This window comes from Megascapheus bottae, chromosome 29, assembly GCF_031878675.1.
Source record: "Megascapheus bottae isolate mThoBot1 chromosome 29, mThoBot2.hap1, whole genome shotgun sequence".
In the NCBI taxonomy this organism is placed as follows: Eukaryota; Metazoa; Chordata; class Mammalia; order Rodentia; family Geomyidae; genus Megascapheus; species Megascapheus bottae.
This window is the reverse complement of record NC_143537.1, coordinates 1,275,216-1,557,882: the sequence shown is the minus strand read 5'-3', so window position 1 is coordinate 1,557,882 and position 282,667 is coordinate 1,275,216. Positions and strand designations below refer to the sequence as shown.

At 56.0% G+C, this 282,667-nt stretch overlaps 2 protein-coding genes and 2 long non-coding RNA genes across 5 annotated transcripts; 2 read left to right on the top strand and 2 right to left on the bottom strand.

The window, feature by feature from the left end:
- Nucleotides 1-7,911: 7,911 nt before the first annotated feature.
- Nucleotides 7,912-27,228, bottom strand: Pank3 (pantothenate kinase 3). 2 transcript variants are annotated; one of them, XM_090321271.1, is made up of 7 exons: nucleotides 27,065-27,224; nucleotides 21,651-22,003; nucleotides 18,434-18,687; nucleotides 15,490-15,666; nucleotides 12,900-13,023; nucleotides 11,566-11,691; nucleotides 7,912-8,930 (listed from the first exon to the last, which is right to left on the bottom strand). In XM_090321271.1, exons 1-7 carry the CDS (start codon nucleotides 27,090-27,092, stop codon nucleotides 8,880-8,882), a joined length of 1,113 nt encoding a protein of 370 aa, XP_090177397.1. In that variant the 5' UTR covers nucleotides 27,093-27,224; the 3' UTR covers nucleotides 7,912-8,879. The 2 variants fall into 2 exon arrangements, with proteins under 2 accessions (XP_090177397.1, XP_090177398.1); XM_090321272.1 differs by lacking the exon at nucleotides 15,490-15,666 and having other exon boundaries at nucleotides 27,065-27,228.
- Nucleotides 27,229-41,603: 14,375 nt separating this feature from the next.
- On the bottom strand, nucleotides 41,604-272,225 carry Slit3 (slit guidance ligand 3). Its single transcript, XM_090320813.1, has 36 exons — nucleotides 272,029-272,225; nucleotides 247,362-247,433; nucleotides 244,194-244,265; nucleotides 221,005-221,076; nucleotides 111,376-111,447; nucleotides 95,726-95,797; nucleotides 84,275-84,346; nucleotides 81,109-81,272; nucleotides 79,186-79,327; nucleotides 76,529-76,600; nucleotides 74,471-74,542; nucleotides 74,043-74,114; nucleotides 69,749-69,892; nucleotides 69,058-69,221; nucleotides 61,052-61,202; nucleotides 60,656-60,730; nucleotides 60,100-60,243; nucleotides 59,188-59,331; nucleotides 58,590-58,753; nucleotides 57,534-57,666; nucleotides 57,110-57,178; nucleotides 56,204-56,275; nucleotides 55,741-55,812; nucleotides 53,693-53,764; nucleotides 52,958-53,121; nucleotides 51,662-51,786; nucleotides 50,110-50,207; nucleotides 49,281-49,420; nucleotides 48,924-49,017; nucleotides 47,279-47,416; nucleotides 44,823-45,063; nucleotides 44,530-44,660; nucleotides 43,548-43,702; nucleotides 43,106-43,406; nucleotides 42,700-42,908; nucleotides 41,604-41,961 (listed from the first exon to the last, which is right to left on the bottom strand). Exons 1-36 carry the CDS (start codon nucleotides 272,223-272,225, stop codon nucleotides 41,726-41,728), a joined length of 4,587 nt encoding a protein of 1,528 aa, XP_090176939.1. The 3' UTR covers nucleotides 41,604-41,725.
- Nucleotides 163,290-174,898, top strand: LOC150044533 (uncharacterized). The gene is made up of 3 exons (XR_016533097.1): nucleotides 163,290-163,395; nucleotides 168,136-168,231; nucleotides 174,580-174,898. It is a non-coding gene; the product is annotated as an uncharacterized LOC150044533 (long non-coding RNA).
- LOC150044532 (uncharacterized) lies at nucleotides 232,450-234,260 on the top strand. Its single transcript, XR_016533099.1, has 3 exons — nucleotides 232,450-233,260; nucleotides 233,496-233,730; nucleotides 234,197-234,260. It is a non-coding gene; the product is annotated as an uncharacterized LOC150044532 (long non-coding RNA).
- Nucleotides 272,226-282,667: the final 10,442 nt, after the last annotated feature.

Sequence of the window (282,667 nt, the reverse complement as noted above, 5' to 3'; positions counted from 1 at the left end):
ACAGCGCAGCCTAGCAGGGGGAAGGATTCCAGGCCTGACCCACTTCTGCTCCTACTAAGTCATGACTCCAGTCTCCACCAGGCTCAGAGCCAGGCGCTTTCTTTAGGGTGGCTGGGCTGGCCTCTACCCCCAGTCCTCATAGTGCTGGGATTCTAGCACAGCCCCACCTCGGCCTGCCCAAAGCCAGAGTTACAGCCCTCTGCACGCTGTGGCAGGCGAGGAAGCAACAGGGCTCCTGAAGGATGGACGGATGGCGCACCGCTGCAGTCTGGCACAGCAGCCCCCTTCCCCCTCCCCACACAGAGCTGGGCTCTCCGATCTGCCTGCGACAGTGCCATGACAACGCAGTGCCACTGTGGCAAGAGGTGGCAGGGGGAGGGGGGATGCGGAGCTGGGGGCCGGATGTGGAGCCGGAGCGGCACCCAGGTGACCAAGGGGGGGGGTGACAGGAATGTGACTTCCTGTAGGGCAGTCGCAGAGGCGAAGGTACCCGCCTCTGATTGGACGAGACAGGGCTCTCTGCATTGGGTTCTGGCCTGGAGCTTTAGGAGCAGTGCGGCCCTGGGAGGGGGAGGGGCTCCTCATCCTTCCCCACTAGGCACCCAGCATGACACAGCACGCCTGCTGCGGGGCCCTGTCCCCACTCGCATACCACTGTGTCTGAGGCTGGTACACCCTGGGGTTCCAGTTGCCCCCCTTGAGTGTGGAAAGAGGGGAGCGAAGGAGAGGGAGGGAGCGGGGTCAGCAGCTCCAGGCCTGCCCAGGCTGGAGAGAACGCTGCAGTCGAGGCACTAGGGAGGAGGGGGGGTCGGCTCAAGGCAGAGCTGGCTCCTCAGGTGACTGTTGCCGGGGTTACCGCAGCTGCTCTTTTATAGCATGCATTGGTCACATGGCTGTGGATTTTGTGAGTGACATCTTCACACCCGTCTACAATGGACCCCAGTTGAGAGCCTGCCTCCCCAAGTGTCTAGAGGGTCCACAGGTGCAAACCAGCCTCGGGCGCCTTTGCTCCCCTGCCACATCTCTCCAGCTCCGGGTTGTTAGGGTGATAGACTCTGAAGGTGATGATTCCTGGCTTGCTACACTGCATGTGTGCAGACACGGGTCGTGTCAAGTCCTTCCTGTGTGACATTCCAAGGATGCAGAAGGGAGGTTACCCCCAAACACTAAGCTGCCCTGTGAGCACCTGGGTCAGGCCATTAGGCCACATTGCCTGCTAAGCTCTGCTAACAATGGAGGGTGGAACTGTCCCAGGCAACGTGCCCTCCCTCTCTTGTGAAGGCAGATCCCTCTGCAGCCAGCTGGCTTGAGTTCTCTAGGTAGGTAAAAACCGTGGCTTGGAACTCTCTTTTGAACATCTACCTGTAATCCCAGCTGCTAGGGAGGCAAAGACAGGGTTCTAGGTGACAGGCCAAAAAAGCAAGTGAGACCAACTCAAAGAACAAGCCAAACTTGCTGTCTCAGGCGTGTATGGTCTAGGTAGGGGCCTATTTGAACAGTATGCGAAAGAAAAAGGCTGGGTGCAGTGCTCAGTGGTGGCGCAGTGCTCAGTGGAGGAGGGCCCGCAGCCAGCACGGCACTGTTAGGTCGTGGACTTCTCTTTCCTCGCCACTTGAGCGCTGTGTGGACGGTGTGGGAAGGCGCACACAGCGGGGGTGCAATGCGGGTAAGGCTGGCATCCTGGTCTGGGCTCCTCTCATCAAGCTCTGACAGTCAACACACCCAGCCCACACTGCATGGACTTAACTAACCAGTGGCGTCTTGATGGTCTGAAGATCACAACATAGACTGCACGGACTGCAACTCGACTTCAACTAGGAAGCCCTAGGCCTGGGAAGGTGGCTTAGTGGATGAGTGCTCGCCTAGCTGGCATGAAGCCCGGTCCGATTCCTCAGTACCACATACACAGAAAAAGCTGGGGGTGGCACTGTGGCTCAAGTGGTCAAGCGCTAGCCTTGAGCACAGAGAGGTTCAGGCCCTGAATACAAGCCCTAGGAACTGGCAAACACACAACAACCAACAAACCAACCACAAGACAACTAGGGACATCTAGCATGAAACAGGAAAAATGCCTGAGGTTTTAGGTAAGCAAAGGTTTCTTAGGTGTTTGGGAAAAACAGTCTGAATTGGATCTAGAATCCCCTATGTAATAATGTATTCACTCACCTTTGTCACCCCATGTCCTGGGGATTGAACTCAGGGTCTGGGCTCTGTTCTGAGCCTCTCTGTCCTCAAGGCTAGTGCTCTACCACTCGAGCCATAGCACCACTTCAGACTTTTTCTGGGTAGTTAGGTGGAGAAAGAGTCTCACAGACTTTCCTGTTTGGCTGGCTTTGAACTGCAGTCCTCAGAGCTCATCCTGTACCTAGGATGACAGGCATGAGCTCACCAGTACCCAGCTGACACTGAGGGTGGCAGGACTGCCTGTCTCTGGAGCTTCCATTCTGGCGAAGACTAATGTGGTCTCATCTACCTGTCACTACACCAGAGCAAGGTGACATTCACCTACTGACCACAGCCCCTGCACTTGTGCAGGGAGGGGCGAAGCCTCGAGCTTACCGCTCCCTGAGAGGTGATAGGTAAAGAAAGAGCAAGAGAGAGAGGTACAGACAACAGAGTTTATTTGCAAGTAGACAAGAAGCCTGCTTTGGACATTAATTCAGAATGCTCACAGAATGAGAAGAGAAACAGGGCAACACTGAAGTGGGCGGCAAGAGCAGCTCGCCAGCCTGCGCTCTCCCTGCAGCTCAGGACGGGGCCTCGGCAAGGTCGGCGTGGCTTTCAAAAGGAATTCCAGCAGACACCACATGTGGAAAAGTAGAAAGTGGACAAAGTCATTTCCATAGGCGCTATAGGCTACAACGTTAGTTACGAAGAAACTTTGTAGCACACACCATCTCACAGGCAAGATTCAAGGCTGGATGAGTGCTCACAGCTGGCCTGGACAGCTGACATGCCACCCACCCCAAGTTCAAGGAGCCTGGTCCCAGTCAGGATAGAGAAGCAGCTAAGCCTGACACGGTCAGCACCTGGCACAGGTATATCCAGATATCATGTGTCCTAACGCCACTAATTCCATGTGAGCCTAGGGGATGCAACAACCTTTTCTTCTTAAAACTCCGTAAATTAACAGGGCTATTCAGAGACGCGGCAAGCTGGGAGTTGGTGGCTCAGACCTGCAATCCTAGCTACTCAGGAGGCGGACATCTGTGCCACAGGCAGCCAGCCTGGGCACAAAATCCGTGACAATCTTCTTCCCAATAAACTACTCAGAAAAAGCCATTAATGGTGCTGTGGCTCAAGGCAGATGTCAAAAGCTCAGGGTCAGCACCTAGGACCACCTCTCCCACCCCCCCCAAAGAAAAAAGGCTTCCCAGAAAGAAGTGGCAATATGCTGGGTACCAGGTGTCTCACATCTGATATCCTAGCCACTCAGGAGGCTGAGATCTGAGGATCGAGGTTTAACGCAGCCAGGGTCAGGAAAGTCCTTGAGACTCTTATCTCCAATTAATCACAGAAAACTAGAAGTGGCACTGTGGCTCAAACTGGTAGTGTGCTAGTCTTGAGCAGAAGAACTCAGAGACAGAGCCCAGGCCCTGAGTTCAAGCCCTATGGCCACCACAAGCACTACCAAGAGGGAGGAACTTCACACCGGCAACTGAGCTCCCGAGGAAGCAGAGATCTAGAGATCCATGTTCCAGGCCTGCCCAGGCAAAAAGTTCCCATTTTAGGCAAAAAGCAGGGCTGGAGGCATTACTGAAGAGGTTGGTACAGTGCCAGCTAAGCAAGCACAAGGCCTGGAGTTCAAACCTCAGTAACACCAAAATATTCTTGCATTTTTAATCTCATTCACTGCGTTTAAAAGTAATATGGCCCAGCCATGTGCCAACCACAACACTGGTGATGTCTGCACCAAAAGCTGAACTACAGAAGAGAACTATTCCTCCTAGCCCCCCACGGCCTCCCTGAGGAGGGGGGGATATCCACAGGCCACGGATGAGCTGACAAGGTGGCTACAGGTCCATCTCAACTGACTAGTGGGTAGCTCAACTTCTGCTTTATAAACTGAACTGCGAGCTGGACAAAAGCAATACGTTCATTCCAGAAGGGGTTCAGGCTCCCATCTGCCGCACATGAACACTCCAATACCCACGTGCCCCGAGGGACAGTCCCACCTCATTCACACAAGGGAGACACGACAAGGCCCATGTCATCTTCAAGTGAGCGGTGAAGACCCCAGCGCTGTTCACAAATTACAGACACCTGCACAGGCTGTCCCTGCGACCATGGGCCATGCAAAACCAGTCCTGTTCTCCCACTCTGGTGAGACTTCCCAAATCTGGCACCTCATAACACACGACAGCACACCGAGGGTACGCAATCTAAAACTTCCCTCCAGAACACGGCAGCAAATACCTGAAGGCTGTTTCAGGTACACAGCCCCAGGCACTTCCCATGGGAACACACTTGTCCTGAGAGACAGGGTACGGAAGCCCAACTGCACACAAGATGGAGAAGGAGAGCCATGGGGACTGCTTTTTGGAAGCGGAAATTACTTCAATGCTGTGATGACTCCCTTGTCAGCCTACTTTTTTTTCTTCTTTTTTTTTTTTTTATCACCACCACCCTTCACGGCTTTTGAATTCAGAGCCTATGCACTGTCCCTCCTTGAGCTTCTTTTATTCATTCTTCCGCTTGAGCCAGAATGCCACTTCTGGCCTTTTCTGTTTTCATGGTTCTGAGGAATAGAACCTGTGGCTTCACACATGCTAGGCAAGCACTTCACCATGAAGCCAACTTCACAGCCTCTACTGTGTGTGTATTTTTTTTTTTTTTTGCCAGTCCTGGGGCTTAGGACTTAGGGCACTGTCCTTGGGCTTTCCTCAAGGCTACAGCTCTTACCACTTGAGCCACAGCACCACATGCAGCTTTTTCTATGTATATGGTACCGAGGAATCAAACCTGGGTCTTCCTGCATGCCAGGCAGGCACTCTACCACTAGGCCAAATTCCCAGTCCTCCACTGTTATTTTAATGGGCTATGAAAACACTTCAAAAGAAGAAAAGCACTCATTTTTGCCTTTCTCAGTATTCCTAGCCTCAGCAGAGACTGTAAGATTCTTAATCAGTGCAAAGTGGCAGTAATGCAGAGAAAGCATACCACTTCCCAAAGTAAGGAGCCACATTCCTCCCATTTAGAATGGAGCACACTAGAACACAGCCAAGCTGGAGAGAATCACGCAGCACCCTATAGCTGGCTCCTCAAAGCCACTGTGACAAATGAAAATCGATCCCTAGCATCCTGTTCAAGCATTCTACCAAACAGGAAACCTTCATTAGACTATTGTTTTTATATAGCTTAAAATTCCTAAATTACATTTACAAATGCAATATAATAAAAAGCATAAAGTGTCCAAGAGTAAAGAAAGGACATAGCTAAACCCAGCATGAAGAGAATCTGCTTACATCATGCAGAGCAGTCAGGGAGGCTATTCAGCCAGACTGGATCTGGCTCAGCTTTCCACCCAGGTGGACATACCATCACCACCACAACTAGCACCACGGCCAGCTCCACTGCCACAGACCTGCCCTCAGTTCACAGGGCTGGTCTTCAGGAACGAGGCCTTAAAACACAGCAAGTACCACACACACAAAGGCAAGGAGCGCAGGAATTTTCTAGTCTGATGTAAGTAAGTGGGCCGCTAGGGCTTTCAGTTACTGTTAGTAGTGAACAAGACAACCCTCTTACCCTAGTAAAGAAATGCTAGCACGGGGCACCTTTGCCATAGGACTCTAAAGCCTTTGGTTCTAAGGCAACTGCTGTGGGGGTGGGCTATGCACTAGAATTGGTAGGGCTCTTTACCACATCCCAAAGCAAATCCATTCTGCTCTCTGCAGTTGAAAAACAAATCCAAAGCTGCAGAGTTTGTGAGTACAAAAGTAATTACCAATTACAAGCCAAGTAGGATCTCTTAATCTTTTAAAACTGGGTGTCTAAAGTTCTATTCAAACTGTAGAAATTAAGACACTGGAAATGGAGTGCTGGTGGCTCACCTCCATAATCCTAGCTACTCAGGAGGCTAAGATTTAAGGAAAGAAGTCTGAAGGAAGCCAGCCCAGGAAGGGTGAGCCTTGAAACGCTCATCTCCGATTAATCACACAAGAAGCCAGGAGTCAGAGCTGTGGCTCAAGCGGTAGAGCAAGAGCTTTCAGCAGAGATAAACCAACCTCGCCAGGAGCGGTGGCTCACGCCTGTCATCCTAGCTACTCCAGAGGCTGAGATCTGAGGATCACGGTTCAAAGCCAGCCCGGGCACTAAAGACCATGAGACTCTTATCTCCAATTAACTACCAGAAAACGGGAAGTGGGGCTGTGGCTCAACGGGTAAGGCAGTAGCCTTGAGCTGAAGAGCTGCTCAGGGATAGCGTGCAGGCCCACGCCCCGTAACCCACCAAAACAAAAGAAAAAAAAAAAAAAAACCAACCTCTGGCCAGGTAGAGCACAGCGTGCACACACATGCACACGTGCACACACGGAGACAATGGAGTCATCTTCCTTCAGGGAGGGAAATATACATCCTGGATCTCACGGGCAGCAGCACCACGTGTCACAGGCATTACCAGATGAGAACCCACACGCTGCAGGAGGTGGCTGGTGTCAGAAAGTAATCCTGAAACCAAAGGACACACCTGCCTTACAACACCAGCACACCCAAATCAGTGTTTCCTATTCACATCTGGCTCCTTCACACTTTTTCAACAAAGCAGTATGAAGGTTTTCCCGTGTACTGCAAAAGGTGGTGCCCCTCGCAGAGGCATGGTCAGGCACAGGCCAGCACCCACGCTGAAATGAAATAATGAGGCCAGTCCAAGTGGAGGCTCTCAGTGAGCCATCTACTTGGCCTTCAAGGGGGAAAAAAAAAAAAGGCGGGGGGGGGGGGACAGGAAACTACCTCCCAAATATGTCTTCTTGTATTGATTATACACTTGGATAACACATTGGATCTATGAAACTAAATAAAACTATGCAACTAAATGATTTGCATGTACTGTTTCCTACTTTCTTAATGTGTTTGCTAGAAACTGTACAACCTCCCCCTGGATTACATTCAAGCACACAGGCTTTTAGGATACCACACTGAGACGTGACACTGGAAGCAGAGCAGCCTACAAGCACTCTTTCTTACGGGGGAGCTTACAACTTAGAGCCACCTACTCCATGTAGTATTTAGGGACCCAGTAATCCCAGATTCCAGATGGGAGACACCTCTCCAAGGATTGTAGAGATGGAGCTGGTTTACCTGGACTTTCCAGCCTTAAGAGACTCCCTAGAGTAGGTGCCCCCTTGATGCACAGGGCCTGCCACAGGTCTGCCAGCACGCGGCATTCACCTTCTCTGTGCAGATGCCTGAACCAGACACACTTCTAATAAACTGAACCATGGTGAGAGCCAGCCTGCCACTGCAAGTACACCGCGCACAAGCACAACGCCAGTCGTCGGGAGTTCAGAATAGCCACCGACTTAGTGATCTCGATTCAAGTTCAGAACAGTCTAATAAGGAATGTTACCGCAGAAGTGGAGGCCCAAGTGTTAAAGGGCCAGCCTTGTGAAGGGATAGCACCTGGCCCCGAGGTCAAGCCCAGTACAAAAGGTTACCCTTTATGTACTCCTGAACACTTCTAGTTGTCTTTATAGCTTCAGATAAAGACAATTTAATTGTAGGCACTTGAGCACAAACTGGACAAGTGCTTCAAATGTCCTTCTCAAGCCTTACGAGTCATGGTGGCGAGTCACTGTCAATCTACTTCCCGGACCTCCAAAACATTACTGGCAACATAACATCCTAAAAACCATCACACAACAGTCAGTGAACCCACACTAGAATACATTTGAAGGCAGAAAAAATTACAAATTTTGGAACTATAATGCTTTTATTACCAGAATGTATCAAACACTGATCTTTTCATAATTCTGCAATACTGCCTCAGATTCCCAGTTTCACATCTAAGAATACGTGTGACTCTGTTGCAGTTTTTCAGAATAGAATGAAATCTTAGCTTTCATGGTTCGGATCTAATGAGAAGAAACATATCTACTTCGGCCTGAGGTATGCGTGGCCACTGAAGAGCACGGAAGTATGAATTTGCCCCAAGCACACTGTCTGAGCAGTCCCAAGGACCTCATTAGACTCCAAAATAAGTAAGCTTCCAATCTGAAAATATTAAACATATTAACCTGTGTTGATTTAATTCAAAAATCAAAATAGGTCATTTCCCAGGAATCATCCTGGGACTGGGCCAAGGTCTATCAGGAGTATTTCAAGTACATCATCATGGCATCGAGGACAATCACATTCTGGGGACAGATTACCCCAACATGCTTTCTTACAGAAGGTATGTTACAAAGGCTACCATAACCAGTATTCAGCGCCACCTTCACATTCCCTAAGGCTCATGAAATGATCACCTAGATTGCCCATACAGTGAATTTTAACACAGCATAACCAGAACACACATAAAACAGATCTGGAACAAATATACTCAATTATTTTTCATACGCAAAACAGCTGAGACGTGAAGATTTGTGTTGGAACGTATGGTACTGCATGTTAGTTACATAAAATAAATAGACGATCTTTCTGGATTGGTTCAGAGGCAGGACACTGGCTATCTACATACGGAAGGACACGTCAACAAGGGATCTTCAGGTCACACAACTCCTCACAGCAGCCACACTCCGGGATGGCCACTCTGACACTTAGACTCAACAGGAGCAGTGCTACTCTTTTATCCTTTGGTTCCCAGTGGCGGCAGTGCCCGGATGCCTGCCTGCAGCTTCAGCTCCTTGGATGGCATCTTGAGCGGCAAGATCTCTCACTCGTTAGCTGAAGTTTGGCAGTCCAAGAAGTGCACCAACAGCTCCAAAGTAGCCCTGTGTGATTGTGAGCAACAGCATTGAAAGAAGGGCAATGTCAATCACTTCTCATTTAGCATAGATTTATGTGTCACATGTTTTTGTTTTTCTCCAGTCCTGGGGCTTGAACTCAAGGCAGGCCTTGAGCTTTCTCAAGGCTAGCACTCTACCACCTGAGCCACAGCACCACTTTCAGCTTTTTCTGTGTATGTGGTACTAAGGAATCAAACCCAGAGCTTCATGTATGCTAGGGAAACACTCTACCACTAGGCTATGCTCCAGGCCCGTCACCTGTTATATGATCAGGAACACTTACTTGGAAATTAAACACCATTGGTATTTTACGTATTTTTTTTTGTCAGTCGTGGGACTTGAACTCAGGGTCTGGGCTTTTTTTTGCTCAAGGTTACAGCTCACTCAGTATGAGCTTCCAGTTTTCTGGTGGCTAAGTGGAGATAAGAATCACAGACTTTCCTGCCCAGGCTAGCTTTTTTTTTTTTTTTTTGCCAGTTATGGGCTTGAGCTCAGGGCCTGAGCACTGTCCCTGGACTTTCTCAAGGTCAGAGCTCTACCACTTGAGCCTCAGCACCACTTCAGGCTTTTTTCTATGTATGTGGTACCGAGGAATCGAACCCGGGTCTTCATGCATGCTAGGCAAGCACTTTAACCACTAGGCCAAACTCCTGGCCCCCCCAGGCTAGCTTTGAACTGTGATCCTCAACCTCAGCCTTCTGAGTAGCTAGGATTATCGGCATGAGCCACAGTGCCTTGCCAATTTTTTTTTTTTTAATATATAATACCAGTCAATGCCAGGCACCATGGTAGAAAAGTAAACAAATAAATTTAAGCTCATTCTGAATAAATATTCTTTTACTATCAAAAGCTTCCCAAGACTATATAACAGCTGAGCTGAGAATCTCCTGATCATTCAATAATAAATCAAGTAACCTCCGTGCTGTGCATGCTGGCTGGCTGCCAAGCCCAGACCTGCGGGGCAGCAAGGGCAGGCTTCTGAGAGCAGAACCAGACTCTGGGTTTGTTTTAGGGATTTATAATAAATAATATAACCAACTGACTTTGATGATTCAAGTTAACTTTACTTAACCCAGAGCACGACAAAGACTATTAACTGCTCGGATTAGAAACTGGATGTGCTAAACAGAAGACATTCACAAATTCCAAACGCTAATGGTGGGTACTTCTGGTGGGAGGAATCAGGTCATGGTAAGAGCTTAATCAGAATTTTCATTGCTAAATGACATATTTTATAATCAGCCACATTCACCATTTTAAATTATTTTATAAAACAGAATATCCAGGGGCTGGGGTATATGGCTTAGCAGTAGAGAGCTTGCCTAGCTTGCTCTTAGTACCACAAAACAGAAAAAGGCAGAAGTAGTGTTGTGGCTCAAGTGGTAGAGAACTAGCCTTGAGCGCAGACAGTGAGCTCACGGGTAGCGCACAGGCCCTGAATTCAAGCAAGCCCAGGACAGGCGGGCAAACAAACAAACAAACAAAAACAGACTATCGACTGAGTCTAGGGATAGCTAAAGAGCTCACAGGAACTAGGAAATGCTCATTCATACTTTTTCACAGTTATTTTTGTCTTTTTCTGGCAGGTCTGGGGTTTGAACCCAGAGCCTTGTGCTAACTAGGTAAGCTTTTGACTACTGCAGCCACACCCTAAGCATTGCTGCCTTCTTTTTCAGGTAAGGGACCTTAGTTTTGGCCAGGGCTGGCCTAGAGGTCCGTCTTATTTGTACCATCATGTCCAGCTTTAAGAAACAAAAACAGAGCCAGGCGCGGAGGCTCACGCCTGTCATCCTAGCCACTCAGGAGGCTGAGATCTGAGGATCAAGGTTCAAAGCCAGCCCGGGCACAAAAGAATCAAGAATCCAAGACTCTTATCTCCAATTAACCTCTAGAAAATGGGAAGTGGGGCTGTGGCTCAAGGGGTAGGGCGGTAGCCTTGAACTGAAGAGCTCAGAGACAGCGCCCAGACAGAATTCAATCCCCATGACCCACAAACAACAACAACAACAACAACAACAAAACGAGGAGAAATTTATTTTAGCTCATAGAGTTCAGCCCGTCACTGGATCCACCCCACCCTTCTGAGCCCATGGGAGACAGGACAACATGGTGGCGTGGCAGGTGATGGAAGCATGGGAAAGAAAGAGGCTGCCCCCTTCACGGCAGACAGAAGGCACAAAGAAAGACAAAGCTTTCATTATTCAGATGAGGGTCAGTGTTGTCTTTTGCTCAGCATGACCCTAAACTTTAATCCTAATCTTTGTCGCCTGAGTTACTGGGATTATAGGCATAAGTTACTGCACCCAGCCTGAAATTCTAAATTGAATGGTGAGCAGGTTACAGCAACTGTCTCTGCCAAATGAAACCAAAGAGAAGGAAACAGACATCCTGCTGCAGTAAATAAATCTGCAACAATGGAGGTGAAGCCTGTAGTCCCACGTTTTTTCTGGAACATTCAGGCAGGAGGACAGATGCAAGAGCAACCAGGACTACACTATCTCTCAAGAAAAAAACACATCCAATATAGCTTGACCTTACAGACACAAGGCATGAAGCAATATGTAACATCTATATTTAGAAATAGGTTGTTAACCAATTATTAATGAAACATTTGTCATACCTCATGCTCTAAAAACAATGCTTTCAATTGACCTTTTGACCAATAATCCAATGCATAGGCCAAGAGCTTCATTGAGAGAGTGTTGACGCGTAAGAAGTTTCCGACAAAGACAACTCGGTTTATTTTCTAAGAGAACAAAGAAAGTGACTTGTAGAGGAATCACTGGCTACTCGTCTATGCCCGCTCCACACCCGGCACAGAGCCCTGCAATCCCATTCACCCCGTGCCGAGGGGAAGCCTGTGGGTGGCAGTGTTACGTGCCGACAAGGCAGCCTCGCCGACTGCAATGGCAGGTGCTGGTCGGCGGGAGCTGGTCGGGGAGGAGACCAGAACCAGACTCCGTTGGGAATCTGCTCAGGGGGAAAACAGGAGGCCCATGCATCTCGCCTCTATACTTCGCCTGAGCCACCAAGATCCCACACTTGCCAAACGCTCCCGGCATCTCATCACCAGAGCCAGGGCTCTACACGCATGCGCCTGCCTGTGTCACAGCCTTGCTCCCGACTGTCTGCCTGTGCAACCTTTGTCCCAGAATCACATTTTCTCCCTTCCCCCTTTTTTTTGGTTGGTTGTTTTAAAACCTTACATAAAGATTCTCTATGAACCCCAGAGGCATCTAGATCCACCTAGATACTGCAGCACCTCAACTGCTTCTGGGTGTGATTACGGAGACAAGGCCTATCTTTCCTACTAGCCATCATCTGCCATTACCTCCTCTACCCACCCCCACCTCTCTATCCTGTTGGATTTTTTAAAAACAACACTTACGATGAATGTGCATTGAATGACTTATCATGCATATCACCACAATGATGCAAACTCCAAAGGGAGTGGAGAGACAGATGGGACTGCTCAACACAGCCTTTGTGAGGTGCCAGAACGCCAGGCTCAGGGCATTCTTGACTGAATAATCAGTGAATAAACGACATCATCCTTCTTCAAGAAGCACATTTTACACGTGGGTATGCACACACACACACACACACACACACACTTTTTCAGAGCAAGCAGCACACCCCGCACACAGAGCACGTGGAGGCGCAGCCCCGCTGCCCTCATAGCCCTGTACAATGCTGCTTGATCCACATGCAACAAGGCAGCACTGTAGAGAAGCCAAGGGCAGAGAGAACCTTCCAAACACATCTTCTCTCCACACGGCCACGGTTTAGAAAGAACCTGGAGGCTGAGGCTGTGCACTCTGAGCATCAATACCTACTTCAGTCTGAATCGCCGGCTACTTTGTGTTACCTACATAACACACAAATGAAAGGAATAGCTCTCAATCCTACAGGCCTCCAAGGAAAAGAAAGCCCTCCACGATGCATGCACTTTACCTCATTCACGGCGCACATCCTTGCCACAGAGCCGATGTTATTGGTTATGGTAACTAAGGTCGCTCTCGCCAGGTCCTCCTTACTGACAGCCTCTCGCTTCTCCTTGTAAATCATATTCCCAAAACTGTGGAGGAACCAGACAGAGCAACGTCAATCCCGCAGCCATGGTCATGCTACACACAATCTGCGTAGTGAAGCACAAAACCACAAATCTATAACCAGGAAGAAGCAAAAAGCTTCTTCAGTTAAGGAATACCTTTTAAAGAACTCAGGCTAAGTTCAGTCTCACAAAAAGCACAGTGGGTTGCTATAAAGAAGCACAGATGACGATAACATATGTTTAAACATGATATAAACTGAGAACATGACAAGGCTGTTTATTATTTAAGAAGTGGAAAAAAGGGGCCGGGAGTTTGGCCTAGTGGTAGAGTGCTTGCCTAGCATGCACGAAGACCCGGGTTTAATTCCTCGGTACCATATATATAGCAAAAAGCCGGAAGTGGTGCTGAGGCTCAAGTGGTAGAGTGCTAGCCTTGAGAAAGTCCAAGGACAGTACTCAGGCTCTGAGCCCAAGCCCAGGGCTGGCAAAAAAAAAAAAAAAAAAAAAAAAGAAGTGGAAAAAATAGTGAAATCCATTGTGACTCACTTATAATAAGTCAAAACGTTTTCAAAGAATACCTAAGCTTCAATGCCAAACTTGTCACTCAAACACTGCATCTGTAATGCCTACACAAACACTGTATCACAGATTCAACGAAGTGACAGGAGTTTCCTATTTTCCACTAGCCATGTTGAGAGAGAACAATACACAAGTGCTCACCAGAACAGGGGGAAAAAAAAAAACAAAAAAAACACAAAAGCAAGAGAAAGCTACCTTAGAAACAGAGGAGAAAAAACCCTGTATGCCTGTGGCAGAGGAAGCTCGATGAAGGCATGAAGGGAGCTTTTCCAGAGTAAATGAACAGAAAAATTATATAGACAAAAGAAAAAGAAAATCCCAGGCAGAAACAGAATGTGGTGGCACAGGGATATGTGACATTACATGGGACAGCACAGGGTCCAAGTGCAGGGCTGGCTGGGACACACCCAGGAGGGAGCCAAGTCCACTGCCAAGGAGCTGTGGCATGCGCCACCAACACCAGTCACCAGCACCATGGAGACAGGGCTGTACAAGCATCTAACACAGCAGAAGAACATCTAAGAGTGAACTTAAAAACGCAGTGTATAAACATACCACAGACTTTCAAAATGTTGGAAAAGCACAAAAGAAGCTTAAACAAAAATATAAACTAGGGGGCGGGAGTTTGCCCTATTGGTAGAGTGCTTGCCTACCATGCAGGATGACCCAGGTTCGATTCTTCAGTACCACATACATAGGAAAAAGCCGGAAGTGGTGCTGAGGCTCAAGTGGTAGAGCTCTAGCCTTGAGAAAGCCCAAGGACAGTGCTCAGGCCCTGAGCTCAAGCCCAGGATTGGCAAAAAAACAACAAAAAAAAGTTACACATACACACCATATATACATACACTATATACACACTAAGTTTTACAAAAGGAAGATAAAACACCCTAAAGATTGTCACTAACATATACGCTTAATAGAGTTACTAAAAAATAAATTAAAAAATAACCCCCCTCAAAAAAACCTAGCCTTATCAGTTATACTAGGAAGGATGATTGTAAATGTCATATGGAAAAATCAAATTATCAGCAGGAGACCGGCTGTTCTAATAGCAAGCGTACTTTTAGTTCTATTCATCTACCAGTCAGGTGTTTGTGTACCAGTAAGGTAGCAAAAAGCAGCCAGGATCTGGAAGGAACAAAAGTCATCTGATATCACCAAAATAAAGGACTGTAAGTTGTAGGGCTCATCAAAAGAAAAAAATAAAAACATGAAAACCTCAGAGATGTGCACCTCGCATAAAACTGCAAGATAAAGATTTCTATTAAATTAAAGATAGAAATTAAAGGAGGAAGGCTTTACTCCTTATGTACTTGGAATGTGGAAGACTTACTTACTATGCATCATTATCCTGCAGCCATAAAGAAAAAGACTGATAAAGTCAACTGTGCAACAATCCAACAGAAAGACAGAACATAAGCAATCACACAAAGTAACATGTTTGTGTTTGGCCTCATGTTAGTAGAAAGTGGAAGTCTCATGAGCTACACCCCTGCCCACAGATCAACAGGGAGGCCCCCTTTGCCTTCCATGGCCCCAGCTGACCTAACACCCAACCACGGTCACATCCCTACTCCCGGGACACTACAGGAACAAAATGGGAATATGACCTCAACATGGAAACACGCTTATGCTACATGGCCACTTTAGAGCAGAGACAGTAAGCTGTACAGTAGCGTAAAATATTAAAGTATGTCAATAACTGTTTAGTAAGGAGGATAGTTAGGGTCTCTGTATTTGTTTAGAGAAAAAGCTGGAAGGACATTTCAGAATGAATAAAAGTTGTTCCTTACAGGGCACACTTGTGATAAAGTTCTTAATGTATAGTTAATGTTTACACTATTTCAAGGTCTCAAAATCAAAACCATACACAAACAAACCACCAGTACAATCACATGAAGGTTAACTCACCTAGATGCTACAGCCCAACCTGGCAGACCAAATCTTTCATAATCTCCTCCATAAATGTCCCGGACCAACTTGTCAGCCTGGGTGCTGTCACCTTTGGATGCCATTTCCAAAGCCTCTTCGAAACTTTCACAGCCAGTCAATAAACTGCACAGGCCCAGAAAGGTGCCACCTCCAAGGCTAGAGAAAGTTAAGAAAGCTTGCTAAGTTGCACTTATTCACAACAATCTTTCTCCATGGTGAAGGCTGCAGCATGCACTTACTGAAAAAAATACATTAACACTAAAATGTCAACATCATGAAGGAGAAAAGAAAAATTGCTCAGTGAAACCAAACAAGTTATATCAAGAATGAACTAGGGGGGCTGGCAGTTTGGCCTAGTAGTAAGAGTGCTTGCCTAGCATGCACGAAGACCTGAGTTCGATACCTTGGCACCACATACATGGAAAAAGCCAGAAGTGGTGCTCAAGTGGTTAAGAGTGCTAACCTTAAGAAACCTCAAGGACAGTGCCCAGGCCCCGAGTTTCAAGTCTCAGGACTGGCAAAAAGAAAAAAGAAAAGCAAGAGAATAAAGTAAGCATGGGGGCACTTGCACTAACACATTCTGGTGTGTGCATCAGAAAGGACCACTAAAGGGAAGGGTGTGGTGGCACAGCACTATGGGAGGCTCGAGCAGGAAGACAAGTTCCAGGCCAGCCTGTATTACATACTGACCCTGTTACTCAGTGAGGAGGGAATGCTAAAAATTCATACCATCAATGAAAAGAAGGCAATCTGTTCTTTTAAATGGCTTACAAGAAATGCCTTGTGAAAAGCCTGTTTCCTGAACTGCATCCATGTGACGAAATCAATGGGATGTGACAAGAAACTTTGGAACAGGACCCAGCCCAGAGTATGACGAGGAAATACAGAGCAGGTCATCATGTGAACAACAGAAATTTACTTGGTACTAAAATTTTGAAAAGTTCCACAACATGAGGTTATACCTCTCCAATCTCAATAACCTTTGATCCCTGGTCCCCTAAACCCTTGAACAGACTTTGTTTCTGTCTTTTCAAGTAAGTAAAACTGTATTTCTATAGAAGAATTCTTTGGTATAAATAGAGTAATAGTGGTGGTGGATTTTTAACCACTACAATAGTAATGTACATTTAAGGATCACTTAGCAGGAGTACCAATTTAAACTTAAAAAAATCAATCAAAGTTGAAGTATCACAAAATCTTTCTTCCTTAACTACACTGGAGCCTCCATTTCTTAAGAACTGATGAAATCAGCCAGGTGTGGTGGTGGCTCATGCCTGTAATCCTAGCTACTCAGGAGGCTGAGATCTGAGGATCCCTGTTCAAATCCAGGCAGGGTACAACAAAGCCCACGAGACTTTTATCTCCAGTTAATCGCCAGAAAACTGGAGGTGGGAAGTGGCAGTGGAAAGTGGCACTGTGGCAGGGATAAGGCAGTAGCCGTGAGCTGAAGAGTTCAGGGACAATGCCCAGGCCCAGAGTTCAAGTCCCATGATGACCAAAAAAATAAATAAAATTTATGAAACTACCCTTATCAGAGACTCAGGAGGGCTCTCATTCTTTCTATTGTTATTGTAAAAGTATAGAGGCTACTGTAATGTAAGTCAGGTAATGAGTACATTTATTCTTGACAATGTCCCCTTCCCTCATTTTCTTCCAGTTTTCCATCCAGACCCCCCTCCCCCAGCTATGTAATTCATTTTCAACAGTATCTCTGTGACTATCATCACTGCATTTTTTTACCTTTGTCCCACCATTTCTGTGCTCCCCTCTTACCCCCCCCCAAAAAAACCAGATAAACGTACATTCAAGACAAACAGTACGGAAAACAAAAACAGTTACGGAGGGGAGAAAAAGCAGAACAACAAAATAACATTCACTTCTTGAGGTTCAATTCAATAAATATTTTATATGATCATATGCACATAGTGGTTGAGACTTATGGATCCTCTCCTAAGACTAGACCTCAGGAGCGTCTTTTTCTGTAACATTCAAGGTAGGTAGGGCTTATTTGCAAATACTAAACTTTATCCTATAAGGGAGTTCACCCTAATTCATGCTAAAATTAACTACAACACTATCCCATAGTATAATTTAAAATGGGAACATGCTGGGCACATGGCAAGCTTTTATTAAAAAGTGAAGAGTAGGGGCCAGGAGTGTGGCCTAATGGTAGAGTGCTTGCCTATCATGCACGAAGCCTTGGGTTTAATTCCTCCACACTACATACAAAGAAAAAGTTGGAAGTGATACTGTGGCTCAAGTGGTAGAGTGCTGCTAGCTTTGAGAAAGCACAAGGACAGTGCTCAGGTCCTGAGTTCAAGCCCCAGCAAAGGCCTAAAAAAAAAGAGAGAGAGAGAAAAAGAGAAAGAGAGAGGGAGAGAGGGATAGAGAGAGAGAGGGAGAGAGAAAAGCGAAGAGTAGTCAAGGAAAGCATGCTTTGGAAAACAAAAGGAACAAGATATACTTTTGAAATCAACCGAACACTGCCACTTCTTCCATGGACGCTCTTCTGCTAGAACCCATGACAGTAGTCACTCCAGATTAAAATACACTTAGCAATATGGAAACTAGAGCTGTTCAGTAACAAATTCAGCGATTTTGGTTTTCGAGTCTCTGTACACATTTAAAAAGTGTTATCTGTAACATTTTCACTTATGTTTAACTTTAATCTAAAGATAAGTATCTGTCATCCTCCAGGTAAAGCCAGCATCAATACATGTGCTTCTCAGCTGGGGAGTAGCTCAGTGGTACAGTACTTGAACTAGAGGCTGACTGAGGCCTTGGTTTGACCTCCAGCACTGGAGACAGGCAGACAGGCACAAATGCATGTATATACAAGTGCACACCCAAACACACACAATCTCACAATCCCTGGGTATCTACAACATTGTAAAAGCTGCAACAAAACCAAAGGGTGACTGACCTGGTGCCTGTCACTCGCTTGTAGTTGTCTTTGGAATGGACCGCTAGAATACTGACTCCAGAGCCAATGTTCACCACCAGCAGGGGGTAAGGGTCATCCAGGTTAAAAGGCATCTTTTGGCATCGCTCAGGTTCAGAGGCATTGGCAAAATAATAGCACTCTGCTTGCCCATTGAAACTGACAGAATCTATGTATAGCAAGCCCTTTACAAGGCAGTCAAGTTCATCCAGTTTGTGTAGGTGGAGGTTTCCAATCTGTAAGACAATCAAAAAGTAAAACTGTGTTAAAAAAGAGGATCCATTTATCTAAGTTTCTATATTTGTTGCTGGCCTACCTAGACAGGAAGTCACAGATCTCCATATGTCTGTGCTTTGGTGTCTTCACATTGTTTAAAAAAAAAAAAGAGAGGATCCGTTCCAACTTCTTGCCTCCACCCTGTAACTTTCAGGCACCTGATAACATTTCAGTATCATGAGTGACATCATGTCCCCCACTCAGCGCTGACTTCTCAGCACTTCACCTTCTGGCTGGGAACTGCTGTCTTCAAAGGCAGCGGCAGACAAAGGGCCACACTGACATCCTGTGGCTAAGACACTGGATGCCCCTCAACTGCCATAGTGGGCCCGGGTCTCTGCACTGCCCGTGTCTGCCCAGTGAAGACATTGCTGTAGTGGCAGTAGGAAAGTACAATTATCTGGGTGTACTTAAGCATGTGTTTAACGTCAGGCATTCCGTAACGGCTTTAGCATATGTAGCAAGTCTGCTAGGAACTTACTCCTCAGCAGAAACACTGTGCCCTCTGGTGGTTGGAAAGGATTTGAACTTAAAGCTTTACTTACTTACACTATCCAGACAAGTGCCTCAACCCCTTGAGCCAAGCTCTAGTTAAAATTAACTAGTAGCCTTTTGCCTGGGCAGGACTAGACCATGATCTTCCTATGCCTCTGTGGCTTTCTTGTTTAGATGGGGTCTTTTTAGGCTGCTCTTGAACCTTGATCTTCCTCCTCCTGATCTCCACTTTCTGAGTAGCTCAGAAAGGCTTGAGCTGTTTGTGGAGTTTTGCCAAGTGCTGTTCAGCATAGTGAAAAGTCATGTCACTGATTCATCAAATAACCTGGCATTTATAGCTTTGGCCCTCAAAATTCCTCAAGATTAATCTTGAATACCAAGCTAGACACCTGCATATATGTGCATATACTAGCATTTAGCTAATCCATTCTGTCCTGTCTTTTGATTACACAAAAGCATCTATGAGCAGATACATCCCTGACTGTAGTTTGAGTAACTGAATGAAACTATAAATTCATTTGAGTGTATTATAAACACATTTTGCTTTTACTTAGATTTTACTATGGGCTTTAAATTATCATACTTATCCATAGCTCTATTCTGTTACTCCTTAGGCCTAGCCATCAACTAACCAAACTTGTAAACATTAGAAAATCTCTATATTTCGGAACGGGAATGCGGCTTAGTGGTAGAGTGCTTGCCTAACCAAGGATGAACCCCTGATTTGATTGCTCAGTAACACAAAAACAGGAAAAGCTGAAAGTAGTGCTGTGGCTCAAGTGGTAGTGCTCTAGCCTTGAGCATAGAGACTCGGGGACAGAGCTCAGGCCCTGAGTTCAAGGCCCAGGTATGGTCTCAAAAGAAAAAAAAAAAAAAAAGGAAAATTAGAACCTCATATTTAGATTATAGCATCTTTAATGGCCAGGATGAGAGCTGGCTCAAGAATATCAGCAAACATTAAAAACCATACCAGCAGGCATGGTGATGCCTACCTTCAATCCTAGGTACTGAGGAAGTGGAGGCAGAAGGATCACAAGCGGAAAAGTGAGTGACAATGAGATTCAAAACCATAAAAGCCATGCACTGGTGGTTTATACACGCCTATAATCCTAGCTACTTGGGAAGCTGAGATTTTAGAGCCATGGTTCAAACCCAACTCAGGCAGGTAAATCCATGAGGCTCTTATCTCCAAACCATCAAAAAACCAAGAGTTGTCACTCATTTGAGAAAGCAAAAGCGAGTTTAGGGCAAAAAAACAACAAAAACAACCATTCAGGCCCTAGGATTGCCACACAAGTGCACACACGTGTGAGCACACACACACAAGCACATGTGCACAGAAGTGTGGCTCAGGTGACAGAATACTTGCTAAGCAAATGTGCTAAGCCCCAGTACCATTATTATTATTATTATTATTATTATTTTTGGATCAGTCATGGGGCTTAAAAATTTAACTCTGGGCCTGAGTGCTGTTCCAGAGCTCTGCTCTTCAGCTCAAAGCTACCACCTACCCCTGGGCCTAAGAGTTGTTCCTGAGCTCTTTGGTTCCAGGCTACCCCCTTACCCCTAGAGCCTCAGCCCCACTTCCCCATTTTTTAGTGATTAATAGGAAATAAGAGTCTCGAAGTCTTTGTGCCCAAGCTGGCTTCTGAACTGGCTTTGAACCATGGATCCTCAGATCTGGCCTCCTGAGTAGCTAGGATTATAGGCATGAGCCTATTATTTTTAAAAAAGCAAATAAAACATACATTTAAAATGCCGTAGTTGCCAATTTGTGAAATTCATGTTCAAACAAACGAGTCCAATTACTATCAAATCAGTATTTTCCATTAAAAGAAAAACAAAAAAAATTTTTTTCAAGAAAAACTAATTTCAGTTACCCCAAATCCCAAATCTGAACTTATTCTGAAAAACACTGGCAGTTTTGCAACGTTTTTTTTTTTGGTTGGTCATGGGGCTTGAACTCTGAGCCTGGGTGGTGTCCCTGAGCTATTTAGCTCAAGGCTACTGACCTACCCCTTGAGCCACAGCAACACTTCCCATTTTTGTGACTGATTGGAGATAAAGAGTCTGACACTTCTGGTGTTCTGGTTCTTTAGTGCCCAGGCTGGCTTTGAATGGCAATCCTCAGATCTCAGCCTCCTGAGTAGCTAGGACGACAGATGTGAGCCTCAGATCAGCACTCAAGCTGGTTTTACCAGATCCCCCAAGCAAATGGGTTTGGGGAGGAGATGGCCTTGGGTGGGTTGGCTGTGGCTGTGGGAGCAGAACCTGAATGGTTGGAGTCATTTACACACAACCCCCAGCCCTGCAGCTCCAGCACCTCCCAAACATGAGTCCACACTCTTCCTCTGTGGGACCCAGACTGCGATTTCACAACTAAATACAGCAAGCTTCAATGGTTGGTTTTCAAGTCACCGGTACTTACTGTGCGGAAATCTTTCTCAAACTTGTAAGCACCACCTCCGGTAGCACATAGCACCGTGTGTAACGTGGAGAAGTTTTTATCTCTTCCCATTTGGATGAAGGTAGGCAGGTCCTGGGTTGGAAATCTGATAAAGTGCAAGTTCCCCCTTCGCCCAAACAGAGTCAAGTCCTTCAGTTCAAGGTGCACATCCCGGACGCCAGTGGACCCATAGGCCACATTAGAGGTCAGGTATTTCCGGATACTTTTTAAGCTCTCCACCTCCTCTTGCTCTTCCTCTGCAGTGATATCGATGGGTTCAAAATATGACAGCTTCACTAGAGTCCCCCCAATGTCCATGCCAAACCACGGGAAAGCTGCAAATGTGAGAAACAGGGCCATTTTAGAACTAATCAGCCATAAACCCTGCTCATCGTAAACTAGGTACTCAGTCATCAACAGGTAAAACAAATCTCCCCTGTGTAACTTACCTTTCTCCTCCAGCTTTGTGTATTTTCTAAAAAACACAGGACATGTGGGGATAGCTCAGAGCCTTTCAGTTCACAGTCTGATAGTTACATTTTAGTTACAGTGTACCTACCCTGTGTTCCAGGTGATGGAAGGAATTTCAGCCAACAGCTAGGATATCATCTAGGGCTAAACATCTGTTTCTATATTTAATATGATGAAACTGTCCTGCAATCCATCCAGTGTACTGCCCACAGGAAAAGTACCTTTTTGCACATTAAGTGCTAGGTTTCTTCTCTGGCACATCTGGTTAATTATGGTGGAGGTGAGGCACGTCAGGGACAAGCAAGTTTGGGCTGCACAGTCTTTCAGGCATGGGACCTGTTGCTCTGTGAACTGGACTGTGGACCTCTGGAGAATCCATTAAGCTCCCTGGATATTACTGCCAACTCTCTTCAGGGAATAATTATTGAATATCTCCTCTCCATCAGGGAACCAAAATGTAAAGTGGGTAAAACTCTTTCCCCCAAAGAGAGCTAACTGCAGCAGGGGAATATCAACAAGTGTACAGGAGGAAGCAGGACAAACCACATCTGTAGTGGGGCCAACAGATGAGAGCTGCATCTACCAAACTCATCCGCACGTAAAGGTACATGGTGGATGCCATCAGAGAACAGAGCTTTCTCTACAGACAATATACAGGCTTTCATATGCTTGGCAAAAGAGCTGCCAACTAACTTCCTTGGTGGCAGACTGCGGGACAAGAGGAGCTTGGGATGTACCTGTAAAATATGGCTGCAGGGCCGGGAGTTTGGCCTAGTGGTAGAGTGCTTGCCTAGCATGCACAAAGACCCGGGTTCGATTCCTTGGTACCACATACATAGAAAAAAGCCGGAAGTGGTGCTGAGGCTCAAGTGGTAGAGCGCTAGCCTTGAGAAAGTCCAAGGACAGTGCTCAGGCCCTGAGCTCAAGCCCAGGACTGGCAAAAAAATAAAAAAAAATTAAAAAAATATGGCTGCAGCACTCTAAATCTACAGAAGACAAAAAGTTACATAATGCCTGGCCCTTACTCCAAAGGCAATAATCTTTCAAAGTGTGCCTTCTACTCTAGTACCTTACCACTACGATAGAGGCTCAAAAATAATTTCATACACTAAGATAGGGCTATGTTGTGACTCAGTGGCAGAGCAACTGCCAGGCAAGTGTGGGGTTCCTGAGTTTAAACTCCAGTAATACTAAAATAATACTTAAACTATGTGGACTCCAGAATGCTTTGCAACAAAATACTTTTAACGGTTTTATGTGGTACTCAGGAACTGATTCCAGGGCTTCATGCATGCTAGGCAAGCATTCTACTACTATGCCACATTCCCAGCACTATAGTTCTATTTTTATTCCTACTTTATTACCTGGTATGTGTGTAGTATTAGATAATAGGAAATGTGACTGCATGAAAAAGGAGTCTATTTCTCTATTCCAGAATTTATACCTTTACTAGAATTAGCTGTGATTTTGAATGTGCAAGGGAATAGTTCTCAACATTTCCTAAAGAACTTATGTATTTTCAGATAGGATTTCACTTTCATGCCTGAACACTGACCCTCCTTACAAGAAAGAAGCAGAAAGATTTTTTTTTTCATTCTTTTTTGTGGAGTGGCTAGCTATGCAGGCCACCTTCGTGAACGTGATGCTGACCATTTACAAAAACCATTGACTGATACACGCCCCCCCCCCAGTAAATTTATGAAAGTTAGAGTTTCCTGATGTAAGGGTTTATGTGAAAAGTTTCAGATGGATTCCCTGCCCCACCCTTCACTGTTCAAATAATACTTAGTAGCAAGAAGCAACACTATTGTTAAAGAAGACAGATACCCACACCAAGAGTGTTTACTTGGATAAGCACACTTGAAAGCGATTCCTTTAGAATTGTCTCAAGTCTATTGAGGACACCTGTAATTAGGGACTTTCTGATGAGCATGAGCTATGAAACCAATGAATCCTCTGACACTTCCTAACCAAGATAAATTCGGTTTGACCTACACATAATTCTAGATTTTGTGGGGTGGGTGGAAATCACTTGCCACATAAAGTACATTTTGGCACAGGAAATCTTCCACAAGGTGAGATTTGTTAAGCTAAAGACCTTGATTTTTTCAAAATTGGAAATGTATAAAAATCCTCAATTTGTACCTTTTAATGCTGCTGTTGATATGATGTTATTATTATATATTTTGGCAGTATTTGGGATGAACCTAGGGCCTCTGGCATGCTTCTCAGTAATCCTTACAAATAAAAACTGTGGCATTTCGAAACCCACTAATATCCACCTTCATACCTTCACTCCTTACTTTGGGGTAGTTTGTTTTCATTATTAAATTACTAGTTTTGGCTGAAAGTTATGAGAAACTATTGCCTGCAAAAGCACCTATCTACTGGAGGTGATCTTTTTTATTATTTTTTTTTGGGGGGGGGCTGTCAAGGGGCTTGAACTTGGCCTGGGCACTGTCCCAGAGCTCTTTAGCTCAAGGCTGCGGCCTTACCCTTGAGCCAAGCCCCCACTTTCCCATCTTCTAGAAGTTAATTGGAGATAAGAGTCTCAGGTCCTTTTGTGCCCAGGCTGGTTTTGAACCATGGTCCTCAGATCTCAGCCTCCTGAGTAGCTAGGATGACAGGTGTGAGCCACTGTGCCCTTGTGGAGGTGATCATTTTTACATAATAGCTAAATTTACAAATTACATAGAAACAAACAATACATAAATGCGGTATATACAGTTAGCAGTGCTTTACACAAACTTCAAGTTCCTCACCACCTGACTCACCAAAGCACTGATTCAAAGCCTAGAGTACATCATAGGTAAATAAATGCATCCCATCACCTTTTACTGTCACCTTGTTAATTTTGTTACACTGCCATACAGGTAAGCGAAACACAAGCTAAAAAATCTTAAGAAGTTGTGTGAGTGAAGGCAGAGGGCTGAATTAACACATCCTTTGAAGGCTAGTCTTCTGGTTATACAAACTACGTGATCAAAGCAATTCCTGATGAAACTTTCTGGTTAATGTTTACATGTCCTTTATAATCTGGTAATATTCTGGCAGTGTATTTAGAAGTGATGTTTAAAGTCAAAAGCAAGTATTTAACCAGAAAGATTGAGTCACCTCCAGTTTGGCTGCCTCAGTTAAAGGATGCTGTCCATAAAAAGTACCTTACACCTATCATGTGCCAAACAACTGTATCACTATTATAAATACAATCTGTTCAAACAGTTGCTTTAAAAACAAAACACCCGGGGTTGGATGTTTGGCTCCGTAGGTAAATCACTAGCCAATAAGGGAAAGCTGCAGGTACAAAGTTCAAGTCACTGTCTCAGACCTAAATGGATTATAACTTAAGTGAATTTTAAAAAGTAGACCAACATTTTTGTTGTATTATTCTGTTGTATTTCCAGAGCCGACTATCTTCTTTCCCAACACAGAACAACACAATCTTTAAAGAACTAGCAGACCTTTAAACTGGGAATCATAAGTCTTCTAAGTCACATTAACTGACTCATGTTTCTTTTTTTGGCCAGTCCAGGGACTTGAACTCACTGTCCCTGTGCTTCCTTTGCTCAAGGCTAGCACTTTACCACTTGAGCCGCAGTGCTGCTTCCAGGGTTCTCTGTTTATATGGTTCTGAGGAACTGAACCCAGGGCTTCTTTCATGCATGCTAGGAAGAACTCTACCACGAAGCCACATTCCTAACCCGTAAGTGAGCAGTGTTTCTGCACAACTCTCTTTTACAATCATAATGTACTACAATAAACACTTTTTAAAAAAGCACTTCTATTTTCAACCTGTAAGTTTATTTGACAAACTTTTGAAATGTTGGCGACTGTATTCACACCTGGTTATCATTTTTCCCTAATCGAAGCTTTCAAGTCACTATGTATAGCAAAAACAGAAATACCACTCTCGTTGAGTAACAACACGAGTATGTCCTGAACTCTCTTCTCCAAATGAGAACCAAAGGCAAACATAAAACCGAGTGCCCCGAGGGAGCTGTTCAAGGGTTCTACGTCAATGCCGGTTCAAAATGCTCCCGTGGGGCCGGGAGTGTGGCCTAGTGGTGGAGTGCTTGCCTAGCATGCATGAAGACCCGGGTTCCATTCCTTGGTACCACATATATAGAAAAAAGCCGGAAGTGGTGCTGAGGCTCAAGTGGTAGAGCTCTAGCCTTGAGAAAGTCCAAGGCCAGTGCTCAGGCTCTGAGCTCAAGCCCAGGACTGGCAAAAACCAAACCAAACCTAACGCTTCCGTGTAGCCCAGCAGGTGTCGAGACCAAGGAACGTTCCCAGGACGCCACGCACGCTGTCCCCTCTGCGGCTCAATTCCTGGAGCCATCTCAAGAAACGGCGGATGCCGGCCAGCCCGGAGCGCTGGCAGGTTAAGCCGACCCTGTCCCGCAGGCGCGGACACGCCCCCGAGACCGAGCTAGGTCCCTCCGCGGTCCACACCCCAGCGTCGCGGCCCCCTCTTGGGGACGGCGGTCAGGCGGCTGCAGAGGCCGCTCACGGCCTCCCTCCGTGCCGTGCCTCGCCGGGGTGGACACTGGCGGCGGGCGGGCTCCGGGCCGCCGGGCGCCTTCTCCAAGCCCACCCGGGCCCGGCGGACACGCACGTGCGCGCGCTAAGCTCCCACGCCGCCGAGTGACAACTCCCGGGACGCCGCTCGGCCTTCCAGGGCTCGGGGAGCGAGGTCGCCCCCGGGGCTGGCCGGCCGCCGCCGCCGCCGCCCGCCGGCCCCGCTCCGCCCCGGCCCCCGCGGCCACGGCCCGGCGGCGCCGCCGGCCCGGGGCGGCCGAGGCGGCCGGCGCGCGTGCGCGGGGACCCCGCGACCCCCGACCCCCGACCCCGCGCGCCGCCGCCCCGCCGCGGCCCGCGGACGCCACCCGGACGCCCCCCCTCCCCGCGCCCGGCCCGCTCCTTACAGGGTTTCTTGGCATCCTTGATCTTCATGGCGGCGGCCGGAGCGGGGAGCGGCGAGCGGCGACCTCCGGGCCGAGCTAGGGGCGGACGGGAGGCGGCGGGGCCGCGCGCGCGGCGAGGCCCGGCCGGTTCCTCCCCTCAGCCCGGGCGGGGCGGGCTCGGGGCGGGGCGGCGGCGCCCGAGGCGACGCCCGGCCCGGGGCGGGGGTGGGGGGGCGGCCGGGACCGGGCGAGCTGGGGAAGGCCGCCGGCCTCGCCGCTCCGGGGCCTCCCCGCAGCTGCTCCGAACAAAAGGCCCCGGTGCCCCGAGCCCCGAGCCGCCGCCGCCTCCGCCGCCGCCGCGCAGAGGAGTCGCCCGCCCAGGCCGCGCGTCCACGTGACGCGAGCTTCCCCAGGCCCGCTCCTCGAGGTGGCTGCTGGGAAGTGTAGTTCTCCTCGTTCGGAGACTCCACTCTCTGGCTGCAGCTGCGCTGACGGACTACAAGGCCCAGGATGCATCGCGGCCCTTTCTCCCTCCCTCCCCCACCTCCGGCATCTTCAAGAGATCGCCTCAGAGTGGTCCTAGGGGAAAGTGGGCGGGGCCTCAGTCACGCCAGCGGCCAATCCACCAATGGCGGTAGAGGTGGGCGGGGAGGGGCGGGGCGAGCCGGGCTGCGGCGGGAAGGGACCGGCCGGAGCTCGGCTGGGCCGTGGGTCGGCTGGCCGCGGACCCGAGGGCCCTGCTGTCCCCGCCCGTCCCCACCTGTCCCCAGGCTTCCCCGAGAAGCTGGCCATTGCGCCAGTACTTAGGGTTGCCAGTTCAAGTCCTTCAAGAGGAATCTTCTGGCTTGATAGAGTCTGGCCTGGACGTGATAGGTGTGATGGTGATGATGATGATGATGGTGATGATGATGATGATGGTGATGGTGATGATGGTGATGATGATGATGATGATGGTGATGGTGATGATGATGATGATGGTGATGATGGTGATGATGGTGATGGTGATGATGATGATGGTGATGATGATGATGGTGATGGTGATGGTGGTGATAATGATGATCAGTGCACACATCCCACAAGCTGGCTGTGCCCGAGGCGCTCCGCGAAGTGCTCTCCGTGAATCCCTCACTGCTCTGGGTCCCTGGTGTGGAAGCACCTGCCGGCCTGGCCTCCATTAGGGGGAGACTTGACTCCCGCAGAGACAGGCTGGGAGCCCCCTGTGCGCCCAGGACAGTGAGGGGCTCTCCCAGGGGCTAGGAATCTGGAGACTTCCACACCCAGGAGTGGGGGAGGGCTGCCCCGGGGCAGCTGTCTGCTTTGCCTCCCAGCACTTTTCCAGAGCCTTGCTGTCCTCCCTCCATACACAGAGCCCTTTTCCTGCCCACAGCCCAGGACCTTCGTGGACATACAGCGTGGTCAATACAGGCCGAGGGCACGGGGCAGCTGTTGAGAAGCATGTTTCTGCTCCATCCTGTAGCAAATGATTGTGTGTGTGTGCGCGTGCTTGAACTCAAGGTCAGAACACTGTCCCTGAGTTTGTTTTTTTGTAGGTTTGTTTGTTTTTGGTCACAGGGCTTGAACTCGGGGCTAGGGCGCTGTCCCTGAGCTCTTCTGCTCTGGGCTACTGACCTACCCTTGAGCCATAGCCCTATTTCCCGTTTTTTTTTTTTCTAGTGATTAATTGGAGATAAGAGTCTCACAGCTTTGTATTGCCCAGCTTTGAACTGCAATCCTCAGATCTCAGCTCCTGAGTAGTTTAGGATTGCAGGTGTGAGCCACTGGCAATCTGTTCAGATCTGTTCTCCATTCCTGGAAGGCAAACTCCAGCTTGAGTTCTAAATCTCTCAGTGCACCTCTGTCAGAAGTTGGGGCTTGGGAGCCCCCAAGAAACAGAAAGGTGGTTCGTGCCATATCCTTGCTCCCACCAGGTTGACCTTTGTCCCTGATGTGACTTGTCTCCCCAGCCACCTAGCCGTCCTCACTGCTAAGTGCCCCAGTAAGAGACCTGGCAGCTCCAGACTCCTGAGTGGTGAACTCTACTTTTCCTTCCTGTTTAAAATTCCCTCACTACTCCTTCAGGACACTAGATATCCTGGAAGGATCCTGCTTTCCACCCTTTTCTTGAGGGTCATGGTCTCTGATCTGGCGCAGCCTCAAAGAGTCCACACCATGGAGCGGGACCCGTGATTGGATCTCTGAGCCTCCTGTCAACACCCCATTCCCTTTGAACGCAATCTCTGAACTGTTTCCTGCCTCTTTGACGGTCAAAGGGGAAGGGATATGTAGGCGACTTCTGACCTGCTTACCATGGTACTGCCTGCCAGAAGGAAAGCTGGAAATGAGAAGCCCAGAAATGTGGGTACGTTTTGGGCAGAAGCTGCTGCTAGATTGGTGAGGGTACCTGTGGCTGAAGCTGAGTAACACCTGTGTTGTTCCCAGAATGAATCACATATTCACTTAAATAGGGGACTATGTTAATGTGCCAAGAAAACACTGAACTGTCACTGGTGTTCTAGACTTAGGCTAGAAAGGGCTGGGACAGGCCTTCCTCTGCTCTGGGCTGCAGATTATCCCTGTGCAAAATGAGAACTAAGAGGCAGGAAGTGGCTGCATTAAAAAGAACCATTAAAAGACGGAGCGGTGGCTGAAGAAGAGTACCTTTATTCAAGAGCAAGCATCCCATCTTGGGATGGGCCAGTGTGCCTGTGGTCTGATGGGTTGAGCTGTGGCCAGAAGCCACTGGGGCCCTGCTGACTGGAGCATGGGCTTGGAAGTCGGCCTCAACTGGATCTTCCAGAAGCCAGGCTCTCGAGCTGGCGCACTCATGGCCTGGTGGGAACAAGAAAGGCTCACCCCTGACCACCTAGCCAGAGAGTGGTCATCCTACCTCAGTTTCCAGCTAGTTCTCAGCTCCAGTCCCTCACTAGCAATATCTGATCAGTTGCATTTTCTCCTTCCTAACACACACTCAAAACCAGTCCAGGCACAACTAATGCGGAGGGACAGAACACCCACGTGAGCCAACAAGGGCCTGTCTTCCTGTCCCCATGTGGACCGTAGTCCACAATAAACCCAGCCCTTCTTGCAAAAAGAAGAGGAAGCTTGAGGTCCTTGTTTGTTTTTGCCCAGTGGGTGCCTGTGAGACAGATGGTAGACTCTGTGATGAGGTAAGCACACCCCCCCCCCCCACCACCACCATCAAGCTGTGTCTACAGCAAGCCAGAGCCCAGAGTCCTACTCCAGTCCACCCCTGCCTCAGGGAGAGTGTCACCAAGACACCACCCTGGTCCATCCCGGCACCACAGGGGACTTCCTTCTTGCATTGTTTCCACAAGTACAGAAGAAGCTGGACCTGCGTTCCAGGCCCTGAGGCGTGCCTGGGGGCAGACGGAGAGACTTGGTCATGAATGCAGTGATTAGGTCTGCCATAGCAGCCTGTGAGGATTGGGGGATGAGGAGAAGTTCAGAACCAGGAGGACAGTGTACAAAGAATGCTGGGGGTGTGGAGAGGATAGGCGTGGTGGGCTCAGTGGGGACCCCGTAGTCAGGGAAGACTTCCCTGACGTGGTGATTAAACTGGACCCTTGCGCATGGCTGTGGGGGCAAGCGCTCGCCAGTGGGCTACAGGGAGGTGTGGGGAAGAGAAAAAGCCGTGCGGAAAACTAGGCAATGTGAGGACGGGCATCCAGGGCCTCCAGCCATGGGGGGTCCTGAAGCCTGGGAATGGGGTGTGCTGAGATTGAGGGGACTGGTCTGGCTGCTTTGTGGGGGGAGCGTGTGGACTGGGAATGGAGAGATTGGTCATGTCACCTGGGGCCTAGCTAACACTGAATTGCGAGGGTGGGGTGGGGGGCAAGGAATGAGGCAGGGGGTGAGATAAGGAAATGTGTTCAGACCGAGCACTTTCCTGGCGTGGTGGGGTGCGCTTGAAATTCCAGCCTGCTTTGGAGGCAGAGGCAGGATGGGGAGGTTCCAGGCAAAAGGTCTGGAGTGTAGCTCAAGTGGGTAGAGTACTGCTGAGAATGTGTTAGAATTGGTGTTGAATCTCTGGGATCACACACACACACACACACACACACACACACACACACACACACCAGAGCAAAAAAAATGTTGAAAAACCCCCAACCCCACAGTGGCTCATGTGGAAGTTTAGATCTATGGATTAAAGTTTCAAGCCAGTCCTGGCAGACAAATCTGCAGACTCTTTACTCCCCAACTCACCAGCAAAAAAGCTAGAAGATGAGGATCAAGTGTAGCGACTGCTGGTGCCAGTCAAGAGAGAGAAAGTTAAGCCAGAGTGCGAGGTCAGCGTTCAAGCCCCAATACAAAAAAAAAAAAAAAAAAGCCCCAATGTCCTTAACAAAATGCTCATTGAGTTCTAATGCCCCAGGCACTGTTCTGAGAATTAGGGACCTGACAGAGACCAGGATAAGGCACTGACTTCCAGGTATACTGTAGAAGGTACACCTGAGAGGAGTGAGGAGGGCTGTCTTGAGATAGACTGGCTGCAGACACTAGAGGAGGAAGGTTCTAGGGTTTGGGGATCAATCAAGGGAAGTCAGGGAACCCCCTCAGCCTCCCTGCTCTGTCAGGGCCGCTCCTGCCCTTGGGTTTTGTCCTAGAAGTCAGCTTGCTGGAAGAGTTAATGAGCTGCCTCCCTGGGGCCTCAGCTGAGGTGACACACCCAGGGGGGAATGAATTCTCAGGGCATCTCATTAGCCACAGTCTGCTGACCCCTCCAGCCTCCTGATGTCTCAACCCCGGCAAGGCCAGCCGCCCTCTCAGCTGGGGGTTCCAGATGCCACCCCTTCACCCAGGCAAAGCTGGATGTCATCCATACGCACCCGCAGAGAGGGGGCTCCGGGCTGAGGGCCCGGGCTTGCAGCCCGCCTCCCTGGCCTCTGGTTGTTGTCCTCATGCTTTCTTCCAGTCCAGCTTTCTAATTGTCACCTGAGCTGTGGCCTCTGCAGCTTGCCCTGGAACTCTCTCTCCTCGCCCCTCTGTCCCCTCTCCCCCTCCCCATCTCTCCTCTTGCCTCTCTCTCTTTCTCTATGTCGGTCTCTGTCATGACAGTCCTGGGGATTGAACTCAGGACCAGGACGCTTTCTTGGCGCTTTAGTGCCCAAAGCTAGTGCTCTACCATTTGAGCCACGGCCCAGTTTTGGCTTTTTGGTGGTTAACTGTAGACAAGACCTTCCTGCCCCGGCTGGCTTCAAACTGTGATCCCCAGATCTCAGCCTCCCGAGTAGCGAGGATTACAGGCGTGAGCCACTGTGCCGGCTTAGAAAACCCCTTTTACTAACCAAGCGTCCTCTCTTCTGGGCTGCTTTGGTCCCTGGCCTGTGACTGTCCCTTCCCAGTGGCAATCCGTTTGCTTACCTTCCTCCTTCATTTCCGGCCTGCCCTTTCTTTCCAGCTTAGGATCTGAACTTGCACAGATGCTCGCTGTCACACAGGGTCTGGCTCTTTTCAGGGGCTCACACATTGTTCACCTGGGCAAGCGGTCATCCATGTCGAGACTTCTAGAACCAGTCATTCAAGGCAGGCGTCGCCAGCCTTTGTGAGGGTGGGGGGGAAGAGTCCCAGCCAGCGTCATGCATGCTTCCAAGGGGAGGGCCGCTGTGATTACACTCGACTCAGGTGCTGGGCCAGGGCCACCACTGTGTGTCAGCTTACGGCACACTGGGGTACCGAGGACAGGCCAACAGACCCGGGCTTCCTTCCCTCGTGGAAGTTTGGCCTCAGCACGCCTCATCTGCCAGCTGGTGCCCGTGTGACGGGGCGGGAATGAGTTCTGGCGTCTACGATGCTGTGTGCAGAGCTGGGGCTGGGAGCAGAGGGTGGCCCAGGGTGGCCGGGAGAGGCCTTCTGGTGGAGGTGCAGGCGGTGCTCAGGTGTCACACTGCCCAGCTCTGCACTCTGTACAGTGTGGTTGAGTGACATCCTGGAGCCCTGTGATGGGCGGGCCGTTGAACCCGACAGGGAGGATGCAGAGCTCACAAGGAGGCCCCGACTGGCTGGTAGATGGTGTTTCTTGTATTTATTCATGTGTGCATTTATTTATTTGTGTGTATGCTGGTCCTGGGGCGAAAACTCAGGGCTTGGCCACCGCATCTTAGCTTTGTAGCTCAGGGCCAGTGCTCTACCACTTGAGCCACAGCTCTACTTCTGGCTTTTTTGGGGGTGGCTGATTGGACTGTCACAGACTTTCCTGCCCCAGCTGGCTGCAAACTTGAATCCTCAGCCCTCAGCCTTCTGAGCAGCTCACGTCACAGGTGTGAGTCTCTGATGCCTGTGTCTCTGATAGGGTGGTGAGCTGCCACACCTGTGGGACAGAATGTAGAATGAGAGTAGTCTGCATAAAAGTCCATTCTGGAAATCAGGGCGTTGCCAATTCACCAGCAAGAATAGCTTTCTGGAGTTTAGAGTGCTGTGAAAATTCCCAAGCTGGGGTAACCCAAAATAGACTAAAAATGTTTTCTCGTTGGACTTGGAAAGCAGGATCTTTCAAAGAATCGCCTTCCCAGAATTCTGCTGTCTCTGGTGAGCAGTCAGGTGACCTGTGCAGAAGCTCTGGAATGTCATGGCTACACTTCTTGCTGGTGGCTAGGGCACAGGAGGGGCAAGGACGTGGGGCACGGTAGATACTATGATGCTTCTAAGCACGCAGTTCAGAGTCCATGGCAAGCGATTTCGGTGCAGGTGGCGTGGCACCAATGTACCTTCTGTCCAGGAGGCCTTTTGCCTGGTCCTGGAGCTGCTGCTCTCAGCCAGCTCTTGTGCAGGGATGCAGGGACCACAGCCTTGGCTCTGTCACTGAAGAAGGACCCCAAGGCTCTCCGAGCCTGGGGTTCCAAATTCAGAAGGTGACCCTTTTTCTGTTCAATGACATCTGTGAGTCTCTGCCTAACTGTCATAGGCCAGGCACTGCTTTATGAGTCACCTTGGCACATAGGCTTTCTGCTTTCAGGAGCCTGCAGGTCAAGGGGGACTGATGGCAGGGTGGGTCTGGAGTGGACGCCCGAAATCCCAGCCACTCAGGAGGCTGGGATCTGGAGGAGTGCACTGGGTCAGAGGCCAGTCCAGGCAGAACGGTTTGCTAGATTCCCAGCTCCAATCACCCAGCAAAAAACTGTGGTGGAGGTGTGGTTCAACTAGAGTTGAGTTTAAACCCTAGTTCAAAAATTATTTTTATTAAAGAATTCATTAACATTGATTTTTACATCATAGTTCAAATGACATATTTAACAAACAAGTATTCAAGAACAGAATCTCTATACAACCACTGGCACTTAGATTTTAGAGCATAACTGAAATTAGGCTGAGGGTTTGTATGTCATAGATACATAATAATCTATGTAATAAAACATTATGTCTATAGAGTCACAAATTTTTATGTCTATGTAGTTGTGTTTATATTTCCAATACCATGTCCATAGCATTGGGTACGCAAATACTGAGTCCTCGCTCTTGTACTGCTTGGATCTAATAGCCACATATTAAGGATACCATGCACCTTTTGTTCCTTAGGTCTTGACTTGTCTCACTCAACATGATTCGCTCTAGATTCATCCACTTCCCTGCGAATGCCATTATTTTATCTTGTCTGTTGGCTATGTAGAATTCCATTGTGTATATATAAACCACATTTTCTGTATCCATTCATCTGCAGTAGGGCATCTGAATTGTTCCCATCGCCTGGCTATTTAGTGAATAGTGCAGAGATGAACATAGCTGAGCAGGTGTCCTTATCATATCCTGGGTTATGATGTTCAGGGTAGATGCCCAGAAGTGGTATGGCGGGATCATAAGGAAGGTCTATTTTCCGTTCTTTAAGGAACCTCCACACTGCTTTCCAGAGTGGCTGAACTAGTTTACAATCCCACCAGCAGTGCAGTAGGGTTCCTTTTTCTCCACAACCCCTCCAGCATCTGTCATTGTCTGAGTTCAGAATCTTGGCCATTCTTGTTGGAGTAAGGTGGTATCTTAGGGGTGTTTTATTTGCATTTCCTTTATGACCATGGATGATGAGCATTTTCTCATATGCTTTTCTGCCATTTTAATCTCTCCTTCTGGTAAGTCTCTCTTTAGTTCCCTTGCCCATTTAGTGAATGGTTTGTTGGGTGTGGGGGGCATTAGTTTCTTGAGTTCCCTGTAGATACTGGATATTAAGCATTTGTCAGATGTATTATTGGTAAATATCTTTTCCCAGTTGGTTGGTTGTCTCTCTACTTTTGCGACTATGTTTTTATCTGTACAGAAACTTTTTATTTTTAGGTAGTCCCATTTATCGAGTCTCTCTCCAATCTGTTGTGACCCTGGGATTCTGTTCAGGAATCTTTTGCCTGTGCCTATGAGTTCCAGTGTCACTCCTACTCTATCATGAAGCAGTTTCACGGTTTCTGGTCTGACATTGAGGTCTTTGATCCACTTTGAGTTAATGCTTGTGCATGGCGAAAGGCTAGGGTCAATTTTTAGTTTTCTGCATGTGGCTGCCCAGTTTTGCCAGCACCAATAATTGAATAGACTGTGTTTGTTCCACTCTATATCTTTGGCTCCTTTGTCAAATACAAGTTGACTATAGGTATGTGGTTCTATTTCTGGGTTTTCTATTCTGTTCCACTGATCTTCTGGTCTGTTTTTGTGCCAGTACCAAGCAGTTTTTGTTATTATGGCTCTATAGTAGAGTTTGAAGTCTGGTATTGTAATACCACCTGCATTGCTCTTTTTGCCTAGAATTGTTTTGGCTATTCTAGGTCACCCACCAAAACATACACACACACACACACACACACACACACACACACACACACACACACACACGTGCATGCACGCACACATAACCAAAAAGAAAGTGGAAGGGGAAAGAGAGAGAGGGAAAATGAATGATGAATGTCTGTTTTGTTTTTTTTATGTGTGCTAGGGCTGGGGCTTGAATTTAGGGCCTGGCCACTGCCCTCAGCTTTTTCACTCAAGGTTAATACTCAGCTCCATGTATGGTTTTTTGGTGGTTCATTAGAAAGCAGAGTCTCTTTGGCCTTCCTGCCTAGGCTGGCTTTGAACTTCTCTCCTCAGACCTCAGCCTCCTAAGTGGCTATGATTCTAGCGTGAGTATCACTGCCCGGCTGGTCAGCGTGTGTGAAGCAGACTTGGTGGGGAAGGCTGTCCTTCACGAAGTCGATGTGGGGAACACGAGGAGTCCGGAAAAACAACTCAGGGATGAGTGTCTGGAGGGAAAGGACAAGCAGGTGCAAAAGGCCCAAGAGGCATGTTGGGAGGCAAGATGTTCATGCATGAGGGAGAATGAGCAAGCAAGCGCAATTCAAAGCAATTAGAGGGTTTGAAGCTAGATCATAAAGTGCCTCGTAATACAAGCTAAAGAGTTGGGACTTTGTCCAAAGGTTAACAGACGTCTGGCAAAGACTCCAGAGCAGAGGAATATCAGGATTAGAACTGAGTCTGGGAAAGTTCACTCTGGGTATTGTAAAGATAAGGGCTTAGGCAGTGGGGGACTGGAGAGGCCTGGAGGAGCCAAGAGTGAAGGGATGAAGGCTGAGTCTCACCACTTCTCCAGTCTTCGGGCCCCTTACTGAGGAGCCACACCGCCTCATGCTGCAGATGTTTTGGCAGAAACATGGTTTCCACAAGTCTATCTTATTTACTTTTGGGAGGGGGTGCTGTACCAGTCCTGAGGTATTTTGCCAAGGTTATACTCTACCACTTGAGCCATAGCTCTACTTTTGTCTTTGGCTTTTTTTTTTTTAATCACCCAGACCCAGTTCCTATGTTACCATGGCACGCAAATGTGTGTGTGCGTGTGTGTGTGTTGTATAGACTCTTGAGCTTGTGAGTTGATGATTGACTCTTAGGTTGTGACACAAGACTGAGGAACCAGCAACTGTGTATTTTTCTCTTTTCTTTTTTGGGGTGGAGTCTCACTCTATTGCCCAGCTGGTCTTGAACTCCTGAGCTCACTGCACCCTCCCTCTCTCTGCCGAGTGGCGGGGGCTACCGCCATGTAATGCTGCCCTGGGCTCAACTGTTGTGAGTTCTATGTGATCAGCATGTGGCCGTATCTTTGGGTGTCTAACCCTGGAATGGGTCCGAGTGTGCCACTTCCTGACCTGTTCATCCCTTAGCACCCAGATCCTTCTTCCCAGAGAGCACTGGGTCTTGTTCTGTGAAGTCCTCTGTGGTCCATGGCTGCAGGTGTCTCTTTGGGTTTTGCTGGAGAGGTTCCAGGTCAGTGATGGTGAGCTGGGTAGAGAAGAGAAAAATACAACAAACTTAGAGCTTGCGTCAGTTCTCCCTGGGGCAGGATGGATCAAATCGCAATGTGACTGTCATTGGGCTTGTTAGCCGTACATGGTGGCTTTGGATTTGATTTGACTTCATTTTTTGAGGCTGGGTCTGTCTCATTGTTTCACTGGGGAGCTCAGGCTTGGCCACAAACTTGGAACCCTTTCACCTGAGCCTTACAAGTGCCCAGGATGTAGGCACACCCACCAGGCCGATCTGGTACCATGTTCTTGGCTAAGGGGGGGGGGCGTTTATTATTATTATTTTTCCCTGCGTGAAACCAGCGTGTGGAATATGGTTTGATGCTCATAGACACATGCTATTCGTGTTCAGAGAATTAGATGTCGTCCTAGCTACTCAAGAGGCGGAGACTGGCGGATCGTGGTTCACAGCCAGCCTCGGCAAGAAAGGCCATGAGACTCTTATCATCCCCAAAGCAGAAGTGGAGCTGTGGCTCAAAGTGAAAGAGCTCAGGGACAGCACCCGGGCCCTATGTTCAAGCCCCACAAGGACAAGGCAAAACAAAACCAAACCATGTTCTGGGGAAAGCCCAGGAGGGGAGCAGGAGAGGATGGTAGGGAGGGGGGTAGGATCAAAGCATGTCATGTGCATGAATGAAAATACAATAAGGAAACTCATTAAAACTGTAAAACAGGAAGATTAAGAGAAGTGGTAATATTTTTACATTATAGTCTTATTGTTCCTGTCAGGTGCTGTATGGAGAGCTTATGATTCCGTAAGTCAGGGAGTGAATACATTTCTTCTTGGACAATGTCAACTGAAAGAGTAACTTTGATCAAAGAATAATACACAGAAATGTCACCCTCAGCCTCTTGGAACACATGCTCATAGAAATAGGGACAGCCGGGCACGGTGGCTCACGCCTGAAATCCTAGCTACTCAGGAGGCTGAGATCGGAGGATGGCAGTTCAGAGCCATGAGACGCTTTTCTCCAATTAATCTCTAGAAGAGGGAAAGCGGGGCTGTGGCTTCAGGGGTAGGGCGATAGCCCTGAGCTGAAGAGCTCAGGGGCAGTGCCCAAGTCCAGAGTTCAAGTCCCAAAGCCCCACGATCCCCCGCCCCCCAAAAGGAAGTACAATAGCTTCTCTCCAGGATCGTTCTGTCCTGATAGAACCCATGTTTGGTGAAGTACTATGAACCCAGTGGAGAGCTGGCATTCTTGGAAGTTCTGCTAATCTTCCTGACCTGTCTGGCCAGCCCCGAGGTCTGGCCAGCTGCAGAAGCAAAGGCTCTAAATGCAGTTGGCTGCCCTTCCTCACACTACAATGAGCCTGTCATTTCTTTTTCCTTCTCTCCTTCCCCCTCTTCCCTTCCTTCCTTCCTTCCCTCCTTCCTTCCTTCCTCTCTCTCTTTTTCTGGTAGTAGGGCTTAAACTCAGGACCTTTCGCTTTCCTTGGCTTTTTCATGCAAGGCTGGCACTCTGCCACTTGAGCTGCAGTGCCACTTCTAGCTTTCTGGTGGTGGTTACTTGGAGATGAGAGTCTCGAGGAGTTTCCTGTTCAGCTTGGCTTTGAGCTGGGATCCTCAGATCTCAGCTCCCTGAGTAGCTAGGATTGGCAGGTGTGAGATAATGGTGCCTGGATGTACTAGTAATATTTTGTCTGTTTTGGTTTTTTTGAGGGAGCACAAAAAGCGAGTAAAGAAAGCAAGAAAAGCCTAACAGAAATCTAAGCAAGAACTCAGTCTTGGTGGGAGTGTGGTTCAAGCCAGGTGTCAGAGGGGCATGGTGGGTCAGAAATGAGACCAGGGACAAGGACCCTCTTGGAGGGTCCTTGCTGTACCCTTTACTCCCCCCTCCAACTGTGGTGGCCGGGCGAGAAGGGCTATGGCCCCTTTACAACAAGGAGCACACCGGGCTTTTTCCTCCTTCTGAGAAACTTGCCTACCAGGTAAGAGAGGCCCTCAGCCCCAGGCGACAGCAGCTCTGAGGAAGAGGCGTGGGCTTGGCCCATTTTCTCAGAAAGAAAAAGATTTCGACTTTACAGACATTTTCTACTAGAATGGCCACTGGCACTGGGATAAGAGAGGCCTGGACCTATGGGGGCTTGAGGCTGGATGGGAGTGGACAGGGGTGGGGTCGGGGGAAGGGGTCTCCTGTTTGTCTCTGGCTTCTGAGATGTCCACCCCTGATCAGCAACTGCCATCAAATCAGACTGTCAACTTGGGTCTAAGAACTGATATTTTTATGTTTGTTTGTTAATTATTAATTGATTAGGTTTGGTACCCATCTAGAGCTGAGACTCAGGGCCTGGGCCACTGTCCCTGAACTTTGGGGCTTCACCACTTGAGTTACAGCGCTACTTCTGGCTTTTTGGTGGTTAATTAGAGGTAAGAGTTTCAGGGACTTTCCTGCTCTGGCTGGCTTCAAACCGTGACCCTCAGGTCTCAGCCTCCGGAGTAGCTAGGTTGACAAGCTCAGTCCTGGACCCATTTTGTTGTTCAGATGTTTTGCGAGGCCTGGGGTGGGGGTGAGGCTGGGGAGCAGGAGGGTGTGGCATTAGACTCTGCTCTTTGGAACCTGACCGAAGATCACAAATGGAGTCCCAGGCGCTTTTTGTTTGTTTGCTTGCTTATCCCAGTGCTGAGTTTTGAGCTCGAGGCAGGCACCGAGCCGCTACAGCCATTTCCCCAGCTCTTTTTGCTCTATTTTGTTTTTCAGGTGTGATCTTGCTGTTTTTGTCTGCGTCTGCCTTCAACCTTGATGTTCCTGTCTCTACCTCTGGGGTGGCTGGGGTTCCTGGCACAGAAGCCACATTGCACCAACCAAGTGGAGAAATTACAAGGGAAGTGAAGAAACAGATGCAACACAGAAGTCCCCTTTCCCCAGGCTTGGCGAAGTGGCGGAGGGAGTGAGCGGAAGGCAATAGCTGGCATGAGAAAAGGCAACCCTTCCCGTGGCTTTCACCCCCTCAGCTGGGCATGAAGCCATCGCATAGTACCTGGTTGAGATGGAAGCTCTGGGCCTTCATACTCACCCGGCGTGCCAGGAGAGCCTTTCTGTCCAGAAGTTTCCACGTCTGAGTCAGGAATGGCCGGGTGACCAGTGGGAAACCATGCCGCTGAGACCCGGAGCAGGAACTGGAATGCTGGACTCTCCACAGCACACAGGGAAGGGACAGGTCTCAAGCACCGCGGGGGCTTCCTGCATCCGGAGCTGGGGGAAAGGCCCTGCAGTTAGTTACCCGGGTCCCCTGCACAGGGAGGGACTGCAGCACCAGCCACAGCACCAGCCACAGCGCTCACCAGCATCGGCCTCAGGGAAGGCTTCAGCTCGCTCTCCACAGAGCTTCTCCAGGGGGCCTTGTACCAGCCTTGGGGTGAGTGTGACTTCGGCCCACTCCTCCTTCTCTCTATCGTGGTCTGTGCGTGGCCCTGCACGTGTGAGCACGTGCACACACACACACACAGACACACACATACACACACACACACAGGACATCACACTGACCTCCTCTCTGGGGACTTGCTGTCCCTTGAACTTAGGCACCCAAGCAGAGGTGAGGCTCGACCCCATTTCTTCCAGAACCATCTCCTAGGATGGCTTTTCTTAGCAGTGGTGTTTGGCATTTCCTCAAGTCGAGGTTGGGCAAAAGGAAGAAAACCCTCTGGGGAGCAGAGCTGGCCGGCTGCCACCTTGGCTGGATTTGGGGTTGAGCCAGGGCTCCGTGGGAGGGGAATCCTGGGGTCCTGGGGGTGCAGGGAGGGCCATCACAGACCCTTCAGGGACCCCAAAACACTGAGTGGGCCTGGGGAGGGAGAGGACAGGAGGGGCAGACAGCCCCTGGGACCCTTCCAGGGCCGAGCCACTGTTCTGGGTGAGAGCCCTATTTCTCCATCCAGGCCTCGCTCCACTCTGACCCCGTTCTCCCCGAGAATCCCTGAGAATTCTCCCCCAAGTCAGACCCTGGCCTCTTTCCCCTCCTCCTCCGTCCTTTCTCCTTTTCCTTCTCCCCTAACCCGCTCCTCCTCCCCCTTCCCTCCTTCCTCTTCCTCCTCTCATTCCTCCCCTCTCCCTCCCTGTCCTCCCCTTCCGGAGATGAGCAGGGCTGCCCTCTAGGTCACCATTCCTTTTTATTTTTATCCTTTTGTTTTCAACATGTTTTATTAGTCTGTCTTGTCTTTATAAAAACACAACACAAATACACAGCACAACACAAAACGGGGTACAACACACTGTATGGTACACATCCTCAGACGGTGTGAGATATATTTATATAATAAAAGATAAAATAGTCACTTTCCATAATAAAAATAAGTTCTATTTTTCGTTTATTTTACAATATACTTAATACTCTCTTCTTCCTTGCGTCCTCTCCAGGGTTCCCGCCTTCCAGGGGTCTGGGGAGGGCCGGGCTGGGCTCAGGAACAGGGCCTGCAGCCGCACTCCAGGTGTCTCTCCACCTCCTCCACGAAGGACGAGCCGTCGGGGCACTGGAACACGTACTTGCGCCGCTTGCTGCGCACGGGCCCGCAGCATCGGGACCCGCAGTGCCCCCGGCACTCCAGCAGCGGCACCCTGGACGCCGTGGCACACCACACGTGGCCCCTCTGCAGGCGCACGGCCTCGCGGACCACCTCACCCCCACACGGGCTCTCTGTGGAGGTCAGAAGGGGGGGTCAGGCCCGGGGTCCAGGGGGCAGGGGGGGGGCTGTCCATCTACCCCCTCATCCACCAGAACAAAGATCATCCATTTACCTCCCACTCTTTCTTTCATCCACCACACCAGCCTTCCCGCCGTCCACCCATCCATTGGCCCATGATTCATCCCCCCAGGTATCAGACCCCCGTCCATCACTCCAGTCACCTTGTGCCCTCCCGCCCACCTGTCCATCCACCTGGCTTTACTTTTCCTTCTTGGAGCTTACCACACAAGTTTATGCTAAAAGAGGGGCAGCAGCGTGGCCTAGTGGTAGAGTGCTTGCCTAGCATGCACGAAGACCTGGGTTCCATTCCTGTTACCTCATACATGGAAAAAGCTGGTGCTGTGGCTCAAGTGCTGGCCTTGAGAAAGCCCAAGGACAGTGCCCAGCCCTGAGTCCACACAAAGAATAAAAAGTCTACAGAAACGAAGCGTTCACGCTAGGGTGATTTGGTGACAAGGGAGCAGGGACTGGGGACTGGCTTTCTGTTTCCCCTGACCACAGGCCACAGAGGACAAAGTATGTGTGTGGGGGGAGATGGGGCAGGAGCACGGGCTCTGGAGTGCTCTGCCCTCCATTTCCACACTCACGTCGGCCGCCCCCATCTTGTCTACACTTGAGGGATGTGACGTCTCACCTCCAGAACTCCCCACTGGCCAAGTCCACAGCGGCCCTCCCCGCCCCTCCCTCACCTTGCTCGCAGTGCTCCCCGCTGAAGCCCGGCGGGCACAGGCAGCGTGCCTCCCCGTGACTGGAGACGTGGCACTGCCCATGGTGGCACTTGAGGGCAGAGCAGGCGCTGGCAGAGTTGTTCTTGTGGTCACACAAAGCCCCGGCGTAGCCCTCCGCACACTTGCACACGTAGGAGCGGCCCACAGCCACACACTGGCCGTGGCTGCAGCTGGGGTGTGGACAGGAGGAGGAGGAGGAGGAGGAGGAGGAGGAGGAGGAGGAGGAGGAGGAGGAGGAGGAGGAGGAGGAGGAGGAGGAGGAGGGAAGCAGGCCCTGGTCAGCGCTGCTGGACACCTCCTCCTCATCCTCCTCCCCCTCCTCCCTCCCCGCCCCGCCCCGCCCGTGTCCCCGGGGCCCGGCACCGACCTGTGTCCCAGGCAGGGGTCGCGGGCCTCCTGGTCGCAGAGCGGGCCGGCCCAGCCCGGGAGGCAGTCGCAGCGGACGCCGCCGTCGGGGCCCCGGGCGCGGCACAGGCCGTGCCTGCACACGGAGCAGGACCCGCAGCCGGGGACCACGCCCGGGACCACGCCCGGGGCGCGCGCCGGGAGCGCCTTGAAGTCCTGCAGCTCGTCGTTGATGCGCACCTCGTGGATGCAGCCGTGGAAGCCGCCGCGGGGCCGCTCCGCGCCCTGGCGCAAGGCCGAGAGCCCGGTGGAGCTGGGGATGCCTGGGGGGAGCCGGGGCGGGGCGGCCGGTGAGCCCGGGGCGGAGCTGCGTCCACGCGGGGCGGGGGCCGGGGGTGGGCAGGGGCGGGGGCCGGGCCCGCCCCGCAGCCCGAGCGCCCATCGTCCCTCCCCCTCCCCCTTACCCCCCAGGTAGAGCGGGCTGGCCGCGCCCACGGCCGGCGGCTTCTGCAGCTTCCCCAGGCTCTTCGGGGCGCCCTTGTCCACCACCAGGTTCAGGGTCTGGTTCAGCATCACCAGCTCCACGCTGTGGAACTGCCCGTCGTTCACGGTCTCCACGCTGGGCCGGAGAGGGCGAGGGGAGCGCTGGACCCGGCCCGGCCTTCCCCACCGCGCCAGCCCACGAACCCGCGACCCCGCCCGGCCTCGAGCCCGCCCTCCCACCCGCCCAGGCCGCGGCGCACCGGGCGCCGAGCGCGGCCGGCAGGTGGCGACCGAGCCCGCGGGATCCGAGGGTGCCGGGTGCGGCGGGGTGGAGACCCGGGGACCCAGGGCGCGGGGCGGCTGGGAGCGCGGGCCCCGGCCGGGCTCGACGGGGAGAGGCGGCGGGCAGGCTGGACCGGGCAAGGACGCCGCGAGTCCGGCCCGCCCTTCTCCTTCCGCCTGCCGTCGAGTGTGCGCGCGCGGTGGGGCGGAGCGGGGCAGGATCCTCGCCTGCACGCAGGGTGGGCGTGTGTGTCTACATGTGTGCGTGGTGCGCACGCGCCGTGAGCGGGGCCTGGTCGACCTGGTCGAGTGTACCCGGGCGGGCGTGTGCGCAGGCGCCGTGGGCGGGGCCTGGTCGAGTGTACCCGGGCGGGCGTGTGCGCATGCGGGGCACGGGCGGGGCCTGGTCTAGTGTACCCTGGCGGGCGGACTTGTGCGCAGGCGCCGTGGGCGGGGCCTGGTCTAGTGTACCCTGGTGGGCGGACTTGTGCGCAGGCGTCGTGGGCGGGGCCTGGTCGAGTGTACCCGGGCGGGCGTGTGCGCACGCGCCGTGGGCGGGGCCTGGTCCAGTGTACCCTGGCGGGCGGACTTGTGCGCAGGCGCGGCGCGGGCGGGGCCTGGTCGAGTGTACCCTGGCGGGCGGGCGTGTGCGCAGGCGCGGCGCGGGCGGGGCGTCCTCACCTGTACACCGTGGTGGGCGGGGAGCTCAGGCTGTCGTAGACCAGCCTCACGTGGCCCTGGTACAGCTCCAGCGCCAGGGGGTCGTTGTCCCCCTTGTAGAGGAGGATCCCGTTGTCCTTGTCCGTGGCCACCTGTCCGGGGGCGGGGCAGGCCGGCGCTCAGCGCCCACTTCCTCAGGGAGCACCTCTACGGAGTGCTCCCACGGCGTGGCCAGCCGGGCCCCGAGTGCGGGGGGACCCCGGGGTGGGCGCGGGGGGAGGAGCAGGGAGGGGCGGCGGGAGGGGCAGGCCCACCTGCAGGGAGATGTTGGCCTGGGGCCGGACCTTGGCCGTGGCCAGCTCCACGTACGAGTCCTTGCCCACGAAGTTGACGGTGATGAGCTTCTCGCAGCGGGGCCCCGCGAAGCCCGGCGGGCAGCGGCAGGTGGGCTCCTGCTGCACCACGAGGCACTGCGCTCCGTTCTGACACTCGTGCTGGTCGCAGGGGCTGGTCTGCAGCAGGACCATGGGCGGGGGGTGCTCGCACCGGAGCCCGCTGGAGGGAGGGCGGGACGAGGGGCGGGTTAGACACCGCCCGCGGAGCGGGGGCAGCCCCAGAGCGGACGCCGGGCCAGCCTGCCCGACCCCAGCAAGCAGGCCTCCCAACCGCCGCTGCCCAGCTCAGGCCGGCGCGCTTCCACCGGAGCCGTGCCTCCAGTCAGGCTTTTGACGGCCAGTGAGAGGTGCAGTCTCAAGGACTCATCGAGTGGGCTCTGCGACACTCCCTCGAGGCTCCCTGCAGTCTATGCCCGCCGTTAACCTGCACATCCATGATAGGCGGTGGGCAGTGGTGTCAGAGAACCAGCCCACAGTTAGGCCCCGCCCCGCACGCAGAGCCCAGCCCCGCACGCAGAGCCCCGCCCTGCACGCAGAGCCCCGCTCACAGACAGAGCTCCACCCACAGCCAGGACCTCACCCATAGCCAGAGCTCCGCCCACAGACGGAGCCCCGCCCCACAAAGCCCTGCCCACAGGCAGAGCTCCACTCACAGCAGGGCCCCGCGCCGCACGCAGAGCCACGTCCATAGACAGAGCCCCGCCCCCACAAAGCCCCGCCCACAGACAAACCACCCACAACCAGGGCCCCGCCCACAGCCGGAGCCCCGCCCCGCACGCAGAGCCCCGACCACCGACAGAGCTCCACCCACAGCCAGGACCTCACCCATAGCCAGAGCTCCGCCCACAGACGGAGCCCCGCCCCACAAAGCCCTGCCCATAGACAGAGCTCCACCCACAGCCAGGGCACCGCCCCGCACGCAGAGCCACGTCCATAGACAGAGCCCCGCCCCCACAAAGCCCCGCCCACAGACAGAACTCCACCCAAGACAGGACCTCATCAGAACCACACCCACAGAGAACCACCCACAGCCAGGGCCCCGCCCACAGCCGGAGCCCCGCCCCGCACGCAGAGCCCCGACCACCGACAGAGCTCCACCCACAGCCCGGACTTCACCCATAGCCAGAGCTCTGCCCCGCACTCAGAGCCCCGCCCACAGCCGGAGCCCCCGCCCCGCACGCAGAGCCCCGCCCACAGACAGAGCTCCACCCACAGACAGGACCTCACCAGAACCACACCCACAGAGAACCACCCACAGCCAGGGCCCCGCCCACAGCCGGAGCCCCGCCCCACACGCAGAGCCCCGCCCATAGACAACTCCACCCACAGCCAGGACCTCACCCATAGCCAGAACTCCGCCCCGCACTCAGAGCACCGCCCACAGACGGAGCCCCGCCCCACACAGCCCCGCCACAGACAGAACTCCACCCACAGCCAGGACCTCACCCATAGCCAGAGCTCCGCCCCGCACTCAGAGCCCCGCCCACAGACAGAGCTCCACCCACAGACAGGACCCACACCAGAACCACACCCACAGAGACCCAGCCACAGCCAGGGCCCCGCCCACAGCCAGAGCCCCGCCCTGCACCCAGAGCCCCGCCCACAGCCAGGGCCCCGCCCACAGCCAGGGCCCCGCCCACAGTCAGGGCCCCGCCCTCACACCCAGAGCCCCGCCTTCCTCCAGCAATGCCCTGCCGGACCGGGTTTGGAGCTGGGCCTGGAGCCTGGCTTCTTCCACCCACCTCTCTCGTGGTTCTGGATTCATGGTCCAGAGGCTGCCCATAGGTCCTCCCACCCCTTCCCTTCGTGGTGGGTGATGGGCTCAGCGTCTGGGGACTGCCCTAAGCGCTTTTGTTCAAGACCACTTCCAGTTTTCTGGCGTGGTTGGAGATAAGCATCTCTCGGTGTCCCCCCCCCCCCCCCCCCGTCCCCCCGCCCGGGCTGGCTGTGCCCAGGGATCCTCAGAGCTCGGCCTCCCGAGTGGCTAGGATGACAGGGGGCCACTCCCCCTTTTCTCGTGCTTTGGTCTGCGTTTTGGGGGTGCGGAGGAAGCCACTAGAATTGGATGCTAGCACTTGCCCTCCACTCCAGCCCTGCTGTTTCCTGCCAGGGAGGGTCAACTATGTTTCTATTCTCCACCCTAGAAGAAAGAGTCCGCCGCGTGTGGGCCTCTGGCTCTCCTCCACGGAAGCTGGCACCCACGGTGGAGGCACCAAGAGGGCGGCTCTTCCATGAGATCCAGTGGCCCTGAGTGGCAGGGGAGCTGGTGCCAGGGCAGCGTCTCCATGGAGTTGGCTTGGGCCTGTCTCCATCTGGTGCCGTGTGGACGGCCCCAGCTTCTCCTCCTTGACCCCCACCACCTCCACCTGTCCTACCTGAAGCCCTGGGGGCAGATGCATGTGTAGCCGTCCACCGCGTCCACGCACTGGGCCCCGTGGCGGCACTTGTGGGCCACACAGTCGTCATTGTCCGTCTCACAGAGCTTCCCGCTGTAGCCCGGCGCGCAGTCACACCTGGAAGGTAGGGCGGTTCAGGGCCTGCAGCCCCCTGCACCGCTGGTCTCCTCTTCCCAGGGGACCAGTCCCCTCTTTCCCACCCCACACACATCATGTCCTGATGGGCTGGTCAGGCCTAGGTCCACTCCTGGCTGTCATGGACACTCCCAGCCTTTGTCCCCAGAGGTCAAGGTGTGCCCCTTGAGGACAAAGTCTGCCCCTTGAGGTCAACGTCCGGCCTGGCTTGGGATGTCAGCAGGAAGAGCCCTTTGCCTTTCCTCCCTGGCTGGCAGTGCTGCAGGCCAGGGCCCTGGTCTCTAAGTGAGGGACAGTTCTGGTGTCTGCTGAGGGCCTGACCTGCCATCTCTTTACAGACTCAGGACAGGGCGGTCCTCTCCTGAGGCCACCTCTCTAGCCACCATGGAATCGTGCCTGCATTCCCCTGAAGCAGCTTGCCTCTTCAGTCACGACAGAGACCACGTCCCCAGGAGGCTCAGCCAAGCCTGAGCTCCTGTCCCCTCCTCCCACCTGCAGGCCCACCAGCTGACGACAGCCTGGCTGTAGGTGTGGGAAACAAAGCACTGTGAAGCTGCATGCTAGGGCGGTAGCCAGACACCCTTTAGACTGTTTCTCCTGGGATGGCTCTGCTTTCCTTGCTAGAGACAGGAGATGGGCTGATAGAGAGACCACCAGGGAAAAGGAGGAGAAAGAGAAAATCTCTATCCATCCACCTACTCATCTATGATGTTCCCATCCACCCACCCATCCATCATCCACCCACCCACCCATCCATCCATCATCATCCCACTATCCATATCCACCCATCTACCCATCCATCATGCATATCTACCCAACCATCCATCTAATCACACACCCATCTGTTGATCCATCCATTATCCACCCATCCATCAGTCCATTAAGTGGCCCCTTTATCATCCATCCACCCATCTACCACTCACCAATCCATCATCCATCTATCCATCCACTCTCTTATCTACCTGTCCATCCATCTACTCACTCATACATCAGTCCATCTGTCCATCCACCCACTTGTGTACCCATCTATCTATCCACCCATCCATCCATCCACCCATCCATCACCCATCTGTCCACCCACCCACTTATGTACCATCCATCTTCTATCCGCATACTCATGTATCTACCTACCACCCATACATCTACCACCCATGAATCCAGCATCCATCCGTCCATCCATCACCCATCCATCTTTCCATCATTCATACATCTGTCCATCCATCCATCTTCTCATCCACCCAGCCATCATCTCTCTCTCTTGGCAGAAACCTAGAGAAAGAGAAAAACCACAAGAGACAGAGCCATGCACATAGGAAGGCATACTGAGAAAATTACAACACGAAGGAGGCACACACAGAGAAATGCATAGGAGAGACAGAGAGGGGAAGGAAGGGAGGGAGGGAGGCAGGGAGGGAGGCTCAGAGCTTCAAACCCAGACTGGTGGGGGCCTAGTCCCTGGACCATGCTGGGACACGAAGCCGGGCCTTACCTGAATCCTTTGTCCAGGGACACGCACTTGGCCTCGTGCTGACAGGCGTTCAGCTCGGGCACACAGTGGTCGATCACCTCGTCACACAGCTCCCCTGGCAGGCACAGGGAAGAAGCGTCAAGTGTCGGGATGGAGGGTTGTCGGGTTGATGTCTAGGCCGGAAGCACAGACCCGTCCACCCCTGGTCAGGAGGGTGGGGACATTGGTGTGTGTTTTCTTTTTTTCTTGAGACCTCAAGCCTGTCATCCTCTCGTCCCTCGTGGCCCATGTGGCCTGGGACCCTGGGCTGTCCCACAACGAGCGAGGTGGGGGTCTACGCCGGCCTGTGTGGTTGGGCCGCGAGGCGGGTGCCCTGACCTGTGTAGTTGGGCGGGCACACGCAGGCGTAGTTGTTGATGCCGTCCACGCAGGTGGCGTTGTTCTCACAGTCGTTATCATCGCAGTCGTCCGGGTTGATCTCGCACTGCTGCCCCTCAAAACCCAGGGGACAGGAACAGCTTGGGAGGGAGAGAGAGCCGGGGGCCAGGAGAGGCAGGTTGGAGGGGGTGGAGAGGAAGGTTGAGTCGGGTGTCTCCTGAGGACACAGGAGGTCTCTGGGGGGGCTGAGCGGGAGGCCCCCAGGACCCATCTCCTCTTGCCTGGCTCTTGCTGTTGCCTCGTTCTGGAAGGGTCCCCTCTGCCCCCAGTTAGAAGTGGCTTCTGGGATGGCTCATCTTTGAACCCCCCTTCCTCTGGCCCCTCTGTGGCCTCTTTATTATAGACAGAGAGAAGGGCTGCAGAATTCACTTTCCGTGCCCAGGGCGGTGGAGCCAAGCATGGTAGCGAAGGTCACAGCTCTGCTAACAGATTTCCCGGTTCTGACCTGCCACACCCTGTCTGTGTGACACTGGGAGCCAAGGAAAACACTGGGAAGGGTGCAGGCACAGCGAACCACAGATTCAGCAGCGGCCCCTCCTCACGCTGTCCCCAGGGTGCCATCTCCTGGGCCCTCATCTTGTAGAGGAAAAACCTCAGCCTTTCCGCCCACTGCCTTGGCAGCCCCTGGCCCCGAGAGCGGAGGCTGGCACCTGGAGGCCGGTCTAGGGGACTCTGAGCACAGGGCTTGTCCCTTCACTACCTCAGTTTCCTCCTCTGCACGCTGAGGGGGACGAGGAACCCCGGGTGAGGGCCGGGACTGAGCTCCTACCTGAACCCCTCCTGGTGGGCCTCGCTGAGGTGGCAGGTGCCTCCGTGCTGGCAGGGGTTCTGGATGCAGGGGTTGATGGGCACAGCACAGTCCTCACCCTGAGGGAGGCAAGAGGGAGAGGAGCCTGGGGAGGGCGGCCGTGGACAGAGCTCCCAGCCGAGGAGACCACGGGCAGCCATGGCTCCACAGAAGTGTGGGGGGCCTGCTGGGTTCAGACTCCAGCTTCACCACTGCCCGGAGTTCACGGCTCCTCTGTCCTCAACAGCAGGGTGAGAGCAAGCCTGTGACACAGGGCACATCCCCTCCCGGCTGGACCTTGACCTTGCCAAAGCTTCTTGACCTTGGCTAGGGTCAGGAGGGTGGGGACATTGGTGTGTGTTTTCTTTTTTTCTTGAGACCTCAAGCCTGTCATCCTCTCGTCCCTCGCGGCACACGTGGCCTGGGACCCTGGGCTGTCCCACAACGAGAGAGGTGGTGGTCTACGCCGGCCTGTGTGGTTGGGCCCCCTCCCCTGGCCCAGGCACATGGGGCCTCAGCTTCCATCTGCTGTGAGATGGGAATAATAATCCAGGTTGAGCGCCCTTGTCCCTAAATGCAAAACCCAGAAGGCTCCAAAATCTGAAACACTTTACTGCTGGCCTCATCCCGCAACAGAAAAATCCCCCTCTCACCACAGGGGTGGTGGCGGCGCTAGACAGACAGAAAGAAGACAGATGGACGGATGGTGGGCAGCCAGCCAGCCTCTGCTCTGGGACCCTGTGAACACTGGTGGCAGAGCACTGGCTGAAGGAGGGGTGAGGCAGGTGGGGCTCCGGCCCTTTATGCCCGGTGGAGCCATCCAGAAGCAGACCTCAGCCGTGCGGAGGTGGGGGCCTGCAGGGCGGATCTGGGTCACCTACATGTTTCGCTTGTCAATGCCTGGCTAACTAAGCGGGGTTCCGTTCTCTGAAGCCACTTTTTGCTCAACTCTATCAGCTTCCTGAGGTTCCTGGGTTTTCCCCACCTTGTGTGTGCGCGCGCGCGCGCGCACGTGTGTGTGTGTGTGTGTGTGTGTGTGTGTGTGTGTGTGTGTGTGTGTGCCGCACTGCTGACCTCGAGGCCCAGGGGACAGCTGGCATCAAGGGGAATTGAACCCCGGTCTCTCTAGGCCCAGATCGGGCTTTATGGTACTATCAGCTGCCAGCACCTGTCTAGTACACCTGCCACCTTTCAGAATCCTCCAGGGGCCAAGAAGAGGCCACACTGGCCCTGCCGTCAGCATGCTCCCCTGTGGGTAGGGAGAGGAGGTTCTAGAAATGCCCTTTATGAAGGTGGAGATGGGGAGGGGGGGGGGTCTCAGAGGTGTCTGCACCCAGGCACCTCAGCGCTCTGGGGTGCTGGTTACCCAGACTCCACAAAGAAAAGACAATGGCAGCCTTTCCTGCTGGCCCCCGCTGGCCCTTGAGCATCCCGGCTGAGACTCCACAAGGGTGCAGGGCCTCCACCAGCATGGAGGAGAGCAGAATGACCGTGCCGCTGGGCACGTGTGTGCAGGCGTGGCGGCCCGCCATACCTTGTAGCTGTGGGGGCAGGTGCAGTGGAACTGCTCCCCAGAGTCCTGGCTGCACGTGCCGTTGTTCTTGCACGGGTTGGAGAGGCAGGCGTTGCATTTGGCCGCGATGTTGATGTCCACTGGCCCTGGACGGCAGAGCAGAGTGTCAGGGGCCGGTCACGGTCCACGGTCCTGCTCCCTCCCCCTGTGCACTGCCACTCCCCTCAGCCATGCCCCGGGGCAGCTGCTGGGCTCTCTCTGGGCGGTGCCTCCCATCTGGCTGGAGTCCCAGCAAGGCAGCCGCCATCCAGCAAGTGGAAATCACAGCGGGACGCTACCCAGAAGCTCTTGTGCAGTGAAATCAGTTAATTAGCCTGATCCAATTTGGGTGCTAATCTGTGAACAATGCGCCATAATTAGAAACCCTGGTGCATCTTCATGTTCCGAGAAGCACAGGGCCTGGACTCTATCTGGATCTGCTGTCTTTCTCCACGGGCTGGGGGTGGAGGTGGGTGGGCAGGAGCTGAGGCCAGGGGCACACACAGAGAGTCCTCCCTGCAGTGCTCCCCAGATCGGGGTGGTGCTGGCACTGTGTCTGGGGCCCTCTCCCTTTCCCAGGATGGGGCCGATGGTCTCCTGCTGCCTTCCTTCAGCGGGAGGAGGGGGCGGGGGGAGGTCTGTGTTTCCCCATGGCAGAGCTTGGACAAGGGGGCGGGGGTGTCCTGGTACTGCAGACAGCTGTGACCAGGGCCCCCCCGCGCAGTGCACAGACCCTGCTTCATGGGAGGCCTCAAAACAGTGCGTAGCGGTGGGGATATCGGTTCCCCAGGGCTCTTGGGTCACACAGCTGTCTGTGCTAGAGCCAGGATGTGCTGTGAAGCACAGCCCCACGCCAGCCAGGCTGTGCCCGGACCCCTGTGGCGGCCATGGGGTGGACAGACTAGGTAGCAGCTCCCCGTGTGTCCCCAGCATGAGCAGCTGTGACAGGGAATCCTGTTGGAAGGCTAGCTGGCTCTCTGCTTTCAGAAGCAGAGGTGGAAAATGGGAATCAGCATGGAAGTTGTGTTGTGCTGTTCTGTTCTGTGACCCCGGGCAAGGGGGCTTGGGGACCCTTGGGCTCCTAGACTCCATTTCCCCTGGATGCTGAGGGATCTCTGAAAATGGCGGAGGGTGTGGCACCACGGGGGAAACATGAGCCGAAGGCACGGGGTCCTGGTTTCCCCCCTGAGAGACTCATGGGAGATGCCAGCTCTGAGAGGCCACTGGAGGCCGAGCAGACTCCCGTCCCAGGGTGAAGGGGTGCAGGGCTGCACCTACCCTTGCACTGGAAGCGGTGGGTGGGGGTGGTGAGCAGGAGTCGGTCCGCCATGGACTCGGGGCTGCCGCAGCGGGCAATGCCAGGCTCTTTGTACCCAGCCTTCACCCACTCTGAGAGCCAGCGCAGCTTGCAGTCACAGTGGAGTGGGTTTGTTCCCAGAGCCCTAGGAGGCAGAACGGTGTCAGGCTGCCCGGGGGGCTCCCTGAAGAGCGAAGGAGGCAGACTGTGGCTGGACTGGTGTATCAGATATGGTGACCGCTTGGAGAAGTGTCCCCTGGAACTGCCTCATTCCAGCCCCACCGAGCCCCCCCACTTCTAAGGCTTTGCTCTGAGGTCCAGAACTTAGGGAAGCAGCTCCACATCACTCAGCCTGGAGACCCAGGGAGGGGGCAGGGGAGAGGCACAGTTCAGTGAGAACATTCTAGAAGGCGCCCACCATGCAGCCTGGGACTGTGTACACGGTAAAAAAAAAATCTACGCCGTAAAATCTATCAGTAGAAAATCCTTCTAACTCTTCAGGTTCCACCCGGGGCTAACCCAGCCGACTGTGGGCCCAGAGTAAGGGAAGACTTGTGCTTGCTTTCTTCCCCTAGCCAGGCAGTAAAGCAACGACTTCCTCCCCATTTATGTGGCCCAAGAGGGGGCGGATGGATGCTAATCAGGCTGTTTTGCATAAGGGATCTTTGTACTTGAGTAGCAGCATGCAGTGCACGGGGGCAGGGGAGGCTACTTACAGGTGGGACAGGGACGTCAGGTCGTCGAAGGAGCCTTCGGGGACGCTGGAGATGTCATTGCCGTGCAGGGTCCTGAGGCAGGAGACGCAGGTCAGGCAGCGTCAGTCTGGGCCCAGCTCTGCCCCTGTGCTTACCGGAGCCCCACGGCTGGAGGCCCAGCTGACCCTCCCTGCCTAGGTTCAGGTATCCAGCGGTTCCTCTGCATAACAACAGAGGGCTTGGGGAAGAAGGGGACAACGTTCACTCCCAAGGGTCCTGGATGGAACAGGACGCGAGCCCCTTCTTGTGGTAGCACATAGGATAGGTGCCTTTCTTTTTTTGAGTCTCCTTTTCTTCCTTTTTTTTTTTTTTCCACTTTAAGAATGGAGAGGTCTCATGGTCTGGGGGGTTTTGGAGAAGGTGGGCTTGCAGCCTGGCCATAAGCACGAGAACCTGGCTGCCAGCCCTGTAATCTGCTCTCACCCCTCCCAGAGCCCCACTCTCTTGCTGCACCAAGGGGGCCCACAAAGCAACATTCGCCATGGAAGGCTGTGGGGACTGGGGGACCCCGCAGTAATTTAAACGTGCCAGATGATGAATTGGTGCATAAGACTTGGTACAGGGGTCTAGGAAGAAAATGTCAATCACAGCTCCCTTCGTATCCCCCGGAGAGAGCTGCGCCACAGAGCTTGGTGTCAGCGGGCTCCCCCAGGCCTCTGGAGCCGGGCCTCCTGTGTATGGATTTAGCACCAGCTGCTCACGGGCATGGGCCTGGCACTTCCCGCACCCTCTGCTCAACATCTGAAAGCAAGTTTCAGAGCAGGCACATGAGGCAGGACCTGCCCCTGCCTCCCTCCGTTCAGTGGCTAGGAGCTCCTCTCACTGGCAAGGTGTGCCCGCGCCTTCCACAAATGCCCAGAGGATAGACCTGCAGCAAAACGGAACTGACACGGCTGTGGGCTTGGAAGAACAAGGCTGGAGGAAGTCAAAGAAGCTCACGCTCCTCGAGTGGCCACGGGGTAGCACTTGAGGTGACTCCGGAAAACCTCAGCTGACCTGAGGGCCAAGGGGCACTTGTGCCCTGCCAGGGCTTCCTGGGGCTAGAGCTGCTCAGAGGGGCAGGGCCTGGGGAAGGCAGCAAGGCCCTGGTGCAGGGTGAGGGGGGACCGGAGGGCCCCGTGAAGGGTAAAGGGAGGGATGGGGAGGGAGGACGGATGCGGGCCTGGAGAACCAGCCCTGAGACTCAGGCAAGCGTGCGCACACCAGGAAAGACCGCCGTGCCCCCTTGGGTGTCCTAGCTATGCTTTGGATGACAAGGAGGAAGCTATTTCACGGGTTTCATGCTTGGGGCCTGACAACGTTCCCGACACATCCTTCAAAATGTGTTCACCTTCACACACCAAAACACACGTGAATATGCACCCCAACACTCACGCACGCGCACGTGTGCTTCACCACACACGTGTAGACACTCACATGCCTGCACGCCTACCCACACCCTCCCACACGCGTGCACGCATGTGGACAACCCATCCCACACTCACAGGCAGGCATGACCACACATGTGATCATGTGTGGGGCACACACATGGGCACACACACTCACACATAGGCATGCGCACGCCATCATGCAACAGCACACGTATGACTCCCCCAGGGGATGGGAAGGTGGGGGCCCTCGTGACACGTGGGGTGGCTGTTCTGAAAAGAACCCTCTGGGAGCCAACAACGAAGCCCTGTTCTGGGGGCTCAGAATCTCTGCGTGTGGAGGGTGGGGGTGACTGTGTCAGGTCACCCCTGTAAAGCTGGCGGGGACAGCCTTCCCCACCAAAGGGCTCCTGGGAGGGCAGGTGTGACATGCCAGGCCCCGAGTCCCTCACTAGGGCACGCAGAGCCCCAGGGATGCAGGGTTTGCGCAGAGTGCCCCCCGCGGTGGTGGCTGACCCCCCACCAGGGCTGACTCTGGGGGTTCTGGGTGAGCCTGCAGAGTGCCAAGGGGTCTCTCAAGTTTACCTTCCCCGTCTCATATCCCTAGTGGTAGAAAAGCCAACCCTGGGCCCGGAGACTCACAGCACGCGGAGAGACCGCAGTCCCTGGAAGGCGTGGACGGGGATGCACCTCAGCCGGTTGTAGCTCAGGATGCTGTACGAGGAGACGGGAGCTGTCCAGGCCGCATCCCAGCCACTCCCTGGAGCTCTGCCTCCAGGGGGGACCGGCTCAGGTACCCCCAGGTACAAGTGCCCCTGCTCTGCCTAAGCACACCCACAGAGGGAGCCTTCCCCGCCCAGATTCTGCCTCCCCATGTTCCAGGGCCAGCTGGGCCTCTGGCCAGCTCTTCACCACCTCCCTGTGGGGCAGATGGTGTGTGCTAAGCACACGGAAAGCCATCAGAACCAGTGGGGATGAGCATGGCACAAGCTCTGGGTCCTCCTCTGGCCAAGGTTTGCCCTTCCCTGGGGCAGCTGCAGCCCCGGGCAGAGCACTAGAGCAGAGCCCCGGGGAGCACGGTAGGCGGACCGGCCTCTCTACTCACAGGGTGGACAGGTGGGTCAAGTTGCTGAAGGTGTAGTTGGTCAGCACACCAATGCTGTTGTTGCTCAGGTCTCTAGGAATAAAACACAGGGCCATGGCTTACCACTGGCTGAGTGTGAAGGAAGATTTTCCTGTCATATTTCATCCCATCCATCCATCCATCATCCATCCATCCATCATCTGTCCATCCATCCATCCATCATCCATCCATCCATCATCTGTCCATCCACCCATCCATCCACCCATCATCCATCCATCCATCATCCATCCGTCCATCCATCCATCCATCATCCATCCATCCATCCATCCATCCATTCATCCATCCATCCATTCATCTACCCATCATCCATCCATCCATCATCCATCCATTCATCCATTCATCATCCATCCATCCATCCATTCATCATCCATCCATCCATCCACCCACCCATTCATGCACACCAATCACACATCTACTCTCCCACACACCCACCTACTTGTCCATTCATTCAACATTCAATCACTAACTCACTCATCTGTCTACCCACCCATTTGACCATCCATTCCTTCACCCAGTTATACACCCATCCACTCTCCTGTTACCCGCTTGCCACTCATCCATCCATCTGCCCATCTAACCATTCATCCACCCACCTCTTAGCCATTTACCCAGTGTGTACTCATTTTCCATTGCAGCACTAGTTCATTCATCTATGCACTTATATGAAGAAGTATATATATAATATATGGATATACATGCGCGCGTGCGCGCACACACACAGACACACAGACACACAGACACACAGACACACACACACACACACACACACACACACACACACACATCTGCCCACAGCACCGTCTCGTTGCCACGGTGTCTGACCATGCCAGGAGCAGGAAAGGAAAGCGCCCTGTCAAGGCTCCTCACATGAGCGTCAGGTGGCGGAAGGCAGCCAGTTCCTTGGGCACCGTGATCAGGTGGTTTCCTTCCAGGTACCTGAGAGACAGCAGCAGAGTGACGTCGTGTGAGAGAGAACCGCACAGGTGCCAGCTCCACAGAGGGACGGCGCTGTCAGGCTGGGTGGCTCTGCGATCCCCTCTCCCCTCCTCCCAAGCTCACACTGCCTTTGTGTCCTCAGACCTCTGCCTCCTGAGCAGCCAGGACAACAGGCAGGAGCCCCTGCACTAGGCCTGGCCTGTTTCCCGAGTGAGGGGTCCTCCCCCAGCAGGGGTTGCAGCACGACCCCTGCAAGGGGCCCCCGGAGGGTCAAGTCCGTTGGCTCCTTCTCTACCACCTTCTCCTCTGCTCCTACAGCTGTGTGGGGCTTGGGGTTCTTGGGGATGGCACTCACAGCTCTGTCACGCCCTTTGGTACCCCACTGGGGAGGGCACGTAGCCCTTTGTGGCTGCATCGAACCACGGTATCCACGCATGTGCAGGGCTCCGGACAGCGCGGGCTCAGCTGGCAGCTGCTCTCCTCGTTGCCTACAGAGACCAGAGAGGATAAGCATGGGAGTGGATGGAGGCAGGATTCTCATCGAATGCTGCCCCATCTTGGTGTTGAACCAGAGCTAGAGCCAAGGGAGGGGCTGGTGCTGTCGGTGGCTGGCGGGAGAGCCACATGCCACGGGTCCTGGGGCCACTTGTCTACTTTTTCCTGCCTTCTGCAAAGTGAAGACTTTCCAGGCTGCTCACAGAGGCTTGAGGAGCCAGGGGGAGAGAGCGAGAGGAAGAGAGGCCCCCTGGGGCAGTAAGCCTGCTTCTCCAACCTCCACTGTCCCCAGTTCATCCATCCTCAGCTAGGCCTTGATGGCTGCCAAACAGACTGCTGGACTCTGGGACCAGAGACCCTGCCCCAGACCTTCCTGTGTTCATATCCCCAGCACAGGGGCAGGACTTCCTTCCTCTCCCTCCCTCCCTCCCTCTTCCAGGGATAACCCTGATCTCAGGGCTGGGATGCGGTCGAGGAGCTTCTGTGCTCAGGGCTGGTGCTCTACCACTTGAGCCACAGCTCCACTCCTGGCAGCTTGGTGGAAATCAGAGTCTCACAGACTTTCCTGAACCTCCATCCTCAGATCTGAGGCTCCTGAGTGGCTAGGGTTCTGGATGTGAGCCACCGGCGCCTTGTTTTGGCCCAGGGCTCCCACGGCCAGCGGTGTGGGTTGTGACAGTACCAGGCCCACCGTGCCAGCTGGTGCGGTCGGTGGGGACATTTATACAACGGTGTCCTCACAGAGGCCACTGAGATTGGAACCTGATGACAGCCGTGTGGGACCGACAGAGATCACATGTCATCGTCTCACATGCACGGAGGGGCCAGGGCCGCCTGGGTGGGCCACAGAGGGGCACGGTGTACGCTCCTGCCTCCCCTGCCCCGCCTCAGCTCTCCCCCCCACCCCGGCTCTCACCGTCACAGGTAAAGTCCTGGGCTGCCACGTCCTGGATGGGGATCTCCTTGAGGAAGGACGGCTTCTGGCACCTCGGGTTCCCGCTGACCACGTGCCGCTTCCTCAGCCAGCGGCCCAGCCAGGCCAGGTGGCAGTTGCAGTTGAAGGGGTTGGACAGGAGGTTTCTGAGGACGCAAGGGCCAGGGTTTAGGTCTGCGCGGGCATCGGGAGAGGAAGGCCTGGGCCTTGGGAGTTTGCAGCCGCCTGCCCTGCGGTCCTGAGAGCTGCAGGGGGAGGCCGGGCAGGATTCTCCACACACTGGGGCTGGCTCCCTCCTGCTGCCCCTCGGCCTCTCCGGCCTCTCCGGCGTCTGTGGCTTCCTCTGGGAGGGGCAGAGGCTGATCGAGTACACGGTCCATTCCCAGCGAGCTAGGTCTAAGCCACCCCCCTGGGCGGCCTCCCTCCTCCCGGGGAACGCGGGCCCAAGTGAAGGCCACTGGGTCCTGCCTCAGTGGGGACCCCCCCCCGACTGCGGTGAGGGACAGGGGTGTCCCGAGTGGAAGGGGTAGGAGTGCTGAGGGCGGAGCCCCGGGGCGTGGAGGGGTTTCCGGGGACTCACATGGTGGACAGGGAGACGAGCGTGGTGAAGGCCCCGGGGGCGATGGTGGTGATGCGGTTGTCGTAGAGGGAGAGCAGCCTCACCGAGCTCAGCCCGGCGAAGGTGTCGTTGCCCACGCAGCTGATCAGGTTGCTTCTCAGCATCCTGGAGAGGCAGCAGGGGCGGGGAGCGGGGAGGGGAAGGAAGGGGAGGGCGGCAGAGCTCAAGCATGGTGACAGGACCGAGGTGAGAGTGCATGTGGGGCATGCCATTGTGGTCACGTGCACACACACACTCCACACGTGCCCGTGCTTGTGTCTCCATGTGTGCATACACGTTGACTCGTGTGTGTGCGCAAAGCATTTAGGTGTGCACGTGCAGACATTCGTGCATTTGCTTCACACGCTCTCACACGCGTGTGCTTGTGTGCGCAGGTGCATAGCACACACAAAACTTTTGTAAACGTGTTCGTGGGCGCCTGTCTCCTTCACAGTGCTCCTGGTATGTGTGTGGGGCGTGGTTCTCGGTGGGGGTCTCTGCGAGGCATCTGCGTGTGGGTTTGAATACTGTCCCTTTGTGGGTACATCTGTGTGAATCCACCTGTGTGTGTCTGTGTTTTTATACATGTGCATGTGTGTGTGTGTACATTCCTGCATGGGCAGTCAGGTGCATGCATGTGCAGGTGTGTACACGCGTGCACATGTGCATGAAGGCTGCTTGGCATGTGCAGGCACCTGCTGACATGGCTGCAGGAAGGGAGGCCCCCGTGAGCTGGCCCCCCCCTCCCCGCTCCTGGGGCCAGGCCAGGAGCTCACAGGCCCCCCCCGTGAGCTGCCCCCCCAACCCCTGGGACCGGGCCGGGAGCTCACAGACCCCCCTCCCCCCATGAGCTGCCCTCCCCTCCCTGCCCCTGGGGCCGGGCCGGGAGCTCACAGGGTCTTGAGGCCGCCCAGGCCTCGGAAGGCGCGTCCGTGCACGGCCTGCAGCTGGTTCCCGGTCAGCACCAGCTCCTGCACGGCCCCCGCCCCGTCGAAGGCCCCCTCTCGCACCTCCCGGATCTTGTTGTTGCTCAGGTTTCTGGAAGAGGGGAAAAGAAGGGGGCAGGATGGAAAGGGGGACCCCCAGTCCTGCAGGCAGCCGGGCACTCCAACCCAACGGCCTTAGGCCAAGGGCTTCATGGTGGGGGCTCAGACTCAGGGTCCCCCGACGGTCAGCTCCCGGCACTGGCGGCTGGGGACCCTGGCAGCCGGCCACAGACCTCGCGGGACTGGAGGGGCTTGGGTGTCCTTGTGCTTCTCATGACCCAGGGCTCTGGTGGGTTAAAGTGGGGCCTGTCTGTCCATCTCCCGAGTCAGGAGAGGCTGAGAGGGGCTGGGCAGAGGGCAAGGGGTGCTAGCCCTGGGCCCCTGCTCCAGGCTGAGCACAAACTGGCTGGGCACCGGGAGGAGGGGGAGGGAGGTAGCTGTCATGCCTGAGGGACTTGGCTTACATCTTCCGGAGGTGGGGCAGCTTCTTGAAGACGCCCGTGGCTTCCAGAACAGAGATCTCGTTGTCGTTCAGCCGCCTGTGGGAAGCAGAGATGGTGGGTTTGGAGACGACGTGGCTGTAGGAGGCCTCTGGGGCTGGCATGGAGGGCGCACCCCATGTCCTCTGCGTGGCCAGGCAATCCAGAGCTGCCTTATTATTATTTTTTGACATCTGGAGGATGCAGTCTTCTCTAGATCTCTCCGACCATGCTATTGCTTTGACTGCTCACAGCCCGTGCTCGGGAAATAGTCTGCGAGCAGCTGGCCGTGGATGCCTGGCAGAGAGGCTGCCCTGGGGCCGAGCCGGGGAGTCCCCTGGGGTGACTGGGGCCGGGTGGGGCGGGCCGGGGTGGACTCACAGGTCAGTGATGTATTCGGGAAGGTGGCTGGGGATGCGAGTTAGCTTCTGGCTGGCGCAGTCCACCACGGTGCCTTCGCAGCGACACTTCTCCGGGCATACCAGGTCCATGAAGCACTGGCTGCCAAGCCGGCTGCGGTAATCCTCGGAGCCTGGGTGAGCCGAAGAGGGGGCGTCAGTGGGAGGAGGTTGGAGCCCAGGCTGTGGAGGCGCGGCGGGGGGCCCAGGGGGATCGGCATGGGGCCTGCGGTCTTTTGTGACGACCACCTTGCTGTCCCTTAGCCCTGGCCACTTGCTCCGTGCGGCCTCAGGGAGCCAGGCTCAGGGCTCCTTGGGCCTTAGAGGGCCACGGATCTCTTGGCAAAGCTGAGGACGGCCCCGGATGTGGGTCAGGAGGCATGCCGCGAGAGCCCCACGCGCAGGACGGGGACCCGCCACTGAGCACGGTGTGGTGAGGGCGCTCGGGCTGGACCCCAGGGCCTCCTGCACGCTCGGGCTGCACGGGACCACTGAGCCCGGCCTTCCTGAGGGAAGAGGCCCTGGCGGGGTCTTGTGGGGCTCCTCCACGGGTGGGAGCAGCCATCCGAAGGGGCCACACACGCGGTTGTCTTCCAAGCCTCAAAGGAGGCTGGGCCCGAGATTCTGAAGGACCATCGAGAATGGCCGTGGCACGGTCAGGGGACGAAGGGGGCTGGGCGCTGGGGGAATTAGAACCCGCGACTCTGGCCCTAGGCAGCTGATACCCCTGTTCATTTTGATTTTTTAAAGAGAAGCCAGATACTTAAGAAAGAAAGGCCGTGCATTGAATGGGAAAGTGCAGAGCAGAGCAAAGGGCTCAGCGTGCGTCCAGACGACGCGCTCTGCTTGGCCACCTTGACAGGCAGAGCCCAGAGCCGGGAAGTGGAGCAAGCCTTGCTTCTTAAATTGTTATTGTTATGTTGAAGGTGGTGGACGGAGGAGATACTCTAATTTTCCTCCCATACTACATTTCTCTCGGGGTCACTCAGGAATGGTCACAGAGCTGGCTGACCATCGGATGTCCCCAGGGGACACCTGCCAGGCTGCAGGGCACACCAGTGGCAGCAGGGCACTGTGGCTGCCCTGCCAGATGCCAGCTCACCCATGGGGCCGGGCCTGCCCCCCTCATCCTCATTCACCCAGCGGCACTGTGCCAGGCGCACACGTGAAGCTTGCTCACGGGCAGAACCCTGGGCGTGCTTGGTCCCTGGATGTCCTGGTGCATTTGTGAACTGGCACACATCACTGGGGCCTACACCGGGGTTCATGGGGCAGCCTGAGTGGCATGGGGAGGGCCGGGGCTTGTCAGGCCTCTGTTGCCCTCCCCCCAAAAACCCCGAGGTGAGACGGAATCACACAGCTGGGGTGACCTCACAGGTGTGGGTGAAGACGGGAAGGCGGCATGGAGGAGTCTCCAGGGATGAGGCAGGCGGGCGGGGTATGTGTGTGTGTGTGTGTGTGTGCTTGCTATACGGCTGCCATTCTTTTGTAGGTGTGGGGTACAGGGCTTGTGGCCTGCTTGGGGGGGGTACTGATTATTATCATGATCTCGTGCCACGTGCCACTGTCCTCCAGACTGCAAACCCACGTGGTCCCCTGCAACACCCCGAAGCCGTGACTCTGTTTTGGCATCCAGGAAACCAAGGCCAGAAGTGGGCTCGGTGCACGGTGACCGATGCGGTACTGCAGGGAAAGGGGTGGGGTGCACTGGGACAGCGCCGTTCTCCCTGGGCCTCCAGGGACAGTCACAGAGACAGCTGTGGTGTCCAGGGGCCCCTCCAGTGTGGGTGGGGCACGTCGCTGGGGTCAGCTGGTGGACTTGTCCTGGGGCTTCTGGACCCTGTGTGTGTTACCTCCCTCCCTGTGGCACCTCTGATCAGGAGTGGAGCTCGTGGCTGGCTGGAACCCAAGCTGGCCTCCTCCTCCCCTCCCACTCCTCTTCCTATCCTCAAGCATGGGCAGACAAAGCCACATGTGGATCTCAGACCTGCAGTGGCCTCCTGGTCCAGTGTGCTATTTAAATCTGTTGCCCAGGGCTGGTCACCCACCCGCAGGCCGCTGAGCGATGCAGGCCTGGACACACCCCTGTGGGGGTCCCGGAGAACCTCACTGCAAACCCCGCTGGATGACTGACCCTGCTCCCTGTGGCTGGATCTACAGGGCTGCTTGAGCACACAGCCCGAGTGTGAGTGTGAGTGTGAGTGTGTGTGTGTCTGTGTGTATGTGTTCTTTTCTTTGGTTGGTCATGGGGCTTGAACTCTGGGCTTGGGCGCTGTCCTTGAGCTCTTCAGCTCAAGGTTACCGCCTTACCCTTGAGCCATAGCACCACTTCTGGCTCTCTAGTGATGAACTGGAGATATGAGTTTCACAGACTTTAGTGCCCGGACTGGCTTTGAGCCTTGATCCTCAGATCTCAGCCTCCTGAGTAGCTAGGATGCCAGGCGTGTGTGTTCTTCGGTGAGAACAGGTCTATAACGAGACCCTTGAGACCTGAGGGATCAAAGGTGGAGGGCAGGAGGGAGCCTGGCTTTGGCACTGCACTGTGTGCTGGCGGGGGACATTTCCCTTTTGAGTGGCTCTGGGAGGCACCGTTAGATCACACGCTCCATTACAGCTGCTAGATTATACAGGCAGATGATAACTGAGCAGCGCCATGGAGCCGCTGACCCATCTCAATGAAACCAGCCCCCAATTAGAGCTGATGGGCCAATTTGTTCTTCCCAGTGTTTTCTCCCTGCTTGTTCTTGCTAGTGTCCTCCTTTGCGGTAACCAGGGGCTTGGGGAGTGAGAGAACCCCAAAAGACCAGGATCTGTACCTAACCCCCCAAAAGCTCCTTCCACGGTCAGAGCCAGCCCGCAGTGCCACCTTCATCACCGCACGTCACCGCCAGAATGCACCAGGCGTTCCCAGAGCCATTTGCCAAAGTCACTTCAGCCTCACTGTGCATTTGTCACCCCCAGAAATGCGAGGAAGATGAAGCAGCCCGAGAGGCAGCTCCCCCCCCTCTCTGGGGCCGGAGCACGAGGCAAGACGTCAGAGGACTTGAAGAAGGACCCCCCCCCAAAACCCAGTCAGGCTCAAGCGGCCGTGGGAGCGCCAATGCCATCTGGCACCACTCCTGCCCCTGCTCCTGCCCTGCCTCGCTGGGCTGGCAGGCAGCTCACAACAACGACACCTGGTATGTGATCCCAGACTGCTTTAATAGACAGAGTTGGGGTCAAAGGTGCAAACCCGCAGCCCCGTGGCTGCGTTAGGACTCTGGGCCCTGCGGCCCTGGCCCCAGGGGGAGACCACGGCCACCGGAGGCCATGCTCTGTGCCACCCTGCAGCAGTGGCTTGTTGAGAGGAAATCACTAAACTCATGGCTGCTTGAGCAGCCAGTTCATGGCCCAGATCATTCTTCCTCCCCTCACCAATGTCCCCAAGATGGGTGGAGGACGGAGAAGGAGAGGAGGAATGGAGGAAGAGGAATGGAGTTAGGGTGAAGGCCAGCAGCTTGCACGGAAGGTGGTGCACAGAGAAAGGTTGTAAGTGGGAGTGGCAGGCAGAGCCCACAGCCGGCCTGGCACGCGGACAACCTCCCCACTCGAGGGCCAGCCTGGAAGCAGCGTCTGCAGCTGGGCACCGCTTCGGGAGGGGTTGGCAGGGGTCTGTCCTCATACGCTGTTCCCAACCGGGTCGTCCTGTCCTGGAAGCCAAGGGCAGTACCGCGGCCGTGTCCCATGGCCCGTCTGCTGCCTGGGGGCTGGGGACGTGCCGAGGGGCCACACGGGGAGGGTGTGTCTGCTCCCCGAGCGAGGTCTGCCCCCGCCCTGTGGGGAGTGGGCAGCGCTGAGGAAGGCTGACCTCCCTGGACCGATGGAAAGGTAGCTGCTCCGAATCGGCATGGCACGGCTTGTTTACCAGGCCTTTCCTCACTCATCTTAGGTCTACTAGACGGGCATGCCGCGGTCCAGGCCTGGTCTACAGCACGCTCTCTGTGTGTCCTCAGTAAAAAGTGCAGAGAGCTCCAGACACTCAGGGCTGGGGTTCTGGCTCTGCAGGGGACATGGCAGGGGTGGGAGGACGGGGTGAGGGCCACACAGCTTGCTGGGAGCTCTGCGTTCCATTGTCCTGGTGGTAGCATGTACTCAAGCTCCACAGCTAGCAGCACGGTGCTCGGTGGCAGCCCACAAAGGGCTCCCCATTCACCGGCAGAGGGGGTGCCTGCCTGGATGGGGACCCCCTGAGAACCAGCCTCCCGGGATCAGGGCGAAGGAGTGGAGTCAGGCTGGGAAGGAGCCTACGGTTACATTCAGACTCTTCCAGGCCACCAGTGAGGGCTCAGGTTCCTCTCAGATAGATTGCCTCGAAACACGGGGTGCCTGCCATGGGCTTCTGTGCCCTCCGGCAGCGGACAGCTTGGGTGGCACCGGAGCAGACTGGGGGTGTGTGGTTGACCCCACTTTGGATGGGAGACGTGGACTCGGGTCTTGGTGTGACCAGTGCGCTGCCCTGTGCCCCCCGCCCCCCAGCCTGTCTCTGGCTTCCCGGAGCCCCCGCCTCTGTGCCTCTGCGGGGACCCCCGAGGGACCCGGCAGGCAGGCTGTGGTGTCCAGAGCAGAGAAGTGTCCAGTGCTGGCGGCGACGGCGGCCATGCTGTAGGAGAACACGGGACTTTCCGCGGTGCTTGACAGAACCATGTTCCGTTTCCAGAGCTGCCACATGGTTAGATCAAGCACAAGGGAAGGCCCCGCGGCACAGGTGAGGGCCGAGCGAGGAAGCAGCGTCAGAGAGAGGACAGGAGCGGCCAGAGGAGGCGGGCGGAGGAGCAGAAGCCGGAGCAGGGGTGCCCCCGCCGGGCGGGCCGGCGCTGAGACTCAGGGGTGGATTTCCAAGAAGCCACACCGCCCGGGGACCTCAGGAGGAAGACTCAGAGAGGAAGGGGTGACGGGCGCCCTCCCACCTGCACGAGCACCTGAGCACCAGGACGGGCCCGGGGGGTTAGAGGACTGGCAGAGGGGTGTGTGTGTGTGTGTGTGTTTGTGTGTGTGTGTGTGTGTGTGTGTATGCCTGCGTGCGTGTGTGTGCGTGCGTGCATGCGTGCGCGTGTGTGTGTCTGTGTGTGTACACGTGTTTGTGTGCATGTGTCTGTGTGTGTGCGTGTGTGCATGTGTGTCTGTGTGCATGTGTCTGTGTGTACGTGTGTGCGTGTATGCATGTGTGTGTGCGCGCATGTGTTTGTGTGCGTGCACATGTGTGTGCATGCATGTGTGTGCATGTATGTGTGCATGTATGTGTGCATGTATGTGTGCATGTATGTGTGTGCATGTATGTGTGCATGTATGTGTGCATGTATGTGTGTGCATGTATGTGTGTGCATGTATGCGTGTGCATGTATGTGTGCATGTATGTGTGTGCATGTATGTGTGCGCCCCAGCACTCCCAGCTGTTAACACAGGGAGCCCCAGCACAGGGTCTGCCACAGGCTGAGACCCCACACAGCCCTAGGGCCCCACGTCCTCTCCCCCACCCCCTACCAATCCCTCCTATTCTCCCTTCTCCCGCCCCTCCCTGACATCTCACAGCTTAGATTGGGGTGGGGTTCCCTCCATACTCTGGACTCCCCAGAAAACTGCCCACCCAGATCAGGTGACTTTGAGGAGGGCGTGCAGGTTCAGAGAGACAATACATCTTCTTATGGGGGGGGGTAGGGGAGCAGTTGAGGCACAGCCCATCGGCTCTGGGTCTGAGTGTTGGGCCGGTTCACCCTGACCCCAGGGCCTGTGGTCCTGGGGGAGCGGCCACCACATCTGTCAGGCTTAGAGGACAAAGGAGGGGGTGGGGGCGGACAATGCACCCAAGAAGGGGACATGGGTCCCTTTGGACACACCTGAAGGACAGTGGTGTGGGCTGCCCGGCCTTTACCCTCCATGCTCCTCCTGCTCTCAGGCTTCCCCCCTCCTGTGCTGAGGGGAGGCTTCTGACCTGAAGATGGAGCCCGGGCCCTGCAGGCCGCACTGACCGGGTGGCCAGGCTCCTGCCCCTCCCCTGGATTCCTCACCCAGCTCCTCCCAGCACCCCAACAGAGCAGGACAGACCAGTGAGAAAGCGAGAACCAGGCCCCAGAGCCCACCCTCTGCACCCTGGAGGCAGCGCTCTGGCCAGACCTCAGGGCCCTGGATGGCGGGCAGATGCCTCTCCACCCTTCCCTGGCACACAGAGGGCTGAGCACCCCAGGACTTTGATCAGAAGGAACCATAGCATCCAACTCCACCCATTCCACACACCTCAGACCTTATGTTCTCCCTTTGTCTGGGGCCCAGGGGCTGGGAATCGAGGTATGGAGTCTTGCCGTCGCACGTGGGCCGGCCTGGCTTTCAGATCAGGCCTCTGCTGTGGAGGCCATTTCTGCTGCGGGGTCCCCGGTCTTATCTCAGGGGTTTCTTGGACGCCTTTCAATCTTTCCTCTTCCTTTTCCTCCCACATGCGAGCCCCACTGCAGCCCAAGAGCTCACACACCAAGCTGGGTGGTGAGAGGCCAGGCAGCCATTGCCCAGTCTCTGCGTGCTCTCCGGCAGGACCTGGCTTCCAGGGAGCCCGATGGCGCCTGGCCAAAGACTTGATCTGATGATCAGGTCACTCTGGTCCACAGCTGCCACCCCTACACTGAGCCGAAGGTCTGGGGCAGTGGAGAGGCAGAGGCAGACAGCTGGATGGCCAGACACCATCCAGGAATCCCACGGCTGTTATCTGCCCAGCCCAGCCCTCCCTCCTGCCACAGGGGCCTCGAGGACACCTTGCCTTCTGCACGGCCCGAGGTCCAGTGCAGCCCTGCTGTTCTGAGCCCTTCGGAGCTGAGCGGTGAATCCTTCTACCTCCCCGCTGCCACGGCACCCAGCAGAGACAGGAGGATGCTGTCAGCGACCCCCTCAGACGCCTCTACATTTACCCAAGGACGTGCCCTGCTGAGCACTGCTTTAAAAAATGCCATTTTGGATGAGATGAATCTGAGAATCCTATTCTTTTTCCTCCTCCCTGCCACCGGGGTTTCTCTTATTTGTAAACACATCTGGGCCAGTAGAAAAGGCAGGATCTTGCACATAGAAGGAGGGAGGGAGGGAGGGAAGGGTCTGAGTCCCACTCTTTCCGAGGTCCCCTTGTATTTCTGTGCTGCAGCCCTCACCCTAGTCCACAGTGATGGCTGGTCTGCTGGCCAGGCAGGTGCCCGGAGATGCAAGTCCTCAGACCACGGCTGACCTGTCCCCGCCCCCCTACTGGGGGTCTGGACATCACTCTAGGGTCATTTGTGAGACTTAGGGCCAAGGCTGGCCGACGGGGCCCTGCCCCTGGCTTCTCGCATTCCTTCCCCTGGGGAGTACTCCGCCTCACCATGGGTGGGCAGAGGGGAGGAGCTCGGGTCGCTGACCCCTCTATTCTGATGGTGACCAGTGGGGTCATGAAGAGGGGCCATCGTCCGTGTCCCCCCTGGCCGCAGTGGGCACTGGAGGAGACAGCGGTGGTTCTTCTCCTCCTCAGAGGTCAGGAAGAAACCTGGAACCGCAGTGCCCGCCCTCGAGGGGGCTCAGTGACCAGGGCGTCCACGGCCCCAGGTGACTTGTGACTTGCATTCTCTCTCTCTCTCCCTGCCCATGGGCGACCTCGACTGGGAGATGAAAATCTCTCAGCCCTCCCCTTCTTCAACCCCCTCCCCCACCCCCAATTTCACTTGCCTCGGCCCCTCCGGCTTCCCGAGTGCCAGCCCGTGCTTTTAGTTTAGTGTGTGTGTGTGTGTGTGTGTGTGTGTGTGTGTGTGTGTGTGTGTGTGTGTGTGTGTGTGCGCGCTATGTTTTAAATCCATACGGTAATTGGTTTTCTGCCGGGCTAACTGAATTTCCCCCAATTTAATTTGCAAAGTGCTTGCCAGGAGCCACGGCCGTGCTGGCCGCCCTCCAGATGGCATTAGCGGCCCGGCAGAAGCAGGGCCCCGCCCCCCGCCCCCCGGTTACCTGAGCAGCGGAACTTCTTGCTCTTGACCTGGCTGATGCGCTTGTTGGCGAGGCGGCGGGGACTGGCGCAGCGTGCGCCACTGGTCTCGACGGGGTTGTCCTGCAGGTACTCTGCCAGCCACCGCACGTGGCAGTCACACACGAATGGATTCTGCGCTAAGTGGCTGCAAGAGGGACTGGCCGTCAGTCAGGAGGGACCGGGCAGGACTCCCTGCCCCCTGCCCGGCCCTGCGCCCCTTGTTCCAGGACACCTGAGTGGGACCTCGAGGGGACTCAGCCTGGCCGTCTGTGACGTGGACAAAGATGTCACACATCTGTGGGCTGCGGGGATGAGAGGGAGGCGAGGAATGCCGGTTCTCCCCGTCACAGGTGTGGGGCTGCCCGGCGCAGGGCGTGTCGGGGGCCAGGCCGGGTCTCCGGGAGATGGAGCCCCCCGAGAATGCAGGGGCTGCAGTGTGCCAGAGAGCAACCCAGAGCCTCGCCTGAGGGTCCAGGCCTGACGCTTCTTTCCTTTCTTGTTGGCACTTGGGGCTCGGGGGCTCTGCCCCGTGAGCCACACCCTCTGTCTTCCGTGGCTTTATCTATTGTCTTTGCCTGGGGTCACCTCCCGCCTCCATCTGCCTTTCCCTGTGCCCCAGGCGGCTGGGGTGGCAGCGCGTGCCGCCATGCTTGGCTTGTCCCTGGCACTCACAGCGTCTGGATGGCCTGCAGCGGCGTGAACAGTCCCTTGCTAAGGGTCTGCAGCTTGTTGTCGTAGAGCGAGAGCAGGTGCAGGTTCTGCAGGTCTTGGAAGGTGTTTACCCGCAGGCAGTGGATCTTGTTGGCATTGAGGAGGCTGCAGGCAGAAGGGAGGCTCATGAGGCTTCTGTGGGGACAGCCTGCGGGGTGTGGGCTGCACCCGCGGGGGCAGCCAGAGCCCTGTGACACCCCGCTGACCCACCCTGGGCACCTCAGGTCACAGCTCGGGACCCTGTGCCACATCTGATGGTCACCGACCTTGCCTGGAACCTGGGGTCTTGGAGAAGCCCAGGGCCAGCGCCCTCGGGCAAAGAAAGAGGCATTCCTGGCTCACTGGGTTCCAAGCTTTAGCGGACAGACCGGGAGGTGACTTGGTGGGAGAATTCTACAGGGTTGTTGGGGGCCACAGGACATCGAGGACAGTGGTAATCACCCTCCCCTCCGCTCCCCTCCCCTTCCTCATCCCTCCCCATTCCCTGCAGGCCTGTATGTGACCACACGAGACCCACCTCTGATACACACGCAAGCTTTTGCCCAGGGGATGGAGGGGACCAGGGCCCTTTCCCTACCTTCATTTTATCCTAGCATCACCCCCTCCAGTACCCCAGACACACGGGCGCACTGAGTCAGGACCTCAGAACCACTCTACTCTCAGCAGGGCCAGGGCCAGCTCTCCAAAGACTGACCTGACCACCTACCCTGGAACCCCAGGGCCCCCAGGGGCTCGGGACCCCGGGGAGGCCCTTCAGCTAGGGAGCTGACTCTTTCCTGTCCCCCATCAACACTGTGACTCAAGGTCATGGCTTGTTTCCTTGTGTGCCATCTGCCTCCTGCTCAAGGCTGCCACTCTACACCAAAGTCACCACACCATTTCCCTCCTCGTCCACAGAGTGGATCCTTGCTGAGACACACACCCGGAATAAAAAAAGATCAAATCAGTAACCGGGCAATGAACCCAACCGACGGTTCTCACAAGACGAGATGCGCACAGCCAGCTGACTCACGCAGGGGAAATGCCAGCGCCCCCAGCGGTCACGGAAGAGCCACACCGGGAGCCCGGCTCAGCCTAGCCTAGCCAGCGGGACATGCCGGCGAGGAAGCCAGCATGGAGGCTCCGCACACATCTGGAAACAGACCTGCCCTGGGTCCTCCTTCTACCAATCCCAGGCCCACAGCCGCAGGACTGCCAGGCCCCAGACAGGAGAGAGGCCTGCACCCCGACTTCACAACGGCCCCATCCACAGCAGCCACATGGGGCCATCTGCCATGGTGCCCAATAACAGATGGATGGAGAAAATAGGGTAACATGCGTGTAACACGCATACACGCACACGCACACACACGCACACACACACACACGGGTTGACAGCATGCTCTGCGAGCATGCATGTGTTGCACTAAAGTTGCCTTCCCACTGCCTACAACGTGGTGTGGTCCATTCTGCTGCGTGTTCAGGGCCTGAGCCCTCTGCTCCCTCGCCAGGGGTCACAGGAATCACTTTCGGTGGAATCCTTCCAGAAGATTCCATCAGGGCCACAGGAGACTTCGGCAGGATGGGGCTGGCCGATGGAGGGTTTTCCCAGACTGACGGCCATCCTTTGACCTAGGTGTGGAGCTGCCCCTCGCTCCTTTCTGAACGAGGTGGGGAGGGAGGAAAGAAAGAGCAAGCAAAGGTCCAGTTTTCAACGTTTTCATTTCCAGGCCGGGGACTGGCTGGCGAGATTCCCGGTGGGAGGGCTGGAGGTCACAGTGGTGGGATAGCCATGTGTCCCCTGGCTGTCCCCAGCCCACCCACCACAGGGTGACAGCTGTGACAGAGACCAGCTGGTGGACTATCTGCTTCATCTGGATAAAAGCCGGGGAGGCCGGAGGGCCCAGGCCGCTGTCCTCTGCGTCCAGGTGGGAAGCCAGGGCTCCCGAGTGCTTTCTCCACAGCTCACTGGGCCGTGCACAGGCACTGGGCAGAGGGGCAGAGCTGCCTCCCGGAGATGGCCGGGAAATCCGGTAGGAATCTAGCCCTGGCTGGAGGTGGCACAGGTCAGATTACTGACTCTGGGCCGGTGTGGGAGCTGGCACAGGCGGCTCTGAGCTCCCGTGGGTGAAAGCGCCCAGAGACACGGGGGGTGGGCAGAGAGGATGCTGTGTGTTCACCCTGGGCCACGTGCTGAAGACTGAGGGCTCTCCAGGGAGTTTCTCAGGAAATGCCAATCTCGGCCTCCACCTGGCGGAGGCTCTGACTCCAGGATCCCTATGTGCGTCTGTGGGGCTCGGGTCTGCATGCTGGGATGCCAGGGCAGCCAGCCAGCCACAGCTTCACCTCGGCCTTGGCCAGGCAGGAATTCTGGCTCTGCACAACCCATCACTGGTTAAGCATCGGCCATGCCACGTGTTCCAGGACAGACCATCCTTTGTGTGTTGAGTGCTGATGGCCTCGGTTCTCTGGTCTGTGAAATGGGTCTCTGGGTGATGCCTTCCTCTGAGCAGAGTTGTGGTGCTGGGAGGCGGTGCAGGGGCATTTGCTCAGCCACGGTCTGGACACAGGGTGTCTGCCATCAGGGAATCTCCTTCGTTGCTTGGCAAACTCTCAAAGCCAGTGATGCCAGTGCCCCCAAGTCCACTCCAGGGCACATGGCTGCCCTTGGGGCCGGGGTTCTCAGCCCCTTGGAACGAAGCCTCCCGTGAAACACCCCACAAGGCACCAGCACAAGCCATCCCCAAAGCCAGTCCTCCAGGCCCACCGAATGCTGCAAGCTTTGATGGTGAGTGCGCCCCACTGCCCTTCTGCCCTTCTACAGCTTCTAGCGGTATAGAGATGGGAGACAGACAGACACACAGACTTCCAGCCTGACTTCCTGGCAGGGTGGGCTGGCTGTGGGACTTATCTGGAAGTGATTCAGAGTTCTGCCTGAGCTGTGTGTGTGTGTGTGTGTGTGTGTGTGTGTGTGTGTGCATGCTGGTTCTGGGACTTGAATTCAGAGTACTGAGCACTGTCCCTAAACTATTTTCTCTCAAGGCTAGCCCTCTACCACTCGAGCCACAACTCCCCTTCTGACTTTTTTTTTGGCAATAAGAGTCTCATGAACCTTTTTGCCTGGGCTGGCTTCAAACCACGATACCCAGATCCCCGCCTCCTGAGCAGCAAGGATTACGGGTGTGAAGCCCTGGCACCTGGCGGATGAGAGGGCCTTAAAAGACTCAAGAAGATGAGCGAGCAAGATGGATGTGATGGGGAAGAGCTGGTGTGGAGGTCTCACCTGTGGAACGCCGCAGGATGGGCTGCCTGGCTGCCCGCCTGCCCCTCCACTGGACCTCACTCCCTGCCGGCTGGTGGTCCGCCTGGAGCACCTGGCCCCAGCCCTCAGTGGTGACCTCTCAACTGCACACGGGAGAGGCTCTGCCTCACCCCTGGTGACACACACCTGTCTGTGCGTGCCATGCACTCAGAACACCTGGTAGCCCAGCCCACAGCCACGCAGCTTGGTTGTGTGGCCCAGGGCTGGTGGCTTATCTCTGTGCGCCTCTCCAGTGCACTCGGGCCCTGGGTCAGGCTCAGCGCAGAACACACGCACACACGTGTGAACGGCACGAAGGCCTACACTGCCCAGCCGACTCCCGAGGGGAGGCCCTCCACTCCACCCCACTCCACCCCACTCCACCCCACTCCACCCTCCACTCCACCCCACTCCACCCTCCACTCCACCCCACTCCACCCTCCACTCCAAACACGCAGCGCACGCTCAGCTCCTCCTGCTCCACATCGCAGTTCAATTATCCTCTTCAAACATCGCAGCTCAAAGGGATGCTCTAAATGCAAATCAATACTCCCAGAGCGGGGGACTCCGGGGGACAGACTCGCCTTGAAACCACGCCAACACCTCCCTCCTCCTCACCGAATCTTCCTCGGAGAGGGCCACATGACACATCACACACACACCCCACAGAGTCAAGGTCACATGTCCTGGCTTCAAGGTCACGGCGGCTCTGCTTCCACCATCCCTGTGATCATCTCACTTCACCCAAACCTCACACACCTGGGCTGGGGTCCTGGACTGGGTCACTCAAGTTGGTGTCCCCTGCTCTAGGACCCCCAACCTGCCAAACACCCTGGCTCTCTGTCCCCGGAGGAGGATCCCAGGGTGAGGACAGCCCAGCACAGAGGTTTTCATCTCTCTGAGGAGGGCAGAAAGTGGAGAGAAGGCCGCAGGGGGTTCAGGGGAGAGGCACGAGCCCAGGACACACAGACTCACAGCAGCTGCAGGGACACCAGCCCATCGAACAGTCCCTTGGCAATCTCGGTGATCTTGTTCCCGTAGAGCACGCTGGAGGAGAGGGAAGGACACTGTCAATGTGGATACTGGGGAGGGGCCCTCCTTCCCCGCCCTCCTCCCCACCCCTCCTCCCCACCCTCCTCCCCACCCCTCCTCCCCTGGACAGCCCTGCCCAGTGCCGGGCTTCCCAGAAGCTGCACTGGGATTAGAAGCCAGCACATTGGAAGTGGGCGGTGCTAAAGGAACACAAACAGAGCACGTGCGTGTCAGGACTGTCCCCAGATCCATCCCCCCCCCCCGCCCCCAGAAGGAGCTGCCGCTCTTTACCAGGCCTCGGGACGGGATGAGGGCCTGGAGAAACCTCCCGCACACACAGCTGCAGGCCCCTCCCCACCGGCCCCACTTACAGCGACGTGAGGGCCTTCAGGCCTTGGAAGGCGTCCGGGGCGATGTCGGAGATCTGGTTCTTGCTCATGTCTCTGCAAACACCAAGGTGAAGCCAGGTGAGGGCGCGCTGGCAGTGGGCGTCCCCGACCCGGCGTGTGCCTGCCACGCCACGAGGGCCCCTCCCTCCACAGCCTGCTTCTCTCTTCACATGGGACACGGCTCCCTTGTGCCAGCCTTAGCCATAATCCTCCTGCCTTTGCCTCCGGTGTAGCTGGGATGCATCGTGCCAAGCCTTTTGGTTGAGGGTGTGTGTGTGTGTGTGTGTGTGTGTGTGTGTGTGTGTGTGTGTCTCGACGACTCCTTGACTGGGCTGGCTGCACACTGCCATCTGATCTCCAGTTCCCCATCTCTTCATGCGAGTGTCACCATACTCTGCCCGCCGAAGCACAGTTCTCTCTGTGCTACCGTCAGCGACGGTGGACGGGGGACTGAGGCCTGGCGTGGACTGGGAATGCAGGGCCTGCCGCCTGTGGGGCAGGCTTTCCACGGCTTCGCAGCCTCCAGCCCTTTGGGACTGGTCACCTTGAGATGAGATCTCGCTTCTAGCGAGGAAAAAGGTGGTGAGTGCACCAAACGCTTTGCTGTCTGTGATTTATTTTTTTTGAGACAGTAAAGAACTGTAGCCAAGCTCACCTGGACCTTGGCTGCCTCGGCCTGCTGGGTGCTGAGATTACAGACAGGCTGTACCACGCCTGGCCCAGCACTCGACCCGCAGGCATTCAGGGACACCATTTCTACACCAGCAACGGCCTCCAGGGCCTTCTACTCTTCCAGATCTGTCTTTTCGACTTTGATGCTACTTTTTAACTGGACGTATGTATACATATGTTTAAATGTTGTGGCACATTGGTGAAGCATACTGGAGTGGGCCACTCTTAGGGACGGCCACCCAGTGTCCCTGGACCCCGCCTGCCATCTCAGCCTGGATCCCTGCGGTTCTGGTCAGCTCCATCCCACGATTCAATGTTAAGTCCACTTTTCAGCTACGAATGAGGCTGTGTTCGGAATTCTGAGCGCCCAGGTCACGGCCACTCCAACAGGGCAAAGGCAAAGACAGAGAAACACAGCTGTGCCCTCCATCACCCATCACGGGACTGACACTGTGCCAGACACCGAGGCCGGGCGGCGTGTGGAGGCGCCATCCCTCAGGGGAGGCAACGAGGGCTGCACAATCTATCCGAGCTTTAAAAATGAATGGGGTGGTGTGAGAAAGAGAGCCAGGGCACCAGAGATGAGTGATCAGGGTTTAAATATTCAGGCCCATATTTATAGAGTGCCTGCCTCAGGGATGCGGGGAAGGAGAGGGGAGGGGAGGGGAGGGGAGGGGAAGGAAGGGGAGGGGAGGGGAGGGGAAGGAAGAGGAGGGGAGGGGAGGGGAGGGGAAGGAAGAGGAGGGGAGGGGAGGGGAGGGGAGGGGAGGGGATTCACACAGAGAGCCAGGGGCTGTCGGCACAGCTCTGGTAAAGGGCTTAGCTGGAGCCTGCAATGATCAAAGCCAGTGACAGTAACACCGGCAACACAGAGCAGGGCACGCTGGCTTACACCTGTCACCTGAACGCCTCAGGAGGCTGAGGTCTAGAACCATGGTTTGAAGCCAGCCTGGGCAGGAAGCCAACAGACTCCTATCTCTAAAGAACTACCCCCCCAAATAAGTCACAATACATAGCCCCCCAGCAGGAATGGAGCTGAGGCTCGAGCAGTGGGGCGTCAGCCTTGAGCAAGAAAAAAAGAAAAAAAGAGCTGAGGGACAGCGCCCGGGCCCCGAGTTCAAGCCGCAGGACCGGCGCACACACAAAACGGCCATCGGTCCTCTCCGGCTTGCGCCCAGCTCTGTCGTTCACTTTGCCGTGGCAGGTGGGGGTCTCCGCTTTACGCATGGAAGCCCACGTTATAATCCACACGGACTGACACGTCAGGACCTCTCCTCCAGTCCTGGCCGGCAGTGCCCGTGAAGAAGAGTGTGGCACACCACCGCCCAGCCCCCAGCTGCCGGGCTCACCTCTCCCCGGCACACTCACATGCGCTTCAGCTTCTTGTACTGGGTGAAGGCTCCGGCGGGGACCGACTTGATGGCGTTCTGTTCCAGGCGGCTGGGAAACAGCGCAGAGGAGGGAGAGGTCATTAAGCAAGCACCCACCTGTTTGCCAGGGCCTCGGGGGCCCCCAAAGGCTGTCCCCCAACATCTCATCACCAGGGCCCTGTTCTGGGTACGTGGCACAGCACAAGCTACCATAGTGGGGGGAGGCAATCCTGTCTGGAATACGGAGCACTAGCCAAGGGCCTGGGGCCCTTGAACGGAGCTGGGAGGCTTTCTCCTGGGACAAGCTGCCCCTGGTGGCAGATGCCTCGTTCACAGCAAGCAGCAAGAAGTAGCCAAACAGATCAGAGGCAAGGATGGGGGGCACGGAAGGAAAGGCACAGTGTAAGTCACGGAACCTGCCACGGGCTGCCAAAACCCCAGCCACGCTCACGGGCCCCGCGTCCACCCTGCTTTCGTGTGGATGACAGGGAGTCTCAAATCCTGCAGGCTCCTGGCCCAGCCGCCATCAAAGCAGAGGGCCTGCCCCCCCCCCGCTGCTGGCCTCCCCGCTGTGGTGGGGGGCTCTGAGGCTGGGAGGGGGCCTTCCTGAACCCCCTTGTGCCTGTCAGTCTGGAGGGAGTCAACGCCTCTGCAGGCCTGGGGAGCCAGGAGCCCCCTCGTTCTTCACTGTCTCCTGCCTCTGGTGACTTCTCACCACGAACAGGTGCAGCGGGAAGCACACAGCAGTGGGGTGGGTCTCCATTACGGATGATGGATGGCGCCTGGCCCGGAGGAGGCCTCTGGGCCAGCCGTCCATCTCCCTTCTCCCCCATGGGCAGGCTTGTCAGCGCTCCTCACTCCCCAGACCCTCATCAGGGAGGTGGGTAAAGAAGGTGGGTGTGTGGGGGCCTCGGGGGGAGCCTGAGGGGGAGGGGAGGGGAGGGGAAGGGAGGGGGCTGAACCCAGGGGCTCGGCCCACCCATGCCCAGTGGGAAGACAGCGGTGTTAATTCTGTCGCCCAGAGCTGCTCTTCGCTGCGATTGCTAATGGAGCCGTTTGCCAGCAATTTCCTCATTTCAAACAACAGCTGAGCGGTGAGCGTGGAGTGGGGTGTCAGGCCTACGCGTAACACAGACAGATCATTCCCGGGCCACGGGCGGGGGCGGGGGGTGGAGGTGGGGGGATCAAGGCAGATCATTCTTGGCTGCAGGGGGGAATGCAGTGGACAAATGGGCCTGTCACGGTCTATTAGCAAGGCCTCTGCGCCCTGACAGAGGGGCAGGACCCTTTGGAGAGGCCAGCTTGCTGGTGCTACGGGCAGAGGCAGGCTGCCCTGCAGGGGCCCGGTGGGCCCCAGGGCTGGTGGGTCTCGGGGACAGCCCGCTGGAAGGGACAAGTTCCAGGGATTCCTCATTTCCCAGGTGAGCACAGAGAGGTGGCTTGGCCAGGCAGCTGCTTGGTGGGTTTTGGGGCTCCCAGGAGCTGCCATGGGCTGGATGGGGCCCCTGAGCGCATGCTGGGTGTGCAGTGCTCTGGGCTGGGGTGGGGGCAGCGGGCTCCCGGAGGGAATCAGCTTCCACTGTAGCCACTCGCAAGAAGAAGGGAGGACAAGCGTCCGAGGGAGGAACCCCGGCCCCGAAGACGTCTGATGGACGTCTGTCCTTCCTCACCGCGCCTGGTGCATTGGCCCTGCTCACCGAGGAGGAAAAGAAAGCCTGCAGGGACCCAGTCACCTGCCTTCTTTGTCTGCTGCAGACTGATTTACTAGAACCGGCAGAACACAGCAAAGGAGGCAGGCACTGAGCTCCCCCACCCAGGCCGGCGAGCGCCCCGGGCACAGCTGGTGGATTCCAGCCCCTGGCACCCCAGGAGGACAAGTCCCGGGGAGCTGCAGGGGCGTGGGGGGGAGCGTGGTGTGGGGGCCGGTCCGCCTGGCTCCCGACGCGTGCACAGCGGTGTGTGGATACCGTGGCATGATGTTTACAGAGGGGCTTTGTCCACCCCACAGCGGCACAGCCTTCTCCTCCCCGCAGTTCTAGCACGTGAACACCACGAATCCTACAGCCGCTCGGGGGTTAATCCTATCGATTGATACTCGCCATTAAAGGCAGGGCGGCACCACTGGTCACGGGGCTACTGGATGGCAGTGCCTAGGCTTGAACTCAGAGCCTGGTGTGTTTCAAAGGCCTGGGACCTGAACCCCTAGGCTATCCTGTCTCCTCCCTCGAAACCTCTCCATGGCTTTTTAACTCTTTCCTGTGTCATTTAGCCTTCCCTTGACCTGGCAACTGGTGTTGGGGCACCCAGGTCCTGGGACCAGCCAGGCTTCTCGGGCCTCCCTCTGTGTACCGGGCACACTCCTACCTCAGGGCCTTTGCACATGCCAGTCCCTCTCTCTTCATAGGCTGGCTTCACCTCTCACCTGCATCCAGTCCTTGCCTGAGTTTTCTCCAAGAACCTGCCAGCCCTTCCGATCCTTCCGTGCGGTCCACCCCTATCTCCCCCTCGAAGGCAGAAGGCAGGAGGCTCCCCACTGTCCCCCAAGCCCAGCACAGTGTCTGCCCCGCTGTGAGCTCCCAGAGCTGGCCCGGTGAGTGTACAAGAGGACCCAGGGGCGTGTGCAGGGCGGGGGGTGTGCAGCATCCCGACACTCACATTTCCACGATGTCCTCGGGCAGGTGGGCGGGGATCTCGGTCAAGCCCTTCCCTCGGCAGTCCACCACGTGGTTACTGCAGGTGCAGGCGGACGGGCACGAGAGCGAGCTGGCGCTGCAGGACGCAGCCTCGGAGGAGGAGCCTGTGGGCACAGACGCAGGGGTCCACGGTGAGAGGCGTGCGGGGCTCAGAACGGCGTGCACAGGCATAGTACCGAGTACTCGTGCTGAGTACTGCAGCTGCTGGGTGCTCTTCTGCCGCTGGTCGTCGTCTTTTCTCTTTTGGCCTCAGTGAAAGCATCTGGACCCCAGGGCCCCGATCTCCCTCCTGGGCCCCCAAAGCCTGGCCTTCCTGCCTTCCTGCAGCAGGACCGGACGCCCCCAGAGGTGATCACAGGGCTGGCAGAGCAAGGGCAGGGACAGAACCCCAGAGGGCGAGGCTCTCCTGTTTATTTATTAAAAAATGTCACCAGAAGAGTTCACAGAGCAGAAGTCGAAGACCCCAGTGATCTCGCAGGTATGCAGGAACTAATGAGTTCCAGTCTTCAGATTCAGCCTCCCTACCGGCCTCTGGCCTTTCAAACGCCAACAACAGAAACTCTAGCAATGAGGACGAGCGTGTAAACGCACGTGACTTCCATACGAGGGGCATGATGGATTTGGAAATGGCTGCACAAACCTCAGGATCTCCTTCCTGGACGGTTCCAGTATGGTGCTTCAATGAAAGCCACCCACGGATGCAGGTGGGTAGTCAGTGCTTACCTTCATTACCTTTGTCCTAAATGGCAGAAGGAAAGGGACAAGGAGGAGGGAGGAGAGGAAGTTTTCTCATTTCGGGGGAGAGAAGCCCATCTCATTATTTTCGTAATAAAGGGGCCGTGTTTATGGAGAGGGACTTGAGTCCAGGCGCTGCTGTAGGTAGGAAAGGCACCAGGAAAATCACTGTGGCTCTTCACAAACCACGTCAGGGGCCAGTGGACCTGCCTTCGTGACAGGCCACGGAGGCAAGTCTAAAGTGGGTGGACAAACCCGATGGGCTCCCGGACGCTCAGAGGGGACCCTTCGCTATCTCACGAACCGCTCTGAATTACACATTGTAACCGGCCAAGTATCTGGGAAAGAACCCATAGAAAACTCTGGGATTTTCTGAAATTGAAATTCTAGAATTGAACTCGCACATCAACCCTTCGCTGGAGGGTAGAGTTAAAAAACACACACAACAGCAACAAAAGCGGGAGGCTCACGTAATGTGAAGCTCTTCTCTGATCTATCATAAAAACTGGACAAGAATGTGGCCTAGTCCAGGACGCTGGAGGGCCTCATGGCTCCCGACTCCGGGGCCTGGGGCCCCAGCCTCACACGTGGGTCAAGAGAAAACCCTCTGGTGGTTTTCTCAAGAAGCTGAGTGGGCAGTGCCTTGCAGATGATGTGTAGATGAGAAAGAAAAGAAAGGTGCATTCCTCCACCCTGGAGAAATCACATCCTCCCTCTGGACCCGGGCAGGTGCTGGAGGAGATGGATGGGGCCCAGTGGGCTGTTATCCAGCCGGACTGCTGGACAGATACAGAGTCGTCTCCAGGGCCCCTGGGAGAGGTGACCTGGCTCCAGACGGGTGGATCTAATTCACAAAGACACTCCAGGCTGGGTGGGCAGGGCCCCCTCCCCGGACAAGAGAACACACCTTCCTGTCTTGGTAGTGAGGAGGGAGGGCTGGGCAGAAAGTGAGCCCCCCGTTCATTCACCAGACATCAACACGTCTTTCTCTGAGTCCCCGGAGGCGGCCGGCTCTGGGTTCTCTCCCCTAAGGTCTGGACTGGGGCTTGTGTCCCAGGACAGGGCCACCGTGAGAGGAGCTCACGTATGGGTTGGTCTTGGTCCAGGGAGGGAAGGTGGGGGGGGAGGAGAGCGGGCCAGAGAGCCTCACCTGGACAGACGTACTCCTTCTTCTGCACGTCTGCCACGTTGAAGCCTCTCAGGCGAACGGGGGCCATGCAGAGTGTGAACTGGCCCACGGTCCTTCGCTGGCGCAGCCAGTCGGAGAGCCAGGCCAGGTGACAGTCGCAGTGCAGGTTGTTGGAGTGGAGGCGCCTGGAGGGGGGGGGCAGAGAGGGTGTTCCGAGCTCGATCCACGCCCACCACGGCGGGCACACCTTGTACCTCTGCTGCCCTTCTCCCAGCACATGGTATGACAAGGCGGGGCGCACGGCTCCCCGCGCCCGGGGCAGCAGCAATCCAGCCCGGGGCTGCCCCGCCACACGTTTCCTTCCCCTTTGTAGCCCTGGCCAGCAGGTGTCCAGGGCTCTTTGCAGTTTCCCCTTCTCCATTGCAGCTCCACTCCCTTCTTTCCTGTGCCAGTCCAGCTCCGCTCACGGGAGAGCAAGAGACGGCTCGTTAGTGACAAGCCTGGAGGGAGGCAGAAGTTCCAGCAGGGAGAGGGCAGGCTCCCCAGAGAGCTCGAGGGGACCCCGAGGCCCTTGCTCTGTGGTCTCTGAGGTGGCAGGGGACGGATGTCCTAAGTGGCATTTGGGTGTCCACCGAACCAAGAGCACTGCGCACGCGGCGCGGGTTTTTTTTTTTTAAATTGGGGGGGGGGTCCCTCCATGCTGCTTAGAGAAGGTGTATTTGTGACTTTCTGCACGGAGGCTTCCTGTCCTTGCTAAACCCCGACCTGGGGCATTGGTGATTCTAGCCGCTTTGGGGTTCTCTGAAACCAGTGGCTGCTCAGGACTCCGGCAATCCCCCTCCCGCGGGGAGCTGGGCTTCCACACTGATTTCTCACCGCCAATGAGCCAGACTCCCAGAGGGACTGGCCTGCTCCCCCCGGGAGAGGAAATGCTCAGGCTTGCTGGTTGGTGCCGAGTGACAGCTGCCCACGACAGGAGAGCTGAATGCTCAGACTGCCGGCCACCCAGCGCCTGGTCAATATTGCAAGTGGTGGTCAGGTACAGCCGGCTCAGGCTGCGAGCAGCGGGCAGAGCCATCCCGCCACCTACGGCACGGGGACGTCACTGGATGGAGGCCGCGGGGCCTCGGCTGGCTGTCCCGATCTATCCGCTCTGACAGCTGAAAGCATCCCAGATGTCACGTGACACCCATTTTTTTCTGCTAATCTCTCTGTGGAGACTTTGTCGTCGTCGTCTTCTTCTTCTTCTTCTTCTTCTTCTTCTTCTTCTTCTTCTTCTTCTTCTTCTTCTTCTTCTTCTTCTTCTTCTTCTTCTTCTTCTTCTTCTTTAGTGGGTTGTGGGGCTTGAACTCTGGGCCTGGGTGCTGTCCCTGAGCTCGTCAGCTCAAGGCCACCGTCCTAACCCCTGAGCCACAGGGCCACTTCCAGGTTTCTAGTGATCAGTTGGAGGTGAGAGGCCCCTGGTCTTTGGTGCCTGGCTGGCTCTGAACCGCGGCCCTCAGAGCTCAGGCTCCTGAGTAGCCCGGCTTTTGGCGGTTTTGCTTTAGGAATGATTTGTCGTGATGTGACTTTCTTTTTGTCTTTCGCCGGATGTTGAATAGATAAAGCAATTGGGAAATTTTCTTCCCCGTGTCTCCCTCCCCCTCGGCGCCCCAGCAGGACTGAGCGTGGCCTCCCCCTGCCTGGACTCTTAAAGATGGGAAGGGGTAAAAATCTCTGAGCCGGCGGAAGGAGGAGAAGTGAGAGCCGATTACTCAGCAAGCACAACCTCATGAAGAGCTCAGGGACAGAGCCCAGGCCCTGAGTTCAAGCCCCACCACCACCACACCCAACAGCAACCCAAACCGCCACCACAAGAATAAAACCAGCTCTTGTGCGTTGGTGTTCCGGGAAAGCCAGAACACTGGCCATCGGGATAGGTTGGTTTTTCTCATTCCTGCCTGAGCAGCCCAATGCCACCTCCCTCCTTAAGCTTGAGACAGATGTGCCTGTCCCCTGGTCCGTTTCCCAAGGACTTCTTCCCTTCCTTAGTGGGACCACAGAAAAGCAGACCCCCGGGCGACATGGAAGCCACAGGACGCTTCTCATCACAAGCCTGATGCTGACGACTACCGAGAGGGAAGAGTCACAGAGATGGCGCGGCCTGGGCGTGGGCACGCGCCTCGAGCGGCCCTGCCCTCCATTGACGGGAAGGCCCCGATCTAATCGCCTCCCCCATTCTGGCTATGCCGGGGATACCGCAGGGCATGGGTGCCGTTCTCTCGGGGGCATTCGGAAGCTGCGGTAGCCGTGCCCTCTGCCCGTCTGGCTCCCTTTCTTCTGCATTTGCTTCCCGCTCAGTGGCCGGAGCCAAGGAACTCTGACTTCACAGGGTCCCCGGGCAGTGAGTTAGCCTCTGACCCCATCTGTGAGATGGTGAGGCGGCCGTGGGTTGGCCCCTCTGCGATCCTGCAGGGATGGACACTGCCCCGACGCCGTGTGTGTGAAGAAGGCGGGGGGAACGAGTGCAGACACCAATTTGTGAAGGTGCCTTTTAGCTGCAGATGCTAAATTAAATTTCTAGCAAATCTGTTTAGACAGGGGGTTCAGGGTTCATTTTCTATAAAACGTGGCTTTCTGAAGTCAGTGTAAAAGCTTTCCTTTGGAAATCCCATTATGACTTCCTTCCTCTCTCCTCCTCCACCATCAGTCCCCTGCCCCCCTCCCCCTGCACTTTAATTACAGGGAAGGGGATTAGCCAGCGAGTCCCCAAGGAGTTCTGTATGGAGCTATCTCCGAAATTAAACTAAAGAGAAAACAGCAGCGGGCAGGGAGCCGAGAACAGACAAGATGGATGGATTGATAGATTGAACTCATCGAATGAGTGTTTGGACCTTAGAGAAGCACGGGACCAGAAACAAGGAGACGAACCCTGCTGCCCTCTGAGAAAGGCCCCTGGGTCCCACTGCTTGGTCCTCAGCAGGACCCTGATGTCACAACCCGGCACCTCCAGAATGCAACGAACAACAGAGACGCTGCACAGCCCCAACGGGGGTGGCTAGCGGGCCCCGGGGCCCAGAATGGCAGATCAGAACCACGGTGGCACGTCCCCAGAACCCCGTCCACCCTCAGCTAGCGGCATGATGGCCTTCTCTGGCCAGGGGAGGGGGAGGGGGACAGGGGAGCAGGAAGAGGGTGGGGTACTCACAGAGTCCGGATCTTGGGCATGTGGTTGAAGCTGGTGACCAGGATATGGCTGATGTTGTTGTTGTTGAGGGTGCTGTGGAGATGGAGGAGATCACAGTTAAGGAGGGGGACACATGGCGTGGGGGGCGGGACGGAGATGGTCCCAGAGGGGTGGGTGGAGCTGCCGAAGGGACCAGAAGTCCACGGCCACAGTCAAGCCATGGGTGGCTGGGTCACCCCTGACGATGACGGACCCTGCATCCCATCACTCAAGGACTGCTCCCTCTCCTGTCCATCCGTGTGCACGGTATGGGCCCACCCAGGGTCAAATTCCTCCTCCTGAAGCCCTACTGTGTGCCCAGTGTGTGGGTCCTCACGGTGACAGAGCCGAGCGGTCCTGTCCTCCGCTTGGCCGAGGCTGCTGGACGGAGAAGGCAGGGACGGGCTCTGAGCGCAGCCCTCTCACCCCTGCACCCAGCACCCCACACCAGACTCTCTGGACTGGATGCTCTGCATTGTCCTCAAGTCAACTCTTCTCATCCTCGAAGGAGCTTGACCTGGAAGGTTCCTTGGTCAAGGAACAAAGCTGGCTTTCCTCCTCGCAGCCCCTCAGACCCGGAAATAGGTCAGCCATCCTGGCGCTCCAGGACACATGCGGACTGACTGTCACCACAGGGACCGGGACCGGGACCGTCCAGATCTTCCAGGGCAAGGCGCCGTGGCCGAGGGTCTCCTTTAGGAGAATGCCCAGCCTTCCCCCAGCCGAAAACACCTGACGTCCACCAGTAACCAGCCGTGATGACTCATTAATGTGTTAGTACGCTGACATCGTAATGAGGGCTATGAAACATTGACCATAATGGCTCTGAGTCCAGGAGCAAAATGACTAAGCTCGGAATGCAGACTGTGATGCCCGGCTGCGAGGACCGCCCGGGCGTCCGTCACACAGCTGCCGCCTCCCGCGCTCATCTCTCGGGCAGCTGCAGGGCTGCCTCACTGGGGAGCAGACCGATCTGGTTCCGAGGTGCGGCAGCCTTTGCCCCTGCAGAGAGCACCACACCCCCTCTGCCTCTCGTGTCCCGCCTGGCCATCTGGCATTCAATGGGGGAGCCCACGTTCGCTGCCCAGCGCGGAGGGACGGTGGGTCAGAGCGGGAGATCAGGCTCGGGGCCTGCTTTAGGATCGGGCTCTGCCCACATCACTGCCTACCGCTTTCTTAATCTCATTATGCTTCATCCTTTCTAACTGCGCCCGGCAGGGAGAGCCCGCTTGGAGATTAAATGAGGAGACGCGGACAGCTGACCGGCGGTTTCTCATACACCAGGCAGGCCCTGGGCTAGGACCTACCTGCATTGTGGCCGTCCCATTTCATGGTACCAGGCAAGCCTGACTCCAGAAATGAGGTCTGCATTAGGTTCCAGCTGCTGCTATAACAGATAAGCATGGCTGGGTGATCCAAACTTACTCTCTTCCAGTCTGGACTGCATTAAGTCCCATGTGGGCCTCTGGGGCTTCCCCTCGGAGGACAGGACTTCCTTACTTGAGTACAGGAAGCTGAGAAGCTCTGAGGGTGGACGTTCCCCGATGGAGGGGGCTGCGAGCACAGCTCTGGTGCGGCTCCGACCCCCAGGTCTCTCTGGTCTCTGCTAGCCTACGCCTTTCTCTGTGTGTCTCCAGATAGCCATCTTGGTTGTGCAGGAGCCGTCCGGCTACCACCACACCACCCTGGCAAACCTAATCAGGCTGACATTTCCCTCTGTCTCCTCCGATTAGGCCACCGCTCTGTCACTCTGGACTTTTCCTGGCTCTGGGTGTTGTCTCTGTGCTGCGGGTCCATCGTGCCCTGCGATCGGCTCTCATGCAGTGGTGTTATCCACGAGCATGCATGGCACGAGCAGACGTCGTCAGTGAAGACCACGTGTCCTCGTGTGCCAGCCTCCCCAGGGTACTTCTAGAAACCCTCCAGGGGGTTCCAGACTTCCAGACTCCGCTGGGAAAGAGAGACCTTCCTGGCAGCCTGACTTGTTCATTTCCTGTCAAGGCAGGCTCATGTCTCCCTAAATCTAGATAGGCAAGGTGGTCCCCAAGAAGGAGACCAGGTGAGTCACCAGTTGCCATGGCAATGGGGTGTCTTTTTCCACCCTCACTGTCCTTGAGACGTGGGGTACAGTGACCAGCGGGCCAGGCCTGAAAGATGGCCCATGGAACCCTCAGGGGAGCCCAAACAGAGCAGGCTGCTGGGGGAATGTTTCTCTGGGAAGAGGTAAATGGCTGATATGGAGGGGCGCTGGCACGGGAGGCGTGGGGAGCCCACAGCGTCACTGTCTCTTGCCTAGCTCAGAAATGACAGAAGGGAGAGCTCAGCCTACTGCTGGGGCAGAGGCCGAGACTAAGCACAGCCGGGCCCTGTGCGTCTTGAAGCTTTCCAAGGTCACAGTTTGGCCTCCACAGCCCTCGCTGTGGCATCGATGGGTATTTTAAAGTCTATGTCCCTAAAGCAAAACACGGGTATGACACGAGAAGAGCAGGGAAAGGAGGAGGAGAGGAGGAGAAGAGGGGAGGAGAGGAAGAGAGGGGAGGGAAGAGGAAGGCAGAGGAGGGGAGGAGAGGAGAGGGGAGGGTGAGAATCCACACTCTCCCCCTTACCTGCTTTCCTCAGCTACCCCGGGTGCCACGTGTCACTGAGCCCTTGTCTTCCATCTCCCTGGGGACCGTTTAAATTAAAGCTCATAACCATTGTGTGGGCTTATAATGGAAACAAGCAATGCTGTGCTGATAGGACGATTACTCTTGACTGTTAGGAAGCATAATGATCTCACGAGGGGCCCCATTCACTGACGTATAGCCATCGGCCTCTCATCTGACACCTCAAATTAGCAGCCAAAGCAATAACAGCTGGGGTTTTTGTCTCAATATTTGTACCCGACTCTAACGCGATTTGGCACCGGGAAAGCGTTATTTTTAAACACACGGCTCTCACCCGCCAAGTAACGTTTTAAATGGTCTCCAGGTGTCATGTAAAAACCCACAGAAATAAAGAAAGACAATCCGCTGCCAATGTGGGCCTCCAACGGCATGGATTCCTTAACCACAGCAGCGGCCTTCGGCTCTTCATCATCTCTTCCTACGTGACCCGGGACTTCCCTCCATCCACCCCCCAGCGCAGTACGGGAAAACACACTTGAAGGAGATCACAAGAGGACGGAGAGCCTCGAAGTGCCCCCGGTCAGCCAGACTCCACACGGTCAGCAGTGGAGGTGGCCAGCCTTCTGGTGTCTTGATCACAGCGCATTTCCAATTCTGGCTTTGAGATCACCGTACAATATCACCCATGAGCCGTTCAGAAAGAACAGCTCCACTGCCTTCAACACCTGAGTTAACTGAAAAAAATGCACCGTCAATGTCAACACACGTGGGGAGCCGCTAGTTTTGCCCTGCCACAGTGGCTCACGCCTGGAGCCCCAGTGACTCAGGAGGCTGAGACCAGAGGATTGAGGTTCGAAGCTAGCTTGGACAGGAAAGTCTGTAAGACTCTTATGTCCAGTTCACCACTGAAAAAGTTGAAAGTGGAGCCATGGCTCAAGTGGAAGAGTACCAGCCTTGAGCAAAAAGCTAAGGGACAGTATCCAGGTCCCGAGTTCAAGCCCCCGTATTGGTGTGCACATACACCGAGAAACAAGACGGGGGAGAGGGGAGAAGAGAGAAGAGGAAGAGGAAGAGTCTGTAGGCTTGGTAACTATTTAGATAGGCGCTGCTCCTCATTCTAAAGGAGAGAGGAAGGGAGAGGGAGGGAGAAGGAGCGGGGAAGAGAGCGAGGGAGTCTGTTCTATGCCTGGCCCTCTCTATGGGCAGGATTCAGTCTGATGTCTGGTGCATGGAGTTTCAGAACAGAAATGTCCTGTCCTGGACCTCTTTGATATGAATGATTGTCCATTCTGAGCAGCTGGGCCGAGAAGTGGCAGTCAGCCAGCCATCTGTGAAGCAGTGCCGTGGCAAATGCGGCTTTCCCGACCAAACTGCCCTGGCCACTTGTGTGGCGCTTTGTCAGAGACGTGAGATTTGCGGGGTCTCACCGATTTTTAAGACTGACAACGAAGTCATGGTGAGAAATAAAATCCATACGTGGACCAAAGCCCTGTGGCTATCTGTTCACCTTGAACCAAATGGATGGACGATTCGAGCCAGAAGAGGGACATCAGGAAAACCAGAGGGCTTTAAGGGCAGGCGTCCCCAGCTGAGAGTCCTCCGGAACCCCAGTGTCCAAACCAACTCTGCAGACAACGGAAAGTTGTCCCCTGGCTCTCTGGGGCTGCTAGGGAAGTCACCTTTCAAAGAGGGGCTGGGGGCCTTAGGACGGAAAGGTGAGTCCACGCTGGCGTACAATGTGCCCCAGCAAGGCGGGGTTAAGGGACGGGCACAGACAGGACCTAAGGCTGGCTTCAACAACGGCTGTTTCCTGCTGGGTAGGAGCAGACATTGCCCCGAAAGACATGAGCTGACTATGTCACTGTAACCGCTCTGCATATCACCTCCATAATAACAACAGAAAAACTTAACGAGGAAAAGAATGCTGGATACAAACCTGTTTTCTGGCTTGGTTCATTCCCATGAGGAAGTTTTCAGGCAGAATAGCTTTTCCTCCCTCCCTTTCTCTTTCTCTCTCTCTCTCTTCTTTGGGCGACACCTGATTATCAGGACCCCACCAGGGTCTGGCCAGCCTAGCATCGCATGCTCAAATTTCAGAAGGGTGGGTAAGACCCTGCAATGGCATTACTGGATGAGGGCTTGGGTCCCAGATATCTGCCCCTTTCCCCCCCTCTGCCACTGTGGGGTCTGAGCTACCATCTTTCTAGCTGTCTGCCAGACTGGGAGACAGATGGATGGGAATACCACACTGAGTTTGGGTGTGATTTCAGATTCTAAAGCGATTGTGACTTTCCCCTGAGGCTGCTCTGAAAACCTGGCTGATCATTTTAAGCACACCGTGGTCCTTGAACTTTAGAGCCCGAGTGTCCCCACTTGGGAGGGGGCTTTGAAGGAGGGGCGTGTCGAGGAGAACAGGATCATTTAAAGAACATCCAGTCTGTCCCTGGCTTTCCAGGGCTGGATGGAAGCTATGAACAGTTTTCACAAAGTGCAACTGAATTGTGATGGTCGGAACAAATCACAATTTTCAGCACAGGCCGAAAACAACAACAACAACAAAACATCCTCAACCAGGGTATTTGCAGGCTTCTATGAAGCAGCCCTACTTCTCTATTTCAAAACTATGTCAGGACCAGGCACTGATCCAAAAGTCCGTGAACACAGAAAACACTCGCCATCTCCCACAGAAACCAGGGCAAAACACTTTGTAAATAAATAATAATAGTAAAAAAAAAAAAAAGGCACCTCGTCTCTCTCAGCACGTGCACTATTCTATGTAGCCCTGATTGGGTTCATGACTTAACCAAGAGGGGGAAACGGAGAAATCACCACGCAACTGCAGAAACACGGAAAGGAAAGATAACGAGAACTCCAGGGCCACAGCAAAGCCTTGCGTTGTTCTGCCTTTGAAATCACCCCATCCTGGTGAAGACAACGGGGCAGGGCTGGGCTCAGAGCGCAGACACCGCACAGTCCGGGGAACTGGGGCGGGGAGTCCAGAATGGGCCTGCCACTTGAAAGGTGCCTGTCAAAGTCACCTGCGACCCAGGAGCGTCACACTTCAGCAGAACAACGCCCCCCCTCCCCATCAACCTCAGGCAGCTCTGTGGAGACTTGCCCTCCCCCGGGCCAGCTGTGGCCCCCAACCTCCACAGAGGTGTGCATTTTTGTGGATCCCCCCATGTGGTACTGATTAGTGGATTCCCGGGCATGGTATGGATGGGTTGTTGCAACACCACAAGCTCTGGTTCCCGAGTCAGTGTGGCGACGGCGCCGGTGTGCCTGCACTCTGCTGGTTGCGGTGCTCTGGGGGTGGGGGAGGGGGCGCCAGCTGTCTGTCAGCCTTGTTGGCAGTGGTCCATTCACAGGCTGGGGTTTCATGAGGGGCTGCGTCTGTGGCAGGAGAGGAGACCCCTGCATTTGCCCCCTTTGCTGGCTGTGGGCAACTTCTTCACCCTCCTCGTCAGGAGAGGTGAGGATCTGAGCAAGACGTTGCCTTCTGGCTTAGCATGCTGCCTGGAGGACATGGGGAGGCGGCAGCTCCCACACAACCACGGGTCCTGACAGCCCGGACGGTGACACCTCGGCGTGTGGCCATCACGGCCCATCTCCACTCGCCTGCAACCCCAAGTTTTAGGACCAGGGATGACAGCGACCTTGAACGTTCTCACATCCAGTGGGGACACCGACCCCAGGCCAGGAGAGACAGCATGCCCTGATGTCGATGCCAGGCCCATTGCCAGCTTGCCTCCCACCTGTCACCTCCACTCCCCTGGAGTGTGTGCTCTGCCACACCTGCCTCAGCGGCCAGCACGGAGCTGCCCTCCCATCTAACTGTGCTGGGCATCTGGGTGATGAGGCTGCAGAGGCTCAGCTGGGCTCATTTCTCCTGACTGACCTTCCAGGACATAAACCTAATCACAGTCACTTTTAAACCACAGGGAGTTCGGGGGTGACCTCAAGGAATGTCTCAGAAGATGGCACAGGGCCTTCCTGACTGCACTCCATTGTCAGAGTCCGGGACTCTTTGTGTCTCAGCTCTGTCTGCGTGTGGCCACGTCTGGCATGGCACACAGCGGGCCTTTGCTTTCTGGCTGAACTGGACAGGCAGTTGGCCTCGTGGAATGGGGTGAATGGCAAAGCAGAGTCTGTGCACCCCACCCCAGGAAGGCCCTCTCCTCCCACCACAACAATCAGCTCCATGTCGAGCTGCAGTCCCACCGTCTCCTGTGCTTCTGAATTTTCAAGAGAAGCTGGAAATCTGGATTCTTAGGCAAGCAATCCAAGTTTTAAATGTGAAATGCTAATTTCACAGTAAAAAAGAAAACAACACAATAACCTGTCTGCGGAACACAGGCAAAAATCTCATCTGTGGTTTGCCAGGTTGTTTGCAAAGTCTTATTTAAAGTCAGTAGAAAGCTGGGGGATGAAGCCTGGCTCAGTCATGAGCAAGAGTTATGTTCCTCCACCTCTCAAAGCGTAACGGCAGCGGCTTTTGAAAAGACACTGTGTGTCTGAGACCTCCAGGCTCTCTGGGGCTCCCTCTACCTCCATGTTGCATGGAGATGCCCTGTGAAGACAGGGACCACAGGCCATTCTAGAAACACCAGGGGTGTCCTAGCTGCTAGACTGTGTGGTGGCACTGAATGTCTTGTCACTTGACAAGCCTTGCAAGCAGGAGCTGAGACCCCTAGAGACATCATCCCCCATGGTGGGTGGAATGTTCGGGTCTCCACGCAGCCCAGCAGGTCCTGGGACCTGGGCATGCCGCATCTCCTTGGAGCTGGCCACGTCACTGGGTGCGTGGTGAGGCCTGGCAATGGTGACGACACATCGCCTTGTGATTTGCTAAGCTCAATCTTTTCATCTCCCGCAATACTACTGGGAAAAAAGAATCTTAATCACTACTGTCTTAGCTAAGTTTTCACACGTTTCCCCTCTGGTTTGTCTATATTCTTAGTTTTACTAATTAATTTTTTCAGTCAAGTTTAAGCAACTTCACGTGGACCCACGGTTACCAACGGTGGCCAGGTTGGTGTCTGGAGTAACTGTGAAATGCCCAGTCTGCCGCTTGGTTCTCAGCCTGGCTGGCAGGGATGGAAAGCTGAGAACAGTGCCACATGGAGACCCGACCAGCGGAGTCTTGGCACGGCTGGTATCAACACGACCTACTGGTAGAGAACCAAATGCCCAGAGGGAGGTAGGGAGAGGAGGGTCTCGGGAGCCTGCAGACACGGGATCCCCGGTGGAGAGCCTTCCATGTGATCTTGTGAAGGTTCCTGTGTGACTAAGATCCTTTTTTCGTCCCCCCAGGCATTTCAAGGGAGCTGGAAAGGCGTGTGCAGACACTGTCCATTTACCAAATCAGAAGGACTCACTATCGCTAAGGCCAGACCTCAGGCCCCGCAGTGCGCTCTGACCGGGACCAGCTACGAGAGAAGCGTCTGGAAAACAGTCGCCCAGCAGCGGCAAGGGGGGAAGAGGTCTGTGCGCTCTGCCAGAGCCTGGGGGGGGGGGTGGACCAGGACAGGCAGCACCCCACCACGCCGTGCCCTCACTGCCCAGGGCCCCATTAGTGGGGAGAAGGATGGAAAGGGCCAAGGCTGCGAGCGTGGGGCGGCTCCAGCCCAGGGCGTTTGCTGCCCACCCACCCAGGTCCAGGAGGTCAATCCATGCCACCGTGCCGTGGTCCGGGGCCCCGGCCTCTCCATGCCCCACCACCGGCCCCAGAGGCAGCTGGGCACGTGGGTCACTTACTAGTTAGGAGGCTGCTCAGCTCCTCTGGGATGGGCTACTTCTCTGAAAGGAGGGGTGGAAATGGCAGCCAGCTAAGATGCGGAGATAACACCCATAGAGGGGCGTTATCCTTTTCTCCGTGCCTCCTCCCCTGGAATGGTGCGTGCGCTTTGAAATGATTCTCCTCTCCTCTCCTCTCCTCTCCTCTCCTCTCCTCTCCTCTCCTCTCCTCTCCTCTCCTCTCCTCTCCTCTCCACCAGGGGTTGAATGCAGGGTTTTATGCTTGCTAGGCCGGCGCTCCACCATTTGAGCCACACCCATTCCTTTACTGCTTTAGTCACTTCTCCATGGAGCCCCATGCTTCCCCGCCTTCCCACAGAGCCAGGATGGCAGCGCACCCTTCCAGCCCCAGCTTACTTTTGAGATAGGGCCTGGCTAACTGCTTCCTGCCCCCGCCCCTGTCCCCGCCGGCTTGGACCCTGGGTCCTCCTGCCTCGGCCTCCCGCGTCACGCTTTGTTCTTACTGGTTTCGGGTTGTTGGCGCTCCTCTCCTGTCTGCCACACTGGGTGCTGCCCGTTGCCCACGGGGCAGGGCCATGGATGGGCATGAGGAGGCCGGCGCCCCGTCTTCCATCTGGGGGCCCTCCCTGACACCCCCGCGTTCTCCGTCCTCATGCCCCGAGACGCCGGGCTTGGTATTTCCAGCCACAAGGAGGGATAAGAAGGGGCTGAAATAGTCCCAGACCAGCTGACTCCTGCGGGGCGGTCACTCGCCCGTCCTCCCTCGTCCCCCCCTTCCAGGGGGTGGATGACGTCACAGGGCGAGCCTGCCCAGACGCCGTCCGTGTTGCCTCAGTCTGCAAACTGTTACACTTCAGGGACTTCACCACAGCCTCCCCAGGGATGGGCTATTTTCAATCTGTCTGTCTGTCTGTCTGTCTGTCTGTCTCTCCCTCGCTGTGTCTGGTACTCTCACTTAGTCCCCACTTCTCATCTCCTTGCAAACATCTTCATGTCCCTAAGTCGGCTGGTGAAAGTCTGATACCAAACAGGGCCAAGTGGATGATGCTCTGCAAATGGAGATATCAGCCCCAGACCATTTCCGAGGGCTCCCCGTGAAGACGGATGGCCCCCGAGTGCAGGGCCCCTGCTGGAAATTAAAAACCCATGGGAGAACGGGTGGTGATTCATTTTAAGTGCTTAGCTGCACCAGGCCAGCGGAGAGCCGCTTTGAAACAAAGCTGCCCACCCGCCTCTGTGCGGAACGGAGAGGAGGCCGGATCCGCTGTGGCGATTTTGTTTTTGATTTTTCCTTCTTCTCTTTCTGTTTTTCTGATGAGCAGGGGTCGAGGGGGATGAGAACTTTTCATGACTTTATGACTTTGGGTCATGGCTCTCTAAGCTTTTAGCTTGTAGCTGGAGACCATTTTTCTCCCCTTACGGATACCTGAGTGGAGAGATGGCGGGTTCTGGGTTCTGTCCTGGGTAGGGGTGGACAGGACGAGCACAGGTGGGAGGGGGCGGGGGCAGGGGGGAGGGCAGGGGGGAGGGCCTCTCAGAGCCCACTGGAGTCCTCTTCCCTCAAAGGAGGAGAGGGTCTGGAGGTTCGAAGCTAGGCCCCACAACTCAGGTGCGAGGTGGGTAAAGCCCCGAGGCGGGGAGAGAGACCGCCGCTCCGCGTGCAGTGACCCCCCAGTCACAAGCAGTCACGGCGGCTCCTGGCCTGACCTCCCGTTCCTCAGGCTCCTAGCAGCCCTTCCCGCAGAGGGGCTCGCACGGGCCCATCGCCCCGCTGCACCTCTACGAGCCTCCTGCCTGGCCGCACTGGACAGAGGTGCTTCCCCTCGGGTAGGCTTCCATGGCCTATTCCGGGGTGGGCGTGTGGGCGCAGAAACACCACCCATCCTCACAGAGACAGCCTGACCTGGGGGAGCCAAGTCGCCGGCCAGCTTTTCCCCAGGGCCGGTTCTCGGCTTTCAGCCCATCTCCAGCCGCTGGCAGCACCAGAGCCCCCTTTTATTTCAGGGGTTTTGCTCTGGCTGGGCAGAGGGCCTTGTGCACAAAGGGGGTGCTGCAGCTCATGCATTTGCTCGTTCTGGGGGACTTCCCTCGGGAAAACCTGTGACTGTCACGGGTGTCACCCCTCCCCCAGGACTCCCCACCGACCCCATCTCTTGTCACAGAGTGGCTAGCCCTGTGCTGCTGTCACCACTCCGCAGGATGTGGAAAGGGGAAGAAGTCACTGCCAGAGCAGACCACTGTGCCACGAGAACATGGAGGCGCTGGGGCAGAGATGTGCCTGGGTTGGGCGGCTGGTCCGTGGCATGGTGAGGACGTGTGGGACATGGGGCGTGGGGCGTGGGGCGTCTCCTGACACCGCTCCATGAGCTCCCTGGACTTCCCTGGGTGGGGACAGCTGGAGCAGGGCCTCAGTGACAAAAGTAAAATGCCCACGCACACAGCCCAACTTCTGTGCAGTGACCGCAGGGTGACTCCTCGCCCAGAACCCAGGTCTCCTTAGAGACCTGGAGAGGGAGCCCCGAACGCCCCACCCCTACATTCTGCTTCTGGAAGGCACACAGGTTAGGGGTGGGGACACAGCCTGCCTTCAGAGTCCCTTTACTCCCACCACTTGGTTTCTGCCTGAAGTTTAAGTTGAGGGCTGAGCGGATGAATGAGCTGACCGCGCCGGGGTTCCGGACTCCACCCAGCTTCCCGCCTTTCCCTTGTTTGGTGTCAAGGTCCCTTTTCTGTCCTGGGGCACCCTGGGTGACCCTCCGGCACGCAGCCCCATCACTGCCCACAGACCCAGAACCTGGTCTCTTTTGTCTGCTCCCGGGGCAGCTGGGGTGCCCACCTCCAGATCTCACTTGTGGGGTCCCCAGCTTGGGAGCTGCTGCCCCTGCACTCCGGCTGCCAAGGTGAGCAGAGGACCTCAGGGTGATGCAGCAGGGAGAGCGTGTGATCCCCGCACACCGTCTCCCTGCACTGCTCCCTGCACCGCACACACACGCTCGCGTGCGCGCACGCACACTCACACACACTCACACGCACACACATGCCCCAGGCTGCCACCACAGAGTCCACTCACAGGATTTCCAGGTCGCGCAGTGCTCGGAAGGCTCCATCTTCGATGCAGCTGATTCGGTTGTTGTCCAGTTGCCTGTAGAGAGCAAGGGACACCGTGAAGGCTGAGCGGGGACAGGGCAGCCTGGGGCATCTGAGCGGCCAGAGTGAGCGAGCCAGAGGGAGAGTGAGCAGGCGAGCCGGCGAGCCAGAGCCGGCGGGCACCTGTCCCCTCCACCCCCTCTCAGCTCTGCCCGTCCCCGGCAGAGCTCCTGCAGAGCAGCCTTCTGCCTCAGCTCGGTCTCTCCTCTCCGTCTGAGACAAGCGCCCGGGCAAGCTCACCAAAGGCTGGCAGGTCTCAGTAAATATTAATTGCGCATTTTTTTTTTAGGCAGAAGGGAGTAATTTCATTACATTAGGGCATCCAATCCATTACGAGCTCTTACCGTCATGTCACTGAAACAATTTCATTAAGCTAAAGGCCTGTAAATCATTGGAGGTCAGAGCTCTGCCCCCTGTGACCTCCCGGAACGCCTCCTCTTCTCCGGGGCTCCCTTCCCTGCAAGTTGTTGTCTCTCTGCCCTGACACAGCGCTAAATCTCCAGACTTGATCTGCCTGGCAGCGATGGGGGCGGATGGGGGGCCGGGGGGCACCAATTCTAAATTAGACCCAACTAATCTAATTTTATAGTCTTTTTATTATTCTAAGCATCAAATGCCTGCGGTGGTCTGCTGTTCTCCGCTCCCCGAAACAGGGCCCATCTGGGAGGTGACCCCCTGGAAACACTGATCTGTGCAAGTAAGCACAAATCCTGTGGGCCGCACCCAGCACCCTGGATGCAGAGGAAGCCCCAGGGTGAGGCACCCGGGCTGGGGGAGGTGGCGCTGGCCTCCCTCAGGACCCCCTTAGGGCTCCCTGTGCCGGGCAAGTCGGGAGAAGACGCCCTCGTTACCGGTCACATTCCCAAGGGAGTCCACGTCTTCCAGTTGAGGCATAAGAAAATGCATTTTCTCTAAATCCAAAGCCAGGTATTCTTGAAAACATGGGAACTTTTTATTATGCCCATACCCAACTTAAATGTAATCTATTCATTCGTGTGTGTGTGTGTGTGTGTGTGTGTGTGTGTGTACATTTATCTACAGAGATCTCATTGAATCCCTGAAAACAACAGAAGAGACGGTCCACAGGAAATGACTCTAGTACCCGAGGCCTGTGCAGAGTCTTGGGGAGGAGAGCCCGGCCGGGTAAATTCGGGCTGCAGCAAGCTCCCCTGCGGGGGCTCCTAGCTCCCCATCATCTTGGGAAACCTGCCCGCGCCCCCTCTCACTTACACGAAGGGCGAGGCAGAGCAACCCTCCAGGGCCTTGAGTGGATGATATTATTATTCTTTATTAGAGGAAAACAGGATTGAAAATAGGATGGGATCAAGGCCAAGAGAAAGGATGGGTGTGGAATGGTAGCGGGGTCTGAGCGAGGTACCCCGAGGCTTGGCGGGGGCCGGCTCTGCCTTCCCTTCAGGAGACTCCGCGAGCCAGGGGGATGTTTCGTGGTACAGGGCTGGGATGGTGCAGGCTAACAACAAAACACAGAGGACTGCGTGAGCTCCAAGGCCCCGTGGCCCCCACTGTGGCTGGTGGCTGAGCCACGGATTCTCACAGGGTCCCTGCTTGTCACACATCCTCCCCAACCTGTTCGTTGCATGATTTTTCTCCTTCCCTGGGCTGGCAGTGGGGCCTCCGAGTGCCAGCAGAGCTTCTGCTAACCCTGCCTGGCTTTGCGGTCCCGTCTCCAGATTTATCACCCGGCGCCCGGTTCATCAAGGAGGGTGACTCACCCTCCCCTGCCCCTCGCCAAGGCCACCCGGCCTTACCAAGCAGAAATGCAATCCAGTTGGCTTTTGGCTCTAAGAAACTTTTCACAGAACATGCTGAATTCGGCAAAAAGTGGCCCATTGGCCTGCGTCTCTAAATCATCCAGTTGGGGTGCCTGAGAGGGGACGGACTGCATGGGCTTGACACACACTTCTCACTCTTAGCGCCTTACTGTGTGCTGGGGCCATTTCATTTTGGGGAACACCAGAAACTGGAGTGGGGGTGACTCTAAAGATACACATTTTCCTTGGGGTGGGCGGAGTGTTTAATAAAAGGAATCTTGGGAGGAAGAGAAAGTTGTAGAAAGGAGGCGGGGGAACAAAATGGTGAGAGGAGATTGGAAAAGGGTACATGAGGCATGGAAGATCTAGAAGGTTCTCTGGGAACACACTCCGCGTCCCATCACAGACTCGCTGCCCAGGCCGCTGAAATAGAGCCGAGAAGGCATCTGGTCTCCCTGCAGCTCCCAGGTGGGGCTGGCGGCGGAGTGGTGTGGCTGGGTCATCTGGCTAGGGGAGAATCTGCACTGCTCGCTCCAGTTCCCACTGGCAGGCTCAGTGTCAGCTGGGCATTTCTTTGAGGGAGTCGGCATGCGACAGAACCCACGAAAGCCCCTGGAGCCCAGGGCAGAGCACTGCGCTTCCCGGCATCTCACCCCGGGCGCCATGCCCTGAGCTCACCCATCTGTATCCTCAGTTCTCAGGTCACAGATCCAGACGCTGCCTTTGACAAACTCAGAGAAAACCCTCAAAAGCAAACCAGCAGAGCCCGGGGCACCGAGCTGGGAGACCTGAGCAGCAGACTGGTTCTTCCTCACCAAATCACTCACCCCCGCCCGGCGCAGGGCCAGGCGCGCATAGCGGCACTCAGGATAGCACCGTGTACCTGGCTACTGACCAAACCATACAGAAGAAAGTGCCAAGCCGCGAACCACGCAGCCAGGTGGTGGATCCTTGGCCTTTCCCATGGCACTGAGAAACTCGGGGCACACTGGGCTCAGAGCCTCCCCGAGATCCTGTCCTCTGAGAGGCTCTCTCCACCACGGAGCTCTAGAAAGGTCTGGAAAGGTATGCAGTTGGCAGAGTCCCTGAGGGATGCAGAGGACCGGTGGCAGAGGCCGGGGAAGGGACAGTGTCCCTGTTTGCAGGAACTTTCTCGTGTCCTCTGCTTCGTCCCCAATCCCATTTGATGTTTACATCCCCTGTCTCTGTAGGACCAGACGAGCCCCCAAACGATTCCCAATATCAAATTAAGTCTAATTTCCCAGGGAAGCTTGGATGTCAGCAAACAATACGAGCTAAAATGACACCACAGCCCATTTCGGAAGAAATCCTCAGACGAGAACTCAGCGCAGATGCCCTGACTGGCACAGCCTCCGCTTCTGACTCCTGTGTTTTTCTATTCTGAGAACATAAACAAGCCAGGAAGGAGCGCCAGCGAAAACGAGGGCTGAAAATAATCTCCACAGGCAGTGGACGGGGGGGAGGAAGCGTGATCTGCAGGAATCCCCGCTTCCAAGCATGATAGCCTCCTATTACTACGGCTCAGCCCCTTCAACCACAATTCCAAACTTCATCATTGTAACAGCCTACAAATAGTTCTTCGGAGGTTCAAAAAAGTAAGCACACGTGAACCCTTGAAATCCCAGCTACCACAGATTAAGGGCAAGTTATCTCTCAATAATAAAGACGGGTGAAGGAAGCGGTGGGGCGGGGGTGAAGAAGTTAGTTTGTTTCAGGATTTCAGGGATGCACTTGAATTCCCATGAGAAATGCCTGGGAAAGAGAAATCTCTAGAAAAAGGCTTTACCTAGCACAGAGGACAGTTGATTCTATCACGAGTTAGCTACACACAAGGTCTGCACAGCTACATGCCCGGGCCTGACCCAGCCAGGGTGCCTTGCTCTGGGACCTCAGCCCTCCCTCCTCCTGGGAAAAGTAGCTGAGCTCAAGAAACAGTACAAGAAATGGCGAATTTCTATCTCCAGTGTGGGCAGGCAGCAAGGACTCAGGCATGGAAGCCCCAAGTAAGCAGAGCAGATATCCCTGGGGCTGCAGCCTGCCTGGAACCCAACAGCGCGAGTTTAAATCTAGGGTAGAGAAGAGGGTGAGGCAGGGTGAGAACTCAGAAGCTGGCTACCTAACCTGCAGTTTGAAACCAGTGAACACTGTGTGAATGGAGGTTTGGATTTGCTTTGGATAAATACATATGTGCTCTCTCTCTCTCTCTCTCTCTCTCTCTCTCTCTCTCTCTCTCTCTCTCTCTCTCCCACACACACACACACACACATACACGTATGCATCTGTATATACACCTATGCACACACACATTTATACACACACCATGTGTATAAACATACACTTATCTATACACGCATACACACTGAAGGTGTACTTTTTTTCTTTTAGGCTGGGGAGAATTAATTAGACTGTTGCCATTGTGATGAGAACGCCTGGACACTCCGTGCTTCTGTAAAACAAAGCAGAGGACACAGGCATGAAGCCTTTGTCTTCTCCCTGTCACCTGGGTGTCCTTGAAGCAGAAAAAAAGAAATCTAGTAATGCGTCACAGTTCCCCTCCCCTTTTAATGGCAATTTAACATTCCATAAGCATCATTATTAAAGAGTATATTGTAGACACATTTGTCTGCTACTGCTGGGGGTCTTTCCAGAATAAAAATAAAGCTGAACATTAATTTTAACTGGCCAATGAAGAGAAAAATAAAATATGTTCCAACGAAATGACAGACTTCTAATAATTGAAGGCCAGTCACACTTATCGTGAAAACGAAGCTTTGATCTGAGCCATGCTCTCTCTGCTAAGGGGTTTGCTTCTCCCATCATAGAACTGCTGCGATTCTACACAAAGATGCCACCCCACAATGAGCAAGAGGAGGTACACCTTTAATACACTCGTCCGCCGGACCCGGGAAGACATGCATACAGATGTGTTTACCAATCCATGAATTATTTACGTGTCGGCAAAGACCCTGTCTACAGAACTGACAGCTGTATGCTCTCCCAACCTCACCTAGAGAGCCGTGTGTAATCTCTCCCTATTGTGGGCATACAACTCCAAACAAATCTTACAGCGCAGGTTAAGTGCAGACCTCTGACGTCTCCTGCACGGGTATGAGCAGCGAGAGTTAGGTAACTGTTACCTAAAGACTTCAATCAAGCAAACCTACTTCAGAAGGGGCATGGTCTGAGATGACTTAAACTCCCCACCAGAATAGCTTGCTTTCAGCCTGGGTGACGCTTGAACAGGACTCTATTTTAACAAGGGTACTTGGCCGTGCAAAGAGTGTCAAGCCTCTTTGTTCATGTGTTATTTTATTTCCACTCAGCATATTCAACTTCTCAGCAGGCGAAAACTGCACGCACTTAGGTAGGTTCTCCTTCAAGCCGCCAATTCTGTAGCAACCAAAATCCGGTGATGGATTCGTGACACACGCCTGACCTTGAAGTGTGAAGGAGAGTCCCACACAACCTCTGGGAAGCCACCGTCATCCACGGCTGCGTCTCCACGCTTTTCTCTACACCAGACACTTGGCAGATGGCTTCGTGTGCAGGACATGGGAGCGGCGAATCCCGGCTAAGCAAGCCTGGGTCTGGAAAGAGGCGGAGCTCCCCTGTAGTTGTGGGCAAGCTTTAAATTCATCCCAACTCCCTGGCATTTCTAGATAGATAAAAAACGCCAGCCACCCAAACAACCACAGAGCACGTCAAAGGCTGTCCACACTCTGTGGGGACAACAAGGAGGCACCATCTGATTTCGAGCAACTCTGGGATCCGAGCAGAATGTTGCTGTCATCTGTTCAAGGTCTGACGGCTGGCCTCAGACCTGGTGGACAACGTCCTGGGAGGACGTTTTACCTCTCCTACGCTGTGGCAGTTCATGTAGCGAATACATGGGGCTGCCAGCGGGAAGTTCTCAGCACCATGTCTTTCATGCATTGATTTGAAAGCCTGGCGTTTGGTGGCACTGGCTCCCCAAGGCCTCTCCTTATCTCTCTTGTAAGCCATCACCCAGAGGCTGGCGGGTGCCTGGCCTGCTGCCAGCTGTGGCTGCGTACTCTGTTTCTTTGTAGGAAGTGTCCCTATCCCTCAGGGTCTCGCTGGGGTCCGGTCCTGGGACCCAGGCGCTCTGTCTCCATAGAGATGGGGCACGTGTGTGGCTTTCCTAACCCACACTCGCAGCCACCGCCACGTGCCATCTTCCTGGGCAAAGGGAGGAGGGGACAGGAGAGCTGCAGGATGAAGAGTTGTCACCCCCTCCCCTGTTCCAAATCTAAAGCCAATGGCACAAACCCTAGCCAGAGGTCTTCGGTCCACCCCAGAGGGGTTGGAGGGGGGACTTCCCCTTAGAACAGGCCACCTGTCCTAGCTGCGGGACTTGGAGCACTGCAGAGGCCAGAGCCTGGGCCTCTCGTGTGGGAGAGAAGGTGGTGCTGAGTGGGCAGGAGTCTGATCTCCAGTGCATGTGAGACCAAGACATCCGGTCTCCAGAGGCCAGCCCAGCCTGAGGGCCTCTACTCCTGCACGGGGCACAGCCTTGGCCTTGGGCCCCAAGGATCTTACTTTCAATTTAAAAGTGTAATTCCCACTCTCTCTCTGTGTCTCTCTCTGGTTATCTTACCTATCTATCTCATATTTTCTCCATCCATCCATCCATCCATCCATCCATCCATCCATCCATCCATTGTGGGGCTTCTACACAATGGAATTTACCCATCCACTAGGAAGAATAATATTATGTCATTAGCAAGGAAATGGAATGACCTTGAAAAAAAGGATGTTGAGTAAGTCGGGTTCAGAGAGACAGCCGGTGTGTATGTCCTTTCTCTCACATGTGGGAGTTAGATCCAAAGGATACACACATAGCATGAAGACATGCCCAGGGTCATATATAGAGAGAGATTGATAGCACACACACACACACACACACACACACACACACACACACACACACACACACACACACACACTCGACAACATGGTATTCACTGAGGACTGTGGTAGTGTAACTCCTTTGAATAACTAGTGATAGTTTAACAAAACGAATATCAAGAAGCAGGATATTGCCAGGCAGGTGTGGTCTAGGGGGAGGTAGACTCACAGAGAGAGGAGAGGCGGGCGCGTGCACGCATGCTCATTCAGGGCACACATTCGGTTTGTGTATCCGCAGAGTGGGGGAAACTTGGCCCGCTCAAAAGGCAGTTGGCAGAATTATACTAGTGACAAGCACATAACCTGAAAAAATGTACTTTCTGGCATTGCTTAATTTCATTTGCTTCAAGATCCATCCTAGGGAAGAATCTGGAAGGTCCCCTCTCAGCTCTGAAGATACGTGGCCGGCGGCTGAGTTGTTTTTACAAAGTTCTGAAGAGAAACTCTGCTGGTTCCACTCAGGCGCAGAGATTTACGACCTCAGCTACTTCTATTGTTGAGATGTATTTCGTGTATTCAGTGAGGAGTCTGGAGTACAAGAAGCTAGGGCCAACAAACTTACATCGGAGAAGACACATGCTCTTCCCTAGCCGGGGAAGAACAGCAACGTGGTTTGGGGAGGCAGAGTTACCCCGGATTCCCTTTCTGTTTGTCCCTGGCTAATTCTAGTTAACACAGCTAGGAAGAGCACGGCACCTAAAACTCCAACACCACAGGAACTCACCGCCCCACTCCTTAGTCTTTCCTCTCCTCCTCTGCAGCAGGGCCCTGGGACAACAACATGACACAGCCATCACCGTGACATCACGTCCCAGGCCAGGCTCTCATGTCTTCTGTTTCCCTGCTTTCACGGAAGGAGACACTGAAGCATGGTGGACTAGGTTGAGAACAGAGCTTTGCACCCAGGCTTCTAGTGACTCTTTGCTGCCAACCTGGGAGAAGTCTGCTTCCTCGCTCTTACCTTACAATGACTCAGGAGATAGGGACCCCATCCCCAAAAGATGGAAAAGCAGAGCCCTTGACAGGGGATGCAGACACGGAGAAGAAAAACTAGTTCTGTGTCTTGTGAATTTTGACAGAGAGAAAGAAAAGGAAGAAAGAGAGGCAGACAGACAGACAGACAGACACAGAGGGAGGCTCTCTGTCTCGGAGACAGAGTCTTGTTTGGAGATGTCCAGTGTGTCTGAGACAAGGTGACAGGAGAAGTGATTTCCACAGCTCCAGGAGATGGCTGGGCACCCAGAGAGGCAGAAATGGGGCAGGAAGAGTATCTCCTCTGCGGGACCCCCACTCCCCAAGACCAGGCCAGAACTGCCTCTGTACAAAAGGTTTACATCCGTCCTAATGGAGTAAATGACAAAATCAATACAGCGGGAGTGGCCCGGCTGTCACAGAGATAATGCAGCCCCAGAGTTCACAGTGGTTAGGAAGCCATTTAGAACTGTAATTAAAACTAGCGCCATTTTTTTCAAGATAAAAGCCCCTTTGACAACCATAAATGCAAGCTACAGGAAATTTTCAACAAATATATTCAGAATTAATGTATGGGATGAAGATGGCATAAATTAACCCCGGTAATCCATAAACCTAGGCTTCGGGAGGCAGAGTACTCCGTAAAGCGATTTCCATTTCACGTTTGCTTTCCAAGCAATGCGGCTTTCCGTTTTAATCAAGTTAGAGCTTGACAGAGCGCTGTGAGTGGCAGACTCCTGCAATGACCCCTCAGGAGGATAAGGAGCGCCGTCTCTGTATTTGTCCAACTTGAGATCCGAGGGGCAGCAGAGTTTGTTAGACATCTCAGAGACTGAAGGGGAGGGAAGTGGGAGAGAGACAGACACAGAGAAAGAGAGACACGGAGAGAGAAATTAAGAGGCAGAGAGATAGAGACACAAAGAAAGAGAGACACAGAGACAGAGAGGGAGAGACAGAAAAAGAGACAGAGACAGAGAGACAGAGACAGAGACAATGAGATGGAGAGACAAAGATACAGAAAGAGAGAGACAGAAGCAGAGACAGAGACGAAGACAGAGAGAGGGCTGGTTTCTTTGCAAGCTGGAGCAGGGTGGTGGGGACAGGGGAACGGTGTGCGGGTGGCTGTCTTGCATGGTTTCTCAGCCTGGATTCCTCCCTCGGGCAGTGAGGTTTCTTTCTGCCCAGTTCCTACCTCGACGCCCATCTGCCTGCCGAGCTCCCACTCAAGGCCTCCGTGGCTTAGCTGAGTGGCCCAGCAGGGGACCGTGTTGCAGGCCGGCTCTTGGGCTGTGGAAATCTCTTCCTACAGCTGCCTGGCCCTCTGGTCCTGCTATTTTGGTTTTTGAGGCAGAGTTTCAGGACCTTTAGGCCAGGCAGGTCTCCTTCCTCCACCTGCTTCTGACTTCTGAGTACTCAGATGTGCGGCCAGGCCCGGCCCCGACCTCTCATTTCTGAGAACCGCCAGCGCCTGCCTCTCGGCGTCCTCCCCGTTAACTGTGCGAATCGAGACTGCCAGCCCGTGATCGTGGGCTTTCTGAAAGGAGACGTTTGGACGGTGTGATTGATTTCTCGCTTGTTAAGTCCACCAGCTGGTGGAGTGGAGAGCGAGGTGTCCACCCCGAGTGCCACGGCAGCGGTGTCGTGAGCCCACGCCGGCCAAGCCACTCACCCCGTGGCCATGCCGCTTCCCCGCCCAGCGGGAGCCGAGAGGGCAGAAGGACCATTCTGGAAGCCTAATCGCATGAATTGCTGATCTGAGACAAGGGCCGGAGATGGATGCTATCCTAGGCAGATTCGTCTTCCGTCACAACAACCCGGCCAAGAAAACTACAGCGTCTCCATCTAAAACGGTTCGAGAAGATTGAATTCCTGCCATGCCATGTCATTCCCACACAGGGGCCACGGGTGGGGGAGGCCTGGTGGGTCGGTGGGCAGGGCATCGTTATCGGGGTGATGGGAGACGAACCCCAGAGGAGCAGCCTTCCCGTCCGAGCTCCAGAACTGAGCTGAGCATCTTGGCTTAGGTGACATGGGGTCCGAGGAATCTCTTGGGATACTGAACGTAAGGGACAGGAGGTCAGAGGCAGAGGGGGGGGGGGCGGGGACAGGGACATGTGGCTTCAGGAAAACTCTAGAAAGCTCCTTTCATTCTGGCCCCATGAAATGTCTTACAGATCCCCTCCAGACTGTAAAATTAGGGCAAGGTGGCTGACTCCCTGGGACGCAGCTTCAGCGTTCCGCACGTGCAGGTCCAGCTTTCCTAACTCCACCTGGATGAGGGCACCATTATTTCCGCCCTCACCCCAATTATATTGCTGGCTCCCACGTCAAATGCTCAGATGGTTGTAGATACATACAGCTTAATACAATGAGTATCAGAAGCTGAAACACAGCCAAGACATGCAGTGTGCAGGAACCATGCACATGAGGGGTGGAAGGGCCGGGAGAGATGGGGAACAAGGAAAGGGGGCAGGTGGGTGGAGTTGCATCATCCTCCATGTTGAACTGGAACCCCACTGTACAACCAACGGTCGTAGAGATGGTTCTCAGGCCACGGAGTAGGGAGCAGGTCAAGACTGGAGTGAGTGCCCTGGGCTGAGCACTGGGGACCAGACACACGCCCACTCCCGTCCACTCGTCCCCAGCGGTCTCCCCGAAGGCTTCCGCCTGGCAGCGGGGCTTGTCCTTCCTTGCCTCACAGCCTGGCCTTTCCTGTGACGTGGTATTCGGATGGTGACACAGGACGCTGTGTGTCCCTGGTTGGTCAGTGCTGGCTTTCTCAGGGTGCACACAGAACCGGGTGCTCTGTGAACGTGGGTGTCCATTCTCACTTGGGTGACCACTTCCGGGCTGTATACGAGGCAGTGGTCGGCCCGTGATCTCGTTGACAATTCACTTGGGCAAGAGACTAGGAGCTGGCCCAACGCAAGCCAATTCACTTCCCAAAGGTCAGGGGGTCGTGGCTGGGCACTGCAGGGCCAGGCTGGCCATGAGATGCCCACGGCATGCAGACACTTCCTCTCATGGGACGCCGGCAGCCATGACTGCGGCCCAGGGCTCTGCAATCTGCAAATGGCTGTGGTCTCTAGCCACCGGGGCTGCCGTTCGCATAGCTCGGTCATTTTAGGGGATGGATGCTGTCCAGCAGGCCGGCAGGAGGATTCGCAGTAGCCCCTCTGGTCTCCCGGGATGTCTGATGGCTGCCTCAGCACACAGCGGGAGAGGATGCTCCCTCCCTCTGGAGGTGCATTCGGGTGAGAGGGGGTCAGGTGACAGCTGGGCGGGTGCGGGTCGCCATGGCGTGGCCTCTTCCTCCAGGGAGGGGGGGCGTGTGTCCACTCCAGCCAGGTGACCTCACGCCCCACCAAGCGAGGGGCTGGCTCGCACGCCCCATCCACGGGCACAGAGGCCGGCAGGAGGCTGGGAATTCGTTTAAGCTGATGTTGTTGGCTCCGGGCAGCCTGACTCCAGCCCGAGCCTGGAGCCTCTGAATGGTTATAGGGCAGAGGGCGTGACCCCAGCCTGCAGGACCCTGGCCTGCTGGCCTGCCTGCTCTCAAAGCCAGACGCCAACCCACACCTCGGCCAGGCCGGACTCAGCTTCCCATGCACAGGTCAAAAAAGAAGGTTCTCACGGGTGCCTGTGTGTGTGCACGTGTGTGTTACACACGTGTGTGTGCCTGAGTTCAGGTGTACCCCCATGTGTGTACACACAGTCAGCGAACAATCATAGCTAACAGCGCAGGGCAGCAGGGACGGTGGAGAGAGCGGATCCGGGCCTGTGCCGGGCCCCGGGGGCATTCGGGACTTCTCTTGATTTTCTGCTCATCTCTCCTGCAGACCGAAAGCTGCTGCGAAGAGCACACTGCTAGCCACACCCTAAACCCCTGAAACCAGCGCTGGGCTTGCCCCAGCAATCCTGCCCCTGTCCCCGCTGCCTGGCGCTGGAGGCAGAAACCACCGGGTCTGCTGCCCCTTGAACACGGGGACTGTGAAGCCTCCATTTCTCTCATCCTCTCCTGTCCTGAGCCTCAGCTCTGCTCAGCCTCTTCTCCGTCCTCTCACACCTCGGAGATAACTAAGGTCTCTAGGCAAAACCCACACCTTTTGGGCCTCTCTTAAAGCCCCTGTCTACTGAGAGTCTAGCTGGAGTCACTCCGTCTGCGCTCGCCGGGGCACAGACAGCGTCCGGGCTCACACACAGGACTCAGACACACAGGCTGTGATGTGGTACTCAGAGGCCTCGATTGTCCACATAGAAAACTGTCCCAGAGAACGCGGGCTGGGTGATTCTGGACCTGACCAGGCTCCTGTGGGTTTAGTCCCTGTCGTCTTGGTGTTGGAGGGGGTTGTGACCTGCTGGGCGCCCGGCTCTGCCTGGGCTGGCTGGCACCGAGTCACCCACCATTTCACGTTGTGTATGGCCCCGTGCGGGTGTCAGCCAGGCGGCCAGCTCTGGAAGGGGACAGGCCTCCCTGCCCCTACGTGTGTGCGCCCCACAGACTCCTGGGGAAACGGCTGGCTCAGAAGGGAGGCACGAAGCCGGCCCCAGAATCCCTTGCATGGAGTCTGGGAACTGTGCCGTGTCACCCCCTCAGCACCTCACTAAGGGCTTGGAGAGAAGGCGGAGCCCTCAGTGCCACGGTCACCTATGGATGAAGCCGCCCTGAGTCCCTTCTGGACTGGCAGGGTTGAATGAGTCTCTTTTTGCTGTTTGCCTTACTCCAGGGAACTTACTTGAGCCAAAGCACACTTCTTGAGCACTACAGCCAACCCAGGTGCTGTCATTGAGGGGTTGAGGAGGCAACGTTGAGCCCAGACTGCCTGGGAGTCTGAGGGAACGACAGCCCCGCAAGCAGGGTGGGAAGTGCAAAGGCTCTGGGGCAGGAAAATGCTTGGGATGAAAGTATGCACAGGAAACTGGGAAGAGTCAGAAAGTGCCTGGATCGTGTAGGGCCGTGTGCGTGCGTGCATGTGTGTGTGTGTGTGTGTGTGTGTGTGTGTGTGTGCACTGACCCGGCTTGTGGACACACCTAGAGCTGCAGTGACATAGCGAATGCCTGCCAAGGTTAGAGAGATGGTATGGACAGATGGGCAGGCCTGCCCCTCCCCACGCCTCCCTCACCCTCTCACTCCGCCACTGCCGGCTCGCCGGTGTAGACCCGGCCTTCTTTCACCTCAGGAAGCAGAGGGCGCGCTCCAGGTCGGGCTGCCGGGTGGACTAACCAGGGAGCACAAAGGCCTCTTGGCCAGCTTTGTTATCAAACCGTGAATTCCAAATTCAAGCCGGCTGCCAGAGACAGGGCTCTGAGTCCCCCTGGAATGTGTGTCCTGCAGGCTGCTCTACCCAGACCGCCAGGGCCTGAAAACTATTGACACTGGTGCTGTGCCCGTCATTGTGTGTCCTTGTCACCTCTATTCCTGGTTCCTTTCTGGGCTGTCTCTGTCTCCCTGGTTCTCTGTCTGTCTGTCAGTCTCCCTGGTTGTCTCCCTGGTTGTCTGTCTGTCTGTCTATCTCCCTGGTTCTCTGTCTGTCTGTCTGTCTCCCTGGTTGTCTGTCTGTCTGTCTATCTCCCTGGCTCTCTGTCTGTCTGTCTGTCTGTCTGTCTATCTCCTTGGTTCTCTTTCTGTCTCCCTGGTTCTCTGTCTGTCTGTCTCCCTGGTTCTCTGTCTGTCTCCCTGGTTCTCTGTCTGTCTGTATGTCTGTCTGTCTCCCTGGTTGTCTGTCTGTCTGTCTGTCTGCTATCTGTATGTCTGTCTCCCTGGTTGTCTGTCTGGTTCTCTGTCTGTCAGTCTCCCTGGTTGTCTGTCTGTCTGTCTCCCTGGTTGTCTGTCTGACTGTCTGTCTCCTTGGTTGTCTCCCTGGTTGTCTGTCTGTCAGTCTCCCTGGTTGTCTGTCTGTCTGTCTGTCTTCCTGGTTGTCTGTCTGACTGTCTGCCTCCTTGGTTATCTCCCTGGTTGTCTGTCTGTCTGTCTGTCTGTCTGTCAGTCTCCCTGGTTCTCTGTCTGTCTGTCTGTCTGTCTGTCTGTCTGTCTGTCTGTCTGTCTCCCTGATCCTCTGTTTGGCCTGGCCTCACATGCAAGGCTTCTGCACTCACAGTGCCTGCACACAGCAGGCATTTAACACAGGTCAGTCCCTGCTGCGTCAGCTCAGATGGAGTGGCTCACAGAGCTGCTTTGAAATTCCCCCCCCCCCCCGTCCTGCCAGCCCCCCTCCCAGCCTGGGGCCACAACAGGGACTGGACCTGAGGATTCTTCCTCTTCTTGGGGAAGCAATGAGGGGCTCCCCGCTGAGCTGGAGCCCTGAGCCTCCCTCCTCCCACTCCTCCATGCTTCCTTCTCTGCTAAGTGGAGTCCCATGATGAGAGGGCCTGTCCAGCCCCACCCAACAAGCTCCTTTCCGAGAGCCAGGACACTGGCCATGTGCCACAGGCCCCAGCTACACTCGTCCTTCTTGAAGGACCAGCTTGTCTGTGCAACTGTGACAGCCACACGGGAACATGGCAGCATGTAGAATTTTCTAAGTCCTTTCCAAGCAAGCGTGGCCGGCTGTTACGTGTGGGCATTAGCCTCATAGCCTTTGCAAAGCCCTAGGAGGTGAGTACAGCTGCAGTCCACATCCCGAGGTGTCGGGTGGCGTGTCCGAGGGCGCAGGCTCAGTAGTGGCAGAGCTGCGGAATTCGCACACAGCCCCATCAGACGCTGGAGCCAGCTCTGGCCTCCAGGCTGCACTGCCGGACTCCACTTTCTTCCCTGATCCCCCACAGACACCATGAAAGCCACCCAAGAACCACACAGTGGGGTTCACCCCCCCAGCTGATGAGCAGGGCCAGCGTCTGACCCCCTGTGCTGGGGGATCAACTTTCCTTCCCGCAGCGAGTCTGCCCACCTCGCTCTCCGCCCCCAGTGCCACAGGCATCCGAAGCCTTCTGAGTGCCGACGCCATGAAAGAAGATTCCAGAAACTGCAACCCACGTCTGCCAGGCCTCCAAACCCACACTCCGGGCCACATGCAGAGGATGTGTGGAATTTGCGTCTCCACGTGGGTTCTGTCCCATCTTACCACCCTGTGTCTAGACAAAGATTCCACACGCACGCACACACGCACACACGCACTCTGTGAGGGCACACAGGGTGCGGGTATCAATCCAAAGTCCGATGCCACTACCCTGCTGTGTGTGGGAGAACCAGCACAGGAACCTGTCTGAGATTTCTTGAAATTCCCTGTCCATCAATGCTGATTTAAAATAAAATGTAAGCCAGGAGCGATGGCTCACGCCTGTCATCCTGGCTACTCAGGAGGCTGAGATCTGAGGATCAAGGTTCAAAGTCAGCCTGGACATAACAGGACCTAAGACTCTTAGGTCCAATTAACCTCTAGAAAATGGGAAGTTTGGCTTGGCTCAAGAGTAGGGTGGGAGCCTTGAGCTGAAGAGCTCAGGGACAGCTGAGGCTGAGTTCAAGCCTTAAGACACACACACACACACACTCACACACACACACACACACACACACAAATAAATAAATAAAATAAAAAGTAAACCATCAACAAGCCTTCTATCGCATAAGTGGGGCTGTAGGGGTCAGGCGGGACGTGTTTACTAGAGTGACGTCATCATCGTCACCATATTGTCACCATCATTATCATCACCATCACCACCACCCCTGCCACTGCCACCAGCCTTGCCCGGGCTCTAATGCATTTCTAGCCTTGCTACCCCTCGTCTTTCCCACTGCCTTCGTCCGTGGGCCAGGCTTCCACCCCTCCACCAGTTCATAAATGCCAACACGACGCTGGCAGAAGCCGGCCTCTGTCTCCCGAGCCCTCGGCCACCCTCCCGCCACACCCAGCGCCACCCCAGCGGGCAGCGGGCCACACTTACAGGTTCTTGACGTCGGCGATGCCCCTGAATGCCTTTCTGGGGATGCCCTGGATCTGGTTCTCGCTCAGGTCTCTGGAGAGGAGGGAAGAGAAGAGGGGAGGGTTACACATCCAGGCCCATTCTTGCATCTCATTATGATAACAAAACCCCTGTTAGGGGTGGGTGGGGCTGTGGGGCCTCGCTCCTTGTTCCCTGTGACCCCTGGGCTGAACCCCTTACCAGATGGAGAAGCCAGGCGGGAGAAACCGCCCTAGAGTGCTGGCAGGCAAGCACGCTGGGTGGTCCCTCGCCTCCAGCCTCCAGCCAAGACTGTGGCTGCCCCTGATTCTGGCTTCTTCTGGAGAAGACCCTGGCTTCCCCCCCCCCCGCGAGGCCCCCCTCCCTGGTCAGCCACCCAGCCTCCCCTCTCGGCTCTGCTTGGCGGGTCCCGCCTTTGTCCTCTGAGCCCAGCCCGGCCAGGGCCATTGGATTTTCTGGCGGGGATGCCTGCTCGTCTGACAATATCCACTCAAATTGCACGTCCACACACCCAGCCACAGAGCCCCCCCCCCCGGCAGGCACCCCAGCCTTGCTCTGAGGGGTCTCAGGGATGGGGCGGGGAGGGTGAAACTTTCCCAAATCCAAGTCTCCCACCCCTGCGCCGGTTCCAGCCTCCCTTCTGCTCCTGAGAACCATGCAACTTGATTGCTTCGTTTTCTGAGACACCAAACTTGCACTCATTTCCCTGCCACCTCCAGCCGGCCAGGAGCTCGGTGGGCTGAACCCCCCAGGCCCCGAGAGGCCCCCACGAGGCCCCCGAGAGGCCCCCGGAGGCCCTGGCTCTGGAGACCACGGGAACAGCCTCCAGTGGGGCCTGCACAGCGTGGCTGTGAGAGGGTCACTCACAGCAAGTGGGGGGAACAGGAGGAGGGAGAGCTGGGGGCCAGGGCCGGCCAAGCCGCCTGCCTTTCCCTCACACGTGCACACACATGTATACATCAACACAGGCGCGTGTGTGCACACACACACACACACACACACATACACACCTCGTGCCAGTACCAAGATGAGTGTGCACACACACACATGAATACATCAACACACACACACACACAACTGCATGCCCGATGAAATAACTAAGCACTTGGACACACACTGCTATCGGGTGTGTGTGTGTGTGTGTGTGTGTGTGTGTGTGTGTGTGTGTGTGTGTATCTCACCAATGTAAACGGCTTTTCCGTGTCAGTGGGCTCGCCTGCTCTTGACTTTTCTCACCAGCACAACCACGACCACCTTTTTACTGGCTGCGTGCTGTCCTGCGGCGCAGTTCCCATGCAGCTGAATTCTCGCGTGGAGAGAAGCACGGAGGTTTCTCTGCTCCCGGGCCTGCTAGCTGCACGGCTCCCGACAGACAGCACGCATGGATGCTCAGACAGGATTCAAGGGCTACTCCTGGCTTACACACGGGTGGACACAGAGATGGGTAGGCACACCGTGTGAGGGCCTGGGCACACCGCGCAGGAGAGGGGGGCTCAGACAGTGGGCACAGCCCACCCCTCTTGGCCCGCTAGAGCCCAGGCTGTGCATCAAAGCTCAGGGACAGCACCCAGGCCCTGGATTCAAGCCAAGTCTCAGGACCAACATGTGTCATTTCCTCCATCCCCGAGCAATGCTAGGCCTTGGGGTGAATGCTGAATAACAGGGTGGCCCCACCCTAAATCCAGGTCCCCCTGTCTGTAACCCACAGGAGTAAATTTCACCGTGCTGCAAGTTTCCCCAGCCAGGCCTGATTCAATGAGCAGGACTCCAGCCTGGAGTAGGGCTCTGAACAAAGCCCATGACAACAGCTGGGGGTCAGGCGTGTCACCCAGGCCACCAGGCCATTGTCCATCAGCCTCTGGAGAAAGAGCCGGGTCCTGTCATGGGACTAATGCAATTTCCACCACGCCTGTGGGCCTGGCCCCAGGCTCAGCAGCCACGATGGGTCCTGTCTTTACCCCTGTGGTCAGTCTCTGGGTACCCCCCCCCCAGCACCTGGCCCCATGCCCCTGGCTGGGCTGTTATCTTTGGCTACTGCAAGAGATAAGCTATGGAAACACATCTGACAAATGGCAGATGAGAAAAATCAGGGGCAAGGGGCTGTGAGCAGGGCGAGGGTCCAGGAGAAGGGCCGTGAACACGTGAACACCAGGCGCACATCACATCCCACAGACGACCGAGAGGAAAGCAGATGCACGGGAACCCTAGAATAAGCAGGAAAGTCCCAGGGCAGTCCCCGCGTGCCGCTGTCCCTCTACCCCAGTCGAGTGGAAACTCCTCAGTCCCCTTACTGCAACCAGCTTGTGAACTTTGTTCACTTAATCTTCCACCAAGCTTCTTTTCTGGTGTGTCAGCACGAGTTAGCAGGACGGTGTGCTGGTCCCACAGATGCATCCAGTCCGGCTGGCACAGTGACAGCTCCACTGTCCCTACTGGTAGGGTGTGGGCAGGGGCTGGCACCTCATTTTCGGTAACCATCCCCGCATGGCCATGGCGGGGAAATCTGTGATGCTTCCTAATTGTGTCTTTATCTCAGCATGAGGCTGAGACACCATTGTTTTTCTGGGGTGGGGGAACAGGCGGGGAAAGGAGGCTGACACTTAAATAAAAATAACAAAATCTACCCGTGATGCCCCAAAACCAAACGCTTAGCTCTGATGTGAGTGACTGGCGAGGGGTTTTGGAAATGCTAAGAAGTGACTGGAGAGAACATCTCAGGGTCTAGCAGAAGACAGCCTCGGGGAGGACTAGTTTGGGGGTGCGGGGTGGAAGAGCTGGCAGCTGGAAAGGCGTCTTGGCTGGGAATCCGGGCTCCGGGTTAGGGTAACTTTCTAAATAATTAGAGCCGTAAAAGGAAAGGAGAAGTGCATTAGCTAAAGTGCATTTCTCAGCTTCCGGAAAATGATTAACCGCCCGATTATTCCATCCCCGAACGCAGGAGCAAAGAGGACGTATTAAGGAGACACTAAGTCAAACAGGAGCTGGCAGAACCCGGCGCGCCCCCTTCCAGCCCGCCCGCCCCCCAACCTTTTTAATTTACTAAAATGCTTTGGACACAGACTAACTTTCTTTGCAAATTTATGATGGCTTCATCTGCCTTGCCGCAGACACTTTGATAAATGGATTGAGAGGCTGCGTGGCTCCAGGAGAGCCTTCCTGGCCCTGCCCGGCTCCCTCTGCATAGCTGGCTTTGTTCTCCGGGCTGCAGTGAGGGCCTTGCCTCTCCCACCCCTGCAGGACACCGGACAGCCACTGTGCTCTCCGCTTGTTGTCCTGGGGCAAGGGGGACAAAACCCTTGCCAGGTCACATCCACATGACCAGGAAGTCCTGTCTGTATTATGTGGCAGTAGTGTGAACGTGTGTGTGTGTGTGTGTGTGTGTGTGTGTGTGTGTGTGTGTGTGTGTGCATGCACATGCATGCATGCCTGACCTGGACCTTGCACTCGGTCCAGGTGCTGCCCCTCTGAGCTTTTCTTGCTCAAGGCTAGCCCTCTACCACTTGAACCACTTCTGAGTTCTTAGAGGCTTCATTGAAGATAGGAAATCTCACTCGTGGGCTTTCCTGCCCGGGCTGGCTTTGAACCATGATCCTCAGATCTCAGCCTCCTGAGTAGTGCGTGAACCACCCGCCCTGTGCTGGTCCCCAGATTGCTGTGAAGCTGCCCGGTGGGTCTCGGAAGCTTTCTGGAAGCTTTGGGGAGTCACTTGTGATCCATGCCAGCCTTTCCACAGCTGAAAACGCTTGTTCACAGTGGCCCTGGCACCTGAGCTCGCTCACGCTCCGCGAGAATCACACACAAGGGTGACATGGGCTCCTCCCTCGGGTCAGAGCGGGGCTAAGGTGTCCCCAGCCGTCACCTGCGAAGCAGCTCCTGCTCTCCATCGCTGACGGTCTTGGATGAGGCGGGAGTACGGGTGGAGTCAGGAATAAGATGGGGCTCGTGGACCCAAGGACCCGAGGTTGAGTGACTGATACATGAAGTCCTCCCAGCAGAGGCCAGCGAGGGAGGAGACAAGAGGAGGACGGGGAGTTAAGTCACAATCCCGGAAAGTTGGCGCCTTGCTCGGGACCCCAGGGAGCTCGTCTCTGAGCCAGTGGACTTTGTGGCTCTACTTGGGATGGTTCTTGGTTCAAGACCATCCAAGAGAAATGCAGACTCCCCGGCCTCACCCGCCCTCTACAACGCCAGGCAGGAGAAGCCAGCACCGGCCAAGGACAGAGGGATAAAGATGTTCTCAGTTAGGAGGGGTTATTGAGCTTTGGTGCCGTCCCCGCTGCCACGCGTGGAGGCTGTACCGGCCACAGGAGCCCACGGGCCCCACCCCCAGCAGCTCTGAGTCGTCCCCTTCTCCTCTCAAAAGATGGCACAGGAGTCACACAGGGAGCCTGCACGCCAAGGAAAGGACAGCTGGACCCGCTCCCCCGGCAGTGGAAGGGAGAATGCTCCCTCGCACGCCCCTCCACCCCTAGCTGCAAAACCAAGCAATGCTACCCTTTTATGTTTGTAATTTTTATTTATTTATTTATTTATTTATTTATTTATGCATGCATGCATGCATGCTGGTCCTGACGCTGGAACTCAGAGCCCGGGCTCAGTCCCTGAGCTTTTTGTGCCCAAGGCTAGCACTCTGCCATTTGAACCACAGCTCCATTTTTTCTGTCAAGAACTGGAGTTGCAGGGTGAATCTGCCCAGGCTGTCTTCAGATCTCAGCCTCCTGAGTAGCTAGGATCACCACCAAGAGATACCTGGGCCCAGCTCCCCAGTGCCCTTTTAGTGATGCTGAAACAACAACAGCAAGACCCAAAACCCCACCAACTCTCAATTAGTTCATGAAAAGTGGGGTGATACAAGCAGACTCCAGATGTGGAGCTGTGGACCCAGGAACTGGGTGAGTGCCTATTCTCCAAGGCCTGGAGATACCTTCACTTTCCTCTCACTGTTTGCCTAAGTGGACGAATCTGCCCACTGGCCACCAGCTATCAATCAAAGCTCATTTAGGGATTAAAAGATTTCGGATGAATAATCCACTAATCCAAAACTCTCAACCCCCTGCCCCCATCAAAGTGTAACCCTCTGTCCCCACCCTCACCGGGCCCTGGACCCCCCCACCCTCTGACTGAAGGAATTCAGGGGGAAGCCGGGGTTTGGCAGGCCTGACGCCGTGGAGGGAGGGGCAGGCATGTGGGGGCCCTGGCCCCGCAGTCTCCAGGGGAGATCGATCTTCCTTGGCAGATCTCTTCTGCAGGCAATGTATCTTAATAAGCAAGATTATATGTTTGCAGTTGGGTTGCTGTCAAATCCCTGTGAACCCCAAGCCTGCCTCCCAGCTGAGGGGCCCTGCTCCCTGCCCCCAGTGCCATGCCAGGACAAGCTTCCTTGGTCCTCACCAGATGATATCCGTGTCACAGACTGGGGGAGCCACCAGCTCCAGGCATTGACGGGGGTGGGGACAAGATGGCTTTCTCACCGCCAGGCTCGGCCACCTCTCTCTGCTCGCTACTGGAGTTGAAGAGGTGACTGGAAGAGGACTACAGCAGCTAGACCTCACTGGACACATTTAGACCGCTCCCCCAGCCCTCACCACCCCAGATCAAGTGTCGGCTCGCATCTGTTTCCCAAAGAGGAGGCAAGCTCCTACTGTGTGCTACCCATCACATGGGCGTTCACGCTACCGACGAGCCCAGATGAAAAGAAAGCAAAGCCTTCCCCCTCATGCTTAGAGACAGAACAACAGAGCCACCTCCAGAGCACCGGACGTTTTGGACAGAAGGAAGGGTGGACCTAAGCTGCTGGCCTGGCCTCCCTTGGCCTTCTGGCTTTAAGAGGGAAGAATGAGCAGGAAGAGGGGAAGGACGGCTGTGGGAATCATGTGGGCTGGTGGGGATGGGGGGACCTGTGCCGTGGGAATGAGTCACCCCGGGGAACTCAGGCTTAATTCGGTGGGCAGAGTCTAAAACGACCAGAGTTGGCACAAGGAGATGACCAGGAGTGGACACAGCCACAGAAGCAGCTCAGAAGTCTCCTCCTCCTCTTCGCAGGGTCCATCCCATGCCAAGAAAGCTTTTGGAGGGCCGGGAGTTTGGCCTAGTGGTAGCGTGCTTGCCTAGCATGCACGAAGACCGGGTTCAATTCCTCGGTACCATATATATAGAAAAAAGCCGGAAGTGGTGCTGAGGCTCACGTTGGTAGAGCTCTAGCCTTGAGAAAGTCCAAGGACAGTGCTCAGGCCATGAGCTCAAGCCCAGGACTGGCAAAACAATAATAATAGTAATAATAATAATAATAATAATAATAATAATAATAATAATAATAAGCTTTTGCAGTTCTACTTCACAGTTCAAATTCTCAATGGTCAGGGGTGAGCAGGGGTCCACAGCTGAGGGGCCCTCAAGAGAGAGAGCGTAACGGATGAAGGCAGAGGGGAGTCAAGGCTGGCTTCCAGGTGGCACGGCCAGAGCTGAGTGATAAGAAAGAGAACCAATTTACCACTGGCCTTTTCAAATATTTGGGTTTTTTTTTCAGTCGTGGAGCTTGAACTCTGGGCCTGGGTGTTGTCCTGAGCCACAGCCCCGCTCTTGGTTTTCTTGTGGTTCACTGGAGATAAGAGTCTCACGTTAGTACCCTGGCTGGCTTTGAACCGAAATCCTCAGATCTCAGCTTCCTGAGAAGCTAGGATGACAAGCGTGAGCCAGTATGCCTGGCTTGGGCATTAATAATAATAATAATAATAATAATAATAATAATAATAATAATAATAATGAAAGTTCAGATCCTTGGGACTCGTCCGAGGCCGACTGAACAGATGGACTCTGGCACCGGAACTTTGAAGAAGCTCAAGAACCACACACAGACTGATTCGCGGTGGGTCAGGTAGGCACAGTACTGGCTGCCAAGTTCACAGCCATGCCTGCCATCGAGAGGCTCCGTGTCTTTAAAACCATCAGGCCTCTGAGCTTCCACCTCCTACTTGTGAGAAGTGAGGGAGGGCTGCAGGGATTCACCAGCCCTGAGGCAGGAGGGGATGAGAGGGGTTCCCACACCGCACAGCCTGAGCCTGACTTCAGGGCAAGCCCTGGGTTGTAGAGGCGAAGGTGTGTGTCTCAGGGGAGGCTTGTGGGGCCGGGGACAAGGGCCGGTGGGAGGCCTGGAGCAGAAGCCTGTGCTCTTCATTGTGGAGAGCCCCTTGAGGGCCGGGTGTCCAGACTGACCGCGCGGAGCCAGGGGAGTGGTCCGTCCCCCGCTCCCCCGGGCACTCACCCCTGGGACCCAGAGGAGAAGCGGGTCCTTCCCCAGTCCCTCCCAAGCCTTCAGGAGACCAGGGTGGCCTACGAGGACATCTGTGGCGGGGAGGGGGGGTTGCAGACAAGTAGCTCCCTGGGGGATTGTGGGAGGGACATCTGGGACACAGAAGTTGTTCAAGGGACAGAGGCTGGATGGGGTGGGTTTCTTGTCGCCAAGAAGAGGCGGTGGTTCTGAGTCCAAATGAACCTAAAGCAGCCCAATGCAGGGCTGTTCACAGCCTGACCGTTCCAAAAGGGAGGTTGAGGACAGCCACTGGTGGGTGACACAGGATCTGGGGACATAGCTGGGAGATGCCCCAACCTCTACCCATCCCAGCTACAAAGCAAAACCTGGGGTTAGGGGCCCAGGGTTCACCTGGTTCAAAGGAACAGAGCTGGTGATGTGTCCACCATGGGCTTGAGGAGGGGCCCCAGTGCCACGGCATCTTCCTTCCCACCCCAGGGCTGCACACCACTCCCCCACTCTCTCCCCTCTCCCCTCCTCTTCCCTGGGCAGCCGCCTCAGGCCTCCATCCCTAACTTGATTACGGGAGCTGACACTGTCAATCTGGCATCCAGAAGCCCATTCTAACATGGGCTGCACGGGAAAGGGCCGGGAGGGGTACGCGCATTCATCTCCAGAAGCAGCTTTATGTAAATCGATCCTGTGGCCTGAGAGGGGAGCCAGGCATTTGCTGATTAATTGGAGAGGCGTCCTTGTCCCTCTGTCATCTTCTCTGGAGAGATGGCCCCCCCAGTCCCCTCCTCTTCTTTGCAGGGTTAGTCCCATGCCAAAAAAGCTTTTGCAATCAGGAGACACGGCCATCAGGAGACACGGCCTAGCCAGTGAGCGAGCTAGCGAGGCGGGGGGGGGGGGGGGCAGGGCAGGTTGAACTTCACCCACCTGGCCAGTCGTAGGCAATCTGGGTCCCCTCACGTCGCCTGTGAATGGACTTGGGTTCAGGGGCTGAGTGCCCACAGGGGCAGGGGCATCTGAAGGGTGATTAGGAAGAGCTGGGAAGGTGGGGCTGGACTTGTGCTTTGAGCCAGGAGGGCTCGTGTAAATGATTCAGCCTCCTTCCCACACACCCTCTCCACTTTTCCTGGAAAAGAGCTGAGGCGAACTGGCTGTCTGCCAGTCTGCCAGTCTGTTCACTTGGGTGAAGCCCTGGTCTCCGCCTTCAGTTAGATGTGACTTTATTTACCAAGGGTGGATTAGCCAGCTGGGCATTGGGCGATGTGGGCTTCAGAGCAGGCTTGCTGCAGACTGCCCTGGTGGCTCAGGGGGTATTTGCCTGTGGGATTTGCCACCAAGCCTGGAGCTTCCAGGGTCTCGTGGCTGCTTCTGTGGGTGCCCAGCTTTTGCTAAATATAAACTTAAGTTGTGACTTCCATATACTTGTTGAGTTAGGCACCAGCGGCTCATGCCTGTAAACAGAGCAACTCAGGAGGCTGAGGTTTTAAGGGTGAGACAAAGCCAAGAGACTCTTGTCTCCGCTTAGCCAGGAAAAAGCCAGAAGTGAAGGTATGGTTTAAGTGGTAGAGGGCCCGCCTCTGGTACTGGCCCTGTATGTGTGTGTGTGTTGTGTGTGTGTGTGTAATGATTAAAGTCAGTGTGAGAATTATTTTATGCCCCGTGTGACTTGGGGTGCTGGGGTCCTGTCTCCCCATACCAGAGTTCACGGAGCTCTGCTCTCTTCCGCCCTCTCCCTCTACACCAGGTGGAGAAGCAGCCACACGAGGCGAGGATCGTGCAGTCCAGGCCGCTGGCCAGCCTCGTGGGAAGGCAGCTCCCGCAGACGGGCCGTGGCCCCATCTCTGAAGCGGGTGGCTTGCTGGTGACGGGCACAAGAGAGCATCTGTGGGGGTGCTATGCCCAGAGGGGTGGGGTGGTGGGGGGCTCTGGGGACCTCTGAGAACGTCCTTTACCAAGTTTTCTGGGACCTGGGAACCCTCGTGGAGCCCGAGCTGTGGCCGAAATCAAACCACCGGGAGTGGGAGTCAGGGGAGGGCGCAGACAGGAAGCTGAGGGCCAAGGGGACAGCCCGGGAGAAACTGAGTCCAGTCCACACCACAGCCTGAAATGTCCGAGCTACAACTTGAAATGCCATCCTCAGGCCTGCACCGAGCTCCAGCCTGTGCCACAGAGCCCAGCCTCCTCCTCCGCGGTGATCCCCATCCACAAGGGAAGGGGTCTCCCCTGCCCCCAGCCCCTCACCACTTACAGGCCCCACCTTCCTGACTCTGTGGCTCCAGAAAGTAGAGATAAGGTCTGGGCCTAGGTAAATGGTGGCAGCTTCAAACTTTTTACATTACAAAGTGAATTTTCTTTTCTCCTCCTCCTCCTCCTCCTCTTTTTCTTCTCTCTCTCTCTCTCTCTCTCTCTCTCTCTCTCTCTCTCTCTCTCTCTCTCTCTCTCTCTCTCTCTCTCTCTCTCTCTCTCTCTCTCTCTCTCTCTCTCTCTCTCTCTCTCTCTCTCTCTCTCTCTCTCTCAGCTCCATAAAATTTCAAGGCACATCCTTCATGTTCAAATGGTTGGATGTATTGATTTCCATCCATCCCTCGAGTATCTTAAGTTTACCCAGAGGACCACTTTATTTAATTAACTTGGTGCTTTATTAATATAAATATTCTCCTATTGATCACGCAGAGTCTGACAGGCACTCAGGCTGAGTGTGTGTGGCTGCTCCCAGCGGGGCAGAGGTTTGCTGGAAGTCAAGGAGAACCGCAGAAAGCGGTCTCTGGGGACGGCGGGACATGGATCTATAGCATTTTAATGGAGGGGCTTTTTCTTTCCTCTTCTTTCTTTTATTTAAAGACCCAGCTCCTCACATGTCTCAAAGCATATGGAAATGAGGCACGGAAATGGTCTTGGCGTACACGTTATCAATTAAGCATGCCAATACCTTAATTAAATCGCTCAGCTAATGAGATTTATCCCAATGAATATGTTTTATAGTTATAATAGCTTTTTTGGCCACCGTTCAAAATGTCAAATAAATTGTGAAAGGGGAATTTAAAAAAGACATAATTGACGTTGTGAACAGAGCCAGTTCCGGGCCTCCTCCTGCCTCCGCCCAGGCAGCTTCAGGGAATGTATAGAAAGCAATGGGCCAGGTAATGGCCTGGCTTTTGAAGTCTTTTAATCCTTCCATTCCAATCCTGCTCATCAACTTCCCCGAGACACCCACCATTGAACTTGCAAACGTCATCGCTTTCTTCTGGTCCTCAGTTTGTCCTCTAACAGCCTACAGGGAGATCCCCTGGTGACCCCACAGAGGAAAACGAGACCCCCAAAGACAACCAGGAAGGAGGGGGGATGATGGTGGCCTCAGTGTACCTGGGGGGGGCTGGCGGGGGTGTGTGTGTGAGGGGTTCAATTCCCAGCACCATTCCCCCCTCACCCCCCATATAAAATTCTAGGTAAAACCTTTCATCTCATGCAAAAGCACATTTTCTCTAACCAAACGGCAAGGGAAAGTAAGTAAAGACTCTTGCTCCTCCTCCTCCTCCTCCTCTTCCTCCTCTTCTTCCTCCTCCTCCTCCTCCTCTTTTTCTAAATCATTCACAACCTTTGTGTATGTAAGAGTCCATCTGTCTTTTTCTGTATGCAAGCAAAGCCTATGTCTCTAAGGATTAAAAAAAAAAAAAAAAAGTTAGGCCAGGAGTTTGGCCTAGTTGTAGAGTGCTTGCCTAGCATGCATGAAGACCCGGGTTCGATTCCTCAGTACCACATACATAGAAAAAGCCTGAAGTGGTGCCGTGGCTCAAGTGGTAGAGCTCTAGCTTTGAGAAAGCCCAAGGACAGTGCTCAGGCCCTGAGTTCAAGTCCAGGACTGGAAAAATAAAACAAAAAGGGGCTGGAGGGGAGGTTCGAGTGATACAAAGCCAGCCTGGCAAGTGTGAGGTTGTGAGTTCAAGTGCCAGGACCACAAAACAAAGCACCACACAGAGGACTTCTCTTCTGGGCAGGGGGGCCTGGGAGCAAAGGTAAACATGGTTAAGCACTGCGGGGCAGGGGTGCTCGCAGGGATGCAGGGATTGTTCCCAGAGAGGTAGAGGATGAGAGCAGGGGTTCAGGGCCCAGGCTCAGATTCAGGGTTGTTGTTTAAAGGAGCAGGTTCAGAAAAGACGGTGGCAGGAAGGGATTTTGATGCCTGCGGTGTGGAGCGGGACTGGTCAGTGCACTTCCCGGCCTGGGTGGAAGGCTGTGGCCGCCAGCCTCTGTGCCATGGTCCCTCCGAGGACCAGTACAGCCTCTCATCACCCACCCAGCTGCAGAGCTCAGCCCCTACCCAGTTGACTCCTTTCCTTTCCATGGCCTGGCCTAGAGTCCAGGAAGGACAGACCGTGGCCACCACTGGACCTTATGAAAACGAAGGCTTTGCTTATAACTTGGGCTCTCCAACAAACTTCCTGTCTGCCTGTCTGGGTTGGTTGTGGGGCTTGAGCTCAGAGGCTGGGCGCTGTCCCTGAGCTCTTTTGCTTAGGACTAGCGCTCTACCACGTTGAGCCACAGCTCCACTTCTAGTTTTCTGGTGGTTAATTGGAGATAGGAGTCTCACGGAAGTTAACTCCCCAGGCTAGCTTTGAACCATGATCTTCGGATTTCAGCCTCAGCCTTCTGACTATCCCTTTTCTGTTCTCCTCCCAGGTCCTGTCCGTGTAAGTGAACAGTCCTTTTAGCTCTCTGCCCACATGAGCGCATACTAATTGCATGTATTTACGGGGTTCATTGATTAGACAGGGTTACACAAGGTGTAGGCATTAAATTCCCATATCCAGCACCTCACACACGGGGCATTTCTTGCTGTTGGGACAATATAAAAATCCTTTACCCATCCACTGATCTGCCCTCTCGCCCCATGATCCAGCTGGCACCCAGGCGTGGCAGGCACAGTGTTACTTAGAAACAGAGAATTCAGAACATTGCAGCTTTCACTCGGGCAGCTCAGAGGACAGTGGGGAAGCAGATAACCGGAGAGGAAGGGCAGAGAAGGACTTCAACTGTCCATGAAACGGTGTGTTTTCAGACTGTTTCTTAGAGCAACCCCCACAGTATAAAGGCCTCCTGGAAAACATGTGAATACACCTCCCCAAAGGACTCAGAAGTTTTTTCCATTCAAAATAACCACTGTAAATATCTTGGTAAATATTCCTAGTTTCGTTCAATCTTTCTCCTATGGATAAGCTCTGTGGACACCAACACACACACACACACACACACACACACACACACACACACACACACACACAGTGAGGGACAGGTAGGGGACAGAGAGATGGGCAGGTTTTGTTTCATGTTATTCTTTCCCCATCTTTTCCACATCACAGAAAACAGCTGCATGGTAATCTCGTGGACGCCCAGGCGGACAGTGGCCTGTTGCAGGCATCCGAGATGCAGCGGTCACCCAGCCTCTGTCCTTCCAGCACCCTCTCCTGGCCTGTCCACATCCACATCCACCCACCGCCTCATGCCAAGGCTCCCATCTAGAACGGGGCCTGGACCTGCACACCTTGACGACGACGTGGCTCCTCCAGGGCCCATCCTGCAGTTTCTGTCTTTTCTTCCCACCCTGGCTCAGCACCAGCACATTTCTGGTACTGCAGACATAGGGACTGTGCCTTCCATGTTCAACAATTATGGCATCCCTATCACGTGTGCATACACGCACACTACAAAGGAGGGAGTTCGGGTTTCCCGCGGCCCCAGGAAGTGGCAGGTGGTTTTGAACAACCTTGCCCTGGTCTCCTCCACCTCCCCACACCAATTGCTCTCTCTTGGTTCTGTGTCTACCCAGCCTGGACTCTTCAGCTGTGGGGTCCCCCCCTTTCCTGAGCAGTCCCTGAGCACAGCCTGGGTCATGTCATTCCAGATCTCCTACCACCGCCCTTTCTCCCCATGGCCGTCTGTCTTCCAGCACGAGCAGCCGTAACTCTGCCCAACTCTGCTAGTGGGCCACTCGCCTTCCTTTCATGTAGAGGTGACACAAATGATCCCTTCGCATCCTGTAGTTTTCCACCAGGTACATACATTGCAGGAATATTTTTTTTTTTGCCAGTCGTAGGCTTGCACTCAGGGCCTGAGCACTGTCCTTGGGTTTTCTCAAGGCTAGAGCTCTGCCACTTGCGCCTCAGCACCATTTCTAGCTTTTTCTATGTATGTGGTACCAAGGAATCGAACCCTGGTCTTTGTGCGTGCTAGGCAAACACTCTACCACTAGGCCAGACTCCCGGCCCAACGGGAATATTTTTTTTTTATGAATTGTCTCTGTTGGAAGGATTTCCTAGCCGCGGCGTCGCTGGTCAAAAGGGTATACTCACTTACAATTTTGACGGATATTTCCCCAAGGACGTCCAAAGCGGTGGCGTTAATCTCATTTACTCAGAGCGCCCAGTGGCTCTGTCAAACCTCATCCCACAGGAGGGGCTGGAAGCAGAGCTAATGTGGCAGGCAGCGTCTGCCCGGGGTTTGGGGAGAAATTTACTCTCCGAGGACCACAGAAAGAGTGTGAAGTGTTTATCTGCATACAGAAGACACACAGCAGACCATGCAGAGACCCAGCGCTTCCACCCGCTGCCACACCCTCTCCAGGCAGCGAGCGAGGAGAGCGCTGGGCTTCTTGTCCCAATTCTGCAGTCCAGTGGCTCTTCTGCCTGCAGACAGTCCCTTCTCGTCTCCTTGTTTGTGACATAGACGAGGCGCCAGGGACAGCCTTCTGAGTCGCTCAGGTTATGGGCATGAGCCACTGTGCCTGGCTAGGTTTCTAACTTTTCTAGTAGCCACTCTAAAAAGACTAGACACAAGGGTAATGGTAGGTTTATTATAGTGTCAGCCTAACAGCAATATAAAAAGATTACAGAGCTGTTGCACCTTCATTTTTTGGTATTGTTTTTTTTTGAGATTCAGAGCATTTACACCAACAGAACATCTGAACTTGGGCAAAAAGGGTTTCAGTGGCCTTTGCCCACCCAGGAGAGCAGCTACCGCGTGCAACCACAGCCACAGCATGAGCCACGCCACGAGTCACGCCACACTAAGGAACCACGGCCGTGACATGGATCTTCAGCCACTACACAGAACCACTGCCGTGGCTCAGAATTACAGCTCTGATGTGGGAGTATAGCTTCTACAAAGAAACGCAGCTTTCCTGTGAGGAACGGCACGGTGCGATCCCTAGAGCAGTGTCTGAACCACATTTACACCTCAGCGGAGCAAGGCAGCCACTGAAAACCATTCTGTCGTGATCAGGACTGAATGCTCACGGACTCTAGTTCTTTTCTATTCTTAATTCCCCGTGCCTTGGTATCGGTGTCAGGATTGCGGCTCACTGCAGGTGGAGGCATAGCTCTTAGAAACTTTTTTTTTAACTTGGAGTGAGGTCTAGCTGGAGATTTTAGGTGCAGAGCATCACAAGTCTCTGATATTTAAACTATTCCTGCAAAGCTACCGTCATCCCCACTCAGCCGAACAAGCATCACTGTTCAACCTCAGACACGAGCATGTGGGGATGTTGCTTGAAGTGGTTTTTAAGGTTCTTTCAGAGGGAATGTTTGAGGGGGGTTATCTGCAGATTCTGCATGAATTTCAAGGCCCCAGGCAGGAACACTATACCTTCAGCTCTTACTCTAATGCCTCTGCTCTCCTCTGCTCTCCTCTCCTCTGCTCTGCTCTCCTCTCCTCTTCCTCCTCCCTCTTCTCCTCTTCTCCCTTCCCTTTCTCTTCTTAGAAAAACGTTCATCCCCTGTCAGTCAGAGCTGGGCCTGGGTAGCAGGCTCTGGTGGAGGCTGGCTTCCCAGCTCAGTGCAGGGAGAGAGGGACAGGCCCTTCCCGGCACCCACGGCGTCACTTACGGGACTTGAGGCTGGACGAATATCCAGTCCCGTCCTTCATTAGCGCTAATGGAATTTCAAGGTCAATGACCAGTCATAAACATGGGTGTTAAATTAAGTGTATCTGAGGCTTCTTGCCCAAAGGATCTTTTCCTTTTTTTCCTCCTTTGTCTTAAAAGCCAAGTTGCTCGGGAGATTGGAGAGTGTCAAAAATGTAGTTAACCTTTCAAGATGAAAACATTATCAATTCTATTGATTTAGATCATAACTCACTTCCACTTAACACAAACGGTTTTTAAAAATAATGTCTTGGGCAAGCTTAAAGAGTCCCCCTTCCCCCTTCTCATTCTTCCCATTTTCTCCCTCCCCCCTCCTGGGAACTTCCTGTTGGGGTGTGGGGGCCTCAGGCAGGAGGACCGGTGGGTTGTGTGTATGGGGGGGGTTGCATGGTTCTCTGCCCCCCACTGAGCCCCCTCTCCCTCTGCACAGCTGGGGCCCCTTCTGCCTCCCTGGTCTTACAGGCTGCATGGTAGCACTAGACAGACTCCAGACTTGTCCCCAGGCTCGGTGCCGCCCCTCCAGTGGCAGCAGAGCCCTGAGCGGGGCTACATGATGATGGTAGAATTCACCCTGCCTGAGATCCAGGGCGGGCCAGCTCAGAGCCCAGGGCCCCAGCACTGCCTGCTTCAGTTCCCAGAGAAACTCACAGGGTGGCTTTTTGACCACCCTCTCCCCTTCCCCCTGCTGGTCTGGGGGTTTGTGTCTGGACCCCGGCTCCTCTCCTTGCCTGCTTCTGCATGTGTGTGTTCTGAAGGACAAGGAGGAGCAAGTCTCCTGGCACTCATCTGGTGAGAGTCCTGACTCAGTTTCCTCACTGATACTGGATTCCAAAGAATTCCCACCACAACCCCAAACCAGGAACAGCTTCTAGGTAGATGCAGACACTAAGGACCATTTTTACGTTTATTCTTTATGAGTCTCTGAGCTCAAGAAAAGACGCCCCGGTCCTGTCTGCCTCCTCCCGGCTTTGGGGGGCCCTGCCAGCCTTCTCTCTAAAGCCTGAGGTTTGTTGTGAGGTTAGTTTCTCCATCAAAAAAGAGACACAATCTGTATTATCTCTAGACGCATACTCCAATCTGGAAGGTTCTGCCAAGGACACCTCCCTGGGGCTTCTGTGTGTAATTCTTCCCTCCAGCCTGAAAGGGTTGGCTGAAAGCAAATACAGTCTTCAATCCCAGGACCGACACAGGCTTGAAACATCCTGGGACTAAATAGCCGGCTTCCCCTCGAGTGCTTCCTTCAGCTCCCCTGGAGAACCAGAGGGTATGGATTATCATTTTGATTACAGATGTATTTCTATCTAGAGGAAGATCCACAAAGGGCTAAAGTCACCTCTATAAATTTAAACAGTCTCCGGTTGGCCCTGGGGAGTTACATCCTCCCCACCCCCTCTCTTTCTCTCTCTTTTTAAACATCCTAGTGCTTCAAAGACATCCGAGGAGACAGATGTGAGGCTGCTAGAATAAACAGCAGTGCCGAATCTAATGAATTAAGGGAAGAGAGAACCACACACAGAGGCCTCCGGATGAAATCAGGTAAAGGCGGGGAAGGAGAATGAAACAGCGTGACACCCCGGAATGCAGCGTGTGTGGGGATGCTGGGAGGGAGAGAGCCCGCTGCACCCCGTTCCCTGCGCCATCTCTCCCACATGTGGATTCCTACCTGACATTTTGACCCTGGCTGGAGAAGAAAATGGGCTGAAAGGGCCTGGGGCTGGACAGGACCAGGAAGTTGGCTAAATCACCCCCGCCCCAGTCACCTCTCTCGCTCATTTCTATCCCACACCCCCGGGGCCTCCTATCAGGATGAGCTGCCCACAGATGTGGAGCCACAGAACAGAACGGCTGGGTGGAGAGGCGTGGAACACAGCGTGCAGCGTTCATGCCCCACATCTCCCGTGGGTCTGAAATCTGGAAAGCTGTACATTTAGACGTCTCGTCACTCGACCCAAGTGTAGGACACTCCAGGGCGAGGCCTTCTCTGCTCTTGTCTTGCAGAAACTGCCCCTTCCCTTTCCGCGAGTCTCCACCTTGTCACAAACTCTCAATGCCACGGTCTTGGTGTTGCCAACTTCCCGAAACCCTTCCATGCAGGCTCCAGTGCTCCCCCTCCCCGAGGAAGCCGACCCCCAGGTACGCGGGGCCAGCCAGCCCCAGCTCGCATCCATCACAGCTGCTCTCTGTTGGCGCCGCTTCTGCGAGCCTCTTGCTGTTCTATGCTTAATTAAAATAAAAGGGTGATATATACCATCATACCAGGTCCTTGCTGGTGCAGAGGAAGGAAGCGGAAAGACAAATGCAGTCATCTCCTTTATTAAAAGAGTTATTTCAGTACGACACCTCAAATGAAAACGGGCCATTAGCAAAATTAAAAACGAGGCCAAGTTGGTTTTGGGAAATGCACACACCAGGCATCTGCTCTCTGCCTCTGGCTGCGTCTTCTCAGTCCCTAGGTCCCAGTGCCAGCCTCCCAGCCCCCAGCGCCCTCTGGACACCCAGCGGCATGTGCTTCTGGGGTTCAGGTTGCTCCAGACGGCTCCAGGCCTGCCTTCTTTTCTAGGACGCTGTCCACTGTAAAGCCTCCCGTGAGCTGGGGTCTGCCCGCTGCACCTCTCACAGCCTTTCCCTCCTACCTCCTTTCAGGAAAGCGCTCCACACCCACCATGCCAACCCCAGCTCGTATAGTCAGCATGGGATCATTTCAGAGGAATTGTGGGGGGCGGTATGGGCTTTGAACTCGGAGCCTGGCACTTTTTTTTTTCCAGTCCTGGGCTTGAGCTCAGGGCCTGAGCACTGTCCTTGGACTTTCTCAAGGCTAGAGCTCTACCACTTGAGCCTCAGCACCACTTCTGGCTTTTTTCTATGTATGTGGTACCGAGGAATCAAACCCGGGTCTTCATGCATGCTAGGCAAGCACTTTAACCACTAGGCCAAACTCCCGGCCTGCCTGGCACTTTTGAGGCAGGCACACACCCCTGGGTTTCATTTCCAATGGAGAAAGCCTTTGAAAATCCCCCGGAGACCAATGAGCATGGAGGAAGGAAGCCCTGGTTCCCAGGTGGCGGGAGGCAGGGGGCTCCGCCAGGCTGGTGTGGCCTGGATTCTGATTCACGAGAGCCAGAAATGGAGCCCAGACCCATCCCTGGCCATGTTTTCCGGTCTAGGTCAGGATCTATGGGCGGCCTAAGCTCTGCAATCGCCTGTGGGTTCTGAGTGGAAGGTATGGAGTCCATAGATGTGTCTGAGAAGCCGTGACTAGAGAGCAGGAAGGAGGCTGCAGAACTGCCGTGTGTGTGTGTGTGTGTGTGTGTGTGTGTGTGTGTGTTTGTGTGCATGTGTGTGTGCATGTGTGTGTTTGTGTGCACGTGTTTGTGTGCATGTGTTTGTGTTTGTGTGTTTGTGTGACCATCTTGTGCAAGCTGGGGGGCAGTAAGCAATGGCTGGCTCCACAGGGGACCCCCCCCGAATGTGGACACTCAGAAGGCGCACTCAGAAGGTCTCTGTCACAGAGCCACATCCTCCTCCGTGGTCCACGTGGCAGGGCGACCCCTCCTCCAGGCCTGGCCTCCGAGGACAGATCTGAACTCCGAGAGGCCCTGGCTGCAGGAGCTCTGGGGACAGCATCTGTGGCTCTCCTGTCTCTGAGGAGGCGCTGAGAGAGACAAACAGGAAAATCCTGCGTCCTTGATTTTCTCACATGCAGATGCCAGGGACCCGAGGCCCTCAAATCTAGAGCCAAGTCTAGGGGTGCAGAGGCTAAGCCCCACTGCTTCTCCACACAGAAAGGAGAGAGACGGCCTGTGTCGTGCACACTGAAGTAGCTGCCGCTGGCTTCGCTGCTTTGCTGCCCCCATGATGGGTCTCAGAGCTGGGAAGGAGCCCCTAGGTCAGCTCCGGACTGTGGTGAGCAGGAAGGAGGTGGGGGAGGGAGAGAGACCGTGCAACAGGGCCATACCAGGCTGCAGCCTTTCCCTGGGAAGCAGTGGCTCTGAATCTGGGACGGGCTGAGAGCGGTGGGAGGGTCCCCACAGGGCGGGTGGCACAGGTGGGTGCAGTGTGTCCCTGCCTCTCACAGGTTTCCAGTGGCCTGAACTGAGCTTGTGTCAGCAGACAGTAACCGGTACCTAAAAGTCCAACATCCCGGCTCCGGGGGCTCTGCCTTGGGCTCTTTCCACCCCAAAACCTTTCCTGCCACCATCCCTGTATTTCTCCAAAATGCCTGCGTCACCCCCTTCCTCCAGCTCGGCCTTAGTTCACGGAGGAAATCCACCTGCCGACATCTGCGTTGATCCCAAGTGATCCCCACATGCCAAGAGCATGCACAGAACGCAACGAGAAGAACGCAAGTGACAGCCACGGCCACCGAGGAAGCCATGCGGAACTCAAACCACAGCCACAGCAATCCCAGGACACGCAGAATGCTCAGCCGCTACCCCGAGGAAGCAAATCACAGCATTAACGAGGAGTGGGTGTGCCGGTGGTGAATTCCCGTTTGCTGGCTGCGCTCCGTGCCGGGGTGAACGGGACTGGGGACACTGAAGTTGTGGGGACACGCAGTCTTGGAAAGCCGGCTCAGCGACCTTCCCAGCTCCCTGGGTGTCTCTGCTGCACACGGCCCCAGTCCATGCCAGGGCCACGGGAGTGGACGCTGTCCCCGTGCAGGGCGCGGTTTCTCCCGGGATGTGCAGGCGGCCTCTCGGGGAGACACAAGCACCCACCTTTGCACAGCGGTGTGAAGACCAGGCTGACCATCCTGGTCCCAGCTGGGGGGACGGCAGCCACCGTTCTGTCCACCACTGTCCAGGGAGCACCTCCCACCAGCTAGCCGGCTCATTTCAGCTTTCCACCCCCAGCTTAGTTGAATCCTATTATCTATCTTCTTACGCCTGTGTCAGGAAGGGGCGACCTGAGCCGGGGTGCAGGTTTGCAGCTTGTTGTCTCCTGGGCGGGAGGTGGGAGGTGGGGGGCAGGCGGGACTGCGATGGGATTACCTGGAGACCCCCTCCCCCGGCTCTTAGCAGACGGTAACCCCGTGGGAGTGGGGGATTAAATAGGACATGGGTGAAAACGTCTAGTGCTAAATGATGCCTGTCGAAGGAGACTGGGACCGTGAATGCTCACCACTGACGCCTCCGAGGCCACTGCTACTTCAGCAATGGTGTGCTTCTCCCCTGCCAGCCTGCCTTACTCTACGTCCCCAGGGAATGCCACACGTCAGGAGCCATGTGTCACCCATGCTCTGTCAGAGCAGGACCCATCCGGAGTTCTTCTGCCAAAGCTCCTCCATACAGAGTCACCGAGCAGTCTTGCCATCGCTGCTTTAACGAGCAGGACTTGGAAGCAGCTAGAACCTTCCGCCCCTTTACGGCCTGGCCTATTTTGCACACATCAACTATCCTAGTAAGGGATTCAGCACGACGTGGGGTGATTTAGTTCCAACCTGGAGATGTGAAATAAACTACCGAGCAGGTCGCAGTAAATCAGTCCTGAAATGAACGTTCTGGAGAGCAGATCTGGGCTCTTTCGGACAGCTTTATTTGCTAATAAGTCTAATAAATTGAAAGCTGCCAGTGTTGTCAGGGGAGGCGTATCTTGAGAAGCATCAACAATGTGAGAATGCCAACCTGCAATAGGCACACATGGCAGGCAGGTTGTTTAGCTAAGGGAAGGTGGTCCTGGCTCTGTCCCCACCTCTAAGAGGACTCTGTGTCCCCTAGCTTTTGTCTTTCCTCAGTGAATGACAAGGACAAGTGAGACTCAAGAAGTGAACTGGCCAGGAGGTGGTGACTCATATCCAGCTACTCAGAAAGCTGAGATCTGAGATCACAGCGCAAAGCCACGCCGGGCAGGAAAGTCCGTCAGACTCTCCAATTAACCACCCAGAGGCCGGAAGTGGAATTGTAGCTCAAGTGGTAGGGCACCAGCACAGGGTGAAAAAGTGAAGGGACAGACAGAACCCAGGCTCTGAGTTCAAGCCCCGGTCCCAGCGGGAGTTTAGGGCCTGAGAAAGGCTCATGGAGTGAGTGCCAGATGAGTGACCGCCACCCCGAGGTACCAGATGGAGCGAGACATGAGCGGGACACCCCGCTTCTCTCCAGCAGGATTCCAGAAGAGCCCTAGGTTGTCTTCCGTCTGGAGAAAGTTTCCCGAGCTCCAGGAAGGGGAGGAGAAGGAAGCGGTCAACAGCCAAAAGAGTTGTTTAAACGGCATCTGATGGCCTTCACACGGCAAATCCCGGGAGAAGACAGCGCAACACATGTGCTTAACGCACACAGCCGACCCCCACGGCTGAATGCACACGTGCGTGTGGGCCAAGTGTGCGGAGTGCAGATGGGGACCGTGTGACCAGGTGATTTCCCTCCAGCCGCGCTGAAGGGAAGGCGTGCTGTGCTCCCTAAAGCCCGAACGTTGGGCGGGTGCTAGATCCCAAGCGCTCACGTGGCTTCTGAATCCAACACGCGTGCCCAACTCATTCCAATCAGCAGGGGACAAACATCATGGGCTAGGGGACGACAGAGGATGGTGGCTTTGAGACTCAGTCCCCATCCCCCCAGGGGCTGGGCCAGGAACAGCAGGCAGCCCAGCCTGCGGTGGGACCACAAACTCCCCTCGGTGAATCCCCACGGGGTAATTCGATCAACAGAGCCATTTGGCTCAGTCCCCCCACCCCCGCCCCCCAAATCCTCGGTGGTCAGACCGCACTTTGTGAAGGTTCACTTTGTTATGCACCATCCCTAGCCCAGGACTAATCTTTTTAGAATGAACTTAATCCAGTTACAAGTCCCTCGAATGGCCACATGTCTGAGTAATTGGATAACCAACCCCACTCTTCAAGCAGCCGCGCTGACTCTGCCCACACCCCCCCCACCCATGATCAAGCCTCTGCAGGGCTGGGGGTGGGTGGAAGGTCGGATGAGTCTTTTGGGGTGGGGGTGATGGCAGCAGAAGAAAGACTTCAAGCCAGCTGCCGGGGCAGACATTCTGTCTCTCGCAATAGGAAGGACAATGAAGAAACCCAGATGTCTGAGGGGTAGGGGTCTCTGTACCCCAGGAAAGCAGAATTAACTCAGCTCCACTACCCTCCCCATTTTCTCATTTGCCTCCCCCCCTCCCCCAAAGCCTGCAGCAAATCACCCCAGACACACCCCTGCAAGTGAGGCACACCCCAGGATTGGGGAACTCCAGGGCCAAAGAAAATGCGCAGGCTGCCTTCTGCTCTCCAGGGCGTGCTGTTAACAAGAAATCCGAGCCGGCCACCCACCAAGCTTTCCTGCTGGGGTCTCCTTGGTTCTAGCTCTCCTGTGGACTGCCACCCAAGATGGGCCCACACTGAGAAGGGACCCCACTTCCTGCCCCCCACTGGTCCTTGGGAGACTGTTTGGAGTGTCCAGCCCTAGCTGGAGCTGACTGGGAACCAGTGGCAGGAGGTCTGGGGGTGCAGGAGGGGCCCCTGGTGGGGGAGGGGGAGGAGAGGGGAGTCACCAGTCCCAATCAGCCGAGCTACAGAAATTTCTGGAACTCCTGCCACCCAAAGCCACTCCCCCTCAATTTGGGCCGGGAAATATGAATAACTGACAACAAAAGCATGTTCTTTTCCGGGAAGAAAACCTAAAGGGGACCAAGAGGGAAACCACTGCTGGCATGGGGGGGACAGGGCTACCGACGCTCGTGGCTCGGCCCTGCTCCGGGGGTCTGGTCTCTCCCAGCCACTGGAGCTTTCTCTGCATGCTCTCAGCTACTCCCTACGAATCCACCCGGGGAGAGAAGGAGCCATCTGCTGCCTGCACACTTCACCACACACGAGGTGGGCAACCAGCCCTGTGCCCACACACCCACCAGGCTCTGAAGGAGGCAGCCAGCAACTCAGAGAACCCCCAACCAGCCAGCCAACCAACCAAGCCAGAAGATGAGAGAGCTGCGTCCCATGATGCCTGGGCCCCTCTCTGGACGTGCTCTAACCGTGTGTGCATGTGTGTGTGTGTGTGTGCATGTGTGTGCATGTGCATGTGTGTGTGTGTGTGTGTGTGTGTGTGTGCACGTGTTCATGACTGGATGAGACAGAGGTTCTCCTGGGGCCCCTGGGCATTGCTTTGTAACCTCTGACTGCCGCGAGGCTCTGTCCCAGCCCTGCTCAGCCCAGCACGCCTCCTCACGGCCATGTGTCTGGCAGGGTGGGGAGCAGGCTTTTCAGGCTCTCTTGCTTGTTTCTAAGAAGGCTGGGATTTGAACTTAGTTCTCTGCTCACAAATACTGCAGGTGCACGCTGGTTCTGGAACTTTCTCCCACCCTCTGCCCAAGGTGCAGCAGCTCGGAAGCGGGGCTCGGCTGGCGTCAGTTTTCTCTGCAGCCCTGGCCAGCGCCAGGTCTGTGCTGCTGCCATGCTCAGTGCTCACCGGCCGGACTGTGGGCCGGGACACCGAGCCACGACCTCCCAAACCCCCGCAAGCAGTCCAGGCCAGCCCTGGCCTGCCGGGGTCCCCCTGGCTCCCAGCTCTGAGGGGCCCCCTTTAGGCCGAGGGGTCCCGCGGTCCCCGGAGTGGTCCCCGGCCTGCTCACGCAGCACAACAGTGCCATCCAGGGGACGGGCGGGCGACGGCAGGCCTCTGCTGACAGCGGAAGCACAGACCCTACACCACCGCAGGGCGGCCATGGGGCTGGCCCGGGCAGTCTGCTCCCCCTCTCAGCCAGCTACCCCAGGACCTGGAGCAGGGGAGTGCCAGCACTCTGGGGCCTCCAGGAACACACCCGCATTCAGGGGCCTCTCTTTAGCACCACCTCACAGGGCTGGAGAGGTGGGGAGGGGGGTCAGGATCTCGAGGAAGCACTAGCCAGGTCCCCGCACAGGCTTCAGGAGCAAATGTGTGCAGGGAGGGAAGGAGGGAGGGAGGGAAACAGGGAAGGAGGGAAGGAGGGAGGGAAGCAGGGAGGGAAGAAGGGAGGGAAGCAGGGAGGGAAGCAGGGAGGGAAGCAGGGAGGGAAGGAGGGAGGGAAGCAGGGAGGGAAGCAGGGAGGGAAGGAGGGAGGGAAGGAGGGAGGGGAGCAGGGAGGGGAGCAGCGGGGGCATCCTCAGTGTCCCTGCACACAGGAGCAGCACATTGATTGGACAGAGGAGGGAAAGCACACACACTGCACACAATCAGGCCCCGACACGCCTGTGTGACCACACAGACACCCAGGAGAGGGGCGCGGTGCCCCTGCGTATGGTGGAGGTGTCACCTCGGCAGCCTGTCCGCCAGAAAGCTCCAGGTCCCTCCGGGAGCTGCTGGCCGGGCTGTGGCCCCACAGTCCGCGCCTGGACTCCACTCCGCAGGCCTCTGCTTCCTGCTGAACAGCCTGGTGGTGGCACTGTGGATGGGTGGCAGAGGGCCTGGGCGAGAATGGCCAGCCAGCCTGCACCCTGGCCTGGCATGTGCAGGGCCCTGGGTGCAGCCCCCAGTATCCTGGTAGCACGTGTGTTTGCACATGTGTGAACACACACACATACACACACACACAGCGCCTAGTTTATCATGTTCAGCTATATCAACCCAGTGCATCAGGACCAGCTCTGTGCACGTCCCTCTGCAAAAGGCAGGTGGGGAGAGTTTCCTTACAGAGCCTGCGGCCAGTATTTGGGGTCCATCTACCGCGTTGTCACCTCCCACTCCTGTGAGAGAGCAGAAGGCAAAGGCCGCAGCAGACAGTTCACGGAAGGTGAGCAGACAGTGGGCCAGATGTGGCCTGGAGACGCTTTCCCAGCCACGCTTCCTCGTAGAGAAGGACTCGTTTTATTTATTTATTTAAAACAAAAACCTGTCTCAAAATACTTCTAGGTAAGGGAAGGGGAGGGTGGTGTGAGCAGGCGTTGCCGTCTCCGCTTCAGGGTGAAGAATGGCAGATGACACCGTCCAATAGATAAAGGGGTTTTCCATAAGTGAGAGATTCAGAGGCAAGCGCCAAATAGACAAATGGTTCACCCATCAACCAGATGCACTTACAGATGAACACCGGAAAGATAAATACGCATCTGCCTCTCCCTGCTCTGCACACAGATCCGAGTCCATAGGTTGATGGTTACGTAAATACGACACCAAACGGCAGACCTGGCCGCCCGTTTCTCCTACGCTTAGTGAGACCGACGGGCGATGCAGATGGAGGATGTAGCCATGTACATCCGGGCACCAGGGGAAACCATTCCTAGAGTGCTCTAGAAGGCAGAGGGCGTCCTGTTCAGTGGGGAGACACACCACTCAGCGAGGAGTGAGGGCGAGGAGAGCAGGGGGTGGGCAGGACAGAGGAGGGGGGAGGATAGAGGAGGGGGACAGGGTGGCAGAACCCCTCCACTCAGGGTACTGTGACCTCCAGCATTCTACACGGGTAACACCCTGGGTTCCTTCGCCACCATCTCGCTCAGGAGTTCTTGTGAGAACCCTGCAAACACTTGGCCTGGAGTTGGAGTCGGGCCTTGGTGTCCACCTGGATGGAGGAGCCATGGATTCCCAGCAGCACAGCTGCTGGCGCTGCAGGGTTTATCCCACAAAAGCATTTGGAGGGCCGCCTGCAGCTCTCCACCCGGCACCACCCTGCTCCACACCCAGGCCGCTCACGGCTGCCCAGACTCCTCGGGCACTTCTTGGGGGAAGTAGGAGACAGCTCTGAAGACAGGGAAATGGGCTTAAGAAGAACTATCCCCCAAGGTTCCCAAGTGCAGTGGGGTATAAGCAAAATGATGAATCACGGAGCCGCCTGTAATAGTTTATAAGTGGTGTTGGAAAACCACCTCTAATAAACCTGGGGAAGATGGATCACCTTTCTGAAAAAAGCAGAAGAGGATGTTGGAGGCATAAACACACATGCGAAGTGCAGATCTGCTTCCCCCTCCCAGCCACCCTCCGGAACCCCCCTCCAGCTGCCAGCGCCTTGTGGCCCGAGCTCCACACACGTTTACAGATTGCGGCACCAGTGCCGCAGCTGGTGTTACTTCCCTAAATGGCCGCAGTCCGCGCTGGGCTCTGTCAGCCCCAGAAATTCCCTCCAACATTTCCCCTATAATCGCAGAATCCTGAGGTCTGCAGTTTTGCAGGAGGAGGAGGGAATGCCACAGAGAAAACAAAGGCGGGGGTGGAGGGAAACAAAAGGCAAGAGTATGAGAAAGGAAGAAAAGGAATGAGGGAAAGAGTAGGAGCCGGAAAATAGGGCCAGGCACCAGAAGATGGATGGATGTACAGAATTCTATGAAGAATTCCGGTCAGATCCACTTGGTGGCATTCTGTTTAAAAGTAGACCAGGAGAAGAACCACGTGGAAGTCTCAAAGTGGAAGCTTCCCCCCAAAGAGAATCAGGAGAGTCAGACTGAAGCTTGTGCAAAGAGAGAGACCCCAAATGGACCCCCACTGTGGTAGCTGTGAGCAGATTGGTGCAATGTCCTGTCAGTCACATAGCAGATATTTGTCAGGCTCTGCCCCCACTCCCACAGCTGTGCGTGGATTGGTGCAATGTCCTGTCACTCACCTAGCTGGTGTTTCCCAGGCATTTCCGACATCCACTTCTTAGAGATGTTGGGAGGGAGGACACATAGAAACAGGAAGCAGGTGGCCAGCAGAGGACACACCTGTGGTTTAGGGGACGAGGGAGGAACAAGGCTATTTTTTTATTTAGTGAAAGTCCACCACACAGCAGCCAGGAGCACAGGGAGTTCTCTGTAAGGCAGTGGGCTGGTGTGGTCACCAGGTGAGACGACAACAGCAGAGAGCCGAGCGAGCCTGCAGGACAGCCCAGGCTGGCATGTGGAACTAACAGAGGCATGCCCACGGTCGCCCGCAGTCTCTGCCACGGACTCTCACCCAGGGATTTGGGGTTACAGCATCCAGTCTTGCCTCTTCACAGAGCGCCCGCAAACATAGATATTTATGTGTGCTTCAAAACGTTGTTCCCTGCAGCCTGTGGCTGAGAACTGCATGCTATATGCGCTTGCACTGATGGCTTCGAGAATACAGACATAATGGGTCCCCAAATAGGCTTTTCCTGTGGAGCTGTGAGCTGAGAAAATCTCACCGCAAAGGTGTTGTGTTTGTTGGAGAACAGATGTCAGGCACCGGCCCAGCAATTCACAGGGGAACATGGTTTTATTCTCGAGGCTCAAAGCTCAGGAAGGAAGGTGGCAAAGGTTCTGCGTGGTTCCCCTGAAAGAGTCAACCTCAGCCTCAAGCAGGTGCTTGGCTGTCCTGAGCTCTAAGCTCATAGCTCGCCAAGCAGCGAGAGAGAGAGAGAGAGAGAGAGAGAGAGAGAGAGAGAGAGAGAGAGAGAGAGAGAGAGAGAGAGAGAGAGAGAGAGGACGTTTACTATTGACATTATTGATCATTTATTTAGCAATATCGCCCTAGTTTTACAGGGCTCCAGGGAGTAAAAACTCCAGCTATGTATCCCTGAGAGTAAAAGGAGGAAGACATCCTCCTGGCGCTGCTCAGTTGCTGGTTCACAGCTCTAAGCTGTGGCTGAGAGGACATCCTGGAGGCAGTTCCTCTACCGGCTCCCGCTCACGAGGCTTCTTCGAGGCAGGCATGATCACCCCATCAGAAGGTGAGGGAGAATGGAAGTTGCTCAAGGTCCTTTAAGGCCAGGGTTGTCTTCTCAGCAGCCCTGGTCCTCGCAAGTGTCTGGGAGTTCAGTCGTGGTGGGTGCAGAGTGGAGGGCTGGCGGACTTTGAGAAGAATGCAGGCCAGGCCGTCCTGGGTTCCAAGCAAAGGAAACCATCTGGGGTTTTCAATGGTGACACATTTCTTCTTTCTCTTAAGAGTCTGTGTGTCACACTTGGGTGTCTGACAGGTTACCTTGGCTCCTCTGACTTTCCAGTTTGCTTTTTTTTTTTTTGCACCAGTTCTGGGGCTCCAACCCTTGCTTGGCTTTCTTGCTCACGCACGAGCTCCACCACTTTCCATATCACTGGCCTGGCATTTTTAATGGTTAGTTAGATGGATGTTCACAGAATTTCTACCTGGGCTGGCTTTGAACCTGGCTCCTGGAAGTCATCACCTCCTGAGTGGCCAAGATTATAGGCATGATCCACCGGCACCCGGCTTCCCTGACCTTTCCTTCTGGCAAGGTCACAGGGTCTCTGGGTGCTCTGGGAGGCTCAGGCCGCCTCACGGCGCCCATGGATTCCGCCACAGCTCCCCAGGTGTTTTCCTGTTTAATTTGGACGTACGGATTTAACAAGAGCCATTTAGAAGTTTGACATTGTCAAAGCGGTGTGCATGGTTTCTCAGACTAATACAAAGACTGCCAGAACCCATGAACAAACCAATTGGGTAGGGCGGTGTTTCTGAAAGGAAAATTACTTTCCTATTTTTGCAGGAGGGGCCCGTGGGGGGCTCTGTGGGGCTGCTTTCTCCAAGTGGTCCACTCTAATGACCAGGGTCCAAGTGATTCCTGGTTTTGCCCCTGCTTCCCCCTCTCTTCTTGTCACCAAGCCCCTGTGGGTCCGCCCGCCCAGGCTGCAGTCCTTCTTGAGCCCCGCCAGGGCTCAGGTTGCTGGTGCTCTGAGGCCCAGGAGAGTCCAGACAACAAAGGGCATGCATTACATCCACACGACAGAATATGAGCAGGACGCATTCACTGGACACCGCCTGCCTCTCGCAGGCCCAGAGTCACAAAGGCAAACAAACTCATTTTGGGGTTTTCCCCACCACCCCTGAGGCAAGGGTGAGGAACAGGTCCTGTGGCTTGGCCCCACTGCTGCACAGTCTCCTTCCTGAGCCAGACTCCCTGTGGCCTCCTTCCTCCCCGGACGGGAACCCCAGCAGCTCCCTTGGGTTGACACTGCTTTCTCTGAGCAGTACAGGCACTGGACGTGGGACCTTGGGACCCTCATTTGGCCCCATCTTCCATCTTTTGCTTTTTAGTTTGCGTTTTCAGGAGGGGTCTTGAGGTTTAGGCCAGGCTGGCTTCAGACCTGGATCTTCCTCCCTCTGCCTCTGGAGTTACCGAGATTGCCATCGTGCAATGCCATGCCTACAGGACTTGGCTCGTAGCACCACTTCCTGAGTGCTGGGACCAAGGCTTGGAGAGCAGGAGAAGCCTCTCAGCACTACACCTTAAGGGCCAATGGCAAAGCAGAAGGGTGTGCGCCTGCGGCTTCTACCTCTGCTCACATCCACTTGCTTGTGACCTTGAGAAAGTTACAGCTCACACGAGCCTCAGTTTACCCATCTGTAAATGAGAGCTCCTCTCCAGAACCACATCCGTGATTCGGACGGGTGTTCTAAGCCAGGTGGAGCTGGGGGAGGGGGCTGAGCAAGGCCCCCTTGTGTAAATTTCAAGATGTCTGTGTGGCCTCGCTCGTGTAAGACCCCACACACTCGCATACCACCCTGGAGGGTCGCAACTCCACATGGTCTGGGCCTCCACGGCCGGCTGAGAGCTTTAAGTGGAGGAAAAAGCAAAGCAAACACAGGATCGTTTGTTCAAATGAAGAGAGGCAAGCTGGCACCGGGCCGGCTGAGAGCAGCAGGTGGTCTCCTCACAGAGGAACTGCCAGAAATCTGCCCAGGGTGACAGGGAGCTGGGGGACTCCGAGGCCGGGCTCTGCGCTGGCCCTGGGCTGAGGGCGGGGTGCCCGGCTCAGACAGGCAGCACCCCAAGGCTGTGGGCTCTCCTCACTTTGTGCCAGACGCTGTCCAGGACCCAGCTGTCACGGGGCCAGTGGCTCCAGGGAAAGCTCTGCAGACTTGTTTGAATGTCTCCCTTGGAATCCGTAAGGTTATAACCTGGGTGAGCACAGGGCCCCATCTTACTTATTCAACCCAAACGCAGGTGCTCAGTGAGTCTCTGTCACACGCGCACGCACGCGCACGCACACACATGCACACTCTCAAGTGGCTCTCACAAGTCTGGCGCGGAGAGAGCTGAAGAGAACCGTCTTGGAATCGCAAACTTTCAGGAAGGAAACGGGGTGTGCCTGTGCTCAGCCCGCCACTCACGTGTCCCCTGCCACTCCTGTCTCCGCTTGTGCAGGCACACTCACGTAGCTAATGACATCTCTTGAACCCTCACCCTGTCATCAAATGCCAGGGGCCGTACTTAACTAAATCCCCGCTGCAGGTCAGGGAACTGTGCCGAGCCTTTTATTTGACCCGCGTCTCTCACTGCCGTGGACGGATGAGGTGCAGTGACCCGAGGAGGAAACTGAGGCCCAGGGTGGCGCAGGCTCAGAGGGCCGGGTTCCTCCCTGACTTCATCTGGTGATAAGAGGCATGGCCTTATTATTTAGACACTGAACTGGTCCAGGCCAACGGGGCCTTCCCCAGGTTTGGGGGTAACTGAAGATCAGGTGCACGCCCAGAGTTGGGGTTTCTGAGCTGTGCCCTCAGCAAGTCGGTCACACAGTCACAGGCAAGCCCCTGCCCGCCCTGGAGCTCTGCCCACTGCTCCAGCACCTGCTGGGTGGACGGCCCCGGTCCCTCGGAATTCATGGGACCCACAGGAGGGGAAGGACGCAGCGGTGGGAGGCTGCGTCCTGAGAGCCACACGGGTGTCGTGGTCTCACCGTGATCCACTCGTGGGGGGCCCTGGAAAACGCAACTTCCTAACCCACATGGGTGTCCAGCCAGAGGGGATCTCCACCCCCACCCATCCGAGCCTCTTCCTTTCCCTGGCCCTCCCCTCCCCTCCTCTCCTTCCTCTTGCCCCCCACCCCCTGTGGAGGGAGGGAATGCTGGATTTCATTCCTGAGGCTCCCACGGGGACTCGTGCAGGAGGGAGAACGCCGTGAGTGAGTCGTCCACTCACCACTCAACAACAAAACCTGTGCACCTGCCAGCCGTGTGCCAGACCCTGCTGCAGCACAACACACGAAAACCAAATTAACAACACCCCTAAATCCACCGGGATGGAGCCGGCGGGGGGCGAGGACCAACTTCAATCAAAGACGAACCCCACCAACACAACCCACAAGAAAATCACACAAGGCGGAGGCTAGGCGTGCTTTGAAACAGAACTGGGTGAGAACTCCGCGCGCGCCAGGGTCTGGGAGAGATCTCATAAGACCAGGAGGCCAGATGCTTGGCAGAGAACCAGACACGGAGGTGGGGGCGGGAGAGCCGAACTCCCGGAGAGGAGGGGACGGGCCTGGGGGGGGGTGCGCTGTGTGACAGTGAGTCTGGAATCTAGAGGACCAAGGGGGATATCTGTGGGGGGAGCCCCTATCTCACCACCAACAAGTTTGTGTCCTTTAAGGAGAGACAGACAGAGGAAGAGAAGAGCAACAGTGTATCCTTTAAGGAGGGGATAAGATAGAGGAGAGCAACTGCTTATCATTTAAGAAGCCACAGAGAGGAAGGGAGGGAGGGGGAGGGGGGATGGGGGGGGGAGAGAGGATGTGGAGCCATTCCGGCTCAGGCGGGGTCTTGCGGAGAGCAAATGGGGGCAGAGCTGGTGAGGCCCCCACCCGGGGTCGCAGGCTGCTTCGGGTGCCCAGTCAGAGAGGGGTGAGGTCACCTGGCTTAGGCATCTGGGCTAAGTCACGTTGCCAACGCCATTTCCTCCCCTAGATGGAACAATATGCTTTTCTCCAGATGGAGCCACAGCGCTGCAACATCCCGGAGGGCGCACAGGCGCAGACACCTCCTAGAGCCCCGCACCTCCATCCCGGACCCTGTGCTCAGACCTGCGGTGATTTACAAGGGGCTGTTCTGCCTCCCAGCCCTGCCTCCATCTGTTTGAAGAGAATCCATCCGGACCAGGTGGTTCCGCTCAGCCCTGTGCATTCCAAACAAGCTTCCCCTGCTCCTGGCACCGAGAGCCGGGCGGGCGAGGCAGCTTATGCCTGTCACCCTACGTATGCAGGAGGCCCAGATTTGAGGGTCAGGGTTCAGAGCCAGCCCAGGCAGGCCAGTCCACGAGGATGTGGAGATAGCCTCCTTTCTCCTTTATTTCCACGGCAGTTCTTGATTCAGGAGAGAAGAGTCTAGCCTTGAGCATAAAGTGTCCAAGGACAGTGGCCAGGCCCTGAGTTCAAGCCCCAGGACTGACAAACAATAGTAATAATAATCTCCACTGTGCTACAAAAATGTTTCTCCTAAGCACTTTATGGAAGTGTGCAAGTATGCTCACATGTACCCCGGCAAGTGTTTCTCAGAGAACTCCTCGGGCTAGGGAATTTTATTTGTTTGTTTGTCTACAGCCCCCAGCTTTTCTCGCCATTCAGGCTAATGATTTTGGTTCCCTGTGGCCTCCTAAATTACACCTTGAGGTATTTATTGCTTTGCTGGTCTTTTAAAATCCATTCAGAGGGCCTCTTCCCTTAACACTTTGCCTTTTGTTTGGGGCTTTCTGTCTTTGTTGTTTGTTTTTAATAAGGCGTTGTGTGATGAAAGTAAAATGTGGTCTCCAGATTGACTCATTCAAAGGCCCGTCAGAAAGAGAAGCAGAGACAGAGTCGGACATTTAAAAGGGAAGGTATCATGTGGATCACTAACTCGGAAATCCCAGGCTGGTGCATACAGCCATCTGTCTTCCTAGGAATGCCTATCGAGGACCTATCATGCCTGGGTCAGACCCTGGCCGTGTGTGGATGGACGGGCGGCGTAGACTGACACAGGGTCACCTGCACACAGAAAACACTGCCTCTGTAACCAGGCGGACAGCAAACGCTTTCGGCTTAGCAGGCCGAAGCGTCTGTATCACAGCCCAGCCCTGGGGGTAGGATAGTCACGAGGTTACCCACAAATAACCCGTAAACGAAAACATAATAATAAGGGTGAGCAAGCACGTTCCCATGAGATAGGCTTTGCGAGGCCAGGCTGCCGCTGACTCCTGGCCAGTGGTAGAAGAAACCGGAGGAAGGAAGAGCTGTGCCCCCCGATTTCCTCCCGGGATGGCTGGCACATGAGACCCGGGGGCAGGTCTGGAAGGGAAAGCTGCTTAGGAGCAGGGGGAGGGAGGGAAGAAGGGAGAGGGGGGGAGCCATTGAAGCTGGGCCCTCAGGAGGGAAAGTATCTGTGAGTGTGCAGGCAGGAGATTTTGGGGACCCCCGTCTTCCCTCCCAGCTCTGTGTGTGTGAAATGGGGTGCTGGGCTGGCACTTCCAGGATGTAGCCATGCAAGCAGCTGCTCCACCTGCCCCCGAGGCCGCCTGAGGACAGAGGACATGGAGGCTAGAGTTTTTTTTTCTTTTTGGGGAGGTGGTGAAGGGGGGGTTGGTGGTCCTGGGACTTGAGCTCAGGGTCTGGGCACTGTGTCTGAGCTCTACTACCTGAGTCACTTTCGCCTTTCTCTGTGGGGGAGGACGGTCCCTGGCCTAGGGGGACCCTCAGATCCCTCCCATCGCCTGCTTAGGGGGTTCCAGCAGGCTTACACCACCCTGGCTCCCATTCTCTATAGCTGTGTGGCCGCGGGAGTCACTTAGGCCCTGCCTGTAAGGCCATGGCAAGGTCTACCGTGGTGGGAAGAGACCCCGTGGGAGGCCGCTGGGGAGGGCCCTCTGCGGGCCGTCCAAGATCCCAAGTGTGCCTCTGTTCAAGGACCAGATCTGAAATAAGAACAACTGCTGCCACCATTAGCAATAGTGGTTAATAAGAATAAATCGCCGCTTTCCTGCCTCTTGGAGAGGAATGAGGCCGTCTGAGGGGTCAGGCAGACGAGCCCCAGCCAGAAGGCAGAAGCCAGTTCAAGGCTGTGACGGATCTACTAGACAGGCTCAGCTTTGATCCTCCCCTCAGCTGGCATGCTGTCCCTTTCTGCCGCCCGGGCCTGGAGGCTGTGAACCTGTGTGACCCAGGCTAGGGGTGGCCCCAGGCCTTTCTCACGCCCAGCACACGCCTGGCGGTTTGTTTTGCTCCTGGGGGAGGGGCCAGCCTCGCCCAGGTGGTCCCGGGAGAGGCCTCGGTGGTCAGCGGTCAGCCGCTCAGCTCAGTCTGGGGAGCTGGCAGCCTGGTGAATGGACTGCAGACGCCCCGTGTTTGGGGGAGACAGGTGCCGTGTGGGGGATGTGGCCGTCTTTCCCCATAGCAGCCGAGACTGCTGGAGGTGGGGGATGAGAAGCTGGGTCCAGGGCCAGCAGAGCCTGCATACCACGTGTGCAGAGAGGAGGAAGCAGGGCCTGCACCCCAGGACACCCTTGCCCCACCGGAGAGAGGGGTACAGCACCCCAGTACTTCCTTTAGCAGGGCAAAGCAGCAGGAGAGATGGGGACTGGTCTGGCGGGGCTGACCTTTGCAGGATCCTTGGGGTCACACACGTCCCCCCCACGGTCTCAGGGGTCCCCCGATAGTCACAGGGGGACCCCCACCATGTACTTTAGCCCCCTCTCTCTAGGAGCAGACTCCTGGTGAAAGCGGAGATCGGGAAGGTTCGGCTGAGGCGCTGGGCCCGGCACCACCGACGAGGACTTGCCCGAGGACTTGGCCCTCCTGGCAGGCTGCAGAGGCAACGGCTCCCCCGCCCGGCCATCTGACTCACAGGCGTCGGGACTCGCCAGAGTCAGACCCACGCGCCCAGCGACATCGTCTAGAAATGACCTCTCCTCCTTCCCGTGGAAAGCACGGAAGCCTGCTGCGGTAGGCAGCTTGCCAGGCGCCGTTCACAGCACGCAGCCCGGGGTTCTCACGGGGCGTCTGCGTGGCTCATGCCTGGAACCCCAGCTCCTACGGAGGCCCTGTCAGGCTGGCACTGCGGGTAGGTGAAGTACCCTGTCTCATGCCTGTGGGCTGGGCACGGGGCCTCCTGCCCAGGGTCTGGCCGTGATACCCATCCATACTGGCGCCTCCACGCTGAGGGCGGCAGAGCGAGTGTGATCCCGAGAATACCCGAACCCCCTGGCTCTCTAGGGCTCAGTCTGGAGAGGCCCTGCCATCCGTCCGTCCATCTGTCTGTCTGTCCATCCACCCGTCTATCTGTCTGCCTATCCATCCATCCATCCATCCATCCATCCATCCATCCGTCCGTCCGTCCGTCTCTCTGTCTGCCTGTCCATCCGCCCGTCCATCCATCCGTCCGTCCGTCTGTCTGTCCATTCATCTATCTGTCCGTCTGTCTGTCCATCTATCTATCTGTCTCTCTCTATCTTATCTGTCCATCACCTATCTTGTACAGTGGGGAGGTCTGTCTCATGGGTGGTTGGTGACCTCAGGGGGTGGACTTGGCTGCAGGGCCAACTTCCTGAGGCCTGGAGTCCCCACAGTTCTCAATGGGATGAGCCTGGCACGGGGTATGGCTGTGTAGAACACGTCCCCGCCAGGACACTCCCCACACCACAGACAACACACGGCCCACAGAGCAACCATCAGGAATTCCTGCTCTAGAGGGGAACATAAACAGACCCCGGACAGGAACCAGAGAAGCTCACTTCTGAGCGGGGCGATCCAGTTAGAAAGCAGATTTTCCCATGTCCTGTCCAGGATGCAGGAAGGAAGAGAGGCACTGGGCTCTGTCACCACTCCTCCTGCACCGGACAGACCTGTCCCTGGGGTCCCCACAGCCCCTCCAGGGAGACACAGCCACTCACCGACTCCATGCTTGGCTCCCATTGTCGCCGGCCGTGGCTCAGTCCCTACAGTTCTATTGATTTAAGTGATGAATTCTCTGCAGGGTAAAGTGGCACAAACTTCGTTTTGTCTCTTGTTCCTTCTGCTCTCGTGCATCAAGATAATGAAGCACCATCCATCCACTAAGAGGGTCGCTTCCTGTCCCAGACGTCCCACGGGGATGGGGCTACCACGGCCAGCTGGCCGCTTGCGTCCCCGAGCTCCTTGTCTAGTCTTGAACGTGAGGGGAGGGCCCGAGGACCTGAGTGGGGACCCAAGGGCCCTGGTGTAACCGGGGCGACAGCGAGCAAGGAGTCAAACTAGGCAGAGACCACGGGGCTGAAACAGACTCGGCACCCATGAGGCCCAGCTGCCCTCTGCTAGGGCAGAAGCACCGACATGGGGGTTATGACAGTGGGGCTCTGAGTAAGGGAGAGAGGCAAAGGAAGGCACTACCACTGGGTTTGGCCAGTCTCTCCTCTCCTCTCTCCCTCCTTGTCTCCCCCACCTCCCCCCCCCACCATCATGGGGCTTGAACTCAGGGCCTGAGCACTGTCCCTGAGCTTAAGGCTGGTGTTCTACCACTTGACTCACAGCCCCCTTCTGACTTTTTGGTAGTTAATTGGAGCTAAGAGGATCCCAGACTTTCCTGTCTAGCTTCGAGCTTCCACCCTCAGCTCTCAGGCTGCCGAGAAGCCCGGACTGCAGGCATGCGCTGCAGCCGGCGGGAGGCAGTCTCCCTCACTGTCCACCCGGCAAGGTCCCTGTCGGGGAAAACGTGGCTTCACAGACCTCGGGCAAATCCTCGGGTCGTCATTTGAGGATCTGCCTTTGCCTGGGAGGGCGGATGGTAAAGATGCCAGACCACGTGACCCACACTGGCCAACGAGACTGCTCTGTGGCATGGGAGGGTCAGCCTGGGCGTGCGTGCCCAGTGACCACTGACCTCCCTCCCGGTGCCCACCGAAGGCATCTCCCCCCCTCACGGGGCAGCAATGCCTTCCCTGCCTTAGGGACCTGCACCCAAGTGTTGTCACTTTCAGCTAGGGGATGTACACTCTACTCTCAAAGGGCCTGGCGTGTTCTCTTTGCCACTGCCTTGACCTGGAGCAGGGAGCAGGGAAAGGGGTGCTGGGTCGGGGTGCCAGGCATGCAAGTCCACGTGTTATTAGCCAGACCAGATCTGGCTCTGCACCTCCAGGATTCCAGCCGGGACCACTGCCAGCCAGAGCCCCAGGGTGAGACACCACTCGGGAGGATGGCTGGGACAGACCCTGCACGCAGGGAGAAACACCCACAAACCCCCAGCTCCAGAGAGAAGGGAAGGGAGGGGGCAGAGATCTGAAGCAGGCCGGCACATGGGTGGCTGGGAGACTTTGGCCGTCCTTGGGGTTTCTGTGGCGTTGGAAATGGCCTAGGCCTGCTCTGTGGCCACCAGGTCCCACGCTGTCCTGTACCTCTGCCATGTAACCCCCCACAGGCCTGTCTAGCAGGTGGAGTCTGATTGTCCCCGTTCGCCCAGCCCCTCTCGACACTGCCCGCTGGACCGTCCAATGGAGGTGGGGTGGGGGTTGTGAATTATTTTTCTTTCCTGGACTTCACCAAATAAGGAGAGAAAGATCGGGAAACCACTGTGATTAGATTATATGGGAGAGGGTCAAAGATTAAAAATCACTGCCTCCCGTTATTAGAAGCAAGATGACAGATTCAGACCAGAGCACAAAAGAAAATACATTATTTCAAAACAGGATATGAAACCCAGTCCCGGGCGATTAGTCTCTGTTAAGTAAATTTACTATCTAATCTCTTAACTGTCTCCTGAAATTGCCCGGCCAAATTCTTGCTCTAGGTTAGAAGCTTAACCTCGGGGTGGCGGGGGGGGGGTGTTCTGTCTCCCACACTGGGCTCCTTCAGAGCCTTAATGGCTCCGGGACTGGGCTTGCAGGAGAGGGGGCTGGGGCAGAGGGTAAGTAATGAACACAGGATACGTGGGCAGAGAGAGGCCAGCAGGAGGAAGGGAGGGTCGGTGTGGGTGAGGGACGGGAGACGGCCTGGTCTTGGCTCTGCAGCCCTCAGTGGCTTGCCTGCCCACCTGGGGCTTTTGCCAGGTAGGTTCCTCTATCACTCATTCTCTAGCCCTTTTCTTGAGTTGGGGTCTGTCTTGTCCAGTTAGGTCTCACGCTGTCCCCCCTTCCTCCACCAGACCCGGGCCTTCTGCATGGCTGTGATTAAAGCACAGCCCCACACTAGCTTGCTGGTTGAGGTGGGGGAGATGGGGTCCCACTCATTGCTTGGGCCAGCCTGGCACTGGGGTCTCCCGGTCTCCAGAGTAGCTGGGATTCCACACAGGAGCCACGGGCCCTCGCCCAGTGCTTTGATTTTCATCTGAGCCGGCTCTGCAGGCCAAAGATCACCGCTCTGACGGGGGCTTGTGACGTGGGGCTGGAGAGGACAAGGAGTGTCCCACTGGCTCCTGACAGGGGTCCCCTCCAGCAGAGGGCACCAGGGCTGGGCTGCCTTCCCTCTGTGTCAAGTCACAAGGGGGACTTTCTCCTCCATGCCACGGGTTCCTCTTGGTCTGTTTAGTCTAAAAGGCTGAACTGTTGACAAGGACAGTTCTCTCCGAGAAGAGCTTTGCTGAGACAGCTGCTCAGACAGGGGGTGAGAGGGCTCGGCGCACTGTGGAAGGGCGTGTGTGTTGAGTGTGCAAGCTCTGCTCACTCCAGAATGGGGCGTGTGTGTTTAGTGTGTGCAAGCTCTGCTCCCTGTGGAGTGGGGCGTGTGTGTTTAGTGTGCAAGCTCTGCTCCCTGTGGAAAGGCGTGTATGTGTTGAGTGTGCAAGCTCTGCTCATTCCAGAACGGGGCGTGTGTGTTTAGTGTGCAAGCTCTGCTCCCTGTGGAGTGGGGCATGTGTGTTTAGTGTGTGCAAGCTCTGCTCCCTGTGAAAGGGCGTGTGTGTGTTTAGTGTGCAAGCTCTGCTCTCTGTGGAGTGGGGTGTGTGTGTTTAGTGTGCAAGCTCTGCTCCCTGTGAAATGGTGTGTGTGTGTGTTTAGTGTGCAAGCTCTGCTCCCTGTGGAGCCCTCTGCACTCCAAACCCAGGTCTTTTCCCTTATGTCTGCCCTCTCCCGGGGCGATGCCAACCCATCCAGACTGGTTGAGAAGCCTCCTCTCCTCCCCGCCTGTCCTGTATCATGGCGCCCTGCCCAGGTGGGGACGGGCATGAGCCCTGACCAGGATGGCGGCCACCTGGCTGAGATGACACGAGCTAGGTGCTCACACACGCTCCAGCCTGACCAGGGTGAGAGGTGCGCTTGCCCAGGCCAGGATGAGCCGAGGGCTGCCAGCGCGTGACACCCAGGGAATCAGGCCCAGGCAATGGCAGTGCCCGGCTAAGGACAAGGCTGGTGCCTGGCTCTCCCCTGACCCAGACGCCCCGGCCAAGGGCTCTGGAAGACCAGAGCATGCAGCCATCTGAGGGGATAAGGCCACTTCCTGCTCACAATCCCCTGCACCCAACGCACGCAGCAGGCGTCTGCGCACACACGGACCCCACCCCCACCCATCAAAGCAAAATCAAATAAACACGCCGTGGGCCGGAGGCAGCCTCATCAGCAGGCACCAATCTCGCCAGCCCCACCTGACTTTAATTACTGTACATCAAGGGCAGCAGATTGCCCAGGACCAGGGGCAACCCCCCATCCTCCCGTCTCCCACCCGTGACTCTCCTAACCATACGTCTTCATTTCACCTCCGATCAATACTCTGCGCCCGAATTCCAAAATACATCATTTGCTCCGGGAGGCCTCCGAGAAGTGTTTTGAATCAACGTCAGGCACACAGTCTTCTCGGAGCCCTGGCTTATTGGATCACTGGCATCTGGAGCTTCTGGGGCCCTGCATGGCTGGGAGCACGGAAGGGGGGCTGGGGCTAGGACTGGGTCCTGTTAACTCTTTCCTGACAGAAGCCAGTGGGCGAGTCGATGGCTACAAGTCCCCGAAGACAAAAGCACAAGAGCTGAGACCTAGAAACTTTCGCCCCAGTTTGAGGTGACATTTCTGCCATCCCCTGGACACACACACACACACACACACACACACACACACACACACACACACACACACACACACACACAGCCTCTTTGTGGATCCATGCACAACTCTGTCGTTCCTTTACTTTGTGTGCATTCTGATCACGTTCTCCCCAAATGCAGGTGCACACTTGCTCAATTGACTGCCTGAAGCTTGTTGCCTCTGTCTCCTATGACTTGTTAAGGATGTGAGTGCATTTGACAGAGCGACTGTCAGGTGGGAATTTTGGATGGCCACAGCATGCTGCACATTTCAAAAAGCTCTGGAGGAATTTTTTTAATGTTTCTACCACGGAGAAACAAGAGCTGAGGGATGGACGTGCTTATCTGACTTGGACACGGGCCACGCATACGTCAGGTGAATGAGCACGTCACACGGGGCTGGGTGTGTGTACAGTTTTGATGCAGGTATGTATAGGTATTACTTAAGTCCTTGATGTTGCCAGAGGTACTGGCGTGGTGGTGACAAGAACCGAGACACGCAGCGCCGGCCCCGGTGCAGCTTTGTCCTCGGCCCCAAGGTCAGCCACCTGCCCTCCCCCAGAGCCCACCAGCGGCCACCTGAGAATCTCTGGGGACTTCCCTGTCCTCTCCTGCCTGGGAGCCTCCCGCCCTCTCCTGCATTCCCACGTGTGGCCAGAGGGTGGCAGTCTGTCCATGAGTGAAGAGGCCCCTGCTTCCAGGAGGAGGAGATGATTTCCCTGGCACAGACGCCGGACCAGGTCACCTCCTTTCCCGAGGTGGTGCTGGGAGGTCAACATATGCATGAACTCTGGACTGTTTCTGGGGCCTGACGGTCTGCACACTGGGCCGAGCAGAAGCAGGCACGCGAGCGCACAGGAGGGGTCTTCACAGAAGCCGCCTCACCCGCGAGGTGCAGGGCCTGTCCCCGGTGCGGGGACGCTGGTGATTCCGGACACCTCTCCACCTTAGGCAAACCGGCAGGGACGCCTCAGGGTTCTCGGCCACGTTCCTCCAGATCCATCCGTGTGGATCTCCATGGCGCACGGCTGGCCCAAAGCCCCGAGTTCCTCTCACTGTGTATTTGAGAGGCTGTGGGTGCACCCCGAGCCCCAGGACGGGGAGAAGGGCCGCTTGCTCAGGCAGCAGGGCCTCAGAACACCAATTTCCTTATTCTCAGGGCGCTCCAAGCCCCTCCACGCCCCGGCAGCCATAGAGCTTTGAGGAGAGGGGAGTGGGGGAGGGGGAGGAAAGAGGAGCTTCTGGAGCCCAGAGGAGACAGACGACTGTGCTTGCACAGGGGACTCAGTTTCCCCAGAATGATGAACCTGCACAGGTGTCCTTTTGGCAAGTCCCTGGGTGATCCCAGGAGCCAGCCGGGCTGGCGGAGGCCCCGAAGCCTTCCTGGGGTCTGCCCAGAGGAAGACGACAGCAGCTTGCCCAGGAATCTCCGGCGCTGTCCCCACCTCAGCCGTGCCAGCTGTTGGCTCTCACTGTTCACAGCCGAAAGCGGAATTCTCTGGGTTTATTTTCATAAAGAAATCCCGTGGGGCCACACGCCGGCTCTCAACTCTGCTGGGCTCCACAGATCCAACCCTGGCACTAAGTGACTTCGCCTCAGAGTCTACACCATGCATTCGAGTGTTTCATTGGAAAGCTTGGCTAAACACAGGAAAGCTCTGAAAAAACAGAGGAGAAAGAAGGGCTCTCTGACAAGGAGGAGGCAGGAGAATCGATTCACGATTGAGCACCTTAATGTATACTTCAAGAAACGATTGTTTTGGGGCGTGGATGTTTTGGTTAAAGATTCTCACAAAACAAAACCCTTCCTGGCAACAAAAGCTTCTTACAAATGAGTTTCCAAGACAAACTCTACAGCGAGTGGAAGGACAAGAGGCAGGAGGACAAGAGGCAGGAACAGATCCAAGTGAGTTCTCCACAAGATAGAAGAGGACTGAAACTCCAGGGCAGCTGCCTTGGAAGAACCTTCCAGAACTGTAGGGAGAAGCTTCGTAGCCAGCGTCCAGATGATCTGCCTGCTTCTCCCTGTCCTGGGGCCAGCCGGAAGGGCCCAGCCAGTGGGTGTGGGGTGACAAGTCCCAGCCAACCTCTCCTCCTCCCGCCCCAGCATGCATCTCCACGGGAGAGCTGGCGGGACCTCAAAAGAGCAAGGCAAATCTGACTTGCAACCATGATCCACAAGAATGAAAAAGCAGATGTCAGCTTGGGGTTGAGCAAGCCTAAATCCCCATTCCAGAATGTTACCACAGTACACCACACCTGAGCTCATGCCATAGGCATGGGAGTTGTGAAAAGTTACCTCCAGTGCCATGTGTATAAGAAACGCAAACAGATTCTGCACTTGAGCTGGGGTGTCACCCCCCCCCGGGGTATCTCATTATGCCTGTGCAAAGATTCATCCATACAAATATAAATCTACATCTGAAAACATTCTGGGTAGAGGGTAGACTCGAACTTCCAGGCAGTAAGATCGGAGAAAAGAAAGCAAACACACTCAAAGGAATTTAGAGCCGGGTATGAAACAATAAAAACCAAAGGAAACGATTAGAGAAATAGACGGGGGCGGGAAGGGGGATGAGAAAGAGCAATTGAGAGGGTGGAATTTGATCAGGAGCCATTACATGCATGTGTGCGCATGCCGCAATGAAACCCTTTTGTACGATTAATATACACTAATAAAAAAGACATTACGAGAGAGAGAGAGAGAGAGAGAGAGAGAGAGAGAGAGAGAGAGAGAGAGAGAGAGAGAGTTTATTGCCCCCGTAGCTCCAGAGAATGGAAGAAGCAGGGACAGTGAGCTAAGAACTGCAGTGTTTCGCGAGCGCTCGAGTCTCATCCCATGGCTGTGAGAAGACAGGGCCTGACCCTGAGCCAGTCATTCAGTGGCTGCCTGAGTTTCTTTCTTTCTAGAAAGTGACGGGTCTGGTGGAGCCCGCTGAGGCGCCCTTTAGGGTCTTAATGGTTCTGTGAATGAGCAAGGTCAGGGTAAAGCTGAGTGGCCAGGCAAGTCCAAGTTTACACCCCAAGGCCTCACTGGCTGCTCTGCCAGCATTTACAGGGGTTCAGACGGCGCCTGAGCCCCCTGCCCTGGGAGAGCGAGCTGGACGGGCTCTGCTGAGGTCCAGTAGGCACCCAGCAAGGCCATCCACGACCTGGTCTGTCTGCCACGCGCTCTGGCATCGCTCCTCCCACGGGTCCTGGAGGTGGCGTGCGGATGACGGGCAGGGATGGCCGGTCCAGCCTGTCTCCACAGCGTCAATGGAGAGCCTGGACTTGGGTGCTCCACACTTGCTGCTTGGCTGCTTGGCCTTGAGTGATTCATCCAGCTCCTAACGCCCGTCTCCCACCTCCGCCCACCTCCCTCCATGCCACAGCCTGGAAGCTGTGACTGGATTACATTCAACGAGAAACCCAGACTTGAAAAACAAACGTCCCTGTTCCAACTGAGGGCCTGAACAGTGTCATTCTGAGAGAGAGAGAGAGAGAGAGAGAGAGAGAGAGAGAGAGAGAGAGAGAGAGAGAGGGAGGGAGGGAGGGAGGGAGGGAGGGGAGGGAGGGAGGGAGGGAGGGAGGGAGATAGAGATAGAGAGAGAGAGAGAGAGGTGGAGGAGGAGAAGAATAGGGAGAGAGGGACACACACACACACACACACACACACACACACACACACACACACACACGTGAGCTAGGGAGGGAGCAGGAGAAGAAACAACCAAAAGGAGACTTGGGGCAGGGGTGGGTTGGGGGTGGGGACTGCTGCCCCTGCCAGGTTGGTCAGGACTGCTGTCCTGCACTGCAGGGTGGAGCTGGCCTGGGGGCTGTGCTGGCCCTCTGAGGACCTCAGGGACGCCCGCCCTCCAGCTCTCCCGCAGGTGCGCTCAGGTGCATGGCGGCACCGTCCTTTCCTGGATGAGACTTTGGTGCAGTCTAGTGCAGATGCCGGCTGCATCCCCAGAAAGGAAGGCAGAGGCCCCGCCCCACGTCCACCGGCGCCTGCGCCACAAAAGCTGTAACCAACCCCCCGGAGCAGCTAGCTTTTGAGTGTCCCTGTGTTTCATCTCAACTGTCTCCTCCCGTGCTTTCCCCACGGCCTTTATGACACACACGCAGATGTGACCCCACCCGAGAGCCGAGGACATCGAGTCTCTGCACACGCAGCAGGGCGGCCTGTGGTGGGACTCGGGTTGGCACCTGGCTGGAATAAAGTGTGTGGGCCAACCTAGCCTCAAGCTTCACACACTGACCAGTCAGTGTCCAGCCAGTGTCCACAGGCAGGACTGACAGAGCCCTGGCCTTTGATCAGGCTGGCACAGCGAGGCTGGTCTGGAAGAACCAGGTCTCGACCATTCCTCCTCTCAGCTCCTGTGCGTGGCTCCCATGAAACCCTCCTATCCCCTAGATTGTTCCTCTCTGGATGTTTCCAGGCTGCTCCGGAGACCCCTGGAGAGCCCCCTTCCCAGCCTGGCTGGTCATACCTGAACCTGCATGGTGCCCTGGTGTCCCATCAGCGGCTGCCCAGTGGCCGGGGTGGTGGCCTGGTGACACCTGCAGACTTGAGGAGTCTCTGAGGCCCCCTGGATGGCAAGTCCTGCCTTCCTTTTCCATTTAAAAGCCAACAGCAACACAAAAGGACCCAATGAGAACCCAGTGTGCAAGACACCGGAAACACACGCTCTCGTCCCCGGCCACAGCCCATGGCCACCGTGGCTGGTGTAGACTGGGACCCACCCCACCCTGGACCACCAGGCCTCCTGGAGAAGTTGCCGGAGACAGAGCGGACAGACCCTCCTTCCCCAGCCCCCCTCCACAGGCAAAGGTTTGTGCACAGCTCGGGGGGTGGGCGCCCAGGCGGGAGCCAGAACCGTCAGCTCTTACCACGGAAGGAGACATAAAGATGACTCTGGAACCCATGCAATCACCGCCCCCCAGGCTTATTTTCCCATTGGGCCAGGCTGATTGGCTGAATTGGCAAATGTGCATTTGTTTCTTCCCTGTAAATATAATTATAGCTTGGGTCCTGCGGATGGAACCTGGTCTTCAGACTCAGAGCGATAGGATTTTCGGTTCAATGGAAAAGAGAGGCAGGCAGAGCCACCACGCTGGATGAAGAGGAGAGGACTGGGGGAGGCCGGAGGCCCTGCCCCCCCCCCCCCGCTGCCCCATCCCCAACCTGTCCTGCGGACCCTGGAGCCTCCAGGTTCGGCGTGAATAATGCTGGCCCGGTGAACCGATGGTCTTCCTCAGAGCTGCAGTCACTGCCTGCAGCCGGTCTCCCGGGACAGCGGGGCCTTCCTGTCCCCAGCTGGTGGACACAGTGCCTCCTCCCCCCAAATGGATGATGCCAGGGGGTCCACAGGCAGGACAGTGACTTGGACTTAGGCACAGAGCCGTGGCGTTCTTTTGGTCGTGGGGGGAACCCGGGAGGCTGCACTCTGTCCTGGGGCCGGCTTCAGGCCGGGTGGGTGGGCGCTGAGCACAGGAGCTCCCCAGGGCTGGACGGGACATTCCTCTCAGGCTCCTCCGAGCCCCGGGTCTGATGGAGATCCAGCTTGCTTTTCCAAGTGGAGACCCTCTTCCACCTCCTGGGAGAGTGCGGCAAGCTCAGCCGCAGGGATGCAGACCGGGTTGAGCCTGTTCCTTGTCCTTTCCAGAAAGAACAAGCCTGAGATACTAGGTGTGCCAGGGCAGTGTCGCCTCCGTGTCCCCTCCGTGTCCCCCGGAGAGAGGCGGGCTGACCCCAGCAAGCGGACGCAGATACAGACCTTCTTCCCCATTTCAAACCAGAGGGCTCTGCCAAGGCTCCACGTTCAGCGGAGGGGGGCGAGGGGCAGAGGCCAGTGGGAAGAAACAAGCCTAGCGGGGAGAAGCCGTCTGACTTCCATGGACGCCCCTCCCTCCACCCCGGGGTTGTTGAGATAGAGTTAGGACCAGGGCTGCTCCCTGAGTGCAAGGTAGGACTATGAGGGGAGGGCAGGGGCAGTGTTGTGCTTTATGCAGAACTTTCTAGCAGCTGCAAGCAGCAGGGTTGGCAGTCCTGGGCATGGGGGAGAGGGCTATCTGCAGCCCTCTATTTCAGCTGCCCTCTAGTGCCTGCCCAGTCCCGGGGGCACGGGACACAGCCAGCCCCCTTCTAGGCCATGTACCCCACTCCTGTGGGGCCTGCAGTGGGTCCCCAGAGTGTACATCACCCTCTGGGAAGCAGTGAGCCCGAGTGCATGTGGACAGGGGCCTGCTGTCTGTAGAGACCAGGGCTCTAACCCAGGGTGAGCCTCGCTGCACCCCACACTTCTAACCAGAGCCCTGTGGTCATTTTGCCCTCTGTGTGCTGTGGGGCAGAAGACAATTCAGGAAGGGTTTGGGGGTGGCCTCAAGTTCCCCGGGGAAAGAACAGGATTTGAGGGAGACCACGAGCAGCTGCCCAGACCCACAAAGTGACAAGGGAGGAGAAACCCTGGTGGGGTCCAGGCCCCTGGGAGAGACCCAGCTCCCCGCCTAGCCTGGGGGTCCTGGGGTACAGTTTCTGAGAAGTCTTACCCCAACTCTCCTTCCCAGCAAGCCTCAGAAAAAGCCGAGGTAGCTATTTGTTCCAAGCAACTCCATGGACTGCAGCAGGGGGTAGAGGAGCTGTTATCAGAATCTTAGGAGAGGGTAGAGTGCACCTCTTAGTGCCACACACACCCCTAATGGAAGAAGGGGGAGGGAGGGGGGAGGAGGAGGAGGGGAGGAGGAAGAGCAGAAGGGGAGGATGGGGGTGGGAGGTGGAGGGAAATAGCAGCAATGTGGGGTGCACTCGAGTCATGGGGGCTTCTGTTAGAAGGGACGTGTTCCTCACCGGCTCAGACCACAGTATCACTGGCAGAGGTGTTCAAAGGCTGAAGCCGTGACCTCACGTGGCACATGCTCATCCTTGACACGATTCTCTGCAGCCTTGTAGGGGAGCGGGACGCTGGCGACACTCCAAACACCTCTCAAGGGACCAAGCATCGGTGCTTGTGTGCATCTGAATTAATTTTTTCAACTAAGCACGTTCACCTACTTCTAACTTTTCATCCCTCCTAGGATCCCCCAGGCCTGTCCCGGTGAGCTCCTAAAGCTGGGACTAAGTCACGTCAGTGGCTCTCCGACTGTGGTCTCCGGGCCAGCGGCACCCCTGGGAATGTGCTGGGGATTGCGTCCCCCGGGCGGTGCCAGACGTCGGGTCTGACTCGGGATGGAGTGCAGCCTTCTGCATTTTCATGAGTCCTCAAGGAGATCTAGGGTGAACTTCCAAGTAGGAGAGGCTCTGGTGAGAAGGGCGAGGCTCCGTCCACAGCCAGGAGAATGTGGGGGAAGGCGGCTGCATCACAGCCACCCAGGGCCTGGAGCGGGTGGTGGACGGGTGGGGAGTCCAGCCGGTGGCAGGTAATCGGGGTGGATGGGTAGTGGAGTGGGTGGGTAGTGGAGGGGTGCTGTGTTGGATGATAACCGAGTATAGCCTCATCTTACGAGTCTCAGACCAGCAGCAATGAGGCAGATGGAGACCAGAATGTTGGCTTCATGGCTGCTCAAGCTCCTCTGAAGCTTGTAACACAGACCACCCACCCTCGGCCTTCCTGCACTCGCCTCCTCCCTGCCCTGGCCTCCTCCCTGCCCTGGCCTCCTCCCTGTACTGTCCTCCATCATTATTGTTAAAAGACGCTTCTAAATGAGTCCATGGAGGGAAAAAAAACCCCCAAAACAAATGCTGGAACTCAGTGCTTCCTGGCAAGGCCAGGACAACGGCAGGGGGAGCTTCTGGAATTCCTAGACGCATTAACTCATCTCTCTCTCCCAACGCCGTGGGGTCAGCTTCGTATTTGCTCCGGCTCTGCGGATGAGGAGATGCCAGACACAAAGCAAGTGGGCCAAAGGCCACAGGGAAGGGAAAAGCAAAGCCACAGGGCCGGGGGCCTGAGTCACCACCCCGCCGCCCCTCACCCAGGGTCTCGCCCTGTGTGTGGTGTGTGTGCGCCTCGCCATTGTCCCTGAAGTCCACGCGGCCTGAGCTGGAGAAGGCTCCCCACGGCATCGATGCCCGTCTCCAGTTCAGAATCAGTGAGGCAAAACCCCGCAGTCGAGTCACAGAAATGCCACCAACCTAAAGCTATCACGACATTAATTCAGTGAAGAACTGCTGACACCCACGTCATGATATCAGAGGTCAGAGGTGGAGATGAAGCATGAAAATGGAATCAGACGTGACACGCCGGGGGTGCAACGAATACACAAAGATGAACAGTCCAAAGCCACAGCCACATGAGAGAACCACACCCGCCAGTCTGAACAACTCCAAGTATGCAGGAAGTGTCTAATTAATACTGAGGGGCTGCCTGCCTGCTAAGGGTCCCACCCTGAGAACAATTCTTTCCTTCCTTCCTTCCTTCTTTTCCTTTCCTTTCTTTCTTTCTTTCTTTCTTTCTTTCTTTCTTTCTTTCTTTCTTTCTCTTTCTTTCTTTCTTTCTTTCTTTCTTTCTTTCTTTCTTTCTTTCTTTCTTTCTATCTTTCTTTCTTTCCTTTTTGTCCATCAAGGGCCTGGGCACTGTCCCTGAGCTCTTTTGCTCCAGGATAGCGCTCTATCACTGTGAGACACAGTGCCACTTCTGATTTTATGTTAATTGGAGATCAGAGTCTCATGGACTTTCTTGCCCAGGTTGGCTTTGAATCACAACCCTCAGCCCTCAGCCTCCTGAGTTGCTAGGATTGCAAGCCTGTGCCACCAGTGCTCAGCTGAGAACCACTGCTTATTTAATCTAAGATACATCTCTCTGCAGCTGCTGGTTCTAAAACCATTCTCAAGTAGCCTTTCCTGCCACCTGCCAGTTGGCCTGACTCAGAAGACCGCCCCGAGGACGTCCCTTCAGGTTATTTTGTTGTCGGTCCTCTTCACTTTCCAGGTCACACTGGCACGTGGTCGTGCCTGGCGATGGCCCCCCTTTAGGAAAACTCCCACATGTGGCGTCCAACCCGGATACTGACTTTTTGAACCCGTATTTCTGCTCCTTATCTGAGAACATGGAAAGTTCCTGAACCACCCAGTTATGCCACTTACAATTTGCTTTTTCCCTGGAGGAGAGAGGCCTCCCTCCTTCAAGTTTGACCTTACCAATTAAAGTGATCTGCTGTTGGGGTCTCATGGCAGTCCAGGATAAGCCTCATAAACTACGCAGAATGAACAGCCCCTGGGCTTGATAACCCAAACCAGGAGGCAGACCCAGGAGCGAATATCTCCGGAGTGTGAGAGTTTATCCCGCTTGTCTTCCAATGATGAATCCCCAACTCATCTTATTTTGTCCACCATTTCAACAAGTCCAAAGGGAAGTTTTAGACTTTTGGCTGTAGGTCTTCTCTCAGCTCTGGCTTCCGGTGCCAAATGGAGTGGTAATCAACAAGAGGCCCTGTCCTGCCTTCCTCTCCTGGGCCTGGAGGGCAGCAGGCCTTTGGGGAGGTCAGGGTGTGTTGGAGAGTGCACGGAGGTGGGGCATATGGGAGAAATCAACGTGGCATTTTAGGGATAAACACAGGCCCGGCCTGGTGGGAGGGACTTTGAGAAATTTCAGAGAATGTGGGTGGAAGGAGGCACGTGCAGACAGGACAGCGTACCCGAGGCCACGGTGGGTGGCAGACCAGGACGGGACCTTGTAGAGCTTAGCCCGGTCTGGAGTCTGGGTTCTTCCATGGCTTCTTTCCTTGGCGTTTTCACAGCCGCCGTCCTTGCTCAACACCAGCGAGTCCTGGCACCAACGAGCCTGCTCTAGCACGTACCTGCCCGTGCCTCACACAGCCCGACACACTGGCTGTATGTCCTCCCCACCGGCAAATGAGCGTGACTAATGAAGACGGAATCTCACTGGATCTCTGGCGGGGCCTGAGGATGTAGGAAAGGCCCCCTTTGTCCTCGGGCTCTCCAGCTTTGTGGGGTCTGAGACCCCTCTGCTTCCCTGCTGAGCCCTGCAGAAAGCCCCGTGTGTCTGTACACACACACAGCCTGGCATCTCCTGCCCTGTCGCCCAGTCCTTGGGGCCCATCAGAAGCATATAGCATGGAAACCTGAGCTTCCGGGCCACTGAAACATCTGCTTGCTTCTCTCTGTGGCCCACAGAAACTGCTGGGGGCCTGCAGGTGACACCCTCTGAGGCGTCTGTCCCCAATCAGCTTGTAGAATGTTCTGTCCCAGACACTCCACACCCCCGAGCCGAGCAGTGCTGTTGCAGGGCTTTTCCTTCCTTCCTTCTTTCAAGGCTCCTTGCCAAATAGAGCAAGAATAAATATGAAATGGCTTCACATCCCAGGCCTGACCTCATGTTGGAGTTGAGGCTGATAAGGACCGGCTAGCTCAATGGGCTCCAACACGGTGGCTCTGCAGAGGCCGCGGTCTGGTTGGAAGTGGGGATGAGGGGATTTATGGGGGCGGTAGAGGACGGAGCTGTCTGGAAGAAGTTCCTCCCTTGTAAAAAACCCCAGGCCCGAGAAGACTGGTTCTCACGTTAGGAAAACATTGGTAAATCACCAACATAACGCAAGCCGCCGCCCCTTCCCCCGCAGAGCCCCCCGCCACCCATATCTGTTTCTAATTTTCTCCGGGGGTGCCGTTCCTCATTCACTAATGGAGAGGATGGTTGGCCAGGAGCCATGACCCGCCTGGAAGGAAACAGAACCCCAAGGGCTAATTCTGCGCACGGTGGAGGAGTGAGAGTGATGGGAACTGGATCCAGCTCCGCCCCGAGGCCGGGCGGGTGGCCCTGAGCAGCAGAGACACAGGTAGGAGAGTTGGCGGCCTGCTGTCGGCCTCAGCCCCGGGCCTAGGCAAGCCAGTGAGTTCCCAAATGTGCCTGAGAAAAAGCTCTCATTGCGGGCAAAACATGGCATTATGAGAAAATGAGGCTTTTAAGACCAACCGGGATAGACTCGCCATGACGGGGTTTTCTGTCTGAGTTTGATTGGCCCCACTGGGCCTCTAGCTAGTGCTGTCCTGGTGGTGTTCCGTGTAACTGGAGGCAAGAGAGTAGCCTTGAGCGAGCCAAACAGTCCACGGCCATCCCTCCACCCCGCCATCCCCGCCGCAGGCTCAGACCTGCAGGCGAGCAGCGCCCTGTTCCCCTCCAAACCCCGGCTGAGTGAGCCTTTGGTGACTGGATGCAGCCAGGGGGCAGCGGGCTAAGGTTCAGGCCAGGTAGAGGGCCAGCCCTCTGGGCTGCTGGGAGCAGCAACCCCTGCTGGGTAAGACCGCCCCTCTCTGCAGTCCTGCTACAACGTCAGAGCTGAGGCAGCCTTTGAGCTTCGGTGTCCAGGAAGTCCAGTGCGGGACTCAGCATGAGCACTTAGCATGAGCACTCTGCCCTCTACCCCCGACACCCTTCTGGCACCTACCAGGATCCAGCACTTTAGAGGCTCTCCTGCTCTGCCACCAGGCTTCCCCACAACTCCAGGGCTCTGATGTGAGCCCCCTCCCAGGCCCCAGACTTACTCTGCTCATGCTCCCACACCTAATGGACTTAAGGCAGCAGGAGGCAGCGTGTTCATGGAGGCCCGTGCCGTGTACACTTGACGGTATCCGTTTGGGAGTGTATTGTCTGCCGGTCTGTGCACGCCATGACCTGTCTGCACAATGACTTCCTAGAAGCAGAAACCTCCTGTCCACATCCTCCCCTCCCACGGCTTCCAGCACTGCAGACGTGGGTATTTCGTGCACACATAAGCATGGATGCATGTGCTCCGCCTCTGCCTTGGAGATGATGGGATTCAAAGGTGCCAGCCAGGCCAAGGGGACCGGGGGTTAGAGAAGAGGCTGGGCAGCAGCTGGGGCTGACACCAGAAATGTGAGGACAGTGCCAGGCCCCAGGGCCGCCGAAGTAGCCCAGCCAAACAAAAAACCGGAAAGCTCTAATCTTCAACTCTTCTGATCCCAAGTATTTCAGAGAAGGGGTGATGGAGTCCAATGTTGAGGATGTCACCGAGCAGTGTCTAGAATATTCCAAGTCCCCAGAATGCAGATGACTTGAAGAAGGTCTTTGGCTTTTGGGTTGAGAGCTCTTTCTTCTCCCAGGGGCTTGCAGAGGGGCCAGCAGAGGGACCGGCCTGGCTGAGCCCCACCTCCGGGGCTCCCTTCTGTGAGGTCATAACTGGAACTGTGGCCCCCAGCCATGACCTCTGACACCCCACTGCCCGCCCCTCACAGGCTTTCCACCGGCCATTGGCACAGCATCTCTGCAGAGGTGCGCGGGGCCCACCAGGATCTTTATGAGGTGAGCGCAGAGAAGCTGATGGAGACAGGAAACCCCGGTCCGGTGGACGCAGGCTGGGATGAGGCTTTCCTTCCGTAATTAAAACGGAAACCCAAGCTCTTCTGCTCCGGATCTGACCACCAGGATCATTTCTCAAAGGCTCCCTGGGTCTGCAGGAAGGCTGCCTGGGCCCGGGATTGGGTTACCCCCTCTCTGCAGCTGGGTCACCTCTGCCATCTCCTGCCCCTCCTGGGGGTGGAATTTAACCCCAGCTGAATAGATGGCTTGGGTCAGCCAGCTTCTCCCCCACCCCCGCCCGGGGCAGTGGCTCAGTAGTCCACAAGAGTCCTGAGGTGCTGGTCCCTCCACTGTTAGAGTCTCTGCCCAAATGTTCACACCTTGGGAAGTCCTTCCTAGACTCCGACTGGAAGTAAAATGCTTCTAAAACATCGCCTGTACACTCGCCATCCCCAGTTCTCGTTCCCCGAAGCACCTCAGGTACCTGTTGGTTCCCTGCCTCCGGAGGAGAGAGAGCAGCCTCGCATGCAAGTTACAATACTTAGCGAGGGAGCAAAGTCTAAAGATCCCTAAAATGCCACCAAGAAGTCTACCAGCCCAGAGGGCTCGGGTTACAGAGAAGAAAGGACGAGAGCCTGGGAGGGGAGGAGAGAGAGGGAGGGAAGGAAGGAGGAAGAGAAGGAAGAAGGGAGGGAGCGAAGAAAGGAAGAAAGGTAGGAAAAAAGAAGAGAAGGGAAGAGGAAGGGAGGGAGGGAGGGAGGAAGGAAGGATGGAGGGGACAGGGGAAAAGACTAAGGGGCACAGTTATTCTTTTAATCAAGCTTTATGACATGTTTATGGAGTGCTCATAATGTTTATGACATGACACACAAGGGTCGAGTGACTCAAGGAGGTAATTTCATCTGGTGGCCTCCACCTGCGTGGTAGGTTGTTATATATTATATGTATAACTTAGGCTTTCTCTCTCACTCACTCTGCTTATGCCCAACAAAGTGTTGGCTGATGTGGGAAGTTAGTGTAAGTGTGCGTGCACACATGGGCACACACGCGTGTGCCTGCCCATCCCGGGACTTGAATTCAGGGTCTGTGTCCTTGTGCTTTGCCTTTTTGCTCAAGGCTAGTTCTCTGCCACCTGAGCCACAGTTGCAACTTCCAGGAATCGGCTGGCTAGTTAGAGATGAGCCTTTCCTGCGCAGGCCGGCTTAACCCTCACCTCTCACCTCCTTGAAGAGCTGGGATTAGAGGCACGCGTCTAAGGGAGCCCACACGCTGGGAGCCCACAGCCCCGCGGTGCTGGAGGAAGGACGGTAGAATGAAGGATGGAAGAGGAAAGACAAGAGCCCGGGCGCGACTTTGGCTGCATCTCTACCAGACTCAACGCACAGGAAGCCGGCTCCCTCCTCGGCCCCGGCCTGGATGACCGACTTCGTTGACCAGAGACCCAGACTCTCCTGGGAGTGAAAACCAAATGCTGGCTGGGGACAGGGGCTCTCCATCCATGCAAACATGATCCAAGCAGCTAACCCAAGACAAAAGAAACGGCGGTGACTAGTTAGAGCAACAGGAGGGTGGTGTGAGGCCATCTCCTCACTGGGTCACTCTTATCCCTGTCTGTCCTGGGGGTGGCTTTCATGCCCAAGACGTAAAGGCACTGAGGGCCCAGAAAGAAAATCTTAGGGCCAGTTTTCCTCCCCCCTGTCTAGCATTGGTGAGCTGCAGACATACAGGCATTGACCAACTGGTCACTCCGGAATGGCTTGCCACCTTTTTGGTGAGGGGACTTGGCAATTGGCTATCTATAAAGAAGTCCTGGCCACACACACAGCTGACAGTCAGGCATGCTCTTTCCTCCAGGAAATAATTATTTCAAGGCGGAGGAAGCATCTAATGAGAGAGTAGAAACGTTCTAGAAGACTGAAAATAAATGGTGGAGTCAGAATACAGGGAGGCAGGCCTGGCGCTCAGACCCTTTCCAGCGACTTAGCGGGGTGTCCTGGGCTCTGAGGTCTGTCTACCCACTGGTGGGTCAGAATCAGATCAGGTTTTCCACTGAATTGGCTCAGCGGTCTCCCCAGCGAGGCCCCAGGATGCCCGATCCTTCAGAGGTTCAGAAGGAGGCTTGGATACGTTTCAGAGCTGGGCACTGAGCGGGTTCTGAGCCTATGAAGTGGTGAGACCTCACTTTTTATGTATCTCTGTATTTTTTCAAGAGCAACTGTTGTCTCCCCCATGGAAGGCTAGCTCTGCCGCACCTGGATTGCTCAGGTTCTGTACTGAGAACCAAGACGCGCATACCCGGTTTTGACATTTCAAATAGCTAGGTCCCTGCGGTCCGATATGGCGGACTCTAGGTCCACCTGGCTAAGGGAATCGAAGTGAATCTAAGGTTCCCCAGGCCCTTAGATGCGTGTGGCACGTCCACCCCTTCAGAAAGCTTCACGGAACCGTGCCAACTCAGACGCAGCGTCTGCGGGTGGGGTCATTCTCCCAAGGACTCCTCTGCCTCGGGGAAATACTAATGTCAGGCATAGGAGGCAAAGCAGGCAGATGGAGGGGAATTACTGGAGGTGGAGTCAAGCCAGGAGGGCTGCATGGCTCGCAGAGACAGGAGAACGAGTGGCGTGGTCCCAGGCCACCAGAAGGAATCCACGCCACGGAGGCAGCTGCATTCTCACCTTGCCCAGGGGACCACTGCCATGCCAACACACAAGCTGAGCTTCAGGCCCCACGGGTGGGGAGAGCACAGACTCAAGAGGACACAGTCTGCTCTGCTCGCTTCCAGTCCTGTGTGCTGTGCTCCACGCACTCCACGGGGAAGGGAGCCTGAGGCGTGCAGGCGCTGGGTGGAGGCGTGGCGCCTGCCGTGGCCAGGTGGTGAGGTGGGGAGCCAGGACCTTGGTCCCAGGAGCATTTGTAGGAGTTGAACCCAGCATGGCACCCAGCGGTGGGAAGATGTCCACACGGCTGTGACGAACAGTGCGTTTCTTGCCCTCTGCGTGACTTAGCCTGTGACGGGCAGAGCTAGCATTCAGCCCAGATTCTGCGCTTTCACGCCAGGCTCCAAGCCGCCCGCAACGCTCCGTGTCGGCAGATAGAAAATCTCAAGTAGCAGAGAGAACGCTGTCTGTCAAGAGCCCGTGACCCTGCTGTGAGGACAGGGAGGTGCTTCTGCGTTGCCTGAAGTTTCTGCAACAGCTACTCAAGTTGACTAGGCCGGGATCCTAGGGCAGATCCCGAGGAAGCCCTGGTTTCCAGAGCAACAGCTCAAGGCTGGGAGAACAGCCCGCTGTCAGGACGGGAGAGGGAACAGCGCGTGACAGCCCGCTCTTCCCAAGCTGTCGCCTGCACCAGGTTCTCCAGAAGCAATCGGTGAGGCAGAGGGGCCAGGCATGGTCACATGCCTGTCATTCCGGCCCCCCGCTCTGGGAGATGTGGACATTTGAGGATCGAGGTTGAGGCTACACTGGAAAAGGGACAGGACCGCCTTGGGGACAAAAAAGTAGAAACAGAATGGGAACTGATAAAATATGGAACAGGTAGAAAGACACAATCTGGAGACACGGTCAGCTCTAAGGGGGGGTGCAGGCCCCCCAGGGGTCCTGGATCCACATGAGTCCTCAGGTCCTTCCCCACCCCCACACCAGCCTCAACACTTGGGAAACGAACGTTAAATCAGAGTTACTACCCCCAGATGCTGCTCTTTATCCTAGGGGTCGGCACTAGTCGGAGGGCAGGTCTCATGGAAGGGGGTCAAGGGCAGGTGTTAGGGCTTCTGGAATCATCTGGGTTGGTAAGAGGGGGGGGGTCTGCCATCTTGATCCAGGGTGGCATTTCAGAGAAACTCATTGCACAAACATGAAAAGGTGGATTCAGAAATGGCCCCAGCTGGACCCAAGGGGGACAAAGCTGTGTGGATGGCGGCCTCCCTGGACACTGGGTGTGTGACATAACGGACTGGCCCCAGAGGACCAGCGGCACTGGCCTCCCCGGGCCACCGGCTTAGGGGCCTCCTTGGTCCATCTCTTTCCTGTGGTCACCCCGTGGACGGATGTGACCTGCATAGGCCAGGCCTGGTGCCTGGCTCCTCTGCCCTGCTGAACCCAGGGAGGGTTTAGATCAGAGGCTGTGACGGACGGAGCTGCGCACATACAAATAATTAAACAAATGGTTTAACAGCACTGTTGTTAGGAAAAGGATTTCCAATTTCGTCACCATGGTGACAGTGCATCACACACAAAACTCTTAAGCCTCAAACCTGCCTTGTTTGGGGGATGGAGATGAAGCCCCAGGCCTGGGGCCCGCGTGTTGTTCCGTCCACCACAGCAACCTTGGACTGTCCCCTGAGTCCCACCTGTGAACCTGGCTTTGTCCTGACATGAGCCCTTGATCTCACAACCACCCCCGAGCAGCCCACACGCTCCCCTGCCCACATTCTCCCTGGCTTTCATTAGCCCAGACCCCCCGGCATACAGTTGCCCACAGCTAGTCCATAGATGCAGGGAATTTGGGAAAAAAAACCAAAGCAAAAAAAAAGTATTAAAAACAGAAGAAATAAGCCAAACCTCCGGCATGGGGCCTACCTGGGAGGGCGAGTTCAGAAGGGACTAGAATGTTCTGTGAATCTAGTGAGAAGCCAGGCTTGTGACCCCCTGTGGTTCCAAGGCCAAGGTCACACCTTGACTCTGACACTGAGCGGAGTGACATGAGTCACCGAGACAGACCTGGTGCATTCTGCCGTTCTAGGAGGACTCGGATCCAAGCCAGGCTGCCGAGGGGAAGCTTCCGAGAAGCTGGGGCGTGCACAGGACACAAGGACCGGCCTCGTGAGCACAAGAACCAGTAAGTGGAGGGCTGCCTGCCCCGTGCCCACAGAGGCCCACGACACAAGGCTTGGGGCAACCCTGTGGGACCCTGGCGCACCCACAGAGTGTGGGCGACCCGTGGGTATCGACATAGAAAGATGTCACCAAACATGGCTAGCCCACAGTCACACTAACCAACAGCTGGCCGAGCGAACCCTGCAGGCGTGCATGAGAGGAAAAGGGCGGAAGGCTCTGTGTCTAAGTGACGATGACGCCACCCTGTCCCAAACAGTATTTTATGCAGGGAGATGATATAGATACCATAATCAGCAAACAAAATAGACCCTGCTTTCAGATGGGCTTTTCAAGAATAAAGGATAACGGCCGGAAGGCTACGGTGGTAGAGAACAGCTGGGGTGGGAAGCAAAGCTAACGACTGGAGAAGTGACTGAGGTCCCTCGATAGAGCGTCAGGACGGCAAGTGTGCGTTCAGATCTCAGCATCGGGCTGAGCATGAAGGCTCCGGTCCATCTCGGACCGCTGTGACGTGGGCCCGGCTGCCCACCTGTCCCCAGTGCCCTCCTCCCATCCGATGGCCGGTCAGAACAGGACAGGGGCGCTCAGGGAACCCGCCTGCCCTGGTACATTCCTGAAATGCCCCCTGCTAGCACAGCTCCATCACTGGCCGGGAGAGCCAGTGCTGTCCTCGGGGAGAGCTCCCCTCAGGGTTCTGGGGAAAGAGCCCCTTCCTCGCTTAGCCGAGGTGTTTTAGATGCAAGGGCCCTCATCTCTTCCAAGGCCCAGCCTGCTTCCCCAGCAAAGGCATGGGGTTGGCACGCATTATCAGTGGTTGACTGAATCTGTCCACCGAGCCCACCCTGCCTTCTCTCCTTCCTCCCCAGTGATGGGGCATCCTCCAATTGGAAGGCCTCTTTCATCTGGTCCTTTCCACCTAGGCTTCTCTCCCAAGACCTTGTGCCACTGTGCCCCCCTCCCTCTCCTGCCCCTCCCCCCTCCCCTCCCCTCCCCTTCCCTCTGTGGAGTGTAACCAGCCAGGTCCAGTGTGCTTATATAAACAGGAGGCTGGGCGGGGCGGGGGGGGCACTTGGACTGGAGCTGTTTTGTGTACCTCTCCCTTTCAATGCCGCCAGACCTGGAGGAGAGCTAAACAGTCAGACTCCAAACCCAAACACCCTGGGGAGCACCGGTAGTAGCTCAAAGATGTCTCCCGTGCATTTATGAAAAGCCACTGGTCCCGGAGATGACGGGACTGGAAATGGAGCCTGTGAGCTCTGTTTGTGGGCGGAGCAGTTTTCATTCAGAGCCTGCCCTTTAACTGCACTCCTCCTTGAAAGAAAGCTGCCTCCGGGCGGAAACTATGACAAGAAGGCTGCTCACCTCACAAGGGGGGGCAAGCCCCTCCTGGGGGTGGGGGTGGGGGTGCAGTCCGTCTCAGCTCTGCACTTGGGGAACACCACTGAGCACGGCAGCGCAGGCCATTTCCCCCAGCGTTTGGTCGTGAACACAGGGGAGGGAAAAAGACAACAGTCTTTGAATTCTAGACTTGAAGGGAAAGGGTCCCCGCAGAACTCAGGGTCATCTATTCCTGGAGGAGGAGAGGGCAGCTGGGGGCAGTACAGGCTGCCTCTGTCCTGTCTGCTGCCTCCAGGCAATGGAATGACAGGGATTCCTGCTTCATGCCATGGCCTGGCTCCGAGGTGGTTTTGTCATCTGGAGACCGGCAGGCCAGCCTCCATGGGGTTGTGGCGAGGTGCGGATGTGCCTGGCACGTCACTGCCCTGTTGTTTGGGACTGGAGAAGTCTCCAAACCGCACACAGCCTTTTGCATTTACCTGCACAGGTGTGTGTCTTCTGGGAAGGGGTCCACAGGTTCTCTTTCCTCTCCTCCCCCAAGGGGAACTGCTAGCACGAAGACTCCCTCCCCGCTAATGGATGAGTACAATTCCACCCAAGGGCCAAGAGTTTGTTTATTTTTGCACCATCACTGGGTGAGCCAGTGGGAAAGGCTTGAACTAAAAAGCCTAAACATGTTGACTCATTTCGTCTGGGGCTTTGCAAAGTTTTGGAAACACAAAGAGGGAGAGGAGTCCATGCCTAACCCCAAGCCTGGCAGAGAGAGAAGTGTAAGTAAAAGTGGGATTGGTTTGGACGCCTCTTGGTAGCCTTGAGGCAGAGAGAATGTTCTGGAAACCGGAGGGGGGAGCGCTGTTGACAATAACAGTCAACAAATCCGAGTGTGTGTGGGAGAAGCAGAGGAAGGTGGGCCAGGCGAGGGAGGACACCACTCGGTTCCCAACTCCTTTGAGACTCTTTCCCCAACGGACCCCTTGCGCCTTCCTTGGACTTTGTAACCCCCACGCCACGAGGCAGGGCTGACACGGGAAATAAACGCTGCTTCCGTTCCTCGCTGATTTAGCCAAGGAGACCCCCCAGCACAGCCTGAGGTCTGCCCTCTCTTCCCTAGGTGGCGGCGTTTAGAACATTCTTGGCTATTGTCTTAGCGTGGTGGTTTTCCACGTGTGGTCCCGTGGCCCGGCAGGCCTGGGACCAGAACCATGGCAGCGGCTCCTGAGTTACTCATTATGCAAATTGGACCCCCCCAGACTAACTCCAGGGAGGCCGGGGTGGGCCTGCAGTCTGATTTCTTAGGGCTCCACCCCCCCGCGATGATTGTGACACAATCAATTCAGAACCACTAATTGAAGGCAGGGAGACGTGGAGAATGAGGAAACCCCTTCTAGAATGCCAGTCCTAGAATACCTTTTGTTTTGGGGTGGTTTTTTTTTTTGTTTTCTTTTCAGTTTGAAACAAACTGAAATTAGATTAGTAACCCAGATCTTCCTGCATTTTACCAACAAAGAGGTCGCGGAGGGAAGTGGGAAATAAATGTCAAGGTCTTTCATCTCCGTTGCAATGACACATGCATTCAAGCGTTGTGTGGTGGAGGGAGGGAGAGGCAGGGGGTTGAGGAGGGAAGCACTCATTTCCAGTGGGTCTGCTATAATTTAGGGGCAAGGAGGAGCACACGTTATCCCTCCAGAGGCCCCACGAGCCCGTCATCTTCGCCTCCAATCAAGGACGAAGGTCCTTTCCTCACATTCTCCCACTCGTGTGCCACCCTCCACCTGCTTGGGGTCCTGAGATTTTAGGGGTCACATCAGCTCCCTCTGTAGGTCCTTGCCCTCCCCGGAAACCCATCCTTCTGCCTCTGCCTGTCCTCTTGGCCTTGTGCGGGGCATTCTCCCTACCTCCCTGTTACTCTGGGCAGGCTTCTTCAGCAACGTCTCTTACTTCCCCCTTGGCTCAACAGCCAAGTGGTCAGAAAAGAGCAGCGTCTGGCCTGGTTGAGGAACGGAGGAGTCGGAGGGAGGGGGTGGCAGGAGGCGGGGGCCGAGGTCAGCCCTGGGGGCCTGTGCCAGTGGAGACAGAAGCCGTTGACAGGGCTTCCTGGGTAGTGCCGTGATGGCTGACAACCAGGTAACTCGCTGGCCATTGCCTGGAGGAGAAGCAGAAGTGGGTCAAAAAAAAAGTCTGAGACCCGGGGAGGTGGCGAGACAGTCAGAAGTTTCGGGGAGAAACTGCTGTTTAACGTGGGGGGGGGGGGGAAGGAGGCAGCGTGGCCAGCTCACAGGGCCAGAGGGAAGGAGTTAATGAAGCAGCTCAGAGCCTGCTTCTCCTCAGGGTGGCTCTGGGGACAGGCCATCTTCCTAGCCCTGCTGGCACCCACTTTCTCCATTTGTGACGGGGTGGGAGGGGGAGGCAAAATTCTGGCCTCTGTGGATTGGAATTTTAATTAGGAACCCCAATTACATAACATCAGCAAAAGGACTTTGTCAGGGGTAAGGCATTATGAAAATTCAGAATGTCATTATCATTAACCATGCCAATATATACAAGGTAATTATAATTAAAGCTCCGGGTAAACATGAAACAACATTTGTTATCGCTGTTGGAAAGAAGTTTCTAGACACAAAGGATTCTCTGTTCTCAGATGGGTTAGGTGTTTTTCAGTCTACTGTGGGAAAAATCTACCTCCATTAAAAAAAATGCTGGAAAGTTTATAATCGCCGAATAAAACTCATGTTAGTCTGCAAAACGATCCCATGTACACAAGACACATTTACTAACTTCTCTGGGCCGTGCTCAGTTTTTGGTGGGGGTTGGTGGGTAGTTTAACTCATGGACTCCTGCTTGTTCAGCATAGGCTCTACTGCCTGAGCCAGGCCCCCAGTCCTTTTTGCTCTTAGTCTGGTTTCAGATAGTGTGTCAGCTTGCTCTTTTCCCAGGCCATTCTTGGCCCTTGAGCCTCCTACCTGAGGCCTTCCAGGCAGACGAGATCGCAGACAGGGTCCACAGTGCCTGAGCAGGCGTACCTCTCACTTCTCAAGCCGCAGTCACTGTGGTTTACCCTAAGTGTGGAAACCCTAACTTGTATTTTATTTGCATCTAATTTTTTTTTCTTGCCAGTCATGGGGCTTGAACTCAGGGCCGGCGCACTGTCCTTGGGCTTTTTTCCCCCTCGAGGCTCAAGCTCTGCCACTTGAGCCACAGCACCACTTGCAGCTTTTTTTCTAGGTATGTGGCACCAAAGAACCCAACCTGGGTCTTTGTGTATGCTAGACGAGCACTCTACCACTAGGCCAAACTCCCTGCCCCCTATCTGCATGTAATTTATATACATTCCTCCCCTGTGCTTTCTGAAAAGGAATTTCAACCTAAACAAATTACCTGTGAAGTCAGGGTGGAGATGCTAATTACAGTGTTGCTCTTAATACGCATTAAAATAGTTACAGGACTATTTAGCACGGAAATATTTTAAATTAGGTGATAGGACCTCCCACAGCACAGCACCCACAGTAAACACCAGCTTAGAATTCTGCACATCTCTGCCTGTTGGCTCTGGTGCCAGCATTATTGAAAGTCCTTGACATGCTTCTTGGGTAAACCAATGCCTAGATCCCTTTGGATGCTTTCTAGAACAATCTAGGGCAGCCAGCTTTGAAGGCTATACACTGTGGGCACGGTGTGTGTGTCTGGTTCCGCAGGGAGGGCAGCCACTGTGCCGTTCAGCCACTGTGCCGTTCACCGAGCGGGCGCATACACTAGTTGACATTTTGCTAAATCCCATGTATGGATCATTTCACCTTCACAGCAGCCCTACAAGGCAAGCACCAGATATAGCAACTTCTGAGAGGCAGTAGCAGAGCCCCAAAGAGGTCTAGTAAAGTTGCCCAAAGTGACAGAGCAGCCAGGCGTCCACAGACAGGTTAGGAGGAGGAGGTGTGGGGCGGGAATAGAGCCAGGCAGGGCTGTCACTCTGTCTTCAGGACAAGCCATTGTCCTCGGAGGGCAGCGATGGAGGAAGGCTCTGCAAACGGGACACACCAGACTCCAGCACACAGGGCTCCCGTCCCCCAGAGCCCCCTCATCAGGGAACAAGGTCTGTACGAGGGCGGACACGCCCCTCCCAGGACAGAGCAAAGGACAGGTTTCTTGATTGGCAAATGGCCTCGGGGCTGCTGGCTCATCTAGACGCTTTTGGGTGGGCAGTGCTCACACCTGACGGAGCTGGGCACACAAAGCAAGGCGGGGCCAGCCGCAGCCACCAATCAAGGGTTCTGATAAGAGGAGGTCTTTGCGGGGTGCTGAGCTCATGCCTGCAATCCCAGCATGTGTGTGTGCACGCACACGCACACAGGAGCATAGGTACTGGGACTTGAACTCAGGACCTGGGTAGCATCCCTTTGCTCTTATCTGATGGTTTGTGCTCTACCACTTGAGCAAAATCTCCATTGCCAGCTTTCTGCTGGTAAGAGTCTTAGGGACTTTCCTGCCCGGCTGGCCTCTGAACCCGATCCTCAGACCTTAGCTTTCCGAGTAGCTAGGATGACAGGCGTGAGCCAGCCACCTGCTGATGAGAAGACCACACAAAGCCAGAGGGGTTGTGATGAGGTGAGTTGTAAGAGTCAGGCCTCCCCACAGCTCCCAGCATGCACTGGCCTTCCACACACCTCCCTACCACCCAGCCCCCGCTCCCCGCCTAGGGCTCCTTTGATTGAGACCTTTGTCCTAGGGTCCCGGGCTGTGTTTGCACAAGGAGAGAGAAGGCACTTTCAGACCTGGGCAGACCCAGGCAGTTCTCAGCGGGACTTGGGGGGTGGGGGCGTCTTTGTCTTGAGATAGGAAAATACTGTGCCCCGCCTCTCCACCCATGAAAGTGTCGGGATGGATGGCTGACACAGAAGGGGACACCCGCGTGACTGGACGTGGCTGTCACCGACATCAAAGCCTGCCGGGGCAGTGGGGCGGGACTCAGCGCACCGGAGGGCCGCAGGCTGCAGGGTGACCCCAAAACTCCATCCAGCTTCATCCGCAGGCCTCCGCTCAGGCCGGGAGATCAAGCAGCCACGTGGCCCAGTAGAGAGCAGACCCCGCCAGCACGCCGGGGATGCCAGCACAGCCCAAGCAAGTCTACCTGCTGATGGAGGACGCCGTGGACGAGGGCCCCGTGGCACCGCTGGCCTCGTACGACCACCTGTGGTGGGCGCTGACGCAGCCCCTCATCTGGCACTGGGTGGTCTATGACTTCCTCATGACCTCGTTTTTCACCATCGTGTTTACGCTGCTATTTAACAACTTTGTGTGACCGTGTGTGCGCGCTCCAAATAAATCTTAGCTCCCGAGCGGAAAGTGTGTCCTCAGGACCCCCCCCGAGGGCCGGGGGGGGGGAGCTCACGGGCGTTTGTGTCTTCATGTCCCCAGGAAATGCCATGCCAGTGCTCAGAGGAGGCGGCCCCGGGCAAGCAGGAGAGACACATCAACATGGCACCGAGGTCTTCTTAGTCTACATGTCTGCGTGCTGACGCCTGGCTTCTGCATTACCACACAGCGTACCTCTGGCCCCAGTTCTAAGCCGCGCTCTGAGTATCTCGGGACCAGAACCCGTGGGATAACCTGGGACCGTGTGGTGTAGAGGTGTCTCCGCCGACTGCCAGAGGAGATGGGATATCCTGGTGTTTGTGTGAAGTGTTAACCCTCATGCACATTCGTGGCAGGCACGCAGCGAGGCCTGGGGTGAATCTGAAGGTGGGGGCACACGTCTTCCTGCCTGGACAGAGGTCTGCACTGTTTGGCTAGGGCAAAGCTACCCCCGACCCCGCGCCCCGTGGTGATGGTCTGGTTCCAGGACCTGCCTCTGGAATCACACAAGGAGGAGGACGCCGAGCAGGAGCAGGGCCTGGCCCGCCCTCCATGGCATCACCAGCTCAGAGGTGGAGCAGGGACCCTGGGACCTGGTTCTGACACCCGACGGGCATGGGGTGACGTTGTACCTTACCACAATTCATCGGGGGGGGGGGGGATCGCTCTGCTGCCTGCAGCAACTTCCTCATCCAACCTGACATACACTGCCACACCCACGCCAAACACTGCCACCACTTGAACAAGGCCAGCATGGCCGGACACTGGGGGGAGGGCAGGGGGGCAGTGATGACATTAACTGGTGACATTCTTCAAACCACACTTGGACACCGTAGCAGCTAGATGCAAACGACACCATGAGTAGCTTAACTTGGATTTTGTTTTTTTAATAGCCAAGCCTTCAGGAAGGGCAGCGTGATTCCTCCCTCCTGCTCTGAGGGGTTCAGCTCAGCTTCAAGTCTGAGCAATCTCAGTGCTGCTGCCTGCTCTGTTTAGGAATTCCTCCTGCCACTTCCTGTTTATACAACTTAGTACTTCCCTGTATTAGCTCCATAATGCATTTTTTTTTCTTTTGGTCTGTTGTGGGGCTGGAGCTCTGGTCCTGGGCGCTGTCCCTGAGCTCTTCAGCTCAAGGCTAGCGCTCTGCCACTTTGAGCCACAGCGCCACTTCTGGTTTTCTGGTGGTGGTTTGGAGATAAGAGTTTCATGGACTTTTGTGCCTGGGCTGGCTTTGAACTGTGATCCTTAGATCTCAGCCTCCTGAGTGGCTAGGATAATAGGCGTGAGCCACCCGCATCCAGCTTATAAAGCGTTTTTCTATCGAGATGCTGTGGCTTGTCTGGGTTTATCCCAACAGCCCTTTTCAGTGACAGTAAAGCTCCATCCACGGTGCTAGCCACCACTGAACTCAAATAAAAGCTCAATCCCTCAAGGCCGTCTTGCACATATCATGATTAAGGCTGAGGCATGGGTTCCTCCCCCGCCCCACCCCACCTCACCCTCCCTTTGACAGCTTCATTTCCTGTCCTCTCAGGGAGACGGATGAATGAATAGAATATGATTGCTTTCAAGAGTTCTTCGCCTGGCCCCCAGCTGCCGTGGTGACCCCCTCGTGCCCCCAGCCCTGGAAATGCCTTATCCATGTAGATAGCACCGGGATTCTCCAACCTCCATCAAGTAGCCCGTAATGAAGAGAGGAGGGAAGGTGTGTGCGGACAGAAGAACCCCTCTCAGGGTGACTGATGTGTGTGCAAAGGCACTGTCTGTGAGGTGTGTGGTCAATGGGACGTGAAGAAGGGGGAGGACGTGTCTGTCTGTCTGTCCATGTGTGCCCACCTACCTGCCCACAGTCCCTAGGCTAGACTAAGCCCCTGGGTTCCTAGCGTGACCACCCACATCTGGTCCCTTCTGGAAGCAGAGGTATCACCTTCCCTTGTCAGTTCTGTATCTGGAATAATAAATATCCACCTGCTCTTTCCTGCAATTTTTTGAGGGAGGTCTATTGGTGTTTGAACTATTGGCTTTGAACTTTCTAGGCAGGCACTCTACCACTTGAGCCATACCCTTCCTGTAGCCCTCAGAGCCATTTGTGTTGAGAAGAGGCCTGATTGATTCTCATGGCTTTCTAGTTGGGTGTTGGTGGCTCACGCCTGCAATCCCAGCTACTCAGGAGGCTGAGATCTGATGACGGAGGCTCAAAGCCAACCCATGCAGAAAAGTCTGTGAGAGCCCATCTCTAATGAGTCAGTACAAAGCCAGGCTGGAGGCGTGGCTCCAGTGGTAGAGCGCCAGATGGAGCACAGAGCAAGCAGCTTTCACAGCTTGAAAGAAACTACTGAGCTTTCACCCACACGCTTGGTCTACCGCCTTGGTGAATGTCTACTGAGCCCTCGGCTGTCTAGGCAGTGCTAGGGATGAATTGGAGAAGAGGAAAGGTAGTCCTTATCTTAGGACCTCGGTGTACAGAGGGAGAGCATGACAGAGCGGGGCACTGCGTCCAGACCCAAGAGCCAGGGACCTGGGGGCTGGCAGGGAGGTGTGGAGACCACCCAGAGTGCAGCCACAGTGGGACCTCCCCTTCCCGCCTTCCCCTAAGGCATTCATCTAAGCAAATGCCACTCTCCAGTACTTGCCCTTAACGTGGAGGGCTGGGAAAGGAAGGCAGACTTTGGTTTCTGGATTTTTTCCTGGCCACCATTGTGATGGCTGCCCCCATGCCTTCTTCATGTGCAAACACGTAACAACCACCCCCCCACTCCCAAAGCTTAAAAGTCCTAAGAAACAGGGAGAAGCCAGAATAGTACTTGGGAGCACGAGGGAGGGACTCATGAAAAATTAATTCATTGCTCAAAATCAGCACCAGCAAGGACGCCTCAGCGTTAGGAGAGTTCTCAGCGGCCTCCTCTGAAACCCTGCGGTGAGCGCTCGATTGACGGCGCCAGCCTCTCTGTATGGGAGGCTATCAGGGCTGGGTGTGGGGCAGGGCGGGGTCTCTTGATGGAGCCTGTGCCCATCTGCTGGCTCTCCTGGCTTAAATGAGATGCTTATCACGGTTTGCACACTTTTGCTTGCATTAGAGCCAAAACATGGTGTGTGTGTGTGTGTGTGTGTGTGTGTGTGTGTGTGTGTGTGTGTGTGTGTGCGCGCGCATATGCGCACACACGAGAAAGAGATTTCTTCCCAACACCAAAGGAGAACTAGTTAGTGACGTCAGCTTTTTTATGTTTTTTCTTGAGGAGTCAGCTCCTCCTCGGGTGGGAGAGCCCCCACCTCACCCCAAAGGGTTGTTTCCACCTCCATTCTCCATCACTGGAATATTCCTCAACTAGACACGCGAGATGAGGGCTTGAGAGACCCAGCGGTACCTCCCGTCTCCTGACATTTTCTTTGAAAGGTCTAGAAACCTAAACCCCAGGAGGTGAGTCTGTTTACTAGAGGGGCTCTTGGGTCTAGTCAACGTGTGTCGTGACGCACACCACGAGTGTAAGAGGCGAGGGCGGTGCAGTGTCTCTGGAGCACGCCTGCTTGTGGGAAGGGTGAGGCGTCATGGCGTGCTCTTGACTCTCTGCCTGAATGAGCCTGGGGTCCCTGCACAGACGCTTTGCCTCCGGTATTCTGTGGACTCCTCTGAGCAGCCCTGCACCCCACTGAGGGGATTCCCTGTCCATGTGGCTGCAAGTAAGTTGACCAAAGGAGCTGGGACTCCAGGCTGAGAGGCCTCCACCCTGGGCTCACGAGAAACCAGACGTGGTTCTGAGACATTGCAGCCCCGGTGGGCCTTGAAGCCTTTCCACGTAAGCTAAGGTTCAGGCCCTCCGAGGATGCTATCCATCTGGGGGATAACGGGGTGTTTATGCCCACAGGGTTCACCAGCCAAGAGGGGTGGACAGGGCCCAGCAGCAGCCCCCATGCCGCGCACTGACAGTGTCATGCCAATGCAGCCATACGGGGGCAAAGGTCACAGCTCTGCCCTTGGAGAAACCGGAAGAAGCGGTGGCGCTTCCAGAACCCGATACACTGTGGTTACTACTCGCTTTGCACTGGCTGTCAAAGCCGGAGAGAAGATGAGGATGTAAAAATAAGGAGAGAAGGAGAGAGGGAGAAGAGAGATTAGAGAGAAGCAGAGATACAGAGATACCACCACACCCCGTGTGTGGGTAGCTTGTCCTCTGGGTTGATCAGACCTGGGGACCTCAAGAAGGTCCATGAAAGGCGGCAACAGATGTTCCTGGCCCCCTACAAAGCCAGATTCTTCCCAACACCAAAGTGGGTTCAGCAGAGAGCAGCTGTGCCCACTCCACGCGGGACAGTGCACTCCCATCTCCCCGCTCCCTCCACCGCCCAGCAGTATGAGGAGCCCCAGGCCTGTGAAATTAAAAACAGAGATAATCTGTCCTGTGCCTCTCCCTGTCTGTCCCCCCTCCAGCAGCCTTCTACTCCGAGGCCTTCCCTGCAGGCCCGTGTTCTTCAGCAGCTGGGCTTGGACCAAACACCATTTGGTTTCTCTATTCTGGGCCCTTGCCGTGGGGAGGCGAATTCTGATACTTCCACTGGCAAATTTCCTGGCTTTAAGGATGACTCGAGTCCAATTTGTAGACTGGATAAACAAAAAAGCACCGCCATGCATAGCTGACAAGATATACACACCAACACCCGATGTCCTCAGAGTCCCCCAGCCCCAAGGCCTTGCCCTCGCTCCTGGACAGCTACTCGTCCCCCCCCCCCCCCGCTTCACTGATGGTGAGGACGCCAAAAATGAAGAGCTCTTAGGCTAGTCAAAGCTCCTGAGGTAACCAGAGCCAGGAAGCAGATGAGCTGCATGCCTGGACTTGGAGCAGGGCAAGTGAGTGCTCTGCTTGATTCTGTGTTCTTAGGACAATAACCTCCCGCCCGCTCCACCTTCTACACAGAGCCTGGACCGGGGATGATGGGAGGGAGAGCTGGAAAAGACAGCCCCAAATGCAGGCTTCTCCACAGAGCCCAGTGCCCTGCAGGAAGCCGGGCGGTCCCACTGTCTGAAGATTCACTGTCCTGGTGAGAAGTGGCATTATGACATGTAATCTGGTATTGGTGGCGGACAGCCAGCCCAGAGGTGTCATAGACATCCCAGCTGTCCCTGCCTCTGCGGGATCTCTCACCTCTCTCCCCATTTGCTACCCTTCTCATGGAGAGTCACGCCATGGCTAGACACACAGGGCTGTTTCAAGTACCCACAGTCTATGAGCTCCTTCTTGAGAGTAAGCTTGGGGCTTTACCTGCCCGTGAAAGGTTCTGTTATTTTTAGGTTGCCTGTCCAAACCAGAGTTTCATTTTACATTCCTAATCTATCCATTCAGCCATCCATCATCCATCTGGTTATCTAGCCAGCCATCCATCCTTCCATCATCCCTCCAGTTATCTATCCATCCATTCATCTATCATCCTTCTAGGCATTCAGTATCCCTCTATGCATCATGCATCCATCCATTCATCTGTTGTCCATCCATCCATCCATCCATCCATCCATCCATCCATTCATCCGCCCCCTCATTGCTCTATCTGTCCCACACACAAGGCACAGAGTTAAGTTGCTTTTCTTTGTTGCTATTGGATCTCCACCCAAAGCACAGGTTCTCATTTGGCAGCACCCATTCAGTATTTGTGACACAGGGCCGGGACAATCTGCAACACCAACCTTGTGTTTGCGATGGAATTTATAGTCAAATAAAATGCCAATTAATGTTAGGGTTTGCCTAACCACTGCCCCCTGTGAACTGGATGCCATGCAGCCTTTAACAGTATTTGTTTTAGAGCCACATAACGCTGTTTATAGTGAGTGTGTTGCCAGCTGTGACACTGGACCCCCCTCTCTGACCAGGAGGAGAGCACATGGAAGGAAAACTGCGTTAATGCTGTGGGTCTTGCCATCAGATCACATCCACCCCTACCAGAAGTTTCCATGTACCTGGCACCCCCTAGGCATAGGAATGTGCTGAAGGATTCCGCTGGCGTTGTTTCTTTCATGGTGCGTATCTAGATTCTGCCTATGGAGTGTGATGTCTCATGTAACTGCTCTCTCATTTTATCTAAATACATCCTTAGGAAAAAAAACAATGTTCCGCATTGGAATTGAATAAACAAAAAAGAGCAGAGAGGGAAAAGAGACAGAGACAGAGATAGACAGACAGACAGACAGGAGAAAGTTGGTTTTTCCCAGAAACTTCTGTCAAGTTCTAAATGCGGTGTTGAAAGAAATAAAAAGTAGACTTCGTGGGTCCTTTCAGACCCAGAAAAAAAGGGGGGAAAAAAAGACAAACAGTCAAGAGATCAACTTAGAGTCACAAAATATAGAAAGGAAGAAAAATGAAAGCGAACAGAACCAATTCTAGTGTGGTTCAAAAACAAACTGCCATTAAAAACAACCCAAACAACCTCAAATCCCCTAGCCCTCCTTTCCATGCGGAGACAGTGCCGGGCTGTGTATGAAGAAGTAAATCACAGCTCTGTGCTGAATCTCAATTCTCTATTAAGTTTCCTCTTGCCCAGGAGAGACTCCAAGAAGGAAATGAATCTCTGTGGGGTTCCTACAGTTGATTAGCCTTCACTTTCTAGAAGAGGTGTCAATCACACTAATTGGAATCAACAGACAGCTGTTCAGGAGTCCAGGATAATTAAGCGGGCCATAAAGGGTGGAGTTAGAGTTCCCTTTAAAAATTAAAAGAGGTCCCACTGTTCACTCACATTTTTAAGCCATCCAGGCTACCTAAGACCTATTCTGACTTGAAGTCTCCTGGTCTTGACGGCCTCCCGTGACATCATGGATGAGGGAGAGTGGACTTTCCTTCTGTCCCATCTGAGTATGTGTGTGTGTGTGGGGGGGGGTCTGAATTTGAGGATGCCAAGCTATGAGCCAGATTGCTTCACAGAACTAGAGAGAAAAAAAAGGGAAAGGAGAGAGCTGGAAAGCACACACTAGCCCTTTCTGGCTGGCCCACCAGTGCTACAGAATCCACGACCTCTGACCTGGCCTTCCCAAAGGGCAGCAAAGGGAAAATGTCACAGGGCCAGAAGGGAAGAAGATACTGATAGTGAGTTATAATCGCTAGACACCCCCTGGCCCCCTTTCCAAAAAGACACTCCCACCCTGCGAGCGAACAAGCTTCTTCACAGAAATCCATGTGCATTTTTATGTCCCCTTTAAACTTGAAAGGAAGCCCACAGCCAGCCAGCACCCCCACCCCCACCCGCTCCGGGTTTGCTTCAGGAGGGAGGGGCACTCCTCACCCACATGGCAACATGAAAAGAAATTGAAATTCTGTCCCAAGGCTGGGGGATTTTTTTTCCTTCCTTTTCCTCGGTCAATGAATGCCAGATGTGCTCCCTCTCCCCCCCCCCCCAAAAAAGTCTTCATCTCCTCAAGAACGGCCCGCGAGAATTCTCTCTCCGGCTGCTCCGAGGCCAAGAGGCCATCACGGATTTACGAGGACGCTGCGGTCACCCTTCGAGTCTCCTATACTTAGGGGAGGTATGCGTCAGAGACAGCGCTTTCCCCTGTGTGCTGTACTCGGGGGGCCAGGGGGCTGGGGCAGTGCGAGAGCTCAGCCCGCTACGTCCCCTCAGGAAGCGGCGAGCTTGCCAAGACCAACTGTGCCACACAAGACTGCCCAACCATCACAAGAGGCAGGGAAGGAAGACGTCAGAAGGCACACAGAGCAGACTGAGCGCCAGGGAGCTCATGGGTCCCGTGGCGGGGGGGGGGGGCGCCGAGGATGTCACCTCCGTCCCCTATGGCTCCAGTGAGGGTGGGCACTGGGTCTTCTGCGGCCAATCTGGGTTCTCACTGGAAGAAGGAGGATCTTGTTCCCTGCCATCCATGGAATTCCTCTGAAATGCTGCATTGTGGCCTCTGTCTGGTGTCCGCAAACTCCATCAGCCTCTCCCCGGGGCGGGGGGGGGCATGCACCCGCCTCCCCTGCTCTGTTTCAAAGCACAGGAGGACACAGCAGAGAACCACAGCCCCCAGGTAAATGTGCCAGGCGGCACCTGTGCCCACAGGAGAGCAGCTGTGTCTGCTTGGCCTGTATATTAAAGAGCCTCAGCAACAGGCACAGGTAAACCACATCAGAAAATCCGCCCCACACCCCAAAACCTGGGTCCTGGCAGGGGTTTGTACTGGTTCAGCCCCTGTCTTCAGCACTTGTCAACACTTGTCTGAAATGCACTCTGTGGCCAGAGGTGGGCCTCTCTTTTCTAGTGGTTTCCAACCAAATAAGACCCTGTTTATTTCAGCTCAGCTCCAGAGAGAATGGAGGGTCAAGAGGTGAGGGATGGGAAAATAGGTTTTCCTTCCATTTCCTCCACAAGGAAAGCTTGGGCTGTGTCCCTCACTCCAGCTTTTAAGAACCCAATTGGACTCCGTTCACTTTATTTTCAGGTTGGCTTTTGGTTAAGGAGAACCCAGTTCCCTCTTGCTTTATGACTCAAGGAGTCGCCTGCGCTGGCTTTGCCTTTCCTCTGTGGGAACCCTTCGGGCTAGCGGGATTGCTCTGGAAGATGTGTTAAGTGAGCTTGGACAAGAAATTGTGCCTATAGGATGTGTTTTATAAATCAGATATTCTCCAACCTCCACCTGCCTGCACAAACCGAACCTAAACAAGAGAATCTTCCTAGATTATCCTCACTCTTTCTAGCCTTCACATCTGTTTAGTGTCTTCAATTTGAAAAAAAATCCACCTCTATTTAGCTCTGGAATTTTTCCCTTCCTTCCATTCAATCAGAGCGATGAGTGGGTTGAACTGTATCCCTCTCCAGAAAGATAGATTGGCCTCCAGACTCCTGCCATCTGCAAATGAGACTTTAATGTAGGCATACGATCTCCACCCATGAAAAATAACCAAAAGCACCACTGTAAGCCTTAATCAGAGTGTCCTAGAAAGGGAAGGAAAACGCCACACAATGACAGAGGCCAATCCTGGAGGCCCTGAGCTGGAGGAGACGGGAGGCCCCCCCTGAGAGAGGATATGCACCAAGGTTGGCCTGTCCACATTAGGATTTTGGACATCAATTCCCCCCCCCACCCCAAACTTTGAGAAAACACATTTCTGTGGCTCTAACCCACTCCATTGGTAGTAATTTGTTACCCGGCTCCAGGAGGTGACTCTCCTTCACTCCCAGCCAATAAGAGGTCTTAGAATTCCTTCAGCACCGCAAAGAGATCTTCCAGAAACACAAGCCTCAAGTCACACACCACGTTGCTGTTAAAAACAACAGTTAAACAACTGTGGGCAGGAAGCCCCTCGGAAAGGCTCCGCTGCTTCCTGATACTGCCCTGGCTGGCTCCCCTTCCACATGAGCCGCAGCCACGGCTGCTGCTTTTCTTGTGTGGTTGGGGTAGTCAGCGGGCTTGAACTCAGGGCCTGGGCTCTGTCCTTGAGCTCTCTTTCACTCGAGGCTGGCGCTCTACCATTTTGAGCCAGACTTTTTTTCTGAGCAGTTACTTGGAGATGAGACTTACAGACTTATCTGCCCGGGCTGGCTCTGAACTGCGACCCTCAGATCTTAGCCTCCTGAGTAGCCAGGATGACACAGGTGTGAGCACCACGCCAGGCTCACATCTGCTCCTTAGAAGTTTACAGCTGTTACAGGTGACCGTCTGTGCCCCACGGCCCTGCTGTTTGGGGTCCAAGATGAGGCAGATGCTCAGGGGAAAGACGCTCAGTGCTGGGCTCCCCAACCCCCTCCAGGAGAAACCCACTGAACAACAGGGGAGGCAGAGCTGCCTCTCCACAGCACCAAGGCTAAGGCCTTGAGGAGATAGCCAAGGCCCCCCCAACGACACTACTCCCCTGAAGCCTGACCGGTGCGATGAGAGGGAGGGGGCAGGGACATTTGTCACATCTTAGGGATGGAAGTCGGTGCTGTCTGTTATGAGGGGCAGTGATGAAGATTGAGACGGCGCCACGGAGACCAGCTGGGGGTGGAGGAGGGAACAGGGATCGGGGACCAGGCATGGGGATTGGGGATCAGGGATCCGGGACCAGAGAAGCCAAGCCAAAACGTTCATGAGGATACCATCCGTGGGCCAAGCGACACAACACTTAGGCTAGAGACAGCCGTGAATAAGATGAAGTCCTTGCTTTCTGGAACTTTCCACTGTAGGTGAGAGAAATGGCAAAGGATCAAGTGAATGAGAAAAGAGAATGAGAAACAGTGGAATGTAGGAGAGCGCCGGTGGGGGAAATGGCCCCCGTGAAGAGTGACGCTTGAGCAACTTGAAGGACTTGCAAAGTTAAAGGAGGAACACTTACCTGGCAGCCAAGGTCCGGATGCAAAAGAGGAAGACCCAGGCAGATGAGAGAGAGAGAGAGAGAGAGAGAGAGAGAGAGAGAGAGAGAGAGAGAGAGAGAGAGAGAGAGAGGGAGGGAGGGAGGGAGGGAGGGAGGGAGGGAGGGAGGGAGGGAGGGAGGGAGGGAGGGAGGGAGGGAGGGAGGGAGGGAGAGAGAGAGAGAGAGAGAGAGAGAGAGAGAGAGAGAGAGAGAGAGAGAGAGAGAGAGAGGAGCAGGCTGGACAGGGAGAGCCCAGCTCTAGGCCCCGGCTGGTCTTGGCTGTGCCCTGTAGAGGCAGCATACAGAACGCTCAGGGCAGCTTTCCCAGCAAGGGGAAGCAGAGAGACCAAAAGATTCCTCAATTACCATGCCAGCTTTTGTTCCTTCTGCACTCCATTAAATCTATGTTTATCCACACTTGATCTTTGCATGGTACCTCCCCAAATCACCTTCCAAGAGACCCGGGCGTAATTGATTTGTCTTTTCAGCATGCATTGTTAAGTTGACTGATTTTGACATCACTTGCTATCAATAGACAGCTTTGACTTACAAATTGTTCAGCGCTTACAGTGGATCACTGGTCACCTCCCAGATGTTTACAGCTGACAACCTCTTTAAAAAAAAAAAAAGATTAAATAGGCTCGCAGTGACTTCAGCCTTAACTGCTGGCTCCCCAATGGGTGCTTGTTGGAGGCAAAATTCCTGCCATTCCTACAGCTGGGGATTTCATGGTTTCAACTTCATAATTGCTTCAAGAGACAAGGGAGCAGATTGGCAGAGCTGATGGCGCCCGTGCAGGTGACTTCACTGCCCTGGGGAGGGAAAGGATTCTCTGGGAGGGGGTGGGGGCATGGGGGGTGGGGGCTGGCACCATGGAAGGAATGTGGGACATGGGGAAGCTCATGTGCGCTCCCTGGCTGTGCCTCTCACGAGCTGTGTGAGTCTGGCCAGCCTCCTAAGCTCCGCGTGTCAAATGAGAAGTCATCTTCTCTGTTCCTTCACATCCTTTGGGGACTCCTGGCTCCAGGATCCATTCTACTTGTGGCTTACTCCCGTGTGTGTGTGTGTGTGTGTGTGTGTGTGTGTGTGTGTGTGTGTGTGTGTGACAAGGAGCTCCTAGTCAAAGTTTTATGTCTGTGTTGTGAACACCGCTGATCAGGGCCTGGCAGGCCTGAGGGCAGACACGCAAAGGGTAACATTTAAACAGTTAGCCAGCCCCAGAGGCACCCAGCTTCTGGGTGTGTGATGTGCATCTCACACTCACAGTCTGCACGTTTACAGTACAGCTGGACATCGTGAGTGGAGGGGGCAGAAGGTGTTAACTACTGAAAACACTTCTTTAAGGGCACATTTCCTCCGTTCCCTCTCAACATAAATTCTGACAACACAAATGCAGGAGTTAGCCACAAAATCACGTACCTGGAAAGAGTGCTTTTAATTTATGGAATGATTTGAAAAAAAAAACCATCACCCTTTCATCTATCTGGGGGACAGTGGGTAACGTGGTATAGTTAGCAAAGTAAATTATTATCGTAAGAGAAGGGCTTGGGACACGAAACCAACCTATAATAAACAAAAATACCTTTCGATTTGTGCTCACGTTCAGGGCTCTGTTTTCACCTTCTCTTTTCTGGCAGGTAAACCAATGGAACTTTGTGGATTATTCCAAGCCAGACTCAACCCTGGGCTTCCTAGAAGGGCCTCACAGAGGTGGGGGGATGGGAGCGGAGGAGCAAAGCAGTCTTTGCTTGCAGCAAATTCTCCTGAGTCTTTGCGTGGTTCTAGTGGACTCTTTTCTATGTGTCCACTGCCCAGTGGCAGTTCCCATGCTGCAAATATCCACAGTCTCCAAGTATTTTTAAATATAGAATCTTACTTGCTACTCACAAGACCTACAGTTGAGTCTTCACCCCCTCCCTCTCTCTTTATTATTTTTTTTAAAATTAATAGAGCCATAAACTAAGGTCAGGAAGGCAAATGGCTCCACTCAAATTATGTTCAGTATCTGGAGAGTGAATGAGCTAAAGTGAACGCAGGTTTTCTGTTGTCCAGTTCCATACCATCGAAGGTAGGGTTGGCCTGGATGCTCGGAATTCAAAGCCCGCCAGTCCCTTCTCTGCACACTGTCTATCTCCATCCTAGAGGTCCTGTTGGGGCGAGGAGGGGCTGGTGACGTGTCTTTTGGTGATTTCACACAGCCTTGGGATGTTATGGAGGCAATCTTCCAGCCCAACCCCTCCTTTTAATGAGAGGGTTTCTTGCTGGCAGGTTTGAAACCACAGCCCAGCCTAATTGCTTGCCTTAATACTATGCCTTCTCACCTCTCGTTCCGACTGCTTCCATTTTATCCTCAGCACTCGTGCTTGGCAAGAGGGAGGTGTGGAAATTACTAGTGTGGTCCCGAAGGAAAAGAAGCCAAGAGAAGAAAGTTCTCCCGGTCCCGGGTAATCCTGGCTAGGTTCTCTGTGGGTCCCATCAGACCCCACAGAATCTTCACCACGCAAAAGAAGCTAGACTTACACTTCCCACAAGCCATCTCCAAAGAAGCCGCACCTCATCCCCTGCCCCTAGGTGAGCCCCGACCTTCGCCGGGAGAGCAGGTACTGTCTCCTGAGACTTGGAAGGAGGAATAAACAGAAAGGATTCAATGCCAAGTAGAAAGCCTGGAAGGCACCGCGCCACCCAGCACAGCTCCAGACAAGCCAGGCTTGTAGCCGTAGGTCTGCTTCCCTGACCTTCCTGCCCCTCGGAAGCATTTGGAGAGCTGAGCCAATGTCCTGCTGTCCCTGGAGGCTCTGGGCCCCCATCTCTTGGGAATACGTAGGAGAAGCCTGACTGCCAAAACAAACCTCCTCATTGCTTAACCTTGATCTCAACGTTTGACTTGGCCATAGCAGGCACCCAGCTCACTGCTGGGGAATGTGGGAGCCAACTTTCCCTTCCAAGGCAGACTTGGGTCCTGGGAGCGTCCCTGTTCCCATGGCCAGGGGCCAGGACGAGGTGAGACACACGAGGCCTTTGGCTGGCCCATTCCACAGGAGACAACCGTCTCTAATTTGGCCTCTGCCTCTGGCCCCAGGTAACACCATGTCAACTGTACCAGGGTGCCATGCTGCTCAGCTCCTACATGCCAACAACGGTATATTTCAGTGAATGCCAGACATTGTGTTTTCACATCCTTTATCACATTTGTCACTATAGAAAACAGTGACACGGGGAGGGGGGCTAACATCCCATTTGAGAGATGAGGAAACGGAGTCTCAGAGAAGAGGGGCATAAAATCAAATTCACAAAGCTAGGACTCAAACAGGGCTCACAATTATACAGATAAACCCAGACCAGTCAATAGAAGTTTAAACCACTGGGGCCGGGAGTTTGGCCTAGTGGTAGAGTGCTCACCTAGTATGCAGGAAGGCCCGGGTTCGATTCCTCGGTACCACATACATGGAAAAAAAGCCAGAAGTGGTGCTGAGGCTCAAGTGGTAGAGCTCTAGCCTTGAGAAGCCCCAAGGACAGTGCTCAGGCCCTGAGCTCAAGCCCAGGACTGGCAAAAAAAAAAAAAGTTAAACTACTGCTTGGCTTGGCAGGGTGGACCACAGGGATATTATTCTAGTTCCCCAATTGCAGCTGACAAAGTAGACCCTGACTTTCCCTCAGCGTGAAGCAATGCAGACAGGAAGGAGGGTTATTTTGGTAGAGTAGGACTCCTTGAGTTCTTCAAAAGCTAATCAAAATGAAGCCACAACATGAACAAAGAATGAGACAAGGCCATCTGCAACCTTCAAATAATCACATGAATGAAAGGTGAATTAAACTAACTGCCCGTGACTTGAAACCAAGACAAAACTATGGATCAAAAAGTGGGAAAATAAAACAAAAGAAAAAGAAGGAAGTGGTGCTGTGGCTCAAGGGGTAGGGCAGTAGCCTTGAGCTGAAGAGCTCAGGGACAACGCCTAGGCCTAGAGTTCAAGTCCCACAATCAACCAAAAAAATAAAAGGAAAAAGAAAAGAAAGTGACCACTGGAAGCACGGGTCCCATGAAGAGAAGCAATCAGTTCTCCCAGGCCAGGGCTGTTAGGCAGTCGTCATTTGTCCTGTTTTTCTGGAAGGCATTCCTTGTAGCACAGAGCAAAATCATCCAACATTTTTACCCATGGAATGTGCAAGTATTTTTAAATGGGATATTAATTGAAGTGTTGCTTATAATAAAGTTCTTACCATCATCGGAATGGCCAGTGGAAGGCCGAGAGTAATAAATTACGGTACATTTGTATAATGGCGCCCTTGACGAGCCTCAAAAGCAATCTCACTGACGGTGATTTAGTGACATGGGAAACCGCCCGTGATGTATTACTAAGGCAACAACACGCTGCCATTTCTGAAAGAGAAAATAATGGAGCTATAAACGCATGCCTGGAAAACGACAGGAGAATAAACACACGATATTAATAGTAACTGGGATTTCTGTTTTCTGCCCTCTGAGCGGTTTCAGAAAAAAAAAATGTCCACGATGACTCTGGCTTTGTGAAAAGCCTCTTTTGTCCCTTCAGCAAATGTACGTGTGTGAAATTCACACAGCATGTGCTTGTGTTGCGTGCTTACAGTTAGAAAAGCTCCATAGAGAACCCACACTTGCCTTAGGGGGTCACCAGGGCCCCGAGACCATCCATCACTGGGGGTCACTAAGGTGAAGCCCGAGGGGGAGGCAGGGAAGAGGGGCTTTAGCTCCCAGGCTTCCTGAATCACATCCCCGCTTGTGGCAGCCACTGGCGAGAACCCTACTATGCGTCCAGGAGCCTTTGTCACCTGAGTGGCACATGACAGGACGCCAGGCCTAGGCGGGTGCTGTCCCCAGCCTGCAGGCCACCCTGAATGCATGCCATCATCTTGGGGCCAGGCTCAGCCCAGATCACACCCAGCTGGAACACTTGAGGAGAATTATTTGGTTATGATCATTGTTACCTGCTTTTAATCACAATAATGAACGAATACAGCAGTACTTATGCTTGGGAAAGTCAAAGAGTATCCATTAAAAATCTAATTAAAAGCCAGTCCTTAAGAAGAATCATGGCTTATTTATCTCTCTATTAGGTCATATAAACGAGTGAACTGTGCAGCTTGGAAATTTTCCACCATTCGGGCTGGTTAGCAGTGTTCCCCCGCCGGCTGTAAAAGTACAATAAATCCTGCTTTAAGAGAACACTCGCCGTGTTTTAAGAAGAGAAACAATGAGGGGAGAAAAAGGGGGAGAGAGAGAGGAGAGAAAGAGAGAGAGAGAGAGAGAGAGAGAGAGAGAGAGAGAGAGAGAGAGAGAGAGAGAGAGAGAATGTTAAGAATCATATTTATATCTTGCTGTTTTACCCCCAGACCCATAAAGGTGGCAGATATGAATTATACAGACAAATCTTCACAGAGTAGCATGCTGTGGTAGGCTTTGCTGTGTCTCTGAAGGGAGATGGGTGATCTCGTGGGTCAGTGGTGGTGAAACTTCCCTGGAGGCTCAGAAAGCTGCCTGGATGATCAGGGTCTACTGTGAGGGCAGCAGGATGGCTGGGGAGAAAACTAGCCACTGGCCAGGAGGTCACACGCACAGATCCCTGGAGAGAGGGGGTCCCTGGTCTCTGGGAGACATGGACAGGGAGCTCTGTGAGCCTGGAACACGACTGACTGCCCCTGGCTGCTCCGAAGGCTCTGTGCCCCGAGACCCTCACAGACAGAGGCAATGCACAGCACTGTGGAAGATGGTCTGGCATGCAGATCTGGAAGCCCTGGGGGTTTTGAAGAGAGGAGAGGGAGCAGAGGAAGGGGAAAGGAAGCTACAAAGCAGGGGGTCAGGCAGACAGAAAGCAGAGTGAACGTGAAGAGGTAGCATGGGATCCATCCTGTGCCCTGGGGCTAGGAAGGTGAGAGGGGATCAGAACATGGAGCAGTAGGCTTTGTCTTTAACCTGAGGGGTCCAGGGACCCCAGGAAGATTTTACACTGGGGTCAGTCCAGGCCAGATGGAGGTTGGTGAAAGTTGCTCCTAGGAAAGGCGGTCATGACAGTGGTAAGAGGCCAGGTGTGGTGGGAATGAGTGGGGGTAGGGTGGGGGCAGGGCAGGAAGTGTGAAGGAGGGGCAATTGGGTTGGAGGGAGGGCTGGAGCAGAGATGGGCAGATCTGGGGAGGGGTGGGTAGCTGTGGGACCACATAGGGGTGCATTTGGGGGGCACCAGGAGAATGGGAGTAACGGGTTAATCAAGACCCCCGCCACTCTAGGAGATGCCACCACTGCGTTCTGGGGGTGGGTGAGGGGCCCCAGACCTGGCCCAGGCCCCGGGTGAGTGCCCCTGGCAGACTTTCTCCTGCCCCTGGCTGTGTGCGTGGCAGGGAGGACCACACTGGAGATTTCAAGCGTGCACTAATTGCCCTGCAGGTTGGGATGACCTCTGTAAACGAGCTTGAACTTTTTGTGGACGCGCCATCGGTATTCCCATCGGAAACTTTCTCGAGCAGCTCACGTTTGCCAACGGGGAGGAGGGAGCGTCCGGCGGGGCTCCAGGCCTCTACCGCCAATCTGACCTTAGGAGGTATTTAAAGATGCAAAGGCCAGGCCTTCACCAGGTTCCCACACCCGTGGGGGAAAAGCCGTGGTCCTGCCTGGCGATGCTGGCCCGGCCCTCCTACTGCTCCCTCTAGCCCTTTCACACTGACCTCAAAACGAGTTGAGACTCCGTCACCATGCCTTACCATCCATCAGCCCCTGGTGTTAGGGAGGTACTCTGTCTTCGAATTTTTGATTTCCTCCCTCCCTCTCCCAATCATGCCTCGTGCCTCAGTTTCCCCATGTACAGGGCAGCGTGGAGGAGGAGTGGACTCTGAGCTGCACCTTGGGACTCTCGGCGGTGGGCTGTGGCACTGATGTGGCTGGTTGACAGTATTTAGTCAGCTCTCCCTCTGCCCATCGGCTCCCTTCAGTCCCGTGGAGAGGGTGATGAGGGGGAGTGCGGATGAAGAGGTGGCGTTAGCCCAGGCTGGAGCGTCTCAGGTGGTTACCCAGGGCCCCTGTGGCCTTGCTGGGCCCCAGCTATCCCTTCCTGCCCCAGTCATCTGGCTATGAGCCTGGATTGCTTTACGCATGAGCACCAACAAGGACCAGAAGAATGGAGCAAACTCAACCGCCAACAGCGTCGTCTTCAGTTCCATTTCCCCACCGGGCACAGCCCTGTCTCTATGGGATCTCACCTCGTCATGGCCACCCTGGAAGTTCAGAGGAAGTCTGCCCGCCTCCGAGATAGTACAGGGGGCTTGGGCCAAGCACGATCGAACAAACTATACAATAAAATGTAAGTATCAAGAGAAATGGGTGCAGGAAGGGCGCGTGCGCCGTGGAGACGCTCTCACCCAGACTTGCACCGCCATTCGGTGGCTGGGCATGTGTCACCGAGCCTGATCAACGTGCTGACAGATTCCCTTCCCTCAGCGCTGTGAAAATCTATGTCCCTAGGAGAGAGTGTCCCCCCACGAGCGAGGGAAAAAGCAGAGCCCAGAAGCAGCATGTGAGAGCCTCAGCCTCGTGGAAGGGTGGCATTACAGGGAAAATGCACAAAGCACACGTGCTGTCCTTGGGCCCATGTCCCCAGGGCCATCCAGAACCACTGCACAGTGCCTCTCAGTACGTCCCACTCTTATTTCTTCTTTTATTTCTTTCTCTTCCTTTCCTTCCTTCCCTAGTTCTGTTCTCCCCACGTCTCTCTAGCTTGCTAAAAATCTTCTTTTTTAAACAGAGTATTACCAGGAAAGACGTGGTCAGAACCAAGTTTTTGTTTTTGCTCTCATACTGAGGCTAATTGAAAAGAAGGGCCAGAAGAAATTAACCTTGAGAGCCTAGGAGAGACTGGGAACAGTTACAAGGACTCAGCCCTTGTAAATCTGAGTCCTCTGCACACAGAGAATAGGTTGTAGAAAATTGCTAACCATCTTTTCAAGGCTGCAATTCTTTTGTAATTCAAGGGATTGGAAAGAGCTAATCAGAAACAGAGCCTAAGTTCACTTCTTTACATCCTGGACGTGATGTACAGACTAAACTGTCAGGTCTTGAGATAACAAAGTACTCCACACATAAAAATGCACCCCAGTGTCACATGGTAACACAGCCCCTGCCCACAGCCAGGAGTGGGGCTGTAGATGGAAATGTTAATGGTACGTGATTGCTTCGTGGACTTTCAGATGTTCATTTCCACATTTTCTAGATTTTCTAGGGTAAACTTCCTTAGTTATTAAAAAGAAAAATGTCATTGAAGAAGTGAAATCTCATGTAGATGGATAATAGCGTCCAGGCTCACATTCCCTGGGCGGTGTCTCTGTACCCAGCGCCCCTTCTCTGTCTGACTTTCTGGGTTAACAGACGATCAGACCCTCAAAGCCACAGAAGCAACCCAGGACCCAGCGTGGGTCTGCGAGTGGGGAAATCAAAAAAGCCGAGGAAGAGACTCAGCTTTAGGGAGTGGTAGCACCCCCAGTGCTTGACACAATGTGAAGACATTTAAGAACGTGGGGCAGGGAGGTGAAGTTACCCCACAAGCCTGTAAGTCTGGCAGGGCAGATGGCAGCCAGGCCTCCAGCCTCCCCCATGGGCCCCTGACCTTCTCATGGGCTGTAGAGCCTCTTATGGGCTTCCAGCCTCATCCCACCACTCACCATCCCTCCTCCCCACACCCCTCCACCCCCCACATCTACCTGACCACCACGGGATGTGCCTGCCCCTTCAGAGTGCTCCCCCCGGCCCCGGGGTGGGTCTGGACCTTGACGGGGGCCCCAGGCACACACAGAAAACCAAGTTCATTTTGAAAGTAAGTGGGGAGCCCAGGGGACCTGAATCAGGGGCCTTCTGAAGGTTCTTGAATTTCTTTAAAAACACGTATATACTTGACAAGTGCTTTCTCCTCATCTGGGAAAAACCTGTCAGAAGGCTGAGCAGAGCGAAAGCAAAAGCAATCTGACCCCGTCTCCCTGCCGGTACCGCCTGGACTGCCTGCTCCTATTTGGTTTGGAGAGACGGCTCTTCTCACAGGTGGGGCTTCATGCCAGGGCGTGTGTGTGTGTGTGTGTGTGTGTGTGTGTGTGTGTGCGTATGGGCACACATGCCTGCATACACGCCAGTCCTGGGGCTTTAAACTCAGGGCCTGGGTTCTGTCCCTGACTTTCTTTGTTCAAGGCTAGTGCTCTACCACTTGAGTCACAGCTCCACTTCCTGCTTTTTGCCAGAGACTTGGGCTAAGAGTCTCATGGCCATTCCTGCCTGGGCGGGCTTTGAACTGTCATCTTCAGATCTCGGCTGCCCGAGTAGGTAGCGAGCCCCTGGCCCCTGGCCCGTGTCTTTCTTAACCCAGAACAAAAACTCAAAATTCTCACTTTGTAAAAAGTGGACACCGCCTGCCCACGCCACACACGGGGCGCATTTACTGCTCCTACGTGGCCCGTTTCCAGCGCATTCTAAAGCACAGATGGGTTCTGAGTGTGAATCCAGGCCTACCTCCTATGCAGGTAGGTTCCTACTCCTGAGCTTGGAGAGCTGAGAGGGGGACGTCCCTGCCTCTCTTCCTTCCTTCAGTGTAAGATCAGAATGGGAATCAATTCTGCCGCGCAGGGTTCCATGCCATCAGTGGACTCTGCCTCTTCGTCTCACGTGAATCCTGTCGGATATTTGCAGCTCTGAGGGTTCTGCAAAGGGAGATGCTGGGACGAGTTCAGAGGGGTGATGCAGAAAAGGGGGAAGGGGAAGGGGACCGAATGTGGCACTGACACCCCATCGACACATGCATGGAGGGTGAGAGGTGAGTGTGGAGGGCTCTGCCAGCTCTCCTCCCTGGGGCCCACGGCCTCTGTGCAGGCTGGCCAGTCCCCATAATTCCTTCGGAAGCGGAGGCCAGCGGAATCCTGCTGACCGTATCTCTAGGGCAGCCACATTCCAGAAGGCCAGGCGGGGGCACATACCTGGGCCAGATGAAAGGGGGTCAGACACCTGGGCAGGAGGTGGGGGCAGCAAATCAGGGGGCTACACAGAAGGATCCCAGCCCAGGGGTTCTGACTCCTGCCCTGGGGGCTCTGATTCAAGTCCTGGGGTTCTGACTCCTGCCCTGGGGTTCTGACTCCTGTTCTGGGGTTCTGATTCCTGTCCTGGGGTTCTGATTCCTCTCCTGGGGTTCTGACTCCTGTCCTGGGTGCTCTGATTCCTGTCTTGGGGTTCTGATTCCTCTCCTGGGGTTCTGGTTCCTGTCCTGGAGTTCTGATTCCTGTCCTGGGGTTCTGATTCCTGTCCTGGGGTTCTGATTCCTGTCCTGGGGTTGTGATTCCTGTCCTGGGGTTCTGACTCCTCTCCTGGGGTTCTGATTCCTCTCCTGGGGCTCTGATTCCTGTCCTGGGGTTTTGATTCCTCTCCTGGGGTTCTGATTCCTCTCCTGGGGTTCTGACTCCTCTCCTGGGGTTCTGATTCCTGTCCTGGGGTTCTGATTCCTGTCCTGGGGTTCTGATTCCTGTCCTGTGATTGTGATTCCTGTCCTGGGGTTCTGATTCCTGTCCTGGGGTTCTGATTCCTGTCCTGGGGTTCTGGTTCCTCTCCTGGGGTTCTGATTCCTGTCCTGGGGTTCTGATTCCTGTCCTGCGATTGTGATTCCTGTCCTGGGCCTCTGATTCCTGTCTTGGGTTCTGATTCCTGTCCTGGGGTTCTGATTCCTGTCCTGGGGTTCTGGTTCCTCTCCTGGGGTTCTGATTCCTGTCCTGGGGTTCTGATTCCTGTCCTGGGGTTCTGATTCCTCTCCTGGGGTTCTGATTCTTGTCCTGGGGTTCTGATTACTGTCCTGGGGTTCTGATTCCTGTCTTGGGGTTCTGATTCCTGTCCTGGGGCTCTGATTCCTCTCCTGGGGTTCTGATTCCTGTCCTGGGGCTCTGATTCCTGTCCTGGGGTTCTGATTCCTGTCCTGGGGGTTCTAATTCCTCTCCTGGGGTTCTGATTCCTGTCGTGGTGGTACTGGCACAACAGATCTCCCCATCCTAGGTTCTTCTAGAGTGACAGCTTCCAGGGGGCTTCCAAGGGCCTGGCTGAGATTTCAGGAATACACCACTACCTCTGACCTTCCAGAACATGACCTCCCAGAATATAAGAGCTTCGCTATCCTGCACCCTTGGTCTTTGCTGCTCTGCCGACCTGTGCCCCCTCCATGGATGCCAGTCTGTTCTGTGAGGGGTAACAACACCACACCTCGTGCTGGATAGCCCTCTCAGCCTCCCTGTGCCTTAAAATCCAGCATCCCCCAGAGACAGAGTCCCTGCGATGCCAGGAAGGGCTCTGGCACCACACGGTATGCCATCATCATCACCATATCACCATCATCACCATCATCACCATCATCATCATCATCATCATCATCATCACCATCATTATCATCATCACCATCATCATCACCATCACCATCATCATCATCATCAGCCGTCCCTCTGTCCACAAATCCATAGACAGGAGCCGCCACAGGAGGGGGAGTCTGCTCCTTCCTTGAAGAAGTCTGCTTAGCTCCCTTCAGGCCTTGGACTGACGGGGCCAGGCCCGCCCTCTGCACTGTGGCTTCCCTGGTTCATCCCCACAGACACATCCAGAGTCAGTCCTTCACCCCAGGCTCCGGGCCCCGGTTTGGTGGAGCCATCTCCCCTGGCAGTGGTTCTGAGTGAACGCATTGCAACCTCCTTTCCTCACTCAGATCCACACTGCTGTGCTGGGTGTGCAGTCCCAGGCCCCATCCTCTGAGCCAGGGCTTGGAGTTCTGACCTGAGCCTGGGTGGGCAACGTCCTAGGTGCACCCCGCCCTCCCGGGTCTGAGAGGGCAGCTGTGAGCCTGGGCCACTTGGCCTGCGAGTTTGGAAAGCAGAGCCACAGAACCTGGAGTCACCCCAGGCCGGGGCCTTCCTACCATGCCAGGGTCAAATGGCCTGTCCCTGTACCCCTCTGTGGTCAGCAGGCTGCGGGGAGAGGTCAGCTTCCCTTCCAGGCTCAGGATGGGCGGGCCTTGGCCCTAGGCCCAGCTTTGTCAGCATCCTCAGTCCAGCCATGCCCACTCCTGTGGCAGGGGAGCCTGGCAAGTGAGCAGGCATTGGTCTCAGCTGTGGGAGAGGAGCAGGACCTGGTTGGCTGGCCCTGCGTCCAGGCCCTGCGGCCACTGCTCTGGCTGGGAGTTTTCTGTGGACAGGGCTGTGAATCTGGGAGACATTCACGCCCCGGGATCCTGTTCCTACCATGACCATCCAAAAACAACACCCGCCTGACAACCCCCAGCCAACTCGGCCCGCGGCATGCTTCTCGCTTCATTCACCTATTTTTCTTCTTGCCTTTCCTGCTCTGGTCTCCACCGCCTCAGCTCCATTCAGGGGACACTGTGAGGCCAAGTGGGCCAGCAGCCAGCATTTGCGGCTTTACCTGTGCGTGGTCTGTTTTCCCATCTGACCACAACGAAAAAAACTGTCCTGAGCGATCCGAGAGCCTCACAGGCCCCGAGGGGAGAGGCCAGGGAGGAGCGGGCCAGAGCTCGTGTTCAGTCATATTTTCCGGGTTTCTCTGGTGTATTTCCCCTGACATCTCTGCCCTGGGTAATTCTGACGGGGCTTTTACCTGTCAACATGGAACGGCTTAGAAAACTAGCAGCTGACTCCACACAGGGCCCTGCTTCTTCCCAAGTGAAAAGCTCATCGAGTATGGCGATGAGCTGCAGGTCAGCATCCCAGAGCACCCACCTGCCCCTGCCCCAGATCAGGCTTCCCGCCATCTCTCCCGCTGCCGGGCACCAGCTCTGGTGAGCTCTGGGGAGTGCCCACCGCCTCTGTCTGGTTTCCTGGGAAGCAGAGCACCACGGGTCACACCCCAGTCAAAAATCGCCAGCTCCCAAGCAAGGCTCAGGGGCAGACAGGATGAAGACCCTCAGACATTTCCCCGAGTTTCAGGACAGGCTCGCCTGCCTGTGTTCTGTCTGCCCTTCTCAGACGCGTGCCCCCTTTTTTCGGGGTATGACATTTCCAGAGAAACCCGCTCAGCCTCTTAATGTCAAGGAAAGAACTGACCTCTTCTCGGGAAAGCCTCGAGTAAGGCCACGTGCGGCTGTGTACGGACGCTGGCGCTGGTTCAGGGGAGAATGGGTTTTTCCACTTCTCTTCGTGTCTCCGTGACTTGTGGGCTCGTGAGTGGCAGGTTTCTGGCAGACCCGCAGTTTCGACCTCCCCCTTGTTTTCCCATGCTTGTGGAGTCTCATGAGTCACACAGGTCGTGGTTTGAGCGGGGCGGGAAGTAGTTACCCCAACCCGGACCCCCAGAGACACAACACCTGCTGTCTCCAAAGAACCATCCAGGTACGTGTGCGCACCTGAAGGGGGGGGGCTTTCCTTCTTCCTGGTCCAGTGTGGAACCCCTGAGGTCTCCTCTGTCCCCACTGCAGAGGACAAAGAGAAGCAGAAGGGCCAGAGGGCTCCATGTCCACACCAAGGTGTCAAGGGAGGCCTGCCTTCCTGGCAGCAGGGCCTTGGGCAGTGCCATGGTTGGTACTGTGGTCATTCTGGAAATAATGGGACTTTAAAAGCCAGGGGCTCTTCAAGAGCCAGGGGAGGGTGGATCACAGAACACTAGGGCAACAGCAGGTGCTGTGGAGGGTCCACGCCAGGGCCGTGGAGAGGGAGGGGAGAAGAGGCCGCTCGGTGTTGGCCACGTAGATCTCCCCAGACCCGCAAAGCGCTGCAAAGAAGAGATAGATGTGGCTGCGGGCAGATTAGTCCACTCGCTCAGATATCGAAATTATGGGACAAACACACAAAGTGCCCAGGCCCTTCGGCTATCCTTGGCTTCCTCCTCCTTGTCTGCCTCAGGCCTGGAGCCCCTCCCCTGCCAGCCCTGCCCCTGCAGCACACAGCTCAGAGAAGTGACCGCTGGCCGCGTCAAAACAGTGGGGCCAAACTAGCCCATCCCTGCCCTGCACTTGAAAAGGCGCAGAGGCCTTTGGACTCCTGCGGACAGAGCCCGCGCCCAGAGGAGCATGCCAGCACTCTCTGGTCCCAGCGGCTGGCCTGGCTTCATCCCATTTCACAGGGCTGTGGCTGTGCCTGCCCAGGGCTCTGCGCTCTGCGTCTGATCTCCGTGTGGATGTGTCTAACCTGGCTGTGATGCCAGGACCGGGGGGCAGCTCTGCGGTGATGACTGGCCCTCAGGGGGGCGGTGCTGGGGTGGGGGCGTGAGGACAAATGCAGGGCTCTGCCTCCTCCTGTCCACCCATCCCGAGTGCAGCCCCCCTCCTGCATGCCCACATGGTGCCAGGCTTCAAGCTCACCCCAGCTGTGGAGCTGCCCACGGTGAGACAGCATGGCCCTGCTGGGCCAGCCCTGCCCTTCACCCCAGTACAGCTGGCCCAGGGCCTGCCCTGAGCCAGCCATCGGGGATACTGGACGCCAAGGCCAGTTCCCATCCTGCGAGCTGAGAGAGAGGACGTGGGTCTGCCATTCGGTCTCTGTGACGACCCCCCCCAGAGCCCGAGGCCTGAAATCTTTTCTACTAAGCACCAGACAATTAGTTGTCGATCTTGGTGGCTCTGTAGCTAACCGTGCCCTTGGACGTCCCACTGTGGGGTTAGAGCAGGCAAGGGACACAGTGGGATGACCACACACAAGGGTGACCACACACAAGTGCGGTGACTCCGGGAGGATGGCAGGCAGGCTGGATGAGGCCTGACACTACATCCTCTAGACCCAGGACCGGACCGTAAGGGGACAGATGGAAAGAAGGGACAATGGCGCCATCGCCCCATTCTATAAACGACACACACAGCAAAGGGCCAGCTGGGCCCAGTTATGAACCCACAGGCAGCCGGACAGCGCTGCCCGACTTAGAAGCAGGCCCCGATGAATAACAGATCTCCTCTCCCGGAGCAGCCCCAGATTCCGCTGCCCCTGGCCCGCGGGAGTGACAGCCCCGCGACGCCATGCCAGCCTGCCGAGGCGCCTGGGTATCCAGGATGACGTTTCACATCATGGAGTCCCACTCCTGGCGACATGAGAGGAAGGGCAGCGCGCTCTGCCCGGGGGTCTCGGGCCCCTGCGTGGGCAGAGGCCGCTCGAGCTGCTCTGCCCCGCCCCGCTGGGCCAGGATTCCCCACTGGTGTTACAGCTGCTGGCAGCCTCCTGCTGCTGGCACCCTTTAAAAGAACATCATGGCAATTTTCCAGCTAAATTCTCCCAATTAGGCAGTTAGAGAAACATTATCCGCCCTGGGCTCAAGCTGATGAAATGGCGGGGGAGGCCGTGAGGACGGGCGGGCTAATCTGCCTGCAGTGCGGGAGGCCCACACAGTGCCGGGGGCGGGGGGGGGGTTCGGGAAGGACCCCCGACGGGGGGAGTCTCATGGGCCCACAGGCCCACAGGTTATCCTGGGCGCCTCAGCCCCTGGAAAGGTCCCCCAGCCGTGAACCGGGAACAGAGACCAGTCCTGGAATCTTCAGACTCTACCTGAGCAGACAACACGAGGCACGGGAGCCATGTCGCAGGAAGTCGCTGCCTCTCCTCCGCCACACACAGCCCCAACTTAGGAACCGAGGAAACCGAGGAAAGCCCACGGCGCGTCTCCGTCTGGGAGCCCTGGCATTTTCCCGCAGCCATTCCCAGGACCCCACAGCTTTCTCGGTTCCTGAGGGAGGGCGTTTCACATCACGCCGAATTCTTAGAACCACCCCTGGAAACACGTTTTCCTGTTCTCTCCGGTTCTCACATGAAATAAACCAACGCACGGTGGAGTTTATGAAAGTCTGGCCGGCAAGGTTCCCCGCAGATACCAAGCCCCAAGCCCAACCTTCAGAAAGGGCCCGGACAGGGCACACAGTCCTGTCACACTCACGTCAACGACAAGGACCACACAAGGTGCAGGACAGATAGCCAGCCCCAGAGGAAAAAAATCTCAATCCTTCTAACAATTTCTGCAGAGTAAAAGCTGCCCCTTCCCGCAGGACTGCTGAGGAAAGTGGACTGGGTTGATTGAGGCCCTGCCTGTGTGCACCGTGGAGGGGTCGGATCTGCAGTGGGACTTCCCAGCAAGGCAGACCGGGTTTCTGAGGGAGGCAGGGGTGTCCCCATCCATTTATTATTATTATTACTTAGCGTCTCATGCTTTGTACCTGGGAGAAGTAGTGATCTACTACTATCCATCCGACGTGTGTATTCTGAATAGGTGGGATTGTAGGTCTCTATACAGTCGTGCTGGGCTCGTTTGTTGAGATGGGATCTCCAACCTTCCCCCATGCACACAGTTCCAGGCTGGTTCTGAACTATGATGCCTCCCGTCTCACCCTCCTGAGGGGCCGCGATTACAGGCATGAGCCTTGGCTTCTGGCAGTAGGTGTGGGCAGGGAGGTAGAGGCAGAGATCGCCAGAGCTTGAGGAGAGTGAGACATGTGCAGAGCGCAGTCCGTCTTTCCTCTGGGTTTCAAAGAAGAACGTTGTTAGTTGAAAACCTCACAGAGGTGGGGTCAGCGCATCCAGAGAGACGGCACCTCTTGGATGTGGAGGATGCACGCACGCAGGGCTGACTGACACGTGCAGGCCGGCGGAGAGCCCTCCTTGCCCCTGGGAGACCAGTCTCTCCATCCCTTCCGGCTTCCGTGCCACCATCTCCTCAACCCCGAGGCTCTGGGCCCATCCCACGGCTGGAGCTGGACTTGCCAAGCCCTCTGGTGGCCTGGGAGGCAAGGGGACCCTGGACTTCACGGCCTGAACAGAGTGGCCGGAGGTGGGGATGGGGTTTCCTCTGGACATCGCTGGCCCCGGCATCACCAGAGATGGCCTCTTCCCCGCTGGTCAGTCGGCTTTCATTTCGAGCCCCACCCCCGGGCACCCACAGGCAAATGGCAGCTGACCGCAGCTCGGAGGGTTCACCCGCCCCCCCCTCCTGCATCCCACCCCCCTCCACATTTTTCACCCAGGGGGAGAGAGGGTGGATAAGATCACGACCTCCACCTGTGCCCGGCACGAATTCCTGCCAACAAACACATTCCTCCCATACCCGTCCATCAGCGGGAGAGGAGCCAGGCCGGGTCCGGGGGCTCACGTTCCCCAGCCACGTCCTTCATCTTTCCTCAGGTAGGGATAAAACCAGTTGGGGAGAGATGGATACGCTCCCTGCCCGACTGGAGGCCAGGCTCCTCTGGGTGTCCCAGAGACGACATGCCAGAGGAACCGCGTCGTGGGAAGCCTGCTTTCCGGAGTTGTCCCTGTCACGCGGGAATGTGTGGAGCCCCTGGGCAGAGGGGCCTGAGGAAGTCGGCGGGGCACGCTGCGTTCGCCTCAGGGAGGCTCCTGGCTTTTTCCTCCTTGGATAAAAAGCTGGAACATCTCGCCATGCAAGATGCTTGATGCATTTTTATATTAATATTGTGCATCCTCGCCGGGCATGGTGGCCCACGCCTGTCACAGAATTACAAGGCCAGGTCTGCAGGACCTCAGGACCCACCCAGATACTGGGAGGATGTTGTCAGGGCTGCTGGGGAGGGGAGAGCAGCCACGGGAGGGGAGGGGCAAGAGAGGGCGAGACAGACGTGCTCATAGCGCCAAGCACCCCTACCAATCCGTGCAATTTAAGGCGTGCCATTGCAAAGCCAGTGGACGCCAGGGGAACTGAGCTTGTCCACTTCTCAGTTATCATCCTCCAGGTTCTCTGAGAGGCTCCACCTGTAAGTCCAACTGTCTCTCAACCTCCTCTGTCTGGGGACCAGGTTTTCCATGCACCCACCACATGTCAAGCACACCAACAGTGGTGAGACCCTGCCCCGACACCCCCTCTGTCCTTGATCCATCGGAGAGCCCTGCAGATGGAACTGGAGCTGTCAGAGGCCCAGGCCCATTCCCACGATTGAGGGAGTGAAGCAGCCTCCCGACGGGGTGTCTGTCCACACACGTGCTGCACTCCTGTCTGCTGCCTACCTGACCTGCCCTCCAGCGGAGGAAATGAGGACAGCCATCTCTGTAACTGCCTGACGTGCTCCAAACCAAAACCATTCAATGAACGGATGACTGAGTGATTAAACTAGAGGATGAATGAATGAGTGCATAAAGGGTGAGTGCATGAGTAGATAAATGAATGCTTGAATGGGGTAGGCAAGTGAGAGCATGAACGGGTGGATGGATGAATTAATGAGTGAGTAAATAAGTGAATGGATGATTTGACTGGTGAGTGAAGCAGAGATTCGGGGTTTGGGGCTGAGTCAGGATTCATATAAGGGCCTGGCAAGGCCCTGAAATTAAATGGTAGAAGTTCCTTCATGTTCAGGAAACAAGCCGGACAAATAGAAAATTTGGTGTTTTTTGCTTGGCTTCCTCAGGACTCTAATGAGATTCTATTTTTCTCAATCCCAAAGTACCCCCCAAAAGCCTTGGAAATGTCTGTTCAGAGGGATCTCCTTTTAGGAATCATCTTGTGGATACAATTCAACAGATATGGAAGGAAGCATTTTACTGCCCAAATTCATTTCTCACACCATTGAAATTTGATCTCCGGAGCCTTAGGCCGATGGGGCGAGCTGGAACTCACTCAAACGCAAGACGGTGATGCACTAACCTACAAGTTACTCAGAAGGAAATGGGATACTTCTTACCACGGGACGGGGACGAGGAAGCCTGAAAGGCAGGCAAGCCAGCAACAACTGTCTTTGGAAGTGGTCAGGGCTCTCGACATCTTTGCTGTTTTTCTGAGATTCTCTTGCAGGAGAGATTCATCACGGAGCCGAGGCCGGCACGTGTCTGGAGCACCTCGGCCCTAGAAGCACTTATCTCCTCTGGGAGTCTGCGTCCCCATGAGGACACTCAGCAGGGCTGAGCACCGTGGCAACGTGTGAGACAGTCAGTAAGATGGCGGCTTTTGGAACCAGGCCGTGAGCGTTGGGGTAGCTTTCGTTTCCGAGCCATCCTCTCTGCGTTGTTCTCCTGCCATGACTTCTTTGCTCTTTTCAATCTGTTCTCACCAGTGGAGGTCCAGGATGCTTTCTCTGAGAACCTGCTCGAGTCTCCCCCACCCCATCCCCACCCCACGAGAACTGTCCCTATACCACCAGGAGATGACCACATGGGCCGCCAGAGGCCGCCCCAGGTTGGGAGAGAAATCAGAGGGAGCCACTGGAAGGGGAGGGAGGAGGGAGGGAGAATTACATTTGTGATGACTGTTAATTTTGATTGTTCAGGCAACAGGGCTGTGCAGAGCCCTGAGCAGGAAAACACAAAGCCTTCCTTCTGTCCATCCATCAGTCTGTCTGTCCGTCCATCCGTCCGTCCATCCATGGCAGATGACAAGTTGGCATGGAGACGGCGTGGGTGCCGTGCAGGCAGAGGGAGGAGGAGAAATCTCCCCTTATAGACTTTCGGTAATTAAATGTCACATGTACACAATGCAGGAGAATAATTAGCATGGCATAATTGCTGTTCTGATGCAGTGCCGTGTAGATGCCAAACAAATTGCTAAGCTACGGAGCAAGCTGTTAAAACAAATTGAGTTACTTAATTTTTACATGTAGCAGCCTGTTTCTTTTTTATCATTTCCTAAGATGCAAATGTTTCATTAATAATGCAATCGTTCTAAGCGTGCAAAGCTGCGGGCCCCAGCGAGATCCACGCCCCCCCCAGGCCCCCCCCCAGAGACAGCAGACAAGAATCAACCACATGAGCTCTGGTCACTCCTCAGTGGCCTGGGGCATGGCTTAGGACATTCTTTTAAAGCTTGCCTTTGACAGTTGGTGGTAAAGATTATTTCCTAACTGCTTTTGTTATTCTTCAGCTGTTTGCCTATCTCATTGGAGATCAACATATTTTTCTTACCATTTTTTCAACAGATTGGCATATAAAACCCACCCAGCTCATGGGCACCACCGTGATTCATACAAAAGATTATTCCTTTAGTGCCTTCCTCCCTGCCCACCATGCCTTTCCCAAGTCTTGCCACCAATCGCCTTTTGCAGGACATTCTTTCTGGAGACAGCCTGGTCACAGGTCCTAGCAGGTGACTGGCCACTGCACAGCAGAGGACTCCAGCTCTTCCCACCCCCCCCCCTTCCCTGGCTTCCAGGCACTGCAGGCTGGGGGCCCTGACCTCATTCACACCAGAACACCCTGTCCCAAGATTCAAGACAAATCTTTTGCCATGGCTTTGGTGAGAAGCTGCCACCCTTGACAGAAATTTGTTTGAGTAAAACCACAAGGCTGTGGGCCTGGCACTGTGTGGTAGAAGAGAGACAGAAGGACTGCAGGACAAACAGAAGGGCCCCGGGGGGCCTAGGCACCTGGAGTGCATGGGAGGAGCTGCCCATGAGTGGTCATTGAATGAGAAGAATAACCAGCAAGACCCACGCCCAAGGCGCTTTGCGAAGGCTTCCTCTGTGCCATGTGACCTGTTCCCACACTCTAGGCAACACATCATTAGTGTCCCAAGGTTCCCAAGATTCCTACAGAACCTCAGAGCCAGGCCCTGGGGCCTTCTCAGGGTGTGTGGCTGGAAACCAGCTTGACTGACTCTGTGCCCATGTGCACGAAGCCCTTCCCGACCCCAGGCCTTCCAGCCGAGGTGTGGGAAGAAATGGGGGTCTAAGAATTCCGGAGGTGCTGGCGAGAGTGCCACCCATCAGGAAGAATCTAGCGAGGGGGACAACACAAGACACTGACAACATTACAGGGCCAAACTGAGACCGAGGCTCTTTGGGGAAAACAGGCTCAGCTTCCATGCTTCTTCTCAGCAGCTAGAACCTCCCCCCCCATCCTGCTCCCCGACAAAAGAATGAAGAATGCTGCAAGCGCAGGCAATCTATCTGCCAGCGTCCGGGGATCTCTTCTGTGCCAGATACCCTCCCCAGCAAGCACAGATTGATGAACTGCGGCTCAAACCCTTCAAGTGCAGAAAACAGCCACCGGGAGGGGACGGCCCATCCCCGGCCATCTCCCCGCCAGCATCGGAACCAGGAATGGGGAATCTCTACAGGCCTTGGAGCCCAGGCTGGCTGGGAACACACCCCAGAGGTTGCTAGGCAGGCCGGGAAGAGAGCCAAGGTCTGTCCACTGGGCCATGAGTTTGGGCTGCGCAGATTGGCTCAGGAGCGGGGACCTGGGGACCAGGTGATCAAGGGGTGCTGTCAGGGTCCTAGGGTTCTCAGTGGAGACCCAGCCTGGAGGTCTGCCTGGTTGTGACGCCAGGACTCTTGCTCATGAATTTCTGGAGTAATCAAAACCAGGCACCACTCCATCTCTCCCTCGTTATCCTCTCCACAGGGAAGGTCTGAGTCTCTTCCATTAGGACTGAAGGAGTGGGCTGGCCCACGGCCTGTGGTCTTCCTGCCGCGACTGTGTGGTCCACACGCACACTTTCATGATGTGAAGGTGGGCTGGGGACGATGGACAGACTCACGGAATAGAGGGCTGGGGAGAGGAACTGGCTGCTGGGTCCCATTGGAAGTGCCTTGGCCAGCCTCCAGCTGCGGCTGGGGTGTGGCTTTGTGTGAGGATGGGGGGCAGGGGAGGGAGAAGAGGGGGTATGCCGGGCCTCTAGACCTGCACCTGGTCAGACACGCAGTTAGTTGAAAGAAGCATGCACAAGACATGCAAGGACAGACCTCGAACGCGCACACCCAGGCCACAGAGCTGTGAGAGCGGGTCTTGTGGTGGGACATGGAGTTGACACCAGGCATGTGGGCTGGCAGGAGATGGAAGAGAGGACAGCCTCGGGGATCCTGCTGCCCCCAGCTCTGGGCCTCATGTCCTGACCTCCCTTCTACCACTCTAGGTCACCCCATCTACTAGCAGACAAAGTTGGCCCAGAAACCACAAAGGCGCCGTGACCGCCGAAGGTGCCGTGACCGTGCTTGTCATTCAAGCAACTAGAGGAAAGAGGGCCATTCCAGGCCAACCTGGGCCTGACGTCCCTGAGACCCAAACCATCAACAGAAGAAGTGGCGCGAAGAAGTGGCGAGGAATCTCACAAACCAACGGAAACAACCAGTGACTCACAAACCCCCGGCAACAGAGCGGAACTCGGGGCTGCGTTGCCATCTCTCCTCTCCTGTTCCCCACTGGAACATGTTTAGCCCAAGCCTGGGAGTCCGTGAAGACTTCTTTTTTAAAATAAACTCAGGTCGCGAGCTTGCATGAGCGTGGTAGGTTCCCGCCCAGGGCGCATGTACTGTGAATACAAACTAAACCTTCACCAGCGAACTTTATTTATACTCCACACGGAGCCTTCTCTTGAATAAAACAGAATCCGTTCAGGATTATAAACAAACAGTGTTTTATGAACTAAAACTGCAAAGCATGAGTCACTCAAGGGCAAAAATTGGGCTCTGGGCGGTCGGACGAGCTATAAATAAAGATAAGCGCCTGCGGGGAGGGACCTGAGCCGGGGACAGCGGCCTGGGTCATCTGCTCTTCGCTGCCTCCCGCCGGCTCACAAATCACCCTCACACTGGGTCTCTGCCCACTGACTCAGCCCAGAGACACAGACAGATAGACAAGCAGTTCGTTAACTCCAACCAGAATCTCGGGCTGGTCATTGCTCCAGAGAAGCCGTGGTGTGTGCCCGCCCGGCCTGCAGTCCTCTCCATGCTGTCCTCAAGGCCTGCGGTCACAGACCCCATGGGGCTGGGCTTCATCCAGCTGTCCCCCAGGGCAGCAGCTTCCTCATCCTCTGGGAAGACCTGCCACGGTCTCAGAAAGTGCCGAGATGACCGGTTCACTGGTCACCCTTAAGGCCCTGGGGCCCCAAGCTCGGCCCCGGCCATCTGGCTGGCTTCTGTGGCCACAGCCATCCCACAACCCAAGATGTGCAGGACGCCAAGTCCTAGGGGCATTCCCTCCCTGTCAGCCTGCCACACTAGTGTGTCCGGAATACAGCTCAGGGTCCTCTTCCCTCCCCCCTCCCTCCCTCCTCCCTCCCCCCTCCCCGTCTCCTCCCTCTGGCCCTCTCCCAAAAAGCACCTTGTTCATCCAACCCGATTCCCATGTAAGCCCGGGCTTTGTGTTTGCGCCTGACAGTTTGCTACCTTCCCAGAGGAAGCCACAGAATGAATCGCCCTGATGAAGCAGCTCAGCAATTGCAGGCCATGGAGCTGCTGCAGAGGAGGAGAAGGCCCCGTTTGTTCCAGTTCTGGAGAGGCTGTTTTCTGTGGTATCTACAGCCTGGCCACGGGGCCTCTCCTGAGACCCCTTCAGAACTGCAGGGCTCCAAAGACCCCACTTAGAGTTCCTGCCTCCTGGGCCGGAGGGGAACACACTTGCTTATGGTGGTGCCCGCCAGGCCCACTGAGGCTAGGGGGCCTGTCCAGTGCCTGGGAGAGCCGGTGTCCCTCCTAAGGCATGGATGTGCCGGTGTCCCTCCTAAGGCATGGATGTGTGGACCCAGGAGAAGCCCAAAGCCGCCTGTGAGGCCACAGACCTGCCCAATGGGGCTCTCCCTGCAGGAGGCACACCCGTGTTTAATAAGCCTTTCAGTGATGTGGTCCGAACGAAGTCCTTCATGGCCAAGGGGCCTGTCCACATTAGTGGGGCAGATTGAACGGCCTCAGAGGACGCGCGACAGAGACCAAGGCACTGAGTGAAGAGAGTATGTCCCTGGAAGATAGGAGTCTGGGGACCCTGGGCCTGTCTCTGGGGACACTGGTTCTGTCTCTGGGGACACTGGTTCTGCCTCTGGGGACACCGGTTCTGCCTCTGGGGACACTGGTTCTATCTCTGTGGACACTGGTTCTGCCTCTGTGGACACTGGTTCTATCTCTGGGGACACTGGTTCTGCCTCTGGGGACACTGGTTCTGCCTCTGGGGACACTGGTTCTGCCTCTGGGGACACTGGTTCTGCCTCTGGGGACACTGGTTCTGTCTCTGGGGACACTGAGGTTCTGCCTCTGTGGACACTGGTTCTGTCTCTGGGGACACTGATTCTGCCTCTGGGGACACTGGTTCTGTCTCTGGGAACACTGAGGTTCTGCCTCTGTGGACACTGGTTCTGCCTCTGGGGACACTGGGGTTCTGCCTCTGTGGACACTGGTTCTGTCTCTGGGGACACTGGTTCTGCCTCTGTGGACACTGGTTCTGTCTCTGTGGACACTGGTTCTGTCTCTGGGGACACTGTGGTTCTGCCTCTGTGGACACTGGTTCTGTCTCTGGGGACACTGTGGTTCTGCCTCTGTGGACACTGGTTCTGTCTCTGGGGATCCTGGGCCTGTCTCTGTGCACACCGGTTCTGCCTCTGGGGACACCGGTTCTGCCTCTGTGGACACTGGTTCTATCTCTGGGGACACTGGTTCTGCCTCTGGGGACACTGGTTCTGTCTCTGGGGACACTGGTTCTGCCTCTGGGGACACTGGTTCTGTCTCTGGGGACACTGGTTCTGCCTCTGGGGACACTGGTTCTGTCTCTGGGGACACTGGTTCTGCCTCTGTGGACACTGGTTCTGTCTCTGGGGACACTGAGGTTCTGCCTCTGTGGACACTGGTTCTGTCTCTGGGGACACTGATTCTGCCTCTGGGGACACTGGTTCTGTCTCTGGGAACACTGAGGTTCTGCCTCTGTGGACACTGGTTCTGCCTCTGGGGACACTGGGGTTCTGCCTCTGTGGACACTGGTTCTGTCTCTGGGGACACTGGTTCTGCCTCTGGGGACACTGGTTCTGCCTCTGTGGACACTGGTTCTGTCTCTGGGGACACTGGTTCTGTCTCTGTGGACACTGGTTCTGTCTCTGGGGACACTGTGGTTCTGCCTCTGTGGACACTGGTTCTGTCTCTGGGGACACTGGTTCTGTCTCTGGGGATCCTGGGCCTGTCTCTGTGCACACTGGTTCTGCCTCTGGGGACACCGGTTCTGCCTCTGGGGACACTGGTTCTATCTCTGGGGACACTGGTTCTGCCTCTGGGGACACTGGTTCTGTCTCTGGGGACATTGGTTCTGTCTCTGGGGACACTGGGCCTGTCTCAGAGCTACACCGACAATCATTACAGCTAGCACTCAGTGAGGGCTTTTTACATACACACACTGTACAGGGCTCTACATCCATCCATAGCACAGAATAAAAGGCCCTACGAAGAGATGCCCAGCAAGTTAGCTACAGAACCAGCCCAGAAGCCACATGGCCGGCCACAGTGCTGTGTAGCCCAGGGAGGCCTGAGGCCACTCCGAGCCTGGACAGTCCTGCGGGCAGACAGGCCCCGTCAGGAGACGTGCCTCAGCAGTCCAGCACAGGACGGCCAGCCACACCCCGGAGGCCTTGGAAGTGCTTCGTGAATGCTGGTGCTTCAGCCTTGTTAACGCTGGCCAGCCGTGTGGTATTGTGTGGAAGGTGCATGGCCTCTGCAAACGTGGCCTCAGGGGTGCCGGGTAAGCACACTGGCCAGGCTGGGCTCCCCCTGTAGTGTCCAGTGTCCCCACGTCCTGTGTATCACCGGGTCTGGAGTCTGCCTGCTGCGACCTCCTGTGCCACAAACAACCACGCACACCCCTCCGCATGGCGGTGCCCGTGCGCCTTCCTCACGGCAGGATTCTAACTGAGCATGCTTGGTGTGTGTGCCCAGGTCAGGGACCCGGGGAGAGTGTCTGGGCAGCTCTGTGCCAGCTCCAGGCCGGGCCTCCTGGCACACCCTCCATCCTCCCCACCCCCCTGCTCCAGTTCAGGCTCTGCTTCGTTCAGGTTTGCTGGGGTGTCATCAGGGAACTCAGAAAATGCTGGGTGCCGCGCTCTAAAAGGCGGAAGAGGAGCTAACATGACAGCTGACCAAATGTCCACGCGGGCAGGAAACCAGAAGAGGCTGGGATTGCCGGTGCAGTTTAATTAACTGTTTGGAATGAGCATCGTCAGGGCTGCTGGGGGGTGGTGATTTGCCTTCACAAAACCGTGCTCTTAGTAAGTCTGAGGTTAAACCTCCTGACGATGAGCTGGGCAGAGCTCTTGACGAGAACCGGCCGGGAGCAGCCGGCAGGCAAGCCGCGTCTCTCTGCATTGACTGCTGAGCTGTGCCCTCCATTCCCGGCTGCCGCTGGGAACAGGATGGCTTAGTTCCTCCTTGGACTCCGGCACTGGGGATCTCTACGAAAGGCCGACTTCTGCCGTCTGCAGTCTAAAAAGTGTTCAACAAGGACCTGGGGTGGGTACAATTTAAGCTGTGTCAGCAGTGAAGCTGAGAGCCAGAGGCTGTTCTCTAAGAGAGAACATGTAAGGCTAGCCTCCGTGTAAGACGAGCAGTTTCCTTCTAGTAAAAAACATCAAAATAATTGTAGCACCACTGTTCATTAGAGGAAGGGTTAGTCCCCAGCATGACACTCAGAAAACATCTGCTAGCCCATTGTATTGAGGAGAAAACCGAGGGCCAGGACAGCAACCTGCTCTGGACGGCAGAGCCGGCAGGTGGAGGCGGGAGGGAGGTGGAGGAGGCAGGGTGCAAAGCCAGATCTCGCTCCTTCTAACACCCATGGAGGCACCGCCCTGCCTGTCCCTAAAGCACGGGAGGCGCAGCCTGGGAAATTCTAATCATACGCTGATTGCGTGACGAATCAAGAGGAAATGGTACTCATGGCTTTCATCTGACTGCAGACCGAGAGGCATGTCGTATGCAGCGAATGCAGCAAAAGCCCTGTCACCGTGCCCTCGGATGCTCTTAGTCATCTCCCCCATTCATCCTGGCTCCAGCGCTCCCCATCCGTGCTCCCAGCTCTAGTGCTCCATCCACGTCATCAGAGCTGCTGCTGGACTCACAGCCTCCCATGGGTTCTGCAGTGAGGGACTTGGTGTTTTCAAATGCATCAGTCAGAGACCCCGCCCGCTGCAGCGCCTGGCCTGTCCCTGGCCTCTGACCACACGAGTCCACTGAGTCAGAGACACAGGGCCGATGGGGGAGTGAGGCCTCCTGTGGCTGGCCTCTGGCTCAGAAGGCCAAGGGAACAAACTCGTAAGTTAGTTCTTCAGTCTGCACGTACGATGAATGCCTTTCTGAACTAGGGAGAACGGAGGCCAGCCCTTACAACAAAATGCTGACTGACTCCTCTCTGGATCCAGAGAGACAGCCTGACCTCTGCGGGAAGAATGCCCTTTGTGTTGGAGTAACGGATGGGATCTTAGCCCCAGGCTGCCATGGTGGGGCAGGCAGGACAAGTCCTCTCCTGCTGACCTTCCTGTCCACACACCAGAGGCAGAAACCATTGCTTTACCCTCCAACGCTCTTCATAGACGAGAAACTGAGGCTTGAGCAGGTGAGGAACACTCACTTAAGCTCTCGCAGCCACTCAGGATCCCGGAGCACAGGGTCAAATCTCATCACACGCAAATAGAAGTAGTCGCGTATAAATAGCCCTAGCGGAGCCACAAATAAACAGATCACGGGGCTCTGTTTCAGAGAGGTCTACAAATTAGCCCTGGCTCTGCTGCCTCCCAGCCCCTCTCCCCCGTATCCTGCCATATCCAAGACTCCAGGTTAATTACTGTGCCAGACGCTGGCGGCCGAGATAAACATCAGAGCCCCTGCCCAGCGGGCCTGCCACACTGATGGGGTCCAGGAGAAGGTCCACGGGCGACTAATGAGGTTAAATATAAAATAAGATAAGGATAAAGGCTGTGAGGCTGTGCAGGCCCTCCAGGAAGCTCGGATGACACGAGGGGCTAAACAAACTCGGCACAAGGAAAAGGAAGCGGCCTCTGTCCTGGGCTGGGGCCAGGGGACCATTTCCCATCCTGCTTTTCCATCCAGGCCCATGGAAGACATGTCTTTTCTGTCTTGCTGGCGTGCATGTATGCACACATATACATACAAGCATGCATGCATGCAGGCCTCACATGTGGACTGGAGCAGAGAGCTGGTGTCTCTGAAAACCAATCCTCCTGGCCTGCTGGAACGCGCAGGACACAGAAGAAAGGGAGGGCTGCCTCCTCAGGAAACCCGGCTCCCCTCCTGCCTCACTTGAAAGCATGTGACCTTGAGGAAGACCTTGGGCAGGAGCTCCGGCCTGCTCCAGCCCAGCAGCTGTCTCTGTGAGGTCTGGGACAGAGGACATGGATCCCTGGGAAGGAAGGATCGCCCCACCTGGCACACGGCTGGATGGGTGAACCCCAGCCAGTGGACACAGCTGCTGTTGGACAGCCTAGAGAGCAGCACAGCTCAAACGAAACGAAACGACAGACGCAACGTCACAGTAATCACACAGAACGTAAGGGATCTAAGTCTTCCAGCGGGAAAGGCAGGGTTGGGTGGCTCGAAGGAAGCCTGGCTCTGCCCTGTGCTAACGTGTGGAGAGCAGAAACACAAGGGCAGTCCCTTACGTGACCACTGGAACATGGCCTTTCCCCTTCTTCATTTTTCTCCCATTCTGCCTTTCTTGTTTTTTGGAGGAAGGTAAGAAATATACTTGACAGTGGCCAGGCCCCAGCACAGCAAGAGTAGAACAAAAGGTTCTGTGTGGCTCTCCAGGCACTCGGCAGGGCACAGCTGTCTCCTGCATGTTGATCTGGGGCGGGGGCGGGGGGTCCATCTTCAGCTGGTGGGTGAAGGCCCCATGACCACCGGGTTTTCTGTTCTTGGCAGTTGAATCCAATTCTCACATATCCAAAAACGTTACCCGGAGACAAGGTTAAAGATGGGAAAGGGAAGACCCCACGGCCACCACGGCCGCGTCACCGCTGAAGGCAGCCGCTCAGAGAAGTGACACGCCGAGCTCACACACTTGGCCTCATGTCTGCAGGCACCTGGCCCCGGTGATGAATCCCAGGGTGTGTGGTGATGTGCCCCTCACACAGCAGACCCCAGCAGGCCTGCCCTGTTTCCTCAGCCGGGGGGACAAGGGGCCACATGGGCCCCGGGGGGCTCGGACACAGGCGACATTCCTCGGTGTTTCCAGAGAGCTGATCCGTATTTTTACATTGCCATCCAACAATCCATTCTTTCTCCAGGGCACCCTGACACCATATCCATCGAGCCAGGCACCGAGATAAGCTAGAAAACCAGCCCGATGACACGGCTCCGTCACTTCAGAAGCACCGTGCAGGCTGGCACAAACCTGGCGCGCTGCTCAGGCGTCCAGCGTGCAAGCTGCGGGCTCCCTTGTGATCCTCCCCCCTCCTCCCGGGCCCCTGCTCCACGTCACTGGCAGCGGAAGGCTCTGGGTCCATACTTCCCCTAGGTCACCCCCTGCAGGAAGAAGACAGGCCCAAAGGCCTCGGAGACAGCTCACCAACATGGCCTGGGTTTGCCTTTCCATTCTCCCAGCTAAAAAGTGAATTTTTAGCCAAGCACCACGCCTGATTTCCTACCTCCTCAGGAGACTGAGATCTGAGGATGGAGGTTCAAAGCCAGCCCCAGCAGGAAAAGCCATGATATACTTATCATCTCCCTTTCAGCAGGAAAAAGTCAAAAGTAGAGCTACAACTCAAGTGGGAGGGCGCTAGCCTTGAGGGGGGAAAAAAAAAGCTCAGGGACGGGACCCAGGCCCTGAGTTCAAACCCTGGGAACAACACATTTGTTCTTTAAAGTGAACTTTTCTAGTCCCTCTTCCCTACCCTACCCTACCCTACTCTAGGCTCCTGGCAGTGCCAGGAAAAACAGCCCAAATCACCTCCCCCTTCTCTGGCAATAAAATAAGACAAGCCATTTGGTATCTGGGCGGCCTCCCGGTGCCTTGACCCCTGGCGGGAGCCCAGGGGATTTGTGGTTGGCAGCTAATCAGTGCCCAGCCTGTTGCCATTTCCCATGACAGCTGGAATTCTCCCACCGCCTGCTCTCCGTCCAGGCTCCAGCCACCGGGCCAGGGGGAAAGAGCCCCCCCGCCCTCCCCCAGCCCCCCACTGACCAGCACCACCCGCCCTGCGGCCTCCCCTCGGCAGGGGGCTTGAACCTCTCTCCACCTCTTCCACTTCTCCAGCCTGCAGTCTAGCTCAAGAAGCTGTGACAAACTCTGGTGCCCGAGGAAAGGAAAGAATAGTGGCTTTGGTGTCAGGAGGGAGGCTGGGTGTGGGACTTGTCACCTCCCCTGTGTCCTTGCGGCTGATCTGGAGAGCCCATCCCCTGGCCCTTGGCCTGGTACCTGCCCAGCTGTCCTGGGGAAGGTAATAGCAAGCTGAGTCCCTGACCTGAGCAGGGCGGGAAAGGCAGACTAGGCAACCAGTTACCCCAAGCCACCATCTCACCCCGTGCTTCAGAACCATGTGGCTTCCCTGGGCCTCAGACCCCTTTCTCGGGACACTGGAGAAGAGCAGAGGGTGGCCCTGTAGGCTTGCTTTGGGAATTGAGCATGCTCCTGTTAGTCCCCCATGGCCAGCCTTCTTCACATGTTGTTCTCTCATCCCATGAGGCCTGAGACACTCAAAACCCAGTCTTGGGCTGGGAACTCAGTGCCTGGCACGGCGCTGCACCCGCTCAGACCCCGCCAGGCTCTGCAGAGTCCCCGAGCGGCGGCACAGCCTTCCCGGCATGGCCTCCCAGCCTGAGGCCGGCTCACCTGCTCAAATTCCATGCCCTGAGTTCTGGAAGCACCAGTCACAGCGGGGCCGTCCGGCCTTGGCGGGCACTCTGCTCGCCGGCCAGGGAGAGCTGCTGGCCTGAGCCTGGGCTGTGCCAGTCAGAAGGGAGACTGCCCGGTATGGAGGTGGGCTTCGTCACTGGGGGAATCCGAGCAGGAACGATGGGAAGAGAGACACGACACGTCATGGATGAAACACTCAACTATTATTCTAGGCCTCGAATCAAAACCTCAGGCCCAGCCCACGGCGTTCAGACAACGAGCGTGAAATTTTCCTTCAACCTCTCGTTTTCAGTTTGGCTTGGCTGGTTCCCTGTTATCGTCGTATTGTTGTCCATATTGTGACAGGGTCTCTATCCCCAGGACTTGGAAAGGAACTGTAAACCTTACACATGGAATTTAAGGTGCAAATCCAGGCTGGTGAGCCCCCAGGAGAGCCAGCAGGGAGACCAAGTCCCAGAGCTTTCTTCCCGTGTGACCTGAAGCCTGGCTAGAATTTGGCACGCGAAATTGTGCCCATTCCTGGGGTGCTCCCCCCGTGCCAGGTGGAAAGGGGAGGTGACCAGGGAGTGATGCTTGGAAGTGTCTCCAAGACTACAGCTCAGGAGCCCCGTTTCGAGATGGCCCCGTGGGTTGTGGCGTGTGCCTCTGGGGCCTGCCCAGCTCAGAGGCTGTTCTTCTACCTACCGCGGGGTATCCGGGGTGCACCATCCCTCCTACGCCTCCAGCAATAGGAAGCAGGAGCATGGGGCCGGAGAATGCCAGCTCGGTTCTTAGCAGGGGCGGAGGCTGCACCTTGAGGGTCGAACCACGCGGGGAAGACGTGGCTGGGATTCCGTTCCACAGGTTGGGGGCAGCCAAGGGAGTCTGAACAGGAGCCGGGGGGCGGGAGGCCCACACTGGAACCTTCTGGGTTCCACGCCAAGCACCCCTACACACAGTAGGTCACCCGAGTGGCAGTGTTTCGGTTGCCTCTGGCCCACAGCTCTCCCCCCGGGAGTGGGTGCGAATGTCGTTCATGTCACTGACGGGCTCCAGACCGCAGCCTCTGCGCGTTTTTACTTCTCTGGTCTCCTAGCTTGGCCTCCAGAGCAAGCACCCCGGGTTCTGAGGTTCTGCGCTGCAGGCTCGCCGTGCCTTCGGCTCAGGATGGGTCCCTGGCCGGGCTCTCGAGGCTGTCTGAAGCTCTCAGGGGACAATCCTTTCCACTCCATTCCTCTTCCTCGGTCAGTTCAGAGGGACGATGCCTCTGTCAGGTGTCATGTGGTCAGCCATTGGTCACCGGAGCTTGGAAGGACCTATCTGGATTGTGGCCTCTGTCACTGTGGCCCGTGGTGTGGGAGTGACACACATCAGAAGATGGCCTCTGACCCCTCGCCGGCTTCACCCCCAGGGCCCTCGCCTTTGAAACAGAGCATGCTACACCGTGAATCCACAGGGCCCAGGTTCCGCGGGGGACCGCCACTCTTTAGGCAGCAGTCCCAGGAAACTAGTTTTGTGGCATGTCTGGCATTCCAGCCATGGTTTATCCCCATATATCCTGCATAACCTCAACCAGATGTGCACGGCAGCCTGGGCAGAGCCGCAAACGTTGCAGGCAGGCTCTGTGCTCGGGGTGTGGCAGTCACCGCCTGGCCTGCTTTCCTCCCTAATGCACAGATGCACAAAGCTCCAAACAGGGGCACAACTGCAGCCCAGTTGCTTTAGAAAACTCTCTGTTGGCCCAAGGGATAAAGAGATTAAAAATGCAGAACCTCTCACCTCACGTGCTCTCTCTCAGAAACTGCAGGGAGTTTGGGAAGGACCACTTGCTAGCGTATGTTCAAGGCTATAAAATTTTTAACGTCTGAGGTCTCAGATGGAAGCCTGTGTTTGGGCCTGCACATGTAAACAAACCTGCAAGTTCATAATGCAGCATCACCTATCATTCATGATTCTCCTCTCCCTCTCTCTCTCTCTCTCTCTCTCTCTCTCTCTCTCTCTCTCTCTCTCTCTCTCTCTCTCTCCCTATTCCCCCCTTCAGAGTGTATCTTGTAAGAAAAAGCAGAAAAGGAAAGACTGGGACGGGGGTTGGAGTGAGGGGGGCTCAGTCTCATTTTCGGTGTGGTGTCCCGTGAACCCCGGTGTTGCAGGACTGGTGGGAGAGCACTGGGGGTGGTGTGAGCACCTGCAGGTTTCCAGTGGATACCTGGCTTCTTCTCTCTAGCGAAATCTGACCAGTTCCAGGAGGGGTTCCCTGCAGTGTGGGCCCTGCTAGGCCACGGAGCTGGGCCAACGCTGGGTGAGAAGGGAAGAGACTTTCCCACAACCCTGTCACCTGACTCTGGGTTAAGGCGAGATGGAGTGTGGACGGCCCCCCGCGGGGGTGCCAAGAATTACATGGCGCCTACAGCCACCACCGTCCGTTCCCACAGCCCAGTGTGAATCTGTCTCCAAGCGTACTGTGGAGCCTGCCATCCATGCCACCCTCCATTCACTTCACCCCCTGTCCACACCACCTGCTGTCCACACTGCCTGAAACCAGAGCCACCTTGCAGGCTGCTCTTTGCTCACCACGGCCCATAACAACTGCTCGGCCACATGGGCAGTCATAGATTTTGTTTCCCTGCTGGTCGTTCACGGACACGGTGCCATTTCCATCGACATGGTTTTACTGTGGCCTATACCGAAAGCAGTCGTTTACCTACACTGAAAGCAGTTTTGCTTACAAGTTGACTACAAAATGGGAAGGCGTGGTTGCTGCAAAGGGATCGAGCAGAAGTACTGTTACAGGCACGAGGGACTGAACACAAGTACTGCTGGAGGCACAGAGGACCAAGCAAAAGTACCACTAGAGGCACAGTGGATGCAGCCCAAGCACTACTAGCATCACAAAAGGATCCAGTAAAAGTCCACTGGAGTCACAAGGTACCAGTCACTCAACAAGGCCAGGCTCAATAAATCTCAGTGGTCTCCTGGGCGTTCACCCTGAGCGCTCACTAAGCTTTCCCTGACCACAGTAGTGGACGCCATGGTTGAGCGTGTGGACTGAGTCGTGTAAGCTTGGGCTGGAGCCGGGCTCGGCCAGTACTGGCCCGCGAGTCCTGGGGCTCTGCTGCTTCCTCTCCGAAAGAGGGGAGCTGTGTGTCTGCCACCTGAACACGAGAGTCACAGGCACAGGTGTGGCCCTTGGGACAGAGGCTGTCCCCGCACACCGCACGCATCGGCTGCTCAAGCCCATGTTGGGCCTCCGTGGGGATGGCTTGCTTGTCCACTGGGGTTCCATGGGGTCTTCTAGATCAGAGCCTGCCCAGTTGCACACGCTCCGCCGCACACCTCCATTGGTGTTTAATCTGCACCCGGCTTCTTTCCACCAAAGGCCCCAGAGGGGCTGACAAATCAGACAGACACACAAAGGGACTGGTATGAAAAATCAAACATCAAACCCGGCTAGGAAAGACGAGGGCTTCGGGCAACTCAAACCTGGGTCAGTGTAGTTGCTACTACAAAAAGCAGTGGCACCGGCACGAGGCTGCCAGCCCTCCAGCAGCCGTGCAGGGTGTGTTGTGATGGGGACCTGTGCCTGCTGCTCAGCACCCAGCACGGGGCCAGACTGCAAAGGACGCCCAGGGAAAAGCGTGCCACACACACAGTCAAGCGAAGGGGTGAATGAATGCACGAGGGCGTAGAAGGGGGAATGGCAGAAAAGAGAACCCAGGCTTTCTGGGAAGTGGGGGGCTTTTGTAACCTGGCATCTCTATACCCACCATTCACTGAGGGCCGGGGTGTCCTTGGCCAGGGGCCCAGAGAAGCACAGACACCAAATGAGACGAACCTCGTTCCTACCTGCAGCTCTCTTGGTGTAATTTATCTCCCAGGTCCCCCAGAGAAAGGAGGCTGGACTCAGGTGGTGAAGACGAGCGTTGTGGTAAGAGCAGTTACCTCAGCTCCTGCACACCTCCAGTGCTTTCAGTTCCAGAAAACCCGTGGGTGCACCCCAGTATCCTACCTGTACCCCCCACTTACTTATAGAAGGCATTGAGGCACAGAGAGAAGGGATCTCTCAGGAAGGGGCTGTTGGGACCTGAACCCCGAGCTTTCCAGCCCCTCAGAGACCCGTTACCACCGCCTATCATACCCACCTGATGCCCTGCAGCCACTGATGCAGGCAGACCCACCCCTCGTCCCACCCAGGAGCCCCCCAGGGCCTGCCCTGTCTAGAAACAGAGCTAAGACCGCAGGGGCTGGCCTGGAGACTGGCCGGGTGCAGGTTGGAAAGGCACCGTGCGGTGCTGACTGTCCGGCCGGCTGATTGTGGGACCAGCTGTGCTGGAGGCCCTGACGTGGGGTCCTTCATCCCTGGAGCCCACCAGCCAGGGCTGCCGTGTGGGCCAAGCGGTACGCCAGGCACGGTCGGTCCTGACACTCCCACGGTGGTGTAATCCAGACACGGGTTAAAGCACAGGAGAGACTGCGCATGGCTGCACATTAATCTCACACCCTGTAATTAATTTGGCTATGGAGGGACTCCTGTGGTCCGTCCCCTATGGACACTATTTTCCAGCTCTTTCTAGAACCTCTGAGCATTGTTTTGATGGCCTAAGTAGGTATTAAGCCCAGGCACAGAGGAGGGCGGGCCACGGCGCCTGCTGTCCGGCCCGACTCGGAGGGCTCAGCGTCCATCCACAGAGGCCGGGTGGATGAAGGTCCAGGCCTCCGTCACGGAGCCGTGCACAGCGGGTGCTTACGACTTGCTGACGGCACGGGCAGCGCTCGACCACGCTTTCCACCTGACCTGCACCGGCAGCGCTCCGACTTCCAAACTCTCACATGAACAAATGCACCGAAAGACCAAACAAAATCTGAGGCACACAGCCCTTTCTCTACTAAGACACAGACCTCAAGACCCAGGGTCCCGGACTGGCCATGGCAGGAAGCAAGCAAGGACACAAACTGTTTCCACAGTCACCAAGGCAGCAGACAAAATACCCCCCGAGGGGTACACAGGCAGCCCCCCAAAACCAGCCAGCGAACCTCCCCGATGTGAGTTCAGATATATGTGAAATCCCTCCTGCTGGAAGAGAGGGCCTACCACGACTCAGTCCTCAGTTAAGCCCCCAGGAGAAGAAGGCCCTGCTCTGGGCCTCCACACACCGGATCCCAGCCTGGAGCCTCCACGCCCGGGCCTCACCCGCGGGCGCCATTCACATCACGGGTGCCACACACCCCTGTGGCCACAGAGCAAAACACCAACGCCCAGCAAGGTCCAAGAGAGAGAACATGAGAAAGTCAGCTGTACTCACAGTCTGGTGAGCTTGGGCGTGCTCTGGAAGAGCAACTCTGGAAGAATCTGGAGCTTATTCTTGTTCAGGCGCCTGCCGAGAGACAAGAGTGAAAAGAGGTCAAAAGGACATGCATTCAGTCACGTGCAGGCATCAACCATCAATCCAGGACCAAACGAGCCCCAGAGATGCTGGGTCTCTCAGGGCCACATATTCACGCTGGTGGAGCCGACAGTCAAGCTGGGCATAGAAGGCCAAGGTCAGTTCTAAGCACAAACCCAGCATGTGTGCTGGGCTTCTCCTCCTCTGCTGTGCCAAGTCCGAGAGAGACATCACTAGTTGATGGCTGCTTGTTTTCCCAAGCACCACAGACAAAACCTTTGAGCTTTCTCACCACGGCTCTCACTGCAGAGTTATCACCAGGTGAGGTGATGAGGCAGAACCCCGGAAGGCATAGTTAAATACCCAAGGAAGTGTCCCAAGAGCTCAGTGGAGACGGACAGTGATGGGAGCCGATGGCAGTTGCTACAGGAACAGAGCAGAGGACAGGCGTGTCACTGTGGGCTGAAGGACAAAACGCAGTGCCTGGCCTGCCAGGCTGGCTTTCTGGCCATGGCAGGGCTGTGTCGTGACTCCACAGGCCCTTGCGGGGTCCGTCTGCCTTCTGCACTGTGTTTCTCCACAAGGGGTTTCCATACATGTGACTACATCGCTAGGAAAGAAAATTTGTGTCTATTACACGATAGGCTTTTCCACCTCAACGTTTCGGCTTTCTCTTCTAATTTTACGAAGGACAGAAAACATCTCCATGGGTCTGGAGAAGGAGGGAGGCGTCCTCGGTGCTTACAGTGTGAGCCTGATGCAGCCAGACCTGAAGCAGTGAAGGAAAAAACGTGGCTCTTTCCCGGCGCCCTTCCCACGGGGCCTGGAGGAGAGATGGGCTCTGGGTCAGGGGCCCTGGGTGTGAGGGTTGGCCCCATGGAGTTCAGGGACACTGAACTGGGTGTCACCAAGGCTGGCTCCAGTGTTCTGGGCCAGAGGGCCCTGCTCCTTGCTAGCCCCATATCCTCCGGTCCCAGTGTTGATTTCTAGCTCGGCTGGCACAGGGGCCCTAAGTCACTGCATACACTCCACAGCCCACAACCGCCAGCGCAGAGAGCCCTGTATGGCCTGGGTAAGCTTTCCCGGGTAGAATGGAAGGGATGGAAGGGCTATGTCTGGCTAGAGGGGAGAGCAGTGTCACCCCCCATCACAGAGCTGAGGAGGCTGAGGAGAGAGGAGAGAGTCGGGGCCAGATGCAGGGCTGGCTGCAGCATCCAGGACACCCCCCATCACGTGAATCTCCTCCTCTGGGTTGGGGGAGCGCTGACCAGAGTGTGCTTACCAAGACCAACGTAATGACACGACAGCAGAAACCGGGTGACCGCTGGCCCGTCAAAGACCTCTAGCACTGCCCTGCCGGGTCTCACCATCGCGTCAAATCAAGCTGTTCCAGTGGCTTGCACAAGAGCCCAGGCCCGGGAAGCCGCTGCAGCCAAGGCCGCGGTGCTCTGAGGACTGGGCAAGGGCCCTGCACCCCCCTGGTCCACAGGGCCCTTGTGAAGGGTGGCACTTTTCCTTTCCCCATTTTGTCTCCTCCCAGACAAGAACCCCCACGGGCACACCGCCCTCCCCCCACGGGCACACCGCCCTCCCTGACCCTCTCTCCAGGCCCCAGGCAAGGTAGTTCGGCCTGGTCTCTGGGGTCTGCTGTCCCCCTCTGTTGTCCCATCGAAAGCCTGGCCAGTGCCATACACTCAACTCCCATCTCCACTGTCGGCCAAGCTCCTGCAGCCTGGTGAGGGCGGGCACGCACTACCAGCCCCAAACCAGAGTGGAAGCTAAAAATACTGCCAGCTGGGCACGCACAGAGGCTCCGGGAGGGGAGGAACCTTTTTCATTGCTTTGCTGGTATTTGTGGCTGCACAGAAGTAAAAACACCCAAATTTAGCCACCTGGGCCTGCTGCCTCCTGGGCTCTGAGTGAGGACGGAGGGGTGGCCTGGCCAGGCTGTGCTCCCCGAGGCCTCAGGGCCTTTCCCTTTCTGCTCAGGCTCCACCCAGGCCGGGTCTGGGAGAGCATGGAGAGCCAGTGGAGGTGCCCGCCTGGCGGGCACGCTTCCGGTAGGGCTCTACACAGCAGGAAGTGGAAGGGCAATGCCATGTTTTTCCCAGTGAGGCCGAGGGAGGCTCAGCCGCCGGCCATGGCTGTGTTACTCTGTGACCCTGGGCCAGAGGCAGAGAGCTGCAGGCACAGTTCAGGCCGAGAGTGGATCTAGGATACCTGAATAGAAAGCAGGATGGTAGCAGGATAGATCTGAGGAGGTCACAGACAGTGTGTGTGCCTGGCCAGGATGGGACACAGCCCAGCCAGGAAGCCCCTCCTTCTGTAGAGCCACAGGACTTTGCAGAGTTCTTGCTGGATGCAATAGGAGAGAATGGAAGCCAAACCCTACAGGTTGCTCAGCTGAACTGCCATATTGTTTTCTGAGCCCAAACGGCAAGCTTCAGAAACAGAGCCTGGCCTTTGTGGGACCCATCCTGGGCACATATAACTGTGTAAATATGATTAGAAGTGTTTGCCACTTACTGTTAGATATTGTTAGTCAGCCTTTCAACCATCTACCCATCCAACTATCCACTCATGAAACTACTCATGCGTCCATCTTAGTTTATTCATTCACCCAAACGCCCAGTACATCATCATCCATCCATCCATCCATCCATCCATCCATCCACTCATGCAACTATTCAAACATCCACCTCTAGTTTATTACCCATCTAAACACCCTGTACATCATTCCAGTCATCTACCCATTGATCTGTTAATTGATCCATGGACCCATCCATCCATGCATCCATCTACCCACACAGGTCCTGCAGAGGGGGGATGTGTTTACCACAGCCTTTGCACTCAGTGCCATGTGAAGCATCAACCTGACCTGGCCACACTGGGAGTTGGAGGTCGTGGCCTTCCTGCGCTAGGAGAGGGGAGCCTGCTCTCCTCAACAGGGCTCCCAGAGCCCCAGCTTCCAGCCTTGCTGACCTGCAAGGTGAGAGGGGACTAGCCCCCTGCTTCTCACCAGGGAAGAATAGGCCAGGGGGCCAGAGGACCACCCGGAGCACAGCGAGAACCTTCTTGTTCTCGAGGGAGGAGAGGGATGCTCAGAGACCGGGCCTGAGGAAGGGAGCCAAGACTGGCCTTGCTAGGCCGTTCCTTAGGCAGCCTGTCTGTCCTTTTCTCTGACCACTGGTGTTTCCAAAGCTATCTAACAGGGGCGAGAGGGATCTGTGGCTCTAATGGTAGACGGCTGGCCTTGAGCAAAAGAGCCCCGGGACCCAAGTTCAAACCCCGCGACCGACAAAAAAGTGCATACAATATCGAGATGTTGATTCCCTGACTGAGGAGCAAAAGTGACCTGGGCTGTGACCCCGGGCACTCAGCGGGTAATGAGGACCATTCACCAATGTTGAAAACGGGCTGTTTCTAGCTGGTGACTTGCAGCACCCTAAGAGCGAGTTCAAAAGAAGAGCTCTGACACCCCGGGAGGACAGCCTGGCTGTCATTTGTGGTTGTGCCCGAAGCGCTCTTTCCCTCACTGAAGTTGCTCGTGAGAACCCTTTTGGAAAACGCACCGGGAGATTATTTTAGGAGCAGGGTGGTTATGTAACATGGACGGCGCACCTCACAGGCTACCTGAGACGGCTGAGTGGCCTCACATCCACCAGGGCTCCGTGACGTCTCTCCAGGGCTCGATAAATGGCCGTGTTTGCAGCTGGTGTTATTGTCATTATCGTCATCCCGAGATGCCCCGGGAGCTCAGGAATACAGATTTATTTCACCTCCACACGCGGCTGTGTTGGTTAGCAAGGCAGTAACAAATGAACTCGCAAATCTCACCGGGCCAACAAACGCCGGCTCTGCCCTGCGTACAGGGCTTGTTCACCTCGCTCCACATCTTAGAGACCCCGGCCCCCCCCCAGGCTGCTGGACCAGGAGACAGGGCCACACCAGCTCATCACCATGTGACCCAGAGGTGACTCATACTAATCCTACTCGCAGACCCTTGTCATGTGACCCAACCTAACAGAGGAGGGTTCTGGGATGGGTAGTTAAATATCCGGTAAGGGCTCTCAGCAAAGTGGTGTTTATCTCCCCCTCCCTCCTTCCTTCCCTCCCTCCCTCCCTCCCTCCCTCCCTTTTCTCCTCATCCCTCCCTTCGCTCCCTCTCTTTCTCCTCCTCCCTCCCTTCCTTCCCTCTCTCTTTCTCTTCTTTCCTTCCTTCCCTTTCCCTCTCTATCCCTATTTGCAGGGAGCACATTAGCTGTTTCATGTGTGTTATCTCACTGTGTCCCCAATGTGGCTCTCGATGTAGTTAATTGCTGCATGAGGCCACTGAACCAGAGAAGTGACACGAACTAGGTCACACAGTTTGTAGACAAGGCTGGAACAGTGGCCTCTTGGATTCCAGAGCCCACAACTTGATCCCCGCTGCCACTCTGCTTCCTTGCTTTTGGGTCCTGGGCTGAGCAGGGGGCTTCTCCGCAACCCCGAGGGGAGGCCGGTAACGAGCAACATCTGCTCCTGTCAAGACTGGAAAAACTGAATCAAAGCAGACGAGGAAACAGACCCGCGCCTGTCTGCCTTCACTGTCCACAGCCTGTTTACTGGCTTGGCTCAGTGGTGTCAGAAGGCTCAAGACCCCAGATTTCCCCGAGCCTCGAGTGGGTCCCGGGCCATCTCTCAGGAGCATGTCTCCTTGATTCTCTCAGACCTGATGCACCTATTAGAACTTCCTGGATGTGGTTTTGGCCCTTGCATAGGCAGTTCTAGGCGCCTGATGCCTGAGTCCTAGAGGACTCTGGGCTTTCCTCAGGGACCAGCTCAGGACCTCAGCTTGCAAAGAGAACACATTCAAAATCCCCCTCCCACCCCCAACAATCACTTTGGAACTCCGCTTACACCTCACATTGGACCAATTTTCTTCCAATTACACGGCTGTTAAGGAAACGCAGAGCACCTCCATGGCCGGGGCCTGCCTTGCCCCTGACCCCCGCCCTGTCAGCTGCCATATGCATGAATAGCCCTGCATCCAGTCCTTGATTTCAGGAGAGGAGCGGGGAGGGGAGCAGATTGCACAGAGGTGTGTCTGAGCAGCTGCATGGAAAACAACAGGCTCTGCAGAGAATGAGCCAAAGGGCCCAGGGAGCCCTGGTCTCTAAAACAATACAGGAGACATGGAGGTGGTCGCCAAGAGGTTTGACCAAAGCCAAGAGCCCCACTGTTTACAGAGCTATGTTAGTGTCTTGAGGACTCAAACTCCAGGGAGAAAAGGCTAAGTTGGGAGAAAGCACAGATTTATGCATGCACGGGATATGCCTGTGTGCATTTGAACAGGACACACACACACACACACACACACACACACACACACACACACACACACCCCTCTTAAACTGACAGCAGCCAAATTCTGGTAATGGATTGGAGGCAGACGAGAGGGCACTTGCTGATGAATTAGAGTCCTAAGAGGAGGTAGAGTCCGGCAGGAGGTGAGAGTTTGCTGATAGAACTTGGGAAGTTCTATCAAGAGGGGAGAAGGCTGGGCAGGAGTAGGGAAGACCAGGAATCTGATGTGGTTACCATGAAGATGAAAAGAGAAGGAGAACAAGGCGTGAGGGCTGGGCTTCAGGTCCCAGGGAGAAAGGAGGAGGAGGGGAGGAAAAGGGAGGGAATGGGCTTGTGAAGAGAGAAGGGCCAGGTGGACGAACTCCAGGGACGGAGGGAGGGCGTGGGCGCATAGTGGTTGGTTGGTTTGCTGGTTACTCCAGCAGACACCAGATCCTCTCCCCCCCAGGTCTCCAACCTCTTCGATCCATTCAGGTAGAAAAGTGACAGATGCGAATGGAAGTAGTTCTGCCGGAGAGGTGCGAGAGGGCTCTGCCACTGAGCACACATTTTCTGCGCGTGTTCTGCGTAAAATGATCCTCTTTGAACCTACTGGCCTTTGTGTTTTGTGCTGAGCAAGTTCAAAGTGAAAAGGGACAAAAACGTCCTGACGGCAGCCACAGATTCGACGTTCTCCTGGTTGAGTGACAAGTTTCCTGTCCAGTCCCGATAGACACGCTCGCACCACGCACCATCGGATAAGCCTCCCGTTTATCCCTGTACTTGGCTCAATTTTCTTCATAGCAAGTGACCCCAAGCTATCTTTCCAAGCCTGCTCAGGCCTGAGCCAAAGAATGCGGTGTAATTATCTACGACCAGATCACATCGATAACTAATTACAATTTTATTTCTCAGAGCATTTCCTTCCTGGTTCACATCCAACCCTTTCCCCCCTTCTATTCTTTTCTTCCCAGAGAAGGAAAATACCTGGACATTATTAAAACTATTGGGTGGACAGGAAACCAGGGGAAAATGGAAAGGGGGTGCTTTATGGACTGCGTTGTTGCTTTGATCCACTCCTTGCTCTTCAGCTAATTCTTTTTTGTGTGCATTGTTTTGTTTCTATGCTTTCCTGTGTGTGAAGGACGCTGAGCTGAAATCTGCAGAACAGTTTAGAAGCCCCACTCACCTCGGTCACTCCCACCTCAGGCGAGGGCTCCCCCTCCCAGCCCCTGACACAAGGCCCCGCACCAGCTTGGCATTACAAACTGAATCCCAGATGTTCACAGAGCACACAATAAACCAACAACCTGGGGTGCTCGGCGGACTGAACCGGGGATCTTCACAAACAGATTCCAGGTGTGCTGGCCACTGGACCACCGTGTCTCTGTCTCTCCCTCCCTCCCTCCCTCTCTCCCTCCCTCCCCCCCCTCTCTCTCACACACACACACACACCACCACCACCACCACCACCAGCAGCAGCTCCATCCTGAAAAGAATTCTGCACCATCTCCAGATGTAAACCTGGCCGGGGCTGAGGCACAGCTGGTTTAGGAATAGGAAGGACAGGGTCTCAGCACCCCATTGTCACAATGACCAAACTTAGGACACCGGGCTATTCAGCTCAGGCCCTGGAGGGCTTGGAGGAGCTGTCTGTCTGTCTGCGCAGCCAGCACTTGGCGTGGTCCCGTTTAGTTGCCCTGTGTTTCCTGGGTGTCGGCGTCTGAACGCCTGCACTCCTCAGCCCCATCCCTGATTCATACATTGAAATCCTACACCAAAGTGGGGGTGTGAGAAGGGGGGTGTTGAGAGTGGCACCCCAGGAGCAGGGCCCTTACACCAGGGAGCACAGAGCCTCCCACCTCTCCAGCCACGTGAAGACTGACTCCGAGCCACTGTGTGCAATACCACATCCTCCAGCGCCGTGGCCCAGACTTCCCGGCCTTCAAAATGGAAGAAATAAATGCCTGCTCTTTCCCTGTCCGGTCTCTGGCCTTTTGTTACAGTCCACTGCCCTGGCCAGCCTCCCCAGGCCTCTATCAACAGCTGTTTCCACAAGCAATGGCTCAGGGAGGCCAGAAACCTGATGGCCCTGTGGGAGGAGGAGGAGGAGCTGGGGAAGCTGCAGTAGCCCACATCTCCCACTGTCCATGTGAAGGTCATCCTCAAACCCAGCCGTCACGCCCTGCTCCTGAAGCTGGGCTCAGAGTCTACCACGAGCCGCACGCCGGCGTGCCATCTTCACGCCTCGTCATTGGGGAGGTTGACCACAGGAGGAGGGGGGTTTGAGGCCAGCTCAGGCAGATCAGCCTGGAGGCTCAGTCCCCGAGGAGGGACGCTGGACCTGGTGGTATGGGTCCTGTGACCCCAGCAAGGGTGTCAAGCCTGAAGCGGGCAGACTGTACACACGGATGGGAAGTGAGACCCTCCTCTCAAATAACCGGTGAGAAGCAGGGCCAGAAGTGTGAACTGGGGGTACTGAGTCACCCGAGCAGAGCCAGTACTGAAAACAACAAGAAAGTCTGTGGCCCTCTCCTGCTCCCCCCAGACTCCAGCCCCCTGCTTCTCCTGGAGTATGTTGGGGTTCGCCCTCCAGCCTTCGGGGCCGGAGGAAAGCGCGTGCCTGGGACATTCCAGGGAAGGACCAAGTTGCCCCTTGCAGACCTCTGGCCGAAGGTGCCTGTCTCTGAGGCGTCTCCCTTGACCTGCCCCCTCCCCAAAGGCAGGAGAGATGTCTTCCCCAAGGCCACGTCTGCAAAGCTCTGTGCACTTGTTGGGCTGGGGCCTTATCCTCTCCCGCTGGAGGGAACCTGCCCTCACTCTTCAGCACCAAGAGCAGAGCCTGGCCCATGAATCCAAGATGCGCCAAGATTCAAACTCGGGGCATAAGGGTACATCAGGGAGAGAGGGAGCTATGCCTTCCCTCCCACTATCTTTTCCCTCCCTCCCTCCCTTCCTTTCTTCCTTCCTTCCTTCCCTCCTTCCCTCCTTCCTTCCCTTCTTTCTTTCCTTCCTTCCTTTCTTCCTTCCTTCCTTCCTTCCTTCCTTCCTTCCCGTCCTTCCTTCCTTCCTTCCTTTCTTCCTTCCTTCCTTCCTTCCTTCCCTCCCTCCCTCCCTCCCTCCCTCCTCTTCTCTTCTCTCTCTTCATTAGCACTGGGAACTGGACTGAGGGCCTTGCACTGGCTAGCCTGGGCTCTGCCAACTTGAGCTACACCTCTAGTCCTTTTCGCATTTGTACCTTTATGCACATAGACATGGATGCCCAGGCCCGTCTGAGCTGCAGTCCCCCTGTGTGGACCCTGTAGAACTGGGATCGTAGGCATATTCCACCAGGTCCAGCGTTCACTGGCTGAGATGGAGTCTTATTAACTTTTTGCTTGGGCTAGGCTTGAACCACAACCTCCCCGGTGTCTGTCTCCTGAGTGTCTTGGATTATAAGCAAGAGCTGCAGTGCCCAGCTGGGAAGCGCGACGACAATGATAATCATGTTTGTCAAGCGCTATCAGGTGGGTACAGTGAATAAGCTAGTTCATCCTTAGCATAGGAAAGAAAAGCTGTGCGCTTCCAAATGAGGAGCCCAGCAGCAAGTGCTCAGAGATGGCTGAGCCCAGCGCCACGGGCCTCTGCTGCTCTGCACGCCTGCGGAGTCCTTCCTGTCGGCCTGGTCCCAGGCCTGTCCCCCCTGCCCAGCCCAGCCTTGCAGCCAGGGACCGAGGGCTGATGCTCCCTCTACACTCACATTAAGAGCCACCTGGGACCCGTGGGCCCCCCAGGAGGCCCGAGCTTCCGGAAGCCTGGACAAGTCTTTATTTCTCTCAAACGTCACATCTGGCTTTCGTTTGTTGTTGTTGTTTTGGTGACAATGTGCTTGGACAAGACCTTGGGTAGGTTTAAGAAAACAATTAGACTTTCCACTCCTTTCTAGACTCGGGGAGCTAAGCAGGGTCTCTGCTCTGCTGTGGGCCCCCCCAGGCGTGAAGGGGGAATTGGTGGGAGGACCTGGTGGTCAGCGCTTGTCACCTTGGCTACACGACACAGAGCTCAGTGGGACTCAGCCCCAAGTAGCTCCAGACCAAAGATTCACCAAGATGTCAACCAAGAGCTGCACGTGGTGGCGTGGGCTGTCACGCCAGCTATGGTGGGAAGAGGAAACAGGGGGACGGAGGTCCAGACTGGCGCAGGCACCCTAGCTCAGACACACGGAGAGAACAAAGAGCTGGAGGCGTGGTTCAGGCAGGAGATGACCTGCAGGTGACCAGTGCTCACGGAGGAGAAAGGGGCTGCCCTGGGGTTGAGGGCTACCTCACGGCTCAGCCCAGCCCTCCCTCCTGGCCTGGGAGCCTCGGACTCCGCCCAGGACTTACACTTGAAGGCAGATCTGGCCCATCCCCTCAGATGAGATTAGGCCCTGAGCCAACCTAAACAGAGGAACAGACCCAAGTGGCTCTCCTGATTAGATCAGCAAACTCGCTAGGCTGAAGCCTGAGCCCTCACTCCCCCAGGACTGGCAGACAGGAAGGGTTAATGTGCAACCCTGCAGCTCTGGCTGAGAACCAGAGGGAAAGAGGAGGAGGGGTGTGGGCTTCTCTCCTGAGTGGGAGGCACTAGCTGAGGACAGGCAGGCTGCAGGGCCCAGCTCTTTCCCTGGCCATTTCCCACTTCCAGACAGGCCCCCCTCACCCCTCCCGTGTCACCCCGAGGCAGGCTCGGCTCGGCCTGCCACGAAGGAGCCACGACCCTAAACACACATAGGAGCAGTCTCCATTTGGAGGTTAAAAAAAAATTAAGCAAAACTCTCAACTGCTTAAGACCAGTGGTGAGTCTGTAGCCCGCACACAGTGAGGCTGTGTGTGTGTGTGTGTGATTTTGAGCTGTGGGGCTTGTCTGAATTTCTTTGTCAACCCCAGCCCCTCCCCCGTACCCATTCTGTACGGCAAGTGGTGTGGGCATATGGAGAGAGCTCTCCCTTCTTCTCCCTTTTATTCTCTGCCTGCCTGTCTATCTCTTATCTTTCTCTCTTAACTTCCTCTAAGAATAACTTGGGGAAGCACAGACAAGAATGGAGGCACAAACTCAAGGGAAGGGGACCCAGGGGCGGAGTGGTCAGCAGGGAGCCTGCACGCCTCTCCTCCCCCCCACACCCCGTCCAACGGTTTCTCGCTGAGAATACGCAGTTCTTTCTGCCTCAGCTTCACAAGCTGTCAACAGAGACAATAAAATATGCATGCCTGATGGGAGAAACCCACTCCAGTCCCCAACCCACTGTCTCCTGTCTCTGCAAACTGCTTTCCGCACCGGAGGCTGCCACGCTCAGGACATCCACAGGGTCCTGCCCCGGCCAAGCAGCCCCCGCTCTCCCTCTGTGGGACCCTGTGCCCACCCAGCTCCCACCTGCCCCTCCCAGACGGCGGGTCCTGCGGTTGGGGGGATCCTGCCCAGGACGCATTCTCATCAGACCGACGGCCCTGCTGGCTTTCTTGTGCCAGCAGACCACAGACAGGAAAATCTCCTGACAGAGCAAATGTGGCTCAGAAAATCAGTGCTTTCCCTGGTCCGGGCAGTCTGTGCGCCGGCCACTTCTTCCCCCACACAGCAAGCTGTCATTAGTGGAGCGCCAATAAACCGGGCGGCGTCCCCGCTACGCAGTAACCCGGCCCGTCCAACAAAGACCGCTTCACCCAGAGCGAAGTCAGGGAGCCCACAGAGCTCCACATGACGTTAGGATTCGGGCAAGCTCGGCGGCATCGCACGCCGGACCCGGGGAAGGCAGGGTGCAAGCCAGCACGGCCACACACGCGTGGCAGCCCCACGCCCACCAGCATGGCTCCTTTGGGCATCGGTGCCTTTCTCCGCACATCTCGGTGTTCATCTGCCAAGGCGAAGGCACAGAGCTCACAGGGAAATATTCCTTCACCCCCCCCCCCCACTTCTTGGCACCCTGAGAGTCCAGCTTGTGGGTGGTGTGACCTCACAATGCCACAGGAGCCACGTGACAGTCCGTGAGGGCCCACAGGGGTGTGGGCAGCCGGGGAGGTAACAACCAGGTGCTGTCAACCCCTCAAAGAATCCCAGCTGCTGCCCTGAATAACAAGCCGGCGTGTTGCGTGGCGTGGCGGGCGTGTGCACCTGTGCCACTCCAGAGGGCTGTGGCTGAGCCTCCACGAGAGCGGGAGAGCTGCTGGGAATAAGATACCAGACACCGCTCACGGACACCAGCACGGTTTCTGATGTTTACGTCGACCCCTGCCGTCCACTCAGGATAAGCAAAAAGACCCATCAGGTGACACTCTAGTCACCGACACACATCCCAAATGAAACTCCAGGGCACAGGTGACTGCTGCGGCGCCCACGAGCTGCACCTCGGAGCCCCGGCACCACCGGCCACCCCGTCCACGTCATTCTCCTTCGTGACTGTCGCTGCTATGGAGTGGGGCCGGCGGTGTATGCTCAATACCAATTTGTAAAGTATCGATCTGATCTTGGGTCACAACGGGAGGGGACAATTGAGAGAAAAGACACTCCCGATCCGAGGATTTCCTCTGTTTCTAGGTCCAGAAATAGAGATGATCGAGGAAAACAACAACAGCAACAAAACCCCAAAGCATTTTAGCTTGCTGATTCAAATATAAGGGTGAAGCAGAGAGACAAAGTCATGCCAGAACCCAGAGCGAGCAAAGCAAGGACGTGCTCAGGAAAACCACGCGCGCAAGACAGAACAGCAGAGGCTTTCTGCTGATTGGAAATTCACAAGGAGAAATATCCAGAGCCAGACTCTGCAGGCAGAAGCCAGATGTCCACCCCTGTCTATGTGTGTGGAGGCCATCACCACGCTAGGAGCTCCAGACCCAAGGTGAGACGCAAACAACGCCAACCCCCCAACCCCCAGTCACAGCCAAAGCAGAGTGTCCTCTCATTGAGGGGACGGTCAGCCCTCAGGGAAGGCCTGCCTCGCACGGGACAAACTCCATGCCCACGGAAAATTCCACCAGGGCGCCATTCAAAGCGGGGGTCAATAAATCCAGCAGTGTGGACTATTACATGCAGGAGGCATAAATTCAGCCTGGGACTCAATGGGTTTCCCACAGCTGAAACCCCAGCAAGTCCTCAGGGGAGCAGGTGCCTGGAGGACTGGAGTCTGAGGAGTCACATGCCATGCCCTGCCCGGAGGAAGGCTGTTCCCGGGAAGGACTTCCCGGCAAGGCGGAGACCCACCCGGGACCGCATCCAGGATCCCTGCACTGGGCCTGGCCCAGGGACGGCTGGGCTCCCCAGGTGCCAAGGACCAGCAGTGCTTATTGGGCCTGAAGCAGCCACCAGCAGGTTGTTGTAACACCTAACCTCACCCTGAGAGAGGGAATAAGGCTTGAGCTCTTGTTCTATGGGGGAGGGAGAGGAGGGACACCCGGGCTGGGGCAAAGCTTGTGTTCTCATGGAGGGAGGACAGATGGCAAGGCAGAGCTGAGGGTTCTGAGCTTTCGTCTCCAGGACCACATGCATAGACCGGCCTGCCTTCGTTTCTCCTTGAGCTTTTAAGAGAGACCTTTGCAGATAAAAGGGACTCTGACACTCCAGAAATGATGTGGAAAACGGGCCCCTGTCAAATAAATCAACCAAGGAAAACAAAACCAGCAAAGAGCTGGCTCCCCCCCCCCGCCCCCCTGCCCACCGCCCTGGGGCCTGCTCAGGGACTGCTTCTGTGGACAGGCCAGGGAATCTGTCTTCCTCACCATCTGGAGGGGAGCTGCTGAGGAGGGCTGAGTTGGGGGTCCCACCCTTGCACCCTCAGAGCTCGTCCATGCCGGACTCGGAATCCCACCCCATCCACCGCCAACTGCTGCATCTTAAGAAGGTACAGGGGTTAGAAGGACCCCGAGACCTCACCTGGGCTGGTTCCCCAACTTCTAGGGGCCCCTCTACCTTTCTGGTAAGAGGGAGGCTGGCTCCCAGGAGGTAGAAGTACCCTGGCCAGAAGAGCCCTGGGCAGGCTTGGCATCGACTAGGCAGTGCTGATCACTCCTGAGCCAGGGAGAACGGCCCGGTCCATTCTCTCCCAGCGTTACGCTTGCTCACATCTCCAGGAGAGGCTTCATCTGTGGAACTGCCATCAAATCTGAAGTCAGACTGTCACCGGGATTGAGTTGCTGTGCAGCACACAACAGGTGTTCTACAGAACACCTTCCTGGGACATCTCACCTAGCCCCTCAGCCACCCTGGACTAGGAGACTCGGTGTTGCTTCTGTGGCCTGGGCCCTGGGCCCTCGGGTAAGACGGGGCAGCAGACAGTGGAGGAGGCCCGGTGCCCTCGGCCTGCCTTCCTGGCCGCCGGGCCAGCATTCTAGCTACAGTAGTCATGGCTGCATGCCACCACAGGCCAGCTTGCTCTCCCCAAGGAAGCCCAGGGTCCCCACAGAGGCCAGAATGCACACTATACTTCCAGTGACCACGACCGCCCCACTTAATCAATTATAAATGGTGCATTTGTGCACTGTGCAGTATAAAGTTCCCAGTGTGTACACATCTCAAATAAATCACATAAATTTAATTACGTTTCATTTATTTAGTGCCTCCTGGGAGACGAACCTGGCTGTGCTGGAGAGAGAGATGATGGTGGGACTGAAATTGCTATAAGAAGCTTGGGGAGAGTCTGAAGCCATGAGCCAGAAAGACCTTCCCTAGAGAGGACCTTGACCACTTACGAATGATGCCCTAGAATCAAACAGGCATAGGACAGATGCTGAACACAGGAGCTGCAGTATAGGCTGGGCTGGGCTGGGGCTGGGCTGGGGATGGGCTGGGGCTGGAGTGGGGCTGGGCTGGGGCTGTGCTGGGGCTGGAGTGGGGCTGGGCTGGGGCTGGAGTGGGGCTGGAGTGGGGCTGGAGTGGGGCTGAGCTGGGGCTGGGCTGGGGCTGGAGTGGGGCTGGGCTGGGGCTGGAGTGGGGCTGAGCTGGGGCTGGGCTGGGGCTGGAGTGGGGCTGAGCTGGGCTGGAGTGGGGCTGGGCTGGGGCTGGAGTGGGGCTGGGCTGGGGCTGAGCTGGGCTGGAGTGGGGCTGGGCTGGGGCTGGAGTGGGGCTGGGCTGGGGCTGGAGTGGGGCTGGGCTGGGGCTGGAGTGGGGCTGGAGTGGGGCTGAGCTGGGGCTGGAGTGGGGCTGGGCTGGGGCTGGGCTGGGGCTGAGCTGGGGCTGGAGTAGGGCTGAGCTGGAGCTGGAGTGGGGCTGGGCTGGGGCTGGGCTGGGGCTGGAGTAGGGCTGAGCTGGGGCTGGAGTGGGGCTGGGCTGGGGCTGAGCTGGGCTGGAGTGGGGCTGGGCTGGGGCTGGAGTGGGGCTGGGCTGGGGCTGGAGTGGGGCTGAGCTGGGGCTGGGCTGGGGCTGGAGTGGGGCTGGGCTGGGGCTGGAGTGGGGCTGGGCTGGGGCTGGGCTGGGGCTGGGCTGGGGCTGGAGTAGGGCTGGGCTGGGGCTGGATTGGGGCTGGAGTGGGGCTGGGCTGGGGCTGGAGTGGGGCTGAGCTGGGGCTGGAGTGGGGCTGGGCTGGGGCTGGGCTGGGGCTGAGCTGGGGCTGAGCTGGGGCTGGAGTAGGGCTGAGCTGGAGCTGGAGTGGGGCTGGGCTGGGGCTGGAGTGGGGCTGGAGTGGGGCTGGGCTGGGGCTGGAGTGGGGCTGGAGTGGGGCTGAGCTGGGGCTGGAGTGGGGCTGAGCTGGGGCTGGAGTGGGGCTGAGCTGGGGCTGGGCTGGGGCTGGAGTGGGGCTGGGCTGGGGCTGGAGTGGGGCTGGGCTGGGGCTGGGCTGGGGCTGGAGTGGGGCTGGGCTGGGGCTGTGCTGGGGCTGTGCTGGGGCTGGAGTGGGGCTGGGCTGGGGCTGTGCTGGGGCTGGAGTGGGGCTGGAGTGGGGCTGAGCTGGGGCTGGGCTGGGGCTGGAGTGGGGCTGGGCTGGGGCTGGGCTGGGGCTGGAGTGGGGCTGGGCTGGGGCTGGGCTGGGGCTGGAGTGGGGCTGGGCTGGGGCTGGGCTGGGGCTGGAGTGGGGCTGGGCTGGGGCTGGAGTGGGGCTGGGCTGGGGCTGAGCTGGGCTGGAGTGGGGCTGGGCTGGGGCTGGAGTGGGGCTGAGCTGGGGCTGGGCTGGGGCTGGAGTGGGGCTGAGCTGGGCTGGGCTGGGGCTGGAGTGGGGCTGGGCTGGGGCTGGAGTGGGGCTGGAGTGGGGCTGGGCTGGGGCTGAGCTGGGGCTGGGCTGGGGCTGGAGTGGGGCTGGGCTGGGGCTGGAGTGGGGCTGAGCTGGGGCTGGAGTGGGGCTGGGCTGGGGCTGGGCTGGGGCTGGAGTAGGGCTGGGCTGGGGCTGGAGTGGGGCTGGGCTGGGGCTGGAGTGGGGCTGGGCTGGGGCTGGAGTGGGGCTGGAGTGGGGCTGAGCTGGGGCTGGAGTGGGGCTGGAATGGGGCTGGGCTGGGGCTGGAGTGGGGCTGGGCTGGGGCTGGGCTGGGGCTGGGCTGGGGCTGGAGTGGGGCTGGAGTGGGGCTGAGCTGGGGCTGGAGTGGGGCTGGGCTGGGGCTGGGCTGGGGCTGAGCTGGGGCTGGAGTAGGGCTGAGCTGGGGCTGGAGTGGGGCTGGGGTGGGGCTGGAGTGGGGCTGAGCTGGGGCTGGAGTGGGGCTGAGCTGGGGCTGGAGTGGGGCTGAGCTGGGGCTGGGCTGGGGCTGGAGTGGGGCTGGGCTGGGGCTGGAGTGGGGCTGGAGTGGGGCTGGAGTGGGGTGGGCTGGGCTCAACAATTGGGTAAAGACTTAATTAGCAAGAGCTGATTTTTTGATCTCCACTGAGAATGAGACTGAGAGAGCTGGATTTTAATGAAGCCACTAGTATTTTGTGAGTCAGACAGATTCAGAGAGAGATCGAAAACGAGATTGATCTCCACCCCAGCCCCGCTCTGTGAGTTCAGAGCCCCTGGAACTGCCTTGAATCCATGCATGGAACATCCAGACCCCTGGGCTCCCCTGACATCTCCTGGAAATCCCTCAACAAGGCGCCCTTCACCTGTGCTCGCCCTAAACGAGGCAGAATCCTCGAAGCCTGAATTTTTACCAATCCTGGGATATCCTCTTCCTTCTCCTGCTCCCAGAAGCTAAATTACAGAAACCCTTGCTCGTAGGCTATGATTTATTTAGAGCCCTGCCGTTCTAAGAGAATGAATCTCAGGTTTTGAAGCACCGTGCAGAACAATTCATCCTTCCCCACTCACTGCACTGGCCAGCAGTCACGAATTTATAGCTCATTATGTCAAAGCAAAGCACTCTAGTAACTTAATCAAACATTTAAAATCCAGCTCACAGCATGGCCGTGCACGGAGAAGCGGCTCTCTCTCGCTGCCCTCTCCTCAAAGGTCAATTGCCATTTTTACTCAGAACTCCGCATCTCTGAAGAGCACCCCACACATACCCACAGGGTGTAGGGGAAACACTCGGACACCCGGCCTTAGAACCATTCTCCTCAGGCTCTGACATATGAAAACTGATTATTCAACGATAGTGGTTTTTAAGTTCCAACAAAAATGAGGATAGGTTAAAAACCGCAAAGGGAAGGCCAAGCCCAAGGTGGCCCGGGCCTGTAGTTCCAGCTACTTGTGAGGCAAAGATGAGGATCACAGCCTGAGGAAAAAGGAATCTTTCTCAGCAGGTAAGCCACGCGTGGCGGGCAGGGCAGAGCTGCACTCCTAGCTGTGCTGGAGGCCTGGGTAAGAGGATCTGGGTCTGAGGCTGGCCCCAGGCAAAATGCCAGACCCTGACCACAAAGTAAGGAAATCGAGGAAGGGCTGGAGTGCGGCTCGAGTGACCAGACACTGTCTAGCAACCCCCTGAGCTGTCTTCTACCTTTCCCCAGGTCCACTTGTGGTGTGTGCTTCTATTTGACTTTGAAGAGTGGGTTCAAGGTCTGGGAATCTGGGGACCAGAAGTCCAGGGCCCGAGGCATTCAACCCTGAACTCCAGAACTAACACAACGGCGAGCAGACACCGCTGTTCAGTAACTGACATGAAACCCAAGAGTGGACCCCGCACGTGGGATGGGGGCTCACAGCTCCTGTCTGGAGCTCGAGGAGCTGCGGAGGGGTGCAGATGGGCTCAGAGGAAGATGGTCTTCAAGATGGCTGGCTTGGGTTTCCCAGGAGCACATGTTCCATCTTTCTTTCAGTCCCACCTCCAGGCTGCAGCAAGTGCCTCTAAGCCTTCAGTCTGGGCCAGACGGCGACCCCCAACAACTCCAGAGCTTCACAGGCGCTCCCCACAGTTCCCGGGCTTCCGTGGGGCACACACACCCAGGGAGGCGGCTCTCTGGTGACGTGGTGAAGGGGTTAGACTGTAGTCTTCCAGTGCCCTCCTTTCTCCTGGCTGACTGGTCCTCTCAATGCACCGGGGAGAGAGGGAGGGTGGGCGGCAGGACAGAGCCTAGCCCGGGCTGCCAGCCCCACTGTTTGTGCCCATGGAGTATCCGTGGAACCATCGCTTTGCTGCCACGGTTTAAGTCTCTTTCCTGACGTGTGCCACAGACGTGAAGACACCAGATCCTCAAAGCCTGGAGAGTCCACTGGCAGCACAAAGGACATTCTCCTACACAAGAGGGGGCCATTCCACCCCAATATTTATGCTCCTGCTCCCATCATTCTTAAGGTACCAACTCAAAATCTATTTTAAAAAAAGAATTAAAAAATTAGGGCTAATGAAGCCATTGGGGAGCGTCCGTGAGGAGTGAGCTGTGGGCAGCTCACACCCACACGCAGACTGGGGTGTTTTTCACAGACTCGCGGTAATTTAAGCGCAGATATCACAGGCGACAAATCTGACAAAGGAAAGCCTGTCCATAATTCTGAGTTAATAGCAATGGGCAGGCTTTTGATGTCGGTAGGAACAGGAGGAAGAAAGGCCACATTCACGGGGACTTGGGAGTGGGGGGCTGCGAGCCAGAGCCGTCAGCGTGAGCAGCACAGGACACACGGGCACAGGTGACACGCGCTGAGGAATGGAGTGCGAAGAGGCCCTTGAAAGTATATATTTGCCACACACGGGAGCTTTAATAAATAACCCCGTTGTTTAGACCTCAACTCCTTGAAGAAGAACGTGAGCTCTGGTTGAGGGTGAAGGACGGCCTGGTTTTCTGCAGACCCCAAGGAAGCGGAATACACGGCAGCCAGATTTCCTGCGAGTCCAGCTCCTCGCTCCTTCCTCCTCTCCGACAGCGGGACACGGGGCCACTCAGCAGCTCCATCTCCTTCAGGCACCTGGGGGCTCAGTGTTCTTGGCCTAACTGCTGGATTCAGAATAGTCCTGGATTCAAATCCTATGGCAAATTAGCTTTCTGGGTTCCAGATTCTTGTCCTCTATAAAATGGACAGAATTATTTTCTTTAAATGTTAGGCACACCTTTAAAATCTGTGATCATGTCAATGTTCAAGGGTACAGAGAAGGAGGAAGAGCTTCTTATTCGGTAGCCTCCCCGCAGGCTCAGGGATGACTTTCCTTTTTGCAGTATGTTTACATTGCTCATGGAGACGCTCAACCCCTGAACACGACAGGACTCATCTCACACTTACAGAGGCACCATGGCTCCCTCACGTCCTTGGTGTGAACTATGCAGGCTGGCATCACCTCTTACCTACCCACGCCTGGATCTTTCTGTCTCTCCCCAACTGTCTGTCTGTCTGTCTGTCTGTCTGTCCGTCCGTCCGTCCGTCCGTCCGTCCGTCCATCCATCCATCCATCTACCTATCTATCTATCCATCTGTCTGTCTGTCTATCCGTCTGTCTGTCTGTCTGTCTGTCTATCCATCCATCCATCTACCTATCTATCTATCCATCTGTCTGTCTGTCTATCCGTCTATCTATCTATCTATCTATCTATCTATCTATCTATCTATCTATCATCTTTCCTCAAACGAGGCTTCAGGGAAGAACCACACAGTTTACTGGGTTGTTTTGTCTCCACGTCTCTCTTTATCTCATTATTCTTTGAAGACGCACTCTCAGATTCGGTCCTGGCACCGACAGGACAGCAGACAGCAGAGCAAAGGAAAGTCACCGGCGGCCCACGAAGGCATTCAGAGATCTAACGACCTCCCTCTGGCCTTGCACCTTGCAGAAGGATTTGCTCCCAGAGTCCTGCAGATGAGATGTGCGGATGTTCCACCACTGGGGCGAGGCAGAGGCTGAAGCTGCCACTGTGGCTTCCCCTCCACCCCTCCACATCTGTCTGTACAATTCACCGCCATACCCTGTTCTGTGGCCTGATGGCCCATGGCCTGCTCACACTGGGTCATGGAGCCAGACGTGGCTTCATCACCCTCACCCGGGCCCTTACTCGGCCATCTGTCCACTCTCTCTCCTGCAGTTTCTGGCACCTGCTGTGTGGTAAGGCAAGGTTTGGCTCTGAGGAAACCAACTTGCCTTCCCAAGGGCTGTACAGTCCCACCTGGCAGCGCCGCCCGCAGGGAGAGCCTGCACCTGAGCACATCCTCAACCTGCTGTGTCCCAGCCACTCTACTCAGGGTTGATGTCTTCTTCGAATCCTTTCCTCTCTTTTGTGCTCACGTCTGGGTTTTCTTGAGGTGGCTTTTAAACGTTCCGTTTTCTTGTATCCTGCATACAAGTCTTTAATTGGGTGTTTTGGCAGCCCTGCCTCCTGTTCTCGGACATGTGACCTTGGCAGCACAGAGGTTGTGAAGGTTAATCAAAGTCCAGTTCATCATGGTTAGCTTATCTTCCCCGAGCTGTTTCGACATTGTAGTCCTCACACAGAGGCTTGCAGGCCACCCGACTTCGTTCTGTATGGGACGCAGAACTGGGCGCCCAGGCGCGGATCTCCACGTATGGATCTCGGTTGTCACAGCCTCGCTGGGAGATGAGTTTTTTCCTCCCACTGAGCTGTATCTGCCCCTTCACCAGCGGGTTCTGTTCTCCTGGGCTGCTCACACACCCGGGCCATGCGTGTGCAATGGCTCCTCCACAGCCCATGCCCCCCACTTTTGAAGAATTACAGCCAGTCTTCAGGCTAGAGGTGTCATTTCCACAGGACTGTCCTTCACGACTGCACTGATGCATTTCTTCTGAAATGACGTCTTCGTTTCTAGCTTCTTTCTTGGAATCTTCTCCCCATCCTCAAGCTCTGCTTTTCTCTAGTCATCCAACTTCGGAGAGTTTAACACACGATCTGAGGTCTTATAGCTCCTCTTGAATAGCTTCTCTGTTGTAGCTCCTGTCTCTTTGTGGGTGTCTATTTTTGCATACTTTGATTGTTTCTAGGGAGAACATGAGGTTTTATATTCGCTTTTTATTTTTCTAATAAAAACAACTTCACATAAACTTCAGTTGTAATCTTGGTTGCTTATTTCTTAAGTCACAAAAATTTCCCTGTAGCTTCCAGGGGAAGGAGAGAAGGATAAATTTATCCAAGTTCTTTTAGGCTAAATTACAGAATATGATCCATAAAGACTTCTCTATTGCCAAATATACAGACACAGGTGAGGTGAGCCAGGAGGCCCCGAGGCCTCTCCATCCATTCTCAAGTTCCTGTGCATCGCAAACACATCAGAGGTAAATGCATGGCTCCAGTGGCAGAGGGCCAGCCTTGGACAAAAGAATGAAGCAAGAACACGAGGCCATGAGTTCAAGCTGCGGTACTGGCGTGTGCGTGTCCGCGTGTGTGCATACACATAGACACATAGCTAATATGTTATATTCTCCATTCCACACACTCAGTCTGGTACAATAGAAACTGGCACCAATCAGGATTACACGTGCATTCACACACGTGTGAACACACACACACACACCTTGCTGCCAACCGAGTCTCAGGGAGGCCCGTCCAGCGGGTTCGCTGGCCCAGCTCCTTCTCCCTCCATCTCTCACCATCTTCTGGACCACGTACTTCTCCAGCTGACAGAAGGCAGTGCATGGCTGGCCCTGGGTGGAGTCCAGTCCTCCCCCGGCGAGCACCGAGGCTGCCCTCACTGCCTCAAGCAGCCACACAACCGAATCATGGCCACACATGGTGTGCGTGGACAGGACAGGACCCTCTTCCACACACGGGTCTTTCCCAGCCGTGGGTTTGTCACACACACACACACACACACACACACTGCACACAGATGCCAACATGTGCCAAGGTGAAGCCGAGGGGGAGGAGCCTGTGTCCTCCGAGGGGAGGAGCCTGGCTCTGTCTGCAGCACCCAGAGTGGGTTCACCACAGGAGTAAATGTACCACGGGGAGTGCATTCCCGCGGAGGGGTCAGGAGGGCCTCCCGCTCCTCCTTGTCAATCACCAGGCTTCCTGTCCCTGCCCTGGGCCCTGGCCTCCTCATCTCCACACAGGTGAGGACACCACATTGAAACTTCACAAGGACAAATGCGAAATGCCAGCACAGCCCCCAGTGCATCCAGTCTTCCTCTAAACCTTTCCCACACCCAGCGAGTCAGGGGCAGAAGACGGTGCCCCCGCCCGCCTCTGCACACAGACCCGTGGGATATTTCTCCCCAGAAAACAGGCTCAACAACACTTCTATTTTCTCTGTTTCTAAATAAAGAGAAAGAAGGAGGTTTCAGGAAACTTCAAAATCAAAGCCCAGCCGAAGACAACATTACGTTCATAATTGTTTTCCCTGATGAGACACAAAGCTCATATTTTTGAGTCAGTGACAGCGAACACACCACAGGAGGTGGGCCCCACAACTGGGTGAGGCAACGCGCTGGGCCGGGGGGCCCGTGCTGCTCCCCTGGGGACGAAGATGGCACATCACACTCCCCCCCCACCCACGCCTCAGGACACGCGAACAGAGCCTCATTCTCCAGAAGATGGGGAGCTGGGAATGTGGCCATCCCTCCCCCCCAACAGGAGCAGGATGCCGAGGTGCCAGGGCAGGGTGAGGACACGCATGCATGCACACACATGCACATACACACACACACACACACACACACACACACACACACACACACACACACACACGCACGCAGGCACGCGCGGAGAGCAGGGGCAAGCCACCCACCAGAATGACTGGGTGCTCTCAGGGCCACCCCCACTCAGATGGGCAGAAAGCAAAACTCCAGATGCTCGGAGCTGCCAGATGTGATTAAGGAAGGAAAGGTGAAGCTACCCACTTAGCCACTGGCACCAAAGTGACCCCGAGTGTTCTGCAAAAGCACTCATGCTTGAAGTGAAGAGGCTCCCTGGCCTCCCCTCCCCGCCTCTCCATGAAGGCAGAGCCCGGGCCTATTTTTAAACCACTGGCAACGTGTTCTCTCGTGGAAATGTGTGGGCTTCCAGAGACAGGCTGAGGCCCTTGGGAAAAACAGGCATGTGGAAAGGGAGGCTGCACCCACTAGCTCATCCCTCCCTCCCCCCTTCCCCTCCCCCTCCCCCTCCCCCCTTCTCCTCCTCCTTCTCCTCCTCTTCCTAACAGAGGACTCTGCTGGGAGGAGCAGCCTGAGGATGGAGCTGCAGCAGGGACAGGGGCTGGGCGGGGGGTGCCAAGGGGGATGGCAGGCCCCTCCCCCGCTACAGGCGCTGAGACAGCTCCACCCAGGGAAGGAGAAAAACAAGCCCCAGATGCAGACCCCAGCATCTTAACAAAAGAATGAGGAACTCTGAGTGGGTCCCGCATCTCCAGAACACACTCAGCAGCAGCGTTCAACATCGCTTGCCTGTTTTTAACATCATCACAAGTCCAGTGTACAAGAAAAGTCACACCTAACAAAATGCAAACAGAGGACACGCCTCCCCCCGCCCCCCAGCAAGGCTCCTGATGCCAGGAGGCCTGGATCACTCACAATCGCTCCAGCTGCTTCAGGTCCTGGAAGGCGCCTCTCTCGATGACGCTGACCTGGTTGTCCTCCAGATGCCTAAAACCAAAAGGCACAGGGGGTCAAGGATGACGGAGTGGGGCCTCAAGGCTGCAGCCCTTCCTGAGACCCTTCCAAGCGGGATCAGCGTGGGGGGACCGGTGGGGGGACCGGTGGGGGGACAGGAGGACTCTGCTCTCGAGGCTTCCCTGCCTGCACACTTGCAGGTGAGATGGCTTTGCGCGCCTCTATTTTGAAAATGTTCTCAGCGCACATCTCTGCCCCGAACCCAAGCACTGCTCAGCCCAGAAACGGGGTGGGGGGGAGGGCTGACCACACACACCCAACCCCTGCCCTCCCCACGCCCACCCCACTCTCCCCTTCCTCCTCCAAGGACTCAAACACAGGTCGTGGGCCTCTGCCTCCTGTTGGAGTCAGCCGATAAGGGCTGCCTCCCGAGAGGGGACACGGAGGCGGGTGGTTCCCGCCCTTCTCCCTGGAAAGGAGAACTCAGGTTCAGTCTTTGCAGGGCTCTGATAACAAATGATTCCCTACTCAGCTCTCCTCATCTGCCCTCTGCAAACGTCAACTTGCTTCTCTTGGAAAGGCGTCCAGGCCCACCTGAAGTGTAGCCGGCTTCCCGTCTGTGGAAGTCCAGCCTCCTGCCGGCTGGAAAGGATCAACAAGTCCTCACCAGCTGACGAAGATGAGGGTCGTGAAGGAAGGAGCCGTGAAAGGTGCACCAGCCTTCCAAGATGGCAGCCGAGGGCGGGCATGCAAGCTGTGGGGGCCACTCTCGCTTCGCTGGCCAGATGGCAGTGTGCAGAAGGGCCATCTGAGGTCAGAGTCTGCTCCCGCTTAGGGGGCACGGCCTGGGTTTGTGTGCAGCATGCTGCCATTGTTATTTGTGTAATTTCAACACTGGACCACGAGCGGAAACGGCCCACGTGGGGGTGGCTGGGGTGGGGTTTGACTCTTGTATTGTCCCATCTCGGGTAAATCTGGCCCCTGCACTGCAAGCACAGCAGAGTCCTACCATAGATTACTAAGAAAGGGGGTGGCATGGATGCCACCAGAAGCGTACTCTCCTGCCATCTCCTTCTGCTTGTGGCTGTGGAAAACAGCCCTGAGGTGAGAGGGGCTCACCTAGCCCACCCGCCTTGTCCAGCCTCATCCACACGCCCGCCCGAATCCGCTGCTCTGGCAGCCGGGGCCAAATGTACACTGTCAAGACCTTCGAGGCTTCCCTGGTTCCACTATAAATGTAAGTAAGAGGCAGAAAGAGGAAAGATGCTGAGATGTGTGTAATGAAGACAGTGGCCCAGGTGTCCTCAGCTGAGGACAGGAGGGGAAACACCATCCCTGTGCTGGGAGGTTTTATTGGTCTTAGAAAGCATCTTAGCTCTCACTTCCAGACAGCAGAATCTATCCTGGCAGTCTACAGCCCCTCGAATGGGGCTGGCTTTGAGCTGATGACGAAGATAACAAACCCCAGTGTATTTATTAATAGGACGTATAAAGTAGGGGTAAGAGCTTTTCTGGCATTGTATATCAGAATAATAATTTTTTTAAAGGAACCTTACCAATTAACTGAAAAGATAAACTACAATCCAAGGAATGTTCTAGACCATCCAGAGGATACTACTCTGATTGTTTTTGAAGGATGTTAAACTCACTAGATAGAGACATAGATATGCAGCCGATATGGAAACTGGAATGTCTTCTGGTCTTTCAGATACCATAGGAGAACAGGAAGGGGAGAATGAAGCACGTGTACCCTAGACCTGGCTGCCAGCCAAGAGTCCACGGCACGAATTACACCAAGGCTGAGACCCAGCTCCCAGGTGCTCCCCTCTTGATTGATTTTGGGGAGAGGATCTAGTTTCTCTTCTCTCTGGTAGCTCTGAGAGTCCACTCTGTCTTCCAGTGGACAAGTCTTGGAGAAGCCCCTCACCACTGAAGACCCAGAAGAGGCTCTTGCTTCCCTCTCCCATCCATCCCTACCTCAAATCTTGCTACCTGTCTGCACAGCTGCGAACGTTCAGCAAGAGCCATGACCCTGTCTGCCCCTCTCCCTCCCGCCTCCCCTGGACTCCATGCAGCCACAAGATAAATAACATTTGCCCTGATTGCTCTTTTGATGCTCAGCTACAGAAAAAAATACATTGTCTCCATGGAAGGCAAGCGTGGCTTATCAACCTGACATTGCTGTTGTCCTAGAAGCTGGTATGCTCGTTTATTCATTTGTCATCTTCTGTTTTCCCTGTCACTAGAAATGAGCTCTTGCATCCATCTTCTGGGCCAGCCAGTCCAGACCAGATGCACAATGCAACACCTGTGTCCAGGTGTGTGGGGAATGCAAGGCTGCAGAATGTGACACTGTGTCCAGGTGTGTGGGGAATGCAGGACTGCAGAATGTGACACTGTGTCCAGGTGTGTGGGGAATGCAGGGCTGCAGAATGTGACACTGTGTCCAGGTGTGTGGGGAATGCAGGGCTGCAGAATGTGACACTGTGTCCAGGTGTGTGGGGAATGCAGGGCTGCAGAATGTGACACTGTGTCCAGGTGAGTGGGGAATGCAGGGCTGCAGAATGTGACATTGTTTCCAGTTATGTGGGAATGCAGGGCTGCAGAATGTGACACTGTGTCCAGGTGTGTGGGGAATGCAAGGCTGCAGAATGTGACACTGTGTCCAGGTGTGTGGGGAATGCAAGGCTGCAGAATGTGACACTGTGTCCAGGTGTGTGGGGAATGCAAAGCTGCAGAATGTGACACTGTGTCCAGGTGTGTGGGGAATGCAGGGCTGCAGAATGTGACACTGTGTCCAGGTGTGTGGGGAATGCAGGGCTGCAGAATGTGACATTGTTTCCAGTTATGTGGGAATGCAGGGCTGCAGAATGTGACACTGTGTCCAGGTGTGTGGGGAATGCAAGGCTGCAGAATGTGACACTGTGTCCAGGTGTGTGGGGAATGCAGGGCTGCAGAATGTGACATTGTTTCCAGTTATGTGGGAATGCAGGGCTGCAGAATGTGACACTGTGTCCAGTTATGTGCAGGAATGCAGGGCTACGGAGCTGTGAGTTCTGGCCATGCAGGGCAAAGAGTGTGATGTCTCCTAAGGCCACTGGCCTGACCACTGCAGTGTCAGCTACTTACAACACTCGGAGGGTCTTAAGCCCGGCGAAGTCTGTCTTGGTGATCCTGGTGATGTTATTTCTGTCCAGGTCCCTGCAATGGAAAGCAAAGTCAGGTCAGATGTGGGTAGGTTGCACTCACAGCCTGTTGAGCCCCCCCCCCACCATGTAGACCAGAGGGGCGCTGCTTGTCGAGCAGAAGGCAATTCTGGAGATGGATGACCCCCCTGGGTGCGCCCAGCCAGCCTCCGGCCACCGTGTGGAACAAGCTCTCCCTTGTGCCCGCAGCAGAGCTCTGTTATATTTAGCTGCCTCGCTCCTCGGGCCCCTTCTTCAAACAACAAACTTGGCTTGTAATGCCCCCACCCCTCCTCCAGTCTGCAGGTCACATAGACAGATGGGCTGGAACCCCCAGTTTCAGCCATCAGCCCCAGATCCAGGCCGGGTTCACTGGCGTCTCCAGCTCCCTCTGAGCACGCGGGTCTCGGGAATGCACGGGCCACTCATACGAACACTGGAACTCGGAGCTACAGAGCATCCAGAATCCATCTCTGTCTCCCCTGAGACAGAAGTCCAGAACCAGAAGACTACCAGCATCCTGTGTCTGCCTCTGCACAGGCCTGGGGACAGCACCTCTGCTCTTTGATGGGCCAGTCCATCCCATCACCTCCTTCGTATCTCATTTAAACCCACTGGAACTGCACTTCCACCGCTCCAAACCCCAAGAGTCTCAGTGCCCCTGGTGCCTGGCTAGCGGCTGGAAGAGGGGGTTGGGGCCCTGAGGCATTTCTAGGAGCTCTGGCACTCGGGATCTGACTCTGCAATCCAAGATCGTGTCTTGATGCAGTGTGTATTGTTTTGAGACCCCCGTCTTCCAGCACTGTGGGGGTCCCCCCTTGCACACTGACATTGGGGGGGAAAGGAACTCTGCTGTCGGCAGTTCTTGAGAGTATGTTCTGCACAAACAAGTCCCATGGACACCGTCTTATGAGAAACCAAAGAGTCTCAGACCCAGGCTCTCTGCTGGCATCCACGCTGGCCGAGCCCGCTCCTCTACCCAGGGTCTGAGCTGGCCTCGCTCTCTGTGGTTCACTGCACACTGCCAAGCGTACTTCACCCCAGTGCTTCAGAAACATGAAGCACTCAGTGATCCATCACTGTGCAAACCACAGATGGCATGTCACCCACGGCAAGTGGCCACAAGGTCACCTAAGCTTAGTGGTTACCAAACCAAACACCAGGTGCAAACACGGGGTGCACAACTCCAACAGAAGCCCCCACCCAAAGCCCACTGCCCTGTGATTTTCCTCGTCAGGAATGCGCCACAAAGGTTGGTAAGAGGACCCAGATTGCAGCGCTCTCCGAGAGGAAACACTGCGTTCCAGTAGGAGATCACTCTCCTGATATAAGAAATAGCATCGAGATTTTAAAAAATCCAGCGAGTCCTTGCATAACCTTGCCCGAGTTCCACACACATACCCCCCCCCCAGACTGCTTCCACGCTGCTGCAAACTTGCTCTGGTGGAGCAGAGCAAGAGCTGGGGTTCGCCTCCTGAGACTTCACGGGTTGCTGATGAGGACAGAGCCTCCGGCACATGGGGTACGGCAGGCTTGCTAGGGCAGGGGTGCCAGCATCCACTCCCCCTGACACCAGCCCTCTCTCTCCCCCAACGGCAGCACTGACAGTGCAACCACAGCTGTGATTTACCAGGACCGGCCTGGAATCTCAGCAGCTGGTGCCAGAGGCTACCCCATGCCTAAGTCCAATTAGGGGTTACAAAGTGTGCTGCAAAATGCCAGTGGGCAGATGTGGGGTGTGGGGAGGGTCCCCAGGCACACAGTGTTTGGAAGCCTGAGCTTTGGGGGCCAGCAGGTCCCTCCAGGCCACGGGTCAGGTACAGGAAGCGCACACACCTTTCCGAGGCTCCGAACCACAGCCACCCAGCCCAACTCATCTTGATTTTCCAGCCTACAGAAATGTTGTGGCCTCATCTTAAGCCATTAAGTCCTGGGGTGACTCATTGACTCAGATGTACAGAGGCAGGGTCAGAGGAGAGCATGTCTCATTTCATGGATAATAACAGAACATAGAAACTCAAGGCCCCGGGCCTGGAGCTCTCACTCAGCTTTCGCACTTGTGGCTGGTACTCTGCTGCTTGAGCCACACTACCAGCTCTGGATTTTTTTTTCGCTGGTCATGCATTTGTCTTGCCAGAGTGGATACGAACCACAATCCTCAAATCTCAGCCTCTTACAGGCGTGAGCCACCAGTCCCCAGCTAGCATGGCCTCTGAGACTCTTAGCCCTGGCACTCTGGTGTGGGGTGAAGGGCTAAAGACATACCTGCATCCCTCTGGGGGAGAGGTAAGGACGGACCCCTCTCTCAGGCTCAGCAGAGAAAAACCTGCAGCTTTAGGAATGTCCACCCCTCCAAATGAAGCTTGAGACACCATGCATTCACTAGATTACTTAGCACCAGAACAACTGCCATTCACTGTTCACTGGGTGGACGTAGGCTGGCCACCAGACCGGTTTGAGACTACATTTCCCAGCTTCCCTGGTGTGTGTCACCTGACTGGATCTCCTCCAATGGCAGCACTAGCATGTGGGCAGAAGTAATGGCTGCTTTCAGGCCTGAGCCATAAAACTTTCTGCCTGACTTCGGTTGCTCTCTCACCCACACCTCGGACTGGGATGAGAAGGGGTGGTGGAGAACCCCTGGGTTACCACGTGCCCACCCCCTCCCCTCCTCTCCCTCCCCTCCCCTCCCTTGCCTTCTCAGGCACTGCACTGAAAAAAAAAAAAAGCAGCCGGGGTCTGAATGTTCCTTCCCATTTTCTCTCTTCTCTGCAACGGTTTTGAAAAGCAGCTGTTACTCTCTCCCTTGCACAGAGAAGAAGTTGGGTGTCGCCCTTCCTCGGAGCCCAGGGTCTCAGCTCAGGGATGCAGCCAGCCACCAGCTCGCCCCTGGAGGGAGGGAGTGCTGTGATTAGTCTCCCCGCCACTGCATGAGGCTGAAGCTTGGTTTTTGCCACTGGCTAGATTTTTTTTTTTTTAACCACCAGGCAAACTTGCCATGAGATCAAATATCAGCCAATGGTTAAATCAGGGATTCAAACCCAGATCGTCCAAATGCCAAGGCCAGTTTTTACACGACACCATGCTGCCCAAACGCCCCTAGGGGCTGAGCATTTTGTACCTTGTTATCTGCTAAATGAGGGGGAGGAGTGAGAGCCAGCAAGCAAGAGTGCAAAAATAAACAGAACAGAATCTTCCATCCCCATGCCTATAGAAACAGGGGTTACTCCAGTGGCTTAGCTGCCTCAACTCCAGCCACGATGGCACAGGGAGGCCTGAGCCCCTCTGCAAACCCAGAGGCAGGGTGGTCCCCCTTCACTCACCCTGGCAGCCCCTACATCTGCTGTGCTGTCCCCACAAACAGGCGTCACCAAGGTGATCAGTGTATGCTCCCACCCCGTCCCCATCAGTGAATCCTAAACCAAGGCTGTGAGTTGGAGCTGGCTCTGTGGCATTTCATCTGTTTGACACCTTGGGTGGAGAGGCAAAGAGGAAGCATTTAGGACAACACAGGAAGATCATGAATCAAAGGCGATATTTCCTAGGGCAGGCTGGCGCCTCCATCTGATACCTCACTCACTCATTCATTCATTCATTCATTCATTCATTCAACAAATCCATCGTGGCCACTAGGTTCCAGAGGCTATCATAAATGTCATACAGAACGCAGACTTCAGTGGAGAAGAAAGAAATGAAGAGGCACTTGCCATCTGCTGTTTTAAATTCTACACCACAAACTTTTCTTAAAAGGGACAAACGCTAAATAAACTCAGCTATGGCCCATGGTATTTTCTCTCCTAACCACGGAACTTCACTCTGGAGTGTGAGGAGCAGGCAGAGCTCCTCCATGAATGAGTGGGCGCGGCTGTGCGTCTGTAAAAATAGGTGGAAGGAGGCGGGAGAGGTGGCCCAGGGGCTGTCATCTGCCGACCCCTGCTCGTACTGTGCCAGAGGCATAAACAAACCTGTGAGAGGGCGAGCAGGAAGGCTGGGTGGATGGCAGGGGTCGCGGGAGGCTGCGGGAGAAGGTGGCATTCGAATAGAGACCTCGGAAGCGAGCTGGGCACAGCCAGGTTGGCACAGGAATGCGCGACAGACAGGAAAGGGATTCTGGGTAAATGAGACAGCATGGATAAAGGCCCAGAGGCACTGCCTTAGGGTGAAATGCAGGCAGACATCTTTCCTTTTTTTTGGCTGTGAAAGCACACTGCAAAGAAAAGCAGGTTCCTTCTTCCCTTCCTCCCTTCCTTCCATCCATCTTTCCTTCCTCCTTCCCTTCCTCCCTCCCTTTCCTTTCCTTCTTTACTCCCTCCCCTCCACGTTTCCTCACTAGAACCAACCTTGACTAACCTCCTTCTCTGGCCCTGGCATTCTGCCTGTGGCTAAGGACGGAACATTGAATCGGGAAGCCGTTCCCATTTAAAGGCTCCAGTGTGATTGGTGAGAAAGGGCTAGAGGGGTCCCAGGGCAGCCCCTCCAGTTCCTTCCCCCATCTTCCCCTCTCCCCGAGTACATGGGAAAGACCCGCACCAACACAGCAACAGAGGCTCGGAACTCGTGTCCCCACTGAGCAAGCAGCTGAGTCGGGGAGGACACAGGCTGGCAGGCCACAGTCCAAAGCCCAGGGGCTGCAGGGACTGAACTGGGCCAACAGCAGGGGATTGGGCGGGGGGGCTCACCCAGCCAGAGGCTGGGCCAGGCACAATATTCACCAGACTCCCCCTCACACCTACAGTGGAGTGTGAGTGTGGTGGTGGGAGGCTGAGCTTAGGAGGAGGTGGTGCCAGGCTGGCCCTGGCACAATGACCCACAAGAACTCATCTCAGCAGAGGAGGCTGGGCACAGCGATACAACCTTGTCACCCCAGCTACTCCTCCGCCTCACCCCACCCGGCTCTGGGCTCTGGCTCTCTGTCCCGTTCCCAGCCGTCCCTCCCCTGGGATTGCTGTGTTTGTGGGGCTCTGAACCCCCACCCCTCCATGTCCCATGCCTCCCGCCCAGGGCTCTTCCCTCTGCCCTCCCTCCCTCTCCCCCCAGACGTCCCCACCGGGAGGCATTAGTCAAGATATATAAATATATATATATTTTTGCACTTCATTCAGCCCAGTTATATAACTGCATACACGTTGAAAAACATACACACTTTGGGGAAAAGACATGACTGAATCTGATTTAAAAGCTGGCTTCCTTCTTCTGGCTAACGTTTGGGCTTGGCAACGTTCTCGCATTTATAATTTGACACCTGCAAAAGGCCTGCAGCCAGCTCTGTGCGGGCAGAGAGCTACCTGGAAGGGGGGGTCAGCCAGGCACCTGGGTGAAGATAGCTTCACCTCTTGCAGCGGGAGGGGTCCCCACATGCTAGGCCAGCCTCAGGCTGCAGGACAGGGCACATACAGGATGCAAGACAGCAGACCCACAGCCCTGGCTGTGGACGTGATTAGTCCAGGTCTCCCTGCCTAGTCACCTCGGCCCCTCAGACCCTCAGGAAGCCTTCTTTCTGCTGCACATGGCCCAGGGTTCTGCCCTCTGCCACGGCCCCACCCATGACAGAGGCTCTGGCCCACCACAGAGGACCTCACCCATGGTGAGGGCTCTGCCTGCTGCCCAAGCCCCGGCCACCACAGAGGCCACACCCATCACAACCGTTCCACCCACTGTCCGGGCTCCACCCACCAGAGGCCCCGCCCCACCACCCATGGCTGCACTTGCTGCCTCTGATAACTGAAACACAGGCACAGGGTCCAATTTCTTCCACACCAACTAGCAGTGGCACAGCAGTATTAGGACACTGGTCTGCGGTCACAATCTGACAGGTGCCAAGGGAATCCTTATGAGTAGGCAGCCAGGTACCAGTGCTGTAGACAACAGAGCCCTCTGGAAGAGCGGGCTAACTACGTACACAACACTTTACCCACACGAAAAGAACAGCAGGTTCTTGTGACCTGGCACCACATTCTGCGTGCGATTAAATCCCCGGAGCTCAGCTCAAAGCCAGCAAATAAATATCTGGGGAGGGACGGGATGGTCTGAACTTCTGCTCTGTATCAACTGGTTTTCATCTGGTTTTCTTTCAGCTCCCTCTGAGCCCCACCTCCCACGTAGACGGGGATCACAGGCACAGAGCCCAGGGCCTGGCTGGCCATCCGTGTCCACTCTGCACCTTTGCCCTGCATGGAACATGACTTGGGATGGAGAGTTGGTGTCAGTCTTTTATTAGACCAGTAAATCTGGGCTGTGGAATTAGAGTGCCCCTGTCATTTATCAGCTCAGCTTGAAGGCTTTTGTTGAGTCACAGGAAGTCGCTAATAACTCCAGCAGGAAAAACAGACAGCAGTTGGGGCTGCCCTGGGCAGGTTACAGCGAAGGGTCAGCCTGGCCACGACCACAGAGCCACGCATGACAGCCACGGTGACGGAAGGTCACTCACGAGGGGGCTGTGGGCTGCCCCACCTGTCTCTGTGCTTGCAGGCCCCACCCCGCCCCCATGCATTTGGACTCTAGAGAGTTCCCACAACCACATCTGCTTGTGGAATGCTGTGGCCTCGCCTCTGAGCGTGTCAGACCTCCATGGCCACTGGCAGAGGGCACCCACCTTGTGAGCTTGAGGCAGAGGAGGTGCAGGGATGTCTTTAAGAAGGCCGGAAGGAAGGATCGGCGGGGGAAAGCCGCGATCGCTGCGAGGACATAAACATGGATTGCTCTGGAGCCGGCCACATACACGCTTTGTCTAAATACTAATAAAGTGAGTTCAGGCCGAGCTAGGACTTTAAAGGAAATTCTTCCCCATAAACATGCCCTGCCATACCCCCAATAACTCTTTAATTTGATGCACATTTGGGAAGAAGGATGCGAAGTAACCCCAGGATACCGCGAAGGCCGGCTGGGGAGGGGCCGGCCGTCTACCATGCAGCTGGGACCTACCCCCCCCCACCCCGCAACTCCAAGGCTCCACTCGTGGAGGACACAGGACGACACCGACAGGTCTCTGCAGGCTCAGCCCCAGGACACTCTGGTGGCATCAGTTGGCACCGCCGCTGGCCTTCTTGCCCTCACGGTGGTCCACCAAAGCTGCCCCCGCCTGCACGTGGCTCTCCACATTCGGGGAGGAGGCATCTCCTACTTCAGTTGCGCCACGAGCTCCCCTAGAGCAGAGAATGCCATCCTTATACCTACACATCACCCAGGGGAGCCACAGGGCCCTGGACGGACCGTGTCGGGAGGCAGAGGCACAGCGGCTAACCCAGCATGAGGTCCCCAGCCCACGTCCACTGAGAAGGAAGACAACAAAGGACGCCACGCACATAAGGAGAGCTGTGAGCAGGTGGGCAGGCAGCGCGCCTGGAGACAGGTGAAGCTGGAGGCTGGGTTCTGCCATCCTGTTCCTAGGCACCTGGCAGCATGCAGCGTCTTGGAGTCTGCGAGGGCAGCCCACCCTGGCCGTCACGTGGTGAGTGAGGCCCACGGAGGGAGGCCCATGGAGGGAGGCTCGTGGAGGGAGGCCACGGAAGGAGGCTAACAGAGGGAGGCTCACGGAGGGAGGCCACGGAAGGAGGCTCAGGGAGGGAGGCTCAGGGAGGGAGGCTCCCAGGGGAGCACTGCTCCAGTGCTCACATCTTCCCAAAGTTAACACAGAATAGTGGTTCTAGGCGACAGCACCATTCGTAGCCTAGAGAGGGCAGGGCTGACGAGAGGCCCCATTCCAGGTCTCCAGGACCCCGTGAAGGACGAGCATGATCAAGACCTAGAATCCGGTGAGGGCAGTCAGTCCCTTCCCCAGACACCTCACCGGAGACTCCTGTCTGTCCACACGTCACAGGGCAGACACACAGCTATAGCAGCCGGCCTGTGTCCCCCAGTCCCACAGCCCCGGAATCTGCTTGGTGGTCCCTGTTCCCCAATCTGAGCTCCCCACCCTGGTTCTCCCATGCCAGCAGGCCACCTGACCCCAAACCTGAACACCAATCCACCGTCCACCCGGCAGGGCCCCAGCAGGAAGCTTGGCTGTGTGCACAGGCCTTCTTCACCAGGGAGGGGACAGGCAGGCCCGCCAACCCGTTGAGGCTGGGAGCCCTGCTGCGCCATCTGGCCTGGTGACACGCCAGGGACAGGACGAGGGCCTGCTGGTCCAGTCTGCCCCGCCGGCCACAGCAGCGTCTACGATGACGATGTGGAATCGTCTCTGGTGGTTCCTGGGTTGGGAGGCGTCTGTCCCCTTGGTTGGGGTGGGGACAGCCCATCTATCTTGGGGGAACCTGACTCTTGGCGCTCTGCCTAGGTCTATTCGTGAGGGAGAAATTTCTGTGCTTTACATGGGAACACTCTGCACTCCTGGTCAGCGTCCACAGTGGGGTGTGGGAGGGGACCGGGGCCACCTCTGACCGCGGCTGGGTCTCCATCCCTCGCATTGACGGGAGAAACGTTGATTTATTCTGCATTCTTCATTCTGCAGATATTTGATCCGCAGCGTGCTGGGTTATCAGCCCGACGGACTCACACGTCCCGCATCTCACCAGGGCTTGTGCCAGCCCCAGGGGCGGCGAGGACACACAAACGACAGGACACACGTGGGCCAGCAAATCTGGGGGAGATCCCCTCAAAGGCTGATGGGGCCCACTGTCTGGACTCCTCCTGACAGAAAGAATACAGTACAGTACTTCCTGACCCGAGGTTTAAACCTGAATGCCCAGAAATAGAGTTTCCTGAGTTCACAGCCCTGCACAGCCGGAAACATGGCCCCTGCAGGACAGGGCTAGCCTGGGACACAGGTCCCTCTTCCTCCAGGATGACGTTAGCCTGGGCCACAGCTCTCCTTGGGCACCCATGCAGGTCCAGGGTCAGAACAATCCTCTGCCTTTGCGCTTGGTCTTACCAGCATGGCTGCCTGTCCAGCTCCACTTCTTCACCCAATGCAGAAGCCTAGAAAGCCCTCCGTGCCATACAGTTAGGAAAGAAGAGCGGATAGAGCCTCGGGAAGCGGCACCCCCTCATCCCCCCATGCCTTGATGGCCCCAGCCCCAGCCCCAGCCCCTGGCCCTACGCTTGCACCTTGCTCCCGGTTCCTCAAATGCCAGACAGCAGCTATTTTGGGCCCAAATTAAAGCCTCTGCTCTGGTAAATGGCTGCCGTTAGTTCCGGGCTGTGGTTACACCCTCTGACGTGGCATGGGGCCTGGCCTGGCAGGTTGTCCGGGGACGGAGGTGGGAGCGCCTCAGGACACAGCATCCTGCCCCGTGGCGACCCTGAGGGTGGGAAGCCACAGGTCAGCCGGCCATGTCTGGAGGCCATAGCTGTTCTCAGCACATGCCAGGGCAGCCATGAAGCCTGGACGCCACAAGATGCCAGACGCAGCCCCCCCCCCCCCCCCGCCACTCCCAGAGCCCAGGTCTTAGCGCAAGGCCCGTGGGTTGGACACGGCTTCTCCAGACCACGCGCCCGCCTCCATTCCTGTCACGAGACCTGACTCCAGGCCCTGTTACGCAGACCGCCTTCCCGCTGGCATGGGAGGAAGGATCTGATCTCACATAACCCCCTGAGTCTGCCTCAGAGCTGGGGGGTGCGGGGTGTGCAGGCCCAGGGAGGCGAGGGAATGAGCCCCCCTTCTCTGGGAGGCTCAGTCCACGGTACCAGGTTCCCACAGGGGGAGGTGACCGATGGCCACAGACAAGGCCAATGTGGCTCCCTGAAAACGGAGGCCCGCAGGCGGGGCCCGGGCCAAGGGCAGGGAGGGAGCACACCCCCCTTTTCTTCATGACACGCTTAATTACAGCAGGATTGTGCTGAGTCAGCACCCTATGGAGTGGGGGGGAGGGGAGAGGGGAGGCAGGGCCGCGGGGACCTCCCCCCCCCCCCCGACTCATGAGCCAGGCCCTTTCTACCGAGAAACCCCAGAAGCCTCCTGACGCTGAGACAGATGGTGCCCAGTGCTTGGCTCGTGCCTCGGCGCCTGGAGGAAGCTCCCACCCGCCCGGGGGAGGGAGGGCAATGGCACGCAGGGTCCCTGCCACCTGCACCCAGCCTGCCCGCCCCCAGACCTGACACGGAGCCCTCGGCGTGGCCGGCCGCCAGGCACGGCTGGGGAGGAGGGGGGAGGAGGGCCACCTTGCAGGGCTCAGCCCGAGGGCGGACTGCCAGGCCCTGTGCCTGCATCTCAGAGCCAGAGGCGCTCGAGGAGCGCATAGCTCCCCCCTCCCTGCACACATTACGTGCATGGCCTCCTCGCACTTGTCCATGCATTCCCCCCGCTGTGAACACCACACGGTGCACACAACACTACCTCCCTCGGCACGTGTACCATGATCAGCCACGCGTGTGCATGCACATGTACCATTTCCCCACACACGTGTGCTTCCCTGCATGCACGTGCACACACACACACAGCTCTCCTCCACGCTCCCCTCTCAGCGGCCCTCGCCTCACAGAGGAGCTGCACAGCCCTTCCTGTCCACCCAGGCCCAGGCACCGTGCAGCACCGACCATGGCGAGGCCCCGGGGTGGTTTCAGCGCACAGCCAGGGCTAAGCTGCATCACTCATCACTCCCGGGAGCTGGAAGATTCCCCTCCTGACTGCACTGGCCGCAGGGTTGCAGGGTGCTCGTGGTTCAACAGACACGGCCGGGCACCCACCGGGCACCGGGACCTCTCAGGGAAGAGCGGGGCTCCGAGGTTTCATCCAGCTCCCAGGTTGGGTCTTGGCAGGATCTGGCTCGGCGTCTGTCCATCCGCCTGCGGACACCTGTCCACAGCCGGGTGCGTGAGGCCTTGCACACGGCACCAGGCGACTTGCCGACCCCAGGAGTGTAAGCCCTGCCTGGAGAAACCCGGCAGCTGCATGGTGAACAATCCAAGACGACAGACCACTCCTAGTGGTTCCTCTGTACCAGGGCATTAGCCAAGACAGACCGCGATGGCCGGATAAGGGGACCTGCTAGAAATGCACAGTGTGGCCTTATCCACTGGCAGAGCCACAACCTCTGGGTGGACCGGTCAGTCTACATGTTCAACAAGACTTCAGGGAGCCCAGGGCCTGGTCCAGCCTCGAACCTCCAGTCCGGATGACCGACGGATCCTGGGGACCAAGAAAGACGGGGATTGCCTCAGAAAGTCTGGATCTGGCGGTGGCGTGCTCGTCTTTGGGGGGCCTGAGGACAGCATCTTCAACCTCTGCCTGTTTCCACATGGCCGACCGGCAGGCGGGGGTGGGTGGTCAGAAGTCTCGAGGCTTCCCGATGCACGGCACGCAGGACGGGGCCGGTGTGTGCTGGCTCCGTGCCTCCTGTCCACGAGTGGCCTTTGTCACGGGCAAGGTGCATCTCAGCAGCATGGGCTGCCCCCAGCAAGGCCGGTGGACACTGGATTTGGCAAGCTTGGGGAAGCAGCGCTGTCTGGGTGCAGTGAGAAGTCTAGACGGTTAGGGTGCCGGAAGCCGGGTGGTCCAAACGTCACCCATCACTTCCTCCAGGGGACTGGAACGGCACGGGGGAAAAATGGAGATCCGACGGCTGGGCCCTGTCTTCCTTCCCTGGAAGACCCCTCAGCAAAATGCCTGTAGTCCAGAACCAACTTCAGCTCGTGCTCTACCTCCATCACTCCAGCCACACGCCTGGCTGTCCTGGGGTCTGGAGCCACCGGGGCCTGGCCTGGCTGGGTTCTGGGGTGTTGGGAACAACCATTAACCATCGCTCCCTTTCCAGGCTTGCAGTTACCTCCGGCTGACCCTACCTGCCAAAGATATTCCTGCATTTTCATTTTTACCATCTTTGTGCTCTCCTGTTGCCATGGTAGTAAAATGTACACTCGGCAGCCTCAGTGCGTCTCCAGCTACAAATAGAATTATTGTGTTCCCAGTTTGGCTCAGCCAGAGAGAGAGAGGGAGGGGGAGAAACATGCATGCACTAGGGCCAAGCCCCACGCTGACAGAACGGGGTGCCGAAGTTACTCGAAAGATGTTTCCACAGGACTCTCCAACGCAGGCTCCCCGTTTCTCTTGATTTGTTTCAAAAATGGCGGTAACGTATCCAGACTCTGAGCTTGGATGTTACCTGTGTTTAGCTAGGGTGATTGAATGGCGTTAGGACTCCTGGTATGGCACAGCCCTGGCTACCAACCGCTTCTGAATCTTTCTCAGAACTTGGCCCCTGTGGGGCGCGGCCTCCCCGCCCGTCTCTCTCGCCCGCCCTCCAGAGCCTCCGTCGGCTCTGTGTCTGCCCTGTGCCTCTGTGAAGGCTTCCCAGCCAGGCGTGCGGCACACGGCGTGTACCTTTCGTGTGCTGGGGAGGTGGCTGTCGGGGTCATCGCTCACCCATGATGGACACTTGGGTGGGCCGTGGTGAGTACTCCCTCGTTACCATGACTACTGGCCTGTAGCCATGGGTGAGTGTGTGTGGGGTCCCCGTTTTATATAATCGCCCGCATGAGCCCCCATTTTCAACTCTCCTACTCAGGAGTGGAATTTCCGGCTAGCTTCGTGGGGGACTGCCACGTTACTTTTCTGCCAGCGATGTATGGGCATTCCGGGTCACCTGCATCCTCCCCTCCAGGGAGCCCCTGGGACCACAGCCGTGGGGGCCGGGAAGCTCCCCACCGGGACCACCGTGCCTCCATCTTTGCTGTTCCCATGTGAGGAGTCAGATGACCATGTTAGCATGGGGGAGCCCCTCGGGGAGGTGAGAGAGTACGCCGCACCTCACCGGGGACTCCTCCTGTTCTGGGGAGCAGGGCTTGGTGATGTGACTGGCAGGAGAGCTAAAAAGAGCCCTGACCTCAACACCCACACCCACGGGACCCCAGGATCCAGGGAAGCAGAACGGGCCCCCTTCCACGGCAGGTCCCTGCAGGCCATCGGGGGGGTGAGAATGTCCTCCCCAGCACAGCCTGGCTCGATGAGCAGCTCGGCCGAGCTCCTCCCTGTGCCCAGGCTCCACTGAGCGGGGGCCCAGGGCACACGGCCACCCCACAGCTCAGTATAGCACAGCCAGAGCCTCTCCAGGGCTGGAGGGCATCTGGGGGGCAGGGGCCGGGCAGAGTTTCCAAAACAAAAGCGGGGCAACTAGGCCAGAAATCCAAGGAGCAGAACCAGGGTCTGGGCAGGAGGAACCCCGAGGAAATACAGGAGTGAGTTTCACCCAGGCAGTGCTGTGGCTCTTCTGTAACAACCCCGCAGGCCACTCTGAGCCGGGCCGGCTGGAGCACACGCTCCACAAGTCAAGGGGAATGAAAACCAAGGCTGCACCTGTGCCTGGCTGCAACTTTTATTGCACACAGAGACTCTGAAGCCAAAATTCTAGCTAGAAGAGGGGCAGAAAGAGTGGCATATACGGCTAGACCGCACGTGTGGGGAGCTGTAACCCCAAATCACAACAGGTCCTGTTTATTGAGCACTGGGCCACATGCCCCTTCCCCGTCACCCTGGCCACAGCAGCCCCTGCCCCAGGCAGACAGTCAAAGCCTGAGGAAGGCAAGGGCTGGTGCTCCACCTGTAATCCTAGCCACCTGAGAGACAGCGGGGGGAGGAAAGTCCATGAGACTCGTCTCCAATGAGCCATCAGAAAAATCAGAAGTGGCCCTGTGGTTCAAAGTGGTTGAGCATTAGCCTTGAGTGAAAACAGCTCAGGAACAACACCTGGGCCCCGCGTCCCTGCCAGTAATAACATGCACGCACGCATACAAGAGAAATTAGGTCTTTCCAGGTATGCTTCTCCTCCGTGCTCTCTGCCCAGCTTCTCTGGACAGGGGTCTCCAGGGCCTGCATTTGGCAGGGGTGGGAGAGGCTTGGCTGCCGACTCATGGTGCCTGCCACCCCTTCAGACGAGGGGCGCTGCACGGAAGGAGCAGGTTCAAGACCACCTCCACCCAGAGCTCCTGGCCCTTCATGGGCAGTGCCTGCTGCCCTGTAGCCAGGAGCAAACCAGATCGGAGATTCTGAGTGGTGATCGCTTGCTTGTGACTATTTCTTCCCAGAGTCCTCAGCACATTTCTCGATTAATAATGTCCCCTTAATTTCCTCTGGTGACCACTTGCTTCCAGAGTGTGGGGCGCACACCCGAGCTGGCCTCTGGGCTGCACACAGCCCAGGATGTAGCCCTCTGACAGGAAGTCACACTCAGAAGATCCCCGTATCTGCTGGTCACTCACAGGGCTTCTGGTGAGGAAGGAGAAGGCCGAGATTGGGTTCCACAGGAGAACCCGCAGATGTGTGAGACCAAGACGGCATCTCATGGGGGCAGAGACACCGACAGAACGTCCCGGGATGCAGGGAAAGTCTCTAGAATCCACCAGGGCTGCCACGGTAGCCTGCAGGTAGGGTGAGGCAGGAGGACTCCGCCTCTTCTCCCCACCTTGCTGTGGATGCTCTGGGGAGCAGACTCAAGCATCGGAAACTCTCTATGACCTGGTGATTCCTAAGGTGGACATGGTTGAGAAACAGGGACTGGAGACTCGTCACGGTCGTTTGACAGCGAGACTGAGTTCCTTGGGGACAGTGCACCCGCTGGGGTTGCAGCAGAGTCCCTTTCCCCAAAGCCTCACACAACTGCTCCGCTCCACCACTTTCCCCCCACCAGCCGTGACGGGCCTGTGGCACCCTCATGTAAGGTTTGCCAAATAAGAAGTAAGAAAAGGCAGGGCACCCGTGGCTCACGCCTGTAATCCTAGCTATTCAGGAGGCTGAGATCTGAGGGTTGCAGTTTAAAGCCAGCCCTGGTACAAAAAGCCTGTGAGACTCGTATCCCCAGCTGACCACCAGAAAACGGACGTGGTGCTGTGGCTCCAGGGGTAGAGCACTTGTGCTGAAGAGCTGAGGGACAGCGCCCAGGCCCAGAGTTCAAGCCCCAGTCACGCCACGCCCCCTCCATACACACACACACACACACACACACACACACACACACACATACACAACAGAAGCAGGAAAATAATGCTTGAACACCAGGCCTGAACAAAACCAGACAACATAGAGGAAGTGCTTGCTTCTGCCGTGCCTCAGGATCGAGGAACAGGGCTGTCCATGGGGGAGGAAGGGATGAGGGGCCCCTCACAGAGAACCTTGCCTGAAGGAACTCAGGGCCCTGGCATAACTTAAACCCCGTCAAGACTGTGTTAGGAGCCCAGTGCACTCGCCTGGACCCCCGCTTCTCTGCTAAGGCCTGGCTCCTGGCCTGTGGTGCTTCCCTCCAGATCTTCCTAGCATCTCTGTCCCGGAACCATGAGATCAGCTTTAAACCAAGCATCATCAACAGGGGGAAGGACAGAACAGACGCCCCACTGCTGACCCCATGTGTGGAGTCCCTCTCGAACATCAGGGGACATGCCAGAGTCAGAGACTGGGCCTAGTGGCATCCGACGGGAGCCACAGAAAGGAAGTGGCATTCACACCCTGCCACAGGTCATGGGCCCCGCAGAGCACGGCCGGCACGTTGGAGACTTTCCGCACAGCTGCCATTATTTCCTTATTTATTTTTTGGAGGAGAAAGACAATCTTTGGAAAGGCAGGCTGTGAATTCAGGTCTCTGGCTCTCTGTGGAGGGTCCTTCCTTCCCTCAGACCTGGGGTCTACGCAATTCAATCTCATCTGTCATGGGCTGTGGGCGTCACCTTCCACTCATGAGCACTTTACTAATGCATGGCTCCGGTCCCCAAGAAACTTCATCCAGCAGAGAGATTAGAGAGCACCTCAGAGCCGCTGTGGAAGATTTCTTCCCTGGGGCTTTGGCCCCACCCTTAAATCTGGACTAGTGTTGAAGTCTGGTCTATGGGAATCCATGGGACTGCTGGGGGGGGGCGCCATTTTGAAAGGAGCCCCAAGCCTCTGCAGGGGGTCCTGGGGTAAATGCCAGCCAGCGTCCCCCCGTGAGCATGGCCTCCAGCCATCCCCACCGAGGGACAGCGACAGCTCCACCAGCCACACTCCTGAGCCACAGCCTCCGCCCCGATCCACGGAATCACAGTGCACACGACACGCTGAGGCGGGTCCTTCGATCGGGTAGTGGCTTTCTGCACGGCTATCTTGTGCCCAGCCTCGTCCTCTAGGCCATCTGATTCCTGGGACCCAGTGGAATTTGCACGTGGCAGATCCAATGCCCACGAGGACTTGGTGATGGCATTCAACCACAGAACAGCCTGGGTTCAGCGTCCACTAAACCACAGCCTAGGGTCGTGGGGAACACTTGCGAACCCCAGCGCCGTCCATGTAAAGAACCCCCCACTACGCTTTCTGAAACGAAACTACCTTTTTCTTCCTCAATTTCAGGAGGCTGAGGAGCTGGGCCGATCATCTGAGCCTTCATCAAGAACTTGCCACACCCCCCAGAAGCAGCTGTCCTGGCTCCTCTCTCACTCCCAGTACGTCCCCTGGGTCAGTGCAACGCTGGCCCAAGGCTAAATCCCCAAAGCAAAAACGTGATGGCTGAAGTCTTCCCTGGACCCTGTCCAGTCTACTCCCCTTTAAAGATGAGGGAACCCGGGGCCCAGAGAGGTCAAGTGACCTGCCCAAGGTCACACAGTCTGTCAGAGGCACAGCTCGGCCTCCCAAGTCCCAGGCAAGGATTCTTTCCTCTCCATTGTACTGCAGTTGCTAAAAATTCCCGGTCGCCTCCCTCCGCCGATTCCCACACAGCACACACTCACGCTTGGCAGGAGGTGTGGTGAGGCCCACTCTGCTCGTGGACTGCTATGAGGGGGGGTTCTTTGTTCGTTCACAGCACACACAGAAAACCGTGGCTACATGTCCCTGGGAGAGGTTGGGAGGAGAACTTCCCGGCTGAGATCCACGGAACCCGTGTGCCGCTCCAGCTGGGAAAGAACCCCGGGTGACAATGACAACGGTGCCCCTGCCGCCATGGGAACACAGGGAGGCTCCACCAGCAAGCCACGGACCCCACCATCTTGTGGCCTGAGGGCAGGGGTGGGGCCCTGTGGGGAAGGGAACCCCGTGTGTATTCCAACTTCCGCCATGATGGTCCCAACGTTCCTTCTCCAGGTCCTGGACTGGCCACAGTGTTGCCACTGGCAGCCCCACAAATTCTCCATCTGTGCCTCCATTCTGCACCATTATCGGGTGAGTGGGGGGGAGGGGGGCGCAATCTACAATGCTGGCTTCTCAGACTGCACAGTTATCCCAGCCCGAATACAGGCATGAAGCACACACGCGCACACACACACACACACACACACACACGCACACACACACACGCACACACACACGCACGCATGCACACGCACACACACACATGTGCACACACATGCACGCACACACACGCACACATGCACATGCGCACACACGCATGCACACGCACACACACATGTGCACACACATGCACGCACACACACGCATGCACACGCACGCACACACACACACACCTGCCAGTGTCTCCCCACACCTCACTTCCTAAGACCGTCAGCATCTGAGTGGGTTGTGACTGGGACTGATGGGGAGAGAATCCTATGATCCCAGCATGCCTCGGAGGCCTGGGAATCTCTCCGTTAGGGAAGGAGCGGAGAGGAGGAGGAGGAGGAACAGGACTGAGTTCTGTGGCAGAATTTCAGAGGCCGTACTGCTAACAGCTGATGGCAAGGGAAGTGCCAGCCTCCAGCAGGAGTGGACAGACAAGCTGCCCACAGCTACGGCGAGCCATGAGCCTTCCATTCTGCGTTGGGGCTTGGGTTTGGTTTGTGTGAGACAGATCTTGCTCTGAGCCCAGGCTGGACTCTCACTCAGGATCCTCTCCTGTCTCCCGAGTGCTGGGATTACTGGCCTGCACCATGATAGGTTTCCAGCTGGGAGGACCAGGTGACATTCACTGGCGAATTGCCCTCTCACAGGTCACACCCTTGGACAGCAGGCTAGACTTCTGAGCTGCTCCCCAGACCCTTCTCCCTGGAGCCATGTGTTCCCCTAGAAGGGCCCAATTAGTCAAACCTGCCCTGAGAGGGGACTGGATTCCCAAACCCACTCCTCCATTTTGTCCCCAGGTAAACCTCCATCCTGCCTAGTGAAACCTAAAAGAAGGAAACTTTGTCCCACGGGTCCAGTCCCAGCCCCAGAGGGGAAGGGACGCTGGCCTCCCAGAGACGGCCCTGTGTCTCCCTGTGGCCTCAGATGGGGCAGCCCTGCGCGTCTGTGCTTATGAAATGCCTCTCACAGAAGGCCAGTGCACGATGCAGCGAGGCGCCTAATAAAATGCAGAACTGGCGCTGCCTGCCAGGAGCTGTGGAGGCAAACGCCAAGGCTTTCTCAGACACAATTGTTCTCAGATTAATATTTTCCCCATGAGTTTCTTAATTCCACTTTGTCCCATTTTTGTAAATGATGTGTGAGTTTTCTACATCTTTGTATGCAACAAGAGGACTGGTGGGACTTGCCTCTTCCAGCATCTTCTCCCCACAGAACCTAGCATGGAAGCCTTTGTCTTTAACAGTCACTAGATGGAGGGGGCGGGGCTGGGGGCCCAGGCCCAGGTCCCTTTTGTTCCCCTCTGTTCTAGTTAGGAGAACTTTTTGTACGCCTGGCTTTGTGGGGGATTCTCAACACAGGGATCTCACCAATGGCCCCATCCTTCACACGTTCTCTTCTTCAGCCAGTTACCTGCACGGCGACCCCGGTTCCTCTGCCAGCGAAGCAGGAACCTTAATAAACACCCTCCAAAGCGCTGCATGATTGGTCAGGAACCCAGTCTGGTGGTTCAGGCAGCAGCAAAGCCTTGGTGAAGGCATGTCCCGCTCTGCTGGGACGCATGTGGCAGGGGCCCAGATGACACTTGCCTGGCTCTATGGGGCCCCAGGCCAGGAGGCAGAGTCAGATATCACCAGTAAGAGAACACAGTGGGCACAGGGCCCCAGCCAGGAGGCCCTCCAGGCCACCCTGAAGGGAAAGATTCTAAGCACGGAACTTCTGGGCCCTGGCTGGCTGGCTGGCTGGCTGTGAGAGGGGCAGGGACTCCCAGGGAACCCAGCTGAAGCACCCCGGAAGGTGAAGAGAGGTCATGGATGCTCTGGGAGGCAGGGGTGAGGGGCTGAGGCACTGGGTAGCTGGGGTAAACCAGTCCCAGGAGTCCAGAGACAGCAGCTGTGAAAGTGAGAAGGGTATCCTCTGCTCTCTGGTCTCCTCCTACTGTGATGCCCCAGCCACGACACCCCGTACCACGATACCCTGCCACGACACCTCCTCATCACACCCTATCATGACCCTCTCCACGACGCTCCACCAGACACCACTACCACAGCACCCCTCCCCCACTTCTCACAGCTCCACCATCGGAAGGAGAGAGCATAAACTGGAAACGATGCCGGGGAGAATCAGAACCCTGAGTAAGAGGTGCCCCAGGTGGATTAACCCACGTCCTCACCTGCTGCACTCAGAGGGCACAGAATGGGAAAGCCCCGCGGTCCCACGCCCAGAGCCACAGCAGGACCTTGACAAGCCAGCTTGCCAGGCCACACCGGCCACAGCGATGAAAGCCACAGGGTGAGGTGCTAAACCAGGGCGGAGGTGGAGAGGGAGAAGGGGAAGAAATCAAACAACCCCCACAAAAATGCCTGCAAAGCTGATGAAATAAGGGGCGTCTTGGCCCAGTTCCATTATGCAGAGGGCTGTGCTCAAGACCTCAACAGGCCAGCGGCCAAGTCGGGCGTGGAGACACCATGCCCAGTCCCAGCACTCCCGAGGCCAAGTCGGGCATGGAGACACCATGCTCAGTCCCAGCACTCCCGAGGCCAAGGCCAAGTCGGGCGTGGAGACACCATGCTCAGTCCCAGCACTCCCGAGGCCAAGGCCAAGTCGGGCGTGGAGACACCATGCTCAGTCCCAGCACTCCCGAGGCTAGGCGGGAGGCCTGCGTCTGCAGCCGGCCTGGGCGATGGAGCAATATCCTGCCTCCAACATCAACCCACGAGGGAGAGCTGTACAAACCTAACAGGAGAGAAGATAAAGGGGTGGCAGGAAGGGCTGGGCAGTGGGGGGAGGGGAGGAGTGGGGGGGGCGAGGCCCAGAACCACGCTGCGCAGGACGTGCTGAGGGCGTGACGGCCGGGGTGTGTCAGCTCCTCACAAAGACTAGAGCACACCTAACCTGAACGCCTCCAGACTTGGAGGCCTCGGAAGATGAACACAGTGCCACAAGTGGAAAACTCTACCTGCCACAAAGCGTGTGCCATGTACAAACAGTGTGCAAGGTGCACAGAGAACAGGAGGGTGGTGAGCTGGCCTGGGGCTTCCCTGCCTCCTGACAGGGCGGCGAGCAGGTGACCCCACTGGCTCCGGGCAGCGGTGTGAGGAGAGTCCAGGTCTGCAGGACACAGAAGCAGAGGACACAGGCTATGCACTCCCGGCCTGAGCAGGGCTGCTTTGCCCAAGGCTGGGGCACAGTGAATAAAGGGGCAGCGCCGCAAGCCAAGCCCCGGGCACCCTCCATGCCCACCTGGGTCACCGGCTCAGAGGTGGTCCAGGAAGCTCCCTGGGTGATCCTGGCCCCCTCTGCGCTTCTACAAAGGGGAAGACCACCTTGCACAAAGAGGGAGGCTCACTAGTAAATACAGATGTTTTCAGTAAAGGCGGCCGTGGAAGGAGGTGGGGAGAGATAGAAGCGAAGACTAATGTCACGACCAGAACCCCTCCTCCCAACAATAGAGAACAAAACAAGCCCTTATCTAAACAGCGCCGATCCGGGATCCGGGAGGTGGAGAGGCGGGAGGAGAGGGGCAGAGGCCCAGGCGGGAGGGCACTGGGCCCCTCTATGTGCAGCCCACCGGCCTCCCCAGGACTCTAGGCTCCAGGAAACTCTAGTGGGGGTGCCATGGGCCCTGAAGCTGTGAAGGGCCTGCAAAAATGTCCTCTGAGGCCAGGCACCAGTGCCTCAGGCCTGTCATCCTCGCTACTCAGGAGGGTGAGATCTGAGGATCGTAGTTCAAAGCCGGCCCGGGCAGGAAAGTCCATGAAACTCTTCTCTCCAATGAACCACCAGGAAAGTCAGGAGTGCAGAAGGAGCTGCTGTGCCAGGCTCCATTAGCCATGTCCTGATCACACCATCTTCCCCGAGTCCCAGATAGAAGCGGAACCATCCAGACCGGGACGCGGAGGGGGCACCGAGCAGAGAGCACTACCCAGAGCATGGACGTCCCCGCCACCCCCCACCTCACAGCCTGCAGAAGGACCCGCAGGCCTCTGTCCCGGAGGTAGCAGAATTCAAACCCAAAGCCATCCGTCTCAGGAGCCCGTGGGGGAGGAAAACCACTGTTCTAGAAGACAGGATCCAGGCAAAAGATCCCCCAGCTCATTCACTGGCCCTTCATCCTCACTTCCAGGGAAGAACTGGGGAACAGGAGAGACGGGGAATGCCACGTGGTTCAAAGCTAGAGCCCAGGTGACTGCCAAAACAAACCTTCATGGCGACCTCGCAGACGCACACCAATTAGTACAGGAAGGGCCACTGTCAGAAAGCATAGAGAGAGAGCGTGAGCAGGCGGGCCCTGGGCTTCCAGGGTTCTGGTTCGGGAGCTCCTGGCTCAGGCAGGTGCACCCAGTAGGAGCTTCTCGAGGTTGCTAAGCAACGGTGGCAGCCACAGCACAGAGCAGGGGAGGCGTCTTTGCAAACTCCAGGAAGGTGAAAATGTGAGTTCATGAAATCCAGATTTCACACGCCGGCGTCTCACAGGACAGGCGTAGCCCTGGTCATCCGGCGAAATGCAAAGGTGTAACTGCCCATCTTTCCCGCAGAAGAACTGAAGGACACTTGGATATTGGAGGGTCCGGAGACACTGGGCCAGGAATTAAAGCGGAGGATCCTGACGGGTCACCAAGGAGCCACGGCTTCCACGCAGAAGGCCACGATTTGACGGGTTCTACTGTGTACTTCCTGGCTCCACATCAACGTTGCCCGCTGAGGCTGGGTGACACCCCAGCCTGACTCTGTCCTCTGAGCCAGCCCCCGGGGCTGGGAGAACCAGAATGCAGAGTCTGGACGGCCACTGAGCCTCTTGGAAAGTCTCCCAGTTGACCCAGGACCTCTGTGGTCCAGGGAACGTTTTTATCGGAGCCAACCACCGGCAAAGCCTGCCGTCATCTGGAGCCATGGGGAAAATTAAGTTACCACATTCTCACATTTCAGCCTCTGGCCGGCTCTCCTTCACAAACAGGAAATGTTTATTTAAATACATGTTCTGGGGCCAAGCGAAAAGCCAGAGATGTCCACTCTTGGTCCCAGGCCACCACCTGGCCCGCCGTGGGGGACACTGGGGCCTTGGCCCGCCTGTCTGCCTATCCAGGGCAGGACGGAGGATTGGGGGAAGAGCCCCTGCTCGTCGGAAGCTTCGCCAGCGACACTGCAGGTGGAGACGGGCTTTGTGGGCTCCCGTACACATGCGTGTTCACCCTGCACTCGGAGTAAACACACTCTCCCCACCTCTCCACCGCTGCTCAGACGACAAACACTACCGGATCCCCTCTGCAGTTCTGCAGCTTCCTTGTGGCACCAAACGGATCTCTTTCTCAGAGCAGAGGGGTGGTGAGGCAGCACCCCCAGAGGAAGGAAGCTGGAACGCAGAACCCCAACTCTGACTCGGCTTCATGATAAACCATCCCGGCTCCGGGCCACACACCAGTGCTCACCCTCAGGGAAGGCCATTCGGGAGGCAGAGAGGCTGGACTGGGACTTGGAGAGAGGATTTCTTTTAGGCATGCACACACACACACACACACACACACACACACACGCACACACAGAGCTTCAACAACTGGGGTCAGAAAGCACGTTTTCAGAAGGTCCCGGCCTTGGATGACTGTGGCCTGGGAAAGGGAGAAGCTTAGGCCTTCCCCTCTTCTCACACTCGCTCGCCCTCTTGACAGCCAAGCCCTGGCTTCCTCCTGCGTGGGAGAGGATCCCACGGGGGCGGCCGGGAGGCCCAGCGAATGTGTGGTGGGCGAATGACGAGCCCCTTCCCGAGGACGGAGGAGACAAGCCAGCCGTGCCTGCCACGCTCCACGGTCCCTGGCGCATGCGTGGAACTGAAAACCCCATGCACACTTGCTGCAGGGAGAGCCGCCCTTAGTCCTTGCAGTGACCCTGCCCTGGTCCATGTCAGGACCGCGCTGTTGCATGTCCCACAGTCAAAGCAGGGGCTGTGGCTGCTGAAAGGCCTCACACCCATGGCTGGCTGGCAGTGGCCCTGACTGCAGCTGAGCCCTGGGGAGGCCCGGGGCTGCGGTCAGATCACCTGGGGGAGGTGGGCAGGGGAAGGAGGGTGCGGGCTGTGGGGCTGGCTGCACACTGGCCCGCACACTGGAGAGGGTAGGGCACAAAGCCTGAGCTCCAGCACGACTGTGGAGCCAGGAGGGCGGCCTTGTGCTCAAGCCCAAGGTGAGGTCAAGGCGGCAGAAGGCTCACAGGGTGCTCTGTCCTCCAGGACAGTCCACAGCTGTCATCCAAGCTGACCCATCCACGCTCGGAGGAGGCAGCACAGGGGTCGGGGCCTGGAGGCTGAGGGGCTTCACCTGCACCCAAGCCATGCAGAGCTGTCCGCTCAACTCTGTGAAACGGTACAGGACACCATGTAACCAACACCCACACTGAGGTGGAGGGCGCCAAAGCCTGGAAACGCCGCTCGCAGGAGTGTCTGCTGATCCCCAGCTGGTCACCTTTCCTTGTCACAGCGTCCTCCTGGACCTGTCCTGTCCCTGCCCCTCTGGAAGGGCACTGCCCAATCCCACAGAAAATCACTGTGCTAAAGGACCAGCTCCATGAACCAGGAGGGAGGGGAAGGGGAGGAGGTGTGGAGGGGAGGCGATGGAGGTAAAGGTGGGGAGGGGAGGACCTGGGCACCCTGTGACGCCTCTGAGATGCCCGGCTTGAGGACTGGGGATGAAGTGGGAGCCGGCAGCAAGCCCTGGCCTCTCCGGGCTGCTTCAGGGGCCCCCACTCCTCTGCCCTGCTTCCCCCGTCTCACCCCACACTGCAGACTAACTGAGCCCACCCGGAGTCCAAGTTGTGAATCTGCTCTGAGGATACAAATGACAACTGCTTCCAAAATGCTGACATATGGAAAGTAAATATTTGGTTGCACAATTGGGGTTAGAGCGAGGGTCAACCCCTCCAGCCGGGGTGCCAAGCCCGCGGGATCTCAGCCCAGTGTGGTCTGTGAATTACAGCAACACTGGGCCAGGGGCCATCCCTGCTTCCAGCCTAGGGGCAGCTCCACAAGCCAGATGCCCCAGCCTGGCATCTCCAGGGTGCAGACACCGGGGCACCCCAAGTTCCACCAGAGCACCTGGCTTGGTCCTGACCTCAGAAGTCACCAGAGCACCCTGACACCACCGTGCACTGAACTCCCTGGGGGGGGGGGGGGCAGCCCTGTCAACGCCAAGCTGCCCAGAGCCTTGGGGACCCTCCCTGGCCAGGCAAGGACGCCCTAACATGCCTGGCTTCCTCCCTCCCCTCTTACACACACCCGGGACCTGCAGGTCCTCCCTGGCCTCTGCAGCATCCTGGGCCTCCACTGTCACCCAGAGGCGACGCCAGGCTGGGGGCTTCTCCCCACCTGCCCAGCAAGCTCCCAGCTCCGCAGGCGCAGGCAGGAGGGCCGCGGCCCGCAGCGCGGCCGGGCGGCCGGGGTTCAGGGACGGGTACTCACAGGCGCTCGGCGTGGCGGGGGATGCCCCGGGGCACCGCCCGGAGGCCCAGGCCGTGACAGTCCACGCTGGCCGCGGCGCAGGTACACTTGGCCGGGCAGGCGGCGGCGGGGCGAGCGCTCAGGACGCTCGCCAGAGCCAGGGCCAGCGCCAGGCGGGCGCGCAGGGCTGCGCGGGCCCCGGTCCGCCCGGAGGCCATGGCGCGCGGGGCGGGCGGCGGGGCGCGCGGGGCGGGCCGGGGCGCGGGGCGTGCGGGCGGCCAGGCGCGGCGGCGGGCCGGGCGCGGCGGCGGGCCGGGCTCTGCGCTCAGGCGCGCGGGGCGCGGGCGGACCGGGGCGCTCCTGGCGGCGTCGGCGGCTCCTGCGCCCTCGGCGGGGCCGGCGCGGCCCCTCCGCGCATCGCTTGCCGCGTCCCGGAGCCGAGCACTCCCCGGGCCCCGCCGGGCCGCGGGCCGGGCTGCGGGCGGGCTCGGGGACCCGAGGTGAGCGCGGAGCAGCGCGGCGCCTGGGGAGGGCCGGCTCGGGGCCGGGCCGGGGCTCCGGAGCGCGGCGGCGGCGGCGGGAGCGGCGGCGGCGGAGGCTGCGAGGGCTCCGGGCGGCCGGGGCAGCCGGCAGGCGCTCGCTCTCTCCATTCACTGCGCCGGGCGGGCGACACCCGAGACGCGGGGCCCAGCCCGCCCGCCCCCCAAAACCGCCAGCGCCGCTTCCCATTGGCTGCGCCGCGCGTCGCGTCGACTAAGTTGGGAACTTTGCTGGAGCTCGGAGCTGGAGGGAGGACCGCCAGGAGGGGAGGGAGGACCACGAGGGGGGTGCGGGGAGGACCGGCCGGGCCGGGCGCCCTGAAGGCTTCAACCGTGGGGCGGTGCGGGGCCCCGAAGGCCGCCCGGCCCCAGGAGGCCCACTTCGCGCGTGGACGCCCCCAGAGGCCGCGCCCCGCCTGCCCGGCACCCTGGCTCGGCCCCCCCCCCCTCCCCGACCTGGAGGAAGGCCCAGGACGCGGCCCCGGCTCCACCTGTCACCGACCGCGGTGCCACGTGCCGCGTGACCGAGGGGATAGCGCCCGCCGCCCGCCTCCCTCCGCCCCGGCCCGGGGGTCGGAGCGCCCCGCGGCGGGCAGGGCGCGCTGCGCGCTCGTCGTGCGCGTGGCTCCCGCGTCCATGGAGGCGGGCACGGCTGCACACTCCTGCGCGGGGACGCCCGCGCGCTGTGCCCCCGGACCCCCTCGTCCTCCCTGCGGGCCTTCCAGGGACCCCGCGCGCAGCCGGCCCGAGCGTGGTGGTCGCGACCAGGCTCTGCGCTGCTGAATCTTGGCAGATTTTCCAAGTCCTCGCCGCGGGGTCCCCATCGCCCTGCGCGCGCCCCCACGCACGCGTGCCCTCGCCGCGCGCGCCGCGCAGTCCGCACCCTTCCCGGCCCACGCGGGCCTCCCCGCCGGGCCTCCCCGCCGGGCCGTGCGCCCGGCGCCCTCTGGTGGCCACCGGCGTCTCGGCGGCGGCGCCCCGGTGACTTCAGCATCCAGGAACTCCACACATCCTCTCCCCTTCCCCTCACCTTCTCCCCCAAAGCCCGAGCCCATGGAGTCCTGGGCAAGGGGCGCGGAGAGTCCCCGGCAAAGGCCCCGGGCACCGAGGCTCCGCAGGCCGCGTGGCCCTTAGCAGTCACCTAGCCCACCAGTGCCTCCTGGAGACGCGGGTTCTTCATCTTCCTTTAGGGGGTAAAGATGAGAGGGCTGCTGTGTCTGCACCTTGGGGGTTCGCCATCATATCCAGGGGGCTGAGAGGCCGTGCAGGCATCTGGATCCACCCTATCCGATTTTCTCTTGTGTCAACTTGAAATTTCTTCCCACCAACTTTGAAAACCTCGTGGGCACTTAGGTTTTGGAGGGGATACTGGATGTCAGGCAGGGGGCAGCCCGGCCTGCAAGGGTGGAAGGCAGCCCTGAGGCCCCTGAGCTCCCCCCCCCCAGCCACCATCAGAAGGGGAGGCTTCTTTCTGCAGAAGTCCTGCTAAGTCCCCGTGGATCAGGCTGCTGGGTAGAATTTTCTAGATCCACTTGCCAAAGACAACTTCGCAGTGTGCCGTGTGATTCTCAGAGTTCCACAAAAGCCTTCTCAGCCAACTTTTGGATGTGTTCCCCCTCCTATACTTTCTCAGAGATCTTAAAATAATGAGAGCGGTGGCGTCGATGAAGACTGGACCCCTCGGAGGGGCGGAAGCCGTTCCACATTTCCAGATTTCCAGGAAGGAGTCCACCACGGGGCTGGTTTCTGCTCACCATCTTTTTTGGGTTTTGTTTTTTTGAAGTCAAAGAAGACAGCGTGTGACAGGTGACAGAGAGGTCCTCAGGGACGCATGGTTGGGGGGCTGTGCGTGCAGTGTGAGAAGGTAACACACTGGGTGAGTCCATTCCAACCCTCTCGTCCCGAGCTTGGCCCACAAGCTGTGGTCAATGCCCTTGGATTCACACCTCCTCCTCACAGGGGGACGCCATTTCCCAGCCTCCCTCTTGGTTAAATTCAGCGCTCACCCAGACCCCCATGCTAACCAGATAACACAGGCATGAGATGCACACACAGAGCTCCCTCCCTCGGCCTCTGAGATGTCTGAGGGAGTCAGCCATGCCCTATCTTGACCTGTGGGTCAGACATAGGGGAAAAGTCCAGGGAAAGAGCTCGGGTGTCCTGCAAGATTGGTAGAGAGGCAGAAGAGAAAGCCTGGGGTTCCTGAGGCAGCACTGAGGATGCCAGGGGAATGGCCAGGCTGGAACGTGAGAGAAAATGAACCACTTCACTATTTCAGTGCCACTCCTGGGTATCTACCCAAAGGATTGTAAACCGAAGGACTGTAAATCCATCTATGAGAGAGATGCCTGCAGCTCTCTTCACAACTGCTTAGCCGAGGTGCCAATAACCTAGGGACGGATGAAGAAAGTGTGTGTGTGTGTGTGTGTGTGTGTTCACACCCCAGGGAATATTGCCCAGTCACAAAGGAAAACAAGGCATGTCATTTTCAGGACAACCGGTGGCCCTGGAGGTCACGGTGTTTAGGCAGATAAGTCAAGCCCCAAAAAAACAAATGTCTTATAACCTCAATCATTTGTGGAACTTAGAGGACAAGCGTGCCAAATGAGTGTGAGGCCCTGATTTCAAAAAGAAAGACAGAAAAAAGAAAGGAAACCAGCGTGTGTGTGTGTGTGTGTGTGTGTGTGTGTGTGTGTGTGTGTGTAAAATGTAGTCTTTTAAAGCCTTTAAAAGCCTGCCACTTTTTCCATAGTATAGCAGCCTCTGGAAGATGTTTTTCTAAGTGAAACAAACAAGACACGGAAAGAAAAGTATTCTTGATCCCCATCTTCATGTGGAATCTTTTGTAAGAAGTCGACTGTGCAGAGACAAAGCAGGGTGCCACCAGTACTATCACTGATTTCAGCCAAAGTGCTAAGTACTTCAGCAGCCAGAGCCTTAGCTCTGCAGGCTGGGTCGGGGGCCACTGGTGAGCAGTGGGCTAACCTTGGGCCTGTGCCACGTAAAGACACCGCTCAAGCGCTGTGGGCACAGATGCCCCGGCCCAGAGCATGGACGGCCTGGAAGAAAATGGAAGAGAAAGAACTTTCTATGTTTGAACGAGGGGAGGATTTACACAGATTCTACAGGAAGAAAAAAAAATGGCAAATTGGATTTAATCAGAATGGAAACCATCCGCCTACTCAGACAGCTCAGTTCTGAATGTGTGGAGTGAGCACAGGGGGACTTGTCTAGTGGAGAAGAGGAGAGCCAGGGGACACCGATGGAAGTGACCACGGAGGTCAGAGGTGTGAATTAGAGCCAAGATGACCACACCAGACCCTCCCCCGGCACCCTCCCCAAGGACCAGGGACGCCCACACCTCCCGCCTTTTGTTCTTGGTATTGTAACCAGGAGGTCAGGCCTATGTCCACCACAGGCCTGGATACTGACTTGGTTGGGGGTTTTACTTATAATGAGCAGACAATGGAAACAAATCAGATGTTTGTCAGCTGGTGAACGGATGCTGACTGGTGGTGCATTGTACACAAAGTGCAGGAGGCACGGAGCTCCCGTCTCCATCACCTCGGGGTGACGTTCTGAAGAGGCAGAGCAGGCAAGGCTCCTGGTCACTGACGGCTGGAAGCGGCATGGAGTCAGGGTGAGTGGGCTGCCGCCGAGGGCCGCCTGCAGTGGTGGGAATACCCTGCTGTTCTGTGATGATTTCAGGTACACCGCCAGGTGCCTGTGTCCAGAAGTCAGGCCAAAAGCGTGGCTTCGTTTTGTGTGGTGCTGAGGCTTGGACTCTTGAGCCGATCGGATCTCCCCTTTTTCACTGGGCCAGCCTTGGACGATGGTCCTCTGACCTCTGCCTCGCACATTCCCGCTGTAATAGGTACACACGACCACGCCTAGCTCGTGGGTTGAGGTGGGAACTCACAAAAACTGCCTTGCCTTGGCTGGCCTCAACCTTTCATTCTGCCTCCCAGCATGCTCTTTAAATGAGAAAATATTGCCACTTATAAACATTTCTGAAACACCTCTCTTCAGCCTCAGTTCCCCCATCTGTCTCATCATAGTTGCTACGAGATTCCTCTCCACTGAAATAGCCTCCTGCTCACGAGTCCTAGCTTTACCTACCATTTGCCATCTCCCATCACTGATACGTAACGATAAACACATATCTGACAACTGCCTATTATGTCCTGTAAGTTGGGAACTTGTACAGCCCTGAAATGTGCATCACGCTTAATAAAAGGGGCAGAAAAGAGTTCACGGTCTCCAGAATTCAGGCAGACGCCAGACTCCAGACGAGGGTGAGAACAATTTGCTTTTTGAATCCATGCCCTGCCCTCTTTGCCGAGTTTGCAATGGAATGTGTGTTGACTGGGTCTGAAAGAAGACTTCTCAAAAATGTTCCTATTTATTTCTCATGGCCTAAGAGGCCCGGGGGTTCTGACATGGAGCTGGGTGACTTGTAAATGCGTTTTCATAGCTGACATAACTGTGCGAGGAGCAACAGAGTCTGTGTTGTGACTTCTGGCTTTTGATTCCTTCCAGAAGTGGGAAGGAGTTGCTGTTGCTTAGCCCCAGAGCTCAACCCTTGTCCACATGCTACCCCAGCCCAATTCTAACAGCGACTCTCACCGCCCAACCCACAAACCCAAACCAGGCTCCAGGATCATTCTTCCACTGCCGCCCCTTTTGTGTGTTCCTCCGTGTTTGAACTCAGGGCCTCAGGCGTGCCTGGCAGGGGCTCCATCACGTGAGCCACACTCCTAACCCCCTCTCCCATTTGTTATTTTTCAGGTAGGCTGTCCCACGGACGTCTGCTAGGATCCTCGTGGTGAGCGTGCTGTACAGCTAGGTGGCTGGGAGTTGCGGCCACAGCCAAGTTATTATTTGCTTGCATTGTTATATACAGAGGGCAAGTTCATGGTCAGACTTTCACACATTTAGAGTATGAATCAGCATGTGAATCATTGGAATCACTCCTCAGAGAGAACGCGTACATAGCTGTCCCCCGAGCCATCACGCCAGTGTCCAGACTGCCAGCACGCAGGCCTGTGTTTGCAGAGGGAAGGTCTGCGTGAGTGCCTGGCCACCTCCCCCTCGCTACCCACCAGAAGTCTCCGAGACATGCGGGCTCCCACAGCCGTATTCTCCAAGGAACCCAGCAAAGTCCTTGTGCCTGCACCAAGGCCCTGTGCAAACGGGCCAATTATGACATCCCATGAAATCGTAAACCACTGGGGAAAGTAAACGGTCATCAAAATGCACACAGTGGTGACAAAACACTCACACTTATGTCCCGTTCATCAACAGGAAGCAACTTTTAAGATAATAGTACTTGAGTGGAAAATGGAGTTTAAATATATGTCCGTGTTAAGCCATTTATATAAAACTTCTAACAAGCAGATTAAATACCTTATGCTCTTTATTGACCTATTCATATGAAGAAAGGCATTCAGAAATCAGGAAGAAATGTACACTCCAAGTTCTGCAGGGCAGCTGGCTTTGGGCGAAGGCTAGGGGTAGAATGAGGAGCTGGATTCTACCTATAGCATTTTATTTCTCTCAAATATTCCAAAATAAGTATAGCTGAATGTTACAGTTTAGCAGAGACGACCAGTGTTTTCACACTGTCTTGTAGTTTCAGTGGCTGCCATGAGGTTTCAACTTAAAAATTACTTTTTCCGCTACCAAGATCATCTAATGAGCTGTAGGAAAATTCATTAACACGTTGCTCTGTGCTAGTAGTCAAAAATTGACCATTAAATGGTGGATAGTTTTATCATGAACTCATCAATCATGTTTAAATACACTCAGAGACATTCATCATTGTGTATTTTAATAACACAGCCGAAGAAATGTAAAAGTCAATTCATAAGAGTAGACTATAGTACATTCATTCATGTTGAAAAGTTATGCAACTATTGAAATGATGGATCTGAAGTTACATTTTAGAAAATGCGTAGAGTACGAGTGTTAAAGGAAAGAAGATGGAATGCTGGATGCAGCTGTGAGAAAACTGGCAGGGAAAAAAATGGCCTTGAAAAGGGAATCAGCAGGAGCAATAGAATTGCGGGTGACTTATCTTCCTTTTGAAAGGTTGGAGCTAATTGCATATGATTTCTTTTCTGGGGGAAAAAAAAACAAAACAAGTTAAGAAGCCACATGGAACCCACAGTTCTCCAGGAGGCAGCTGGAGGAAAGAAGGCGTGTGACTCCCCAGCAGGAAGAATCTGAGGACAGGTGTACACCCGTGGGTTTTGGGAAGGTGGCAAGGGTAGTTCTAGAAGGTTCCTTTCGATTCATTGATTCAGGACTTCCAGAACTGTATGGTTTTGGATTTGGGTCCCAGAGATGTAAATGGCTTCCTCCTTTCTCTCTCCTCCAATGCCCCAAGCCATAAGCCCTCTCTCCTCCCCCCTTTCCCTCCCCTCCCTCCCTCCCTCCTCTACCCTCCTTCCCTACCTCTCTCTCCTCTCCCTTCCCCTCCCTCCCCTCCCTGCCTCCTCCCCTCACTCCTCCCCCTAGGTGGCTGAGACATCTGAAACAGTTGCAGGAGCTTTGATTTACATGTTCCCACCAGCACAGCCACCACTCGCCAGGCGCTGTCATCCTTGGACTCGGCCTTCTGCCACGTATGCACCCTGGTATGAACGAGCCCGACTCCTCCACCAGGCTCCACACTCCTCTCTGTCTCCATCACCATCAGGCCCACTCTCCCTGTCTCCCCACACACTGGGCCGCACACCCTGGTGGCGCTCTGTCTCCTTGTCTGAGGGCTACCGCCCCCTCTTCCTGGCCTCCTGGAAGGTCACTGCTCAGGCCTCAGCCCTGCTGCCCCTTCCCCTGACCATCACTTCCTACTTCCCCAGCCATCTTCCCTGGTCTCCAGACCTCAGAGTCCTCGCCATCCCGATGACGTTCACATTTACACTCTGTCCTTCAAAACACTGCCACTAACATGTGCCAGTGTCACCACGATACCTAACCGCAGCAGTGTACCGACCGCAAAGGAGCGTGTCAAAAGATGCACACTCACGAAAGCCACCTGAGGTCTTACCACACACATCAGACTCGTAGAAAAAAAACAAAAACCAAACTGGACAGGAGGAGGACGCCGGCTGGGGCGCAGATCGAGAGTGTGCAAGAGTGTGACGAGAGTCACGGCATTACCTAAATGCCGCCTCCTTCCGAGCAGCGAGCATGCAGAATCGTGGCTGCCCGTGGACGATGCATGGCCGGCGGGGTAGCCACACACGGTGGCCCTCAGAACATCGCCAGGACGGGGCCAGGTGGACTCTCCAGGTGGCCGCTCAGTCCTGTGACCCCCTCATTTACCCCACAAAACCCCGTGGCCACCATCGCAGATACCCCGTAGTGCAGGCAGCCGCACACGGCTCCACCCGTCGGCACACGCTCTCCCCGCTGTGCAAGGAAAGCCAGCGTGGGGGACACCAGGCAGAGCCCAGTCCCAAGTACACGGTGCCCGAGGGACAGACCCACCCGGGAAGAGCGAGCTCGGCGTGCCTCCAATCACACGCTGCTCTGGGAAATGAAAATTCCAGGAGCAGGAGGAGAGGCGGGTGGGTGGAGAGGCCGCCCGCACGTGGCTGAGGACGGTCCAGGCCCGTGACCGAGCGGCTCTGCCTCCCGACCGTGGGAGGACTGTCGATCCCGCCCGGCTGGGCCTGGAAGAGAGAACTGTGCGAGCGAAGGTGGGGGGGTGAGGACCCTGACCCTCAACCCCCTCGCCGGGGGTCACGCACTCCTTCCCACTGCCAACCGTGTAACAGCGGTGGCACAGAGGCCGGCGTCTGCCTCCTGGCTTCTCCCCTGCACGGGTCTGAAGAGCTGTCACATCCATGTCCGCTGTAGCTCGGTGCCAGAGACCATGACCTTGTGAAGTTCGGTTTGGCTCTGTCTGCTGGAGACTGAGGTTCAAGTCTGGGCAGGTGCCCTGCTCAGATAAGGGCTCGAATAGCCAAGCACCCTGTCTGCCCTGTGAGCCAGCAGAGGCAGAGCGGGGTGGGCTGGGAAGCCCCTTCCACTGACCCCCCGAGACCTGACCTTCAGTACATCGACCGCAGGGGACGTGCAACGTCCAAACTCCGGCTCTGAGTTTGTCTTTGCAGTGGGAACTGTGCTGGGTTTCTCGGCTTTCCAAGCAGTGGATGTGCTCTGCGGCAGGCTGCAGGGCGCTGTGGTTCGGGTCTTTTCAACTTTCAGAGGCCGCTTGCTTGCCTGGGTTCAGGGCCAATGTCTCCAGAAACTTTGGTCTAAATTCTACTCATTCCTTGCTGCGGCTGGAATTCCGGGTGGTCTTTCCCTCCTTACAGGACAACTCCCCCGTCTGAAGGTCTGGGATGGGGAGCTGCTATTCAGCCCCCTCTGAGTACAGGCCTCTGTCACTCAGCCACCAGGGCGCTGCCTGTCCTATCCCCACGGCGGCTCCATGGTCAGCTTGTTCTATTTTCTTCTTACTCATTTCGTTATCCACACTGAGCTGTGGCTCAAATCTCCCAAACAAACACCTCTTGTAAACATATGTGTGCGTTACTATAAGGATAATGTACAAAGGGCTACCATGTCATAAGCCAGGTCTTTTTGAATAGTAACTGGATTTTACAGCGCTTCCTTATGAGGCACATGTCGAATCTGCCTGTTTTGTTTTTTTCCTTGTGGGTCATGGGGTTTGAACTCAGCCTGGGCGCTGTCCCTGAGCTCTTCAGTTCAAGGCTACTGCCCTACCCTTGAGCCAAGCCCCACTTCCCATTTTCTAGAGGGTAATTGGAGATAAGAGTCTTAGGTCCTTTTGTGCCCGGGCTGGCTTTGAACCTTGATCCTCAGATCTCAGCCTCCTGAGCAGCTAAGATTACAGGCGTGAGCCACTATGCCTGGCTTTGCCTGTTGTTTTCTGTCCAGGTTTGTCTTTGTCATTGGTCTGTGTGTGCACATGCTGACTGTTGTGAACATGGCTCCTCTGTAAGGTGTGTGTGTGTGTGTGTGTGTGTGTGTGTGTGTGTGTGTGTGTGTTAAATCTCTTTCTCCACACCTTGGCCCAAAGTAGATTCTGCCATGTTTTCCTTCAGGGATTTAACTTTTATACTGAGATCCGTGATACAACTGGACTTCTGAATAGTGTTAAGTATAAATCAAAATCCAATTTCCTTGCCTAGATGCGCTGGGTAGAAACGAGTTCACCTCACCTCCCAGCTTTACCTTTCCATAGAACGAATAAACACGCCTGGGTGCCCTGCTAACTTTCACATTTTTAAAGCAACTCTTTCAGGTTAAAGGATCTATTCATCTATTCATTTCTTTTTCAGATGTTTAAAGTTTTGGGGTTTTTTTTTTTTCTGGTCTGAAATGGTTCCCTTCCACGTCTGAGGATGGCATTTCAAATGCTCAGAATGAGCTTCACCACAGAGTTTCTCCCAGGCCAGGGACTTGTAGTCTGCTGCTGTCTCGCACGCTGCCTCTCTGTGTGTCTTGAACTTCCAAGTGTGAGCTTGATTACGAACACTTCTCTGTGTGGGGGGTATGGGTGCACACGTGTGTGTAAATGATTTGTATAAAACCTGATGGTGCAGCCCTCCTCACAGCCTCTCCTGTTGCTGTTATTTATTTTTTTTAAATTCCCTTCCTTTCTGACCTCGAGGAATACAATACGGGGTGTTGGATTGTGTTTACTGAGCACATGTTCACGCACTTTGCTGAAGCTGTAGGGTTATGCCGTCATAGATGTTGAAGACATATTTATGGAAGACATGTGGATTGTATTATTATTTGGGAGGATTTTAGATGACATTCATTATTCAAAACCTCTTTATCAGGGGTCTTCAATATACTGGGGTGCAGTGAGAGACAGATGCTCTGGATATGAAAGTGGTGGGGTTTCTGCTGACCTGTCTCTCTGTGGTCTAGTAGAGGGACAAGGTGATCAAATACAGATGATCCCTTGACCTACACAGTTCAACTTACACAAGCAGATGGTCCCTGGCCTATAACACCAACTACAAATACAGACGGTCCAGTGAGGAGGCAGTGCCCAGACCCCGCACTGTCCAGAGGGCTACTGGAGGGGGTGGGGGGGAACCCGGGGGTGCCGGGACCTGGGAGGCTTCTGGGGG

Coding starts and splice junctions, on each gene's coding strand:
- Pank3 (XM_090321271.1), bottom strand. CDS start 27,092: ATGAAGATCAAGGATGCCAAGAAACCCT. Junction 15,667..18,433: donor AAGCGAGTGACAGGCACCAG/GTCAGTCACCCT, acceptor AACTTTCTCTAG/CCTTGGAGGTGGCACCTTTC. Junction 8,931..11,565: donor CATTGTTTTTAGAGCATGAG/GTATGACAAATG, acceptor ACAATCACACAG/GGCTACTTTGGAGCTGTTGG.
- Slit3 (XM_090320813.1), bottom strand. CDS start 272,225: ATGGCCTCCGGGCGGACCGGGGCCCGCGCAGCCCTGCGCGCCCGCCTG. Junction 61,203..69,057: donor CAAGAAGTTCCGCTGCTCAG/GTAACCGGGGGG, acceptor CGGCTCACCCAG/GCTCCGAGGATTACCGCAGC. Junction 41,962..42,699: donor CGGGGAGCACTGCGAGCAAG/GTGAGGGAGGGG, acceptor TGACCTCCACAG/AGAGCCCGTGTGGGGGTGAG.